Source organism: Gallinula chloropus (assembly GCF_964237585.1).
Source record: "Gallinula chloropus genome assembly, chromosome: 2".
In the NCBI taxonomy this organism is placed as follows: domain Eukaryota; kingdom Metazoa; phylum Chordata; class Aves; order Gruiformes; family Rallidae; genus Gallinula; species Gallinula chloropus.
In genome coordinates this window covers 106,092,276-106,380,633 of record NC_140086.1, presented here as the reverse complement: position 1 = coordinate 106,380,633, position 288,358 = coordinate 106,092,276, and the positions used below count along the sequence as shown (strand labels likewise).

Sequence of the window (288,358 nt, the reverse complement as noted above, 5' to 3'; positions counted from 1 at the left end):
TAGATGCAACAAGTTATAAATACAAAGTAGTAGTCACTCTGCTCTATCAAACTACTTGTGGTGAATTTATTTCCCCTTGATGTCTTTCTGTGGCACTGAGCACAGCAAACAGCTGCTCCTTCCAGCAGAAACTTGAGCAAACTGATTTTCCCTTCGGTTCATACGGATTTCTCCTTAGACCTGGGGGCAGATGCATTGTGCCTGCGCAGTTGTATAACATGCTGCTGCTTGTTTTTCTACCCTGAACTCATAATGAAATATCCTAAATGATTATAAAAGGTTTATCACCAGCTTCATTTCATTTTAATAGACCAATAAAAGCAACCAGTGTGCAAGCTGCCGGCTCCAGTATTCCTGCATAAGCCATTAGCAAAACATTACATGCTCTTGACAAAAAAATCCCAGCAGTGACCAAACCAAGAACTGGCTCCTAAAGTAAGTTAGCCAAGTGCCAGTGAATACAGAGACTTGCCCCAGTGCAGGCTGGCTGTTGTGAGCTCTTTGTCTGAGGTTGAGAAGTCGGCACTTTCTCATAATTTGTTTTACATTTTGGCTTTTTCTTTTGTCTTCTGTAAATATCCTTTGCAGTGTTTCCAGCAATGCTGGCAACTGCCCAAGTGCTGGAGGAGGTTTTCCAGTTAACTCGTGTGCATGGAGACCTGACAGGTTTTTGCATTTTATGCATGAGACTGCCTCATCTGGCCTCTATTTATGCTCTCCCCCCAAGATACTAGCAGCTAACGTATTTGCAATGTTATACCCCACATGCCAGGTACAGTGTGTTGGCTTTGAGAAGCAGGAGTCTTTCCTGTAGAGAGCAAAGGATCCCCAAGATGTCCCTGCTACAAGACCCCTGGATAGCTTGCTGGCTGTAGGAAGGTAGGAAAGGAAGCGTGCCATCTCATGGAACCCAGCACATGGACCTTTCTGTACTGGGCAACAACAAAAAAGTCCTGGGAGCCCTTTATTTACCTAAGGTTTCTTAAGTGTGCCTATACAATCAGTGTGTTGTGTATTTCAAAGTACACAGTAACTGTAAAGCTACCTACTAGCCCACATCAAATATAAACTAGTACTATCTGCATGTATATTACCCTCTAGTGCTTCACTGTGCTTAAGAAACAAAAGCACTGCTTAAGTTTTGGTGCCTGCATGGACAGACAGTGGTCTGGTTTTGGATGTGACTACCTGCAGGATGGCTGCACCCTGGTACTTCCTCATGAACAGTAAAACTTCCAGCTAGGCGGGTCAGAAGACCTCAGCTCTGCTAACACCCCTTTTTTTTTGGGATGGTCTGTGGTTAGGCTTTGCCTAAGCCCTCTGCAAAGGCAACATGATACTGAGAGGTTTAATCCCTTCTTCCCTGTCTCTTCCTTAGTTTTCCTTATTTCAAGCCAAAAAAACCCCCAACTTTTTAATTTCACTTGCTGAATTTAAAGATACCATTAGCCCAGCTTTTCCTGGAAAAGAGCAGGCATTTCAAACTGTCCTAAGACAATCCCCAGAATTTGGTATTCCCGAAAGCAGCTGATCAGCTGGAGCCATTTAAAAATGCAGTATCAGCTAGAACAAGGCAGATGCTGGAAGAGAGATGTACATGTCCTCAGGGAGAGTGAGAGGATAGGAGAGAAGATTAAATTATCCCAAAACAGGGCTTGGGAATAGAATGAATTTGCTTCTATCGTGTGTTATTTTCTAGTTTGGTTAGTTGTGCATTAGGTACAAATAAGGGAACTGAGATTTATTTCTTCCTGTCTCTGATATAATGTGGAAGTTCGTATGGACCCTTCGTCGCTTTACTTTGCAGAACTGGGTGGACAGCGTAGTATCATCACCTTTCCCTATCGTCCTGATCTCGTTTCTCTGTCAAGATTTGTTTCAGAACATCTGCTAATTGTCTACGTGGATGCAGTTGCATGTATATTCTTTTTCTTGTAATTTATACTATTCTGTGATTGTGTTCAGTAGTGTAATTGGCAACAATCTAAGGGTTCAAGATCTGGTGTCCTGGGTCCTGTGTGCTTCTCTTCTTACTTTTTTTTTGACTGACCTTTCTCATTGCAAACTTTTGAAGAGTGTTCATTCTGTTGTTTCTGGTCTCCTGATGTCATTTCTGGTTTAAAGGAGATGTTTCTAACCTATCAAAAATACCATTACTATTCTAGACTTCTAAAGCTGCAGGTTTTTTGTAGAGTTGTTCCTTATCTTTGAACAGATTTATAAAAGTGAACACAAAAACATGCCATGTAAAGAATTCCAACAGCATACTGCTACTAATCTTGGCTTCAAAGTGAGGAGTTTCTCACAATGATGTTTCCTTTCCTTTTACTTAAATTAACATTGTACTGTTCCAAGAGCAGTCCGTGACTTCTCACACACACAGAGTCATCTCACAGATGCAGTCATTATGGATATAGGATTTTGTTGGGGGGTTTCTTCTAGGTTTTGTTTTGATGGGGTTTTTTTCCTGCAAAATACTTTGTGAATGTAGAGCCATATTAAAACAGCTTTGTGGTGTGGGTTTTGTTGGTTTGTTTTTGCTTTTTTTTTCTTTCTCCTCCCTTCTTCCCCCACTCCTGCTACTGAAAGGAAAATAGATTACCTGGTAGTGTAGTGACAAGCCCTGAATTCATTCTCACTGAAAGCTGCTGGCTGGGCTGCGTTGTAAGTGTGAAGAACATCCTCTAGTGTAAATGCTTCCAGACTGTCGTAGGAGTACCACTGATGGCATGTGAACTAGTCCAGACAGATGCAGATACTGCCTGCTTCTGCACGTGTAGGGCCTGTTCATATCTCTGCAATACCAGCTGAGTTGTTCTTCCAAAGCATCCAGTTTTGAGTGGGCTGTTGGAGCTCAGTGATGACCTTGGTCATGTTTTACTGCTTCCATGCATCACCTTCACGTTGCAGCGTGTGCAGGAGTGTTGCTGTAATGCCAGGCATGTGATTCTCTGTGGAGATGTTTCCTCTGTTTTCCTTGGTTGTTTCATTTTATTTAGTTCTGTGATTGCTTTTGTGGTACAGTCGAGTGCTTTTATCATTGGGAGCTCTAATACTAAATATAACAGCTGAATCAAATCACCTCTGTGGTCTGGTTTCCTTGTAGAGATGTCGTGGTTTAACCTGGCCAGCAATAAAACACCTACACAGCTGTTCACTCACTTCCCTCCACCCCAGTGGGATGGGGAAGAGAATAGAAAAGAGAAAAACAAAGCACCCTCCTGGGTTGAGATAAAGAGTCTAATACAACAGAAAAGGAAGATTATAATAAAAAAATATAAAACAAATGATGCACAGTGCAATTGCTCAAAACCTGAAGCTGATGCTCAGCAAGTTCCTAAGCTGCCCTGCCTCCTGGCTAATAGTTATATACAGAGCATGACATCATATAGTATGGCATATCCCTTTGGCTGGTTTGGGTCAGCTGTCCTGGCTGTCCCCCCTCCCAGCTTCTTGGGCACCCCAAGCCTTCTCCTTGGCAGGGCAGTATGAGAAACTGGAAAGTCCTTGGCTGGTTGGCCACAGCTAAAACATCAGTGTGTTATCAACATGATTCTCATTCTAAATCCAAAACACAGCAGTGTGCTGACTTCAGGACAGAAAGTTGACTGTGTTCCTGCTGAAACCAGGACAAGATAAAACGTAACATTTCAGCTAGCCAGTATTTTCTCACATAAATATGCTCTGAATGGGACCTGTCTGAGAGCGCTGAGTAGCAGCCACATCTGCTTCAAACAATAAAAGCCCAGTGTTTTAGCACTGGAGATGATAACCTATAGGTCTTTACGTGGCTGGATGGGTGCCTGTATGCCTTGATATAAGTCTTTTCCCATGATGTGAGCTAATATGCACAAGCATCTCTGGTCATGTGCAGGAAATGTGCATGCAGGTAGGAAAGCTATGGACAGCCGGAACAATTTGATGTGAATGATGAGTTCAGCTATATTACTGCTGTCTCTGTAGGCACCAGAGGGATATCCCTGTGCTCTGTTAAACAGCAGGAGGAAGAGAGCAGGAAGGACCCAAAACGCTTTGTATGAGCAGGATGAAGTCAGAGAGAGCCCAAGAGCCTGAGGAACAGCTGGAGACTGACCTGAGTGCAGCAGGCTCCTCATGGGTCTCACCGTTGCTTTGTCCCTTTGCGGATAATTCCCCCAGAGTCACCTGGCTGCTCTTGCCCACCCAGAGTGGAGGGCAGGAGCTTTTGGAGGTGCAGGCGCTGCCTGCCTGCCCTGCCCACCCTTAGGTGCTCAGTACCGCCGGACTCAACCCATCTGTGCCCTTGGACATCTTTGATTTAAACTCAGCCTTTGCTTTGCCTGCTGGAGAGCATGGGGCCGCGCGTGACACTATGCTTTCTATTCGGTTTTCACCCCAACCAACCCATCTTCTTCCCCTCCTCCTCAGTCACATTCACCAGGCAGTTTTATTTGATGTTAGAGAGAGATCTGACCCAGAGCCTCTGATCTGTTGAGTGCTGGATTGAGCCTTTGCTTTAGCCAGGAGGGATAGCCCTGCTTGCCTGGGCCAGAGATGGGCAAGTCTTGCCAAAGGCTGCGTCGTTCGGGTCTTTTTCTTTTCTTTTCTCCCTGGAGTAGATTAAAACTGTGCCTGAGCAGAATAGAGGGATCTTGGCAGTGTTGCAAGCCTTGACTTTAAAAAAAAAAAAATAAAAAAAAAATTCTCTCCCCCCCCCCCCCCCCCCAAGCTGTTACTTATGTTTTAAATTTTGCTCTGCCAGTGGGCCCTTAATAAGAGGAGAATGGAGCAGGGGTTTTCACTAAGTATTACCTGCTGAATGTTCTGGCTTTATGACCTCTAACTGAGCCTTTATGCGTGTGAGTGATGCAAATGAAGCCCAGCAGTGATAGAAGCTCTGTATTTCCAATTATAATCAGCAGTTTCCCAATTTCCCTGTCGCCTCTGAGCCTTTGAATTTTACTCCTCTACCTAAGTCTTAATTTCTGTTTTGTGCTTCCATAGCTACCCATGGATGTGGTGTATGTGAATTTATAAGCACTGTGTCTCTACTAGTTCAGCTCAGTCTAGTTTGTAAGCAGGGAAGTGTGAGAAGACACTTGGCAGCTGAAGACAGAGCTGCAAGATATGTAACTAAATAAACATTTCTGCTACATCTGACATCGGTGATTTAAAAGTGGTTTTAGTATTTAGATGTGGTTTTAGTGTTTTTGATTGCCCTTGCTGAGCTGAAGAGGCATGCTTTATTTCATTTCATTTCTGTTCCTTACAAATACAGAGTACTTTATTGCTTTTTTTTTCTTCCTGCACTAAACTAGGGAAATACTCATCTGAACTATAGGCAAGTTGGTTAAAGTCTTTGTTCAGGGACAAAAGCAAGCAAAACCTCCCTGTATAATGTATTTCACACCAGAAACACTTGATACTTAAAATGGGAGGGAAAAAAAAAAACCAACCCAGCTCTTCAGCTGTAACAATGTCTTCTACTTCATGAATTTTTATTAAGCACACTTTTTTCCTGTTACACACGTTAGTAAGTCTGCGATCCTGATCTAATCAGCTAGTGAGCTGACTAATAAATCTAAATGCAAAAAGGCAGGAGGAAATGTTTGGCATGGATGTCCAGCGGTCTACATGTTGTCCTCCTGCCCTTTCTCTGCTTGCTGTAGTCGTTGACTTGCCTTTGGCATTCACACAAGCTAAAATATCTGCCTCCTGCTCAGATAGCCTTGTGCCAGGACTGAAACTGGAGCATATTGTTCCATCGTTAAATGGGCAACGTTGAATACTTGGGAAATTAACAACAGCTGCAAGTTCTTCAGCTATTTTTATTTGTACTGTGGCTATAATTTTTCTAGTGTGTTTGTGCTGAAGTCAGAAGAGGAAAGGAAAATAGATCCCCCAAGAGCCTGACTTTTTCTTTTTAATTAAAAAAAGACCCTGCCGAACAAAAGCATCCATAAAACAAATAGTACTGAGGGCAACTTAGCAGTTTATTCAGTGTTATGTGGGCCCCTTAGCCTGGTTGCTGGTATGACTTTCCTGGGGGTTTTAGTGGCACCTTGGCACATGGTGAGGTAACCAGCACCTTCCACAGTCAGCCCCCACTTTTCAAAAGTCCTACTGCTTGTTAGCATCTGTCTTAGACTTTTGTGAAGGTTGGTGGCAGCAAAGCAGTCTTCTGTTTTGTTTTCTGTTTTATGTCCCTACCCAGAGATGTAAGCCACTCTGTTCGGTGGTCTCTGGATGAGGCACTAAAATCAGTCTAAGAAAGCTTGGGAGAATGATTATAAAATAGGACTTCTTATGTATCCTTTAATAGTCCAGTGACTCGGATTTCTTCCCAGAAGTTGCATGATCATGTGTCAGGAATGACAGGGCAGAGCCCACGCTTTAAAATGAAAGGTCAGCGTGGATCCATGAATTGGCACCTTGCCCTGATATCAGTAGGGTCTAGGTTTCTGCTCTGCTTCTTCTCCCTGCAGCACCAGGCAGCTCAGTGGGTGCAGGGGGAGATGATGCTGGGGGAGAGCAGATATGGTGTTAGTTGGTACTTTTTGGAGCACGTGGAATTAATATCCCTTACAGAGTGAGGATGTTGTTTTGAAGTTTGGAACATAGCAAGGAAGAGCAACTGGAAGGGTCACTGAGGGGAAAAAATTAGGTTTTCACTTAATCTGTGGCCTTTTTAATATACTAATTAAACACTTGGTGAATGCAGGAGTGAATGAGGGGAAGCCCATCCTGAAGCATTACCCATTCTGAAAGTACAAGAATCTGCTTCTCAGAAGGTTTTCCATTGTGCAACTGTAGAGTCCAGTGCATTGTTTGTTTATTTGAAAAGCAATTTATCAAGAAACTTAGCAAGAAAGTTTGAGTTTGGTTTTTTTCCTTTGAGGAGAGAGGTGGTCCAATTTGTTTGTTTTTCTGTGTGACCCAACTCATGGCAAGACTTATGTTCCTTAGGGCTGGACCTAAGGAAATGTAGAAAAATGCATGCTGCTGTAGGAATTCATAGCCATTTCTTTAAAAATGTTGAAAGTGTGCTGGCATATTTCTTGGATTTGAGTGGAAGTGAATAAAGGAGGTGGTTTGCTGTTCTTCCTTAACCTAAAACTTTGAGGGCAAAGCCCTTAATGTTCCCAGTAACACTTGTGCACATCCTTACCGTCACTACCTTGAATAGTAACAAAGGGGCCTCTTCCTAAATGGAGTTACATTCATGTATTTGAAGGACTGAGTCTTTCTTTGGTATCTTAAATCTAATTTGGAAGTCTGTAAACCGGGGTAAGGATTTCTGCTGCTATGGAGAAACGCAGCTTTATTTACATGAGTTGACACCACTGCATTTAAACTGTTAAAACTTTTCATCTTTTCAGTGAAAAAGAACAATGCTATGGCAAGCACGAACCAAGAGCGAGCAGCTTCTCAATGCTCTCAATGCCCTTTCCAAACTGGAGGCTAAGCATGCTACAAAACAAAGGGCACTTGGGTTTGGGTTTTTTTTTTTTTTTGCCTCTTGCTGTGGGAAGACAAGATTTCTTCTCCATGTGGAGCTGTAGCTAAGTCACAGTATCGTGCTTCTGTGTCAGAAATGGCTACTGGTCTGAAACTCAGTTGTGGATGAAAAACGGGAACGAACTCCTGCCTTGTGTGGAGGAGAGGTGCTCTGGCCATCTGTCTGTAGTGAAAAAATGAGAAAACCAGTGGAGTTGTCCCCTCACCAATACCATTAGCAAGAAGCTGTCACTCTTCTATGGTGACCTGTCACTCAGAGTCTGCCTCTGTGATTTCTTTGACTGCCACCCTGTTGGTTTCTGATGTCTGAAGCCTGTTTGGAAAAGTGCTGGGCAGAGGCCTTGACTGACAGTGCAGAGGCAGTGCCATTTGTTCTCGTTAGCCTCTTCGGCTGCCTGGTGGCGTTGTTTCTGAGGAGCAGGAGGAAGGAGGGCAGCTGACCTGACTGAAGTCTGATGTGCTTCTCGATAATCCACATCCTGAAAACTACACTGTGGGGTCAGAAAAGACTCGGTGTGATTCCAGTTTGATGTTTTTCTTATCTGCTAGCTAAAGCTGGCATACAACCCAGCGAAAGAATTAGCCCAGATTTTATTCCACTTCTCATCTTGCCATTTACTTTGGACATGTCATTCTTTTGCTCTCTTCTCTGTCCTGTTGCTCCTGTTCCACTTCTTACTCCCAGCTGTGTGTTTATATTTTCAATGGTCTGTGGGGACAGGACAAGGGACAATGGCTGCAAGTTGGAGCACAGGAAGTTCCGCACCAACATGCGGAAGAACTTTTTCCCAGTGAGGGTGACAGAGCCCTGGGACAGGCTGCCCAGGGGGGTGGTGGAGTCTCCTTCTCTGGAGATACTCCAGACCCGTCTGGACGCCTCTCTGTGCAATATGAGCTGGGGAGCTGCTTTGGCAGGGGTGTTGTACCCGGCATTCTCTCAAGGTCCCTTCCACCCCCTACAATTCTATGATTCTGTGTTTTGTAGTTACAGTCTAAAGCATTGTTTGCCTGCACAGAACTGCTCCAGAAAAATGTAAGTACTATGATGCTGCTTTAGTGCCTTTCTCCTGTGGTGCCACTTCCCCATTGGGATGAACCCTGTAGTGCTTGGAAGAGCATCATGCTCTGTCAGAGAAATGCCCTCAATACCTCTGGGATAGCTTGCTGCTTGCATAGAGGTTTAATTTTCTCCAGAAGTTCAATTTCTGCAGCATTGTCAATGCTGACCAAATATGTGAGTGTGTCTGTGGTCATTTCTGAACTATCAGTGCTACTTCTCTGTGTTAATGTGGGCAGGCACTATTAAAATCCTCAGCATTTTCAGTTTAGTTGAATAATTTTCTAGCTACTAGTTTTATAAATTAAACATTTACGGCCTTATCTGATGCTATTATCCATCCATAGCAACATCTCCAGGCAGGGATTTTGAGCTTTTTTAGAGTGTAGACCACGTGTTAGCGGAGAGCAAATGTTTCGTTCATACCTCATCTCAATCCTGCACTTCTCAGTTGCAGAACGTTGCTGAGGTAACCTCAGATATTCTTTGTGAGGAATTAACCTTAGTGAAGTGATTTGTGATATCTCTGTAGTCTGTGTCAAAGGGAAGAGCAGACTTCCACTGGAGCATCCCAACTTTTTCTTTTGTCTTGTCAAGTAACTTCCACACACTCAAATATGAAGCAAGCAGGAACAAAGGAGAATGTTAAATCACATAAACCAAAGACCTCAAGAGTGGTGAGTAGAGGTCCAACAGTGATGCCTTGGAAATTTGCATTGTGGCTGTTATGAGAGAAAGCTGGAAGTTTGATGGGGTCCCAAGAAAATTCATGTATGTGGATGGATGTTTAGGCAAGGAGCATGCACTGGTTGAGTAAGAAAGGAGGAATGTTAAAAGCTGTCATTTGTCAGGTGATAAGTATCTGGTATCTCTATCTAGACAATCATCTTTGGAGTCTATTTTACTCTTCCCCCACCCCCTTCCGGAAGCTATTTTAAATGTGGATAAAACTGAGGTAATAACTCAAAGAAAGGAAATTGCCCTTTTAGAAAAGTGCCAAATTCTGCTATGATTTTGATTTAAATGAAGAGATTTGTCAACACTTTTAGTGGATTGTGTTGAAAATCAGCAACCTGAGACATTGAAGATTATTGTTTACATACATCCAGGCTCCTAATAGAAGGAAAGTAAATGTTACAGTCTTAGGTAGGAAGTTACTTCAACTGGAACAACACTTTGCTATGAGCAGGCATCGGTACTTGCCAGAAAGGGCTGACCATTTGTTTGCATTTCATGGGAAATGCTCCAAGGTATTAGTATTTCTTCTTGCTCAGATAAGTAGTCGTGAGGTACAGCTGTTGGATTTGTCTCACCGGAATGTAGCACTCATATGCTATTGCTATGGCAGTGCATTGGATGGTCCAAGTAGGAGTGAATTTAGGTTCTTAGACTGAAACATCAATGCCTTTAAATTAAACTACCTGGTGTGTGTTTGCCCAAAGGTCAGAACAGGGCATCTTCCTGGAAGCTTGAATAAACTTGTTAAACAAATACAAGTTACACGTGGTCAAACTCTTCTGCTGTTTCTTTGTTTGAGTATAGTTTTGGCCTGAGGGGAAAGTTGTGTGCTTGCTGCCAGTCAGGAGGAACTTGAACAGGCTGTGCACAAGCATAGAAAAAGCTGTTTGTTAGCCTGGATGAACTCAAACCCATTCTGCTGGTTTTGGCTGGTATAAAGATCATTTTCTTCACAGTAGCTGGTATGGGGCTGTGTTTTGGAGTTGTGCTGGACACAGTGTTGATAACACAGGGATGTTTTCATGACTGCTGAGCAGGGCTTGCACAGAGCCAAGGCTTTTGCTGCTGCTCACCCCACCCCACCATCAAGGAGACTGGGTGTGCACAAGGAGTTGGGAGGGGACACAATAGGGGCGGCTGACCCCAACTGACCAAAGGGATATTCCATACCATATGGCGTCTTGTTCTGTATAGAACTGGGGAAGCTAGCTGGGGGGTGGGATTGCTGCTTGGAAACAGACTGGGCATCAGGTTGTGGGATTTTTTGTTTGGTTACTTTTTTTCCTCTATGTGGTGAAAAACAGCATTGGTGCATCATTTGTTTGTTATATATAACAATTGCTATCGTTACTCTTCTTCTGTTATACTATTGAACTACCTTTGTCTCAACCCAGAAAGTTGTGGGTTGTTTTGTTCTTCCATTCTCCTCCCCATCTCACTGAGGGTGAGGAGTGAGCAAGCAGATGAGTGGTGCTTAGTTACTGTCTGGGGTTAAACCATGAAAGTAATTTTTTTTTAATGTTAAACACAGGGCATGAAGGGTTGAGAAAACAACAGATCTGCCCACAGCATGTTAAAACAAATTCACTGTAAGCATTCATAATATTAGTTTAATAGTTGCTGGCCACATTGTTGCATTATTTGTTCAGATGGTTGTGTAAAGTAATTTCTTACTGGTATTATGTATTTCCTGTGGGAACCAGATGAGGTTTTTCCTTTTGCTGCACTGTGTACTACTGGTTTATGATAAGATAACATTATTGGCCCTAAGAATGATTTGGTCTGTGTATTCAGCATTACTGTCACTGCTGTACCTCAGGCGCTGTCTCCTGGGGATTACTAATAATCACACACTCTAACCTTTTTCCCCAGAGAACCAATCTGTGGGGGGAGGCAGGGAAGGTGAAGGTAAAAGTATTCCCCTTGTTTCTCCTGCAGGCTAGTTACAACTGCTTTTGAGATTTTTGTAATACCCTTAGGATATTCAGAATAGCATATTTCCATGTCTTGTTTAGGGTTAAACAGCTATTTAAGAACACCAACTGGAGATCTGCCCTGAAACTGGATAGCTATGAGTGGCAAGGTGTGTGGGATAGCACAGGCAAGTACCTAGAACAGTGGGCACCTCCAGTGTTTTGGAATTTCACCTCTGAACAAGTGCAAAATCCTGAAAAACTAGTAAAATATTTAGCAAATACATGCTGTCACCCTGGCAATTCCAGAAGACTGAAATCACTGCAGTGGCCTGGGGCCAGGCCCTACTCAATGCTATCCAGTACCCTCAGAGTGAAGGGAAGGCCTCTGGATCTGACAGGCAAACAGGCACTGCAGCGACTCCTGCGACAGGCGCTTTGGTTACTCCAACCCTGTTGAAAGACACTGCAGCTGAACCAGAGAACCAACCCACAAAAAAACCCAGCTTGCCTCTGGAGGGGACTTCTGTCAGGCGAGAGGGAAAGGTATCGCTTCAGTGAAGATGTTGTATGTTGTCCAGGCAAGTGGACCACCGTGGAGAGAGGTATCCAGTACTGGGAAAATTAGCCATAGGGAAGATGGTTTATTATCACCAGGACAATATATAGTTAACCACAGATCCTGATGAAGCCCAGCACACACCACACGTGGTGGAAGCTTCTACAGAGTGCATGATTGTGCATGCCAACTCGTTGGCAGTAATGGGATAGAAAGGTGAAGATACACCAAAGGTGGATGAAGTTGATGGCTGACTCCAGGAATATGAAAAAAGACTCTCTTCCTCCCTTGGCTGTGGAGAAACTGTACTGGGAGGTCCAAGAACTCAGAGTTGGGTGCTACTCCCCACCTATACAGACCAGTACCTCTGCTATTAGGAGTAAGCATTTCTCTGCTTGAGAGAAAGGATATAGAGGGTACCCACCACAAGGCACCCTGTGGCTTTACCTGCATGACTACAGAGAGAACATGAGGAAGTGGGGTGGAAAACCTACCTTGACTACAGAGGCACAGGTAGGTGAGCTGGAAAGAAAAACCATCGCAGAATGGAATTCTTCCAGGAAAAGTTCTGTTTCCAGTGGGAAGCTCTCTAGAGGGACTAGAAGGCCTGATGGTGCTTACAATTCTCTTGTACAAACCACTTAGAAGTCTCTTCAAGGAGTGAGTAGTGAATACGATGAGCAGGATTAGAAAGGCCCTGCTTCTAGCCAGCTGGAGGAAAGGGACAACTGAGATTACTAGACTGTGTGGATCTGATGGCCTGGCATGTCAGACCCACAAGAGTACAAGGCTCCAGTGGACACTGGTGCACAGTGTACCATAATGCCATGAGGCTATGAAGGGATGGAACCCATCTGTATTTCTGGAGTGATGGGGGGGATCCCAAGAGCTACCTGTACTGGAGGCTGAAGTCAGTCTAACTGGGAATGACTGGGAAAAGCACCCCATTGTGACTGGCCCAGAGGCTCCATGCATCCTTGTCATAGACTACCTTAGGAGAGGGTATTTTAAGGACCCAAAAGGGTACTGGTGGGCTTTTGGAGTAGCTGCTTTGGAGATGGAGGAAATTAAAACAGCTGTCTGTCTTGCCTGATCTCTCAGAGGACCCTTCTGTTGTGGAGTTGAAGGCTGAAAAACTTTGGGTGCCAACAGCTACCACAACAATGCGTTGGTGGCAATACTGCACTGACCAAGACTCCCTGATCCCCATCCAGAAGCTGATTCATCAGCTGGAGAGTCAGGGGGTGATCAGTAGCACTTGCTCATCCTTTAACAGTCCCATATGGCCAGTGCAAAAGTCTAATGGAGAGCGGAGGCTGACAGTGGAGTATTGTGGCCTGAATAAGTCACGCTGCCACTGAGTGCTGCTGTGCCCAACATGCTAGACCTTCTACATGAGTTGGAGTCAGAGGCAGCCAGGTGGCATGCCACAACTGAGATTACAAATGTGCTTTTCTAAATCCCTTTGGCAGCAGAATGCAGGCCACATTTTGCTTTGGAGGGGTGTCCAGTACACCTGGAATTGACTGCCAAGGGGTGGAAACACAGCCCGCTTGCTGTGGGCTGATCCAGACTGCATCAGAATAGGGTGAAGCAATACATCATTGTATGGGGCAATAGAGTTACAAGCTGGGATTAAACCACAATACCCATAAACTACTCCCAGTCTTCCAGGAGCTGAGTCTCAAAGCAAATGATTTTCTGGACTGCAACATTGAGATGATTGTGTTTCAGCATTCTAATATTCACATTAATGCGACCCTGTTCATTGAGCTAGTTTTGCAGACCAGACGTGTTCCCCATTGCTGTGTTACTGTGTGAGCTTCAGTGTGTACCTGAAGGTAGTTAGTCTAACGTAGCTGGACCAAAAGAACTAAAGTTTCTGTTTCTCCAGTCCCAGTTTGGTCATTAAACGAGATAGGACTTATACCATAAATTACACATCTATGCTTTTCCCTTGAGAGATTGAGATGCCTCGTGAGGATGTGAACAACACAGTAATGATGACTGCTAATGGAAGCATCTGTAGGTAAGCATGTGACAGCAGGGCTTAGAATCACTCTTTAAGTAGGTGGGAGTTGACCAAGAACAAAGCTTCCCCCAGCAGTGTGTTGAAGCAAATACTTTTACTCAAAGAATAGCCTGGATTCTGACTTTCCAGGGTTGTTTTAGAAACTGGTTTTCAAATATCAGAATGTTTCCAAGGTAACCTCTTTAATCTCTGCTATATTCAGATGTTCACTTGTTTAATATACAGATGATGTGTGTAATCCGATTTAAAACAAGCAGTTGCTCCTAACAGGGGAACAGCACTTAGATGGTATTTCATGATTATCGATTTCTTTTGTTCCCTGCACTGGATGTGCAATTGATCATGGACTCTGCATCTTGTTTCTTGACACTGAGGAATTGCTGCCTTTGGTGTTATGGATGTTTTCAGGACTTCCAAGTGTGAAGGATTTTTATTCAGTATTTATCGTCTTGGAGTAAATATCTTAAACTTGAAGAGGGGGAAGTCTTAATTAAACAAATACTTTGTTTTCCAATGACAGCGTATTAGAAGGATCTGAAGAAGGTGTGCATCACTGGATTGAATGTCAGGAATGAAAAATAAGGGTAGTTGGGAGGGGGAGCAAGCGTTGCTGTGATTATGCAGCTGCGCTCTGTCCTGTCAGTGCTCTCCTCCTCTCTGCGTGGAACAGATGAGCGCACAGGGGATGCATAACATCAACAGAACAAAGCCCGGGAACTCCCAAAGCAACTGCCGTGAGTCCTGGTGACCATCAAAGAAATCTATTTTCCTACAACCTTTGATGAGCTGTCATAGTTTAGCTAACCAGCATCTGTAGCACAGTTGCTCAGTTGACACATCTGCCTCAGTCTTGTCTGAGCTGCAAATGACTGAGAAAATTGAGTTCTGAATCTGTCTTCCTTTGCTCAGTCTTTCTCTGCTTTGGTTTTATTGTGGGAGATGAAAGATGGCCCCTGAGGATTGAAGTAGTAGGTAATTTAAAGGCTGTTTTCATTCTTGGGATGGGGAGGTGGAAGAATGAAGTGTGAATAAGAAACGGGCGAATTTGCTAGTTCAGCATGGACTGAAGCGAATGAATGCTGACATGGCATTAGATGAAAATAGGGGAAACCCAAATCTAGACTTTGCTCTTAATAGTACTCTAGAAGATACCAGTTCCTGCAATGAGTAAGTGCCTACCTAAGGTTGGGGCTGGAGATGAACCAAGCCTCCAGTCCTTAGTCAAAGGGTAGCAAGTTTGGTATCTGTGTCTTGATGGTGACGCTGAAAGTGTAACCCATGTTCATTAGAGGCTTAAAAGGATTTGGTGATGCACTAATTTTAATCTGTAAAAATTAGTATTTGGTTTCTCATTGTTTCTGAAGAGACTGAGGGTGGAAGTAGCCTTGGCATGATCTTCCTTTCAATTCCGGACAGATCCTTTCCCCCAAAACCCCCTACATTGTCCTATAAGGTAATTTAAGACTTATCTTGTAGTTAAGAATTCCAATAATAACGTTACTTTTATTTCTCATGGACATATAAAAGTCAACAAAATAATTGCAGAAACTAAATTCAATTTTGGTGCTGTCGAACCTACCCAGTAGCTTTTAGAATAGACCATCCGCTTCTAGTGGAGTTAGGAAAATGTTACCTTAGTTTCCTTCCAGTTGGAATGAAAAAGGCTACCACTACTCCTCTGAAGCTGTAGGCTCCAGTGGGCTGTCGAATCTTCCTTGCTTTTCTTGGGTGAAAATGCTTTCAATATGTGGCATGCCTCGTGTTCTGGCAGAACTTCCAGTGTGAGGATGGTTCCAACAGGAAGGTTTAGCAGTCACATACACACACATAGACTTATGTTTGTGCAAATGTTTGCTGAATTCATGGGTGTACAAATAAGAATGTAAAAAGCAAGTCCTGTCTCTGGAGTTGAGGATCTGCTGGCACTTCCCTAACCATTTTGCTTGAGGTTCTAATGCAGATCCAAGCTGGATATTTCACCTAGCAACAATAACTATCATCACTATGGCATCCCAAGCAGTTTGAAGAAGATTTGGTATGGCTCTTCCATCCAGTTGTTGCTGTTATTTTCTCATATTAGAGCAAAAGTGTGCCTTGAGCTGTTCAGTAGGTGTGACTGCTGCGTGCCAATGCGAAGTGAGCCGGGTGATGTGTGTGGATTTAGCTCTTCTCTGTTTCTTTTTTCTTTCTTTTCCTGTTCATTTATGAACAGAAACGGTATGAAGTGGCAACAGGGGAGGTTTGGGCTGGATATCAGGAAGAGGCTCTTTACTGAGAGGGCGGTTGGGCACTGGCACAGGCTCCCCAGGGAAGTGGTCACAGCCCCCAGCGTGGCTGAGTTCAAGAAGCGTCTGGACAACGCGCTCAGTCACATGCTCTGACTTGTCTGGCCCTGTGTGGAGCCAGGAGTTGGACCCGATGATCCTTAATGGGTCCCTTCCAACCCATGATACTCTGACTTCCGAAACCGCGCCGCTTCACAGCCCGGAGCGCGTGTGGGCGGCGCCGGGTGCCGGTCGGTACCGTGGGGCGCGGGCGGGCGCTGTCCGCGGTGCTGAGGCCGCCCCGAGCCGGCGGGGCCCGCCCGCGCCTCCCGCCTTCCCCTGCCTCGTGTGGGCTCTGGACAACGGGGGTCTCTTGTTTATCCCCCTCTTTTATTAATGTTTCTTTATTCCCCCGCCCTCCCGCCACCCGAGACGGATGAAAGGATTCTATTCAATTGAAATGGTATCGTTCTATGAGTGAAGGGCCTTTGCAATTTGCTGGATAATGGGAAAGGGGTGGGGGAGGGGGTGGGAGGAGGAGGAGGGGGGAGGCAGGCTCTTGAAATGAAATTGCATGGAAGGGTTATTTGTATTTCTTTTGTAGGAAAGGTTAATAGATCTAAAGGTAAAATAAGGGTTTATGACGAAAGGCTATCTAATACTAACCCCACATTAATTCTAAATTAAAATATGATGACTAGTGCATGTGCTCTGACCACCAGAATTACCAATAAGAATTAGCTGCCTGTCCTGAAATTTCTTACTGTTGCAAAACATGGACTAATTAATTTAAGGCAGAAAAGGTGCTTCTTTTTAAGAATCCTATATGGAAAATATTCCTCTCTTTCATAGAGAACAGGCAGAAAGATAAGCCAGAAACAACCCCTCTTGAAACATCTGAAAATCATTTATTATGCTATGAATTATAGGACTTTGTAATACTGTTTTTGATGAACCAACTGTGTGCCTTGAGTAGTATTTGGGTTTTTTACTGTTATATGGGGGGGGAAGCTTGGTAAAGGATCAGCATCCCATTATCCAAGAGTTCCTTGCTGTTTCCTCATGACTTTAGTAAATAAAAATACCTTAAGAGAATCCTGGCTTTTAGTAAGAGTTGCCTCTGTCCTTTGCATCAAGTCCTTTTTGAAATCACTGGTAACATGGCTTGCCAGCTCAGTTTCTTGAAATAGTTTGGATGTGGATTACTTTTACCCTCATCTGTTGGCATCACCAGGGAAGAAGTACAGATGAATTTTGATTTGGGGAAGGATAAAACAATGGTATTTTCTCTAGTAAATTGTTTTCACCCTTATGCTGTACTTCTCAGTTTTAGTAGATGTTGTCTCTGACTCTAATGGATAATATTATGCCATTTTCTTGGCTGTGGAAGAGCAGTACGCTCATATTCTTGTCACTGCAAATTCAACATTTCAGACTTTCAGCATGCATAAGTCCTTATGCTTTCAGCACACTATATCTGATGAGCAACTCATATCTCATAATGCTTTCAGCTGGTGTCTAGGCACTGAAATGGATAGTGTTCTAAAAACTGATACAGTTTTAAAGGTCAGATCCCATAAAACATTGTGATTCCTAGCCAATAATGTGCCTTCTGGAACTGATTATTAAGTCTGGAGTTGCACTTTAGACTGTCCCAGCCTGTTGTCTGGGTTCTATCAAGTACTTGCCAGGTGCCATGACCAATAAAACTGGGAAAGGTCTGTGTGGGTGAGTTTTGCAAGAGGCACTCTCTAACAGAGGCCACAGATGTAGCCAGTTGTTTCTCAGATGCTTTGGAGCCATCTAATCAAGAAAGGCGTCATCCTTCCCATTTCTTCAATTACTGGTTTAATCTTGCTGTGTGAAGTACAGAGTTGTGGGTGTACATTGGAATAGGACTGGGTGATGCTCAAAAACTGAGGTCTTGTTCCATGTTTTAAATAGTTTTAACTTGTTTGGTTTGGGGTTTTTTTTTTATCCTGTTCCTCTGTGAACAGGAATGGTATGAAGCTGCGACAGGGGAGGTTTAGGTTGAACGTTAGGAAGAGGTTCTTTACTGAGAGGGTGGTTGGGCACTGGAACAGACTCCTCAGGGAAATGGTCACAGCACCCAGCTTGGCTGAGTTCAAGAAGCGTCTGGACAATGCGCTCAGTGACACGCTCTGACTTGGCTGGCCCTGTGTGGAGCCAGGAGTTGGACTTGACCATCCTTATGGGTCCCTTCCAGCTCAGGGTATTCTGTAGATCTGTGAATTAATCCTAGTAGTGCTGTGCTGATACATAATAGCCACTAAGTGGGTCATCCCAGAGTAATGTTAAGAGCCATTTTGGTCATGCCAGTACAGTAGGTTGCTCTGTTAAACACCTGCTCACCTGCTTTTTTCCTTCTGTATCTACCTGTGGATCTCTGTAGTATGTAATGGAAGTTGTGTGTAGCATCTAGCTTTTTGTCTGGTTAAAAAGGAGCCTCACTTTCAGCAACTGATAACTGATAGGATTTCATTGACTCTGTGATTGATAGCAGAGCTGTGCCTCCTACAGAATCTGGCTTTGAGCAGATGTCACAAACTCACTCTTGGAATGTCCTTTTAGCATACAGAGAGCAGTTATCCTCCCCCAACCCTCTGCAGACACATCTGTCTACATCAGGCTTCTTTTTTTTCCACTGGTACCCATAACAAAACTGCACTGTACTTGTGCTGGAAAGTATTTACTGTCTGCATTTAGGTCTGTAATTGCTTTTATGTGTTAGTAATTTCCAAACCTTCCATAAAAGCACTGAGTATGAATCTGCTGTTTCCCTAATTGCAAAGAGTAATTAATTGATCATATCTGTCTTCTTTTTTTTTTTTTTTTTATTGTCCTGTGGGCTAAAAGATAATGATGTGCAATGTGGGGGATACTCCTGCTGGAGATAGTATTTCTGCAAATCCTGCAAAGCATAACTAATGATCTGTGGAGTACCATCTGACACCCAGCGAACAGGCTGTCTGCTCAGACTTCCCCCACACCATGTGCATACATATGTACTCGTGTTTTGTATTCTGTGGTGTGAGCAAAACCGGTCTTTGGTTAATATTTTAGTAACTTCTCTTTCTCATTGTTCTTACTAGCAGCAGTAACATTTGCAATTTCAGTGTGTGGCAGGAAGCAGGTTTCCTTTCTTAAAGGACATCTGAATGAATTTAGAGGCCGGAGAGAAGGACGCCTTGCAGTTCACGTTGCTGCAGTCTGTCAGAGAAAACAGGCTACAAGACAGATGCTGATGTATCTAAAAAACAAACAAACAAAAACCTGAGTCTTATGGATTTTTTCCTCTTTCCAAATGCATAAGCTTAAGGAATGTATTAAAGCATCTGGCTAATTCACGTACCATTAATTTTCTAAAGATTACATATGCACACCCAATTAGACTTACATGACTTTTTAAATAAAAAAAGAACATGCTCTTGTATTTATATTTTATAGCTGTGCCAAATTATTAAAGGATGTAGAAGGAGAAATTTTGTAAGAGAAATACATAGTTCTTCTGGCAAAGTTAAAAGCATCAGTAGGGCAGAGCCTAAGTTTAACTTAAAAAACAGAAACACACTTCTTTTTCTGCTAACAAATGGGTAAATGGCTTTTTAAAGACACGAACCTGTTTGTTAAAAACACTGAGATACAGTCTGCCATCGGAATAGGCATCAGCCCTGATGTCTGAGGTCCTTTTGTATTGCAGTAATACGAGTCATCTTCCCTTTGTTTCTGTGTTGTGGACTGCAGTCAGTTGCTGCCAGCTGCTGTTTCTTGAGGGTTTCATAGTCTCAAACAACTACAGGGCCATCATCCTCCAAAGGCTTTGTGAGGATGAGTGCCTGATGCTAATGGTGTACATCCCTGCTCACACTTGTATGGCTCTCTACCAGCTTAACTAAGAGGCTCGTACTCCTCAGAAGACTAATTTGGATCTTGGCAAGAGACAGGAGGAGGAGTGTGGGATGGAAAAAATTAATCTGTCTCCTGACTACTGTGTTCATCTCTCTAGTACCTGAGTGTTAAAGATGCTCAAATCCTCAGAGCCTATGACGTTATGTTCTTAGCAGTGAATTCCTGTGAGGTCTCCTAAGCAGCAATGTGGCTGGTGGTTTGTAGCTGCCTGCTTTATGTTGGGCTTTTCTGGTGTAAAGTTGCCATGGAGATCAGTAGAGTTTTAATGGACCAGGGCCCACAGAGTTTGTCCTGTGTGTGTAAATCTGTTTGATACCTATTATAGAATATCTTGAGTTGGAAGGGACCCATAAGGATCATCGGGTCCAACTCCTGGCTCCACACAGGGCCAGACAAGTCAGAGCATGTGACTGAGCGCGTTGTCCAGACGCTTCTTGAACTCAGCCAAGCTGGGTGCTGTGACCACTTCCCTGGGGAGCCTGTGCCAGTGCCCGACCACTCTCTCAGTAAAGAGCCTCTTCCTGATATCCAGCCTAAACCTCCCCTGTCGTTGCCTCATGCTGTTCCCTCAGGTTCTATCGCTGGTCACCAAAGAGAGGAGATCAGCGCCTGCCCCTTCACTCCCTCTCGTCAGGAAGCCATAGACATCTAACTATCGGATTCTGTCATATTGCTCACATTTAAGGTCCCTTTGCTTTTCTGCCTGATTCCCCTGTGGGAGAGCTGAAAAACTGCCATGCAGTGCTCTGATGCCAAAAAAGAAAAAGCAGAACAATTTTTGGTGTTGGTACCTGCTGTCCCAGGGCCCATATAAAAGCAAAGTCTGAGCCCTGAAGGATTGTTAATGCAGGTATTTAAGCCCTGTAAGCTAGAAGGAATTTTTACTTGCAGAACTTTCCTAGGCTGGAGCTTTTCTTGTGACACCATTAAGCACACTGGCTGTCTAAACTTGAAAGTTGTTAAGAGGCAGAAGCAGAAATCTTGCAACTTGGGAGATGTGGGAAGGAGGAATCTTCCCAACTCATTTTAGAACTTGTAAAGCAGATTAAAACATGGCGAGGAGTGTGTGCAGAATGACTGCTGAATATAAATGTCTCCTTTACACTTGTAAAGGATACAGAGGCTCCACGTGCTCAGTGGCATTGCTGGGAAAGCATCAGTTAAAATGCTCGAGTCTGACAAAGGCTTTAAGGATGCTGGGGTAAACAGTGACTCACGTTGGTTGAGAAGCAGGAAGGAAAAAGGTTCAATGATACGTGCCCCAAGCTGGATTATGAAATGAAGCATCCCAAGGGGTCAACCTGCAGGCAGTGGGATTTTAGCCAGGCACTGCTGATCTGTAGCCTTCAAAGGCAGAGAGCCAAAGTGGTTCTCACTGGCTCAGCAGCAGAGCTGTTGGGTCTTACGGCGCATATATGTTTGTGGAGTGTTATGGGGAGAAACTTGGCACGTTTCTAATTTTAGAGCAAAAGGAAACAGCGAGCTGATTAAGAGATTCAGAAGGAAGGGTTACAAAATTTAAAGCTTTGAAGTGGGTGGGTGGGGGGAGGAGAACAGGGCAAATGTGGGGATAGATTCCTTTTTTCTTTTTTTTTTTTTTTTTTGAACATCACTTGCTCCAGCAGCTGCTGTGGAGTCCTCTTGCACACACTGCCTTGACCACAGGATTGACTTGAGGGGAATGAGGCTTCTGCTGTGTTTATCTCAAGGAAAAAGCTCCAGTCCTTGCAACAGAAGCTAAAGCTTGTGCATTTTGAAGACAAGCATGTGAGCCTGTTGTACTAGTGGAAAGGCCTAACCACAGGGATCAAAAGCATCTTCTCCTCCTCCCCCATCTCCTTCACCACTCTTAACAATTTAATCCATAGCAGTTTGTCTTCATGGGCTGTAATTGATCTGTCTGTGATTTAGCTCATCAGATGCTCATTAAAGAGCTTGCAGCCTTTCTTATTCATGAGGAGTGAGAGTCAGGAATCCAAAAACACTTTGTCTTTGTCTTAACTGGATTCCTTTAATATTCTGGGATTCGGGGAGGCTAATAAACTTACACGAGCTATTATTTAAAGGTGAGCTGCCAAGTGAACATGAAGGATGATCCAAGCACCGCTGCTATGCCGAGCCCGCTCCAACATCGGGTGTCAGGTGTGGGCAGCAGAGGAAATTGCTGATAAAACCCCAGCAAGAAATTCCTTGCTGCTCTGTGAAGGGTGTCCCACAAGGCCCTGCCCATGTGTGATGGGATCATGCAGCTTGCAGTGGAGCTCCTGCAGCTACATCTGCAACGAAGGCGGCACTTTATGCTAGCAGTGTCAGCGGGGTACACAGAAGTGTTTGGTGTGTTGTGTATGGAGCTTGGGCTTGACATCTGGTTTTCCTTTTTAAGCGCTGCTATTGTTCTGAGCTGCCGCCTGTGCTCTGGCAGGGCCTGTAACGATGTGCGCTTCCCACGTTGCCGGCACACACATGCTCAGAAACTGCTCCTCGCCGTCCTTTAACGAGGATGTGCTGGCAATCTGCAAAAGAGAACAATACCCCTGGGCTGCAGAAAGCAGTTTCCTTTCCCCGGTACTTTAATGAACACTTTGAGACATTTCCAAGCTGTAGGAAGAGGAGATGGGTTGGATGTGTTCTCACTCAGCTCCTTTCCAAGCCTGGCTCCACATGTCAGAGACTTCCAGAAAGATGACTAATTCTGTACAGTTATTGAATTTACTGTGTAGTCATATGCATAGTGTCATCAAACTGCTTCTGACTTGGAAGTCTCTTAAGTGACTGCAACCATAATGGGCTCTTAAGTTCTCCATGGTCTTTTAAGATGGCAGTTCCGCATGGGAACGTGTGCAGCTGGATCCTGCGCCTGCACCAAATGTACCAAGTTTGTGAATCGTGGGGAGCTGCAGACAGTGCCCCACGTTGAGGGATCTGAACCCTGGCAGGGCATACTGCTCTTCACATGAACCAACTTCCTAGTTGCTGTGTGTATCAGGATTGGGAAATCCTTGGCAATATTTTCTAATTGCTCAAAGTCACAGTATTTATAAATACTCTGTGCTTGTGTTTATAATTGTACATTTTCCTATGTAAATATTAATACCACATTGTTCTTTCTTTGTAGTGTACAGAGGCCAAAAAGCATTGCTGGTACTTTGAAGGATTATATCCTACATATTATATGTAAGTAGTCATCACTTTCCTCTTTGTGTTTTCTAGTGCTCAAGAGAAAATTAGATTCTGTAGGATCTTAGTGCTGCTCTTTCAGTAACCGTGCTTTTCCCATAACTTCTCTGAGACCTTTTCTCATTTAAAAATGAAGGTGCAGTAAACTTTTTCTTTGCCCTCCTTCACAGTGTCCCATCTCTTTCCCTTTTGTCCTTATTTTAAGAAGCGTACAGACTTGTTTTGCCACCCAGTCCAGGTGACCTTTCCAATTGAAAATGAAATGCAAGATCTTAAACAGCTCTTATTTCAGAACGCTGAAAGGAAACCTAAGTAGAGCTGTGGGAGAACAGTTCTCCTGTTGTTTTGAACATGGGCAGGTAATCAGGCAGAATACCAAGAATGCTTTGAAAGTAAATTTGTCCCTGTGCTAATACTGTTGTTTGATTTAGGGAGTTGGGGTGGTTTGTTGTCAGTGGCATAACTGTCCTCCTTATGAGTGACACCTACGTTCACAGCAGGCTCGGGTGTGAACCAAATGTCAGCGACCCGTGGGTGCATGATTGAGGATATCTGTGAATTGCAGTTTTCTGGTTTAAATTGCCCACAGCAAAACCACAAAGGTGGAGGAAATGTGTGGGTGGGAGATGTCTTCTGTGTGGATTTGAGGAGAGAAGGGAGATAAATGTACTAAACTTTGTCCTTGAGTTGTGTAGCTTTATAATTGAAAGCAGCTGTAAGCATAAGTTTAAAAAACCAGTAATAATAAAGGGGGGTGGAAGAGTAGGTAGAAGCAATAGGTCATCTGTTCCCTGAGCAAACTCTTCCTTGCTGGAGGATTGGAAATTGTAATCCTTATGCTGCCCAAGAACTTTCCTCTCTTCTCTCCACCTCCACTTCATCTGCCAGAAACGGGAGAGAAATGCTAGAGACAAAAAGCAGTCAGGAAGCCCAGCGAGAAACAAAGCTCACTGAAATAATGAAACGCTGTGTGATTTAATCATCTGCAACCCTGAGTACTGACTGCTTAGGAAGTGTTTGTGCCTAGAACTCCCTGTCTTTTTTTTTTCTTTTTTTTTTTTTTCAGGTGACTGAAATGTTGTTGAGAATTACTCATAAATGGTTGGCCAGAACAGATGGGTGTGAATTTAAACAAGTTCATTTTCTTTGCAAGCTAATAACAGGGCTCTGGTTCCACCTACATTTGATTTTACTTTGCTGCAATGTGGGAAAGAAGCTGGGATGTTAAGAAATCACGAAAGTCTCACTGTACCTTGACATTCAGGTCATTCATCATCACCTCATGTTCTGTTTATGTTTCTGCCCACATGCTTTTCCAGCTCTTCCTTGGTAGCTACTTGGATACTGAGTCTTAGTTCAGACTGCTTGTGCCACAGGTCAATACAAAGCCCTGCAGAAGCAAGGGGTACAAAGGGGAGGCTCGCTGTCTGCAAGAGATCTGATGCGTGCAAGGTTGCTTTCTAGCTGGCTGCTTCTTGGTGACTAGTTTACTGTTATCTCTGTGTGCTGAAATGGATTATCTTCTGGAAAAGCAGTGTGCCTATTTTGCAGTCCATCAAAGAGGTTAATTGGAATTTGACTTCCTTGAAGTGGTGTTGATGGATTATTGGTTGGTTTGGGAGATCTTTTAATGTGGAGGGAAAACCATTGTATATTGACTATGTCAGGTCAAGCAGAAGGCTGTTACTAGTAGCTGTGTGTGGTTTTGGTAGCTACTGCAGGCGCCCTGTTACCTGAGTCATTGCACAAATATATTATATCTGCCAGTCTCCTGGATGGTCTAAGTAGTGGGGAAAAGGAAGGGGAAAAGGTGGGATGTGTGTGCTCAGTGATCGTTGCGGTGGTGACCAGTGTCATGTTTGTGCTACTGTTGTTACTGCAACGATGAATTTCAGTGGGGAGGAAGAAATACAGAGGAAAGACACTAAGTATTTGGGGATGGTAAAGCCCAGGGGATAAATGATGTGTCACAAGTGAAGAAATGTGGAAGGGGTAGGATAGTGGGTATTTGAATGCATAGGAGCCCAGTAGGTTTAAAGGGGCCTTGCATCAAAATGATAGGAAGGTCACTGATGTCTGTGGTGCCTGGGGCTTCCTACTGTTACATCTGCAATTTCAATTTCTGTTGTCTAGGACCTCCAGCTGCTTCCTACCCACACTATCTTTTCACACCTGTGTAATGGAGGAGAGGCACACCGCCAATCTCAGTATTTTAGGGTGAAGTCCCATCGCTTTGGCACTTGCCTGACCCTTCACTGAGTTAATTCAAATTACAAATCCCACATAAAGTTGTTCATTTTAGCGCATTCGAGTCAGTGTTGAATCAGCTTGGTACAGTTTTTGGCAAACACTGGTGGAAAGGGAAGGGAGTATTCTGCGTGTTGTGGGGGAGCAGGCATGAATAGGATTTTCTCCATCAGCATATGGTTGGATGTTAAATCATCTAAAGGCCTAATATGTAACTTTATTCTGAGAGTGTCTCCTCTGTGCAAATCTAGATCTGGGATGTACTGTAGTGAAATGGGTTTTATTTTATCTTACAACTTCCAGAACAACCTTCTGTAAAAAGCAGATATATTTAGTCAGATGAGTTCGCAGTAGATTCTATTCCTTTCTATCATTGGTTTTCTGACAGAAGTTTTTTCTACCCATTTGGCATAGGTGGCCTATCCTTTGGTCTTGAGATGGTCTTTGGGGACTTATGAAGCCCAGAAATGCAATCCTGTTTAATAAATTCCCGGATTTTTGGCAGTATGTCACATCTCTCTTGGAGACGCTTTGTATTACAATGAAAAAATTGGCTTGTCAGCTCAGAAAGCCCAAGACCTGTGTCTGTTCACAGATCTAGTGTGGCACACTCAGACCAAAGCATCCCTGGACTGGCATGTCCATATGCCCTATCTGTCCTGGGTAGGCATGTCCTCCTAGAAGGTGCCTGCTGCTCTTCAAATTGCCCAGAGTAATAGAAATCCAAGATGGCCTGTCGCATAAAATGGTTGTTTGCTCTTATCGGAAGTTTAAAGGAAAGATAGCTGAGTTAATCTTTCCTGTAAAGGCTCTACTTCAGACATCCTAAGACAGAGATAAGACTGTCTGCTCAGCAAGAGGAACATGGGATAAGAAGTCAGTGTGCCAAAATAAATGTACTGGAAATTCAGCTAGATCAGGGGTAAAACTTGCAGTGAGGTGACTGTTCTTCTTTTGGAGCTTAAGGGTTGAGTTGTTTTGGGGTTTTTTTTTTTAGATTTTAATTTAATCTGCCTTCCAGTGTAATTATTTGAAAAAGCTGTAAGACACATTGCTCAAAGCTTTCTTAAAACTTTTTGGTTATGCTTTCTGTATTAACAGCTAGGGCAAAGGTTGGAAGTCTCTGTTAGAGAAATAATGATTCATCTCTCTGTCCAAGTAGTAAATTATATTAGGACCTTTTAAATTTTTTTTCCCCAGTGGATGTAATTGTTCTAGCCTTCATAGGTCAACAGTAAGCTTTAGTTTAATTCAAGCATGTTTCTTCCAAATGTAATTCTGTTTCCTAAGGCTAGACTGAGGAATTGATCATTTTCCAAACTCTCTGCCTCCGCTGTGTGAATCTGTTAAGATATAGCTCATTTCAGACCAGAAGCATGATGGAAAGCTTGCCAGGAATTGGAGACCTACATTGGTCTTCTGCTGTTGATACAGAGAATTTCCAAGATGGTTCTTAACTTCACTAACCAAGCCAACCATTTCATCTCCTAATTTCTTGAGTCACAAGATACTGGCAGATATATGTTTTTTTCCTGCTTCAGCAAAAGTTTATGCAGCCTGGAAAAATAAGTAAACAAATATAAAGCAGAGAAAGGAATTAGTCATTGGAGTCTAATTCTTATCTTTTGGAAAAGCAGGGAGCCAAGTTATCCCTGACTTTGCTAAAAGAATTAGATCATATGTCTCCCTGGATGCACAGAAGGCAGTTCAGAATTAGAGCTGTCTCAACAGATTTGGCTCTGATCCTCTACAAGGATCCTCATCCTACTCTCACTTAAATAAGCAAGCTCAGTCTTATTCTGGATGTACCTGAAGTGCTGATGGTTGGTGGAAAAGACAGTCAAGATGCTTCTCTTACTTGGCGATAATGTGAGTAATGACATCGTGCATACATTAGATTGTGAAACCACCTTCTCTGTGTGCACATGCTAGCAGCACTTAAGATACTCCAGTTGTTGTTTTCACTCCTGAATTGGGAACAGCGGCTGCCTTACGTTTTGCTGCTGAGGAGCTGTTTGATTAGAATGACTGTGAATGTCCCCCTCCTTACAGGGTGAAATATGTTCCATGGTATGCCTGACCAATCCTTTCTGTTTATTTTTCCTCCTGTTGTTAGCTACCATCACATCAGAGCTTTTAATGAGGTGATAAATTCCAGATGCGAGAACCTGCATGTTTCTAATCCTCTCCTTTCCAGGCTCCCTGGCATGTTTATAAACCAGCACAGATGCTTTTGAGTATGAGTGGTAAGCATGTGTCCACAGCAGTAGAAATACCGTTGCTTATGTCGCTGTGGCAAGGAAGTAGTCACCCAAAGGGAGGGGCCTGTCTGACTTAGAGAAAATAGTTTTGGTGCTATCCAGTAATGAGTTGGATTGTTGAATTTTTAAATAATGTGATGTTCTAAGAGAAGTAGTGAGGAAAAGAGAGTAATTGAGATTAGAGAGTCTGAGATTAATGCAGGTGGGAAGACTTCTCAGGAGACCTCCAGTCCAAACTCCTGCTTGAAGTAGGGTCAGCCATGAGGTCAGGCTAGGTTGCTCAGGGCTTTATCCAGTTGGGGCTTGGAGAAACTCTGAGGAAGGAGAATGGTTTATGTGGCAAGGTTTTGGTAGTGGTGGTGGGGCTTCAGGGATGGCTTCTGCAGGGAGCTGCTAGATGCTTCCCCTGGGTCCACCAGTGGGGCTCAAGGCTGGACCTGCTGCTGACCAAGGCCAAGCCCATCATCGATGGTCATAGCGCCTCTGTAATCACATTTAAGAGGAAAAAAACCCACAAGTGGACACTCTTTATTGACAGAGAAGGGAGTGAGAATATGTAAGAAACTGTGCAGAAACAAAGGTCAGTGAAGAAGGGAAGGAAGAGGTGCCCCAGATGCCAGAGAGAAACCCATGGTGGAGCAGGCTGTCCCCCTGCAACCAGTGGAAGATGATGGGGAGCATTTGCTGGGGGGACGTGTGACTCTGTGGGAAGCTGTGTTGGAGCAGCCTGTTCCAGAAGGTCTGCACCCCATGGAAGCTATGCCAGGGTAGCTGTTGAAGAGCTGAAGCCCCTCTGGGAAAGGACTGACATTGGAGAAGTTTGTGGAGGACTGTCTCCTGTAGGTAGGACCCCACACTAGAGCAGCGGAAGAGTGTGAGGAATCCTCTTCCTGAGCTCATGATGAACTGACCACAACCCCCATTCCCTGCTTGGGCGAGGGGGGTAGGATGGAGATGATGAATAAAGTTGAACCCAGGAAGAAGGGAGGGGTGGGGGGAGCTCTTCAAAGATTTGGTTTTATTTTTCATTATCCTACTGTATTTTTATTGGGTAATAAATTAGATGCATTTTTATTCTGTGTTGAGCCTGGTTTGCCCATGACACTAACAGTGGAGTGATCTCTCCCTGTCCTTATTTCGACCTGTAAGCCTCTCATTATGTATTTTCTTCCCTGCCTAGCTGAGGAGGGGAGTGTTAGAGTGGCTTTGGGCATCTGGCCTCCAGCCAGGGTCAGCCCACCACAGAGATGGTACAGCCTCTCTGGGCAGTGTGCTCTGATGCCTGTCTGTCCTTTATGATGGATAAGATCCACATATCAAGTCAAAACATCTTTTTGTTTCCGTTTACATCTATCATCTCTTGTCCTCCCACCTTGTAGCACTGAAAAGAACCTGAGTCCATCTCCTCAGTAAAGAAGTACTGAGTACTGGCACGCTGCTTTTGGGTCCCTGTGAAGTCTTTTCTTCCCTAGGCTGAACAGGCTCAAGTCCCTCAACATCACAGGGCAAGTGGCAGCTCTCTCTCGGTGGCCCTTTGTTTGAGCTCACAGCAGTTTAGCAATTTCATTCTTTTTATTGGGGCCATCAAAATCAAATGTAGTTTAGATGTGGTCCAACAAGTGCTTAGTTAAAGGTGATAGTTACTTCCCTCCAGCTACCGAATAGGCTTCTAATCACACTGTCCAGAATGCTGTTGCCTTTTATTGCTTCCTTGGCTGTGTGGGGCTTGCTACCTACCATGACCCTTAGGGCCCTATCAGAGCTGCTCCACAGCCTGCAAAATGTTCATCTTTCCCACAGGCAAGACTTTATGCTTGTCTTTATTCAATTTCATTAGGTTCCTGTCAGGCCATTCCTGCAAACAGTCTACATCTTTGAGTGGCAGCCCTGCCCTTGAGCTCATTGACTGATCTCCAGTCTGCTGCCATCTGCGAGCTTGGTCAGAGTACTCTATCTCCAACTCCAGTGATATGCTTGTCAACAGGACAGGGCCAGGCCTCTCTGGTACTACAAGCTGTTACTTCACACCCTCTAGGGAGGGCATGGCCTACTGACCACTGTCCTCTGAGCCTCACTGTCCAACCTGTTTGATTTTGTGTGTGTTTATTGCATTTTTGTTTTTTTTTTTTAAACCATCTAGCTGTGTGCCTGCCCAGACTGTAATATCCAAACTTGAGTATAATGATATTGTGGGAAATGTATGGAAAGCTTTGTTGAAGTCAAGGTAAATGGCATCTGCTGCTTTCCGGCTTGCCCACAAATACCATTGTTTTACCTTACAATGCTCTCAGGTTGGTTAGGCATCAGTTACCCATGGTAAATCCATGCCAACTGTTGCTGGTAATTTTCTCCTTCACATGTGCAGGGTCATGTTTCAGGAGGACTCACACCTTGATTTTTTGCAACAACTGAAAACCTACTGGCTTACAGTTCTTCAGATAATCTTTTTTGATCTGTTTATGAAGATAGGTGCAACATTTGCCTTCTTCCAGTGGCTAGGGATCTCCCTCAGTGTCTGTGACTTCTCAAAGATTCTGAAAAGTGGCCTTGCTATGACATCGGCCAACTCCTTCTCTGCCCTTCATTGGAGTCTGTCTGGTCATATAGACTTAATGTGTAAGTCCTTTTAAGTACTGTGTGACTTGATCCTCTGAATTACTACTTCTGGTAATTCCTTTGCCTGCTCCAACACTACCTGTAAGCACAGAGGCTTGGGTGATGTTGCGGATGAACAGTTGAAGGTGTTGGATACCTCAGCCTTACCTGTCACCACTAAATTGCCCAGCCCAGTCATCAGAGGCTCTGCAGTTGCTTTGTTTTTCCTTCTACTGCTGCTGTAGTGATAGGAGCTCTTCTTGCTATGCTTGGTGTTGCTTGCAGGTATCAGGTGTGAGGTCTGGCTTTCCTGACATCACACCTGTGATGATTTCTAAAGGCCTCCTTTATAGCCTGTGCCTGTTTACACCTTCTGAATACCGACTGCATTGGAGCTCAGCCGGGGACTCTTTGTCTAGAGTATGGTTTGACACTTTGCTGTTGTGCTACTAGGTGAAAGGCCTCCAGAAAGAAACATTTTTCCAGCTTTTGCTGAAAGAAAATGTTACCGCTGCTGTTGGCAAATACATGAAGAGCAGAAGCAGCTTAGGGCAGTGCCAGCTCAAAACCTCTGCTGATTCTTGTTATCTGAAGCAGGTCCTGAATGAATGTTAAAAGCATGTGCAGGTAGAAGTGCTGTATTTCCAGGCTAATATGTTTCTGCCATAGGAAGTATTTTACTGCACACAGCAGACAGTGCACGTGTGGGTATTTATGTTGATTTAAATGGTTTAATTTTTCATATAGAATTAGCATGGGGACACATGTAAACCTAAAGGCGGCGTGACTGCTTATATTCTTCATTTTCAAGACACGTTCCTGCCCTGCATGGGAACAGCTGATTCTTATTCTGGAGAAGAATGCTGGTTGTGTTCTGTTTGTGGTTTTTCTTTCACAATTTCTGAAATACATTTCTTGGGCACTTCCACACAGTTTCCTCCTTTAGCAGATTAAATGTTATTGTATTGATCACACAGTTGTATTCATCGGGGTTTTGAATACAAGCCCCTATGTGCTTGGTGGTCAGTCTATAATAATAATTTTGTGTGTTACCAAGAACCTGCAAATTGTTCCAGATGAAGAATTTTTTTTAAAGTTATTTTTTTGTCACTGTTACTCAGATAAGTGAGAGAACACTTCTTCCATCAAAGTGTGTACAAGAGGCTGGGAAAAACCCTCCGCTCCAGACACAAGGCACGCTGCTTGATGGGAGCTACTTTCTGCGCTCCACATCCTGTTATGTTTACTGCTTTTAATTAAGTTGGCTTTCCTGATGATATACTTAGCTTCCCCATTGCAATTACAGCTGCATGAAGTGTCAGCAGGTGTGTGCTTAGGGCAGTAATCTAGCTGTTGATTTATTCTTCCATTTGATTTGCAGCCAGCATGGAGGAGGGAGAGGGGAGGCAGCGTAATAGTTTTGTACACTTCCAGGCGCCTTGAATGGCTGGCACCGTACGGAAACGGAGACCTGGATGCAGGCCAGGGCCACCGATTTACCAGCAGGCAGCTCCAGGAAGAGCCTGTTTGCATATGTAGTTCAATGCAAGAACGTAAGTGCACAGTTTGTATTGTGAGGGAGACAGCAGTAATTACCAGACCATCTGTATAGGAAGGCAACAAACCCACCGCCATTGCTCAGTCCTGCGTGGCCTGGAACAGTGAGGTTATAAACCACCACCACTAGCTTCAGCAGTCTGTGCTCTTGAGGTGGTGTATTTCATGCTTCAAATAAGGGGCTAGACTCCTTTGGTGCTGATATATCTGCTGAGGTTGTAGTCCCCACTGCTGCCTGTAATCATGCAGCAGTGAAGTGCCTTGCCACACGCTTGAATTTGCTTCAGTGGATTGGTCGTACAATGTACGACCTCAGGAGAATTAGGCTACCAAATTAGCAACCCACTCAACTTGCTAGAAGCAAGTCCTGAGGAGGGGAGAGGGATTTAGTATCTTGGCCTTCACAGGGAATCAAGCAGGTGACTGACCTAATTTGAGATTTGAAGCTCTGAATGATTTTTGAGTTGGAGGCTGACCAGGCACAGGCAGCTTTTTGTGAGAAAGGAGAAGAGGAGGCAGTCTGTCTTCTAGTGGGGTACTCCTCTGAAACCAGACTCTGGCTGGTTTCTACCTCTGGCTGAGGTGAAGCAGGGAACCCAGTTTCACCCACCCCCTCTCATTTCCAGGGGATGCAATAACCACAGTTGTGGCTTATCGTGAGTTTTTCCTGTTGGGGTTGTTTGACTTGAAATATTCATCAGAGCATTCTCTCTTCTGTGTCATAAGCAAGAACCCAACTGCTAATAAACAGTTTCTTCTGGCTTTGTGACAGTAGGGCAGGAAGATTTGTACCTGGCTTGAGTTCCAGTGCACTGCATCAAGGAGCACTTGGCCCCAAAATCATCCTGAAGCTCCTAACCTTTTCTGGATAGGGAAAACCTGAATTAAATTTTTGAAAGACTGGGTGGCACCTGAGTGTTAGCCATTAGTACCTGCCTCCTTCTCTGTGTCTGAACCTGCGGTGGCTTGGTGATGAAGAAAGATTTCTTATGCGTTAGTATGTTAAATTCAGGCTGGTTGCAAATCCATGGACATCCAACGCCCCCTGCCAGCAGATTGCTTCTAATCTCCCAAAGCAGTGATTAGATGCAGTAGGACTGCTTGCCCACTGGGAGCAGCTTGAGATATGAAGAACTAATTGTGTTTAATAAGGGTCCTGATGTTTAACTGGAAGTCCTCATTCGTCTTGGTGTGTGAAATTTTCATTTCCACATCCAGAAAATTTAAACTGCTATCATACAGATAATCTATGTCTGGCTCTTGCCAGAGCCTTAAACCAGGCTCTCTGCTTTGTTCTCCTAAAGAAAGGCCTGCAGCCTGTGTGAAAAATAAACAAAAAAAACCCCCAAAAACCCCACCAAAACACGCCCACACATGCAAATAAGCCCCACCCCAAAAAAACCCAACCAAAACCAAGCACCAAAAAAACCCCTCAAACCAACAAAAAGACCCCTACTAAAGGTGCTGTGAATCATAGAATCATAGAATGGCATGGATTGGAAGGGACCCCAAGGATCATAGAGTTCCAAACCCCCCAACCTCCAGGCCTGGATCTACACAAGGTTGCCCAGGGCCCCATCCAACCTGGCCCTGAACACTTCCAGGGATGTGGCATCCACCACCTCTCTGGGCAGCCTGTTCCAGCACCTCACCACTCTCTGTAAAAAACTTAACCCTAATATCTAATCTAAACCTTCCCTCCTTTAGTTTTAATCCATTCCCCCTTGTCCTGCCATTGCCTACCCTTTTAAAAAGTTGAATCCCCTCCTGTTTATATGCTCCCTTCAGGTACTGGAAGGCTGCAATGAGGTCCCCCCGCAGCCTTCTCTTCTCCAGGCTGAACAAGCTCAGCTCTCCCAGCCTCTCTTCATAGGAGAGATGCTCCAGCCCTCTAATCATCTTTGTGGTCTCCTCTGAACCCTCTCCAACAGTTCCACATCCTTCTTGTATTGGGGGCCCCAGACCTGGACACAGTACTCCAGATGGGACCTCACGAGGGCAGAGTAGAGAGGGACAATCACCTCCCTGTCCCTGCTGGCCACCCCTCTTCTGATGGAGCCCAGGATACCATTGGCCTTGCGAGCTGCAAGAGCACACTGCTGCCTCATGTTAAGCTTCTCATCCTCCAGAATCCCCAGGTCCTTCTCAGCAGGGCTACTCTCAAGGAGCTTTTCTCCCAGTCTGTATCTATGTCTGGGATTCTTCCAGCCCAAGTGCAACACCTTACACTTGGCAGTGTTGAACCTCATTAGGTTCACCTGGGCCCACCTTTCCAGCCTGTCAAGATCCCTCTGGATGGCTTCCTTTCCTTCTGTTGTGTACTGCCACTGGACAAAGCCCAAGCCCCAGCAGCTCTTGCTAGGTTCTGCCACAGGAGGGGTAGAGATTTCTAGATGGACGAGTGGTGGCTGGAAATCCGTACCATGAGATTTGCTGTCTGCAATCAACAAGGAGAGCCCCTCTACAATGTGGCTTTCCTCTTGGGGTCTGAGAGAAGAATGCTGGGGATACAGCAAGCCCTCAGGTAATTGAAAGTTTGTAGGAGGATTGGTTTCCTAAGAGCGGCTGAGCAAATACTTCTCATCCCATCACAAGCAGGGGAGGATTTACCGTATTCTGCTGAGTTTTTGCACAGAGATGGTGTTTTATAGGCTCTTCACCTGAAGAATAATTGAGAAATATTCCCCTTTTCAGCTGTTGTCTGCTCTTACTTTTTATGTCTCTGTGAAGGACAGGAGCCAAGTATCTTGTATCTTTGTAGGAGATTTTAGCTGTATCAAGGCAGACAGGAATCTAATCTGAGCAAATACTGTTTCTGTCTCTCCTGTTTCTACTCTGTAGAAAAAATGACCTGACATCCCCTTTGCTCCTTTCACCTTATGTTTTCTGATGTAGTGAAGGGCTGAGTGATTTATCAAGTACCTGCGTAACTGTACCTCTAGCACTCTCCTGGGTACCAGCAGCAGTGTTTTACTCTGAAGGACAGCCCTTCCGCCACGGTCACGGCTGCCTTCAGCTGTGAGGCGGTTATATTTGAGATCATATGTACTGTTACATATCAGGGAAAACCAGACCTATGTTGTACAAGGCACCTACACATGATGGGAGATAAGCGTTGCTGTGTGTAACAAAAGAGGAGATCAGACCACTTTGGGACTCAGGTACTGAAGCGGGACTCTCGAGTGCAGAACTGGACCGGGGTTTAATTTCTGTGTTCAGAGGGCTGCTGTATCAAAATGGATTTGTTGGGGTAGCTTCTCCACCATGCTTGTAGCGTTAAGCTCCTCCACGAGTCTGGTGGACTTGCTGATGCACGTAGTCAGTAAGCTGAGTCTTCCCTTACACAGCAGGAGAGGTGATAGCTTTGCTTTGAAAATTGCTTTTTATTGAATGATGGCATTGCACATCCCGAAGGCTCTGGAATTGATTAATCAATGGTGAAGTAAACGTGGCAGAAAAATAACTCCTCTTTTAGTTACTTGGTACGCTTTCTATTGATCCTCATTCCTTATCCTTCAGGTCTAATTGTGAGGCTTGTGGCAGCATAGTCCTGTTGAGCTCGGTGGCATTACTCCTTGTTGGTTGCACAGCCAAAACTCTGAGCTTCACCAGAATTGTTTCTGATAGTCACTTTGTGGTGGTCGTCTGCTTTGGTTTTCTTCTTGTTCTGTGTCTCGTTTGATTTTTCTCTGTTTCACTATATCCCAGGAGCTGAGTTCCAAGCAGATGAAGTTAATATTTTTAATTTAAAAAAACCCCACACAACTTTTTCATTATAGAACAAGTAAATATGCACACTTCAGCTATCTGCCTTCACGTGGGCTCAGCACTGAGTCTGCATGGAGGTAACCCAGTCTGTGGTCTATCCCTTCCAGTTCTTGTGAGCCATAGTTCTGCTGTTTTGCCTGTGCCAGTATTTGCACCGCAGTTGGGACTTCCTTGGCTTCATCTGATGCTACTGCCCATTCCCCCCCAAATCTTTCTCTTCTGTTCTTAGTTTTGGTCTGTTGCTACATCCTTCTTTACTCCCCAGCTCCTTTTGGTTACCCCATGTTAAAAAAAAACTGCTGTAGTTTTTTGTATTCCAGTGAATCCCAGTTTGCTTCATAGACCTTACATGCATGCAGCAATCATTTAATCTCTCAGTGGCATACAGCCTTTTTTGGAATTAAAGCCGTGCTTGTCCATAGGAGGCTGGTTAGAAATCGTGCTGTTTGCTGTAACTGGTTGGGAGGCAGGGGAGGGAGGTGGTGCTTTTCTTTCACCTTCCTATCCTCTGTCCCTGTATCTGCAGTAGGGTTTCTGCTACTGCATGTGGACCAACAATCTACACTTTGTTTTCCTCCTCCAAAAGACATTGCTAATCAAACATCACAGGTTTGGGCGTCATGACGCAAACAGTGCAGAGAAGAAACCTAAGAACATTACAGCCTGCATTTCAAAGGGGTGGTGCTGACCTGGAGCACCCACAGACGGTGAGGACAGGGAATATTGTCAGACCACAGAGGCCGTACAGTCTGCTGAAGACTGCAGTCCTTGCTTTACCCCTCTGAATTCTCCAGTTTTCAGCAAGTGCCAATCAGGGAATTATTTTTAGATGCAGTTCTTTGTGGCAGCAGCAGGGACTTATTCAGCTGTGTAAATGCAGGTGTAAAGGGAAAAGAGCTTCTAGACCATTTTGTTGAGCATTATCATCTGCAGAACACACGCCAGTATGAGGTTTGTTTGTGGGTTTTGGGTCCTGCCATATACCTTTGTGAAACTTTGTGCCTTGAAGAAGGAAGTTGAGGGCCGTGATTTGAGTGTGAAGCCGTACAGAAAGTGTTGCTGTGATCTGAGGGACAGCGAAACTCTGATCTCTGACACAGCGGTTCCTCCCTTGGCGTGCTGGCAGCACGAGTTGTGGGGTGCACAGATGCATTCACTGCACTCTGCTGAATTATGAATGGAAACAGGTGCCATAGTCAGTCACATGGCTGCCTTCAGAAGAGACCGTGTGCTTGGTGAAGTTGCAGATTAGCGAACTAATTAACGGATTGCGCCTTATCCTGTGTGCTGGGTTAAACTTTAGTCTAAGAAATGAGCGTTCCCCCAGGGAAGTGCAGGTCTTGGGATCATTATTGACTTGTGAAAGAGGGAAATTGGCTTTACAAGACTCTTCTGTAGGAGGTGGGCTTAGTCTAGTTCAGATTGATAGTCAGGCTCATTCTCCTTCAACTGCATTAGGCACCACCAGTCTTTCCCAATTAAGCAAAGCCAAAGCACAAGGGTAATATAAAGAACATGCATATCAATTCAATAAATATGTGTGTGTGCTTAATTTTTGTTTTCTGAACCAGAGTCTTAATTCTGCTGGGATTTGCTGTCGGGCAAGAAGTGAGAGTACCTCTAAGACTGATTATGCTTAAGGTTGCATGTTGCTTCATTAAAAAACTGATTTTATTGATGACTTTTGCCAGCTAATAAATACAGCTTTTGTAAGTAAGTTGATTTCTTGTAATTGGGATCGATCTTAGCAGAGGTTGGTTTTTTTCATAGCACATTGAATTAAGAACAAGAGATCAGCAGAGCTTCCGCAGAACCATGACGGCAGCATCAGTAAACAGGCCATTTGTTCTTCCAGCCTTTTTTGGCACATCTGGGGAATAAAAAAAGCCAGTCATTATCATGGTATCTTCCTTGATTACAGGCTCCCTACCTACAGGTAGGTAGGTACCTGTGTCCACACTCTCAGGCACGCCAAAACCAAAATCAAGTGCTCGTTTGGTTTTATGGGTAAAAAGTGAAAGGGTTACTAGTGCCAGATCTCCACAGGATTTCCCTCTGAGTCATGAGACTGGTTTAGCTTCACAGATCCACCCAGCGACTGCAATGCTCAGCCTTGGATGAGTTGCCTCGGAAAGCTTACTGGCTGTTGCAAAACCGAGCTTCTGTAAACACAGTCATGGTGAGAGACTCCTCCATCCTTTGCATCATTGTTTTCAGCCATTTCAAAGTGCAATCATCTGTGTAGGAGACAAAACGTGTCTTTGATGGCCTGTTTGTTTGCCAGTCAGTGGTCTCAGGAGCTTCATAAACATTCAGGAGTTTGAGCCTTTCTGTCTTCCAGCTGGTACTTCAGTCCTGTTTTGCAGGAAGAAAAGCTAAGTTGCTGAGACACTAAAAATGGTGCTGACTTGTAGCCTAAACAACTTAAAGATTAAAAATAAAAAGCAAATTCATTCAGGTACTATACTCCTCATACAGATGCTTTTTTAATTTTGGTGGTTTTGAATGACCATAATTATAGATCTAAAAATAACCTTTTCCCATCTTTTCTTGCTCTCAGATGCAAAATAAATGAGGCAAGGGTGAGCATGGGGGAGGCATACGTGCACCCTCCCCGGTCTCTCTGGTTTAGTTTAATTTCTAGTACAAGTTCAGCTCCTAGGGCTTGATGTGGAAAACTGCTGTGAAGTCAGAGCCCAGCCAGGCACGTCCACTCCCTGTCCTGCTTGTGGTCAGGTGTAGGCGTCTGGCCTGACAGAGCCAGTGTGTGGAGGCAGAGATAAAGACTGCTCACATCTCTAAAATCTTTCTTTCTTTATAAGGGCATCTAGATTTATGGTCTCTGTTTCCTCTCTGCTTTTCTGGCTCGACAAGTCTTAAAAAGTCCTTGCTGTGCAGCATCAGCATCAGCAAAAGGGGCAAGTGCCCATCAACATGGATGAGTTGCCCCAACCAGGTATATTGAAGAGCAAAAGGGGTACTGTGACCACTGGCTTAAGAGAAGGCAAAGGCTATCACCCCATTTCATAAGGGGCCTGATCTTGTCCATGTGTTGAACATATGGGTTAATCCACCTGGGGAGCGTGGAGGAGTGCTCAGTCCTGATCAGACTGAAGTTAATTGTGTCTTGCTAAGCTTTGTGATATCTGGTACCTTTGAGTATGAGCAGTTCACAGATTCACAGAACTGTAGGGGTTGGAAGGGACCTCCAGAGATCATCAGGTCCAACGCCCCTGCTAAAGCAGCTCCCCAGCTCATATTGCACAGATAGGTGTCCAGACGGGTCTTGAATATCTCCAGAGAAGGAGACTCCACCACCTCCCTGGGCAGCCTGTCCCAGGGCTCGACATGTCACCCTCACTGTGAAAAAGTTCTTCCGCATGTTGGTGTGGAACTTCCTGTGCTCCAACTTGAGGCCATTGCCCCTTGTCCTGTCTCCACAGACCACTGAAAAGGGGCTGGCCATTTCCCCCTGCGTCCCACACTCAAGATATAAACATCAATCAGATCCCCTCTCAGTCGTCTTCTCTCAAGGCTGAACAACCACAGTTCTTCCAGCTTTTGCCCATAGGGGAGATGCTCCAAGCCCTTAATCATCTTCATAGGCCTCCTCTGGACTCTTTCCAGGACATCTCTGTCTTTTTTTGTACTGGGGAGCCCAGAACTGGATACAGTACTCCAGGTGGGGACAGGAACAGTTGGACTGGATGATCTTAAAGGTCTTTTCCAACACTGTGATTCTGTGACTCTGTGACTCTGTTAGGGTCATGGCAAGCTTTAAAGAAGAAAGGTTGGAGACTGGGTCGCTTTCAGGTTCAGGGACAGCAAAGTGGGTGTTTTCTCTTTTGGCATGAGCAACTTTCTCTGCTTGAGTCTCAGACTGGGTGCTTGAGTGTATTAATAGAATTTGCTGTGCTGATCGTGTCAGTTCCTCCAGTTTGCTTAAATGAATCCTGCCTACTTGTCATCGGAAGAACATGGAACTGTTTTAACTGGCAAAACAACGGATTATATATATCCAAAGAGCATTCTCCTCTGGCCCCAGTTAGAGGCTGGAACCCCGTGTGCCTTGGTGTATTTTGTGAGTAGAGGCTTGTTAATGGGATGTGTAAATGTGTAATTATTTGTACAATTATCCAATCGAGGTTTTTTTTTAAGCTTTGCATAGAAAAATGGGGGCACAGTCATCCAGTTAGGCAAATCTTCCAAAGCCAGGTGCTAAATTAAATCAGCACATTGAGCTTACAGATGTGAACACCCTTAAAAAAATTTGTCCACCTGTGGCAACCTCCTGTTTTCTTTTGGTCTGTGCATGTGCTAATCTGAATGTGTTCATCCAAGTCTGTCACATACCATTGTTTCTGTGTTACCTTTGCCATTTTTCCTACTCACTACTGAGTGTTTCCTTGTTATGGGAAGTGGCAGGTACCGTAGAAATTGCTCAGAGGATGCTGAATGTACGTGCTGGCTTTTAGTGGAGTTGTACCTCCTGCTTACAGTGGTTGGTGCTATAATACCTCTAAAACCAGTTCTATTCTGTATGAAATATTGTGGTGGTTTGATTTGGGTTGGTTTGGGTTTTTTTCAGAGGGAAGCTTAATTAAATAATGGGAGGTGTTGGTAGTTGCAGTCTGGTGGAACTTCGAAGAAGCAAAAAATGTCATTAAACGTGCAAATAATGGTGCACTTGAAGCTTTATCTGCACTTTGTGGTCTCTCTGTTTGGAAGCTGCTGATTTGCAAGGGATGACCTGTCTGGCAGTTCTGACCTTGCAGTTCCTGTTTGATGCAGTGAATAAAACCCCAGAATGGCTCATGTTTGAGTCTGCAGCGTTCATTTGCTGGGAAAAACCTCACAGTTAGGCAGATTTTCTTTATGATGTGTCCCTCTATATAGAATTAAACACTACATTCAGTCTTTTTGAGGTGGCTTTAAAGTTAGTATGTAGGAAGTATATAACATGCAGGCAGTTTCTGAGTAGCAATAGAGCTGTGCCATGGATGCATACATGTGACTGACAAATTTATCCAGCCAAGGGTAGTCTTTGCCTATCCATGGACTCACAGAATGGTTAGGGTTGGAAGGGGTGTTTAAAGATCATGGGCGTGGGCAGGGACATCTTTCACTGGACCAGGTTGCTCCAAGCCCCATCCAGCCTGGCCTTGAAGATGCCCAGGAGGTTTTGCCTCCCAGGCTCGTGGCGATGTTGTGAGCGATGCCTTGGGCTGGGGTGCAAACGGTGTCAAGTTTGGGGGTGCTGTTTTAACCTGGGTGATGACCACTCCCCCTAATGCCCTTTTCTCTTTATGTTTCTACAGATGTCGCTCCTATGAGGATTGCTGTGGTTCAAGATGCTGCGTAAGAGCTCTCTCTATCCAGCGACTATGGTATTTTTGGTAGGTCAGAGCATATGGGAATTCTATGTTTGTCTTGTTCTCATCTCCTCATTCCTAGGACTTGAATTGGGCTATTGCCAGCCCTAGCACTTTAAAATGATGTAAGTACAAGTATGTAGTAGCGTGTATGTGTACTTATAAATGCAAGAACTTTAGTTTTTTGCTTATAAAATCCTCCTGATATAGTAAGAAACTGAAAATTGAGTTTACTGATTTCAGGTTGACTTTGTCTCTTTCTATATTCTGCTGGCTTATACAGGCAGCAGTCCTGCATTTATCCAGAACTGCCTGTCCCAGCTACCATGAAGCAGTAGCATTTGTCCAGTTTTCCTGGGCATTCAGTTTTAAAAGAGGATTGTATAAGGAAGATTGTGCATTTAGGCAAGGCCTAAGACAGTCTTGCATGGGGAATTGAGGCTTCAATTAAGCTGACTTCAATTATGACTACAGGGATTTCAGTGGAGACAACAGTAAAGGAAAAGAAGGCAGAAAGATTTGAGCTCATGAAACCAGCAGCTCGGTAATCTGGATAAAGCTTAAATTAATCACTGTTATATCCATAATGAAAAAATAAGGTAAATCATTTTTGGACAGGAATTTAAGAAAGCACCTGAAGAAAACCTTATTATAGTAGAAAGCAAAAGCTCTCCTAGAAAACCTGATTTCAAGCATTTTTGTATCGAATTTGGAGACTGCTTAAAAAAAAAAAAACCCTTCAAAATTGAAATGAATAAACAGTGACAAACAGAAGCCTGATATATACTGTAATGCAGAGATTTCCCAAAGCTGACTGTGGGATTTCAGTGCACAATCCTTACTGATATAACCAGAGAGCTCTGCATCTCAATCCCTGGGGTGACGTCGTAAATCTCTGTTTTTCTGTTCAGAACAAATCCTTTGCAGGAACACTGCCAAAAGGGAATGTATTAATATTGGCTCAGGGAAACAGCACCTCCCTTTGCTCTTGTTTCCACCACAGAAATGAGAACAGAATTTGTCCCTTTGCATGAAATACCTCTCACTACCATGCAGCATCACACTGTTCTTCTTGGGCACCTAGGAGTGTCCCCAGGGGAGATAAGCATGGTATGTAGGCTTGCCTATGGCAAACTTCAGTGGCCTCTGTCCAGCTTCCATCCCTTCCAAAAGAGCACAATTGTCCTTGTCTTCTAGTAAAGGGCCTTGAAATGAAGTGGCAGTTAATGGCAGAAGAACCATTTGGGTTTGGGGGAGCTTGCATCAGTCACTAGGATGTCTGGTGACTCACCAAGGAAATACAGTGAGAGCCACCGTCTGAAGAACGGTATCTTCTGATGTGCCCTTGCTGCACGTGCCTGTTTGCACAGCACCAGTGCAAAGGAACGATGAGGACAGTTCAGAAAAGGAGCTGGGAAGATCTGAAACAAAATGATGTCCTTTTCTTTGAGAATGCATATCCCATCTAGGAAGCACAAAGCAAAACGTGTCATCTTCAGTGCCAAATGCCTCAGTCATCTGGCTTGAGGTTAAAGTTGGCTGCTGTATTTCTCATGGGGGGAAAATAATTACAGTGTTGAGTAATTAAAGAATATCTAATAACCTTCTTTTAAGGGTGACTGCAGAAAAGTATTCCTCTTTGTACAGCCAGTTCCCCCAAACCTCCTGGCCAGCCTCGATGCTGTAAAAGTGAGGCTAGTGCCCAAGAGATGCAGTTTCAAACTGTATGAACTTCAGTTCAGCATCCTGGTGACAAAGGACTCTCTAAATACTCCGAAATATGGTGCTCTCAAATGACATTGTCCTGCTCTCAAAAGACAACCTATGTGAGAAGCCCCTATAAACCTCTTACGCTGATGATTGCTAGATGATACCCTGTTTCTCTCAATGACCAGTCTGGATTTGAGAGTTGCCTGAATGTGGGTGGGTTTTGACTTCTCTCTTCTCTTTACCAAGGTTCCTTTTGATGATGGGAGTTTTGTTCTGTTGTGGAGCTGGTTTCTTCATCCGAAGGCGGATGTACCCTCCTCCACTAGTAGAAGAACCTACTTTTAACGTGTCTTACACCAGACAACCAGTCAACACTGCATCAGGTCAGAGACTGATCATTAAACAAGTTTCACTAACTTCTTATGTTTGCCAAGGCATTTTAAAAGGGTGGTTTTGGGGGTTTGGTTAGCTGGGTTTTGGAAACTGGGATTCGGACAAGGAGTTGCACCTGCACTAAACCACGCAGCCGCCCCCCCATGATGAGTGAAGTCTTTTGCTTTCCAAATGATGTAATTCAGCTGCTGCAGTATTTTTGAAACCCAGAGTGACTTTCAGACCCTTTCTGCGGTGATTCCTGTGTGTCTGTGCCAGAGGCTTCCTCCAATGTGGGTCACAGCATCTTCCATATGTTTCCATCTGGTCCAGCGTGGGGCCTCCATGGGCTGCAGATGGAACCTTTGCTCCCCATCATTTTCCATGGGCTGCGAGGGGACACCCGCTCCACCACGGGCTACAAGGGAATCTTTCTCTCCAGCACTTGGGGCGCCTCCTTCCCCCTATTCTTCCCTGGCCTTGGTGTCTGCACAGCTGCTTAGATCTTCTGACTCCCTTCTCTGGTGGCAAAAAGCAGCTGCTTGCAGTTTTTTTTCCTCTTAAATGTGATTCCCAGAGGCGCTGTGACCATCGCTGATGGACTCGGCCTTCCTTGGTCAGTGATGGGTTCAGCCATGAGCCGGCTGGTGTTTGCTCTGTTGGGCTTAGGGGAAGCTTCTAGCTGCTTCTTGGAGAAGCCACCCCTGCAGCCCCCCTCTACACCAGAGCCCTGCCACACAAAACCACAATGTTTTGTTTCACGCTGGCTTGGAAGAGGAAATACAGCCGAATGTTTTGTTTTGGGAAGGCGTATCTCTCTGAAAACTTGTTGCCTCAAAATGAATCTTCTGAACCATTCTGTCTCCCTGCAACATTATGGCTGCATCAAGACAGACTTCTTTGGAAAGTGTCCTAAACCCCTTTCTAGCCAGTTGTGACCACAAGCGTTGTGCAGAGGGGCAGCATTCAGGCTCTCTGCCCTGTCACCCCAGCTGATGTGCCTTGCGCAGGCTTCAGAGATGCTCCTTCTTGTGCTGTTCTTACTCATGACCCACAGACACGCATTTTGCACACACCCACCCCCCTCCCCATTGGTCTAAAAGGATAAAAATACATCACAGATGCAACTAACATTTTACTTCACCCTTTTATTTTTTCTAAACCCGAAAGGGATTTTATTTTAGGGCTTCCATTCTGCATCTGTTTTTCTGCTTGACTGCACAAACATTTCCACAGAGAGTATTTATTTTTCAGCGGTGGGGAGGGAGCCAAACTAACTAAACTGTATTTTTAAGCCTGAAAAATATTAACCTCAAGATTCTGTGAACAGGGAGTGTCTTTGGCTGGTTTGGCAAATACTGGATTTAATTTTAGAGCAAGGTTCTAGTTTTCAATGGAACACAAATTGTGGGCAAATACAAACATGAGCCCTTTGGCAACCTGCTTATGCCACCAGCTTCCAGACTGTTATTGCTGTTTCTTAAAAGCTTTGGGCTCTGAGCTAACCCAAACATTTAAATTTGTTTTTCTACTTTTCCTACTATTCTAGGAAAATTCAAGAGCAAAAGTAATGGGAATTAGTAGTCAAGCAAGTTCTCATTTTCCTCTAGTTTCTCTTCCAGATTTGGTAGCAGTAGCCAGCTCATAGTTGAGGTGGAGCCCTTGAAACGTGGCTCCTTGCCCATCTCCCTCCTTCCCTGCAGAGGTAACGGCAGCATCTTCTGCCATGGCAGCAGCAGCCTGGAGGTGGGAGTGCTTTTTCTGTGGGCCTGACTGGGAAAATGGATCAAACGCCTCACCTGCCAGCAGCAGTTTGCAGGCCTGGAGGTGTCTTTCGCTTTAGGTCTGGCCTCCATATCCCTGGACTGGCAGTTCAGGTGCTAGAAAAGTTGTACAGAAAAGGGTATTAGCCCAAACTTTGGAGAGGTAGGACTTGGCTCCTGTTCTCAGCCTGGCTGTCCGCTGCATGCTGGTACTAGAGATGGAAGCAGAACCAGGGCTTCTCCTCATCATGACAAAGGTTGTGGAGCAGCCCTCTTCTTTCAGACAGGCAAAGGGACAAAATATCCTGGTGCTGCATTAAAATGTGTGTTAAGGAGGAAACAGCTGTGTTCCTGATCTGCTGTCTGTCCTCTTTGCTCCTAAGTGTCCAAACAAAGCTTCCTAGGCAGACGGCCCAGGCTCTGGGACAGTTTGCAGCCCCATCCCTCACGGCACAACCCATCAGATTTAATATTCTGAGGACACATTGTTGGGTTTGGTATGTAGCTCCTTCCTCAATGTTTTTGAAATGTAACGGATGCTTAAGTCTTCAAGAAGCCTCTATTTCCTTCTGTGGCAATACCGAGTCCTGGTGTTACTAAGTCACGGAAACTAATGGTTGAGTGGAAAATCCCTGAGGGGCTGTGTCATTACAGGGAAAACAGACTGGCAGCAAAAGTGGAAAACCTGCTGCTCAGCCACGACTATTTCTGGTTTCCTCAGTCCAGTCTTATTTAGAGATGGAGAGAAGGAGAAGAAAACTAATTTACATATTCAGATAGAGGCAGTTTGTGACTTTGGGTGCTAGAATTGCATTAAGTTGTCTTCCATCACCCTCGCACTGTGGTATCTGAGGAGGGTTACGTGCCACCTTTGCTGTTCCTCCTGGCAGCGGTCTCTGTTACGCCTCATGTGTCACGGCTCAGGAATTTTGTGTTTGATGTTATGTTTCCTTTCCTTGTCCCTGCAGGCTCCAGCATTGTTTCTTAAATTTAATCTGTGTGGAGCAATCTTGTCCCATTGTGTTAGCCAGCTGTAATGGGCCTCAGCTTGGGTTTTTATACGTGTTTACTCCTTAGCTGTACCGTGCCTTGGGGGGAAATCACCTCCTTGAGATGCACTCCGGCGTACGGGCAGATCCAGTGCTCCACAGAATGATCCATGAAGGCCTTTCATAAGACTTGAATACCTGAGTCAGGGCTGCAGTGGAAACCCCTCTGTCCACCTGGATTCCACACCTGGCCTTTCTGCAGGCACAGGGGCCTTTCTGGCCTGGGGAGCCGAGCAGGGCTCCCTGTTTTCCCTTTCAGATGCTCGTTGCTTGGGACAGTAGTGCCCTTTGTTTCACCAAGTGATTTCCATTCCGTGCAAAATCGAAACTTCTGGGTGAAATCTCAGGAAGCAAATGTAGTCCCACAAGCCTGGGTTTTCTCTGGAACACGAGAAGGGTGGCTCCTTGCCTTTGCTCTGATGAACACTTTGAGAAGACGTGTCCAAGTGTGCAAGCAGAGGAGAAGCACAACCTCATGCCACTGCCATCGCTGACACTTCTTCTCTCCTTTCCTTTCTTTCAGGGTCACAACAGCCTGGAGTGCCGTATTACACAGATCCAGGTGGACCTGTGATGAATCCCATGGCTATGGCTTACCACGTCCAGCCCAATTCCCCACAAGGAAACCCAGTTTACCCACCCCCACCTTCCTACTGCAACACACCACCTCCCCCTTACGAGCAGGTGGTGAAATCCTCCACGTGAGGAGACTCTGGCTCTCTGACCTGACTGTGTGAGAAGAAGGTGCCATTGCAAAATGACCAAGGCGGAGGGCATCTGCCCATTTGAACACTTGCTAGTTCTCCAAGTCCTCTCTCCCTTCCTTCCCTGCACCTTTCCTCATTAAAGTTACTTGCAAAGGGGTCATTTTAATATTTTTTTCTTTTTTCTTTCTTTTTTTTTTTTGTAGAAGTGGATTTTTTTCTTTGTCTTCAGACTAAGAGAAGTCGTCTTTGTAATGCTTTTAATGGAAACCTATATTTAAAACCTGTATGTCTTTCTCTTTATTTATTGTTCGTTTCAATCGTGGGTTTAATTGCCTTATGGCAGCTACTGATATGCAGCCCCAGAGTGATGCACACTCTCATTAAACCCCATGGCAGAAATGCCCTCATCTAAAGGAAGGGACAGAGAAAGAGGGCAGAGGTAGTAGAGGCAGGGAGGGCAATGCTTTTACCAGAAATAGTGGCCACCATCCCTTCTATTTATGTTTCTCTTGTAAAACTTGGTTCTGATGTGCAGCAGAGAGATGCTGTGGTAGAAGCCTGTGAGTGAGAGGAGCACCAGCCACTGGCTGAGTCATGACAGGGGCTTTGCCACGTGCCCTAGAAAAGAAAGATTAATTACTTTTAAATGCTGCATCAAAAAGCAAAAGACCAGGACTTGAGTATTTCTTGGCCAGCACATGGACTCTTGCCTGTGCAATCGGCATCCCGGTTCCCCTTGTCGTGTCAGCGCTGAGACTGTATGGAATGGGCGATGTCAGTAGCAAGAGGGAGGTGTCATAACCTCCATGGTGCTTGTGCCTGTTCCTCTTCACAGAGCAGTTAGGAATGCTGCAATATGTAGGTAAGTTTCCTTTCCTGAAAGGAAAAATGCTCTCCTCTGTAGGCCAAGCAAACAAATAATTTGGGGGGTGGTGGGGTGGTGTTTAAGAGCAGATCCTTGGCCTGATGTGCAGATGGTTTGGCTTTCAGAAGCACTCCTAGCTCTCCGTGCGCTTCCCTGGGAGCGACCCCAGGATTCCCAGCTCACCATCCCATGCTGGTGGCTGACTCTCCAGAGTGACCGCAAGTCAACACCGTCAAATAAACACAGAGGCCCTTTCTGTCCCTCTGAGGGCTCTCAGGCACGTCTGGCGAAGACATGAAGCTCCTCTGAAGTGTGACTACACCCTACCGGGACCTTCTGCCTTGCTGTGTATTCAGAGCTGCGTCACTGATCAGTGACGAAAAAGATGCCATCGCCTCCTACTGCTGAGGAACCTGCAGAAGCAGCACAGTTGAGATTGAGGAGTCCTTTGGGTACTGGGTGAGTGCTTAGTCACTGCCAATACACTGACTGTTCCTGTGTCACTCCAGTCAGGGCACAGAGGTCACCCTGAGGTGGTTTGGGGTGCTCTGAAGACCTGGTTGAGCAGGGAGCCAAAGCTTTATTGTGCTGTTAATGCCTGTCAGTGGCTTGTGAGAGTTTCTTCATAGGTGGCAAGCTCGATTTGCAGACCCAGCAGAAAAGAGCACCCCTCTGTTATGAACACTGAATCTCTAACAGAAAAAACACCAAGGGACACACTGTGTGTCTAAAAGCTGCTGGTGGTGGTGGTCATGGTCATCTGGAGCCGAGCTAGCTTTTGGAGGGGCTCCTTCCTGCAGAGCTAACTTCAGTGAAATTGTAACTGAGGTAATTGGCAGCTGGGGGAGGGAGAAGAGTGTTTCACACTCTGTTCTGCTGTTGGGTGTGGGGGAGAACTGCCTGGTTTGGCAGCACCAAAACTCTGATTCATACTGAGTTACGTTCCCTGACACTCTTTCTGTATAACCTGCCTTCTGGGACAGCAGTGGCTTCTCTGAGCTGAGGGAAGCTGTGTCTGTCATTGCAGGACGTAGTGAGATCCCCCAGCTCTGATTCAGAAGGATGATTCTTGGGTGGCACAAAAGGTCTTTAGAGGATGGCCAAGCTGATTCCCTCTCCAATAAAAGGAAGGTCATTGGAAGGGTAGACTCAGGCTCTGAGTTTGCACTTGTACTTAGGTTACAAGCCAGGGAAGATTGTCCTAAAATGTATCCTGCTATGTATATTATACATATCCTGTATATTTATAAAAGGTGGAATGATATTCCTGCTTATTGTGAGATGGGGCACTTGCCGTTGTGCCAGCAGACTTCATGGGCAGTAAGTCCAGCAAGAAGTTTGTCCAGGCTTTTGTTTAGATTGCACTGTGGGTTAAAATGCAGCTGTCCCCGGGCTGATCCTTTTCCCAGTTCTTTTTCACTGCACTGGGTGATGAGGAAATGCCGGCAGCCCGAGGCAGGCCACCTTTGGACCTGACGTCTGTGTTTGTAGTGGTGAGCTTAGGAAGGAGGAAAATCTTGTCTTAGCTTCTCAGAGCTGATGTTGAGTGACCTGAAGTAACTTCCCCATCATTTGGGGTATTCTGCTGGGCAGAGCTGTTTTGCAATCACTTGGCTTTTTCATGTGAATTTGGGAAACATAAAAGGAGCTTTTCATGTTGAATGCTGGTGTGAATGCCAGGCAACAACTGCCTGATGATGGGCAAATGGCGTTGATTTTCTTAAACATTGGGGGTTCTGGGCACATTTAGGGCAGGTGAGGAGGAGACTTGGAGGAGTGGAGCTGTGTGCACCTCCTCCCTTACCACTGTGCTGCTTGAAGGGCTCTTTCTGGTCACCTGGTCTCCTCCCCAGTGTTGCAGGCTGGAGAACCTCCTCCATAAACCCAAGCATCCAACCTGAGCCCAAGACAGCACAGAAATACTTTTCAAAATCACAGAATTACAAAACTGAAGAGGTTTGAAGGGACCTCCAAAGTCCATCACTGGGCCCAACACCCCCTGCCAAAGCAGGTTCCCCAGGACAGGCTGCACAGGTAGGCGTCCAGATGGGTCTTGAATATCTCCAAAGGAGACTCCACATCCCGCCAGGGCAGCCTGTCCCAGTGCTCTGTCACCCTCACTGTGTAAAAGTTCTTCTGCATGTTGGTGTGGAACTTCCTGTGCTCCAACTTGCAGCCATTGTCCCTTGTCCTGTCTCCACAGACCTCTGAAAAGGGGCTGGCTGATTTCCCCTGCATCCCACACTTAAGATATTTATAAACATTAATGAGGTCCCCTCTTAGTCTTCTTTTCTCAAGGCTGAACAGTCCCAGCTCACTCAGCCTTTCCTCATAGGGGAGATGCTCCAGGCCCTTAATCATCTTTGTAGCCCTTCTCTGGACTCTCTCCAGGAGATCCCTGTCTTTTTTATACCAGGGAGCCCAGAACAAAAAATGCTTCATTAATAAAATTCCTTCCCTTACTGCGCAAGAGGACAAAGCAAAATACTTCTGTGTGCTGTGCAGACACTTGATATGTTTTAGGTGTGAGTGCTCGGTCCCTCTGCCTGCACACCAGGACTGCCTCTGTGTCGTAAACCTGTCCGCTCTCGATGTTTAACAACAGCTGAATACAGCTCTGTATACCAGGCAAAATCTTTTTATAAAAGCAAATCCAATCTTTTTCCTGTGGATAGAAATGACAGCAGGTGTCCTGTCAGTTGGGAGGTCCTTTTGTGTTGTGAAATGTACTGATGAGACCTGGTGGTTTCCTGACCGCATTGAATGTAAGCCTTACGCCTTCTCATAGTGTAATTCTTACTCACCAATTTCTAGGGAAGTTTTTCTTAAGTCTGGCTGGTTCCTTTGTTAGTGTTGGTGGATGGCACCACCTCCTACAACACGCTCCCATTCTAGCAAAGTTGCTTGGACGTCTCTTAAAAACACAGCAGGTGTGTGGGTATCCATGTGAGTTGCCTGCAAACTGCTTTTCCCCTTGTGGCCTCACTTTTGGAAGGATTTGGGTTTCCTTTTCATTTTTTTCCTTTCTAACCCACAGGCAGTGATGGCAGCTCAGGTGAAGCAGCATTTTGACCCAGTTTTACTCGCCAGTGGTGGTGCACTAGGAGGTGGCAGCTGCTGCAGCTTCGCTTGTGTGAGCTTCCCCATGGCATGTTGGTGCTTTATCCATCGGGAAGCCTGTGTCAGATTCTCTGGGTGTTGCTACTGTTTCCCCTCTCTAACAAACACCAAGGAGGCTTTGGTACCTTGCTGCTGAGGCAGGGTGGTGTGACTGCAGAATAAGGTTGGTGCTGGTGGTTGAAAGCCCCAGGATGACTCCCCACTTACCTTTGAGATCTCATCAAGTATGTCAGAAAGTTGATTTTGTGTATGTTGGGTAGAGGGCACCTGTTTCTTGCATTGGTGTTTGATACAGGGGGGGATTAAATGCCTTGAAAGGGGCTTGGGCAGAATGGACATCCTTGAGCCCAGCCACTGGCTCCAGGAGGGAGCCAGGAACATAAACAATACCCCCCGAGGTCCTTTCTTCAGCCCTGTGTCCTCAAAATGTCTGATGTGCCTGTGAGGAGGCAGTGATCAGGAGGAAGGGGCCTAGGTGAGTAGGGAAACCTTTGATGTCTCGGCTGCTGCAGTGCTGGCAGAAGTGGGTTGGAAAGGGAGTTAGGACCTTTCTGCCACAATGAAATACACATTCTGAGAGTCCAGGCACTACCAGAGACTCTAAGCACACCCTCCACTTTGCTCTGGTGTGGCCTGTCCTTTGCACATCCAAGGCTTGAGCAGAAAGCCCAGGCTGTGCAGTGGGAAGGGGAGGGAACCTGCCCTTTCCCTGGCTGGGCACTTGGTTTTTGGCTGGAGGTTTTGCTGTCAGTCCTGTCTTGATGAAGGACCACAAAGGTTATGGATGCCTGGATGTGCTCTGCTCACTTTCCTCCTCAGGGACCATGCAGGGAGCTAATGAGCAGACGTCTTTTATAGACTTGTAAGGCCCCCTGTGATTCTTGTGTGCAGCTTATGTCTCCAGACATTCTGAAGGGCTGTTAAGGGTGGTGCTCCTCAGACTCTGTAGCTCTCAGCAGGGAGCCAGCATCCCATGCAGCAAACCTTTCTGCCCTCCAGTGTTTACAGGCCTGCAGACCCGATCCCATTTCTTAGCAGGAACCAGCTGCAGGTTCTGCTTCCACCATCACTGGTAAGACCAAAAAGTGCCCTTTGCTTCCCTTCCTGTCAGCTAGCAGGGGTGTCTCACGTGTAGGTAGTGACATGTAACCATGCTTACTCCTCACAAACTTTTCAGCTAGTGATGCTCTACCTCCATCCCACCAGCCACGTGTTTCCCAGGCCAGGGTGCTGCAGGGTGTGGACTCTGCTCCCCAGGTGAAGGGAAGAGTTTATTTCTCAGTAACCTGAAAAGAAGCTCAATTGGACCAATCTGGCTACAGGTGGCACAACACCTTGAGATTTGTTCTGGGTTGTGTCAAGTCACTGGGCTGCCTGATGAGCGAGCGCTCAGGGTGAATGGCTTGGGACGGTTGTAGTCTGACTTCTCCACACCTGAGAAATGCAGCACTCTGGCAGAACAGCACTTCCTAAATCTTGGTTTAGGGAACAAGCTGGGGGGGGGCGGCAGGCTCTGCCTGCCTCTCCTTGCCTCTGCAATGCGTGGGAACTGCCCTGCCCCTGGCAGCAGCCAGGCAACCCTGGCAGCAGGGGATGGATGTGGGCAGTGCCCAGCAGTGGTCACTGCAATGCAGTCAGGGGATGTACACAAATGCTCAGCTCGAGGGATTTTGGGCAGAACTGTCAATCCCAGGCCCTGAATGGCTGTCCTGGACTATTCAGCCCCATCGTGCATGGTGGCAGTGGGGACTGGCAGGGCAGCTGGTGCATCAAGTGCTGCCTGGCAGGAGTAGGTGCTGCAACCAGAAACATTTTCTGGGGCAGGGGGCAGGGGAGGATATGGGTGGGTGTGACCCTGTGCCAACAAAGAGACAGACAAGATCTGGTATCCACCAGTAAAGGCATGAAGTGCACAGCCTGAACACGTGCCAGTTAGCATTGTGAATGGTGCTCCACAGCTGTGGTGGGCTCCAGGGGGGTCATGCAGAGTTATCAGGGGGGGGGTTTGCTGGTAGGCTGCTGTGGTTTGAGTAGAGAGGAAGAATGCTTTTGTAATAGCGGCTCCTAACTAGCTCTTGTCAGGAATAAGCAGGGGTGCTGAGTGACCATGGAATCAGCCTTGCAGACATTGTGAACTGCCTGGCCCAGGAGGCTTTTGAGGAATTACTTCCCTTCAGCTATTTTTTTTTTTTTTCCTCCCTCCCTCTGGCATGCTCCACCCCTCACCTTTCAGCCCTGCAGCAGGAGCCTGATGTCTCATTCAAGATTTCCCTTGGAAGAAAAGCAGCAATGGGGATGGCTTTGTGCCCTTCAGCAGGGCCCTGAAGGGTCAGTCCAGCTAGAGCTCATCCTTCAGCCACTGGTGTCAGGACTGTAACTGCCTCAGGCTCGTGCTGAAGGCAAGGGCCAGCTGTTGCCAGAGCAGCTCCTGACCCCAGGAGATGCTTTTTTTTTTTTCTTGGAAAGCAAGTTTCATTCCATAAAGTGCCTTCCCTCCAAGGTGCTGCCTGACCCTGCTAGTGAGGGCAGGCTCTGCATTAATGGGTGAATTAATTTCATCACAGTCTGAGCGTTCAGCAAGTTCTGTGGGTTTTTCTTAGCGAGCACAGAGCCCTGGTGCTCGCTGTCAGGCCCTGGGTACAGAGGCACCTCTGCTGCAGCTGCGCTCTTGGGCTGAAGCCCCTCAAGCAGCACCATCTTACTGACAGTTTTGCTCTTGCATCTCTCCTCCCCTTCTGCCCCTGCTGGTGTGACAGGGTGCCCTGTGGCTCACAGGAGAGGGACAGACAGCCCCGGCAGCATCCTGCAGTGCTTTCCATGCCTCACAGTAATTAGTAGGCTGAGTCACCAGTTGAGCCACAAATAGGCCCCAGATTGCCAAGGAGGGTGCCAGCCCACCCTGCCATTTCTGCGTGGGGCTGCCGGGCAGCTGGGCCTGTGTTTCATTATCACTTTGGGAAAAGATAATGGAGCCTTTTTTGGTTTGGGGGTGGAGTTGATTTTTTTTTTTCCCTTTCCTTACAGTTTACATGGCTGTGAAAACAACAGCTGGGGTGACCTTTTCCAACAAGCTCTTCAGGTTAGATGAAGAAGCAGAGGAGGGATTGCTTTTTCTTCCCTACTTAAAGCAACCACCCTAACCCAAACCCCTTAGCTGGGTTAAGGTTTTTTAATGCATGTACCCCAGTCATTTTTTGGCACATGATTTCTCCCCAGTTTTTTTTCTGGACTAACGCCCGCAGCACTGCTCATTCAGTGGGTGAGAGAATGGACCAGGATGTCATTGAAGGCCCCGTGGCTGCTGGAGCCTTCACCTCTGATGCCCTGGTGCTGGGGGAGGGGGGTTGAGCTGCCTTCTGGGATTTGCACACTCTGGTGGGGAAACTACTACAGAGGTGGCATAAGGAGGTTTCTACAAAGTAAATGCTAGGTAGAAGCGCTGGTAAAAAGCAGCCTGGCCCAGGCTGGGAGGTGGGACAGCAGAGAAGGCAGAAGGCACTGTGACAGGTTAAGCAGCCCTCTGATCCCAGCCCCTGCAGACACAGGTAGCTCCATAGCAGCACATACATGTTATTTTGGCTTCGTGTAGTGAGAGAAGTCCCAAGAGTAAGCGTATGTGCCTGCATGTCTCTCTCTAGTCTGTGTGTGCTGCCTACCCCTAGCTCACCTGACAGCCCGGTCACTGCTGCTCCCTGCATGCAAATCACAGCTGCCCTGCTGCACAGACACCAGGTTCCTGCACCTGTGAATCAAGAAATCCATGAAGACCAAGGGGGGGAAAGCAAACAATTCCATCAGGAGAAAGACCACTGAATCCCACCACACTGATGGGACAGGGTGCCCATACTCCCCCCCCCCCCCCCCCCCCTCGCCTCTTACAGGCAGCTGTGATGCTTGAGAAGCCGCAGTGCGTTTACCTGGCTACAGCCTGGACTTGTACTGATTGTCTTCAGGTCCCTACCCACAGCAGATCAATGATGCCATTAATTCCTAATCCCCAGTGGCAGAGGGCCACCTGTGGCACATGGGGCTTTGTGAAGCAGAGCATTGCTTGCAGCATACAGAAGTTTTCTTCTGTTAAGGCCTAGCTAGAGAAAACCACACCACCTTTCTCTGAGCTGGAAAACAGATGTTAGTCAGCTGGACAGAGAAATACCATGTGTGTTCTTAAAAAACAGTTAGTTGTGCATCAGGCTTCAGCTGTAACCTGTTCCACAGGTCCTGTGGGCCCAGAAAGGAGTGCAAAGCATTGCTAAAAATTAGCAGTTGACAGCCCTGAAATGCTCCTAGAAGGTGGCTAAAAAAAAAAATCCAAACACCCTACAATTTGTCTACACTCTGGCATGTGTTTCGTTCTGCAGGACTATGACTTTAAGTGGGACAGCTAATCGCTAGTTGCTGGAGTGAAAGGAGTGCAAGGGAGCAGTAGAGAGGGGGAAGGAATCACACAAATTACCACCACACAGCTTGATCTTTACTAATAAAGCCAAAGAACAACACATCAGCATTTTTTTTCCTCTTTTTCTGCCCAAAAAGCATCTCCATTCTTAACACTACTGCTTTTTACAACAGATGGACTATTACACACAGACAAAGCAAACCAGGGAACATTAAGACATTCTCCATATTTTTAGTTTGATGTGATCCCTGAAAACAATGCCTTGGGGAGGTGTGTTTCTTCACTCTCACGCAGCATCCTTTCCCAACGGGCCACCTAGGTAGCACAGCGCTGTGAGGAACAGAAAGGAGGAGCCCCGAGGGACGTCACATCAGGAAGACGAGGCAGATGCCCTGTCTGGTGCTTCCCAACTCTATACATTATGTTTCCAGTCTTGCTCAATTCCAAGAGGATTCTGTGGAGAGACAGGGCCAGGCCCCACTGCAGCAGAGGGCTGGCTATGGTACAGAAGGAGCTGGTAGCTGACTTGCTCGTTATTTCAACGGGTGCGCTCAAGCACCTCAGAGATCCGCTCAGGATTATTAAGCGGTTCTAAACGCAGCTATACCTCTGTGTTTTTAAAATCACTGCAGTTCAATTCCTCATGGGTTCCAGTCAGCCAGAATTGCCTCCCACAGGTGCTATTCCCAGCTCAGCGGCCAAGGAGCTGTGTATGTAGTTACTGAACAACACAACCCTACCTGTCAACTCCCTAGTTATAGGCAGTCAGTACAAACCACGTTCCGGATCTGCCGGGAAGACTGGTGGCTTCTGTTCTGTGTCTGCAGGCTGTTCCCACAGACCTGGCAAGCCCCCTTCCCTTCCCTGTTAACTGGCCCCATATGCTCTGCCACCACAGTGGAGGGGAAGGAAGAAAGGGGGGTGGGGGGCGGAGTGAAACAGGATCAGGGCTGCCAGCTACGTCTTTTTCTGGGATTTCTGCAAGACTTCACCCTGGGCGAGTTCCCTCCCCAGAAGTTACTCAGGGGCAGACTCAGTGATTCACAGGCTGAAGCAAGCAGGAGTTAGACCTCAGCATGCTTGCCACGGAGGAACGAGGTGGCCTCTACTGGTTCACTCTGCGCACTGCCTCTGGTAATCTGCTCTCCCCATTCCTCGGGATCCCTACACCTGCTGCTGCTCTGGTCCCACACGCTTCAACCCAGCTGCTTGCCATGCTGCTTCCCTCATTCCCACTGCCTGCCAGGATCTTCTCCTGTCCCTGGCTCCACTGCTGCTGGGTGTGGTGCCCCTCCACCTCATCTTCTGCCCTTTGCCACAGGGGTAGAAAAGCCTCTCTCGCTGCTCCCGTGTTTTAGTCCTATCTGACAAACCAGCAGAGGAACTACACTGTGACAATAGGCTCTCCCTGCACCAACACTGCTCCTCTTGCCCAGCAGAGCTGAGCACAGAGATTATTAACATCCCAAAAGATTTGGCAACAGATGCTGTGACTTCAAGGAAGTCACCCTGTACCACTCGGAGATTTATGCAGGAACAACAAAGCATCTGCAAGCCTGACCGCACATGCTGGCGCTCAGCAGATGGCCCACAGGTCACCTATATCCCAACGTGTGCCTGGAAGGTCAAAGCCTCTGCCATCTGCCACACTCCTGCCCCACAGATCAATTAAAACAAGCACCTGGAATGACAGAGCACAGGGAGACCCAGGGGGATGGATGACAAGAGCGTGAGCGCGCTACACTTACCTTCCCAAGCAGTAAGTGTGCCAACAGGAACACCTACACCTGCTCTAAGCACACTCAGACCATGTTCCACTTCTCCTCCCAAACTCAGGAGCACCCACGGGCAGCTCTAGGACATCATGATCCCACCGTAACTAGAAGGGGAAGCAAAGCACTACCAGCACAGTTAGAACTAAGGGCAAAGGGCCTTTTCTGTTTGGATTTTAAGATTAGGTTGATTTACTTCAACTAGAGCCTCTAACAATGGTTTAGTATTTCTCATTAATCTTCTGCAGCCTCCACAAGCAGCTGGTGTTTATCACTCCTATCATACTATATGGGCTAAATGCAGTGGGGCTGGGACAGGGAGCCAAGGGCCTCAAACAAATCACTGCCTGGGTTTGCAAGCAACACTCACCCTGAGTTACCAGCATGAGAAGCTGCCCTGATGCCTTCCCTTTGTATCTGCATACTGTACGCTGCAGGACAGGTTCATTACAAAACCACAGGCAGGGCAGGAGAAGCAGAGTTATGCTGTCCCTGCTCTGCAGCAGGAGGTTTATCATGGGTGACTCCACCTTCAGCTTGTTAAGCTCATGCCAAGGGATGCAGCTTTGCAGAGGTGGGAACAAGCATCGCCACCCTGCTGGAAGTTCCTACCACCAACTCAATGCAGGGATCAGAGGAAGCCTCTCCTTCAGGCTTTCAAAAAATCCTCTCACAACAGCAGCAGAAGTCAGGTGCCTTCCAACCTGCTAGTTTCTGAAAACTTGAGATGGCCTCACACTTCTCCATCAAAAAAGGCTCATCTCCATCCCCCTGGCTTCCACAGAAAAATAAGTTTTCATCTTTAAGTTGCCATCTCACCCGTGAAACTGGGCACTGTCCTCCGCAGGGATCCCTCAGGCCTGAGGTGGGACTCGCTGGGTAACCACGCCGCAGAAAGCGCCACTGCTGCTGTGAGTCATGCACAGAGGTACAGGACAGGGATTCACACAGAGACCAGCTTTTTGCTAACAACAAGAGACTCGAATCAACAGACAACACCAATAAACATGCAGAGCATGTCAAAGACCTGAAGAAGACAAATACAACAGAAGAGAGAAAGTTCAAAACTTGACTTCTCTTGTCCTACACCTGAAGGTGTCACTTTACAGAACTTAAACGTGGCTTCTCCCATTCATGCTCTAATGACTTCACAGTCCTCTGGGGTGTGGGGCTGGGGGTGTGGGGGTGGGAAAAGGGGTTTATCCATCCATCGGTTCAGAGTCGAGTTGGTTCAATATCAGAGGCACTAAAAGAGTCTCATCTCTTTTGGCATCAGTTTCCCTTCAAAATGATCATTTTAGCTGTCCTGTTCCACTTTGCTTTCCCTCCTTTGAGGTCCGAGTTCAAACGCAGGAAACTGGGAAGTCTCCGGTACTGAAATATCTGAGAGGAAGTGGATAGCTCCAGCCATGCCTGAAACATAACAAGAGGGAGATGTTTGTGCATCTTTGACATTGAAACAGCAACACTGACAGCAAAGGCAACAGCACCTGTTTGAACACCTCCTCACCAGATCTCTTCTCCTGCAGGTGAACTTAGGGCCTACAGAAAGGCAAGTTCATCTGCACTCCGCTCAAGAAAACAAGTTCCACTTCAAAAGATCAGAGGCAAGAACAGAGATGTCTCTGCTACCATCTTTTCAGCTCGCAACCTCAATGCTACTTCAGTCACAAAAAAGTAAATCCCATTTTGGACCATCCCTCAGGATTTGAGCAGCTTTTGTTTGTCATTTCACTAGATTAAAAAAAAAAAAAAAAAAAGGCAAAACTTTCTTGTAGTTGTGCTGTACAGATTAATTTGCTCGCTGTTCATAAAGAGATTGTCCAGAACCTGAAGTGCTGACACCAGCACCACCTCATTAACTTTTAGGGTGGCAGACCAGAGAGGCACCCTATAGCAGGGCAGCATACAAATACAACCTCAGTTTTATGATCAAGCTGAAATGCTGTGTTATCAACAGCTAAGCACATGCAAGCAAAGAAACCTTCCTGCAGCAGGGTACCTACTGCAAACAAAATGACTCAGACACAGGGGCAGCTGCCACTGAAAGTGGGCACACACATGCGGCTCTGGGCAGCTTCACATACAGCTGTAGCTACGAAAGAGACACAAAATCAAGACTTTTTTGTCTCAAATTTGAGACCTAGTTTTTTCCTTTAAAAAAAAAAAAATCACTGACATAAACCCACTAAAATAGAAGCCATGTATCAGCATTAAAACACAAATCATCCTTTTGTTGGCATTACTTCTCCTTATGAACAAATTTCACAGCTCTTACGAAACAGGCTGTACTGTACTCCTGCCTTCTCCCTCCACAAGTGCATGCAAGGGGACTTTCAGGAATCAGAAGATGCTTTCCTCCCTTGAGCATTAGGGCAGTAACTGCATTTCAAAGGGATGCATATAACTACTGGTCTCTTGTGTTGGCACCTTAGACTGGTTTAGTTGCAAAAGAATCCTATTTTGTCTGCTGTAATTTCACGTATTTGTGATAGGTGGCACACTAGGCTCACTGTTCAGAGAACAGCAGTGCTACTTAAAATCCTACTTTCCATAACGTAAGATGAGAGAGGGAATAGAAAATTAACGGCAAATGAAAAAATACAAAGATCTAGGAAACTATTTAGCAACAGCTCGGAACTTTTAGAAAAGCCCCTAAGAATGCTGCACTTCTCTTCAAGTGATTTGGGTTTGCATTAAAACTAGCTTTTCCTTGCTTACGTGTCATGGCAGAGATGATCTAGTTCTGACAAGCCAGCAACTACTCTTGACACCCCCAACCCACAGCTACTCCTCTGCCCAGGCCCCCTGCAACACCACCTGCGACAAGACTCCTGCCCACACTTCTGTTGCACCTCAGGGGCATCAGCAGAGCAGAATTCTACTTAAGGATGGCAGCTGCACTAGCTTTACATTAGAAACTGCTAAAAGGCAACCACAAGGGAAAGTTGTGATACGACAGTGAATTATTTTCTTTCGTCTTTTTTCTCCACCCCAGGCTCACCACCTTTCAGGCAGAGGTGGCAGAAGAGGGTGGCTCTATTTGGGTGGGTAGAAGAACCCACCAAAGATTTCCCAACTTCTAAGCACGTGCCAAAAACTGCAAGGTTGCCCTTCTTTCCTGTATAATGCAATACCATTTCCGACACCATAACTTTACCTTCAAAGAGAGAGTAAGGTCGGTCAGGAATACGACATCCATGTGCACCATACTCCAAACACCATTCAGCAAACTGGGGAAAACATTTTAAAAAAGTATTAATTTTAAATTTCTTTTTATTTTAAGACTGTTGCTTGACTATCTGCAGATGTTTAATGGGAGTTAAATGTAAAACAGCGTAAGCAGAGCCTCAGAGAAATCACTGTTGAAGATCAATTTGTCCCACTTCAACCATGACAAGGCTGCAATGAGGCTTTGGGACAGGTATTTCCACAACACGAGTTTTGGTTTCTTAACAGTGTAATTAGGAGGGCTGTACTTCTTTTCTGTAACTCCACCCTTCTACATTCAATGAAAGCTGCTACGAGAACAGACATATTCTGTTTCAATGGCAACATTCTTCTAGTACTATAACAGCAGTTTCTTATCCGTCTTGGTGCTTTATTTATCCTCAGGGTTATTAACTGCATTTTAAGTTTCATTTCACTTCCATGGCCCAATTTAGAGTATTAAATCTCTAGCTGTCGTTACTTAGTTTTATTTTCCCTCCCCAAGCCTTAGGAAAAATCGTTATAAATACAGTTAGACAATTATGGTCATCAATAGTTTGTGGCAGAAGATGGAATACCATCAGAGAGGGGTAACAACATCTTTCTTGTGTTGGATCAACACTGCTGCAGTGGCTGCATCAGACATACGTGACTTATGAACGGCATCAATTTAATAGCAACCATCTATTTCTCTTTTATGGCTCCCTGGAGCACATGGGGGGCTGCAAGTTCCCCCAGTATTTCTCTGCTTGGAAGCACACACACTGCTCATTGAAAAAAACCAGTGCAGAGGTTCCTGCAAAACAAATCACTGAGAGGTCTCTCCCCAGCCCCTCCTTCAGTTTTGGCCACCTGCTAAGAAAATGTTTGTCCTACTCTAGAGGGTGCACTGACTCTGGAGCTATACAGGGTGTCAGCCTACCCCTAGAGCCATCAATCTGTTCAACGGGGGGGGGATAAAGAGAGGTGGTATCTCCTCCCTTCTTCACATCACTTTAAGCGTTTGCTGGGGGATGCATTTTTCTTCCCTTTGTAAGGGTGAGTGCACACATGCCAACGTCTTGAAGAAATGCAGAAAAAACCCCACAAAACACAAACACTGCAGTCTGCACCATTACTGAGAACTGAGGGGACATTTTTGGGCCTCCCACGGGTAAAAACCTTGTAACCAATGCTTAATTATCTACGTAATCTTGTCTTATATGTGACAACTCTCAGATCCAGTAGCCACACTAATCTCTTTGGTAAACCAAGGGGTGGAAAAAAGAGACATATCTTCTAGCAGGAAGACATCTGCCATTACTTGTCACATAGACAATAGATGCTTGCCATCAGCAGTGGTTTAGTCACAACACAGAGCAGCACAAGGCTCTGATGCTCTCTCTTGCCTGGAGCCAAGCATGCCTCTCTGCTCCCAGGCAGGACAGCTAGGAGCGGCTCAGCCTGCTGGGAGCCTGTCCAGTTCCACAGGGGGAAAGCTGTGAAGCTGAAAGTGAGAAGCACAAGCCAAGGGTCTCTGAGTTATGGCCTTTCAAGCTCTTCTGGTCCATTTGTGGAACAGTTTCACAGTTTACAAGAGGTAACCAGGGACTCCTGGCCAGACCGCTTCCGCTGGGCCTCATGTTTTTGGTGTGAGTGAACACCCCTGGAAGGGGAGCCATTTAGTTCTCTGTTACATGCCTTCAGGCACCAACATAACTCCACACTTGCTTCCCTGCATGCTCTGGCTGAAAACAAAAAGATGTCAAGAATGCCAGACCAGCGTATTCCTTTGCCTGTTTCAAGATTTCCCCTCAAGAGCCCAAAGCAGAAATCTGGGGAATGCTAAAATGCAGACTGGCTCTAAGTAACACTGCCAGACCTGACTATGATAGGCACCTCCAGATACCAAGTCTGTGGCCACTGTGCCACATCATCTTTCTCAAAGGGATCTCAGGTATGGAATGGAGTCTCTTCCTCCTTTGGCTTTGAAACAGACTTTCCTCTGGCTTGGTATGGAAGAACACCAGGGCTCTTTTGGGCAGAAATGCAGCACCAACAGGAGCTGCCAATGCTGCACAGAACCACAGAAGACGTACTGGCGTGGAGGATTACAGGCAGCACCCGACAACTATGCCCACATGCATGCCTTGTGCTGCCTTCACATGTGAGAGTCACGCATTTGCTGTAGGAGTTCTAGGAGTTTCTGACATTCTCCCGGACACAGGTATGCCTACAGGTGTCACTTGGCTATGGTAAACACAAGGTGAGACAAAAAGCGACTTCTTAAAGCTCTGCTGACAAAGGACAGGCTGGCAGTAGAATTGAACACAATTCCACAGCTTTACATGTGGCCTGAAAGCACCTAAGCAGCAAGTCATCAAGTTTCCAATTACAATCCTTTTAAAAAAGCCTCAGTTAAATAGCTATGTATGCAGTACAAAACCTAATGAATCCATTAATTAAGCTGAAAAAACCCACACCAAAAAACCAAAGTCTTACAAGATGAAGAAACGGAGGCTGAGAAAGCCCTTTCCTTTGGCAACTGCTTGCACAGCCAGAGCTGACAGCAGAACCTGGACAATTCCAGTGGAAAAATTCTGAGTGTCTTTCTCTGCAATTTGTGTCAATGAAAAAAAATAATCTAAGCGAGCAATTTAGTTGCTGCAATTCAGAGTTCTAAAAGCCCCAAAACAGACACTAGTTTGAAAACAAATAATTACACAAGACTACAAACAGTATCGCTGGAGGAGCCGAAGACGACAGTGGATGATGTCTCAATGGAATAATTAGCACCACGTAACACAAGTCTGCTATTATTCAGGAAGGCTGACTTTCAGACTCTTTTCTTCTGAATATGTTTAGTTCCTCCTCCCTTACAAAACATTTGGGTGTTTCACTCTGCACAGTAAGAAGGTACGTGCCCCACATACACAGCTGAAGTCATCCAAAGTGCGCATAAAGGGGAACAAGTGACAGGACACTCGTACCACGCTGCCAGCCAGCTCCAGCTCTCTCAGGCTTACTGCAACCAACAGCTCACTCCTGCATGGTGCATTATGATGTGAAAGGGCAACAGTAATTTAGTTGGGATGCTGCAGAGCTCACCTTGCAAGCTCGGTAGAGGTACTTTTTGTCCTGAGTTAGGTTATAGAGAGACAAGAAGGAATAGCCATTGCCAGCTGTCCCATGGCAGATCCCGTATCCTTTTCTCAGTAAACCTCTCTGCCAGATGACATCGCTACACTCCATAGCATCTTTCAAGTATTTATCCTCTTTAAAAGTCTGTAAAATAAAAACAGAGAATAAAAACATGTAAGTTGAAGTAGTAATGAAAACAAAAGGGAGCTGGACCTCAGCCATGTTTTGTTGTTGGTGAGCAGTTTTTCCATATACAATTTATTTTGAATTTTAATAACCCATTCATCACAGATCTGCCTTTCTTTTCTCACTAGGCTGTTTCTCCTTTCCTTGCATAGAAAAAGAAAGAAGCATGTCAAGTTTTTGACTCAGAAACAAGGATCCCAAAGGGAAAACTCAAGTTCAAGGCCCTTGGTTGTACAGCCTACAATCTATTTTAAGGGTACGTGGTCCTTTTTTTGCTTCTCCCCTCCATTTCTGAACTACAACATCATTTGATTTGAAATACAGAAATGCAATTCTTGCCTCCAAGAAATGTAACAGAGAATACTGGCCATCAAATAATGGCCTAACTTACTAGATCCTGGTCTTGCCAAGTAGTTATTCCCTGTTAGTCACTGTATGACTTCAATTCCATGTCAAAACCACACAAAGATATCTCTTTGCATAGCACAGGGCTCTTTTCTCTGTCACTATTACAAGTAGGAACTCTTAATTACCTTGATTAGTGTTTGCACTGGAAACAGTCAGAAGCACCAGCCAGTTTGGGCAAAGGACCAATTTTGCAAGTTCACTGCGACCAAAGTTCATTTGGACACAGAGCCCATCAAGGGAGCAGAAAGTAATTCAGCTGAACACCACCAGAACACCTTTACAGGGATACATTTTTGCTCCCCTTTGCTTAAAGTCACTCTACAGATAACAAGACACACACAAGCACAAAATAGTAACTGATGCACTACTGTAGATTTAATCCTTTAAAAATCACACACACACGCCGCCCAGGCTATTTAATAAGTTAACAGAAGCAATTAATATGCAAGTTTCCTAAATCCACAAGCTTGATAAAGTCCCTCTCTCTAAACAGGGTTTGTCAGCTTCTTAGCTGTAACATTTCAAATTAAGGCCTGGCAATAGCATTTGATTTCCAGGACAAACACTGCTGTCTGTTACTGCAAACTCCTGTGCTTGGTATGAAAGCATAGCCAGCAAAAAATACTCTTATTTTTTGCAACAGTTCTTCAAAAAGCTGAATATAAGAAGTGAAAGAAAAGCATCATATGCCACATCATCTTAAAACATAAAAAGAGGTCAGAAAGGGGACTGCTAAACAGAACAACCTCCTCCCACAGCCAGAAGAAAAGGCAACTGTGATTGCTACTACATTCAGCAATGCTTTAAGAGATTTGCAGTTCACATTTCAGGTGGTTTATTCCATAAACCAAGCCTGCTTTTCATCAGCCCACCCAGAGGCTGACCAGAGAATCTGCCAAGAACGGATGTCAAAAGCAAGAATCAATTTACATAAATTTAATTAAACAGTATACTTTCAAATGTCATGCAAATTAGAAATGCACAACACAAGACAGATAGCAAACCTAGCAAAGGACAGAGAAGAGCAAACAGTGGTTATGCTTATACCCTAGAAGGGGCCTGGGATCTCTGCTCCAATGTTCTCAAGAGCTGTATGTTAAGAATGGAGTAATTGATGGATGACTTTGGCAAGACAGGTGAACCTATGCTTTTGAAAACCAACATAACTCTTAAAACTCTTGGGATGAAGATTCAAAGAATTTAGGTCAATGTTCTCACACCTCGGAGTCGGATATCAGATTCTTTTCCAAGAAAGCCTAAAGTCTAATAATTACTAGCACCCTCAGAAGCATTTTTACCCCTTCACTACTGCTTTACCTGCACACCTATGGAAGTATGCCTGTCTGTAAAAAGAGGGAACACAGAATGATTCACCTTATAAGCTTGCATCAGCATGTGGATGACTCCAGGGGCACCGTGGCACCAGTGAACCAGCCTGTCAGTCTCGTTGCTCAGTGAGGACGGGTAATTGCCAGATCTGAATTTTTTATGACGCACGTAGTCAATGCTTGGCTTCACCAGCTCTGTCAGGGTCTCCTGGTCCACATTTGCAACAGGCTACAGGAGAAAATGTAAGAAAAAAAACCACCACAGCCAAAAGCATAAACAGAAGCAGTAACAAATTGTGTATCAACACTTAATTCCATGATCTATTTTCAAGTGTCCTACGTATGTGCCCTTGATCCAAATACACTTCATACAAATTTAATTAATGTCTGCTCACAGTACCCTTGCGAAGAATGTTTTTACAGCTACTACAGTAACAAAGAAATTGGGGCACCAAGTTGTTACCTGTCTTACTGGAGGTGACACAGAAAGACTATGGAAGAACTGAGAACAGTATATGGATTTCAGGACTCCCAGGCTTCTTTTATAACTTAAAAGAGAATACTTATAAGAGAAAGATAGTTTTATAGGTACATTGCTCATAATGCACACTTACAACAATGGGTTACACATTTTGCTTTAAAAATACCTGATTTAGACAAACGTCCTATTTCCCAATAAATGAAGACGAATGTTATGTGATGGCACAGCAGGCAAAGGTTTATGATGGAAAACTTTAACCTTCATAAACAAACCTCACTGAAGCTTTTGGCTATAAATCTGCATTTCCAGTTTCAAAAGAAACAGCCACTTCTCTGCGTAGCTAAAGATTGTTGTACTACAAACTCATCTATAGACTGCCCTTCTGAATTTTCTTTCTCATATCTTCTATTTAGTTTCCATCTTTGCCAAAAGGAGAACACATCCATCAACCTGCGTGCTTCTTGTAGGTAAAGGTTTAGAAGCCAAGTATCTACTGGTCTCCAGCTTTTCTTAGTTGGCATTACCTTTCCTACCAGCCCATTACACAGTACTTCCCAGAGAGGTCTCTTTTTACACAGCCTACAAGACTTCTGCAGGAACAACTGCAGAAACTGGAGCCTAATAACTAAACTTATTTTTTTAAATAACTTGTCTTTGTTGCTGACACAATGTAATGGAATTTCACTGTTCCCCACCAGCTCCAGCACATTCTTATTCTCTCTAGCTGAGCACTGTTACCACTGACAGTCTCAGAGCCAATGCAGGCAGACTTTCAATAGATGTATGTTCAGTAACCTGAAAAAGCCCAAAGCCTCCATTCTATCCCAGCCAGAAGAGCTTTGCCTACCGCGTCCCTCACGCAAGCTCCACCTCCACACCTGAGTGGAACAGGAACCTTCATGCTGCTGATCAGAAGTATGCCTGAACACAGATCAGCTCATCAAGGACACCCCAGAGCTGATCAGCCCTCACTGAGACAGACCTGTGGGGTCACAAGGCTCTGGGGGAAGCTTTGTTTCGGGGCTCTGATTTCATGCTGCCCCCCTGCCAGCACTAGTTAAAGCAGATGGCCACGAGAAATAAATGACTTCGTTCTTCAGCTCTGCATGTCTGTCCTTGGAAGGTAAATCCAAGAAGAGCAGGGCTCTTTACACACCTCCTCTTCACCTTCTTCTTCTGAGAAGACATGAGTATGAGTTCTTTCCCCAGGCTACTGAGGTTCTTAGCACCTACACTTCCAACTGCAAGAGAGTAACCTACAGGTATGTGGGCTGAACCTCTGGCCAAGAGCAGTGATATGCAAACATTTTTCCCTCAGAATTAGTTGATTCCCTAGCTAACACTCCAGAATTCCCACTCTACCTCCTGGATGAGTTATTTAACACTACTGATCTCTTACTCTTCCAGGAGTCTTAAGTAAATCCAGCAGTACATGTTGCCTCATAAAGGTGTTGTACAGAAGTGACGATCAGTGACCTTTGCATCTCAGGGGCTATGTCTGATACCCTTTTTTTTGGTGTGTTATCAAACCACCATTCAACAAACCATGTCTTGCATTCTTTGCTGAAAATACGGAAATATTCTTCCCATTTGGCGTGGGAGGGATGGGGAAAGGATGGACTCCAATATGCCATCTTCTTCTGCAGTGGATGACTCAACTCTCCATGACTCACAATATTTAATGTACAGTGAAAAGACAGTAATCTAGTGCTGCATAAACAATGGCTTTGTGGTAATTCTTAAAAGCAGCAATTATACATAAAGGAAAAGATAGTTATGATTTTAACATGTAGCCAGAGTAGCTTCTGCTTAAACCCAAAAGCCTGCTAGCGGCCTTGAATAGTAAATGAAGGATGGAAGCTTCTTTAAAGGACTGTCTGTTTCTCAGAAAAGCTACAAGTTCTGGGGAAGGAAAAATGGAATCCAGGAAGATAAGGGAGCTGGAAGGGTCTGGACCACCTCATTAAAGAAAGCAGGTAGTAAAGGTAAAGTCACAGCAATACTTCCATGGCCAAGTCAGCTGCTTCAGCCACAGCTACTGGTGGAAGCAGTGTGAGCTAATCTGAAACAGATGGGAAGAAGTCACAGCATCTTTTGCAAATAAGGAATGGCTGAGCAGTGTCAACACCAAATACCAGCTCAGTCACTTCTGCAGCAAGTGCTTCTACGCAGCTTCAGGCTGCAAGGATGTACAATTCCTACGCCTGCCTAAAGGAATGTCATGTCATTCTGCATGAGCTAGTAAGAAAATCAAGTTACAAAGATGCACAGACTGGCAGCACCTTTAGAAATCAGAAACAAATGCAAATTTTGCAGCTCTATGGCCATCTTTCATAATGAATCTTAAGGCTCTTTTTTCCAGATTCTACTCCTGAAACAAGATAAACAGGTCTGGTTTAGAAACATCATAATTCTATCGGAGAATCTCAGGACAGGGGCAAATGGATTTAAGTGTTAAGAAAGAGAAGGTATACAGAGGAGAGGAATCTCACTCAGGACAAGAGAGAAAGGAGAGCAGGGGTCATAAATCCACTAAGGAACATCGTATTTTGGGGGCAAAGATTGGAGGGATAAGGAAGAGGAAGAACATCTAAAGAATAAAAGCATACTGAAGACTAATGTGTCATTAAGGACAGTCTTCCAAAAGCTTCAAGACAGCAGAGGGAAAAAAAAAGTCACTATAGAAAAGAGAAAGGGTGCAGAGCACTGGAAGACAGGAGGTACCAGCAGTGCACATGCTTAGAAATAGGGAAAAAATTAAGTGATGGACACTGAGTGAGTATTTAGCTGGTCTGACTGCAGGCATCACAGGACATGAGGATGAGGGAAGGCACCTCACTGTCTCTGCTGAGGATAGAAAAAAACTTCAGCTCCTGGCAACACCAGTGCTCTGAACCACAGCTCAAGGGTTAATTCACTCTAATGTGAGGGTACTGGAGTAAGTTTTCTTCTGCTACCAGGCCCTGAGCTAGCATCTCTGCACAGTTCAGTGCTGCGGAGTCTAACTCCAAATTGTGAGACCCTGACCCAGCTCAATACTGCGCGCGTATGACAGTGAAGGACCCTCTGATACAAAATAAGGAATCCCATAAAGCACAGAAGATGCCCTTACCTGCATCAGCATGTAGTAGATGCCAGCCACTCCGTGGGCTGCTCCAACGTATTGCTTCCTGTGCCACTGGTACAACAGAGGGCAACGGTCCGTCTTCCGCTCCTCCTTTGAGAAGTTTTTCCCCGATTCAATAATAGCATCTATTACCTAAGAAAGAGAGCACACTCCTCCTGTCTTGCTTGCTTTGATTCAGAGGGTTTTGCTTTGTCATGACTAAAGGCACAGGAAAGAATAAGCCACAATAAACAGTGATAGAATATTCAATCCATTCGGACTTGAGTGTTGAGGTAGAAATGGAAATTCCAAATGATGGATTCACATTTCTAAGAGTAGAAAATTAATATATAAATCTTTCTAATCACTTTTTTCCCTGCCTGCCTGTTCTGCTTCTGGTATCAACAGAAGAGTCATGCATCTTGCTCCACACTGAATTCTCCTTTTCACTTAAACACTTACTCTTTCTCAAGGTTTTTCATCACAATTTCTCATCCTCAAATGCTCCAAAACTAGTTACATAAATTGATCCATTTCAATGGCTGGCCATGGACCCACCTGCACTGGCCTCAGTCCCAGCTGGGCAGCAGTGAAAGGGGGAAGAGGTTGGAGGAAGGGAGGATATAAATTTCCCAGTTCCAGGTCCCCTTTCCTCTCCAGAATGCCTCTCTTAATCCCTTGAATTATGTGAATTAATTATTCCAGTTCAATCTCACTGACACTGTGGCCTAGAGAGAGAAAAATATCTTACCTCTTTGATAACAGACTGTGGGACGGTGTCCGGCCCGATCTCAGTATTCAGGTACAGCAAGGCATACAGGTAACCTGCTCTGCCATAAAGCAGCTCATCAGGAAGTTCAGCATCTGTGCTTACAACTGCCCTCTGGAGCTGCAACAACCTGTGTCAGACAAGGAAGGTAGGGAAAAAGAGTATCTTCTCTAGACACCGTACTGGACCATGTACTGTACAAGCCTCCAATCAAACCAGATGCAGGATGAGGGCTGAAGCCCCGTATCCTCCTTTCAGTCCTCCCCAGCTCAGCTGGCTGCTGCCAGGTTCACATGCAGGGGCACTGTGTGTTCGTCATCCCTGACAGACTGGCAAATGGGAGCCAGAGCCAGGTGAGCATCGGTGCAACTACTGCGTTTTTTGTGCAGACAGAAACAGATACACGGGTGCAGAGCTGGGGTTGGGGGAGGCTGGAGAGATGTTCCAACGAATAGGTGGAATTCCCAGAGACTCCAGGAGGTTTGTCTAAGTAAGGATCCTTAATTGTAGTTGTATAAGGGAGGAAAAAACAAAGCCAACCAACAAAAAACCCAGTATAACCATTCAGCACTCCCCCTTCCTAAGCAGCACGTTGTCTCAAATGTTTAGCAGCTCAATTCTGAGAAGGGCACAGCTGCTATGCACAAGTGTTTTGCTTGCCTTTAGCAATGGAAAAAACCTTGGGCTGGCCATCATAGTTCTCAGTTGCTCCAAAGAGACTCCCTGCTATTACTCTACCAGCCTACATTAGACTTGAGGTAGAGCAGAGATCTCTTTTCCTGCCCACTGCCTCCCTGTCTCTTCCTATCTTTCATGATTAAATTGGCAATTAGATGATACCAGGGAGATGATCACATTTTAAATTGAGGGAGGGGGCAAAACAATCTGGATTAAGACCAAATTCAATTCCCAGACGCCCCAGCCACTGTTACTTTACAGAAGTGTTAGCATTAACATCATGCTGCAGCAAAAACACTGACCCCAATGGCTGATCTATACTGTTATTGCTTCATACCAGGGAAAAACCATGCACAAAAAAAATAGTTTTGCATTATCATTCCTTTCTTGGAACTACTCTTTGGACATAGAATTATATTATTTTCTTCTAAACGGTCCACTGTTAAGTTTTATTATTGAAATTGTACAACTGGACAGCTGTAACATAAAAAGTTAAAGGGCAATCAGAGATTACATTTTGACATCTCTAATGAAGCACTCAGCTGGTGTCATGAATATATTTGTAAACAAATAAGGAAGCATAGAAGCAAACTCATCTCTTTTTCAGTCGTCTTCCTAGAAATTACTTTCTGAGGAGAGTCAAGACTAAAAGATTTACTGCTGATCTCATTTTGCTATACACCTGCTTCACGACTTACAGAAATACTGCTTTCCTAGTTGGATCCAAAAGGACAAGACCAAGTTTACTGCAAATTCTGAAAGCAAGAAAACCCAGCAGGGCTCCATTGCTTCCAGCCTTCACAGCACTCGGTTCTGTACCAGCAAAGGGATAGCCAGCTCTCCCAGGTAGCTCTATATCTAAATTTCTCAAGACATTTGTTACATTTAGATTACTTTGCAAAGGGTTTGGAGTTTTTTCAGGCTACCCTTCATATGCTCTGACCTAATTAAAGCCCTTGCCTTTGACAATTTGTCACATACCTCCTCTCAGTTTTATTAAGTCTCTGTTAAATATCAATCCAATACACCATCTTTCTGTCTGGATGTGTCCAGATCCCTGCAGCGTGTGTGCCTTGTAATGAGCCCACAATCAAGACCCACGCTTTACAGGAAGCCTCACACGCCGCATAAGCGCCACATATTGCCGACGACAAGCGTGCAGCTTGTGCTAAATGTCACTTCAATGTGACAAAACCAAAACGTGCACGCGTTGCAGATATGTCCAGGACATCCTGTCCTTACAATGACAGAGGACTCAACCTGCTAAACACAAATCAAGTGTAAGCCAGCTTTAATAAAGATAAAGCCTATTTTGCATTTTCCTCCTGGAAATGTATCAGGGTAGAAAGCATCTCCATTTTCTACTCCTGCCCTTCAAAGCTCCACTTGCTAACGTTACCAAGCCAATGCTCTCTACAAAGAGCATCGCTTTTCTCCACCAACAACCACTTACTTGGCAACACATTCTTTAGACTCGGTGTCGTTTTTCAGCTTATGATAAACCACGGCGCCCACTGCCAGGGGCCCAGCGTCGCCGCAGAGGAACGTAACCCTTCGGCCACTCAGGTTGCGAAGGATTCTCTTCACGTAATCAAGAGAGCGCTGCAAGTGGCTCTGGTTTTTGGTAACACGGTACAGCTGCAGGTATAAGAGGGCAATGCCTGGAACAAATCACGTGGAAAAAAAGAGACAGTTTAATTTACTTTTCCTTCTGAGTACGTCACATTCCCCTCTTTAGTCCCTCTGAACCAGTAACTCAAACGCAAGCACGTATTTGGTCAATTAAAACGTGTCACTCAAGTGTCCTCGCTTATGCAAGAGGAAGGCATCAGGCTGTCTATCTTGATTAAATTTCAATTTGGATTGTGACAAAAATAATAATTAAAAAAAAAAGTCAGACTGAAGCCTAATGGTAGACTCACAGTTTACAGAAAACAAAGAAAATTCATGACACAAGCACCAACACTCAGTGAAGAAATCACTGCAGAATCAAAAACTTAGGCTAACAAGTACGCGTACAATTAAGTACATTGACATCTATTATATGCAAAGAATGGTTTCTTTCCTATTTGCTTTTTAAAAGGATTTTTTGATGAGTTTTTAATTCAACATGTCAAGTTCTTTATAACCCTTTAATGTATTTCACAACAAGATTACGAGCTTCTACAAATTAAGCTGAGTTGTAAAAGCTGGAAAGTAAGTACTCAGAGAATGCTGGAAGGTAACATCAAGCTTTACTCAATTGAACTCACTACACAGCTTTTAAATAAAAAACAAACCAAAACAAAGCTTAGAAATTGCAACAATGTAGACTAAAAAAAAACAAATCCATCTAAGTGGATGTTTATCTGCAAATTGCGCCACACATGCAGAAGCAAAACATTCATCTCTGGACCATGCTGCACCTCCAACTCCTGTATGTGAGCAAGGAGAGCATTTTCCTGAGCCATGACTGAACTGGAGAGCACCTGAGGCCCACAGAGAGACTGCCTCAGGCACAGGAGAACGGCACCACAAGAGTGCTGTTATATCCTCAGATGTTCTCCAGGCTGGCTTTGAACAGGCCGTTTTAGTTGGGTCCAAGACAACAGCTGCAGAGCCTGGTTAGCCTGATTCAGAGGGACAGGAACTTGTGGGCTATTTACTGGGATCCCTGTAACCCTTGATGTTGCAACAAACGTTCAGACATCTGGGCTTGATCGAGATGATCAGAAAGCAGCTACGAGGCCTAGTTCATCCAGTCCCTCCTTGCCCAACGCTTTCAAAGCTGCTCCTCCAAAATGTCTGGCACATACCAACAGTACTTGTATAAGGAGGGTGGACTCTAATATTGAGTCCTATGACTGTTACGTGCCAACAGTACGTGCTCCAAGATCTTAAAGGACATTTCACAAAGTACAAGCCAACGGTCAGGACCATGCAGTGCCAATAACATTGCCTTGACTTGGTACCTAACAAGTCAGACAGTTGTTCGCAGCATCGCTTTTACATTCTGATTTGCACACTTGTAAAATGCTGCAAGCAAGTTTGGGGAGAAAGTACTTGCTTCAAGTTTTTTAAAAGTCTGACCACTGAAATGTTTTTACTCAGAGTTAATTCCACAGGAGCCCTGAAAGAAGTTTACAACTTGGAATAGATTAAGTTCACAATCCTTCTCCAGGGTGGAAAAAACCCATTCTCATTAGACTGCATTACTTTCTCATCTATTTTCTTGTTTCAGCTAATGATGTCTGCATTACTTATAGCTTATGACTCATTTTCAGCATGCTCTGGTTTATCAGCCGTAACTTCAGTTGTCAGTCACTGTGTCAGAACACAGCTCCCCAGGAGCTGTTTTTTAATGCCAGCACGAGGAGGCCCACCACTTGAGATCTTCTTGCACTTACTTAGCAGCCACTCACTTTTCAGACCTTGAAACACATCTAGTGTTTAAATCGGAGTTGTCTAAAACTTCCCCACCCATCCACCCACAGCACCATCTGTACCACAACAGCAAGAAGCAAGCAAGGAAATTTTACCCTTTCAGTGCCAGAGTTAAGCCTGAGCATGGGCAAAGCCTTTTCAAGCTGCTGCTTCTCATGATGTAAAGATTAAAAATACATCTCCTTGGGGCACGTTTCAAACATGCTGTGCTAAAAGCATGTCTGATGCATGAGCTAGACAGAGCAGAAAAAGAATACACCACGGCAACAGCAAAGCGGCACTTAAGAGGCCAAGACGGAACAGCATTCTGGCAGCTTGAAGAGCAGTGGCTGCACCAGGCTTGACAACTCAGGCTCTGCCTAAAGGATCAGAAGGGCTCATCCACATGTGGACAGCATCAGTGATGCAATGCTAAATGAACAACAGTGCCTAGCAATGACCTAGCACTTGCACAAGCCCGTTTATCTTCAGGCACTTCACAATCTTGCAACCCCACCTCCACACTCCCCTCCTCTCATTCATTTTACCATTTTCATACAGACAGAACAAGCAGAGCCACACTATCCATATTCCAGATTTTAGGGCTCAAGCACAGATCAGGTCCCCCCACAAGTTATTAGAAGATGCTGTTACCATCAGGAAGCAGCTATCATTCAGCTGAACAGCAGAAGGGGAGAATAACCCATTTAAAGAAAACAGAGCCAAAGTCAAAAGAATGAACAGACTTAGAAAAATCCACTCTTCTTTCAACTAAAGATCTCCAGGTACAAAAGACAATTATCTCTAACTAGATCCTGTGTCCACTGATACCGGTGCAAATCCTTCCAGACAGCAATGACCAGGAATCCAATTCATACAAATGCCTGTATCAGAGTACTTCTACAGCTCCAGTGAGAATACCAGGACCTCCTCCTGTGAATAAACCCAATTATACTATTTAAGAAACACACTTAATTCAAATTCTAGCTCTCTCACCAGTCCAGCCAGTATAGGCAGAACAATCGTGTGGATCTGCTGTCTTCAGCCCTTCTTCCATTTGTTGCAGAAGGTCCTTGATTTTTGTTTGGATCCGTTTTGAGAACCGAGCACTGACCTGAAAACAGTAGGCAGGAGAAAAGGAGCAAGTCAGAAAAGGAAAGAAGCCAAGAAAACAAGCTGGTTCTTCCACTCTCTTGTCTGGAAAAAACCCAGGAAATAACTAACAAATAAATACTACGTGCAGCTATTAGCACTGTGTAGGTGGTTCATCTTAAGCACGTTCCATGTAATGCATTCAGAGTATGTATTAGAACAAGATATTAGTATCTACGCTACACAAAACCCATCTGAGGGTGTTTTAAAGTCACACAGACTCATGGGAGTACGTAACTACATGCTGCCTCTTATCTCAGGCTCTGTATTCACTGTATAACCATAAGCAAAACTTCTGTGCTGAATATGAGGCGAATAAAAGCAAAAGGACAACAAACATCTGCCACCATTCCATGGGCCAATTACCCCATTCGGAGTCCTGACACCAAGACCATGTTACAGATGCAGAACAGCAAACCTACAAGCCCTGTGTCATAGGTGGCTGCTCTCATCACAAGGTCCCTGCACAACCTTTGTGACACTATTGAGTAGGAAATAGCTGGGGGAAAATAAATGCCTACATTTAGGACAACCAAGTCAAAGTCAAGCCACAGTCTTTAATGATGTACTTAATCACATCACAGTCTTTAATGATGTACTTAATCACATCATCCATGATGTATTCACATCCAAGACTTTTTGATGTCACAGTTTATGTTCACCACAAGGAATGCAAGTTGCTTAGAGACATAAAATGCTCTTCCCCTCACCTCTTGATCTCTCCTCCCATCAAAACAGTATTAGGATTGACATGCTTTATCACGAGAGAAGGTTGTTAAATGTAGAAACTATTAAAGAACAACTATCTGAAAGAATGACCTAGACACAATCAGATGAGTAAAAGCAGCCTGGCAGCTCCAGATTGTGCATGAAGTTGAAGAGACAGATCTTTGATTTTATTCATTGCATGCTTTTACTCTTAACCAAGAAAAGTTTACAGAGATATTATATATGAAATATAACACAGGATACTTTACTTTTGCCACCATTTCTCTCTCCTTAAGCACACTGTATGAGAAGATATATTACTGATCACTCCCTTAAGTCTATGGAGCATGGGAATAGTCAATTAACTGGAATTCACTGCCCTATTAACTTCCATAGGAAGGAGTATTCAGAATGTCCCTTCACAGGACAAGTCATGAGTAGGAACATCAGAAGCAACACTCAAAAGTGTGTGGCTTTGTTGTTTGGGGTTTTTTTTGTGGATTTTTTTTCCTTATAAACAGTACCACTTATTAATCAGCTTTTCCTGTTAACACACTTATTAAAAGCTATTTTGTATATTTAAATAGAGCTTAAGGTCTAGCCTTACTTATAGAGAGAAACAAAAAAACCCCACCCTTTTCCACTTTCTGGGCTATAGGAAAAGCTTTATCATTACTAGATAATTGCATCCTCTAACAAAATAGTGATGTACAGAACCCTTCTGCTACTAAAATTATTTTCTGAATGTGCTTTTTCCATTATTTACAGAAAGCTTGTCATCCAAATCTCAATTATCCAGGAACATCCAGAAAAGAAAGCTTCTGGGTGCCTGGTTGCTAGATGATCTTCCTCACCTCCCAAACCAAGAGTCACAACACAATGGTTATCACCATGCAGAAAAAAAGGCATTATGACATTTGCCTACCTATCAGCTTACACTGAGAATAAGCGACTGTTTCCTGAGCAGTGCTTGATCTTCCACCACTTGCTTCCTCAATCTGTTTCCAAATACCAGCTGGAACAAATCTAATCAGTAAAGGCTCAAGTTTCATGTTAAACACATCTATATTTATGGTGTCTTACCAGAGAAGGAAAAATTAGCTCATAAGGCAGGCAACTTCTTGTTTGATTACAACACATCACAAAAGGAAGGGTGTCAGAAAAATGACAGGTATCAAATGCCACCAGGCAACTGACTGCTCAAAATACACCATGCTTTGTACTCTTTTTCAGAGTGGAACTTCAAATAAAAATCATTGAATTCAAACATCTATTCAACAGATTCAGAAATCAGAAAGATAATGGGAATTACACAAATGCTCTGACATACACAGAAGTCTTCAGGGTCAACAGTCCAAATCACTTTATGATGGGGAGAAAGGGAGGAAAAAAGAAACTGCCATTGCAACTCATCACACATGTACCACTCCAGGGTGGAGCCAGAGCCCCATAAGTTCCAGTAACTCTGTAAGTAGCAACCACACACACTATATACCTGACGTTTACTCTTAGGCTGTAATACGGCTTTGAGCACCTTTTTGTTAGGAAACTGTGCCATGCACACACAACACAGCATATACCCCTCCCCCTTTAATGAGTTCAGTGAAATCTCAACACAAAGCAAAACCTTTCCCAAGGGCAGGACTTCTTCAAAATACAGCTATGCCAAGGCATATGGTGAAACAGTGTGAGGATATCCACGTGGATGCATCCAGGCGTAGCACTCAGTTTGCAAGAGTAAACTAAGGTTTCAGGCTCCCAGGTTGTTTACCTGCTGCACATCACAAGCAGGCAGCTTATCTTTTTGGTCTGACAATACACCTACTGTTACCAAATCAGGATCTTTTTTATCAAACACCAGATCAAATTACTTAAGAGACAGGAGGAGAGGAGTAGGACATTGGGACATTTGGGTTCTGCTTTGAAACCTTGGTCCATAGAAATAATTTAGCTCAGGTTGGGATATCCCTCTGTAAAACCTAACTTCCCTATCTTGTTTCAGTGCTTGGAAAAACCACAGATGATAAGATTTTTTCTATTCTTATTATAACTATTTAATCAGCCTGAACAAAGCTACCCTAACTCCTCTTCCACCACTGGGGTGTTTTTTATTTTTGTTGCTCTGAAGCTTTAACAGAGCACCATCACTTTCATTTGATAAAATTCTACTATAAGCTCATAATAGATGCTTACCAGAACTAGAATAAATTAAATGCATAAAGGAGCAGATGTTGAAAGGTGGCTTTAGAAGATTTATAAACCTCCTTCAGAATCTTATGTCAGCATTACAGCGGAGCATAAAGCACGCTAATTCGTGTTGAGCACGGATTGATTTTCATGAGAAGCATATTAATTTCATAAGGGTGACTCCAGCTGGGATTCAGCCTTTTCTACAGGTGACTTTGGCTATTCCTGTTGGGAAAAAGAAAGGCCAGGAAGCCTGACCTCTAACAGCCAGTATCACATTTACTCTTGGTTGACAACAGATTGCATGATAACAGGAGCTGAAGAGTAACTTTAACAAGAAGAAACAGCTCTCTCCAGCAATTCAGCTGCTGCACTACTCCTCTGCTGTGGCAAAAACAACAACTGTCATCCCAACCGCTGCTTAAGTTTTAGATCAGCAAAACACACACACACAAAACCAAGCTCATTCCCCATACTACCCAACAGAACCCTGTACCATAACAAGAAAGACTTATTATCAGCATGGAACAAAAGTAGCACAGAAAAATACAAGTACATTGGGTTTGCAAGTGAATTGTTTTGTGATTTGAAACACACCACTTTTTCCACTGTAGCGAAGCAGTATGCAAAACTACATCCCAACCTGAAGCCCTTTAAAGCCACCAAAACCGTAAGGAATGTAAGCCTATGTGCATCACTCCCCTCTGACATTAATGCCATGGTGCCCAAATTATGCTGCCTTTGTCAGCAACACCTGTTTGTCCTACCTGCCTTCTTTCATTTGTAGGGTTCCTGAAACGAACTCAATTATCTTTTGTAAGCGCAGCTCTAAAACAACACACACACAAGAATACACCATGATGCGAACAATCTCCTAAAAGAAACACACATTTCCCTTACCTTGCAGTTGATATTTTTTATACCAATTCTTAGTGAACTACCTCTCCATATCCAGCTCTACAACAAACCAGCACCAAGAGAGATGAGGCAACAAGCAGCTGCTATGTACATGTTGTATATGATGACTTCTGGTAGGTTAATCTTACCTGTAACTTCAGGTCTTGCAAGGTTTAAAATAAATCACACACATCTGGACCAGATACCCCAGTGCTTATGTAAGTCTGACAATACAAACATGGGACCTCATGGCACTCCTTTTGCCGTTCAAAGTAATACTCTGGTTTGATTGACATAAGGTGAGTTCTCTCATTTGTCTTTGTCAATGACTCTTAGATATTAAAGTATTTTTCAAAAACACCTCTCAACACACCTCTCTATGCCAAGTAACTTGTGCAGACTCAGAGCAGGACAATGGAGACCTGAGCTCAGTTTCTTTGGGAGATGCCTCACCACCAGCTCCCAAAACCATCATCTTACTATTAACCCAATTTTACCATCACACCACTTTATTTTAGCCCATCACCTTTTGGGGGACCGATGCCATGTGTAAAACTAGACTGATGGATGAAGTAATGGATTATGCAGAAGCACCAAGGAGATGCCCTTGCTGACACACAGAGTGCTAGCTACCTTACTCAACAAGCAAAATACACTTTTATTTCATCCCAGTTCAAATCGGGTTAAGAAAAGACATTTCAGAAAGAAGTGACTTTATTATTGGTGATGTGTAAAACAGAAGATATATAATGTGGGGTTTTTTTTCAGACAGAGCACACTGGCACTGCAGTGAGGACTCGTTCAAAAACCAAACTTGCACAGAAGACTGCATGAGGGACATGACAGACACTGGTAAGGAAGAACGGGGTGGGGGATGACTCTCAGCTCCACTGAAACGAGAAATCCTGGCCGCACTGAAATCGTTGGGAACTTTGCCGCCGATTGTAAGGGAGCCAGGTTTCACACCCACGCGCTGGAGCATGGGTTTACTGAAGCAGAATGAGGTCTCATCCTTACCTCTACAGAGCTCCTGCTAAAGCAGACCAGAAGGAATGGCAGTAGGATCCCACATGCAGAACCTAGCAATGTCAGCTGGGAAATGACCTGCCTTTTGGTACAGAAATTAAGTTCTACTTTATTTGCAGCTCTTTTTCTTCTCCAAAACCATCAAATTGTAAGAAACGGCATCACCCGGCCTCTGAAACAGTTAAACACAGCTCTCTGCTACTACTCACTTACATCCTTCCAGAAACAAATGCAGTTCTGCTAAACCACATGCTTAATAAATGATTTGAAACTGCTGTCTGTAGAACACACTGCTCTGTTTTTCAGTGATCTGGCATCTAATGCCATACATGTGATAGTGGGGAAAGAAGAAAAAAAGAAAAAAGGGGGGAGAGAGGGAAAAACTCAAAAGCTGTAGGCAAACTATTGCTCTCCTACAAATGCCAACTTAAGAATAGACTTTAAATCCAGGCATCACCCTACCTCAGAGGAGATGAGGGCATGAAAAACAGCATTAAACAGCAATCCCTTCAAGTTACAAAGAGGATTATTTAAAGCATGTAAGAAATAACGAGACTCTGCTTCTAATGCATTTGTGTGTAAAAGGAACTATTTGTCCCTTTAGTGATCAGGGTGCAAAAAACCAAAGCCTGAAGATTTAGTTCATTATGAAGACTCATCAAAAAGCTTCAAATTATCAATAACAAAAATAAACATGATTAACAGAAAACAAGGAACATTACCCTATGTTTTGGGAAATGTAGTATGATAAGCAAAAGAACAACACTGAAAATCACTGGTCCTCCAGGTAGCCCAATACCAGCATGTTATTTCTTGAAAACTAAGAAAATCGAAGTCTGTTGTGAATAGGATTTAAAATGATTCATTACATAGAGGTGTCTGCCTTAGCTGGGACATTTTTAGATGGTCCACAAGTTGTAAGAAAACCCCTGAAACCTCTACCAACGCTGCCTAAATTATTTTGATGCACAAAGTATACTGCACATACTGAACTTGACAGTGTACCAGGGTTGTGCAGTTAGACCCCAAACAGAATTTACTGCCACCAGGAAATGAGTATCTGTCCTGCACTTGCCCTTGCAACTCACCAGGGTAACAACTCATTAACACACTCATCTACAAGCTAAAGCTAGAAACTGGTGAAGAGCGGATGGATGTGAGACAGCTTCATCAGAACTTCAGCTTGGATTTAAACAAGTACCTTCATTTAGAACTAGCTGACTAAAGCCACGTGCGGTTGTTGTCCTGAATAACAGGAGAGACTTTCTAGATATAAGCATCAAAACAGCACTAAGTGGTATTTGATGTTGATGTGCAGTGTAGGAAAGATGCAGCTGCTTTTCTTCTCTCAGTGTACAGACTGCCAGGAGTTAGTAATACACAGTGAAGTTCAGTAAAACGATTCTCAATTTTGATCAAGTGTCCCAAAAAAATGAAATGAACTTTCCTTCAACAGAAGCATCATTTGCATTGCAGAGAATGTTCTCTCTTTTAATATAGAGCACATCTGAGATAAGATGCCAGGAAATGGCCAAAAAAAGTGTCAGTCTCAAGAAACTTGGCTATCCCATCCCACTGCTCCAGCAAGAAAGTGAGAAATAGATCTACTGGCTCCAGAGGTTTAATTTTGCCTCCAGTGCAATGAGTAGTATGATTCCCATTAGAATAAGTGGTTGCAGAATCACTCCCAGAACGGAGAGAGCTGTCTCCTCTCAGTGAGACAACGAAAGTGCCCAGTGAGACAATCTAATGAATATAAAAAACACCTCAGGGATGAGAGGGAAGAATGAGGCGATGACAGAGAACTGTTTTGGGGTTGGTTTTTTTTTTTTTTGCATATTTCAAAAGAGGAGGAAGACTGAAAGGCAACATAAAGAACATCAGAACTACCAGGAGATGGAGAAAGCACCAGGAAACTAAACACCACTAAATCACCTAAAAGATAATCTAAGTGAACATTCCATATCCCCATTAAGTGATAATCTTTGCCAATAAGCATCATTAACTCCAAAACAGGCTCCCTGCAAAGAGTCCCCTGCAAAGCCTAATATTGTACATCATATACCTTTGTTAGAACACACCACCTTTCACTAACACTATTAAAACACTAAATCATACAAAAAACTTATCAAGAAAGAATTGACCTAAAAAAGAAGTTACCCTTTGGGCATCCCAGTGACCTATCATAACGTTTCAAACCCATTTCAGAGCTGTTAAAGACTACTCCCTGGTGATTCCACAACAAATCCAGACAACCTGAAACTGAGAGCTGGGTAGCAATAGCACCAGGTTGCCTAGGCTCAGGGTTGCTTCCACCTTCCCCTGGATGAGTAGGCAAGATCAGACTGCCTTTGGTTCCCAAGTCACTGGCCTGCAGACAGTGTGAAGGTGGCTCCCAAATCACACCTGACTGCGCTACAGATGTAGCCACAGAGCTGCGGTGGCTCCAAGAATGAGGACAGTGGGCATTCTGAGGTTGATGTTGGTGTCACCCATGGAGTCAGGTCCCTGAACACGCCATTAACACGCCATTGCCACCCTTTGCCAGCAATTCAGTTCTCCTCACTCTTCCCAGGAAATCCACTTCAACTTCATAGCTCCCTCCCAGATGAAGGTTTTGATACACTTGTTGCTGAGCCAGGACAACTGTCTGCTCCCAGTTTATAGAAGCATGTGCAGACCTTCCCATTCTTGGTGCCCCACACACAGCTAACATACAACATGATGCCAACAGGTCTTGATATTTATTGCAGCTATAGGGTGCCTCCAGTTCAGCAAAGCACAATACTGCTCAGATGATTTAACTCTCTCTGGTTCTCAACCTGCACAGGCCCAAGTTATTACTAAGTTATTGCTATGGGATCCACACCAAAAGGAAAGGGGCTACAGGCTATGTATTTAATGGAAAGATTTGTAATTTTTTTAAGCAAAGACTTTTAATATTATGTTTGTTATTAATCTAGAATGAATGCTCTCTGATGAATTATTACCTTCAGCTTTCTCAGACAAATCACAGAAGCAACTCAAGCCCATGATATCTGCACGGTGAAGAAATCTAGTGAAGAAAAAGTTGATTTCAACTGCGTGAGCAGAGCCCACCTAACTAACTGTGGTGTTTACTGTCACTATTTTAAGAAGGCAAATCGGCAGCCCCCGTGTTTTTTCGTCTCATGCTTCCACATACCGCTCCTGAAATGCATCTTACGCATAACGAACACACGCTTCCATATGCAGCACTTTGTCCCCATTGCCTCACATTTCAGGCAACGACTTGAAGAGCTTCTTGTCCTTTTATCAGCCAGATAAATTTTAGATGGCAGTCGTGGCAGCTTATGAAATCAAATGGATGGATTAATAATGCATTGCCTTCCATGACAACGGCAGAGCCCCGCACACCTCTAGCTGTCATTATGTGAGTCACTCAGTGCTCACCGCTCACACAGCAGCAGATGGGAGGCAGAAATTATGCAGTACAATCAGGGCTTCTGAAACCTGCTCTTGTTTTCAGGAAACTCGTGCTATTGTGTACAGCCATTTACAGAACGGACTCCCTGACCTGTGTAAAGTCCTTTCGTCTTCACTGGGGTTTTAGGGAGGCAAAGATGTTTCTCTGACATGACTCAAGTCTGTTAAATGAAAAAAGAAATAACAAAACCAAAACACCAACACAAACAAACACAAACAAACAAACAACCCCAACAAAACAACCAAACCATAACCACCACTAAGAAAAGCACCCCAAATACTCATAGGGTGCTCAAGTTAGACTCAAGTCCAGGCAGTACTAGGACTGACAGTATGCAAATGCTGCAAATATAAACGCACATAAATATACTCATAGCTATGTTCTAGCTGAGAAATAGGTGGGACAATTCCTCAGATTTTACAGATGCAAAAACTTGTCCTATGAAATGCACAGAGCTGAAAAAAAGACCCCTGAAAGCTGCTGTAGTTATATCACTTTAATGCAGCACAGAAGAGTATTTATTTTTCCAGGTGAGCTTCATGCTTTTGAACACAGCGAAGTCCACACACCACCTTCTATGAAATTCAAAGCTGTACAGGTGCTCAAAGGTATTTTCTGAACAAAGCTGCACAAATAGCTGCCAATTGCCACACAGTAACAAGGAATGTCATCCACCACTGATTATAGGAAAAAGAGAACATTTGCAGCTACTGTAAAATAGCATCCCCATCTACAGCAGAGGACAGACCACACATTCCTAATGTGAATCTAGGGCTACAAATTCATTAACTCCTTTCAGCTCTGCCACAGAAGGTGGGCTCTGAATTTGGATTCATTCAATAATTAAATCTGGAGGAGATTAGAGTTGAAGTGTTCTGCAATACATCTAGTACTCTCTGCAAAAAAATTAAGGAAGTTCACCTTCCTTTGATAGCAGTTCTCGCTTTGGAAAGCTCTAGTCAACCTACATCAGCAGTAAATGAAGGCTTATTTTCTCTTGTAAAAAAAACGGACATGAAGTGTGGGCTCTAAAGCAGGCACATAAGAAGGATGACCAGCCTACAGGTCTCAGAAGAAAGTTCTTGGAATCTTTACCAATTTAACAACAATATATAGATATATCTGTTCTACCATCTCCTTTCTGCCTTTCTACTTCAACTTATCATACTTGGACGGGGTTTTTTTACATACCAAGCCAGACACAAAAAACCCCCAAAGGAATCCCAGTTCTCTTTCACACACACACACAAAATTAATTTTACCAGCACAGAGCATATACTACTAGGATTTTTTTCAAACACAAAGCAGATTTCACATCCAAACCTACCCTTTTAACCCTTCTGAAGTGCCAAGTTCTGCTTTTGACAGCTGCAATTAGCTGCAGCAGTAAGACACAAATCCCCCAAGGTATTCTATTCTGTGCACTCTGCTTAGCCACACACAACTCCATAAACCTCAGTTGCAACAACTAGTGAAACCTTTCACTGCATTGGACTGATGGCAAGCTGATGCTGTCCTGCTCATTCTCATGAGATGCTCAGGAAGAATCCTATTCTCCCACTTCTGGGCATCACCACCCTATCAGTAAATCAAGGTAAATCTTTATTGCCACAGTCAGAAAAACACAGAGCTGAGATAAAAGGTGCTCGTTTATTCACCCCAGCACACAGCTGAGTGAGTTAGGGATGTTAGCTTCCTACACAGCACATTTTAGCTTCTAGCAATGTCACCATGCAGTGTTTTTCATCCAAAAGATGACAAAGCAACACAATACTAGAAGATGAGGCTGCTCAGGGGCTAAAACGACAGAAGATCCATATTTTGGTACTCCTTCTGCATCCTAAGCCAGCCTGCACGGTAACAGGCCAGAGCAGCTTCTACGCCTAAAGCCTAAATTGCACACAGCTCCGCTGCCAGCAGCATGTGGTGTCAAAGAGATAAGTGGAGAAGGAAGGCTGTGAACTTCACATAGCCAGTGCCGCCAGACAGACCTTCTACTGGCCCAAACCAGGTGCCTATGGCGGTGTAGCTTAATTTATAAACGTTCATTATGTCAGTAAACACACACCTTACAGCGTGTACGGCACTACCTGACCCTGGGCACAGCTGCCACCTGAAGAGAAACTTATCTTTTCTAGGCGCGGGTTCATCCTTCTCCTTCCCTGCGTGCTGTCTCCGGTGAAATTCGGGCAACGGTTCTCAGGCGGTGTGACAGAACCACCGCGGTCACTGCAGCACGGGCCGCGATACCTTCCGGCCCCGCGCAGCGCTCCCTCGCCCCCCAGGGGGAAACCAACAGCTCAGAGCAGCCCCCTCCGCCAACTCCAAGCCGCGCGGCCGGGCTGAGCCAGCGCGGCGCTGCCGCTCCTTCCCCCCGCCCGCCTCTCCCTTCAGGAGCCCTCAAGCGGCACGGACAGGCCGCGGGCCGCCCCACCGCGCTGCCGGAGGCCGCGTCGGGCCCAGGGCCCCGCCTGGGCAGCGCCCACGACCGCCCGGGCCGCTGCGGGGGCAGAGAGCGCCCCGCGGGTGAGGCAGGGCCCAGGAAGGCCGGGACTCACCTTCCCATCCGCGCCGAAGGGGAGGGACTCCTCCTCCGGCGGGAGCGGCGTCCTGTCCCGCTGGGCGTCCGCCGCGCTCGGGGTTGCTGCGGCTCCGGCTCCGTGGGGCTGGTAGTCGGGATAGGGGTTGGGGAAAGACCGCTCCTCCATCTCCGCTTCGCCGCCCAGCTGCAGCTTCAGCCTCTTGGACATGCTCTCTCCCATCTCAGCCGGCCCCCGGCCCGCCTCCCCGCACGGCAAGCCGGCGGGGACACACTCCGCCCCGCAGAGCGGCGGATTTACAGCAACGCGAGCGCCGCGGTCGGTAGCTGCCCCGGGCTACGGCCGCCGTCTGGCGGGCGCGGAGGTGGGGAGCCCGCGGCGGCCCCGGGGCAGGGCAGGGAGGGCGGCGATGCGCGGCCCGCCGGCCCCGCGCTGAGAGGGGCTACGCTGGCAGCGGCCGCCGGCGCATCTGGGCCGCTTCAGGGGCGAAGGCGCCGCCGGCCGTGGGGCGCCGGAGCCCAACTGGGAAAGGCAGAAGGGGAGCTGCGACGCCGCGGCTCTGCCTGGCGTCCCCGTCAGCCGGGGCGGGGGGGCGGCGAACGCGACGGCATCACACCCGCAGGGACAGAGAGCGGCCGGGGCTGCGGCCGGGCCCCCCCGTGAGTAGAGGCAGCTCGCCCGCCCGCGCAGGCTGGGTGGCACCGCTGCAAAGCCCGTCCGAGCTCCTCATCGTCCCTCGCCGGGACGTCAGTCCCTCGGGCTGCTGCCGCCAGCCACACGCCGGCCGGCGGAGCGGGGCTCCCGCCGGCTCCTCCCGCCCGTCCCCCCGCGGCGGGGACGGGCCGTCGCCCGGCGCATTTCAGAGGAGCGGCAGCAGCAGCAGAAGGGGGAAGGACAGCCCCAGGAGCAGGCAGTACACCACCAGTTCCTTCGCCCGGGTCATCCGCAGCCTCCGCCGGGCCGCGCTCATCCGCCGGCAGCCCCCGGGCCCTGCCCGCCGACCCCCGACCAGCCTCGGCGGGAGGGAGGCAGCGGCCGCAGCCCCAGCGCCCGCCCTGAAAGGAGAGAGGCGGCCCGCGGCTGCCGCCCGGCGGGAAAACGAAAGACGACGACCGCGCCTCACACGGCGAGGAGAGGCGGCCGCCCGCCCGCGAGGAAGAGGGGGGGCGGCCCTCGCCCCGCCCTCTAGCTACAAAGTCAGCCTGGCCGCCTGCCGCGGCCGCGCTAGCGGTGCGCAGCGCTCCGTGTATGGGGAGCCCGGTCCCAAAAGCCGAAACATGTTACAGAAAGCAGAAGCCACACACAGACACACATCCACAGCGCGGGAAGGGATCGGCGGCTCGCCGCCCCCAGCTTGCGTCCCCCCCTCCACGCGTGGGGCTTGGAGCGTGCGGCTGGGGCAGGCCACCGGCGATCGGTGGCAGCGGCTGGGAGCCTGGGGCGGGGGGGGACGGGGTCGCACCCCGCCTCCGGAGGAACAGCGGGTCGTTCCCCTGTGGGTCAAAGCGTTTCTGTTCGGGCTCCAGTCCCGGGATGGGACTGAATGCCAGGGCACCTAGCGGACCTGCGTTTTGTGGGCGTCTCTAGAGCCAGGAGAAAACCCCCGGGGGAAGGGGCACAATAACCCGGGACAAGTATTTTCTGTTCACAAAGATGCAGCGGATACGGCCGTGGCCTTCAGGAATCCGTACCGCCGGCTGAAGCACCTTCGCCTCGCTAGAAACGGGCTGCGAAAAGGCTGCAGCCCAGGCAGGTGCCGCACGCTGCGTGTATAACAACACGGGCACGGGAGACCTCGCTACTCCCGACCGTCTCATTGCTTTTTGCCAGCAATTGTAAGTCAGCCAGGCAGTAAACTATTAATTCCAGATCTGGACACTGTGCAGACTCTAGTTTTCTGTGCTGAGTAATTTCATTGCTATCAAAACACATATTCGGTGTCTTAAGATTAAATAGAGATTAGAGCTCTCCCAGTGCTGGCTTCAGCTTACTGTTGTTTGCAGTGATACGCCTGTGGATAAATAAGACATGTCCTTTGTTTTGTGGCAGGACATAGATTTTAGGAAGTACTTCCTTAATTTTATCTATTTTTAGAAATCGACCTGATGACAAAGCAGAAATTCCAAACATCTTGTCTGAAAAGAGGTACCTCCTGTGTGCTCTGGAAGTGAAAATAACCATCCATGTTTATACAATCATCTATAAAATACCCTGTTCTGTAGTAATTTAAAAACAATCATGCTGTATGTGTTTTCCTCTTTAGTGGGAAAAAGCCTTTTGTGCTGTGGTGCAGAGCCTGCACTGTAAATGCAGAGCATTTTAAAAAACATCTCCTGTCTCCGTGTAGACATTTCACTATGCACAGAATGCTTCTTCATCTGGAACAGTTCCCTGCCCTCAGTGAACACTAGCTGTGTCAGTGCAAGTAACTACATCCCCACAAGGAAGATGAGAACTAAGCCTTTAATGCAGGTAAACACGTGTAGCCTCCGTTTTCTTGCACCTCCTACTCTCCTTGAATCATGATCTTTGGGATGCAAAAGTGAGATCATCCCTACTGGTATGTGGTAAAGGCCTGTGGATGAGGAGGGAAGGTGCTGCCTGGCACCTTGCAGGAACAGGTTCTTCTCTTCCCTTGGAGCCGTGGGTTGGGGGTGGTGGGCTCTCACCGCCTGTGCTGTGCATCGTTGCGCTGTTTGGTTATCTGCACACTGCTGTGTTGAATGCCCTGGTAAACACCTGTTTCTGAGGCATTTCAGTGTTTGCTGTTCTTCCCATTTGCAACGTGGTTTGTTTCGTCTCAAGCATGCACAGTCTTCTTTTGTTCTCAGCAGGTGGAATATAGTTCAAAAGACTTCTAGGTTTTCCTTTTGTTAGGTTTTCTTAGTAATAAAATAAAGTATCGTTACTTATCAGTCCAGAACTAAGTAATTGGAATCTGTGCATAAGCCCTTAATGATGCTGTGCTTTCCCATGTATTTTGACATTTGTATTCCCAGCATGTGTAATAAATTATCCTAACTAACGAGGCGGGAAAGAGCATTGACTACCACAGAGCCATCCCTCCCAGGGGTAGCATGCAACTGCCCTTCACACTGTATCCCACAAGAGCTACACCACATTGCAACGTGATGCAGCTTGCAGAATGAGTGTGAGAAACCATCAGGAATCTCTGAAGCTCCAGCTGTGACGTGTTTAATGATTCCTTCGGCAGCTGTTTTCGTTCTTATTACAGTGTAATGGCGCTCATTTATCCTCATGTGCGATGGCTCCGGATATGTGCAAGCAACAGCCCCGTCCACGTTTTGTTCTGTGGGGAAAGGATGATGAGAATGTGACTTCAGCACCTATGGTAAAGCGCCTTGTAAATTCTGGGAAGCCAGTGTAGCAGCTGGCATTAATCTCATTTTATTGCTAAATATAGATCTATGAGATTCAACTGAAATTAACTGAGAAAAGTGAGAGGTTCAGGAATGGACCCTGCTAACAGGAGACATAATGGAGAACAGGGCTGTACACCTGCTTGCGTCACTATTTACATGTGGAAAAATAAGGTAGGGTGATTTCTCAGCTGGCATTAATTAGGACAGCGGGTCAGTGGAGATGTGGCAATTTATACCTGCTGCAAATCAACAGTCATACCTTTGTGCAACATGAATGATGTCTCTCATGCTGACTTGTGCTTTCACAGAATCACAGAATAGTGCTTTCTTTCTCTCTGCTCCTCTCATCTTCAAACTGTGCTTTGTGCTGCATCCTTTGTGCTCTGCAGCAAGCCTTTTTCTCCTCCACCTCTATCATAGGCCTGTAACAGCCTATAAGGGCTTCCTAATTCCCTCTTCACCACTACTGTCCTTTCCCCCCTTATCTGTATTTCCTAATTTCTTTTATTCTTCATCACTGTCTAATATGATACTCTGCAACTAAATTATTTAAAGCTGTTTGGGCCTAACAAACTGGTGCAGGGGGAGCTGCTCCTTGTAATAAACATGGTATTATGAAATCAAATAAGCAGAATCAAGTTTTACAGTTTAATTGCAAAAAAATTACAGACTCGGACTAAATTCACTCCTGAATTTGGACCAAATTCAGCTTCAGGTGAACCACATCCATGTGGAAAATTTCTGAATACAAGAGGAGACTCCATGTGGATACCAGACTCTTGATTTAGGTACTAAACATCCCTCTTTTATCCTTATGGGGATCAGCATGGGGAGCAGGTATGTTTTTACAGAAGAGCAGTGATGAGCAAGGGCGTCACAACCCTTGTACTCATCATTGCCTGGTGCAATCTTGCTCACCCAAAATAAGATGGAATCACACATCCAAGGTTGGGAAGCTCATTCCTTCCAGCTCTTCCCAGTCAGTGCCTCTGCAGGGTGCACACTTTGCACGATTAGTGTCGCTCTTCCCACAGTTTCCAGATCTTGAGGTTGGGAAGAGGGAGAGAAAGACAAAGAAGCAGCTCAGTTTTCTCAATTAGCAACTGAAATGGTTTGTGATAACCAAAAACTTGTTCTGCCAAATGTGCCCAGATAATCTTATCTTTTGTATTCTTCTTACAACTTGTTTCCAAGTTCAGATTTGCATCTCTAAAAATAAAGCCCTGTTTTGCCAGAAAGCATGAGAAAAAAGTCAGAGTTCCTAAGGCTAAGGTGACTAGGATCTTGCAAAGGAAATCAACTACTGCTGTAACAATGATAAAATCCCTTTGGCTATTTAAGTAACAAAGAACAAGGAAAAAGATGTTTGGGGTTTTTTTTAAAAATAAGGTAAAGAGAAAGTTAAAAGGTATTGAGGTAATTAAAGGTAATCTAGGTCTAGTGAAAAGTAAAATGGATATTTTGATCAGTTTTCAGTAATGGTGGTTACAGAATGTGACAGTGAAACAGGGTAATGGGAACAAGTGAAGGAGAACACATACCACATTCTGGGTTTGGGTTGAAATAAAACTTAAATTATTTAATGCCCAGTTTAACTAGGATTGTAAAAGTTCCCTTAGTGATTTTTTTTTGTGCACTTATCCAATTAGGCAGTACTGTGTGGTTGGAGAGTGGCACATAATAGGACCTATTTAACAAATAATGAAGCCCACGATTACCAACCATTAGTATAACCTCAGTAGGATGCAAAGATTTCAAACAAAAGTTGAAGACAAAGATTAATGGGGGAGATAAATGGGGAAAAAATACAATGTGGGTTTGTAATTCATCTGTCACAGAACTACAGAACATCAGTGTACAGTACAGCTACATCAGCTCTGTACAGTAGCTGTCACTCATTTGTACAGCTACAATAGCATAACTGGTTGTCCTGGTTTTGACTGAGATAGTTAATTTTCTTTCTAGCTGCTGGTATGTTGCTGTGTTTTGGATTTAGGATGAGAGCAATGTTGGTAACACACTGATGTTTCAATCCTGACCAAGCAGTCAAGGACTCTTCAGCTTCTCATGCTGCCAACAAGAAGGCGAGGGGTGCCCAAGAAGCTGGGAGGGGGCACAGCCAGGACAGCTGACCCAAACAGGCCATATTCCATACCACATGACGTCATACTCTGTATATAACCGGTGTTTTTGCCAGGAGGTGGTGCAGCTCAGAAACTAGCTGAACATCAAATTCCAGTGTTGAGCAATTGTGCTTTGCATAACATGTTTTGTATATTCTATTATTGTTATTATTGTAATAATCATTATTATAATTTCTATTGTTATTATCCTCATCATCATTTTTCTTTTCTGTCTTATGAAAATGTCTTTATCTCAGCCCACAAGTTTTATTATCTTTTTACTTTTTTTCAGTTCTCTCCCCCATCTCAGTGGCTGGGCAGGGGAAAGTGCACAGTTGTGTGGTTGTTTTAGCTGCCTGCTAGGGTCAAACCATAACACTGGTGATTTCCCATGTAGCTCAAGAGTAGATTAATACAATTGTTATACAGTAAGACCTAGCAAAAGGGGAGGCAACAATGTGCTGTTGTCAAAGGGGATACATGGGGCCAGAGGAAAGCTACTGGAGTAGATGGTAAGGTAATGGAGGAGTGGATTTCAGACTGATCCAAAAGGACATTTGTATTAACAGTGTTTGTACAGAAAGTAAGAAAAAAAAAAAAAAACAGTTAACTTTGCAGAGAACAATCAGAACGTTGTAGTAGAAGACTTTAAGTGATAGAAATCGGCAGCTGTGAGTGTTCCAATAGTAATAAGGGTGTATTTGCCACAGTATGGGGTCATAACAACTCTGCCTGCAATAGAGCTGGTCAGTCATGCTCAACAAAGTTCCATTAAAATTGGAGCAGAAGCAGAGAATGGGAATGGAGGGTCTGTTTTATGAGGAAGGCATAGGCCACTCTCTCTTAGCAGAAGAAAGGCTGAAAAGGTGTATAGTTGCTGTCCCTAAGTATGAGGGATATAAATATAGGTCTGTACCTATACTAGGGGGAAGGCAGAATGATTAAGGACTGTACTCACAGCTGAACAAAATGGTTATATGGTTATATGGTGAAATTCAGCCTAAAACCATAAAGAGGTTTAACTGTCAGAGGAGGAGGGGTTTGAAGATGCCTTTCAGCAAGGCTTCTTAGAAAGACCTCGTGTCCTGGTTTTCAGCTGGATAGCTTTAATTTTCACAAGAAGCTGGGAGGGGCCACCTCCAGGAAAGCTGACCCAAAGTAGCTAAAGCATGACATCATGCTCAGTATATAAAGGGGGCTGGCCAGGAGGAGGAGTCACTGCTTGGGCTTGGCTGCACATCAGGATTGGGTGGTGAGCAAATTGCTCACCTGCTTTGTATGTTCTAAGTATTATTGTTGTTGACATTTCCCTCTTCCTCTGCTGTCCCAATAAACTGTCCTTATCACAATCCATGAGTTTTACCTTTTTCTGCCGATTCTCCTCCCCACTCCACTGGGGATGGAGGAGTGAGTGAGCAGCCACATGATACTTAGCTGCCAGCTGGGGTTGAACTACAACATCTTCATAAACATCCTGGGAAAATGTGGTGGTTGTGTGCCAGTAAACCAAGAGGCTTATAGTTTTGTGCCTCTGGGAAATACAGTGGTCTCAGGGGACAGGAAAGAGCTTCCCTCCTTATTCATGGAAAGCTTCTAGTAGCCAGTGATTAAGAGAGAGTAGGGTTTTTTCTCCCCATCATAAAGCTCCTGCTGAGTGAGGTATATTGGCAAGTAATATTCACAGAGCTTCTAGGTGAGATTTCCTACAGCAGGCTTTTAAAGTCTAATTGTCATTAACAGTTCTACACATGTGGTGTTTACATGGGGATGGAAAGCAGGCATCTAAACCTGCTTAAAATTCTGCCAGGGGAATGACAAGCCAAATCAGTGGGCTGACAGATAAGAGAAAGTTAGAAAAAGATGGATCTAGGCAGCTTTCCATTTTATGGCTTGAAGGGAGATTTCTGTCTGAAGTGAATTCCCCATTCAGACAGTTTCCTGACATGTGTTTTCATTTCCGTAGCTCTCTCCTGGTGTTTAACTGTACAAATATTTCTGTCATCCAGCACTGAGCTTCCAGGACTAACAATAATGAGAAGACAGATGAAATATGAAAGCGGTGCCCTCCTGGAAGCCATTTAAAATCTGTCAGTCTGACATAGAAGAGGCTACTAATAGTGCCACATTTAGATTTCTCCTAACCTGAATGGGTAAGGAATTTATGTGGGATGTGCTTCCCTTTTTGTTTCTCAGATATTCTAGCTTTGAAGAGCATTCCAGGTCACAGAATATAGGAATGACGTAGTTGTCGTGTAGTTCCTCCATCGCTGTTGGACTGGATGCAGTTCCACTTAAGGTTCCCCCAGTATGAATATCCCTCTGTGGTTGTGAAGATGCTAAGAAGTCGTCATACAGTACAGAAGTTTGTATGTTTGGATACTGTGAGTGGTGCCTGCTAACACCTTAGAAAACCTAGACTCTGCTGGGGTAACTGCATTGGTTGGTTTAGGTTTCCTTAAGTAACAGAATAGATTAACATTACTTCTCCATGTGTGTGTTGCAGCTTGGTTGCCACATCTCACGGCAATTTAATAGATCACCTTTGCATTTTTTGAGCAATGTTGACCATTATCAAGCTGTATAGGTAATGTATCCAGGCTCAAGCAGGACATGCTTTGCAGGCTTTTTCATACCTTCTGCTTGATCAGAAGCTACAGCAGCTTTCAGGCACAGGGGTCTCTTAACACACTGGCCCAATTTCTGTAGAAATGATAGATTCCAGGGCCTAAGGGGGAGGACATGGTTGCAACACTATTGATCATAGTTCACCATTTTAAGAAAAGGAGCGCATGAGAGAGGCAAAAGAGAGATAATGGGCTTCAGTAAAGCAGATGTTCATAAACTCAGAATTTGTAAGTAGATTCTCTTGGGAAGATAATTTCAGGATAAAGAAGTGCAGGGAGATAGCAATTACTGAAAGAAGCTGTATTTAAGACACAACAGCCAATTACTGTGCTATGAAGGAGAAAGGAATCAGCTTAAGAAGAGGGACTATCTGCAGTAAAAGCTCTTAAAGGTCTTGAATATTAAAAAAAAGGATTTATTTACAAATTAGGAACAAGGACATCTGGCTAAAGCTGAGTGGAAAAAAGTAGACCATAAGTGTATGGTTGAGCCTAGAAAGATAAAGTACACAATGGCTTCCTGCTATTGAGGATGCTGAAAATCAATGTGAAAAGATTATATGAACACTACAAGAGCAGAAAAAGGCAAAGTAAAATTCAGGCCCATTGCTTAATAGGGGAGGTTTTTAAATAATAGGCCATGATGAGAAAGCCAAGATATTCAATACCATCTTTGCTTCAGGCATGACGTAAACTGTGGCAAATGCCTAAAGCAATTAAGTTGTTTACAGGAACAGAGATGCACAAGTTGGAGTAGGGAAACTGGAAGTTAGAGAATATTTCATGTGTTACATTAAAGTTAGAGTAGCCTCATAGAATTTACCCTGGAATAAATAAGAAGCTGAAGTGGTATCTCAACCATTGGTGCTCACTGCTAACAGAAGAGGAGAAGGTTCTCTAAGAACTAGAAGAAAACCCACAGAACCCATCCTTCAAAAGAGGTAAGGGAAGATTCAGGGAGATGCAAAGTCTATCTGTGTTATTATGGAAGACACACAAGACTAAATTATTAAAGAAACAATGTGTAAAGCACCTAGAGTGTAATGAGCTAATAAAACCAGATGGAGTAGATTTGTCAAGAATAAATCATGTCAAACTAACCTTTTTTCCTTCTCTGACAGGATAATTGTTCTTATGGATAAAGGACAAGCATTAGGTAAGTCTTGATCCTGGTAAGGCTTTGGACATGGTCCCACCTAACGTGCTCTTAAGGATACAAAAGGAACATGTACCTCCCCAGAGTGATGATGCAGTGAGCAGACACTCACGTGGCTTGATGTTAAACTGGGAAGGCATTAAAATCAGGGCTCTGCAGAAATCATATTTTGACTCCAGCTCAAAGTGTGAAACAGACAAGTTTTCAGTCAACATGAGGATAGGAGGGATTGCAAGCTCTATGGATACAGGATGAAAATTGAGAACCTTGTGGAAAACCAGCACAAAAGGCCCCAAACCAACAAGGGAAAGTTCAAGTACTTATGCTTGGGAAAGGGAGATTATATATATATATATATATATATACACATATATACATATATATGTATACACATATGTATATAAAAGGGAGTGAAGAGATGTGATTGCTCTAATGGAGCCATCTAATCGAGCCATGATGAATGAAATTGTCATAATACAACACTGTTACAAAACTAAGCAAATCCCATGCTGTGAGGTGCTGACAGAAGTGTTGTAGGTAACATATGCAAGGTAATTATCCTTCCTTGCTTGGCCCTGGGATGCTGACATTGTCACTGAACAATTTTGGGCACCACACTTTCTGAAGTGTTGCCAAACAAAAAGGAGTCCAGAGGAGGTAAATCAAAAAGGTAGGAGGTAAAGAAAACATGGACAGAAAACAAGACCCAAAGACATATCTTTTGAGAAAAGACTGAGGGAATTGGCTTCCTTTGGTATAAGAAAGAAAAGACTGGAGGTAAGATGCACTAATAGTCCAGTATTCACAGGACTGTTAAAGAGAAAGATGTGAATTGTCCTCAAGGACCCTTACAAACAGGCTGTGATTAATTCAATGAATTTACATTGGAGGTGCTTTGTTTTAATATTAGGAAGTATCTGGTGCAGCGCCTAAATGTGCTGCACAGAGGAGGGCTGTTTATGGAAGGGTTTTAAGATCAAGATAGACAAATTATTAGACATGGCCTAGGTATAATAGCCTGATCCTTCAGGGAGGTAAAAGGACTGTGTGATCCCAGGAGGTCCTTGCCAGGCCTGCATTGCCATTATTCTATTGAATTAAGACCTGGAACACAGCAGGGTTGACTGTTATTATCTTTGCAGATAATTTTCAGTTCCAAGATTCCAATGTATAAGGCTATTCTAAGGCGTATTTTGTTTTATATGGATGTTAGGTGACCACAAGTAAGAAAGGAATGTGATTAAATGGTTTTTTTTTTTAAAACTGACTTGAATTTGGGGCCAGTTAAGGAATAATCATATGTGGAGATGTAATTAAGGAACTGTGGGGTGCCTGCAAAGAAGTAAATATGGAGCATATAATGAAATCCCAGTAACTTCAGCAGTCTGGCTGAGCCAGCAGCCTGGTTGGCAGAAGTCAGTCTAATTGTGTGTACCCTGAAAAACTATTCTTAGGGCATAAGATATTGTGGAAGAGAAGGTAAGACAGAACACAACCTTAATGAGAAAGAGCAACCATACGAGAAAATGAAAGGCAAGAAGAGGTGAAAACAGGCTGCAGGAGTCCCAAAGGCCCCAGGAATCAGTAGCAATAGCAGAGAAATATGTTTAAACCCAAAATCTGCTCTGTATTTATTAACAAAGGTGGAGCCTGTGAAGGCTTCCAAAGTTACAATTTACCCATTTGTATTCTCCAACCATGTGGTCTAGTATGGTGGATGCTGGAGAGCTCTGGCCCTAATCCTCTTGGACATCTGGGAATGTAAAACCTGACTATTGACACTGTCTCTTCAGTCCTGCTCTATTTGTAAGAGCTCTTCCAAAATAAAGGATCTGTACGTAAAGATTGCACCAGTGCTGGTTTCAGTCTGGTCTCTAACGCAGCAGCAGCAGCATTACTTGGTAGCTACTGCAGACCAAACACTTACCAGAAAAGTGCTGGGTTTTTGAATACCAGTTGTGGAGTCCCAGATTTGAGCTGTAACACAGGAGCTACCTACGAACCGAGGAATGTGACACTCTCCTTAGCTGCCTGATCCACGTCCACCATTCAGCAGCTCTGAACGCTGCTGATGGCTTTGAAGGGGGGAGCTTTAGTGACTGATGCCACTGTTGAGGCAAAGCTTTGGCTGCTGTCACCAGCTCAGTCCTCTGCCAGCCAACCTAAGGGTGCTTTGTGTGCAGCACAGAAGACAAATGTCTGTAAACACACAGTGCTCCTTCTGGCACAGCACCCCCCAGGCTCAGTCTAAACTGATCCCCAGGGATGAGCTGGTGGAGCAGAAAGAAGGACAGAGTTCCTCTCACATGTTTTATGGAGTGATGACGGGGATCCTTCCCCAATATCCTTCCTTGTTGCAACATCCATGTGTGTTTGAACCCCTCTTCTACAGCAGCAGTCCTCCAGGGACAGGAACTGTGGGATCTCCGTGCCAAACATGACTCCAGGGACTGAGTCTGGGCTCCATGTTTCCTTTCTTGCGGAGAAGACAGCTGGAGACCCTCAACAGGAGAAGTAGGTCAGGGATGCAAATGGAGCTGCCTCTCAGGATCTGGTTTCCCTTTCCCATTTAGCCACTGGTATACTGTCCCCATTGCATCCTGAATCTTGATGTCTGACTGCAAGAGACCTCTTACAACCAGTTTTCCACTCGTTAGCAGAAACCCTGGCATGTGCTGTGGTATGCTGTTCAGAAAAGGCACAGAGTAAGAGGGAAGGAAGAAGCTGTGTGTTTGCTGAGAGAGCCTCTGAAGCAAAGGGAATTAGGTTTGAATGAGTTCTAGCTTTATTCCACATTAATCTCCTGCCAATTAATCTGGACTCATTATCCTCAGAGCACCAGTGACTGCAAATGCCCTTCCTACCCTTCTGAGCATAGGTATGTGTGTACACAACCACTGACCTGCACTTCAGTGGAGTGGCAATACGTAGTGGGCAATAAGGGTTGGGTGAGGGCGGTAATGGTCCTTAGCAGATGGGATTTGTTAGCTCTTCCTTCTTAAGCAACCTTCTGTTGTTTCTGAGAAAGGAAAAAAAAAAAAGGTAATAATTTTTTTTGTGTCTAGCTGAGGCAAGCAGAGCAGCTGAAATACCTGATGTATGTCTGCTGTAGTGTAAAGGGACTGGAGAATGCATAGTGGTGCACGCTTGGTGATGAAATAGAGCTGGACCCTGAGGCACAGTCACCGATAAGTCTTTCTCATGTCCACTTGACTTCTAAAAAGAAGCAGAAGCAGCCATGAGGTCAGGATCCTTGCCTTCTAATGCCTCAGGCTTTGAAGTGTTATTCAAGGAAAACATTTATCTGCACTGGCGAGGAGTTAGACAGCAGAGGGTTGGGTTTTTTTTTTTTTGCTAAGAGAAAATAACAGCAAAACTTTGCTTCTGTCAAGAAAGAAGACATGGTATCTTAATTAACTAAGGGACAGAGTTGGTTAGCTCTTCTGCTAGTGGTGCCACAGAAGATCTCATTGACCAATAGATAGGCAAAGGCTTAATGTGTGAATATGACATTATTTCTCTACGAAAAGGGAGGATTTATGCACAGTACTTACTTTAAGTAAAAAACCTTGGGTTTTCCTCTTACTGTATTACAAACAAGCCCTTCCCCATTAATGAATAAGATTAAAATTTAGGAAAAAGCCTTTTAATCTGTAACTTCCAAGCACCTTAACAGAGAAAAGATTATATGTAGTGATGCAATCTCTTGTTTTCTGTATGCAGGATGCTTATTATTGCACTTCCAGATGACAAGGTAACCTGTGCTACAGCTAGTTAATCTCAAGTTTTCTTGAAGATGGGTGGGGATTTAGTCAACACCCAACAGCACATTGTCCAGAGAACATGATCTGCCTAGCTTCCTCATATCAGGAGCTATTGAACAGATGTCTACTCTAAGAGTGCAATTCAAAACAGTGTAAGGATCCCTAAATATCTAACAATAAATTGAGTATGGGTGCTGGAGAGAAGGGAGGAAGGATTTGTAAGAAGAGGATGTGGATTTGCAAATCCTGAAAAGTTCAATGTGGTATTTAAGAAGCATGTTTTTTTTTTTTTTTCCCTGGCTTAATCATCGTCACTAGTGATCAAAACTTGTGCATACCTTGCAAGTTTGAGTCTGGTTTGTGCTTTCCTAGCTGTACAGCATTTTTGGAGCTCATGTTGACTAGGAGTCAAACAACAGTATTTTTATCTTGAAATCAGCACAGAAGATCTGGATTAGATGCCCATGTGAGACAAGCTGAATAATAAAGAAACACCTTATATATATGGCTACTTTCCTGATTTCAGTGACAGTAAAAGTATCATGAGAAAGAATTGGGAAGACTCAGAAGTTTTAAGGTATTTTGAGGTAATAAGATTTTATTTTTTTTATAACGTCTTTGCTTCTAGGTTTTACCAATTTATCTCTCACATTCAGATTTCTATGGCTAAAATGGATCCCTGTGCATCAGTCATCCTAAGTAGTGCAAACCAAAGAGCATCACACCGCAGTTTCTGCAGCTAGTGGGGAACTTAACTCTGAATTATAGCATGTTTTAGAAAGACATCCTGGGCTGCTTTTCTGTCTGCTATCAATTCTGTTTGATTGCTCAGACCTTATCTCCCTTATCTGTAGGTATTTTGCCTTTTACTAGGGTTTCAGAAATGTCTTTCATTGAAATACATATATATTGCTCCTAGAAGATACGTTAACTTCATGACAGTTAAGGTGTGCATTTTACACATAGTATCCTAAGGGTATTAATTAACTCCACACCTGGTAGCAATGACAAGGAAGAGCTAAGTGGGCACACGGACATCCTTGTCATACTACCATCTCATCTAGGGTCAAAGCTGAAAGGCACTGGTGTAACAAGAAAAGCAGCTTGTTTTGCTGTGGCCTGAACTCTCATTAGACACATTGATTAAAAAATTTGTGGATGTGTTGTGCGTATGACAGTTTCAGAATTTACAGTATTAAGTAAAATATGGAAAAATGGATATTTATTCTCCAAAAAGATCTGCACCTATTGGAAAAGATTAACATTAGTCGTGATCCCTCTCTTATCAAAGATGTCACATTACTTTCAGAGGAATCATTAGGTCTGAACAGTACTGAACAGATATCGGTGGCGACTACTCAGAGCTCACTGATTGCTAAAGCTGGTTTCAGCCTGTACCATCGCTAGATTTTTCCTTGTGTTCGGTGGAAATTCATTCCTGTGCTATTTTGAGTCTACTAACAACATCAGTGATGTGATATTTTCTGCTTGCTGCCTCCTGGCTTGTCAATGTTGGGTTTTTTTTTATCCTTGGTATCTGTGTTGAGTTTGCGTTGCTTAAATGATCTCTGTTATTTTTTCTTTCCCTGAAAAAAGAAATGCTTCCCTTTTTTCCAGCTGATCAAAGCTTAGAAACCCATTGCCTCGAGGACATTGAGTCTCTTTTGAGTTTAACCTTGTTTGTCAGGATTCTTGCCAAGCGCCTCAGGATGCAAAAGAATCACAGGCACGTCATCTGGGAATAGATTTTGTGTTCAAGCCCAGACTGAATTGACTTACTGGTTATATAGGGTACTAGGGAATACATATATTCACTACATCTGTCTTCAAGTCAGGAGTTCACAAAGTACAAGTACAGGAGGAGCAAAACTTAGGATTTATGTTTTAATGGAATTCTTGGACTATGTTTTGCCTGCCAATTTTTAAAATGCTTTTTCTATGCACCCAGTATTCAAGTGGACGTCCTCTGATGCTTTCTAACACACTGAGTGGCATTGTCATGCTGTTGTGGCTTTGCATGGCTGGGTTCTGGTGGAGAAGGGGGGGTGCAGGGGTGGCTTCTGCAAGAAGCTGCCAGAAGCTCTCTGCAAGCCCAACAGAGGAAACACCAGCCGGCTCAAGGGCCGGAGTTGTTGCTGACCAAGGCCGAGCCCATCAGCAGTGGTCACAGAGCCTCTGGGAATCATATTTAAGAAGCAAAAAAAAGCAAGCAGCCACTTTTTGCCACCAGAGGAGGGAGTGAGAAGATGTAAGAAGCTGTGCAGGCTCCATGGCCAGTAAAGAATAGGGGGAAGGAGGCGCCCCAGGTGCCAGAGAGAAAGATGCCCCTGCAGCCCGTGGAGAAAGCTCATGGTGTCCCCCTGCAGCCCATGGAAGATGATGGGGAGAAGAGATCCCACCTGCAGCCCGTGGAGAAGGCCCACGCTGGAGCTGTGACCTGTGCTGGAGCAGGTTTGTTGGGGAAGGCGAGGGGCTTGTGACCCTGTGGAGGACCAGGCTGGAGCAGTCTGGGCCTGAGACACTGGTTCTATGACTGCACCCCATAGAAGTGACCCACGCTGGGGCAGCATTTTCTAACTTGAAGATGGGTGCTTCTGAGTATGGATGCAAATCTTGCTGAAGCTCAACTGTATCACTTGGATGTAGCCTGTAACAGCATTCGTCACAGGCATCCCTGGGAGCACTTTGCCGCAGGGAAGGAAAATCCCCTTTTTGGTGACATTACTATTTGAGCACAGGGTGTTAATCTTGCCGAGATATCATGAGCTAGATAGACACCTAAACATAGACCATTGTCCTGGTTTTGGCTAGGATAGAGTTAATTTTCTTCCTAGTAGCTGGTATAGTGCTGTGGTTTGGATTTAATATAAAAATAACATTGATAATACACAAACGTTTAGGTGTTGCTAAGCAGCATTTACATTTAAGTCAAAGATTTTTCCCCTTCAGATATTTCTGAGCCAAAGCTGTTGCAGGATGGGAAAAAGGAAAGAGTGGATTGATGCCTCCATTCCCACCTTAGGCATGGGTATGATGGGTATATTTTCTTGACCATGTATTGATCTTAATATTCACAGAATGTTATGCTCTGGTAGAGAGGCTTTCAGAAGAAAAATTTCAGAAGAATCTTTTCTTCAGAAAGAAGATTTCAGAGGCTTCATGATGATTAGATGGAGCATTTTGGTGATGTCACCATTTTATTCCAACAATTACATTGAATCTGTCTACCTACTTTACTTATGTCAGTCATCAGAAGACAGTTTTCAGCAGACCCTAATTCAAAGCAGCCATGTACCACTAATGTAGAAATTCACCCTAGTCCCCTACCAGTTCTGTAGGTTTTCCAGATCTTTCTATGAATAATTCTCTTTCTTTCCATTTCTGGTTTTGAATATGAACAGATGGAGGTTTAGGAAAAAATAAAATGGAAATGCTGTGTTGTTTCTAGCTATTGGTAAATACCTGGATAAAGTGTCCTCACTAGATTAAAGAAGTAAGCTCTTAAGAAGCTTATCTAGCCTCATCTCCTACCACTAAAACTTTATTTTCTCAGAATTAGCAGTGATTTGATTTTTTCCTGAAATTGTTTCCTGAGTGAGCTCTCTCTGTGATGTGAAGCTGTGCATGGTGCATGCTTCAGTGAGTGCTGCTGGCAAATGGGTAGCAGCTCTGAGGACAGCAGGCATTCCCCTACTACTTCAAGGACCAGAAGAGGAGGGGGCAAAGTAGGGAAGAAGAGGCTAAAAAAAAAAAAAAAAAGCCCCCAAAATGGTAATGTAGATAATGTGAGATTCTGAAAGTTGATGAGACAGTAGGAAACACACAGTGCTTGTGCAAAATGATAGCAAAATGAATAAACACTGAGAGGAAAGAGTCAAGATGGGGCTCAACTTTGCTGGTTTTTGCTCCTTGTTGCACAGTGGGAAATCAACATAATTTCCCAGGACCAAAGTATTTGAAATTTCCCAGGACCAAAGTACAGTACCAAAGTGTCTGAAACAACAGCTCTGGAATTTTGAAGAAGTAATCAAAACTTCCATGGACTCATTCAAGGCCTGAAAGTTTCAAAAAGAGTTCGTCAGGGATATTAACTCAAATGCCCGCAGATACCCAGCTGGCATACATCAGCACAGCTAACTTCCAGACCAGGCCTGCAAGTCAGGCAGAGCAGTTCTACTGGGGAAAGCAGCTGTCAGAGGAAAACGTGCTGGTTGACTCGGAGTTTTGTTAGTCCCACAGAGCTTTGGAGAAGGAAAGGGGTGGTGTGGGCTTATGAGGGATAAGGAGGTGCCCTTCAGCTGTGCAAAGTGAACTCAAGCTCTCTTTGAACCTCCCGGAGATGAAAGTTTCCCTGAAAGATGGGGAAACCCTTTATATGATTCAAACAAATGGCAGTTACATGCCTCAAAGAATTAGAAGGTTTGAAGGTTGCCTTGTGTGAAGCTGAGACAAAAGCTTCAGTGAGAACTTTTCAGACAGTGAATATAATGAACTTTGAGGTCCTTCTGTACAGGTCTTTTAGGCAATAAAAGCTTTCATCTGTATCAACAGATGTGACCTTCTTCCCACAGGAAAGTTAAAGAGAAAGGTCCCGTTGATAGGAACCCATGTGGTGTTTTACTGTGTGTGTTCAAACTATTCCTGTACCACAGAACTGAAACTGATGAAATTGGTATAAAATTGCCACCGGCCTAGTAAATAGCAAATCCTGCTGCTCCCGTTTAATTGCCAGCGATGCCTGCTTACCATCATTTTGTCACTGTCATGGTGGTCACCACAGAAGCCCAAAAAGACATGTGGGGACTTTTATCATGACCATGTCTTTAAAAAATCGTGTTCCAAGTTAGCTAACTCAAGTAGTCTTCAGCAAAGCCAGGTAACTGTACAGCAGCCACAGCTGCATCAGGCAGCAAAAATCTGTGAGAAAATTATAAATCACCTGGAGTTTAGTTCAGCACAGGAAGGAACAACTCAGTGTGTAAACATCGCTTGGTGTTTGGGTTTGGGTGGGTTCTCTGACCTTAGTGTAGCAAGTGATGGGCAACTGAACTTTATGGGCACTTTCCTAAAACAGCCTAAGATTTACGAGGTGGGTAAGGAAAAGCTTCTGTAAATGAAAGCGGTGGGAGTCGGATGGCAATCTGTCTGCTGAGAGACCATCTAAATGTCTGAGTGTATGTGCACTTTGAAAAACTGGGTCCTAAGTGGTCCAGTCATACAAAATCCCATTGCAAAAGAGACCTAGATGCTTAGAAGTTTATGTCTCTCAGCTTTTGGGGGATGAGTGTCACATTATGCCATACAGGATTTTTGATGTCCATAAATCTAAGATGAAATACATACAGAATTGTGTCATTTAAAAATCAGGGTTTAGTGCAGTCCACTGCACTAGCTAGTGAACTGAACTGGGCTTCTGTAACATGCCCAAATGAGGGACTCTCTTAGCAGCAGCCTGGCAAGAAACTTCACTACGGAGAGGCTTCTCGGGGTGCAGCCTGGCTTGGGCCTCCAGGGGTTGCCTCCCTGGGATGTAAGGATGCCCAGAAACAAACAAGTGAGAGCAGGAGCCACAGCAGGGCTGAACTGAAGGATCTACCTGTGCGTAAAGGCCTGTCTATGCCAACAAGAGTAATGATCCAAACCACCCACTTATACTCGTTACGGGTTCATTCATGCAAACGTGGCATGCTTTTATCACGCCAGGGACTGCTTCACTGAGCTTCTGTGGGACTAAAATTAACCATGTCATGCAAGTCTTTGCAGACCCACCTAGAGAAATTCACTCCAGAGAGGGTCGATGTGCCGTTCGTCGGGTTTTAAAGACTAAAGAGGGGCATAAACGATGCATGAGTTTTTACATAGGCTCTATACATAGCTATATATTTCAATAGCATTGTCAGTGCTATTTGAAGTATTTATAGAAGTGCTTTGCATTCAGTGGGGAGGTACAAAAAAAAAAAAAAAGAGGAATCTAAAGGCATCTGTGCTTCAACCAACATCTTCAAGGAATATTTAGAAACTCTGCTACTGTTTTTCCCTGAGGGCCTTCCCACGGTAGCTGCCATACAGAGACATGGCAGGTTAATGAGTGAATGTTTGTAAGGCACTTTGAAGGCAAAGAGCTTGCTTGTTTTTCTTTCTTTCTTATTAACACTAAGCGTACCGATGATGATGAAGGTGGCATCTCTGACAGCCATGTCGCTTCACGCACCGCACTGAAGGGTCACTGCTGTGAATCCAGTTTGCCACTGGGCTTTCAGCAGCAAGTTTACCTACTCTGCTTGGTCATGTAAACTACTGCTGCCTCCTCTCCCATGGACCAGCACTGCTGGGGGTGCCTGAGGAGGTTGAGCTCCAGCACCAGGCTGCAGGCCACCGCTGTGGGCCAAACAGAACCACCTCCCTGTTTGTAACATTAAAGCCCCTCAGAGTTTCTCCTTTGCTTCAGCCAGCAACAGAAACATAGCCTTGCAACCCAGGAAATGAAGCTTATTGAACAAGATCTGTGAGACAAACTCTTCTTGTCTACAAAGGCGACCCACGCTGACATTCTGCTTAGCATAGTCCCTCCCACCCTTGCAAGACAGAAAAGATGTGACAGCGGCTTTGCCACTGGCACATTTGACAAAACATCCTTTCTGTGAAATCCCATACAGAATGGCAATATTTGAAAATCCAAGTGCTAAACAGCCTGCTCTGGTGCATCTCACTTACTTGAACACATTCAGCAGCAACCACAGTCTTTGAGTTGAGTTCTCAGAGCTTTCTGCCATTTCAGTAACACACCTTCCCCTTCTCTTCATTAAACTCATTCGGTCATTCTTTATCTACCATACAGGCTTCCACAGGAACTGAAACTCAGAACAAGGCAAACAGTGGCCTCCTTCATCACACAAGCTAGTATATTTTCATATTCAATAAAACTAGCTAATGCTATTCTGCCAGCAGTCTTGATGTGCCTAATTCGTTAGGCTTTATTAGCTAAGGTTGACCATTGTAGTATTGGAAAATGTTATAACTAGAAGAAGTGCATCTGTGAAACAGGTTATATTGGTGCAAATGAGCTCAGGGGCACTTTCCCATTTGAATGTCTTTATAGCTGAGACATGAAAATACCTTGAGAAGATGCAAATAGCAACCACTGGACATGGCCTTAGCCATGGCTAGTTACTTGGTTGCTTGCTGCTTTGTCCGCTCACTTTGCTTTCCCATACGGGAATTTTCTAAAGATACAAGCTCCCTGGAAAATGAAAAAACCCAATGCATGTTTTACTACTTTTGCCTCCTGATCAACTGATGTCTAATGGAAGTTAGGTTTGTTGGCTTAATGCCCTAAACCTGAGAACAGTTCGGAGCCTCACCTGTTTACAAGTCTATTCCAGCATCATTATTCACAACAAAACTAAAAAAAACCACCCCAGATTCTTTAGGCAGATCTTCATTGATTCTGAACCAATAAAACAAGTTGTGCTGGTTTTTGCTGGGATAGAGTTAATTTTCTTACTAGTACCTGGTATAGTGAGATGTTTTGAACCTAGGATGAGAATAATGTTGATAACACACTGACATTTTGGAAGTTCACAGAATCACAGAATCATAGGGGTTGGAAGAGACCTCCAGAGATCATTTAGTCCAACCCTCCTGCCAAAGCAGCTCCCTAGGACAGATCACACAGGTAGGTGTCTGGTCGGGTCTTGAATATCTCCAGAGAAGGAGACTCCACCACCTCCCTGGGCAGCCCGTCCCAGGGCTCTGTGACCCTCACTGGGAAAAAGTTCTTCCACATGTTGGTGCAGAACTTCCTGTGCTCCAACTTGCAGCCATTGCCCCTTGTCCTGTCTCCACAGACCACTGGAAAGAGGCTGGTGATTTCCCCTGTGTCCCACACTTGAGAGATTTATAAACATTAATAAGATCCCCTCTTAGTCTTCTTTTCTCAAGGCTGAACAGCCCCAGCTCACTCAGCCTTTCCTCAAAGGGGAGATGCTCCACACCCTTAGTCAACTTTGTTGCCCTTCTCTGGACTCTATCCAGCAGATCCCTGTCCTTTTTATACCAGGGAGCCCAGAACTGGACACAATACTCCAGGTGGGGCCTGACCAGGGCAGAGTAGAGGGGGAAGATCACCTCTCTCAACTTGCTGGCCATGGTCCTTTTAATACACCCCAGTTGTTAGGTAGTTGTAGTGTCTACACAAGGTCAAGGACTTTTCAGCTTCCCACGTGACGTGGGAACTAGCTCAGTGGGCGGTGAGACATTGTACTGTGCATCACTTGTTTCATATATTATTTTATCATCATTGTTACTATCATCTCCCCTTTCTGTCCTATTAAATTGGCTTTTTCTCAACCTGTATGTTTTTTGGGTTGGATTTTTTTCCTCCCAATTGTTCTCCCTTTCCCAACAGCGGTGGAGGGATGGAGGGAGCGAGTGGCTGCATGGTGCTTAATTGCTGTCTGGGGTCAAACAATGACACAAGTATGAGAAATAATCTTGCATGGGAAAGCCCCAGGGACTGGTGTAATAAATTTCTTTAAGTGAACAGAGGCATTATTTGCACCAGGAAACTCCATGGCTTTTATTAAAATGCCTTTCACTGAAAAGAGCCTTTTTTATTTCTTCAGCAGGACAAGTCTATGCTGGAGCCTCCTCATATGAGACTGAAAGGCTGGAAAAAGGCTTCTTCCCACTGGCAACTTAACGATCCTAAGCAAAGAACAAGCCTAAATCTCCTTGTCCTGACAGGGCCTGTTTGTGTTACTTTAGGACTCTTCACAGCATCATCTCCACAACATTGTTCGTTAAGGCGCGAGGAAACCGGGTAACGGGGCAGTAGTGGAATGGGAGTGGCTTGCAGTAGCTGTGCAAGGGCTTCTGAGGGCAGGGGAGTGCCACACCTTAAGAGCTTGTCACTCGGGCACTTGTCAATGAGGGGTACAGTCGTGCCCTTCGGACGCACGGTGCCGTGTCAGACGTCAGCTGTACCGTGCGTGTGATTGCCCGGCAGGCCTGCTGAGACTGAACCGCCCATTTCCCATCGGATCAGCACGGCGACCCTTTCCAGCAGCAGCCCATACTTAGGTTGGATTAAATGTACCATGAACCTCCACTCCAAATGGACTGGAAAATAAATCGCCTAGGCAAGCTCATTTTTTATGCTCTGTTTGCAGGGAGGCCTATTTTAGAGCCACGATATGTTGCAGGCAGAGTTTCTTTGTCTTCCAAGAGAGGGCACCGTTAGCTTTCCTCCTGCTGCTCTCCAGCACAGGGGTAATGGCAGTAGCCTCATTAGCTGGCTGTTCAATCCCAAACCTGAGGTACAGGCACCAGAGGCTACGCTGACTTTGCCAGCTCAGTTTCCTCTTGAAAATCTCAAATATCTGCACGTGCTTTCCACAGTTGCCCCACATCAGGTCTGGCCACAGGGGACAGTGCCTGGGGGACTTCACCACCATTCTGTACCACAGCTGTATCCCAGTTACAGTTATGCTTAATCCATCTTGGTTTGACCTAGCATGGCTTGGTCTCCACATGCAATGGTAGATGTCAGATGCTGCTGTATTTCTTATCTACAAGCATTACATTCACACATAGGTCCACTGCTTTTTGTGATTTAACAAGCTAATGCCCTTATAGAATTAAATCTAGCCAGGGAAATCAAGAGCAGTAAGAAAAGCATCTATAGGTACACAGTGATAAAAGGAAGACCGGGGAAAATGTGGACCCTCTCTGGAAGGACACAGGAGACCTGGTTACCTAGAATATGGAGAAAGAAGGCTGACGTACTCAGCAAGCTTTTTGTAAGGTCCTGCACATGGGCCAGGTTAATCCTAAGCACGACTACAGACTGAGCAGAGCATGGGTTGAGAGAAGCCCAGAGGAGAAGGACTTGGGATCTTTGGTGGATGAGAAGTTCAACATAAGCCAGCAATGCATGCTTGTAGTCCAGAAGGCCAATCATATCCTGGGCTGCATCAAAGGAAGCACAGTGAGCAGGTTAAGGGAGGTGATTCTCCCCCTCTATTGCACTCTCATGAGCCCCCCACACAAAGTACTGCATCCAGCTCTGGGGCCCTCAACATCAGAAAGACATGGACCTGTTGGAGGAGAGCCATGAAGATAATCAGAGCAGAGATCTGGAGCATCTCACCTATGAAGACAGGCTAAGTCATGGTGATTCAGTCTTCTCAGAAGAGAAGGCTCAGGGGAGACCTTATTGGAGCCTTCCAGTACCTAAAGGGGGTCCACAAGAAATCTGGAGAGGGGCTATTTACAAAGGCATGTAGTTATATGACAAGGTGTGCTGGCCTTAAGCTGAAGGAGGGTAGATTTAAATTAGGTTTTAGAAAGAAATTCTTTACTGTGAGGGTGGTAAGACACTGGAACGGGTTGCCCAGAGGATGCCCCCTCCGTGGCAGTGTACAAGGCCAGGTCGCATGCAGTTTCGAGCAATCTGGTCTAGTGGAGGGTGTCCCTGCCCATGGCAGGGGGTTTGGAACTAGCTGAGCTTTAAGGTCCCTTCCAACTCAAACCATGCTGTGTTTCTATATATATTTATGGGTGGGTTCCAAGCAGGCCGCCTCATCCTGTGACCAGGGACGAGAGAAGGAAGCCCGGTCACACCAGAGCACCCAAGACACGTCCCTTGGCACCACCTGTGTCAGTGACACACTTCCTGGGGGTCTGCCACGTGTCTGACACAGGTGGGCACTGACATAGCGGTTAAGCCTGTCTCTGCCAGCAAACATAATGCAACTCTAAGGAGGCTGAGTCACCTTCTCCACAGCTCCCAGCACCTGCCTTCGGTAACTGCAAGGTCCCTCTCTATTGCCACACTCATGCCTGGTACAAACCCCCCTTGTGAAATGCTGCTGCAGAAGTGTTGCCCCAGTTGACAGCCTTCGGACAGGAATGAGCAAAGCCACCTGTGACCATTTACCACAGAAAGGTGATCACCCCAAAGAGCAACTGTGGAGTCCTGCATATGAGGGCTACAAAGATGATTAAGGGCCTGGAACATCTCCCATATGAGGAAAGGCTGAGTGAGCTGGGACTGTTCAGCCTTGAGAGAAGAAGACTAAGGGGGGGACCTTATTAATGTTTATAAACATCTTAAGTATGGGAAGCAGGGGGAAATGACCAGCCCCTTTTCAGTGGTCTGTGGAGACAGAACAAGGGGCAATGGCCTCAAAATTGGAGCACAGGAAGTTCTGCACCAACATGCGGAAGAACTTTTTCACAGTGAGGGTGACAGAGCCCTGGCACAGGCTGCCCAGGGAGGTGGTGGAGTCTCCTTCTCTGGAGATATTCAAGACCCATCTGGACACCTATCTGTGTGATCTGCCCTAGGGAACCTGCTTTGGCAGGGGGGTTGGACCTGATGATATCTCGAGGTCCCTTCCAACCCCTACAGTTCTGTGATTCTATGATTTCACGTTCAGTGCTCTAGTAGATGTGCAGGTCTGTCCCAGCTGCCATGGCAGGAGGTCTGACAATGGCTACAGGCCTCCTCAGGTCATGGTGGTTCTTTTATTGTCCACCTTGGAAATTTCTTAAGTGATCTGAGCAATTACTGCACGTTCAGGTGAGTTCCTTAGAGGCTGGCTTTGTTGTTTCCCCAGGTCTGGCTCAGGAGCGCTGAAGAGCGAGGCATGCTTAGTGCTGCTGCTGCTAATGCTGGAGCATTCATCTCCTATCTTTAAACAGCAATTTTGTTTATCTTATCTTAGCCTAATGCATCCTGTGGATAGTGGTGTTAAACTCTCCTCCCTATCCCTAGCATCCCTTGTCGCTTCCTATGTTTTGGTTACTTCTAGTCAGCAGCACCATGCTCTGTGGAACTTCTGAATGCCTGTCCTTCCCAAGTACCTGCACACTTCTGTACCCACACCATTCTTCATTTGAAGTTCCTCTCTTTTGGTATTCTGACAGTGGGATTTATCCCCATTGGTCTCGCGCCCTCACTGGGTTAAGCAGAGGCACCGCTCTGCCTCTCTTATCCTATCTGTGAAACATGGAGGGCAGCAGTCTCCTGTCTGAGAGAGACTTTTGAATCTCCTAAGCTGTTTTCTGATCTTCGCAGAGGGGGCGTATGGATGCACAACGTGTATTTTAAGTTGCCTTCTCAATATTAATACTAATTATTCTTCTTCATGATCTTAATACTTACACAGAGTCTTCCCAAGGCAGCTGATCATCAAACAGTGGGAAAATCACTTGCCAAAAGAGCAAAGACTTATTTAATTACTTTTATTAAAATAAAAATATCATGCATTAATGCGCATTAGACATTGCTGAGAACTGGTAATATGAAGATTAAGACTACGTCATTTCTGCATAAAATAAGTTGAGCTGTTAAAACATGCAGCCTAGGTATTGGAAGGGATCAGATGGAAAGATGAGAATGACAAAGGTGCTGTAGTGGCTTTTTTTTTTTTCTTTCTGTGTACAAAGTTCATCTACAAGGACAAAAATGCAGTCGTGATAGTGGGGACTCACCCAGGCTGAATGCGTTCAGTGCCAACTCCTCTCTTCTTTAGTGCCTTGTCAACCCAGTGTGTTTTGCTCTCTTAAACAGAGGACCCTGCAACCCCTTTCATCTTCATAGCATGTCCCACCAGCCAAACACTCAGGGGACCCTGGAGCTTTAATTTGGCTGGCTTCACTAACAAGGCTTTCTGCATAGTGTAGTACAACAATTTAAGTCACTCATGTGACTTTGGTTGAGACTTTATTTCACCTTTCCTTGTGAGAGAGTCCTGTGCTGCTGTTGTGCCGCGCGCAGCGAGGCAGGTTGGCCAGCAGCATGGCTTGATCTGCCCCGTGACACATGGACCAACTTCCGAGGGATTGTTTCAACTCTGCTTTTGTGGTGGGTGAAGTGAGAGCCTGCCATGTGTTCCGAAGGAGCAGCTTTCATTAGCACCCTGATGAGCAGCACCTTGGCTTTCATATTGCACTTCCAATGGCCGCAAGTGTTCAGCTGTATTATTAGCTCACGTTGTGAAACTCCAGCACTGTGCCTGCAGAGAGCCAAAGAGTCCTGGAGAGAGGAAAGCATCCTCCTAGTAGCTTCACTAAGCTCTGGATAAATCCCCAAGGTGACAACTTTTACCAGAAAAAAAAAATAATAATAAAAAATAAATCTAAGTCCATCAATAAAGAACCCGTACTGTGAGTTCTTCTCTGGCTACAAACCCTACAAGCTAGCCACTGATTTTACGCCCTCCCTCCCCCCCCAAATACAACAGTACATGACAACAAAAGTTCTCAAAAATTAAGAACAATTAAAAAGAAAAAATATACACCTCATTTTTATCGCTCAATATACAAACATTGATCAACAGTATAAACCATTAAACCATATAAAAGTCAAGAGTTTCTTACTGTACAAATAGTGCTTTCATAGTTGGGTAACTTTACAATGCTGCGAGGGTACCGTCTGTATCTATGGGTATATATTGCTTGACAGTATATTAAAACCAAGACATTTTACCTTGTACTTGGTTGATTGTATCAATACAAAGCAGCCCAGAGCAGGCAATTGATCCATAGGATCTCTGATTATTGCGAGGGATTTTCAAAAATCACTCAACATTAGCCTTGTTTTATACTCTCAGTGTAATCAAGTTAAACATCTCATTAATTTCAAGGGGAATGATACTGGGAATGGAGGATTAAGAAAAGCAAGCTAGGTACATGAGCCAAGCCTCCTACTGTTGTAGACAACTACTTCACTTACTCCCTTTCGCAAAATATGAGGATAACAGTGATGGTGGTTGCAAATGCACATTCTTCAGCTAGCTTGTGAGAGAGGAGGAGAAGGGGCTGGATATATTCTAGTGCAACTGGAAATGATGTACTGCATCAGCTACATAGGAACACCACCTTCAGTCAGTCCATTTGTTGGCTGCAATTTTGATACCTGATTTTCACCTCATTAATCACAAAAATATGTTACTTCGAGGTGAGAGGTACAGAGACACCACAGAGCTCGCACTGTCCTGCAACCAGACAGCCCCATCTTCACCACTAAAGAGGATGACCGCAAAGTCAGCGGAGCACCAGCTCTGAGTCTCAGCTGAAGGCATTTTGCCTGCTGACTTCAGCGGTGCAAGAATCAGTGTCTTTCGCCAGCTAAGTCTCCAGTTACCAGCTTTTTCCTCAGGAACCCTTTGTTGGGATGCTGCTGAGGGTTTGCTTGACTTCCAACGGCGGTACAGCCTACTAAGACCACACTCTTCTCTCCCATGTATCAGGAGGGGCTGCATGGAGTGCCTCTGACCGTCCTGCAGTTCTGACTGCCCGTGCAGCCATGGCAATGCAGATGATCTGCCGAAAGGCTCGATGTCCAACGGGGGCAGGACACTGTTGCTGGAAGGGAAGCCCATCACCAAGTGCCGTGACTTCGACTCCTCCGCAGGAGTAAAGTAATGCACAACTAAAAGTGTTATCAGTTCTACGTCTCGCTGCCTGCCCACACACTTCCTCACATAAAAAGCAGTTATCACGTCTCATCTTCACATCATTGTATTTTTTCCTGATACTGAGCCAAAACATCACGTGTTTGTTTCTTTCCTTTTTTTTTATCTTGACCATGCCCCTGTTTAGTGATTGCATCGAGCAGGAAATGAATCAAAATGGAGTAGTGGTTGTAGGTCTGGCCCTGAAGTGATACCTGGTCTTGATATTTGGTTTGGTTTTTGATGGACAGGTCTCACCCTCCTGTCAAGCCCTGCTGGCTCAGTGGAGGTCTGGCCCAGCCCCAGTGAGGAGTGGAAATCCTTAGCTGTTCCCTTTAATGAGACAACGTGGTGATCAATACCCTATTCCTTTAAAGCAAGAAAACAAGACATTACATCTTTGGTCCTAATGCAGCCCATTTGACAAGCTACTTGAAGCTGTTGTGGGTTTTTTTGTATAAACTTTTTCTAAATTTTTTTATTATTTTAAAAAGGCTCCTTAAAAGTTGTAGATCAGAACGAAGAGGTAACACTTACAAAAAGAAAGCTAGAAAATGGGTTCCCAATATAAAAATTTGAACCAGTGGTGATAAAATAATTACAAAGCATTCCTGCCAAGTGTTATACACAAGAGTTTGACATTTCATGAGTACATGGTTTCCATCAGGAAGGAGGACACAGGTACATTTTCCTACTTTGTCCTGATTCAGATGTTTTCTCACAGAGAAACGTGGAGGGAAACAAAAGCCAGAGTACCATAACTGCTCATTTGGAGCGGCGGCGGTTGTACTTACAGATGTTGAACTCTGAATCTGAAAAATGAGCACTTGTCTGGAAATGCAAAGTTTATCTTTGGCACCCTGGAGCACCCCTAGACAGACCAAGGACAACCCAGGCACCTCTTCAAGCTGTCCTGTGATGTTGTCACCATTCTTGTGTCTCCCAGGGAAGAGTCGTCCCATAACACATTGGTTTTCATACAAGCAATCTCGGCAAGAGGATTTCACGGCAAGTCAGCAACAGGGACAGGAGTCATGTGTCTATTCCCACCTGTACCTGTAGAAACAGTCAATGGCCTCAGTGATGTCCCTGGGCAAAACTGGCAATTGTCTCAGGTATGGATTGGCTGGCTGCACCCCTTCCCTGGCATTACTTTCCCTACACAAACCCCTTCCTTTCAAGCAAACCACAGGACCATATTTTCTAATATCAGGCCTTCATGTGGCCATCTGACAGTGATGCTGGTGGGACAGGACACTACACCCTGAGGCGTTCCAGAAACCATCTATTTCCAGCTGTTCTCTCTCTAGAAAACTCACTGCATTATTACCAGCCAGCTGGAAACAAAAGCAAGCCCCCAGCCTCTTGGATTAATTCACCTGACTAAACCAATTGCAACACGAGGGAAATTTCCCAAGCCAACTCCCTTCGCAGCAGCAGAAAACAACCCAAGGCCCAAGCAAAGTCAAGTGCACTGACACTGCACACACATCACTGGAAAACATCAAAGCAAGATGAAGACACTTAATGTACATTTTCATACACTTAGCAGTTAGTAAAAGTCTTAAATTATTATTGCAAAAGCAGTTCAGTATTAACTGCTTCTTTGTGATTGAGAGATGCTAAGCACTAATTTGTGAGTGGTTTTATTTTGCCTTCCATGAGAAATACAGTAAAAAGAGAAAAGTGCGTTTTCTCAGTTGGTAAGGCTATTAGATTTTAAAAGTGGCTGTGGTCTGCTGCATTTCCCTATTCAGCTGCGTTTTATAAACCAGCTTTTTCTACCCACACCTCCTGAGAGATGTCAGAACTTTCAAGTTATTTTTAGATGCTGATTTATGCAAGCTCTCAAGATGTGGTCTATTTATTTTTTCTACTACTCAACTGTACAAGCTCAACTTTTATGTTCCATTCCACAACCTAAACACCCTGCGACGCTTCATCAGTAAGCTCCCATGAAATGCTGCCTAACTGCATTCACCTTTATGAGAACCTCCATGGCAATCCTTGCTGTTACATGGTGAGTGAGCTGCAAGGTGAAAACCAGACCATTTCAGCAGCTTCTTGAATATTTTATTTATGGTTTTTTTTCATCTCATTGGAAACAATTTGGTACACTGGTAATGTCTGTTACCCTGTGAGCATCACCCAAGCAACAGCCATGCAGCTGCACAGTCCCACCCACTGTCGCTGATGCTGTGTCTGCCCTGTGCCCGTTGTCCACAGAACATGTTTAATTTTTTTGCTGGATTCTGAATTGCTACTGAGGTCCTGATTTACAAGTCATGGATTACAGCATGGCTATTCACCAGAAGTACTTCACAATATACCCAACACCACCAATCTGGAATCCGTACATTTGTGTTGAGAGTTCATGGTCCTACATCCTCCTTCCTACTTTTCTCATTAAAAAAATACGTTTGAAAAGTGATGCTCTTTCAAACTTACATTGCCTAATGTTTAGATGAATCTCTCCTGAATTGTTATGGGCAAGCATATTAACCTCTATTAAATAATGTTCATGCTACATAATGCTGGTGATGCATACTGCTACTCCTTAGCCACTTTCTTGTTTTAGCTAAAGCCAAACATCAATATATTATTTTGTGCAATAGCGTTGGGAAGATTCTGCAGGAGAACGTGCACTATGTGATTTTTCTAGTGTTCTGCTTGGGGACAACAGATTTAGCCAACTGAAAATTATCTGTGATTTCATTTAAGATGATTTTTTTTCCTAGTTTATGTACATTCCTCCTGGGGCAGTGGGTGGAGAGGAGCAGCACTGCCTGTGCGTACATGTTGCACGCTTGTGAGAGCAACACAACAAATCTGCTCTCAGGAACACAAGGAGGAATCTGCCACTAATTGGACGTGGGAACTGAGTTGTGCTCAGCGCTGTACATGCAAGCCAGTACTAACCACACGTTGCATCCTCCACACCACTGCGCCTGGGACTTGGTCATGGTGGCACAGGTGTACCAAGCAGGACAGTGTTTGGGTTTTGACCCAGTATACTGCTGTAGCCTAGACTGCATCGTGGATGATGAACTACTGCACACACACCAGCTGCTAATGCATTTTACTCCATTACTTGTGAGAGGGGACATTTCACATCACCGTTCTCCTTTGCTCCTCACCAGATCTGTAAACACGATGTTCTGAGGATGTGCTGCTTGATCCTGGACACCAGATGCAATACTTAAACTGAAACACATACTGATAAAACACAGTGGTGGCATAAATTTGACCATTTCTTCCTACTCAATACAGAGTACCTTACCCTCTGCAACTCAGCTGCTTACGCTCCCCTCAAGCAAGTTGCCTGTGCTCAACTAGGGAAGGGCCTTTGTACCAAAACCTCTCCAAACGTACACCTGCTTTCTGATCTAGCTGCTTGATTAAAACAGCGCTGCCAAGCTGCTGGTGGGGTGCGCCTGAACTACCGACTACATTCGCACTTCAGGCGTTTTACTCCTCCTGCATTCCTGAGAAATGCTAATGATGGAAGAATCTGAAATGCCGTATCACAGGCCCCTGGAATTACTAGCTGCTTTTGCTGCTGTGATTGATTTATGCTATGAAGCTAAAATCTTCACCTTGCCTAGACTGCCTATTGCACGCTGGTAACAGAAGATGAGGCTGGGTATTTTAAAAAAAGCACCAGACAGCCCTGTGTTTCAGAAGAGGGAGATAATCTTTTTCATTGCACCGGATTATTCTTCCTTTCCTTTATTCATTCTCACTGCCCCTCCTGCACTGCTAGGATATGTAACCCCAAAAGGACACAGGACCAGCCCCAGTCTCCACCCCAGCCTAATACTGATATACCCCTTTGCTTTGCCAAATGTATAAGGGAAAACTATTTCTGCTGTGAGCCCCTTTAAGAAGGGAAATAAAGCTGCTTGATTAAAGCTACCTGTGTTTCTTGCCCTAGTCGAGTTTAATTGAGTATAGTTCTTCCAGCCTGTCTCATGAATGCTCCAATTTGCCATAATTTGCATTTCCTTGACATTTAATCAAAGTCTGTTACACATTATTTGACACTTCATTTTTCAGTTACAGCAACATCTTTAACAGCTTTGTTGAAGCAGCGAGGCATTTTGACAACTCGACAACTACGTAAGGGATCAGAAAAAGAAGAGTCTTGCATTTGACCATCAGAAAGCAGACCAGTGAGCGCTTAATAACCATGTACAGACGACTCTGAGGTGAGTTCCTTCTGTCAGTCTTTAGCAGTAGTGGTCAGTAGGTGATGCGTCGTGCCATTTTGCTCCTTATGATAGCTATCCCTAGAGTGATCCACTCTATACTGCCCTGGGCAGAATCCCCCAGGGGCACTTCTCCTCTTCAAGCCAAGAAGCAGTATATGGAGCCAGTATGTAAAAATCCTGTGGTTTAGAATAAATGTTTCTGTTCCAGGAGTTTTGGAAAACTATTTAGTAACACTTATTGTATTTTTTTTTCCTGCTGGTGATCTGAGCACCACATAGCAGACCAGCAGTATAAGCATCTGATCTTGCAAAAGATCCAAAAATTCTTTCAGAAAAATTTATAAAAATACAGACTCTAGAAAGGAATTTGCCTGTACAATGTGTACAGCTCTCAAGTTTGTCCCAGAGTGGCTTCTTACCATGCTACCATTTGAAAATGAAAGGAATGCATCCGTATTTCTTCTGTCCATGAAGAACCTGCTCCATCCCAACCTGTATCTGAAAGCAGGCGATGGGCCTCAGTTACTATGTGGAAGTGGGCAAGAAAAGACCCAAGCTACCATCAGATAGGCTTTGCAGTTTCAGCCCCAGTGCTGAAAAGGAAAGGTGTGCTTATTGATGCATTGCAGTCGCCGTTTACTATGAGCAAGAGTCTGTTCTTGCAGCAGCCAGGTGATTCACTGAGAGTCTGGCTAGCCTTGCTGCAAGAAGAAGTTCTCTAATGGTCATGCTGAGGCTTCAATGTATTCACTCTTTGGTGCTGCTACCCTCAAATACTCTGGGTTCTCTGCTGCAGGAACTTTTAAGAGACCATTAGGTTTGGTTTCCTTCGGTAAGAAGTCCTGCTGGTAGTCAGGATTGTCCAGATTTATTTGGTGGTTGCCCACCTGGATCCAGTAAGGAGAGCTCTCAAAGACTGTCTTAGCCAGTGGAGACTGATTGGTGTTGAGATACTCAGGGTTGTCCACAGCTGTGCTGTGTGAATTCTGGTAGCTGGAGTCCGTGGGGACCTTTGAGTTTGCTGTGAGTGCGAAGTTGTTGTAGATTGGATTCTGGACTGCTGAGGCAGATGTTTTCTTGGGCACCAACTGGTTTACGTACTCTGGAATAAAGAGAAAATAAAAATGAGAAGGAATGAAAATGAAGACATATAACTAATGCAGCCACTTGTATCACTCCAGGCATACTGTCAATCTGGCTCCCACTTGCTCTTTACCCACAGCATCTCACTGAACTTCCCAGATTGGAAGAGACACAAAGGCAGGGACTGCCATGCCATGGCACCAAACGCGCTACTCTGAAGTTCAGGAATACCTTCAGGAATTGAATTTGCAAAGCTCCAGAAAGATGGCCTGGACCATGAGACAGTGAGATAGCTACTGCTGATTTTAGTGACATGGGGGTGGCTACGTCCCAGATACTGTTGTGAAATTGCAGTCAGGGAGCTATGCTGCCAGAAGCTGTTTCCCAAGAAAAGTGTTTAGAGATTATGAAAATGCCTAGAAAATGCGGGACTGGCAATAACAGAGACTTGTTTCACTTAAATGCCATCCCTTGCAGGGTCTTTCACCCATTTTTAGCTGTGACCTATTCTTAGAACTGTTGTTTGGGTGTTTTTAAGAACCCAAAGCATCACAACTTCATAACCGAGCACCAGCTCCCTCAGTGCTCTCTGGCTTGCTCTCCAACCACCTACGCTCTAAGTACCCATGAAACCATGAGCTGCTTTCTCTCTATCAATCTCTGAATGCAGTGAGACTGCCAGAAAACTGATATGGTTTAAGGGGTGAAGCCCAGCTTTTAGAAAATATTTTCCAAAGTGTAGGAGTGGGAGAAAGCTTTTAACACGTAACTACACATGCGAACTCTGTGGCCAGATGGCACATATGGCAAACATGAGGAACCTGACTTATGGGGGAACCAAAATGAAGAAAGGGTACGTGCCTGTATTTCCCTACAGAAAAAGGAGGACAATAATTATATTCAGAGGAGGACAATTATATTCAAAACCAGGTGGCTTGTGAACAAATAGCAATGAGATGGAAACATGGGACATGCACTCACCCGGGGCTGGCAGGAAGCCGTCGTCTATGCTGTCCTCCAAGAAACCACCTGTTGGGTCTGAGCTATACCTCTGGACAAAGCTGTCTTCCCTCACAGGGTGCCCCTGCTAGGTTGGATGTAGAGAAAATCAGAATCAGAGGAATTGTTTTGTCGAAGTTTATCCACATAAGAGAAGTTGAAATGATCAAAGGGCTGGAGCACCTCTCCTATGAAGACAGGCTGAGAGAGTTGGGATTGTTCAGCTTGGAGAAGAGAAGGCTCTAGGGGGAGCTTATAGTGGCATTCCAGTACCTGAAAGCTGCCTATTAAGAAAGCTGGGGAAGAACTGTTCATGGGGGCATGTAGCAGTAGGACAAAGTGTAATCATTTTAAACTTGAAAAGGGAAGATTTAGGTTGGATATTAGGAAAAAGTTCTTCAATGTGAAGGTGGTAGATCACTGGAACAGGTTGCCCAGAAACATAGTGGAGGCCCCATCCCTGAAGACATTCAAGGTCAGGCATGATGGAGCTCTGAGCAACCCGATCTAGTGAAGATGTCCCTGCTTATTGCAGAGGGGTTGGATTAGCTGACCTCCAAAGGTCCCTTCCAACCTTACACATTCTATGATTCCAAGTTACTCCTTTTTTAAAGGTCATCCCACTTACCCCGTTTCTGTCAATGCAGGTCGTAGCAGAGTTGTTGCTAGTAGCACTCTTAAAAGGAGAAAGAAAATACAGACATTATGAGAAGCAGTTCACTCTTAACATTGCTTGTCATGTTTCCACAGAGGAAAAATTCCATACCAGTGAACTCAAGAGAGGAGTGCGGGATGTTGAAGGGCTGTTGAAAAAGCCTTGGTGTGGCACGAGATACTCATCCGCATCCACTATATCTTCCATGTCCTCCTCCTCCATCAGGGTGCGATAAAACTTGGAGTCTGTAGGGCTAGGCAGGTGCATCCTATCATCTCCCTGTGAGACAAGTTGGCATGAGAGAAGACTCACAGACTCCCTTCAACCCCTCATTGTCCCCTTCTCTGACAGACAAAGTAATTTGCAAGAGGCCTGATATGCAAAATCTTGATCTGTGTGTTTAACCAAATTCACCTAGAGTTTCGGGGAATTTGGGCCTGAAATTTCTGTTGATGCTGCTGTAAAAATAGCTGCATTTTAAGAGTATCAAACTCAGTTCTTCCCTCAGGACTGTAGTATGGACTGTGACTTGTCCTAGACAGGGACCAGTACTATGAAAATAGTGATTGATCTTGAAATTCTGTTTATGGTTCTAACTGAATGCCTTAGACCTGGAAAGCAACGGTAAATCTGGCCTTACCTTATCCATACTGTCTGCTTTCATATGCATTACTAACTACTTTGGATGTCATATTAAATGCCCATCAGACATCTTCCTACCAGTGGGCTTAGTACCTGTATAACGAGATAGCGTGGGGGGTCACGGGCCATTTTTGAGAACTCTGCTATCAGTTCGCGGAACTTGGGACGGCTGTCTGCATCGATCATCCAGCCTGGAGGGATGACAGGGAAAGAAATGCATAAATAAAGTTGTTTTGGTGATCAAAGAGCTTAAAATATAATGTAGCAGTGGAAAGAACAGCACCATACATGCTGTTGAGGATTTACCCGTAAGAGACCACCATAAAAAGTTCATTCACCAGTCACTGCTGTGAATTTCAGCATTTAAAATGCTGAAAGAATGAAGGAGGCAATAAAACCCCATGCTGGGAAAGCTCCAGGCTGACCCTGTCTCCTCTCCTGCTGGCTTATCTCCACTTGGGCAGGCAGGTCCCACCTGAGTGATAATAACCCATCAGTCCTGAGGATCAAAAAAAGGCCAGTCTGGATCAGTCCAAACTAAGCTGTCCTGAAAAAGCTCTTGAAGGAGTGAAAGCAAACTAAGATAAGTGGGAGCCTGCAGGTGTGTAGTGATTTGACCACTTCATTTTCACTGTGCTGCTTCGTAAAATCCCAGGAAGCCTAAAGCAGAAGCTACCCTCTATCAGATGTCTTTGAAAATACAAAGCAACCTCACTGGGGACACTGTGAAAGATTAACCGTATTTCAGCTGTATTTAATTAGTAAATGGACGTCAACAAAAACAAGTCCTACAGCTTAGAAAGATAGAAGATATTTTCAGTATAGATACTGGTGGTTTAACATCTGAGATTACTTAGGAAACCCACACTTTCTGTTACCAGCTAACAGATAAGATGTTGTTTAAAGATAATAAAGGTCAAGCTTAGTTTGTCTGGAGGACTTCATAAGAAACAGCCTATCCACAGTAATGGAAAAACGAAGTGATAATATGCCATCTGGAACCAGCATTAGACAAAACCTCATCATTGGCAGTGACTTTTTTACCACACTAGAAATATGGTACCCCACCAATTCAAGAAGAAATTATTTTTTCCTCTTAGACAGAGTGGAGCATTTGGGAGTTTGCTGCTGCTGCAGAAGTGGCATCCACTTTTTCTGAATTTATCTCCAAGTTGCGTATGTTTAAATACTGCTTAATTAAAAAGCAAAAAAAACCCTGTTGTGCCAACAATTCAGAGCATTTTAGTTTATACTCTGCTTAAAAAATAAATGACTCCTAGGTCTGAATTGCTCTAGACAAAATGGCATGGCTTCAACAGGGTCTGTGCTGTAGACTCTAAACACAGGATGACCACAGCAGTGAAAGATGGGCAACCAAGTCCTGTAGCAGAAGGGAGGCTCAAACCCCAGATCCTTGTGCTCTTGCATTTAAATTCAGTGTAACAGTATGAAAGAGGAACGGGACACTCCACTGGTGGTGTTTTAAAAGCAACAGGTACCTGATGAGGTGCCCAGAAAAATGCCACATCTGGACTGACACGAAGGAATGGCAATGGATGGAGCTGCTGAGCTTTGAGAAGGCTCAGCCTCTGAAGACATGCTCTAGTGCAGAGCTTTTGAAGACATGGGACATGACTGCTGCAAGTGGAGATGTTGTCATGGCTGAGGTGTCAGTAGGGTTCAGCATCACCAAGAAGGAGCTTTCAGGACACTGGTTTTGGGACTGGACACCTCCCAGACTAGGTGCACACACCTGGATCTGTTCCCTACCAGCCCTGGTGAGTGCAAGGATCGGTCTCTCCCTGTGCCATGCCTGTCCTTACAAAGCAACACTAGGGCTCTCCAAGGCTCCCCAAAAGTGCTGCACGATGGGGTGTTCACAGTAGCGTGGGTCCTATTTCAGAAACAAGTACATTTTGCTCCAGTGAGAAGATCTTAAATGCCACCTAGTGGGCTTCTTATCAGCATCCTCACAGACACTACTGGTAGTAGGCAGGGATGTGGCAGTCATGGTCTAGAGATGCATAAGAAGCCAGGTAATAATTTTAGTATTTTAGCAGTTGATACAGATAGAAAAGAGGTTTGGGGTTCAGAAGCTCTTTGATGTGCCCTAATAATGACCAGAAAGTGCTACAGAGACCCTCAACTCCTGTGCTACTTTACAACAACAATTTCAGCAATATGGTGAAAAGGAGCCATCCAAAAATGAGGAACAAATCAGATGAGGAACTCTGGATCCTCCTGCGTATCTGTGCTCAGAGCACCCCTTTAGTGAAAGAAGCACATAACCCACAATGCGTGTGACTGCAGGGGGAAGTACATTACAGAACCAAGGGGGAGCCTGGAGGAGAAGGCAGTCTTGTTTTCTAGACATACAAAACCAGAGTATCAGATAAAAATGGGCCTTATGCTGATCCTGACAATACTAGTTTAAAATAACTGAGACTATCAGCCAGCAGTGTGAATGGTGAAAAAGCATTCGGTGGCGGAATTAGTGCCTAATGAAACCGTATCCCATGCTCAAGGGATATTTTTGTGCCATCACCAAGAACACAGCGTATACAAGTACAACATGATGAAGGCAACTGTGCTACTTATTCGACTTAAGTGAGCACCCACAACCCCAAATGCAAACTCACATTTAACCATGATCATGTACACATCGATGGTGCAGATGGGGGGCTGGGGCAAACGCTCGCCCTTCTCCAAGACAGAGGAGATTTCACTGGCGGGGATCCCATCGTATGGCTTGGACCCGAATGTCATCAGCTCCCAAACCGTCACACCTGCAGGGTGGGATGAGAAGAACATGAGAGACGCTTTGCTGGGAGCCAAGGTGCTTGGCCTGGGCATGGAGAGGTGGTGAGTGGAGGGCTTTCCTAGAGGCACTGTGTTGCCAGAAACCCACTCAGGAAAAGCGTTTTCTGCCATGATTTTTAAGAGAGGCAAATTAATAAAACAGGTTGAAATCATCCTGATTTCCTTTTGGAGGGTTTTTTTGGGGTATTTTGGTGGAGTTTTTTAATCTCAGCTAGTATTTCAGTGTTGAACATCCCACAAACTTTCCTGCCCACAGGAAGGAAATGCAGGTTATTGCCTTCTAACTCTGACATAGCAAATGATTTTAAAAATGGAAGTTGTCTTGTTTCAAAACAATCTCTTTGGAGACAGGCAGGAGCAGTTTTTGAAAGACGTGCTAACCAGTTGCCTCAGTGTTTTCTGCAGACATACCAAGTACTCTTCTGATGTAGTAGTTGTGATCATCTGGTAGCTTAGGATACAAAACAAGGTTTTGGATGCCAAGATACATAAACGGATTAAGAGGACCAGGGACTGTAGTTTTTCTAAAAGGACACAGGATCTGACCATCTGTGTAAGATACTTCCCAGCAATATAAGAGCCCATGGAGTGGAAATTTTGGGGTAAGTTGTTTTGGAAATTTTCCTTTCTGCTCTTTGTTCTTTCAAGTTGGCTTAGAACTATACCAAATATATAACTAGTTCTCTAAGGAGGTTATCACTTTGTTTCCTTTTTAGCATTGTCCTTTCAATACCAGGACAGTACAAACATTTTAGGTCACAGCAGAGTTATGCTGATTGGCATGGCTGATGTTTTCTAAGTCCTCCCTCTAGTTCTGTGGCTTTATTGTCAGCCCAGTTACAGTGCACGTAAAGTTGCTGAAGAAAAGTGTCAACAGTACTTCAGCAAATGGAGCAGTCTGCTACCTGAAGGGTAGGACTACCTCCCTGAAAGGGAGGGCTCATCGTCTGAAAGCATATTCTGCAAAACATCTCACACCTCACTAACATGTAACATCATGTCATTGTGATTTGGGCTCATTGTTTATGTTTAATTTCTCAGTATTCTCATAATAAGAAGAAAAAGGTCTGTGTAGAGTCACTACTGAGTCCTGCAATTTTCCAACCCATTTGCAATAATTATAACTGGCTTTAGGCTCACCGTAACTCCAGACATCACTTTGATGGGTGTAAATCCGGTGTAAAATTGACTCCAAGGCCATCCATTTAATAGGAACCTAGAAAAAAATCACAAATAAGCTTTAAGAGGCCAGCTCAAAATTAGTCAGTAATATTTACCACCAGGTGGTGTTTAAACCAATGTTTTGATTGCAGATGGGGAAAAAACCAACCAACAAACACCATAACTATCCAAGTGGTAGGGCAGGCAACTTCAGAGTTTCATATTATTGTTTTCATTTATTATGTCGAATCTGGGAACTTGTGAAATATCAGGCATGTTAGAAATACTTCTTACAAATTAGTTTTACAATATTTTTAACAGTCAAATTGTTATTTTTTTAACCTTCTCCTATCATAGCAGGACACAAACCCAATCTCAGTCTGTATGACAAAGACTGATCTGTGCTCATATGGTTTCCATTTATGGTCTCCACAATATTTGCAAGCAGCTTCTCTTTAATTCCTCAGCAGGACACATTCCCTCCATCAGCACGTAGTACAACACGAAGGCGTGTTGAACCAAGTTTGACAGGTCTTTCTTCTGCTATAAATATACAGCATTCCCTTTCGCTTTATGAACTGTGGAGTGTTATTGGTGTTGGCTACGCTGATGAATTCAGCCATGCTTGGTTCTTTTTTCTTTTTTAAATGTTTTTTTAATAATCTTGCTTTTTCCCAGACATTCTGGGTGGGAATTTCAAAAGCATTTGCTGCTCTGCTACCTCCGCTCTCGCTGCAGTCCCACTGGCCTGACGCTGCTTTGGCTGATTCCAGAGGACTCCCACAGGCTTCAAAGGCAGCACGCTGAGACGGCAGCTGAGTGCTTTGAAAAACCCACTCTCTACTTTTCCCCTGCGCTGAAGACCCACGTGCAAGCACGAACACGGACGGACGGGCGGCAGTTCATTTCTCTGATGCACTTTACCTTGCCTCCCTCGGCGTGATACTCCTTCTCGTCGGCACCCAGCAGCTTTGCCAGCCCAAAGTCTGTGATTTTCACATGCTGAGGAGTCTTAACCAGGACATTCCTGGCAGCAAGGTCACGGTGCACCAGGCGACGCTCCTCCAAATAGTTCATTCCCTGCAACACGACAGACCACGGGTAAGCATCACATGCTTTTAGGCTTGGAGGTGTAAATGAGTTACCTAACGTCAGCTGCTCTGTGGAACCTGTACGCACACAACCATAAACACATGGTAACCTATCCCCACTTCAGAAAAACGCTCGCTGTTCAGATTTACATGCCTCTTACTGCAGGGTGAGGATGTGCACTTGCACAGTTACAAGGAGAAGTAACTATTACAGCCCAGAAGCCTTTCTTGTAAGTCCACATGCCAGTGGAGTCATGGAGAAAAAAGGGAAAGTAGAGGGTATAGGAGGGGATGCAATTCCTTTGGGATTTAGTTCAAGAAATATAAAATTAGGACAGAGATTGAAAATAAGGGGGAAAACCCTTCTTACAGCTGGATTTGAGCAACCACAGTGATTTCAGGAGCGCACAGAGCAGAATTAAGCTGTCGCCTCCCATACACATACAAGCCGTGCCTACAGAGACTATGCAGATACTAATGGCCTGGGAGAAGAGTCAAAGCAAAAATAAATTTATTGTTTAACGTTGCTGATTCCGTGTCTTACTGCAGTGTACTCTGCTTTCTCCCTGCTAACAAAGAGGCATCCCACTGCAAAGGTGAGAAAAGGAAATAAAATAAAAGAATTAGTTTTATGGCTGAGCTCAGAGCTGCATGCGTTTTCAAGTCCTCTTTGAAAAGGCAAGTTCTTCCAGTTTCATTGCCTCGCAGGATTAGACTGGGTTCGCCATAGCATACGTGCTTTTTTGGTACAACTGACTCTCCTGGAAGAATACAATTGTGCTGGTTTGACTTTTAAGGTACGAATCTAACAGCTGCATTTCTGACCACAAAGATTATTCCCCTTTTCTTCAAGTCCAATCTCTTGGTGCAAGGAATCAAAAGGCTAATGATTTCCTGCAAGATTCTTTATAAAAACCACAATTATTCCCAGTTGATAGGTTTCTGCTGGCGGCAGCTTACGTGCTTGTATTTTTATGAAGAGAGAACTAATAAAAAAGTACTTCTAACCTACAAAGTTAACACCAAAATGATCATGTTGATGTGATGACAGAGGACTGAAGGGAATAATTCCGTTCCAGCCTCCACCCCCTTCCTAAGCCCACTGCTAACTTGGACCACCATCGAATCTTCCACCCGAGTCCCTCGGCAGAACTTCACCCATGCGCTGCTCATATTTGCCAAAACAAACCACCCAAACAAGCTGGCTCATTGCCACTATGAGCGTGCATTTAATCACACGAATAGATCCTTTGTGAGCAGAGCTCTTGACACAAAAAATCTTGAGCTGCCAACAGAAAGCAGCCTATTTAAAAATAATAAATTAAAAAAATCACATAATCCAGCCCCAGTAGGACAAAAAAATTCCCGTTAAACATATCTTGCTGCTTTATTAAGACTCAAAGCTACTGAAAGGCAGAATATCAGTTTCACACTAAGCTGTTTAAGATTCTAGCTACTAGATTTGTGCATGTGCATAACTGTACACCAAAGATGTTGAAGTGTTCATTTAGAAAGTTCAGCAGATCTATAATTGTGTGCAGGCCTGGGATTTAAAGCCATTTTTCATCACTAAGTGTGGGACCAATGTGTTCAAAGAGTTACTTCACAGTGATTCTGCATGTGGAGTGTCTAGGCTCTGTCATAACATCTTGTCTAAAAGACAGGACTCTATCTCAGAGAAAGATAATGTTTATAGATGCAAAGAAAACTTAATTCAAAGCTGTGAAAACAGAAACAAAAATAAGCTTCCCAGGGAACTTGCCTCCTGCTGGTTAGTCACCAGACATAAATATATCTGTTTCAATTTCCCCCTCCTCCAAAAGTACATTTTTAAATAATCAGAGGGCATCCAAAGATCTGGCATGACTTTATCAGACACCAGACACTTTGGTGGGAAAGTGCCGTACGTGTGATTTATGAGCACTTTGAGGAGAACTTCAGTGCAGAGCAGCACAAAGGAGTATGCTGAAGGTCAGACGTCACTGGAGAGGGTAGAGGTTGCCATGGTCAGATGTTGAACTGGCATTAAAAAAAATCAAACAGAAGCTAACAATTGTGAATGGCAACCGTTTGGGCAAGTGATACCCCAAAGATCAGTCTGTAGACTGATTTTGCCACCTTAAAAATTAACAAGGAGGAGGAGGGAAATGTGGCCTCCAAAGGGACTGAAAGCAGGACAGAGCAGTAATTGATTTTAAACAAGAGAGCGAAAGAGTCAGACAAAGGCAGTTCACATCCCGGGTGAACACATAAATTAAAATTTGCTTGCTGTGGAGCATGCTGTAAAAATGTACACACACTGAGATGAAAAATGTGCTCTGTATACTTTTGGTGGATACATTTCTGAGGTCCTCAGCATATTTCCTGAAAGCAAACCATGGCTGGGCAAGCTTGGGATGTATACAAGGTCTCGAGGGACCGATAAGGCCTTAAGTGTGTGGTTAGCTTGGAGACCGTCATTCACAAAATAAGCATTATTAAAGCAGCCAGGCTTTGTGGATACTACCATCTCCTGTGACAAATCTCCAAGAAACTACAGCTATTTTTATACTGGTTTTGCACCATTCTTCCATGCTTGCAAATGACTAACCACCTTCCAAACTCAGTGCATTGCTGCTGAGGGCTAGAGGCTGTACTTCAGTCCCCTTTGCTGCTGTTCTCTTTGGCAACCAGTGCCAGGTGTGATAATGAGTCTTTTGTTTGGCACTATGGCCACTGCAATTAGATTTTACAGGCACCGACTTGGTGCATATGAATTGCAGAACAGCCCTGAGGTGCCTGAATGTCTTTTGGGCACAGCCAGCCGGCCCTAGAACAGAACTGGTATTTATTACTCAGCAGTTTTGATCCCCAGGGTCATTCTCCAAGGCACACAAGGACAACATCACCGTTTGCCCTATGGCACAGCACTAAGAAATCCACTTAGGGAAGCAGCACTTTGATATGGAAATTTCCAAATTCTATCCCCTTCCTTGCCACAGCTTCCTTGCATCACTTTATTCTTTCATCACAGGGTGTTTAGTTAGGACATAAATGCCTTGGTGGTAATATTGGTAGGAGCATTTTGAAGAATAGTTACGGTTTGCACAGCAGCTTGAAAACAGTAAATCCTTCATGACAAAGTAACTGCTTACTTTCACAGATAAGGCATCTAGGAACCACGTGGTGAAATATAAAGGCTTACAGAGACAAATTAATAAATGAATACATTACGTGCTGTCAGATCTCCATGTTAAGAGCCTGAATTTTAGCTGGTCTGGCGGCGTGCCGGTCTGCTTACCTTTGCAATCTGCACACACCAGTTGAGAAGGTACTGGGAGCCGATGTTGTCCTTGTGCTCTCGGATGTAATCAAGTAGGCAGCCATAAGGCATCAGCTGTGTGATGAGCTGAACCGTAGAAGTGAGGCAGATTCCCAACAAGCGGCACACATGAGGATTGTCAACACTAGCCATCACGTAAGCTTCCTGAGGAGAAAGGAAGAAAGAGCAATGTGAAACACACTCTTAGGCGTGACACAAATACTTGGAGACAGTTTAAAATAAGTTGGTTAGTCAAGAGGTTGCTAAAATACTATATGCTAACTCTGGGTCTCATATCACATACAAAGTACTTGTATTTCCCCACTCTGTAGACCAAAGTTTTTCCATTCAGTGGAAGATCCAGATTTTTAACACTGAAGCATCACTGAGATGCTGCAGGAGAGCCAGTCTCTCTCTCCTGGCACACCAAGCAAACACTGGACATAAAATCCTGGAGAAAAGACATGCAGATTTAGGAGGAATTAATAAATTGAACAACAGCTGGAAGCTGATGGGATGTCATCATTCTGAGAACCTAATTTCAAGGGCAACACATCTTGTGAACATGTGTCTTATGGGTTTTTTTCTTCTCCAGATCTTTTCTCAAAGAGAAACTACTGACTAGGAATCAGTATTTTTGAGACTTATGCCTCTCTGCCAAGGTTTGTACTAACACAGAATGTCAAAAGTTGTCATCTAGGATGTGACTGACAGTTTGATTTTTAATTTAAGAGACTATGTTCTTCTTGACCATGTTGTTCTTCAGTCCGTGTCAAAGCAAACAGGTTAATAACCAGTTCACCTCTTTAGAAGCTTGAATATTTGTCTTACTTCAAGGAACACGCTGGTGAAAATACTGTCCCCAAATGGAAAAGCTGGTTTAGACCTATATAGCAATACAAGCAAAACCACAAAGACACCTATTATGTGGGGGCCCAGGCATAATAAACCCTTTGGTCAACTGGAGTTTTGGGTTTGAGTTTCATAAATATGTGAAAAATGCTTTCAAGCCTGGATTCATCCTATGCAGCTTTAGGTACCTAGCTAAGGTACCCAAGGTACCTCCTCTTCCTTTGCTCTTCTGTGGGGCCCTACAGTATGCTCCAGACACACTGAATAATGCATCCTTTAACATGGCCTCAGGGTAAAAACTCTTGACTTCATGCTTTCTGTGTGCAAAAATTACATATGGATTGAAATTTCTGGTCTGTATTTATATTGATATCTACTGTCAAGTGTCAGCTCAAAGAATGGATTCCAACTGGGAAAAAAAAGTTAAGAGCTGAAACGGTTTGGGTTTTTTAACTAACTTTGTGCCTGGTTTATAGTATGTCACACCTGGATATTTTTAAAGCCATTTGATTGAAAACCAACACAACAGGAAATAAATGGGAATTTTTCCATGCAGTGAGTTTTTAGGTCAGCATCTTAATTCAGCATCTGGAGCGACACCAACTAATCATCCCTTGGCAGTTCAACATTAGTCCAGCAGCCCCCCAAAGCCTCAAATCATTGTGAAGACACTTTTGTGACAAGGAAAGGAGCGAAGCTGTGCCTTCTAAGAGCTTAAGAAAAGAAATACCATAGCACTTTACTCATCATCTAACAAGCTTTCCACAGATGTCACATAGCTGTGTAGCTGGTAAGAACTATTATTAAACAAAGTTATTAAAGCAATGACGTTCAAGAAATAAGCAACTCCAATTCTTAAGCAATACTTTCTGGACTTAGTATTGTCATTTGATGTGCCAGACTAAGCAAAACATGACGCAATGCAGCTTGTTCTGAGGTGCTAAATCTTCATCCACATTTGGTATCCTTGTTTTGGAACCCTTGGGATGAAAGTGGTGTCCAGGCAGCCAGGTTAAAGATGATCTCCAGCAGAACTGGGTAAGTGCTCCTCAACCTACTGCATGATATGAGTAGGACATTGAAAAACAACCCTTATAGACAGCACTGATTCTGTGGGTTTATATCAAGGAAAGACAAAGCAAGAATACAGTCTGCTATTCAATTGCATAGATATTTGTGGCTGCATTTTTTGAGAGCATCTTGAAAATCTGTTATATGCTGCTCAGAAGTAAGCTGAGATCAAAGCATGCTAATCTCTCTAGGCTACCAAAGCAAGCGGTCCTATCAGTGAAGGACATCCATTCCCCTTCCTGAGATTCAGATCCATATTGTAGTCATTTCAGAGGGGAGGGAATCTGCAGAGTCAGAGCTGTTCTCACTGCCCATCTGCTGCGCAGACCATGTGGGACTGACCTGGGGGCTGAGAACTGGGATGCTGAAAGAGCAGGGTGGGTGTACAGACCACACAGCTTTCAGGGAGCATCCAAACATTGACACTGCCTATTACATTTGATACTGCAAAGTAAAATAGGGCACCGCCTCCTCTCAGGGAGCAGAAGGGAACTGTTGTGCGGTCGTGGGTCCCTCAAAGGAGTCCAAGACATTAAAGTAGGCCTTTGTTTCAACTGATTATCTTGGAAATCTCTGCGGTATGCTCTGACCTGCTCCAAGTATGCTTGGTATTCAACAACAATCTTCTGAATTAGCCCTACCCTAATAAAGTCAGTAAGAGCTCGCCTGGATTATATGAGCTAAAGCTGCTGTGCTTGTTCTATACCTAATGCAGTTCAGTAAGACAAATCATCTTTAATTGGACATTATTATCTCTGAGGTTTCAGTTGGTTGCATAGCAAAAATCGGTTTTGAGAGGAGCCTTTGGAGTCATCCCTCTGATGTGTTTCACTGTTTTTTAAAAATATTCTTCTGAGATACAGAATTAATTTCACAGATCAAATAATTTTTAAAAATGAACAGGACTGAAAAAAAGCAAGAGCTTTTTGTTAAGCATACTAATTCAAAGGAAAAGATAACACGGAGATATGCTACAGAAACTTCTTTGAAAAGAGAAAGTACTTTTGATATCACCAAAGAGCATGCAGTCCCTGTGTCTACTGCCCTGTCTACCACCCTGTTGTGTGACTATCTTGACCTGCTGAAGACAGGATGCAGTACCCTAGACTTACTCATTAACCCTTCCCTCAGTATACAGGAATTTAATGCAGTTAAGCCCAAAGCATCCTTTGCAAAGACCATGTTACGCTTCTTATTACTATGAAGTGGGAAACACAGGGCAGAGCTCAGGGCAGGCAGCTGCCAGCACCTCCATGCAGGGAACGACAGCAAAGGGAGGGACCACAGCTCCTCAACACAGGCAGGCGAGGGGCAGGCCCCAGGCCCACAGGGGTCTGGGACCTGGGGAAGGGCTGAGGCTAGCCTGGAGTCTGACTAAACTAAAATCAGGATGGATATTGTTACACATATGGATTCTGATATGGACCACTTATTCTTTTGAATTACTGCAATACATGTATCAAATCATATGTATGTAACACATCATCTGTTGAAGTATTGGAATAACACTGTTTATTCGGGGTGACTGGAAGGTTTGTTCACAACCATTCATCCTTACACTTGTCACTATGAGACTTAATCTTTTGTTAAGACCTTCACTAGCTTGAAACATTTGACATGAACCTTCTTAGCTGAGGTGTCATTTGCTATCCAAAGCTGTGGGGTTTTTAAAAATAAATTTACTGCTAAAGTGGTTTGGTTCCTACCAAAGAAAAATTTAAATAAATCCATTTTTCCCTGTGGATGAAGGACCATCACTCCCACGCAAACAGGCTGCCCCAAACTGCTGACTTGTATTTCACAGGTCTATTTGGGATGTACCAGGGACGTGCACCCTGTCCCTGCAAAAAAATACTCGATAGAGGAGCCAAATCCGGGCTTCCAACCTGTGCATTCTATAGGCACACTCATGTGGATATAGCCAGGAGAAGCTTAAAACACTTCATCTGTACCTAATACACTGTGTTGCTTGGGGAGTCTCTGGGCTGACCTGTCCTTCAGAGTGGTCAGCGGGCTCCTGCTCAGGGCTTGGAGGGCTGAACAGGACACACATGTACATACATGCAACACATCTGCTGTCGCTGAGGACTGAACCACAGAGCAGGAAAGCTGAACTGAACATATGCTGAATATCTCAGTGCTCCTCTCTGCAACCAGCGTTTCCCTTTCCTTGTGTATAAATACATATCCTTGGTGCTTTTGTGTTGCATGGCTTTAGATCTAGTGACAGAGTTGAGATTTTTAGCTATTCCAAGTTCAGAGAACTTTGTATTTAGGACTCTGTCTCACCTACAGTAAACTCATCCATTTATAAACTCCTGAAACCGTGTCCCATAGACTTTTCCTCTGTTTTCTAAAGCTATATCCAAGCAAGACAATAAAATTCCCATGCCTCTTTCAGGAAGAGAGATAATTTCTTGCTGTTTATGGCAGAGAAATTAGACAGCTGGGTTTTTTTTCCCCCTTTTGGATTTATAGTTAATTTAATCCTATGTAACCAAGCAACTAGCTTATGACAATCTGCAATGTCAGGATTCAAAAATCATTAGATCTGTTATTATTGGATTTAGTTCTACTGCCATAATGGTAAGGAATGCCACAGTTTAAGGCCTGAAACATCACAAGTATGACATCAGTATTGGAACTGCAAGCAAGTGATTCAAAGGAGACACAAAATGAATGCAGTTTGGGGTGAAAATATCTTTCCCCACCCAAAATTCTGAAATCCCTTTGGTTGTTACAGAGGAAAATCCACAGGCCACTGACAACTTGACAAAACAAACACGAAAACTTACATCAAGTATTTCCTTGTTGGCTTTTGGTGATGTAGCCTCTCTCAACTCTTTAATAGCGACAGGAATTTTAACCTTCTCCCCTTCTGGGATCCAAAGTCCCTACCAAAAAGTACAGAGAGTTACTCAGTCTCATATCTAACAGGTTAATTCTTGCAATTACATACACATTTTACATTATCTCAGTAGCCTTCAATATTCTGAGCAGTGAGAAGACATGGAAGACAACAAATACATGCCAAAAAATGTGTCTTGTGGGCACTAATAACAAAATCCTTTTAATGGAGCGAGTGGTATTTTTCTTTCAGTCACCTCTACCATCTTTTTTGAAAAAACACATTTATTACTGTCCTTGTATACACACATAGCCAAAGGGACACATAACGAGCAACTACCGTGGATGGAAATCTAATTCATTAGTGCAGCACAGCAAACCCATGTACCTTGCCCCTTGCCATTTATATATCTCAAGGCACAGAACTGGCATTTGCTAATGAAAAAAGGATGGCATCTATATTGTATAATAATCCAAACATAAACATTTGCAGTAGCAGGTGGGTTTATTTCAGACTAGCTCAGTGCTCTACATTCTAGTGTCAGGAGGCCGTTTAGGTGGCAGGTAAATAGCATGGCACTGCAAGGACATTCTGCTGAAGTACCCAGCAATGTAGGTGCACGTTTTCAGAGGTTAATGGGAACTGAGCTCCTGAAGCTCCCAACCATAGCTGGAAGCTTGCTTGAGAACAGAGCTCTATAAAGAGACACATGTGTCTCTTTCCAACAGTTTATATTTCAGTACTACTGGCAAAGCATGCAACGTGTATCCTGAACAAAAGGAGCACAGAAAATTGGCATGTGGTGAAGAAGTGTGGAGGTTAAACAAACGCCAAGAGACAAAAATACCCTGTGGTCCTACACAACAGAAGGTGTGTAGTCACTTCCACACATATGAATCAATTCTAACAAAAAAGTTGTTAACAACTATAAAAACAAGACCCCAGATCTCTCAGAAAAATGGCTAAGGACTCAGATGACCATAGTGATTTTTTTTCCCTACTGTTCACGACAGGTTGTAAATGGGTGTGGTAGTTTTTAAGTGAGATCTTTGTCCCCCAGGTTCAGAAGTATGCCTTTGGCAACATCTTAAATAAAACTTCTCATGTTACGTGACTCATAATTCAACTAATGATGATTGAGACATTGTTCTACCATTCTGTACATGCATGCTATAAAATCCAGCTTAAAAACCCAGGTACATAATGATGGCAGCTCCCAGTTCATGTTCTGTTTGGGTGGCTTTGGCATCAGGGAGCAAGATGAAAAGGGGAAGAGAAACATGGTGATCTTACCTTATATACAGTGCCAAAAGCTCCAGAGCCTAAAACTTTGACCTTTTTAAATTCTGTTTCCTTTAAAATTCTCAGATGAGCCTGGTTTGGTGCCTCCCCGCTGGGTGTCAGTGGTTCAACAAGCTGGTGCAAAGAGAAGATGATGTTAGAAGGATATAGAGACTACGAAGACAGCAAGCAGCATGCTTTGGGGAAGCAAGTAAATCCTTCCTCTAAAGCAATGAACATTTTATTCCACATTAAGCTTACAGGAGGCCAGCTCGCAGCAATAGGAGGCTTGCAGCAATAAATACCTAGAGTCGCTCCAAATTTCAGAGGTAAAATCAATCACAGAGTGGCGACTACCATTTTGAAGGGAAGTGAAGGAATACTGCTGTTTAAAAGAAGGCTTTGACTTCAAAGCCTTTAATCACATGGCATGGAGAACAATGTAATTACCTGAGACCCTGAAGAAGATAAACTTGCAAACAAATTATAATAAAGTTTTAAATAATAGACGAGAGTCACCTGCAACCTTTCAGGTCTTCTCTTGTTTAACTGTGTGAAATCCCCATGGTACCAGTGGCTTCCCCAGACTGCAGGGTTGACAAGCAGCAATTGAAATTCTGAGACTGATTCTTTTCTCAGTAAAAAGGGTGATGTCAAATTGACCATCGATGTTTTCCAAAATTTATACAAGCCTTGCTCCAAACAGCAATAACGCCCTCCAAAGAGAGATATTTATCACTTTTTTTGATACTTAAGTCAGTTTTTCCCCTTAGTGATTTTTTCTTTTTACTTTCCTTTGGATAAAATTATGCAATCTGATTTTAGTGGGCTAGCAACTTTTCTGTTGTGATGGAATATCCTTATTTTGAGGAGTCCAGAGCGTACAATAAGAGCTGAGCACAAACTTAACTGTACTATGAGAACTGCAGAACACAGTGGTGTGCAAAATATTGTTAGGCAGTGCATTAAAAAGCAGGACAACTTTTTTTTAAAAAACATATTTTAGCAGCTGACTCTGCAAAGTCAGCAAGCACAGGAAGAAGATGCAACAGAGCTTTTAGCTGAAGGTTAAATACAATTTGCTAATTATTTGCTAGGATTTGGCTAGAAAGAGAAGGGGGCTAATCATGAAAGAACAGCTTTAATCCAGGATAATAAATTTTGCTATTTTATATGTGCAGTACCCAGAGGTGATATGATGCTGTAATGCACACAAAACCATGCAGAAAACAAAAAGCAGTGTAGAAACCTTGTTCATGCCCAACAGGGTGAACCATTCACTTTGATGACTTTGTGGGGTTTTTGTGCTAAAAACAAACCAAAGACAACACACAATCACTTCCTAAATTCCTTTCCCTCCTCTCCTTTGTCTCTCTTTTTTTTTTTTTCTGCAGGATCAGAGATATGCCTGATCAAGGGGGTGAAGTTTCCAACAGTACCCCAAGTTGCCACTGCAGCCTCAAGGCTTGTCTGGATGAAGAAGTGGTTCAGGGTTGAAAGTCCACATGGCAAGGAGGGTCAGATCAACAAACACACTGCACCTCACCCTGAAGGCATAGATTTTTCCCAGTGAACAATCTCAATGATTTTCATTGGGATTTAGTCATCTAAATCCCCTAAAGCCCTTGAAAATCATGTCCAGAGGGATCAGACTTGAGATTAAGAGACAAGGTGTTAGGTGCACACCACCTCTTTTCTGACCAGTGCAGCAGATGCCATGTTGGCCAACCCAAGGGCCTGCTGAGTTACAAGGATGATGCATGGTGCTTTAATTCTCTGGTAGGAGGAGGTCGGCACCCACTGCCCCAAATAAAGCAGCTGGTGTTGCAGCTGTGCCAGCAGCGCTCACCTCCCTCTCCTGCAGCAGCCGACGCAGGGTCCGCTTTCTGACGATGTGGCGTCTCCGCAAGTAAAGGCCAATGCCCAAGCCGACCACCACCAGGCACAGGAGGCCTCCAACAACACCAGCTGCAATAGATGGAATTTTCGAGCTGCAAGACAGGAGGGGAGGCAGGAAAAAAAAATAAATTGGTTAAGTGAACACAGTTTTAGGTTTTGATCAAACATACACTCTGCACATAGACTTGAACCTATTTGACATTTCAGGAATCTTCAGCATCTCTATTTTTAAGGTCCTCATTCAGTGGTTGTATTTATTGGTTTTACTCTGTAAAAGAAAATGATGGATCAAATGAACTGAGTTGATATGAGACCATCCTGACTTTTGCTATGCTTGGCAGTGAAGATTTCTGTTTCACTGTTCAACTATCTCCTCCTTCTATTGATTGTTTCTGCGCAGCCTTTTGCACCTACCGTGTATTGTGCCGTTTGCTTTGCTGGGTTTCTACTTTTATCTCACATTTGCAAAGCCCCCTTTAATAAATCAAAGCACAAAATTTCTCTTTTAAAACTGCTCCTGTGGTGCATGTTGGGAACCGAGCCTTGCAAAGATGGGCCTGTTCATATACACTGGTGATTTTAACATTGCAAAGTCCGAGGGAAAAGAAAAGGACCTCCACACAGACAAAGTCGCAACTGGACCTGATCCTCGTGGCTTAAGCAAGGGGATTTCTCTCCCTCTGACAAACCCACAGAGTAGATCAGCATCAACTCTGTGGTGCCTCTATAAGGGTAGCACACATGTGATCTAAAGCATGTGGAGAGAAGCTGATACCAAGAAGACATATTACAGTTGTGATGCCAGCAATGAAGCAGACATCTCACCATTATGGGGGAGGGGGGCAAGCAGTGAGGGTCAATGATGTACTTCAAATCATTAGCTCTCCTCCCCAGGTACAAAATGTCTGAGGCCAGGTAGTGTGTATACCATCCACGTTGAATGTACAGATTGCTACCTGTTTTTCAAGAGTCTGGATCACTTGAAATTTGTCTTCCAAGGGGTTTTTTTGGTCTGTGCTTAGTGCTTCATCACAGCTCTAAGTTGTCCAAGGCATTACTACTAAATAAAGTCACATTTTAACAGCACTTCTAGTCTAAGTCTGTCTTACCATACTGTGACTTCATGGCTGGAAACCAAATCCCCCTTAGTCAGAGAAACCTGTTTGCTTGTTACATGACCTTGAGCAAGTCTTAAGGCCAAACAATGTAACATCTGATCTGGTGTGAAGAATGAATGTCCACCTCTGCACAGAGCAGCTGGAGATGTATGTATCAGAGTGCTGGAAAAGATTCCCTGGGTCTCTGAGAGGAATTCCCTGCATTGCAGGCAACAATACCAATCCTAAACATACCTTTCTCTGCAACTAGCCCTTAATCCTTTCTTTTCCCAGCTCCTCCTTTTGTTCTCCAGCAACTGATCCCAGGTCTCACCTCGACAAACAAGCTAAGCAGAACAAGATTTTGGAGTCTTGAGCCTGTAGGAGTATTTCTCAGTTCTTTAAATCATTTTCTTAGGTCAGAGCCTGCTATAATCTGTCACTTCCCAGTACAGAGCTGAAGTCTTAACTTTAGTCTCTGCCGTGCAGTGTCCAGATTAGAAATGTAAACATACATGCATTCTTTGCAGCTCTGTCGCTAATTGTAGCAGATGAAATACTCACCCATTTGGACAGCCTTCAAGACCTGGTCCTTTGCACCTGTAAAAACAAACGAACATTACAAGCATATTAGCTCTGGCACACTTACTCCTATAATTTCAACTAAGAGTGCTACTGATGGAAAAGTCTGTGCTTCAGAGCAGTCCAAGCATTAACATAGGAATTTATAGTAGTCACACACTACTAAATATCAGTCAACGGCCTTCCTCTGAAACCTTTTATCTAGAGGCATACTTATGCTGCATACTCAGTATGAAGAATATTTTAAAACAATTGTTTCTCACGTGGTACAATGGGAGGAGGACATAGATACACAAAATTCAATGGACTTGGATTCCCTGGCTCTGTATGGACCAAAGCTGAAGGCCTCAAAGGCAGAAAGCCACGTGGAAATGCAACATTGCAGGCCCTCCTGCATAATTCTTGTTTCCCTGATGAGTAAAAGATTATAATTTCCAGATTTGTACTGCAATGGGAAACTTGGGTAGCAGATAGGTGCTCCCATCAGAAAACACGATTTGACAGCACTCCCTTTGGCTATCATCTGTTAGTATGTGTCCACAATATTCTCCTCTCAGAATCTAAAACCTTAAGTTACTGGGAACATAAACAGGTACGACAGTTATCCAGAGAGTCAGAAACTCTAATAGCAAATCATTCACCCTACATTTGAGTTTAAAATGCCTGAAATTCATTTTGGTGGCATGAAACAAACAACACAAAACACCGTGACTGCATCCACTTGATGGATTAATGGGCGTGAGAGGAACCATGCATTCTTTAAGTGCTGCTGGGCTACAAAATGTATGCTCTGCATGGGAATTGTGGTCTTTGTGGTGTCTACTGAGGAAGAAGAGCATTACAGAGAGAGTTACATCACCTCTGAAAAACAGAGCACAGCAAAGAAAAAAGTACAGTTTGTGGTATCTGCTCCCTGCACTGACTTAAAGAAAACATATCATCCCAAAACAACTCCAGAGGAGGTCAAGTAGGGGGTAAGGGGTGAGCCTGTGCCAGGAAAACTGCTTTGAATTCCCTCTTGCCAAGAGGAGGAACCAGAAAAAATTCAAAATGGCAGGTGGAGTCACAGATCTTATCTCATAACTTGATCCAGGTCTGGGGGAGGAAGAGGTGAAACAACTACTCATTTTATTGGGATTTTGTTTTTTTGTTTGTTTCTTTTCATTACTCTGATCTTCCCTCATGTATTTTACTTGTTTCTGGGCCAACACAATGCTTCAAGACCCAGCATCTGGAAGGTCTTGGGAGTTCACTGGGCTCCCATGAAAGAATGTGCATCCTGATTTCCTGGACATGCTGGAAGGCCTGTGCATACCGGTTCCCGGATCCCAGTCGCCCAGCTTTGTTAGTCTTCCCTGTCTTCCTACGACTTGGGTTTGTTTGCTCAGTTGTGTAACTAAGCAGAGAGAGGCCACATGTGCAGAGCAGAACCACAAGCTTGCTTAGGACCACAGGAGACATATCTTGCTTTGCAATTGCTTCTCTCTTCAGGTGCTCAACTGAAAATGGATCTAGCACACAAAAACCTCAGCCTATTGCACTCTACCACATGGAGATGAATTTCTACATGTTAGTGCAACCAGACATGCACATTTTCCTCCAACAATTACGTGAAATTAAAAGACCTCATTTTATTTCATAATGTGAGTGTAGTCCATCAAATGATGTCTTCCTAAAAGTTCTGGTTTGACATGCTATTTTATGATAGCGTGTCTTCCAGGTCTTTCCTAACAACAACCATTTTGGCTGAGGGGATGGTATCTACAGTCTGAAGAATGGCTGGCAATTATTTTCCTACATCAGAAAGTAGAAGCAGGAGAAGTGTAGATTTTCATCTGTTACCTTCTTTGTAAAAATTATTACCCACACAAATCCATCAATATCAAGTTCAGTGGACAAAGTAAAAAGGTGCTTGGGAAGAAAATGACAGATCAGCTGGTGCTTTTCAAATCCCATGTGATTTTCTGATTCATTTCACAAGTCAAAGGAGAAACAAAGCCCAGGACAAATTTCCATTCAGGACTAAATAAACCATCTCTCTTAATGTGGAATTTTATGATGACACCGAACATAAGTAACTCAGGTTTTACGGAATCTAAACAATCACTTTTTCCATTCCTAACTAATTTTTCTTCTGCTTACAGAAAACAAAATGAGAAATGGGACCTTGTGCTATGAACTGCTTCAAGATCTTACGGATATATCAGGTGGAATTTAGCAGCAGTTGTAGCCTCTGAAATATTTCTCTGCTTACTGGAAAATTAGTGCTGTATACAGTCCCTGAAAACTATTGCATCCTGAACTCAACATTTCATCTGTTTATATAAATATTACTATTCACAGTGCAGACACAGCCATTTATTTCCCACATCCATCAAGATTTTAACAACTTTCTCCTTGACCCATAACTCCTAATTTGGATAATACAGCCAGGTGGCTGTGATTGATGGACTTTCAGAGGAAACTCACACTGTAACACCTTAAGTTACTTCACAGTCATAAAAGAAATGGAAAACCATTGGGCTTTTTAAAGCCTTACAAGAACGTTCCTCTGACCTTTCTTTCTCATTAACTTTCAGAGTGTGACAAAGGCATCATGTTTGTGCTGTACTACTGTAACCTTACTTCTTGGACACCCAGGCCGCTTTCTCAACCACCATCCCTGCTAAAATTCCCTGGCATTTAATATGAACAATGCTGAGACACGTAGCATTGGTAGCAACTGTGGCAGGATGCATCAGCCTGTGCTATTAACTACAGTAGTGGCTTTTATTCTCGATCTTCCACCCCCGTAGCTGTGGCTGATTTTACCCGTACTCTGGGAGAGTGGGAAGGGAAAACCAAATCCTTCAAAGCCAAACAGATTAATCAAGGAGGTATGTGTCATTAGTTGCTGAAGTTACAAATGGGGTAATTCCAGAGCTTTGGGGAATGTTGCCATCTTTATTGGAGCCTATTTTCTCAGCTGGGCTAGAGACAGAGCAAAAGCAAGCTGGTGTACAAAATGCCCAAGAGGTGACAGGAGAAATGAGAGAGAAGTGGTCTTTTGGGCTGAGCAGGAGAAAACTTCCTCTGCTCTGTTTTTTATTGAAGGCTGAAAAAAACACTCAGCAAAGGAAATGAGACTAGTTGGGATTCTTCATAGTGATATGAATAAGTGATGCACTACCAGTAATCACAAAAAAACAAGGCAAAAAACCAAAATTCATGACAAAGCTTAATTGTGAAGTCCTCTTTAATTGCAGCTTCTTCAAATAAGGAAAATAAAGCCATATCTTGGAAACCCTTACTTCCACAAGTACTGAAGTCAGCACACTTAATCATGCTGATAAGATTTTGTGGGCTCTAGCCGTGAAATTGGACAGGGACAGAAATAAAGTTGTTTCTTGTCATGCAGAAACTGCTGAGACTGTGTTTTTTAAGGATGCAAAAACTTTGTGAGACAGATGTTTTCCACCCACTGCTGAACAGATCCCATTCCTGCAGCACAATGAGGGAGAGGCGTGAAGAGAAGTAAGTGGCATTACTGATTGATTGCCTTCACAGGGACAATGCTGCACCAAACTGCACGTTCCCAGATTTTGCCTCTGACACTAGCTCTCTACCCATCAATGCCACTGGCCTCAGATGTTCTATCTGTAAAGTAAAAGTAGTACACCACCTTCTCATACCACCCTTGAGCTGTTCAGGGATAAAGCCTATTTCTTCTGCCACGTTCAGGCAGCAACTCAAACGGGGCCATTGAGCACGTCAGCAATAGAGTTGTGGCAAACTTAGCCCAATTCTTTCACATAAGAGATGAAATCGATACTTCTTTTTATGTTCTGCCTTAGTAACACAGGGCCAAGCACACTGAGGCATATGCTGAGTATCCCAAAATTTCAAAAATCTCTCCTTACCCTACCCCATCACCTGCCAGATTCCTGTGTTACACTCATCCACTGCTAAAGCCAGTCAGGAATGGACTTCTCTGATTTACTCTGCTCTGGGGACTTGCTTGTGCCATGTGGCTTGGAGCTACATCTACGTCTGGTAGATCACGTTCTCCACTTGAGTCCAGTGTTTGATCTTGCAACCGAGGACGCACAGTTGAAAGGCATGTTCAGATGTGGTTACCTGTTACATTACCCCAATAATCAGCCACATTTCCATGTGGCCAGTTAGAAGAAGGATATTGGATTCCTGTGGCCAGCTTTGTATCAATGGGGTCTAATGGTTGCAGCTAATGAGATCATTAATAAAGAGTAAAGATCCCTTTTCAACAGAGATCATTTGTTCTCAGGAGTGTGATGGGAAGACCTAATAAGTCTTGCTTGCACCTATAAAGAAATACAGGGGACATGGCCAACCCATATGGCTACAACAGCTACCAACTGAAAATCAGAGCACTTCATTCATTAGGAACAGTAGGAAGGGCCCTTATTTGCTGATTTAACCCTTCAACTTATTTTCTCCATGAAGGTGGGGCCTGGGCACCCTGCTCTTTAATGACCTGGCAGATGAATTGCAATGTGATGATGGTTGGTCAGAGTATGTTGTAACTTCCCTCTTGCAACATGCATATGACTGAAGGATTTTGGATCAGACAGACCTGCAGGGAACAGGGCAGGGGCCTGTGAAGGAAGAGACACTAAATGTGGGCTGTTTTATTGCTCTGAAAGTATCACAGTCCATCAAGCAGGTCTCAAACGCTAAAACATTGTCCTTTGCAGGTCAGAAACCAGAAGCAGGGATGGGTATTACTTATTGTCATGTAGGCTAAATGAGTTCAATTCACAGCTTGTTACAGGTCACAGTTCAAGTACAGCCCCAAATGAAGACACAAAGATTTGGTTTACTGTAATACCCACTACAAAAGCCACACTCAGGAGGCAAACAAGGCTTTAAACTCGGACCAAGTGCTAGTATATGGAAAGAAAGAAAACCACTGTGGTTCCCCACTGGGATTTGCCTCCTAAAAAATGAAAGGTGTAGAGAAAACTGGGTCCCGGGAGCCCAGCATCCACCAGATGTCACTGATGCTCCTCCTAAAACGAGAGGACCCAGCACCAAGCCAGGTGCAGAGGGGAGAAGCATGCACAGCGGGTGGGTGAGTACCGTAAAATTCCAGTAAGTTTCCTATTGAAATGAACAAACAAACCTGTTTCAAACTCTCTACCACATTTTTCCTTTTTTTTTTTTTTTTTGCCTTCTATGTAATGTCGAAGTGCCACTGAACTTTCCCTATTTACAAAGTCCACTGCGCTCTGCTTACATTACCTGTGTACTCCTGACCTCTCTGGTTCCCTGCTATTTCTCCTTCTTGGTGGTTTAAAATGGGACCATTAGGAAGCAAAAGAGATCTAGATGGGCTGTTCCCCTATTCCCCCACCCTGCCCCGGTTCCATTCAGCTTAAGGTTTTACTCACCCTCGAGTACAGTTTGGATGGCAGAGCTGGCAAACAGCATTCCCATCGGCGTATTTCCAGACAAGGGTGTCATTCTCACCCAGAACCCCTGCTGGGCATGATTTCACACAGTGGGGGCCATCTATAAAATGGGCACACTTCATGCAATTGTCAGGGCCCTGCAAAGAGAAACAGCTTGTTTATAATGCCCTTAACATTGGCCTTCTCGGAGGGAATGCAGAAGATAAATCTACATGTCTTCAACTGCCTGAAGTTTTCAGCATCACCTGTTTTTATTACCTTGCTACCTGACATTTCTGCAAGTACTTTATCCAGTATGATGGGCTGTATAAAAGGTGGTACCTGATGTTTAAACCTAGTACTTTCCTGAGTTTCAGTGTTGCTGCTTTTATTCCCCTGCCCTGTTTGGAAAGTTTGCACTTCTCATTTAAAACAGGGAACAATTTAATCACACCTTGATAAGGGGTAAATTCAAAAGCAGAGGGCCAGACCGCTGTCTGGTGTAATCTACCAGTTAGCTTGTGTTTAAAGGCATTGCCTTTAGCCATTTTTGGCAGAACTGTCTTTATTCAGACTATAACAGCACCAGGAATGCCCTAAATGTTTTAAAGCAGGGAAACTAGCAACTCTGTGTCAAATTCTACTGTGGAGAAACACCAGATCAGATCCGCAGTGCAATGCTGGTTTCAGCGGGACTACAGTAAGGCATGCTATAGGAAGACTATTTTAATTGCTCTAATGTCTAAGGGCCATTTCAACAGATTGATTACTAGATGCAGAGCAAATATGGAACAAGAGGGTGGTCACTGCCTGAAGGAGATTATAGTGTTAAGAACATCCCTTAGGCCATGGTGGTCTAAGCTAGAAGGGAGGATGGAAATGTTTCGCATTACTGAGCAGTGACTTTGCAGACTGATGATGTGCAAGGGTCGAACACTCAGTGGCTGCAGGGGATGGCAAGAGGTGTGTAACGAGTTGGGTTAAGGAGCACAGAGGAGGATCTCTGATGGAAGCAGGCGTCTTGATTTCAATTATCCCTCCCAATCCCCACCAAATAAAATGAGAATTAGAACTTTATAATTAAGATACAAGTTTGAGTTGATTATAGGGAAATAATTTTACACTGTTGCAAAGACATTTCCTAATGCAAAAGAGTATTCTCAAAATTAAAGAACAAAATTGAGGAAGACTCTGGAAGAGTAACAAGCCTACACTGTCTTGACTTTTGTAGAAGGAGCTTTTGCATGAATTCAGAATATTTAAATAAGTTTGAAAATCAAATAATTTTGGTTTAATCACCTTTCTTCCAAGATACTTAAACCTGCAATTACTCTTACATAGGTATTTACTGCAACCTAGTTAGAGGAGGGAACATGGTTTTAAGTAAAAACTGATTCCTGAATATTTCCCAGTAAATACCTCATTTTTATCACAAGTTTATCATGGCTTTTCAAAAAGGCAAAACCCCCTACTGTTTTAATCCACTGTTTTTAACAGTTCTTTCCCTCTGAATAAGCAAATTTAATTTTTTCACACCAATTTGGCTGTTCAGTAACTACATGCTCCTGAAGTGTTTGCCAAATTACCATAGCATCACATATGTAAGTAAGCCTTATCTTTTCTTTCTGTAAAAAGACACGAAAAAGAAAGGCCCTGCAATGCCTGTGACTGTGGGTTACATGTATGATGGGTGACACAAAAGAGGAATAACACCCTGAGGTTCCCTGTCCTGTTTTGGCGTCCTTGCCCTGAAGGGGATAACCTCTCCACCTCTACTCTAGCTTGGAGAAGGGTAAACAAGACGTCAGGATTATCTCAACACAGGAAATACATATTAATACAAGGTCTCTGAAGCACAGGTTTGCTAAGCTGAATGTGCTCTTACAGGTCCAGTGCAGGTTGCATTGTACATGGTGGAATTTTGCACCAGGCACTCGGGGTGACAGGGGAGGCACTTGGAGTCCCTTTCAAACTCTCTTGGCTCCCTGGAAAACAAAACAAACCAGAAGATAAATAAATAAAAAGCAGGCTGATTTGCAAGTCATAATTTGTGATCATCTCTCCTTTTCCTGACTCTTCCAGTTCAAACAGATTGGGATGATGGTACAGACAGAGTTATAGGGGAACCCTCCTGGTTACACCGGTAGCACTTGCTCAGGGCAGCCAGGGACAGGTAGCAGTAAAGGAAATTTGGTTGACAGTGAAACACATGGCACTCCAGATTGCAACTACAAATTAGCCTACTTTCCCTTTTGAGCTAACAACACAGATATTCACAATGATTTCTGAAGGCCTTTAAATGGTAGTGATGCAAAGAGATCAGCAAAAACAGTTCAAGTGATTCCAAGGCTCCAAATAATAATTAGGAAAGTTAAACAGCAAAGCACTGATAATTAAATTCATGCCCTCCCTACAACACACAATGAATCATTAAAATATGAAAGTTGGGAACAGATGGTTTCAATAGCAATAAAGCTGTTCCACTTCAAGTAATGGTGTTATTAATTAAACTAAATCTACTCATCATTTGACACAAAAAATGCCCAGATTTGCCCTTCAGGTCATAATAGCTGCTGGAGGGAATTCACTTACAAAAAACACAGCTGCTGAACTGCAAGTTGCTAGACAAATACAAACATCAGGGGCATCACCAGCCTGTCAAATGCTTGCTTAACACTCCTGATTTTTAAAAGTCCAACTTTGAAAGATTTATTAAAAAAAATACGTGTAACTTTTGATGCTAGCCATGCCTTTCCCACCTACATCACCTGTTGAACTGACTGAAAAACCCAGGGAGGCTGTAGTCCTGGCACGCAGGCTTTTGCCTTGGCCTGAGCAAAGCTGAAGGAGGAATTTTGCCTGAAATGGCTGCTCCCAGCGCTTTGTGGACAAAAGCTCATTTTCCCTTAACTGTAACTTTGCAAATTTGCATCTGAGCAAATATGAGTCCCTTTGCAGTAAGGAAGCCCACCAAGCAGTGAAGCCCTGGCTCCGGGAGTGACTGAGTGACTGCAACTAGCTCCAGCTCTCGCCTGCGCTTGACATGACAAGCATAGCACAGATTTTCACGGAGAGCTTTAAGCTGCTTTATTTCCTGCGGGAAGGAAGTGTAAGGCTTAGTCTCCTTGGGCTTCCAGATAGTCTCCTCACAAGCTTGTGGGGAAGTTTTCATGTCAGTCACCACAGCAGGAGCAAACTCCTAAGCAATGCTGAATGGGGGAGTAGAGCTACCTCAGCTCCCAGCTTTTCCCTCCTTTTATGTACTGTGCTCACAAAACATCTGTGCAGAGCTGGTGAAATCCTTTCTTCCCAGCTATGACATGTTGTAAAACCCCAACCCCCCCAAATCATCACCAAACCCCAAGCACTCCCCAGACACCTTACCCCTGCAGGATATTGCACTGTTTCACACACTCCTTCTGGCGATCGAAAAACCTGCAGGAGAAGCAGTGGAAGGGTCCAGGGCCCCAGCAGCCCACGTCTGAGCACAGGGGGTCACAAACATGCTTGGCAGCAGCTGGGAGAGAAAAAAGACAAGAAAAAAGGCCACAGACGTCAAGGCAGGAGAGAAGGCAAACACTGCACTGCAAGTGACTTCATCCTGACCATCCAGTTTCTCCAACCTGTTCCAAAGCAAACATGAATGGTCCTGGCAGCATGTAAGAGGAATAAGCACACTTCTCTTAATTTCCAAAGTCAGACTTTAAGAGTGACTTCTGACCTTACAAAATAAAAAACCCCTGATAAATCTCAATAGCTGCATAATAAAGCTAAACCAGTACCAGGCTGAGAGTGTTGGGGTTGTTTAGCCTGGAGAAGAGAAGGCTCCAGAGTCCTTATTGCAGCCTTTCAATACTTAATAGGGGCTTATAATGACTTTTTACTAAGGCCTGTAGTGACAGGACAAGAGGCAATGGTTTTAAACTGAAAGAAGGCAGGACACAATGAAGAAATTTTGATGTTGGGGACAGGGAGGCACTTGAACAGGTTACCCAAATAAGATATGGATGCTCTGTCTCTAGAAGTGTTTAAGGTCAGGTTGGATGGGGCACTGGGCAACCTAGTCTAGTGAAAGATGTTCCTACCCATGGCAGGGGGGTTGGACTAGATAATCTTTGAAAGTCCCTTCCAACACGAACCATTCTGTGATTCTGTGATCAACTGTGATTCTATGAACAACCAAAATACAACAAATTCATACTCTCCAAAGAGAAATACTTAGATTTTGGCCCAGGGACAGCTGCAGTCAGCATGGTTGAATAACAGCTTCAACCTTGTCAAAAGAGTCCAGTATTTGCAGTTAGCTCCTGTCTCCTTAAACCTACATGGCTTCACTATGCCCATAGTAGTGAAGCAGCTACTTTTCATCTGCTGGACACCGTGAAGTCTACATCTTCATTGGGAAAAAAAATGCCACTTTTCCTTCACCACCATCAGTATCACTGATGAATTGTGTAGTCAGGTGAATAGAAAGAAAAAAGCCTTGTTTAAATAACTCCTGTGTTTTGGCACGAGCTTCCACAGGGCCAGCAAGGCAGCATCGACTTACCACAGTCATTTTTATTTCTGTTCTGTATAATCTTTGTTTTCTGGCTCTGAGTTGCAAACAGGCTACGCCAGTCCATTGTGTCAGCATAGCAGAGGTTCTTGTTCTTCATAATGGCAACATCTCCATCACTTATTTCCTTGAGGGAACGCAGCCCCAGTGACTGTATTTTCAAGTTAACAACAGCAAGAGAATACTGGCCACTAAAATAGAGGTGGACAAAAAGAAACAGAATTAATAAGTGGGATTTCATTCAAAAATAGTAAGGAGGGTTTAACTTGGCATATTTTTCTTTTGGTTTTCAAATATGTTGCTGTGAACTCAATTTTCTTCAAGCATGACATAGCTCAGCTCTCTAAGCTCAACACCTGGTATGTGACATACCTACTGCAAAACAACTGCAATGCTCATATCTGGTTTTGCATGGGAATTTTAAGCTAAAAGTGGCAGGACATATGCTCTGATAAGTAAATGATGTGCAACAGTGGTTGTAGGTAAAGCAGCTATTATTTTGTGCTGGTCCACCAAGCCATCCTTCTTGGGGTAAGCCCAGGTTGGCACTGGATGCCCTGCCAGTGCCCAAAAGCACCTGGCAGCCATGGTCTCCATCCCTGACTGACCAGTTACATCAAATCCCAAAGAACTTCTGATCACACCATAACTTTTCCTGGACTGCAAAGAGTGCTGTCTACCTTACTTGCGCTTCCAGGCTAGTAGGGGAGAGTCTGGTCGTAGAGTAGGCTCAGGGAAGCGCTCTACATGCAGCACAGAGCTGAAGGTCTCATTGCCCCCAGGGCCCATTATCTACTGCTACACCGATAGTGCTGAGCTCCTCGCTGGCTATTTCCCATTTTGCATCAGTCTGACTGGTTGGTAGCTTGGTGTGCTCAGATAAACACAGCTCTAAACAGTTTCTTTTACAATCGCTCTGGCACATGATTTACTTACTGTTGCTTGGTTCTGCCTCGTATAATCTCCAGATTTTCAAAAGCATAGAGATCGGTAGCATTGTCAGGCCAGGCCTGAATCAACAAAAATCCTGAAATTAAGAAGATTAAAAATTAATAATAATAAAAAAAGCCAACAGTCACTACTGGCAGCAGAATCTCCTCCTCGAGCCCCTCCTATGCCAAGAAAAGGTGCTTGTGCTTTCCCTATGCTTATCTGAGAATCTCAAAGTGAAACATGACATTTTAAGGAGAGGAGAGATATTTTTAAACCCCGTTTTATAAACAGTTTACTTCTTAGCCAACCATGAGGGCTTAGGAGCACAAGACATGAGTGTGTCAGTGAGCCACACATCCTGCCACACCGAGCTGCCACTGACAACAGCTCTTGCCAGCAGATGCCCTGGCTGAGAGGCTGCAGGAGAAAGGCATTGCTCCATCCCATTTGTAAGTAGCCCTCAGGGAACAGAAAAACTGAAAAGAAAGCAGAAATGGAGCAGAACAGACACCAGCTTGTAGTGGATTTGCTAAGGCAAGCAGATTTCCCAGCTCAGATGAGGCACTTGGGAGAAGGAGGAGAATTTGGGAAATTGCAGGCTGCTGTATGAAGGTCTGAGGTTAGTCATTACTACCCTGAAGGGAACCAGGCAGGTAAACGACAGAAAAAACAGGGGACGTGAAGTCATATCTGCGGACTCAGTTCCAGTGCTACACTCATTTTATAATGGGCTGAACAAAATTACTTTTAATTGATACTTGGTGCAAGACTTGGCTCCATGGGCCATTTCGTGCTTGCAGAGATACATTCACCCCAAGGAAGAGCTCTTCAGGCTGGAGAGGGTGTCTCTGCGAGGATGATGTAAGCCACAGAGCACGCTTCCCTAAGGAACTGCTGAAACATTTTCCACAAATAGAAACATACTTGGCTTTTTTTAGCCAGAGTGGCACGCCTCTGCATCACCACATACTTCTTGGGTGGCTGAGGATCTCCTCTGCTTTTACTCTTCACTAGGGCTGACAGTTCAGCAGAAGGGATGGTATGGCCAAACCACACACCTTGGATGGGAGACCAATATGGATTATGTGGGTGTAGTGCTGGCAAGGCACTGCTGATCACGTTTATGAAGAGTGACCCCTGGTAGCTTAGAGACAGAAACAGTTTGATTGCACTTATCTCTTACTGTGTTTAAAAAAATTCTCTCCTCTCCCTTTCTGTTTTTGGTTGTACCAATCAGAGAACATCACAGCTGCTGACCTGATATTTCTTTGACTGTTTTGAAGACGTCCAATTTCTTGGGGTCCAAGGGCAGGGTCTTTGTGAAGGCATCACTGAAAAACATTGAAGGAGAAATTGTGAAAAGAATGGCTCAGCCTGAATTTCTCCCTGGCCCTTCCTCTCAAGTGCTAAACAATCAGTGAGCAACTCACCCGAGAAATGCAACTGGGAGAATACTGACATCCCCATTGATCTTGGTACAGTTTTTGAAGGAGTCGATGTTTGTGGCATTTATGGAGAGGATCCCTTTAAGTTCACCTATTCCGATGCCGTTGCACACTATTAAAAGAGAGGTACGTAAGTCAGCGGTGAGGAATGAAGCCAAAACACATGGAAAGGAATAAACATGAGATGCCATTAGTCCAGAAAGCACTCCCATATGGTCAAACCTATGACTGTAACATGAGTTTCATAGACCTTTTGCCTACTTTTGCTTTACGGAATGCACCACAGGATAAACACTTCCTGCTTGTGCAGCTCTGCTCCGAGCATCTCTGCACACAGGCTCTGGCACATGCCCTCCTCTTGCTTTGTCCCATTTTCATTTTATTCCTGCTGATGAGATACTGGGAAGGACAAAAGAAGGAGAAGGCTGATGTGCAAGACATGCACACAATGCACACATGCTGATCTACCCTACTTGTGGTGTATCCCAGTTGGAGACCGTGCTCCACAGCCATGTTTCCTGATCAAACCACTTGTCAGATCTCCAAACTTCCACTGGATATTTATATTGAATTTACACTTAATTATGGTCAGAACTCCATGTATTTTGACTAACAAGTTACCTATAATCTAAAAGCCTTTCTGTCTCATTTCATGCTTTTGATACCTTTGCTGCATAGCCCATCACACTTTTTACACTTCCGAACACCATTTTCTTCCACTTCGTAAGTGTCAGTATTGCACGAGCGAACACAGGAGCCATGGTCTGTCACCACGTAGTTGTCTGGAAAAAACAGAGACACAAAGGTCACTGAAATAAGAGCGGCATGCATTGGGGGATGCACAGGCACTTTGACACTAGGATGAAAAAGAAACCCTTTTTTAACTTTTAGCATACTTAGAAAACTACAGACATTATTAATTCTCATGAACACTCTTTGAAGGTAGGTGGACATATAGTGCCAGCCCCATTTTACAGAGAGGGGAAGAGTCACAGGAGGTTAAAACATTCCCAAGGTTGGGCTGTGTAACAGTGCCATAATCTGGATCAATGCGCAGCAATTCTGATCCTTTACCTGCACTCACAGGCTAGGGGCCAGGCAGGGCAATGGTCAACTTCAGAAAGGGACACATACATATAGGGATATATATAAAAATTTGTATATATATATATTTATAAATATAAAGCGCCTATGACCGTATTGATAAACATTTTTTGGAACCACTCTGACGGCAGAAGTAAGGACAGAAGTCAATCTGTATGCTAAACGCACTCTTGTGTTTAATCTTGATGGATCAAAAAAACGTGGATGTGGAACATTATGAAAGAAAGAGCAAGCATCTCTGGAGGAAGCAATGATCAAAGGCCTTGAGAGGGAACATTTAAACCAGTAACTTTCTATCAGCCCCAATTAAGAACCAATTAAGAATTGATACTGCTTGAGTAACCCACAGCATGGATCACATCTGGCTATTGTTTTGATGATTCTCATAAGGTGTTTTCCTCCCCATCAAGAGAAAAATCTTCAGAAGTCAAAATTTAATGGTTAAAAATCAGGGAAGGTGATGGATACAGACAGTTTGAGGAGACTACCTTCTTTACCAGCTTCTCTCTCTGTTTTGTCACCTGTTTCCATTTGCCACAGAAGCTGAGGAGAACAAGCTCTCTTGCACTTGGCCATAATGCAGAGGGATGACATATGTCCCTTTTCAACACTCTCTAACCTCCCACCTCCTCTGTGGCGGCAACCTGAAATGAACTTACGTGGACATTCCCTCACACAAGTGGCTCCGAAGCTATACTTTCCATCGGGGTTGACATCCATCTGGTAGGTGGTGGGGTTATACAGAACCAATGGGGGACACGTGTCTTTGCATGTAGCATCATCTCGAAACTTGCGGCATGCCTGTCATTGAACAACAGCACCCATTAAACTACCTTAGCTTCAAAAAGTGACAATGGTTTTACATTAGCTCTTTAATAACACTCTGATGGGTTCATCTCTTCTCTAATGAAAACCCCAAACACCTACGGGGATGGTCCCTTGTGCTTTGAAGGTGAAGGTTTATCCAGGTTGGGCAATCAAATTTAATATTTGGGAAAAAAGAGAGAACATGAGGTTTTCTTGTTCTGAACAAGAAGCTTTGGCACTCCGGTGGAGAGCTGCTTGGATTCACGTGGGAACAGGAGCAAATCTGCATGCCTTAGACAGAAGAATTTTCCCTACAAGCAGTATCCAGATTAAGACAAATGTTATTTTCTTGGCCGCTTTTTAATAACCTAAATCAAATCAAGTCCTTTCCTGCCGATTACTGACTTTTCTGGCTAAATATTAAACTGAATCCATTATATTTGGCTGCAGGTAATGAACAATTTAGTAGGCATGTATGAAGGACAAGTTGGTTCTTCCAACCTAATTCTGCATTAAAGTAATCATCAGTCTCTTTTCCCCTTTTTTCTTCCCTGGCTTTCCAGATGAGAGAGTAACTGTCTTCACCATGAGCCAGTAAGGGCATTGCAGCCACTCAACTTAAGGGGACCAGGAATACAGATAACAACAAAACCCAGACCAGCTTGTTTCTGTGGCAATTACTCAAGTGTCACTTAATTCAGAATGAAGTGTACTGCAAATATGGGGAAGAGTTAAAACAGCCTGCACCAACCCCCTGAAACTCTTGTAGAAAAGCAATGGGATTTTTTTTTCCCTAAAAAAGCTCCATTTGTTCCTTCTCCCTCCACTGCCCCGAGGTCTTGCAAACATAGTGCTTTTGCAGCAAGGTAAAACCAGTAAGGGAAACTTTGCTTTCATGTCAAGTTCAATGGAACACATAAAGACTGAAAATCATGCATATTTGATTCCCCTTCTAAGTTCTTGCTTTGGTAAACTAAGATAATTACTGACTATTGTTAAGGAGCACACAGCAAAGCTGTGCTGGCATGCCACTGCACCATGGCGGCAGCTGAGGACCTGGAGACCTGCCTATGTGGGGAAGTCACCCTATAGTAAACACTTTGCTGCTCTGCAGCAACTTTGAGCTCACTGGGCTCTTGAAGGCCCTAACGCAGGTTTGGCACATGCAGTTCTACCTGCAGAGTCAGTTAGGAACAGCTAAGGGTGCTGTGTAAGTCTTACTGTCTTCCTTCCCGCCAACCACAAGCCCCAGGCCACCCTCCAGGTCAGCATCTCCCTGAGGCCCTCTCAGATGAAAGAAGGCTAGAGGGCATGGAGCTGGAAGCTTGCCTCGTCATGCCCAGGGACTTAAGCAATTATGGTGGTGGTATAGTGTCATTACCAGGCAGTCGCTCTCCCGAGGACCTGTGCACCCCGCAGCACACTGGTTGTGACAGCAGTCGCTGGGCACCTTTCCCCGGCACCGGCCAGAGCACTGCTGGGCACAGATGACTTTTGTTACTGGAAGACACAAGCGAAAAGGAAAAACATCATGAACGAAGAATGTTTAAGCTGTACTTGCTGCAGTGAGATGAAGAAATATGGAGAAAAGGATCTATCAGGATTTGTGCTAGGTTTTCCTCATGGGATGCATATTCTCCCCTCACAGAAGGCCAGAGCTTGGGAGGGGTGAGAGCTGGTGTGGGTGGTGGTGAGAAGGGGTTCTGCTCAGCCTGTAATTATCTTGGCTCTCATGAGGTGCTAAGCAGTTTGGTCCCAGCCGGCATACCATGTCCTGCTTAGAAAGAGCATCCAGGTCCCTGTGGCATCCATGCCTAAACAAAAAAACCCCTCTGTGGAGTCATCGCATTTTACAAATGGGCAATAGAGCAGGATCTGTTTCCATTTTAGAGAAAATCTGCTGTCATTTGTGCTAGCTTTGGGAAAAAAAAACACAACAGGAGAACTGCCAGGACTCTGTACTATAACAGGAAACCGTGCATCGTTGGTGTGGTGCTAGGGTGCCTTCAGTGCACTAAAAATATTTCTGAAATATGCAGAGAGAGGGGAGACCCACTTAGGAAACCAATTTCATATGTACATTGTATTATTTTTCTTTAGGCTTCAATTACTTGTCCAAATTTTATCTTCATTACTCAATCCCCACAGGGTTTGCACCAGTGCAGCAACACGTAGGAAGAACTGGCCCTGATTCAGCTTTTTGCAGGCAAGCAAAAAATGGCCTGCCACATTTCAGTGAGAACTGGGAAATTGTCTCCATTTGAATATCAAAGCAGAGAAAATTATAATCAGAACAACTAAAAAAAAAAAAAAAAAAAAAAAAAAAAATTCAGAAATTAATGGTCAGCATGTGTTTGTACCAGAAACCCCAAATGGGATAATGGGATTGTTTGCTCTCTACAAAAGAATTATCGATCCACAGACCCTGGCGTTAGAGGTCGGAGAAACCTGATGGTTAATCCAGTGCATTACAGCACCCTGAGAATGTCGGCTGTGCACTACAGGAGCTGCTACTAACTTCACAGTTGTCACAAATGAGTTACACTATCATCAGGAATTCCTGTAAGTCCAAACCAGATGGTTGCCAATTAACAGAAAATTATTGGGGAGATGCAGCCTGCTACGGGGTACAAAATAGTGATTCTTTTTCAAATCGTATTTCCTATCTTTTTTCACTTTTTTTTTTACACTTTTGTATCCAAATTGTATTATTTAATTTATCTTGTAGGCCTGTAAGCAAGATACATTTTCAAGGAAACAGATTATTTTCATTGTGCGCATTAGGTGCTCTGATAGCAACTCCTCCATCCAATTAGAAACAGGGAATAAAAGGCACATTGTTCTACACGAACAGCATTTTGATATAATTTTTTTCTTAAGCATCAGCAGGGGAGTAAAACAGCTCGTCACTTTGATAGCTATTGACTCGAGCTTCCTGCTGGAAGCATATATCATGGCAAACGTTTATATTTCGTACAGAATATCTCACATTCGTTGAGGGAGAACGATATGTATCACCCTAAACTTTCCCACATATGGAAATATGGGATACATTTTCAGTTGGCCAGATTCTTAAATGTCTCGAGAGGAGAGCCAGAGCCTGTAAGCGGTTTCATTTTATGCACTCCTAGTCATCCCTCCCGAAGCCAGCAAGAGTATGTAAATGCTGGAGGCTCACAGAGCTGAGACCTGAGGTTTTGCAGCTGTGCTGCCTCAGAGCCGGGAAGGACTTTGTCTGCGCAGCCACTGTCCCACCTCAAGAGCAGTTCAAGGCATGAGCCAAACTGCAGAACTGACTGAAAAATAACCCTAAAGCTTATACTAAATGAAAAAAAGCTGTATGTTCATTTTTCCTTAAGCTCTAGAAGCTGTACAGATATGGCCTGATACTTGCAAGCAAGAAACTTAGATTTAGGTAATTATTTGAAATGGAAAAACAAAGGTAGGGTGTTTCTTTCATTTGTGCTATGTCTAGATCAGCAGGCTTTCCACTAAACTTTATACAAAACAAGCAAGTAAGAGTCAGAAACAGTGCATTTCCCTACTTATTAGAGAAAAAAAAGGAAATAATGAAGTATCAAAACAAATTAAGATGGGCTTCCTCCTCAGATTTTACTTTGGGAGAAAAAAAGCCTTGCAAAATCTCAAGCACTTACAATTGGATGTTTCTGTTGCTTAACATCAGGCAAGTATCCCACCTACAAATTTTACAGTAAAGCACAGGCAATCAAACGAAACAACCGCACAATGCCAAACATCTCCATTTACAAACTATGCATTTTCCCAGAGCGTTCCAAAGGTCCTGCAAGTACAGTGTGCGGTGTGTTTACCCACATGAAGGTGACTTCTTTTGTGTTTACAAAAGAAACCTACAGGGATTTCAAAAAGATGAATTTAAACCAGCAAAAATCAGCTTATGCTGTTGCTTCTAAAAGTAGAAATTAATCCAACTGGCCTGCAGAATGGCTCTGCGGGAAACAGCAAGACGGCAGGCAATTCACCACAATGCTATTTTGTTCTCTATTACACGGTAAAATAACCTACAGAATAAATGTTCTCAGTTGCAGATGGGAGAAAGCTGTGGGCGAGAGACAAAAGCTTTTAACGCAGGAGACAGCGGAAGTCTTTTCCCTCTGGGCGAACAATACATCTGCAGGGAAACCCAGGCCCGAGTCAAAACACCTTGAGGTTTCCCCTCCCCTCAGAAATGGAGGTACTCGGAGGGAGTGGACACAGCCATCCTCCCTGTGACTGCAGTACTGCAGAGTGGGAAGCAGGCAATGTCTCTCTGTGGTGTGCTTCAAGGAGCCCCAGAGTAGCAGGATGCAGAGAAGGACAAGTGTGAAACGTCACTAATTCGTGCTTGACAGGTTAGCTTTTTGGTAGATCGACATTTAGTATGTTGGAGCATACAAGGTACTTCTTAATTATTCTGCAGACTTACATGTCTGGCAGTTCTGTTCGCCAGGGCCCCAGCAGTGGTCTTCTGTGCAGTTTGGATGGCATTTGGGACCTAAAACATGAGAGCAGAGTATTATAAACATGGACGACAACAACAACATCATGTGAGTTGCAGAAAACAAAGACTCGAGCTTTCCTTCGTGATAAATCCCAGGACGAAGCACCTATACACCAGTGTTCAAAAATGTTGAGAACTGGACCTTAACTCCTTCTCCTTTGCTCACCTCTGGTTTTCTATGTGTAGCTCTCCACACCTCTGAGCAAGTGAGCACAACGCCCAGCCAGTCTAACTTACGAAAGAGGTATATTTTTCCCAGGAACAGGAACCTCAGCTACTGCCCGGCTGGCCCTTCTCCTGGAGTTTGCACGCAACGGCAAGTCACTGCCGGGTTGCAGCCAGGCATGTGCCAGCTGCTTGCTACAGGCCACATGTAAATTAATGCTTCTGAACAACGCAGTCCTAAAAGGAAAACAAACCCAACTGGATTCACAGGCAACTGCCAGCTACTCCAACCACAAAGTAATTTGACTTGTCTGCTTCGCACCCTCCTCCAGCCCTCTGCCAAAAGTACTCCTCAGTGCAGGATTATGTAGCAGATGGACGATAGATGGAAAGGCAGCAGGATGGATGGACACCCTGCCTGAATGTCAAGGTTTAGTGCCAGGCTCTTTTCCATCCCTCCCTCCTTACTCCTTTCTTTCTTCTTCTTTCTCTTAATGACAAGCAAATTCCCAGAGAAACAACTTATATTAGATTACGGAACAGTTATTAAAACCATAAATGGCTGTCTAAGCAGATTAATCTGGAAATCACTACATTTAATAGGCATTTCCTATTAGAATGACTCTTCCCACGTGACTCTCCCTCCCCCCGCCACTGCCCAACAAATAGCTGAACGAGTGCCAAGACGTGTCCAAGGGTTGATTGATTTGGTGTGGGACCAAAGAACTCTTTTTTTTTTTCCCTTTTTTTTTTCTCTAAAGTTGAAATGTTAAAGGTTAACATTTCTGTTGTGTTTATAGCCAAACTCCTGCGCTGACTTGTATAGTTTGCAACTCCTTGATTACGCGACAGCTCTGCAGAGAAGTATGTCAACACAGAAGTTGGCTATCAGCTCTCAGGCAATTACGCAACTGGAAAAAGATAAAGAAAATATGTTTTCCCGCCAATTTGTAGTGCCAGAAACTAAATGCTCAGAAATGAAAATAAACTCTCCTTTCTGTGAAATGACTGGGGATTTTGCAAGGAACTCATAAGGCTGAGGGATTACACTGAGCCTGCTCTAAGCATACGCTACGCAAACTTTTAAATATACACTCATCTCCCTGCTGAGCTAAAGCATCAGATTTGTCTGCCTGCTTATCATGAATTTTCAAGGATGATCTGGGCAGCCTAAACCACCATTTTTACTGCATTTAACTTAGGCCTTAGTGCTAAAAAGGCTTCAAGTCCCACAATAACTCCACAAAGGCACCCATAGAGCCTTTTTAGACTTATACTGCAAACAGAAGAAAGCTGGAAAGCAAATGAGTGCACATTATTCTCAGCTATCTTTGAAGAACACATGGGTAGGATACTGTCTGAAACCAAGCAAAGGTTTCCAAAGAACTTGGCTGAGCTACGAGTTAAGGATCGAACCACCACGGCAAATTACATCTGAGGCCTGCGGTGAAGAAATGGAACAAAACTTGGTGGCCCTGCCTGCAGATATGGATAGACCTGAAAACCACTGCACAGAAGATGGAATGTTCATTCTTCTTTCTGTAGGCATGCATAGCAATTTTGATATGTTAATACTCACAAGAAGAAAGGTTGCTTGCATATTCGAGCACTGTGAGAGGCTTCTTGCTTGTGTCAATGATATCATTCCAGAGAACGGTGTCCATGTTGCACAGTTTGGGATTGTTGCTGATTTTAACACCTCCATTGAGAATTTCTGCCATGGAAAGGAAAAAAAAAATCAGTAAGGGAAGCAAACTGCCCAAGTCTCCTGTCTCTGATCCTAAAGAAAGGGAAATAAAACATGTAACTTTTTGCCTCAGTCACACCATGCTGACAGAAAAAGATAATCTGCACAGCACCAGCACTCCTGAAGGCACAACTGAAACCAGGCTTAGACCTACAGGTTCTGGAGAGTCAGCTGCTGTTGGATGCCACTAAGATGCCACTACATGTGGCTTTCTGCCTAGGCCTGCCTCCAGAGGCCACTGCACTCAGCAGAAATGGCACCACTGGTGTGCAAAGCCAGAGATCATCGTCTAGAAACTGTGTAAGACCCTAATGCAGGTACCACCAGCTCCCACTGGAGTTTAACAGAAAACACCGACGTGTATACACTAGAATCAAATAATGCAAAATAACAAGTAGATACTTCTTTGCCATGTTGGAGGAGACAAATATATCTCACCACCCTGCTGATGCTTTGGATTTTTCTGGATCTTTCTTCAATGGGAAATCGTGAACTTTCTTAATCTTTTGAATAAGGTTGGCTATCAGGAAAGCAATTGGAAAACTGGGAAACTAAATACTGATCCTTGCTTTTAAAAGCAGGATTTGATGGCACGTAACTCTGAGAGGAGATCTTCAATCAGATCTGGATACCAATAATCTAACAGTTGAAGTTTGCTTTACAGGTGGCTCCACTGCTTGCTCTCTTCTCACCTGACAGCCGTTTCATTGGCAGCTCTCGGAGTCCCTGGGTTTTATTCATGTGGTAATTGGATAAAACTGCCAGGGCATACGAGTTGTCATACAGCACGTTGCCTCGGATGATCTGGAGATTTTCTAGGGGAATGACGTCCACCATGTTAAGTGCGATGAGCACGTAGCCTGCAACCTCCTGTATTGTCTGAGAGAACAGAAGAAACAAGGTGCTTAATCCCCCCAATACACCATCTTTCAATTTTAAGCAATGACGAACCACTTAAGCTCATTAAAAACAAATAAATCCAAGAACAAGAAGGGACTATGTGGTAAACTTTGCTGTCTAAGCAGGTATAAACTGACCCTCAGATCAGCTACCAGGGGGTCATACCAAAGGTCTGGCTTACCCCCTGTTCTGTCCCCATGCCAGGACAAGTAGGGCTACCTAGGGTATGCAGGACAACAGGGCAAGCACGTATGATATGGAAACTAATACCTGCCCAGCTTTCAAACACTGGCAGCACAGACATGCCATCTGACTGAGACTTTTATATTCTCCTCTCTGTGCCCCTTCAGTGCTTAGCAGAGGGGAAGATGAGATAACCTTCTCCCTCTTAAGTAGTAAGTAGTTACAGGACAAAACGTAACCTTGGATCTAGTTTAATATCTCCCTTGTACTGTGAAATGCATGCATTCTATCTCCTACAAAAATCCCTATTGAAAAACCCTCAGGCTATCACTTAGACTATTTTCCTGTTTTATGAAAGACTACCAGTGAGTTTTCAAGAGACCTGCTATGTGTCTGGGAACACTGAGCTCCACGGTCAAGTTGTGCTTGGGAAACAAAAATGGCTATACCATCATGTTCGTAAACTGTATGTCTGAACCATCTCTTTCTGATGTTCTTGCTTGTTACTCTAATTAAATGCTTTTTTCCCCTTTCTTTGTTCCCTGAGAAGAAAAGCTTACACAAAGAGATTGCTTCTCTCCACCCAGAGGAATGACCTGTTCATTCAGAGATATCATACAAGAGCTTTTGATACTAGACATACAATTACTTAAAAAAAAGTTGTTTGTCTCCTGCCTCTTTCCTTGAAAACCTCCTAATCTGATAACCAGGCATGCAAAATGCAATGCATTTAAAATACCTCCTTTTTAACGAAATAATATCCTACAGTGTGACAGTATTGCCACTGGCGGCAGCTTGGCAGCAAGTGAGCAGAGCTGTACCCCTTGCCCAGCCTCTGCTGGTAGAGAACCTGGGTCCCCATAGCAGACGCTCCTCCTCCACATGCCATAGCCACATTGTAACATCCATCCCATGTCTCTTCCCCTCTCAGCTTGCCATGGTCGCTCATCCATTTGTGCACAAAGTGAATGTTGAGATGGGAGTAGCCCTTATGCCAACCGCAGAGGATTATCCTAAAGATCACTCAAAGTGTCCACTTGAGAAGCAATTGCGCAGGACCTGCTTTGGGGTGCAGGCGCTGGACCCCTTTCCCATGCACTCACCATGCATGGGAAAGGGGTCGCAGTTTGGAGGGCAAGGTAAAGGCCTCCACACTTCAAAACCTGCAATCAGTGGGTTGCCACTCACTTTCCACTTTGCTTTGCCCAACAGCAACACAAAGCCTTTTGACCTCTGAGGAGTGAGGCAATGGGTAAGGTTGTAATAATATTTATAAATAATAAGAAACCCATCTGCATGGCAGCCAGCACAGGTTGGCAGGTGCTTTCTCAAAGTATCTAATTTAGTATAGTAAGGTTGAGTGTATCCTGCAACCTACATGTATGCCAAGACTGTGAACTGTGATTTCTCTGACATTAGCTAGCCATGGCTTTGGATCACCATAGAATTTTATAGGTAGCTGATCCTTTGTGCTTAAAATAATGCAGTAAGATTCCTTTAGGAGGGAAGGCCACATTGGCCAAGAACACTAACCTTCAGGAAAGAGAGGTCACGATTGTGCTCTACGTATGTAATCTCCAGGTTGCTGAGTACCACCTCGCAGTTGTTGTACATCCTCTGCAGGCTGGTGAAATGGTCTTCCACATGTCCCAGCTGGGTCAGCTTGTTATTTGTCCCTTGACAAACTGTGGAGGAAAGAAGAAAACTTCATGAAGGAAAGCAAGAATTAGTACAGGGTAAAGACTTGTTGCCCACCTAGGTTTATAAGCACCACAGTAAGTGAAGCATCAGCACAGATTGACAAGAAACATGAATGTTCTCTGACATGAATCATCATCTCAACATCTCTGAGTTATGCTAATACAGAGGAAAGGAGAATGACACAGAAGGCAACAGGGTAAAAAACTTCACAACACTTTCCAGATGGAAAACTTCAGCCCAACTTTGCTCTTCAGAGGGAACAAAAGGAGGCAGTTACCTCATTGTTACTATAGTGCAACACCAGCCTGACCTCACAAGACACTGAAAGAATTCCATTCTTTTAACTTGGAGAAAATAATAAATGAAATTGTATATCTGTAGAGCCCTAATTCCTAGAAGCATCAGTCAGAAACTGGAACACCATTGTGTGGTGTGCTGTAAAGCAAATAACAAAGACTCTTGACAAAGCTGGAAATAAGTCTTGGAGCCCATAAGACAACACCTGTCGAAGATCTACTGAAAAATTGATCTTTTATTAGGAGGAGAAATAACAAACACTGATAAAAACACTTGGCAATCATCAAAACCATTTGCTGAACTTGTGTTACTTCTCAGTACAGTATTCACCATTAAGGAGCTTCAGCGATAAGAGATTAAATGCTCTTCCTCCAAGTTTAAGGTTCCTCAGTTACTTCTCATTATGCATCTAGACAAACATAATGGTGTTTGGAATCAGAATGGCAACTGCTAGTAAAGGGGGGCAGTTTAGCAGAGGCTGTGATTACACCATCTAGCAGCTTGTTACTACATGAGCTTCAAGTATCGAAGCTTTTTACATTTACCTTGAAACTCTGTCAAGACATTTCTAAGCAGGATTCTCTGTTCCAGTTTCAAGCTTAACTGTTCCAATGTGTTCATGCTTAAAATCTGCATTTGCTGCCTTCTGCCTCAAGTATGATGACTACAAATCACCACTCAGAATCACAGGAGGGATTTTATTCTGTGGAGTGGTTGCATTTTGAAGGCAGAAAGTTAGAAATACTGTCATATGCTAGTCTGCCCTGGAAAATGTGGTGGTGTTGGGGATGGGGTTGAAGCAGTTTTGAACTGATTGGAAAAGTTAGAGTCCTCCCAGAGGTCATCTTAAATTTTAAGCAATGTCATCTTCCAACCAATTCAAAAGACAGTAATAAAAGATTCACAGTCCCGCTCAGAGCCACCAAGATGATTAAGGGAGTGGAACACCTTCCTTATGAGGACAGGCTTATGGAGCAGGGCCTCTTAGCTTGGAGGAGACTGAGGGATGACCTTATTAATGTCTATCAATAGATAAAGGGCAAGAGTCAGGAGGACAGAGCCAGGATCTTCTCAGTGATGGTCAGTGATAGGACAAGGGGCAACAGGTGCAAGCTGGAGCATAGGAATTTCCATGTGAATATAAGGAGAAACGTTTTCACTGTGAGAGTGACAGCACTGGAACAGACTGCCCAGGGAGGTTGTGGAGTCTCCTTCTCTGGAGACATTCAAAACCCACCTGGATGTGTTCCTGTGTGATTTAGTCTGGGTGACCCAGCTCTGGCAGGGGTGTTGGACTAGATGATCTTTCGAGGTCCCTTCCAACTCCTAACATTCTGTGATTCTGTAATTCAAAACCTCAGCTCAGATGCTCAGTTTAGGCATCTCAGCTCTGATCTTTAAATTGGTGTGACTTTTGAAATACACTCAAATACAAGGCAGGAGCAGGTCCAGTTTAGACTGCTCAAACAAATGAAGACATGTTGGTTTTCAGCATCCACAAATGGCCTGATGCTCTTGCTCCAACTCCAGTGTTAACAGCAAAGATCTTCCCTGGTATTCAAGGCAGGCCCTATGCAGAAGCTGCAGTATTTAATGCTACATCTGAACCGAAGGAAGAGCGGAAGGAGGAGCCTTCTCTGGCAGCATCCTCCTCGCTACCTGTTGGATTATACAATAATACAGTCCAGCTCACTTGAAACAAGACCTAGGAGAGACTGCACACATTTGAATGTGCTTCATTTGGGATCAGACAAGAGTTGGAGCTCTGAACTTGGCTCAGCTACCTTGAGAAACACAGACTTCTTCACTGCTTACTATGTCATGCTGACGTAGCAGGCAGACGGCATGGTTACTCTTGTGCTTCTCCCTCTCCCTTGGGGCTGCTCAGTGAACCATGCCAAAGAATTGACCTGAGAAACAAATAATGGAGAACAATAAATAAATAAATGGACAGAGGCTATTTTTAGCTCAGGACAGCTCACTGATTTGGTTCACCATGGTGCCCCATGAACTGCTGCACTGAAAGCAGCTCCCAAGACAGCAATGACGCAGAAGGGCAAACAGTCAAGAGAAGGATCTTGCCAGCTTGTGAAGTGGCAGAGCATTTCCCCTATGAGGAAAGGCTGAGTGAGCTGGGACTGTTCAGCCTAGAGAAAAGAAGACTGAGGGGGGACCTTATTAATGTTTATAAATATCTTAAGTATGGGATGCAGGGGGAAATAACCAACCCTTTTTCAGTGGTCTGTGGAGACAGGACAAGGGGCAATGGCTGCAAGTTGGAGCACAGGAAGTTCCGCACCAACATGCGGAAGAACTTTTTCACAGTGAGGGTGACAGAGCCCTGGCACAGGCTGCCCAGGGAGGTGGTGGAGTCTCCTTCTCTGGAGATATTCAAGACCCGTCTGGATGCCTCTCTGTGCAATACGAGCTGGCGAGCTGCTTTGGCAGGGGGGTTGGACCCAATGATCTCTCCAGGTCCCTTCCAACCCCTGTGATTCTATGATTCTATGTAACAAGCTCCAAATCAGCGTCAGGTTAGTGCTTCAGTATCTACTTTATTCCCCTGTCCTGTGAGCAGAGAGCACTTTGATGCCTCTATACCAAAGCTGTCATAAGCCACATACTAAAGGACTTCTCCCCTCCATCAGGCTCATCTCATCCTCTATGCAGTAAACAGAAGTAGTTAGGTAAGATCCAGAGAGCAAATGAAAATGTTAAGATCCTAACATTACATGGGTAACCTCGGTCAGGCCACGCTACAGGAGCTTTCCCCCTCATGCACAACTTTTTGTTTGCTCTAAGAGATACAAGGCCAAATCTTTGTTTGCTGCAAAGAGATGTAAGTACATCCAAAAAGTGAACTTTATCACAGCAGTATTTGCCAAACAAGAACCTGGGTCATAAACAGTATGTGCTGAGCAAATAAAACCCAAATCAAACAAAACAAGCTAAATGTCTGCCACAGTATTACTGAACTCAGGTAAAGGTGCTGAATAATTTTTGAACTACATCATTTGGAAAGGAAAAGAAAATGGCCTGCTTGCATCTGATGAATAATACCATTCCTGTAATGCCTTTGCTTATGAAAATGTGTTCTGAAAAGATCCATGCTATAATTATCTGTATATAATACTACAGTGTGAATGCCATTCTGGCCAGAGGCAAAAGCACAGACAATGCAGTGCCTACCTCGCTCCAGAGAGTTTCAAGTGGGACGTGCATGGTTGAGTGGATGGATTATATTTTGATTTAACCTCTGTTGAGCATGACCTATTTGCCCTCCAAAGGACAAATTTTGATGCCACATACATTGATTATATGATTTTGTTTCAATGTGTAGCAAAGCCAGCACTATGTTGCCACTTACACATGGTTGCAGCGAATTTCAGCCATAAAGGAAAAAAAAAAAAACCAAACCACAAAACAAGTAAGTTTTTTCGCCCAGATGAAAATCAGGGTGAGAAAGAACATCCCTGCTCAGTAGAAAAGCCAAGACCCAGAACTGAACTTCAGGGCACGGGCTGATCCCCAAAAGACGAAAGCTTTGCTCTTATCTGTGATGTTAATATAATGAAAGCACAGCCAGTCTGGAAAGTTGTGACACAGAGAGGATGTCCCAGGAGGCTGCTGTCTGCAGCAGTGCTGAGAGTAGGACTGCCTGCTGGTAGCACGGCGCTGGCCTGGCCTAGCCTGGGCAACCCGCTGGACCCCAAAAGCCCCAGCCACAACCCCTGAGACATGGAGGCAGCCTGCAGGGTGGCAGCATGGGATACCACTGCAAAGTGTCTTATTTTTATATGATGTCGCTCTTAGCAACTAATGACTTCTGAAATGCCAAAGTAATGTTGGTTGTGAATGAGTTACGCTATTACCTCAAAAGACAGCCTTAAAAAAAGGCAGATTTGGTTGAAATAAGCCAAAATGTATAAGACAGCAGCAATCAAAGAGATGAATAAAGAGGCACACTGTACTGGCAGATGCAATCTTGCTGAATTTTAGTGCTTATGAAAAGTGCAGGGTTGGCTGCCCTGGATACTATAATCCCTTCTGTCCCCATATATACTTGCTCCCCTTCTCTGCCTGAAACTTGGCCTTAAAGGGGTATTTCTAGATGATGCAAATGGATTCACCCTCTGCAACCTTCTGGTCCTTGGCCTTTTTTGTTTCTTGTGTAGCCCAAAGAAATGGAATAAACCCAAAACATTTCCTCAGTGCCATTTTCGATGAGTGATAGTAGGGAGACAGAATATATCCATCCAGCCGCAATGCTAAGCAACTGTATTCTCCCAAATCCATACAAGCTCAGATTAAACAAAGTGGTCCCTGCAGCAATTGCCCTGATACAAATGAAATCTGTTTTCTTCTTCTCCCCAGAAAATCTGATTACTGAAGTCTCAAATCCTGTCATGCGTATTTGTTCCCAGACTTGAGGAAAACCCTGGAGAATGCTTTGAAACCAAATCATCACCAATCCCCAGATCATCAGCTGTTTCTGTCCATGTTTAGCCTGTGTTAGTCTCCCCGCAGCTCTGACAGGCACATCAAAATATTAACTCACAAAGGCAATTTCAGACATGCAAGTCCATTTCCATGCTTCATGTATCACTTAGAACTCTATATGCCCTGGCATAATAAATTTATATACTTTTCCTGCATGTATTCCAGCCATTATTGATAATAACAGAAAGCCTGCAGACAAGAGATTCTTGTTTAATCTGCCAATGCATTTAGAAATATTCCTCTCTCCCCATTCATTGGCAGGAATTTCACCTTTATTTTTTTTTTTAGTTATTTCATGGAAGAGCAGTACCTTCCTGGGCACTTCATCCAGGTACAAAGCTGCCAATGAAGGCCAGAGTGGGAGACAATGGCACTTGGTGTTCTACCATTAGTGTTGCAACACAACCAACTCCTCTTAATCAGAGTATGGGGAAAAAATCCCTTTCAAGTGATCTGGAATAATTTTTGTAAGAAATACTGTTCCACATGGGTCTGTATGGGCACTCATACCATCCCCAAACACTGCCCCTTGCACCACATGGGTTAGCCCATGCCCTGCACATACATGCTCATCCCTAAGAGAAAAATTGTTTCCCCCTTATGAGGGCTGCCACTGATCTTCATCATCTAATGGAGCCTCAAATGAGGATCTTTGTGTCATTCAAGCACAAATCTGTATATCAGTTATAAGGGCAGGTTCTGTGTGTCAGGTATTTTTATTTACTGACCTCAAAGAATTCCCTTACAGATATCAAACAGATCCATGTATCTTACTGTAAAACCAGAAAAGTGATACTAGTACTGTCAAATGATAAAAATAATGGCATTTAAACTTACAAGGAAGTACTAGAGCAGACTGGACATCTGTCATCATGACTAACCTAATTTCTGATAGAAAGAACCAAGCAATACTTTCCCTAAAGAAAACTGCATATGGAATGTTGAAGGTTGAGAAAAGAAAGAGACATTTCTTTACATGTGACTAGCCATTTAAACAAAACCACTTCATACACTAACCAGTTCCTCAACGCTAGCCAGACATGTGATGGAGAAATTTTGGTATTACTGAGTTCAATCTGTTCTACATACTAAGAATTTCATGAAAGTCCACATGGTCCAAAAAGAAAAACAAATCTCCCATGCTGGGCTATGGGAAGTTACAAAAAAGGAAAAGAAAAAACAGGTGAGGAGTACAAACAGTGCTCAGACGCAGGCAGATGTTTCCCCCTGAGAACAGTAGTTAAAATGCAAGTGACATCTAAAAAGTCCATTTCCAGCTTAACAACAGCAGCATTCGGGCACTGGCGATGCTGCTGCAGAAGAGAGCAATTTTTTGTACATTTTCAAATACCTTAATTTAAAACATTATGAAAAGTAGCCTCGCGTATCGGCAATGAGTCCCTCCTCAAACAGCATGGTTTAGAGTAGCACAGCGCTTTAACAAATACTCAGGTGGAAACTGTAGTAGCAAAAGTGAAGTAAAAATGACGCTATAGTGGAGGAAAAGAATACACCTTAAGGGAGAGCTTGGTTTCTTATTTCTATTTACTTGACAAAAGTAACTTCTCCACCTAAATCTAATTCTAAGTTTCCGTTGCTTTGGTTAGGAGCCCAACTGCTGGCAAGCACCCTCACCTGAAAGAATAAACAATCATAAACTAAACAACTTGCTGCTGAATGAAGACCTCTCCAAAGTCAGAATATTTCTGACAACAAGGGATTCAGCCTTACTAATTCCCTAGGGTGCTTTTTTCCTCTCCCAATATCATTTAGTAATATATCTATTTTTCTTCTCCGTTGCCATTATTTAATTCAGCATGTATCTTCATTAATCCTCCAGATTAAGGCCAGACCAGGATGTGCTGAAATCAGTCTTTCCACTGGCTTCAATGTGAGCTGGATGGGGGATTAAATTCTTCTCTTGCTGCCACCGATATAAATTTGGAGCAATTACAAGGACAGGGTGGGCTAGTCCAGAGTTTAAGCTTTCCCTTCTGAGTGCTTAGGATGCAACTGTGGGAGGGATACTGATAGTTTCTGTAAATAACAGCAGAATTTCAAATAAATGGGAATTATCATCTTGCAATTTTCTACAGCTTGGGAAAAGGTTTTGATTTCTAGAAGTGAATAACAGACTGTAATCTTTAGAGGGGGTGTTTCTAGCAGGGCACTGAAAAATAGCCCTGTTTTAGATCAGTTTTCTTCTGATGGCTTTGCCTGTGGTCTTTAAGAAGACATCAAATCACTGCTAAGGATGTCTGCATCACTGGGGTTCTGAATATTAAAACACAGGCACCTGCACAGGCTGGTTTGTATAATTTAGGAAAATAAGCCCTCTCAACATGTATTTGAAGTACAGCCAAGGACAAGGTCTTAACATCAAAGGCAGCAGAGCATGTAAAAAAACGGGGAGCTGGGATGCAATGGCACTGAGGAGGACTCGGGGGTAATAAGAGGTGACCAGCAGACCACCGGACCCAACAGAAAACTGGAGCCGTAGGGTGCATCAGCAGGAAAAAGCCGAGTGAGGGGAGGCAGGAGCTGGCATTAATCGCTGGCAGTGCACCAGCATGTCCAAGAGCAGCAGCCTCTGCACTAGAGGGCCCTCCCCTCCTGGCAAAGCGGGTGCTGTGGGGCAGAGTTCCCACTTCCAAAGGCACTGGGATGCTCTACTCAGGCTTCAACCCTTCCTCAAGCTTCATTTCAAGCCCATGTCCCCACTGCATGGCCAACGGCTACTGCAGTATGACTTTCCTGGGAGTTTTTCAGGCTACTGATTGAGAGTGATGGCTAGAAAGTCGAGCTCCCCAAGATGTCCTTACTAGCAGTTGGGGTGCTGCTGTTGGACTGTTCCTCTCACTAGCACCCTTTGGAGAGACTGCTACAAATGACACTGAGAGCTTGTGTGGGACTTTGTCTGTTGAGCTGTTGTGCAAGGTTAATGGCCAGGCCTATCACAAGTGCCGTCACCACTAAACTCTAAGAATGAGCTGTTCCTAAGATTTATTACTGAGGAAAATCCCAGAATAAGGCAATCTCATATCTGTTGATGGCTATGCAAACTTGCACACAGATATATACACAAATGATAACAGTTTATAAATTTTATACATACCACTTAATACATTTTTTACAGAAAACCACACAGACACATTCCGCCCCTTTCTAACTGTATTAATAGAAACTCAACCACACTGTGTTACTGGAAATCACCATTGACTTTGAGGTCCACCCCCTAGAAGTTTCTCCGTGTGAACTTGATGGAGGAGGATGACAAGGTTGGCTGTACAAATCTATCACGATGGGCAAAGGGATGGGTTCATGCCATAGCTTGCCATTTCTAGGCCGGCAGTTCCCTACTTAGAGCAGAGCGACTGAAATTGGATGTTCTTAGGTTCAAAAGGCAGCTTTTCAAGCCAGAATGCCAGTTGCAGCTTAGGCATCTAAGTGGTGTAACACCACAGGGAGACAGCACCAGGTGTTGCAGAGAGGAATGAGACCTTGGAAACCACCATGGAGAAAATCAGGGAGTGGGGGAAAGGCAGAATTGGTGGTATATTGGTAACACTGGGTGGAAGTATTGCCATCCCACCTACACTGGGTCCTCCAAGAGGAAGCGTTGACCATGCCTATGTTTCTTGGTAGTGATCTTTCTGCTGTGCAAAACCCACATGTGGATCAAAGTAAGTTTGTCTTGTACTGTGGAAGACAACCCCAAGCAAGACCATGCAAGGGGAAAAAGACCCCAGTGTCAGACAAAGCAGGCTCCATGCACTCTGATGGTTTACCCCAAGTATGGGCACAGCAGGTAGGACAGCCTCTGGCTAACAGTCCCTGGCTGCAGCCCTCCAGCTTCACACACCCATAGCAAAAAGCCATCTACATCTGCTGGACAGAGCTCTGGAACAGAAGGGCCACCACACAGCCCCATCCACTCAAGGTTCAGGCTTGGAAAAACACAATGGTTCTTGGCATCCATGGTGAATTTTGTATTACTGTGTTAATGCAGCTGATGTAAATGGCCTGCATAGAGCACAGCAGCAAGGAGCCAAGAGACCTCTGACAACAGGCATGGCACACCGAGCCTTTAATCTGGTGAGATGTGTGGTAGGGGTGTGGTATCTCAAGATTTACAATGGGATATTTGAGAAAACAAGTGGACGACCACAGATACGTGAGCTTGTGCTCTGTGATCTAAAGAATTTACATTCTTCATTGTTGTTTGTTCTGGCAACATCTACAGAGCAGCAGGATTTTATAGCACACTAAAAAGAAACTGAAGATATGTGCCCAAGAAAATGTGTGACTGGTTTCTACTTACATCAGCACTGAATTGTTTAAAATTGTTTCAAAATGAGTTAATTTGAGAAAGGAGATTTAAAAGCTTTAAATGATGCCGTGAACATTTTGCCACATGGGATTTCTTAAGACACTGCAATTGCGTATTTTCATTTATGCCTTCCAATGAAAAGAAAGCACATGTTTTTATTTATATTAAATCAAGCATTATGTTGAAATAAGCTGTGATGCTCATACATGTGCTTCTGAATCCCTTGAGGTGTAAACTCCATGGGAGCACTCATGCACTGACTCAAAAAAGGGCAAGAGAAGCCACTTAGATCTGATTCCAAGCAGAAGACCGAAAGCTTGTTATTACAAATGTAACACATTCTTATACTTTTTATCAATAAATAAAGATCTACACATACACATATGGCTACACTGACAACTCTAGAAACTGTGATGTATCTGGAGAACTGCTGAAAACACAACAGCAACCGTGCAAGTTTTGTTCACTGCCTTGAATTACACATGCCCACCTCCACAATAACCACATCTACTTCTGCTCCTGGTTCTGCCCACTGAAGTCATGGCAAGAGTTGCCAGCAACTACTGTGGATACTGCATCAAGCCTCCAGGCCTGTACAGCATCACTGCATGATGCTTCCTCCAAAGCTGGTCCACAGAAGGGAACTGTAGCAAGTTCCATGCTCACACAGATTCAAGTTAGAAAGCTACAGAAAGAAAGATTTATGTCCCCAGATTCCCCCAGGGGACATCTTGTTCCCTTAGGAATGAGATTCTCTTCTCAAGTGAGGCTAACACAAGACAAAAGTTACAGACAGGACTGAGATAAACAATTATTGGTTGCTTCAAACAATAAGGGTACTGTTAAGTTATGTGTACTAATGTAGCAAACGTCCTGTCAACTAACTACAAAGAACAAGTAAAAGCCGATAAAAAGCCTTAAACACTCGTCTACAGCTTCATGGGAACGAAAGCGCCGCTTAAACACTTGCAGTAGGGCTTCCAGCAGAAATTTGGATATTTGCACATGTTCACAAGCAGGCAAGTTAATACACGCTGCTGGGTTTGAAAAGCCTCCAATACTATTTAAGTTTAAAAGGAATAGCTGAAGAGCATATTAAATGTAAATGAGCTCTGGATCACCTTCTGATCTTTATTTAAGCCCTGACTAAAACTCAGTAGAAAGACTGCTATTGAAACCAATGGGATCTGAACCAGGCTCTTATTTCACTTCATTTAACTGTGTGAAATTCAATAAATGAGGTAAATAGACTTTCTACCGCCCTTTTTTTTCTGGAAGGAGGGGAACTACAATTATATTTTGAAAGCACAGCTAAAAAGCCACAAAGTGATTTAAGAGCACCTGGGTAAGTTTTGAAGATGGAGCCCAATTTATCTTCAAAAGTCTGGGAAGAAAAAACATCAAATTGAGTCGTTGGTACTATAAATGTTGCATGTTACGGCAAGTGGACTGCCTTTAGAGTTGGTCTTATTTAGCAGTAGGGAATCTCAGCCACATTTAATGCCAGATTTTAGTTTCCCAAAGAAATGTAAACAAGTTTGAACATTTTAAAAAGTATCTGAAAAGCACAATTACACTGGCACACACTGTTCAAACTCCGTAGAAGCTCCCTCTCAGTCTCTGGCTTTGTAAGATTAACCTCAGCTGCACAAACTGAGCTTGAAGGTAAGCAGCTTGCCTCTCACTGTTTCACCCTCTTCAGCAGAGTGACTGTTCCATAGCTTAGTACTGAGCCCTGAAACCTCTGTTAGCGCTCTCAAAGTTGTACGTACCATTTGCACAGGTCCCAGAAAATGAGACAGTGGAGTTTATCTATTTTTTTCATTTATTTTTTAATTGCTTTTTTAAAATAGGGCCCAGGCACAGGTTTTATTTCTCTCTGATCTTGCCAAAATAGCCTTTCTGTGCCTCCTGCTTCCTTTCCCCAGGTCTTTAAAATAAACATTCCCAATTCCGAAGTATTGCAAAGTACATTGTAAAGGTCCATACATTCAATGGGCTGCTCAGAAGCCTGTAAAGCAACCGCTACTGAGGAAGACTCTTGAGGGCCCATTTATTTATCTCTGGTTTTGAAAACACCAATAAAAGAAACATATTAACGAAAAGGTTTTCCCTTCTGAAGAGAACAAAAGCATAGATTTGTCAAAAACTGAGACATGATCCTGCACCAGTCTCTTTAGGTCAAATTTATACTCAGAACTTGTGGCTGTTTAAAATCATCACAAAGATGACTGCAGCCACTAAATTTGATCTTGCCACTCTTTTGTCTCCAGAGTTTGAGGGACATTATCAACTTTATCTTCCTTGTGGACATGTTCTAAGCCACAAGGCTGGCGAAGGGCCATGCAGCTTTCTCAGACACTGAAAAGCCTACATGCAAATATGAAAAACGAGAAGATGACATTCAGCTAAGGATTAAAAAAAAATTTCCACCCTTACATAAATGCCACAAACCTGCTTTAGTGCATGCCACTCCCTGCAGAAAAAGTTGCCAGAAAGAAACCACTCCATCAGTTTAGTAAAAGGGGACAATCAACATCCCCTTTTATACAAAAAGCTGGGGGGTTTAGCTACAACCTAAGCTACAGCACAGAAGTCAAAATGTTATCTGTAGCAGTCATTTGGACTGTGCTTATCTTTGCCAAAGATGTTTTGAGGGGGGAAATGAAGACAGACACTTTTTATTACTGCAGCAGAATTCATGTAGAGACATGAAAGCTGACTGTAAAAATGATCTCATTCACTCCTGTTTCCATCTCCTCCTCCATACCAGTAACATCTCTTCTGCAAAAGATTGCACTCAACTATTTTGATGGATGGAGGGTTTTTTAATATGCTGGGTTTGGGGGTTGTTTTTAGTTCCACTCCCCCCCCCCCCCCCCCCCCCCCCGCCCCCGACTAGAAATAATCAACTTTTCTCCTTTACTGTATTTTGGAAACTTGCTGCTGTACATGAGTTTGGGTCCCTGGGCAGCAAAACAGTTGCCTACCCTCAAATAATGAGAAAGTAAAAGAGGGTGCACAAGCCCTGCTGCACCACCATCCTTCCCCTGTGTGCACCAGCAGTGTGCCAGGGAGCAACAGGATGACCGTAGTTCTCTCCTTCACAAAGTTGGAAGGGGTTTTTCTAGAAGATGGTCTAGAAGACAGAGGGGAACGGAGCTGGGAACATCCCAGGGTGAACTCCAGCACCAGAATTAGTACTGTGGAGTGTCTTGGCAGTGTTTATTGCAGGAGGACAGCCCCTGCTCATCTGCCCAGTTGTACACCACAGACACACTAACCACTCAAACACTGCGGGGATGCTTTCCACCACAGCTGCATCTGCTGGAGAAACCCACCATGCTCTGTGTCCCTGGCATTTCCTTGCCACTTTCTTTTTTTGTTCTTTTTGTTGTGAGAAGTTTCTTCAGTGGAGGAATTAAAATCACACTCTGGTATATTTCTGGTGCACCATGCAGAGGTGCCTGGCTTTTGACTAGCCTAATTTTTATGTGGAAATTCAAAGAAAGAAAGACTTGGTGGAGTAGCAAGCTGTGAAGAAATTAAAGGCAAGCAATGTTAAGATTTGAGATGCACCACTCCAAGAATTTGCATGCTTGAGTCTTTCAAGCTTTCAAAGAGTTTTACTGAGTGCTGAAAATATCAGAAAGAAAATTATGCAAGGCAGGCATACATGAACCTCAGCTGGAAAAAAAACCCCAAACATACTTAGTTTTCCACAACATGATGTTAACTTTGGACGGATCTAGCTTTGGCCATTGATCTAGCTTTGGCCATAGCTTCCCAGAAAGTTTCCAAAATTGCAACACAGTCACCTTCTGAGCAAACATACACGTCACCACACCAACTCTCCCACTCCATTGCAAAGTTGTTCCTGTGTTAAATAACTTCTGATAAGCCTTACTAAAACCAGAGCCGTCTTATCTGGGAAAAATGACACCTAGCAAGATTTTAAAGCCATAGGTCTGTTTAGCCGCCTTTGATGCATTTACCAGTCTCCCACTGCTATCTATGGAGGATCTGCAGCAGCTCTTGGGAGCCCAGTAAATCACCTAGCTGCAAGTGATGAAATACTACTACCAGCTCTGGAGAACAGAGCAGCTTTGTGTTTCAGCAGCTTTGTGTTGCCCTCGTCTTTAACCCCCTCCATCAAACTTGGAAAGAAATGCCCATCTTGAGCAAATCTGGATGTTTCTTTCCCAAAACTAGAACTAAAGTCTGCATTACAAAATTTAAGTGGATTTTCTCCATAGTAGGAATAGGGGTTTGGCCAGCAAATTAAATGGCATACAGTGGGAGGCTGACATCAGAACTGGCTTTCAAAAAACTCCTCTTTAAGATGGATGAATAAATACTGTTCAAGCAAGGATAGAAGTTCTGCCACTGAAAAGTAAAGTTTCCAAACCTGCTATGCCTTTGTGAAGGAAATTTCTGAAGTAATGAGAGGACAAAGTTTGCTGCAGACACCAAATTACTTTGTTGATATCATTGCAGCATTAAGGTATCAAGAGCCTGTCTCACTCCAGAATTACTTTGTGTACTTGCACTGGGCTGTAGTACCTAGAGGTAGTCTCCTCATAATTATGCAGGATATAAGACAGACTTAAAAATAATAGCTATAACACTAAAAAAAAAATAACAAAAAAAAAAAAAAAGAAAAAGATGGGCTTAAAAAAGACAGAAACCAGCTGCTGTTACGATACATTACAACCTCCCTCAGCTTACAGGCTCCCAAAAGGTTCTGGAACGGGAGCTGAGAATACCCATGGGAAAATGTAGTTTGTGATGTGAATATGTTACACAGCTATGGGATGTCTCTGCTGTCACCAGGTTTGCTTTTATGAGGCAGCCTCCGACAGAAAGATTTTGTGTTCTAGCTCTTGGATCTCATAACAGAGATTATTGAGTGCTTTTAGAGCTCTGCCAAAATATTTCCATTAAAAGTCTCAAAACAGTCTATGGAAAGTTTCTGTTACACTCTACTGAACTCTCCCAATGAATGGTAATGCAGTTCATCCTTGTGGGAAGAAGCTCTGGCACTGTGCATCCATTCCAGATAATGTGCTACTACTACAACCCAGAAAAGAAAATGTAGGCCCAATAGTAACTCCAGTGTGGTTTTTCAGGTGTTGCTCTTCTCTCCACACATTGGAGCTGACAGTTTGCATAGAGTCGTCCCACAACTCTTGCCACTGCACTTCGCATGCTGTGACTGCAAGATGCCATATCCTGTAATGCAGGACACTGGGATACAGAAAAGTACTGGTTTTCTGAAATCTCAGGGTTGAGGAAAAAAATCTTGGGAGGAAGAAATCCTAGCCAGAACTGTGGGGATGCTCATTAACAGAAACACAGTCTTAGCTGTTCCTAATAACGCATGTCTTTCAAGCATGTAAAATTATCTGCTCTTCTTTTTCCATTTAATTGCCTTTATCTCAAAATCTGGCTTTCCATCAGCAAGGTAAAAAACATTTTATGCTTGAAGAATAAAAAACTCATATGGTGGAAAATCTGCGTTGGCCTAGGTCAGTGACCACATACATATGATGTTGCTGAGCTTTTGACAGCAATACTGCCACTTCTGAAACTTCTACCTTACTCTATTCTTTCTGGTTTTAAACTCTTTTTTTAGACCAGACTTGGTTATAAGTAACCACACCCTATACCACAGAACTGGAAGGCCATCTCTTGATGGAAAGCTTTTCACCATGGTCAACATGTGAACACTTATGGAGACATAACAGGATTTCAAAACAAGTTAATACATATGCATATCCCTCAGAGCACTGGAAACTTAATTTTTTGCCTGAATTTTAGTAGAGGGATGTTACTAGGTCTCTTGGTTATTGCTGCAAAAGCGTAGTATGTCATTCATTTCAAGGTATCATTTAAACTGCTTCCTCACCAGTGATTTTAATAGAATAGTAGTTTGATAGAATGTTTTGGATTAGAAGGGACTTTCAAGATCACCTAGTTCCAATCCCCTGCCATAGGCAGGGACACCCTCCACTAGCCCAGGTTGCCCACAGCCCCATCCAACCTGGCCTTGAACACTGCCAGGGAGGAGGCAGTCATGACTTTTCCAGGCAACCTGTTCCAGTGCCTCACCACTCTCACAGTGAAGAATTTCTTCTTAATTTCTAACCTAAATCTACTTTCCTTCATCTTAAGGCCATTACGCCTTGCCCTATCACTACATGCCCTTGTGTAAACAACCAGTCTGAAGCTTTCATTTTCAACCCATGCTCTGCATCTCTCTGAGAATCCCATGACTATTTTCGTGCCATGAAAAGTAAATAATGAAGTGCAGACTTACGGTCACTAGGCAGAGGTCTGTACCCCATCTCCCTTAGAAATACTGTAGGTGCCTGGATATTGTGCAATACACTGGTATGCATAATCCCACTCCAAATGTCCTGTGAACTCCTGCAAATCAGCTCCTTCCACTGTCTCCCCCCGCCCCCCACGGCATTGCAGAGGCACACACACACACACCTATTATTTTTAACATACATAATGTATTAAATGGCCTCTTGAAGCCACTATAACTCTACATTACTTTAACTACTTAAAAGTGAGACTAAACTTTCCACTTGAGCTTGGAAGGTATGTATAAATTCTCATTTAATATATAAAGAGAATGCATATGCTAAATTATGATTGCAAACAGAAAAGCGAATGTGGGGAATAAACAACTTAGTGGCTAGAACATCAGCTCCCGGTGTCCCTTTTGCTGACCCCATCAATACACCCCTCCATGAAGGTACCTGGCTGCAGAGCTACCAGGGCTGCACTGTTGTAGTCACACTCCCTGTACAGTACCTCCACTCCTGTGGAGTTTGGGTAGCCAGAGAGAAAGCATGTTGTGTAGTCAGAAAAGCATTGCTAGGCACTTCGACCTTGCCAAATGGCACTACGTGTTCTTTATTGCATTTCAACACATCTCTCGTTTGGGAAACACAAACATGAGCAGACTGCAAGGCAAGGTGACAATCCAGTTTGCAACAGTGGAAATCAGCAATAGGTGAACAAGCTATTTACAATCTCTTGGGCTGAGATGGTGATGATGATTATTATTACTGATGTTCCTCTCGTAAGGACTGCAGTTCTTTAACAGGAAAAAAAAATCTACTTCACACTAATAACTCAGTGCTAAAAAGGAAATAATGCAGTAACTATATTCTAATCCTGCCTCCCATTCCTAAAATGAAGCTTCACGTCCTGACCCATATAACGAAGCTGACATCTGAAGGCACAAAGCCTTACTTGACCCCAGCCCTAGCAACTCACAGCCACCAACAGCCTGGTTTTGGGAGAGAGGCAGCATACCTTGAAGGGCTGTGCCCCTTCCCCAGAGGGTCTCACCCCAGCCAAGGCTCAGGTACTATGTACAACTCATCTGAAGGGCTGCTTCAGCACCTGGGCAGATGTTCCTCAGGGCTGCCCTAGGGCAGGGAGGCGGTATGAGCATTGCACACTGATTTCTGAGCTCTCTCCAAGCACTCACAGTGTCTGCTGGTCTCCCATAAAGTCTCGAGTGCTAATGCGCAGACCCCTTAACAAGCAAGCACTCCCAATCCTGCATGTGCTTACACCAGCCTCCCCATGGAGCTGCTGTCATTTCTCTCTCTCTTATTTTCAATGAATGCATGTCATCAGCTTTAATTTATACAGAGCAATTAAAGTTCCAGATCAGATGCATAAACACTCCTCTAACTGTGTAAGGAAAACCCCGATGCTGAAGGCACAGCATGCTAGGAAGTGCTCTGGAACAGCTTCAGAAAGAAGAGCAGAGACTCAAGATATTTTATGGCTATATACGACATTAGCAGACACAGGGCTGAGAGTGAAAGCCTATACTGTCTCGACTTCCATAGAAATTTATCATCATATAACCCAGATGATGTAGCTATTTCCTTGCTGTGACAAGCTTTCCTTGTACAACAATCACTTGGAAGACAAGGAGAGAGGAAATTACAGATGGTTTCAGGGGTTTTTTTTATGTTCCCCTGTGACAAACACCTGAGTTAGTGCAATAATTATTTCATAGCAAAAGTAAGCAGCAGTGTGTTCCTAAATAAAAGTAGTCAGCATATTTATCAGTGACTTCAAAATGTACTTTATCCCCTATGGCACAATACCATGACTCAATACAAAGTGTGAATTCTTCAGCCAACATTTCTCCCTCTAGGGTCATGCTCCTGTCTTGATTAAGAAAAAAGAGAAGGCTTTTGTTTGTTTGGGGTTTTCTTGAGGAAAGCACAGGATTTTCTTAAGTTCTGAGTACTGAACACGGGCTACAAATACATGACAGAGCAATAAAGACAATTTAATAGCCTGGGAATCTCTTGCTCAAGAGCACTAAGAGGTCAAAAGTTACAGTGTAAGATTATGATATGGCTCTGACATATAACATATGCTTTCTGAGTGCCTTCTAATTGTAGGAAATGTTTCGGTTTCACAATCTTGCAAATATTCCTGAAGACTGAGGTAGTTCTCAAAGTGATTCACTCATGCGGGATTTTTAAAAAAGACAATGTTTCCTCTGACCACTTACATTAGCACAGTGTGCCTTAATAAATGTATTCTGTAAGTGATCATGGATAGCTATCAAGGTATCTCACCTCCTGGAAGGGCCAAAGGGACTGTAATAGTGATATTACATGCAAAGTGCTGCAGATGGAGGAAGAGATCACCCATCATGATGCCAGCCATAGGATCAACACGTGTCAAGTCCAACTGTACTGCAAATATACATAAGCCCTGCCAGTTCCCCGCTGGTAGGGCTCAGTCCCTTCCTCTGCAAGGGCAGTGCAGCCACGTCACGCCCCAAGCTTACCGCTCCTACTGACTGGGTGCTGCTGAATCACCCGCACTGGGAAAAAGGTGGCATTAGACACGGTTGCCTTCAAAAGACTTGCTGACGCCAGCTGTCACTAGACTCTTTGCAGCCAGTGGGGAGAGATGAGCAAACCCTGAGACCTCTTCACCCCCCTTTGCACAGGGGATGTCCCTCTTCTGCAGAAGGCTGAAGATTTCAAGAGGGAGGTGGTATAAATAATATTTCACTACAAACATCTGTGTTATAATGAGACATAACTTGCCCGTGCTTTACTAATCTAGAACTAGCTAGTAGATTAGTAGGAATGAATTTGTTTATAGCAATAGTTATAAACAAATTACTTATCTATTGGAACCTACAGGCTCATATATAACATTCCTGTAGAATGCTTGTGTAATGCCATGATGGCCCTGTCTGGAGACATACAGAACTCCAGCAAGGCAGCTGGGCCCTCTGTGCCTCTTCAGATCATCCCTCTGATATTTATGAAATTTGTTTCTAAATGTTCAGCCTGAACTTAGACTTTACTTTTCGGACTACTCTTCCCCAGACTGGTATTACCTTTTCCAATGCATATACCAACTCCCAGATTAATTTGATTTATTCAACTAGTCGGGCTCACCTAGCTCTGTCTTATAAAACAGTCTATTTTCCCTTATTTTCCTTTTATTATATCTCTGCCAGTTAATATCCATCTTCCATTAAGCTGGGGACCAGAACTGTATGCAGTATTCCTGGAAAGGACTTAGCAGTGCCTTGTAAGTGGTATTAATGTGCTATTCCTCCTGGGACATTCTGCACAGTGTATCCTTATTCTCTGCATATACACAAAGGCTTCACTGTTCTTCAATTTAAAGCAGGGTCACTATGTACTGGGTTCTGTGCAACTTTAACTTTTATTTAATTTCTCAGCATCCTCCAATTCTACTTAAACTCCATGCAGACTTTCCTTCTCAGCATGTGTCAGCTTTCCATCATGAAACATCAATGAGACAAACTTACATTTTGCGCCAAAATCCTTATATGAACATATTTAATCAGATGTGTCCCAAGAGCAATACTTAGGGACACCCAGTAGCCACCTGTCTCCAAAGCTTTTCTGGTACAATCTGTTGCATCCTCTTTAATCCAAGTATAAACTCTTCTACTAAACTTCACCTCCTTCAAGATATGTAGTAACTTCTAGCATTTCATTATTTTACTTGGGTTATTAAAGTACAAGTAAGTAATTATCTGCCTAAAATAAAACACCAACCGTCTCAACAAGACACACAGTTTGGTAGGACTGATCTTTGCTAATGCAACTAAAGCTTTTGACTATTTTCCATTTACTTCATTAACTTTAATTTTCCCCTCCTTCAGAACACTTTCTGAATCTGAGCATGGTCCCAAAAGGCAGAATAAAAGTTCTATAGCTGTGTGGCTTTCTTCATTCCTTGAAAATATGGGGATCTTATTTTTGAATCATGATTGCCTGATGACAGATTAAATTGCTTGCTTTTTAAATGACGTATTTATTACTCCTTCTAAACTATAGTTAACAGGAGCTTGACCTGGATAAGCTGTGACCGGGGAGTGATGGGAAAACTGAAGATGATATGTTTCTCTCAGTGAAGATGTAAGGTGGTGAAATTCCATCAATAATTACTTTTGTACAAATACTTTCCTGGCCATGCACCTTTTACTGCACATCCAAACATCCCGTGTGTCTCCAGTTTCATATAACACGTTTCATGGTGACAAAATCCAACCTGACATAACTTGGAGTTAACCTCTGATTCATTTCCTTCTTAATCAATGCAAATTTCTGGCATTCACACCCTTTGCAGAGAAATAAGGAAGGTTGGTCTTTTAAATCCAGGTTAATTTTTAAGGGCAAATATGATTTAAGGAAAAAAAAAAAAAGAAAACCCAGACAGTCATATCAGTGTCACCGAGAGTCTATGAGCTGTACCTGACAAATTACCTGTCTGCTGTCTCAGAAAATACTCACTGCTGCCACCCTGTACACCTTGTTTGTAAAGCTTTGTTTACTTACCCGTCACTGCTTGGCTAACTATTAACCATGAGTAACCTGATGGTTTTTTTTTTCCAAACAAACCAAATATTTATCAGAAAAACAAAACTTATTCAGTAAGCCAAATGCAAATGTTGTCTCAGGCAAGGTCAGAGAGGTCAGGGGGAGCAATATGGCTCTATTTCCACATGCAGTAGTTTGTTCATTACTGCTGGTTGCACATTAGAGGGAGATAAGTGGAGGATCAGAACCGTAATTTTTTGTTTGTTATTGGCTTTCTTAAAAAGTACTATTTGCACAGTGGTGTGTAATCCATTTCCACATTTCAGGGAGACAAAAAGTTGTTTTCAAGACTGGTTAACAGAAACATTTTAAAATTTGCTGCAAAGCTACTGACCAAATGGGGTTTTTTTTCTTTCCTACTTACTGGCTGCCTCCGAGTAGCAAGCAACAAAATACTTCTGGATTGCAACGGAAATCACAACTTACCAGTTATGTCTGGATCCTTTACTAACCTCTTGCTGGCACCTCTGCTTGGTCTGACAAAAGGGGTTGATGGCTTCTGTCCCCTTTGCAGTGTCCCAGGGACAGACCTGCAGGGCTACACCTGCAACACTGCCTTACGGCTCTGAGACACAGCTCTCACACACTGTTAATAAGGCTGCCATCTCCCTGTGCCTAAAAATGTCCAGAAATTAAAGGAGGCTACCCCTACTTTTACACTAACAGTGCCAAACGTAGCCCAGGCTACAGCTGAAATAAAAATGTAGAAGAACCTTTAAGATGATCCCACATGTGCTGGCAGATCAGTGTAACTTTTCCACCTTTCTCAGGGGGCAGAGGTGTTTCAGCAGGTATCGCAGGCAACTAAGCTGAGAGCTCAACTTGCAATAAAACGTTTCACTTTTCCCAGACAGTGTTCTCCTGTTTGAGGATGTTTGTGAAACCTTGCTGCCAGATCTGTGATTTCACAGACTCTTCCGCAGCGATAACGTAAACAGTGAGTAGAGATTTATCTGTAGGATCAAGCTGCGTTAAAACGGGAATGCGAAAGAAATGTGCGTTCCAGGACGTTCTCTCCCCTCAGGGAGAAGGAAAGCTCATAGACCTGTATAAAATGAACCACGTGCCTGAAACCTGCCAGAATCGGAGCTTTTCTTTTTGTACTTTCTGAAAATCCATGTCAAATTCAATTAATTGAAAAAAACCCCACAAAGTAAAAAGTCCTTTTTGTTAATTGAATTAACACTGTCTTGCTTCTTAGTAAAGCAAATTTGTGAGATTTGCAGGACAGACCATTAATAATATTCTATATAACACACTGAGCTTCCAGCCTGCCTTTTAAACCAGCAGATGATGGCTTTCTCAGGCACGATCAGATTTTGCTCTCAGTTACATCCAAGTCAAAACAGAAGCAATGACTGACTGGGGCAAAATTATTCCAGATTTACATCTCTCTCATGGACAGTACTGAGTAACAACAGTTTAAAGACAAACCAGTTAATTAAATCCAAATTCATTATAGTTTCAAGAGTTATGAGTGAGAAGAAAATCTAGTCTTAGTGTGTTAGTGTCACTGGCACAAAGTGTTATAAAACCCCCTTAAACTCAAGATGCACATGTGTTGTAGCAGTGAAGCTCTGGCAGAAAGGAGAATAACTTTCCTAACATAGATAACTGGATGATCTGGAGTTTTGATTAAATGGGACCTTCCAGTAAGACACTCTCCTCTCGGAGGGCAGCAGCCTTGAATTCCCCCTCATATTTCCTTAATGGCTTTCACATTTTATTTTCTCTGCTGCAGTCAAAACAACTTCTTTGGCAGTCATATCTTCCTGCGTTCTGCAGTCTGTGTGACCACTCTTATCCCCCACCAAAGGCATCTGGGGCTACACTCTCTCCTGGATGAAAGTGAGATCATCTGTCTTCACCATGGAAATGAAATGCTTATTTTTGCAGAACTCTCAGGGCTCAGGTTTAAGTGCTGGGACAAAGGGATGATATCGTATTGGGCTGCTTATGCAATTATCAGGACATGCATCCATAGTACATAGGGGGATCAAGAGAGGGAGAGGAGTGCAGCCAGCTACCTATCCCAGTATCCACACCTTGCCCTGGTGCCACTCCCTCCCTGCTCCAAAAATGCACACCCAGGTTTACAGCAGCCTGTGCTCTTTAGAAAAGCCACATGATCAGAAAGTGCTTTCTAATCTTTGCTTTCCTTCTCAAATGGGATACTCAAGCAAAGTGTTAAAAATGTCCATAACAAACAATCCTGTAGTTCATCATGTACTTGGGTACCTCGCAGATTTGGGCAGCACTGCTAAATTCTGTCCAAACATGTGAAAGCCAAATGAACATAAACCTCTCTCCATATAGCAAAGAGTAAAAGGCAAAAAGAAGAAAGGTCTCATTTTAGAAAAGCAAAGCCCAGGAGTGAAAAAGGTATGAGCTTACTGTGTGGTGAGGAGTGTGCCCGTGGGCTGCAGCCTGGCTGGGTTGATGTGGGCTGGGGGAATCACTCCTGAATCCTTGTGCCCACCTCAGAACCAACATTGTTTCCTTTCCATCACCATCCTGAAAAACCTCAAAACCAAGCCCCTTTTGCCTTGTTATCTGCGCCATCCAAAACCATTTGCAAGCTGAAAATCACGGCTGTGACATGCTCAGAGTAAATTTACCCAGAGTAAATTTCATAACTAACAGCGGAGTTATTGTTTGTTAATGTGTGGGGCCTTGTGCCTTATCACTTTATTAAAATGTCTACACGTATTTACCTACTTTCAGGAGGTGTTTAATCTCCCTGTGACCACTAACAGCAAATACCTGCCAATATTTGATATTGTAAAGTGCTAGGCATTAGTGAAGTGCCAATTTCCAGGAGCTTTGAGTAAAAACTCCCTCATGAACAGACCCAAAATAATAGAATACCAGATTATTTAGTCCTCTGAGATGAATGAAAAATAAGTAAACCCCACCACAAATAATGACAGAAAAAATACCCAAAATTCAAGACAGCCACCAGTTAGGGTATATTTTCCTTTTAGCGATTGATGGGTCTTTTAATAGCAGCTATAGGGAAAAGAGGTGCTGGGAGTCATCTGTGATGGCAAGGAGGCAAGAATTAGCACCCCAGCCTCCTGACACCATGGACACCAAGTGAGTTGCAGGGAGGGGAGGTGATATGTCTGCTTGGAGAGCACAAGCAGGAGCTGGATCCCAAAGGATCCGAACTGCCCCACAACGTCTCGTCTCCATCAGCTCCGTTGTGAGGCAGCACGAGCTGCGCGTGCGTCCGACAGGGCTGCTGGGGCTGCCCCCAGCTCAGCTCCTGGGGCCAGCTCAGCGTCAGGCAGCAAGGGCCTTCCCCAGAGCAAAGTGGGATCGCTGCTTTCTAAACACACCGGTCAAGCTGAATGGGTCATGTGAAAAAGAGAAAGCAAGAATTGTTGCAAGTACTTTTCCAATTACTAACATGCTTGGGTTTCATTCTTTGTTACAGTCCTGGCTTTCTTACTACAATTCACGTTTATCTCGGGCCTCTAAAGACTCTCTGCAGCAAGGCAAGCAAACCCAGTTCACAGCGCTCCACTAGGTTTCCATTTCCAGCCTCAAAAGGCCATGTCGGGAGGTTTCTCAGCCACCACAGGGTGCTGAGAGCTGCCTGGTGCTTCATCAGGCAGCCAAGTTCCTGACAGGCAGGGCTGGGCTTCAGCTGCCATGAGGAGAGGCCAGGTAAGCACCAGGGAGCAAGAAGAAACTTGCCCGACCACAACGCCTGGCTGAAGTCAAGGTTACTGTGGGTTGCAGGAGCTCTTGCCCTGCCATCCCAAGCCACATACTGGCTGAGCAGAGAAGTTGGTGTTCTGCTGCAATACAACGCGTCCCCCAGATGCATTAAGTCCAAAACCAAAACTTAATTCACATCCTGAGTTACATGGGATTTGGGAAGAGAGAGGGGAGGGGGCTGTGAACAGCCTGAGTAGGTGTAGTCAGCTCCTTGCCAGCACACACTGACTCGGGCCCGCGTTTGCACAGCCACTGACTCAGCTTCTGGGCTGCGAACAGAAAACTCCAAACCACAAGCAGCAAAACACTACACACAGGAGGGACAGACGACCAGTCACCCACTCAGGGGATGATGGACTTTTCACTGGATCCGTCACCAGCTCAAATCTGTTTTGAACATTTTGGGGAATGAGAGAAAAGGAAGGTAACAAAACCAGCTGGGGCACAGGATGGCGCTGGGCTTTTCCACCTGCAGGTACACTCCTGTTCTGCTTTTTCTGGCTGCTACCCAGGGCGACATTGGGAGTTTGATGGGACTAAACCCATCCTCAATAAATATGTTGCTTCTCATTATGAATCAGAACTAAGCCCAGCAAGGGACCAGGGAGCTACATGTCAGGTACTACCCAAGAGTTTATTGCTACTGGTACCGTTCACGTAGAGCTTACAGGCAGCCAATGCGAGGCCAAATAGGAATTGCTCACAGGATTTGGCATGACATGTTGTTTTCCTGTAAAGAAATATGGGTCACTTTGGTCCACTTGATGCCAGAGCCTGAGGAAGTCTGAAGTAATTGCAAGTTATTGCTTCTCCAAGCCTCTCCAAAAGACATGGTTGGGCCATTTAGGTGCCCCTGGGGATACCAACACTTCTACCACCTCCATCTCTACCACACTGATGTCCCTTCTCTGCCAGGATACAGATGTACCAAGCAGGGCAGGAAGAGAGTAACGGCATAGAAATCCTACAGAGTTCTTGCAGACTCACCACCCATCTCTCTTCTCCCTCAGAAACAAAGCAATCATGTGGGGCTGATTTGCATAGATAGCTGATCAAGGCTGTTAATTGTCGAATGGGCTCCAATGTACACAAGCGTAGCTGTCATTACTCTGGGGATAATGTGAATTTTCCTGTGGAGTATGGTTTCTAAATTCCCAGTGCTACAACAGCAAAATTTGAAATATCTCCATGTAGAATAACTTGCTTAATACTCTCTCTGAATGACAGCACAAGAGAGGTACCACAGGCCACATGCTTGGGGATATTAAACCAAATTCTGCCCTCACTTAACGCTATCCTCTGACTTGCAGAGATAAAGATGTGGGGCAGAACATGGTCCACAGCACACGTGAAGTAACAGCAACAATAAATGCTGTTACCTGTGCCCTGAAGCAAACACACACCTCCCTGAAGTGCCTTCCATGGGAAACTACCCCCTTCAAACTACCAGCAATTCGCCCAGCGTTCCACATCATGTTCTTGCCTGCAGCACTGGCAAGAGCACTGGAGGGGTTTTCCCTACGGATGCTCAAGTGTTCCTGGTGACAGAATCACTGGACATAGCCTAAAACATGCAAGGCAGTGCTTATCCAGACCCACATTTTATGGCCCAATTCCAGGACTGCCTTAAAAAAATTAGCTAAGTTAAGGTTTTTTGCCATGAAAAAAACTGCATTAGGGAACATGAATGCAAGGGTAGTGTGAAGCAGGTCTCAAAGTACGGTTGATCCACAAGTCTCTAAGTCTCCACTCTTTTCCTTAATCATCTGCATAAGTGGAAAAGTTAATATTCTCAGGAAGACTGACTCACCTGGGAAAAAGCAAGAGCTCACAATTAATTTTCTCGAACTTGTCCCTTCTTGCTTTGCAGCTTATTACTTGTAAAGGAGAGAACCACTATTAACCAATAGATAATGTGTGCAACCCCGCCTTCCTTTTTAAAGGGACTGAAGATCACCTGCCTTTCCTCAGAGATACACAACTGAGACCATCTCTGCACACTGAAGGGGCTTTGCATGACCTCTGGCAAGGCTAATCTTTCCTTTTTTTCCTTCTCAACACTGGCAGCACTGGCCTGCTTCTCCATCCCTTCTACTTCTAAAAGTTATTTTATGGATGAAAAGTTACTGCAATCAAACCCCGAGAAATCGGAATTGGAGGGGTGGGGGCAGAGGTGCAGTGGCGGAAAATCTGATCCTAAAAATTTACCATTTTTAGTAACTTTGCCTTTCCTTCTAGCAAATTATCAGAACTCCTTGTTGGCACCAGAACATGAACACACCTGCGATGACATGTGTCATTGAGCCTGCTTTGGCAGGGGGGTTGGACCCGATGATCTCGAGGTCCCTTCCAACCCCTAAGATTCTGTGATTCTGTGCCATATTAATAAAAACACCTTGAAAACACAATTTATTCCCGGGCCATTAACAGCGAATGGCACACCTTGGTGCAGCACCTGCAGCACTCTGCAGCAGGGATCGCTCCCTCCAGACCTCGCAGATCCCGGCCTTTCAGCCAAAATCCAACACGGCTGCCCACAGAAACAAGGGATAGGAGTTTGGTGGCAGTTGAAGCTGTGATGGTGACCTTGTGAGTGCATTTTAATGAATATGGTATGAATTAAAAGGTATTGCAGGGAAGGAGACAGTGATCTGTCTCCACCTCTTCTTTTCCTATTGCAGGCAGATGCCTCATTTTCAGTCTTTTGTGGAGTGAACAGAAAGTCAGCGTCTAGATACCGGGAGGGGTTTATGCACCGATGGTCTGTATATTTACACAGCCTTTAAATATTTTTCTTAGCTCCCAAACAGTCCATCCTGCCCGTCTGTGACTTGCTTCAGGGCCTCACAGATCTGTCTGCTGGGCATAAGGGTGGAAAAAGGTGACTTTATTTTGTACCTTTTCTTTTTTTCCCCTAACAAAACTACTTGTGCTAGCTCTCCTCAAATAAAAGTAGAATTTCACCAGGGAATGTTTGAATACAAGGGGTGGTTATTCCCGTTCTCCTCTCTGCCTCGTGTTTACCAGGAGTGGCAGAATTACACAGAAACTAAGCAGTTTACACAACCACCTGAAATAACAGGATTTGTACTCTTTTAACTCTATAGGAGTTCATGACTCACTGGCAATGATAATACACTTCAAATAAAGGCATTCAGCTCCATTTTTTCAGTTTAGCAACCTAACCTAGCAGGAGAGGTCCAAGCTGTCATTCCTCTATTAATATTCTTTCAATAATTAGCTGCTTCTCACAGCTTTCTCTTTTATTTCATGCCAGAAAGCAAGCCTTTCCATGAACAACATACCAAAAGAGCTACTATTTTAAAGTGTCTGTGTTCGCAATATGAACCGCTCTGTGTAAACAATGAGATCTTCCCTTGCCTTGAGTGAACCAGATGTTTCAGGGAAAAAACCCCAGTCCTCCCTGCACCAAGGACAGTTATGGCAGAGAAGAGATCCTTCCACAAAACTGACTGATGGACTTTTATCTCTGGTGGAACAGGTCTTCCTTTCACCTTTTCATTTCTTTCAGCTGACTTGTGCCATTCAGCCAGAGAAGTAGAAAACAGTTCTTCAGAGTTGTGTCTTAAGAGCCAAAGCCTTAAATGGAAGGCTGCATCTTCCATCAGTCCTGTTCCCTCTCTCCTACACAAACTGCCCTTGCTATGTTCAGATGTTAGATATAGTTGATCATAGTTTCTTTGTTGTTTTCTAACTCCTGGCCCGGGTCCATTTGGTACAATAAAATACTCTTTGGACACTGCTGGGCAGAGCATTAAAGGAAACTGTCTTCTCAGGTGGCAGAAGAGAGCCAGGCTACGAAGGTGTTTCTATTCCTCCTGGTACAGCTTTCTGTCCCTGAAAAGCCTGCTCACATCCCATCTCTCAACATGGGCGAAAGCAAGCAAGGTTTTGACCATGGGTTGCTCAGAAGGACTATCAGAGTGGCAACCAACCCAACAGGAGCAGTGATAATTCCCAATGGCAACACACTGGACTTTGAGATGAGTGAGAGACCATCTTGCACCTCATTAGAGATAAATCAGTGTTCGGTGTGTTATTAAAGATTGTATTTCATTCACCAACAGGAAAAAAAAAAACAACCCACACAACAACACCACAGCCCTGTATGACTTCTGAAGAAGGAAATCTCTACATGATTCTTTCCCTATTTCTCTCATGAACCAAAGTTCAATTTTCCACTAAGGTGATATAAAATTCATTTTCTGAGGTAAACATTCCTGTGCTTTCCTTTCCTCATGGCTCTTTTTATCGTTAAAAGAAAATCTCACAATCAGACCAGTGAGAAATTAACTCACCCTCTCCTTCGTCTTAATAAGAAAAATTGATTGTGGGTAATTGTGTTGTCTGTCTTTGTAAAAAGCCAATGTAGATGGAAAATGCTTGTGGCCGAGCTCAAATTATCTTTCAGGTCATGCATGTGAATACAGAAATTGGGCTTCAATACTGAAGTCAAGCATCTGGTTTTATTCTCTGTCTATAAAAACGAAGAGCTGAATACACGTTACTGCTTAAGAAATTAAAATCCCAATTAAATGCATTGGGCATGGTCAGGGGCAGGAAAAGCATGGAGGCATTGCACTGCAGGCTCTACATCTTCTTCAAAGTCATCAGTCAAGACAAGATATTTTTCCTCCTGCTTTCTAGTAGGTTGACTCAAGGACCCCAAGGAATCCCGGTTCCAGATGTGTTTACACTTCCAACGTTTCATCCTGATGTCCTCAGAAAAGCACAAATAAAAACTAGAACCCCTATAATGAGGTATCTAAACAAAAAATACAAGCGCAGTCTGCATCAAAGAAGTTGGGCTATAGGATCCCAAATTTCTTTAAAGTACAGCTGCTGGAGCTATACCCCATGCAGCTATTGCTAATTCAGTTGAACTCCTCAATCGGAAAGGATTTACAAGTTTTACTAACACACCAAAGTCCTTGAGTTACAGAGCCAGAGACAACCCCCCAGGCTCAGATGAGTTAGAAGGAGACATGCTTCTGTGTGGGGCATGGGAGGAGATACCTTGAGACCAGTGCACCCCTTCATGCCAAAGTTGCAACTCCTCAGATCCTTCCTCTCTCCTCCCTAAAGTCTTGGAAGCAGCCAAAGACAAACTGCCTCCCAGCTCACCCCTTAGTTATAAATGGAGCATGATGTCAAACTGTATGGACTATTCTTTTGGCCAGTTTGGGTCAGCTGCCCTGGCTGTGTGTCATCATCCTCCCCCAACCTTTTGGGCACCCCTCACCTTCTCATTGGCAGGGCAGTATGAGAAGCTGAAAAGTCCTTGTTTGCTTGACAACAACTGAAAACATCAGCATATTATCAGTATCGTTCTCATCCCAAATCCAAAACACAGCACTATACCATCTACTAGAAAGAAAATTACCTCCATCTCAGCTGAAACAGGGACATGGTCTTGAGGGACAGGTCATCTGATGGACAGCCTTCATAGGCTGGCAATGATTACATAAGCAAATACGGCATCTTACCTCCTGTCAGCGAGGCTTCAGTGCCTCACAACTGAAAAGAAATCCTGAAAAGCTGTCAAACTCATTCTCAAACTAACGTTGCTGTCATCTGGTTACAGTTACTAGTGCGTATCATCCATTATAAAAGAACAGCATAATAAATTCAGAAAATTAGCAACAAGCTGAATGATTAAAATGCCTCCCCCAATCATGATATTATAGCACCCACTCTGCTAGTAGTCAGCTTCAAACGCTAACCTGAAGGTCAACAGACTCCAGTTTCTGGCAGGCCAGGAAGATAAGCCCTTTCTAGACTTGCCAGCTGAACACCTTCTTGCAGCCTCCACGGGTTTGACCTGCCCGAACCAGCGTTCTGGCAGACCTCTGCTTCTGGAAGGGGACACAGCATCAAAATGGCCACATCTACCTAGTGACCAACTGAGATGATCACCATAACTTGCTGGAAAATCTGCTTGAAATTTAAGAGTTTGGGCAGAGGAGCAAATTTGCTAAAATATGTTCTCCCAGACACAGTATTTCTAGCAGGGTTACGATGGTTACCTTCAAAACCAGAAACACAGGCTTTTTCCCATCATTAATATTACTACACAAAAAAGTACATTTCTGGCACTGTTTAAAATGTATATTTGAAAAAATAAAAATATTCACATCCTGTTGGCATGCAAAAATGACTTGTAGGCAGTAGAGTACATAGCCTATTAAAAAACTCCCAAAATTGATGAGCATTTACTTTTCTAAAGCATTTCCAAGTTGGCAAATGTGAGCTTTTGTTTGCAAGGGAAAACTAGAAGTTGCCTCTACCATTTTCCTGCCTTCCATTTCACTTTGCAGTACCCAGAGGATCTTCACAGTAATCTTCTTTGTCCTATATATTAGAAGGTTGGCTGAAACCTTTTCTGTCTAAACTTAATGAAAAATACAGGATGATAAAAAACCTTTCTCTCTTTTTCCCCCCACTCACTATCAAATACCTTTTTGGAAGGCACTGAAACTGGTAATGAATATACCAGGCTTTCTAATATGTTTGGTTTCCTAGACTGGATAGGACTTCTATGTTAATACTCTTTTTATATTAAACCCGGATGGATTTAATATAAAGACAAGGAACATGAAAAAGTATATAGGAATAGGTGTAGTGAAAGGGGATGATGTTTTAGAGTGAGGACAGAGTGTACTTCTCTGTGCTCTCCAACTGCACTTTGGTGGTTTAGGACTACATGATTTTAAAAGGTGCACTTCCAGATGTTTCAACATCTTTATTGTTAAGGACACTAAATGATTCAATAAGATTGCTATTATCAACACACTTATCCTAAATAGCAGAATCTATCCAGAATGAGATCTGCACCTCTTTTGGATCCCAGAAATACCAGTGACAATTTGGGGATTGAAGATCTGCTTATATTTCAATTGTAGGTAGTTTTCCCCAGAAAATTCCTTAGCCAAAAATTTACGATCATCTTATTTCTTTGTAAACAATACCATTGGAAAAGAAGGAGAAAAGGCTTTAGTATTGAAATGTTTTGAAAATCTGCACCAAAAAAAAAATATCTTCAAAGGTTGTTTCCACCCTTTATCAAAGTTCAAGCTATAGAGACATCATCATAAAAAAGGCCGCCTAAGCCTGGAAAGCCACTATGCCCATTTGAGAACTGCAACCAAAACAGCCATCAAAGAAAACAATCTTTTCTGGCCTTGCTAATGTTATTTGCAGGCTAGACTGAACCGAGATTATACGTTATGTGCTTCTTTGAGTTTGTCATAATTTAGCATTCAGCAGAAGAAAACACTAAATGTGAGCTCCCTTAAGGTTAGAGATCTATAAACAGTGGCATGTTATTTTGTCTCTATTATTATGATGTGTGAATTATGATACTAAGCACAACTGGTTCTCTCATGCCAAATAACAAGGGTAGAATTAACTTCCAAGAGTCTCATCAGACACATATTTAAATATATGCACAACAGCTTCATGGCTGCGCCTAAATCTTATTTACAGCCAAGATCCCAATAACTTCAGAAGAGCAGAATTAGGTACTTAATATATGCTGAGTAACAAAGTTACACCCGTATACAGAAGCTAAGCATCTTTCCTGAAGTTCTAATACTACTAATCTGGAAAAATGCATTTATAGTCAGTCCAATAATTCTGCTTATAAGGTAGCTGGTTGTAAGAAGTTAATCTAGTATGTACCTCTGTTATGAGTTTCAGCTTCAAAACTGTTTTCCTAAGTTACCTTCTTCACAATGGCTTAGCACAAAACTCACACACTTGCACGTTTGTTCTTAAAACAGTTATCCTATACACATATGACAATAAATTCAGAAGAACGTTCATGAAATCTGCACACAGAGTAGATTTCTTTTCCCCTTATTTTCTATTTAAATATGTCTATTGCTGTACCAACACTCTTTCAAAATACTTCACTCAGTAATACTGATAAAGCATAAAACCAACAAAATGTTAACTATAAACAAAAGAGTCCTGTTCTTCTTTGGCCCTTCACCAGAAGGGTCAAGAAGCTAAATTCTATGAGACAGGTGCTCTCCTTTTTTTCAGTATGAAGAACTGGATCAAAGTTCAGAGACTTTGAGGATGCTGAAGAAATCCTGACTGCAGATCAGTCAACTGCTGTTAACCCAATGCATTTTCTCTCTCATGCTGGCCTGAAGAAAATAAACAATTCGTTTAGGACCAACATTCCTTTCATGCACCAAATCAGCTCTTCTTTTATCTTGCTAGGAAGCAAAAAAAAAAAAAAACCCACCCACAAAAACAAACTAAAACCTAGATAGACAAATTACAACAAATGTTCTTACAAGATATCTCTGATACAACTGTTTGCTGAAAACATCTGTACAACCAAATATAGTCCCTGTGTGCAAAACCCAGCTGAGATTGCATGGTCTCATGACTATGATGTCATGATTCACAAATGGATATGTAAATCTATACAAAGCTCTTGAAGCAATTAAAATTCAATTTACAACTAAAGGACACGTAAAAGAAAAATTTGCTGTCCGGATTGGCCTCCAGGATTTATTAGGCAAGAAGGCTTCTTTACTGCTTAGGGACCTTCAACTTGGAAGACCTTCTGCTTACCTGCATACAGTGCAGGTAGAGCAGAACAGGGTCCTCCATGCAAACCAGAACCATATGTTGTGAGGTATAATGTTCCCCAGAAAATAGAGGGCAAGGTCATACACATAGTTTGTTCTTAACCAGACATGATTGGGCTGGGGAAGTGATTGCCATATTAATGCACTGGGCTTCGATGCCAGCAGCGATAACATGCCTGTTGCTTAAGGCAAGGGCTGAAGCATCTGCAGTGATTTAAGTATAAGGAGCTATGTCTGGTGGAGTGACACAGTCACTTTACTGGGAAAAGTGAGATCTACACTTAAGTCCACATGGAAGCCTCTGGACCAGTCCCTCCTTATTTGAATATCATGCCATTAAACCTAATACATGTGCAGTGGCTTTTCATAAAGCTTGACCTTTAAAAACAAGCCAGTGGTATTATACAAAAAACACCAACAAAACACTCAGCATTACAGAGGGATAAAGGAGGAAATCCTCTTCCCAAAGGAAGGTCAGGCTTCAGGACTGGAAGGCGGTGTCACCTGCCTCAGCATACTTAATGGGCCACCAGCATGGTCCCAGCTGACTAAAGAGTTCATAAAAATCTGGGTTTGATAGCAACTTCGGGCTTTTTTTTTTCCTTTTTTATAAGCCACCAAGACATCTATAAATCTCTGCAGCAGTCAGGAGAAGGACAGGTCCCCCTCTGAAGAGTATGTCCATATTGGTGCCTTGGGATGTGCTGGTAAAGGAAGAAGTCTCTTTGGTTCACAGACACCCAGACACTCTCTCCTCCCAGTAATCCTTTGGGCTTCCTAAGTGCAGCACAGATGATGGATCCTGGCACTGACTCCATGAAGTGCACAGTGCCTCAGGGAAAAGCCACTATATCACTGTGTTTCCTATGAACTAGTAGAAATTACACATATCCCAGCACCTCATTAATTTTGCACCTTGGTACCATGTTGGAACATGGGGAGACCGTGCTCTTAGACTTCCCTCCAAAACAACTAAGGGACACAAAAAGCTCCAGGTTTTCCCCTGTTGCAGTAGCTAGTTATGCAGCTGCTGAAGCACCCAACTGCATTAGCGGTGCAAGAACAATCCAAAGGCACCTGGTTAATTCAAGTGGCAGGGCTTGAGCATGCGTGTGTTGGAGAAGCCAAAGGAAAAAGCAAGACAAACAAAACCTCAAGCCACACCCCCGATTTCCTCTTTCTAAACACAACCATAACAAACCAGATGTGCATGTTATTCCCTTTCTCCAGAAAAAACCCATATTGCAGTTTCTTCTTCCTTGTCACACAACTCACCAAAAAATGCAGCAAAGATGCCTAGAAATCTCAGATGTACCGAGAACACAGGCTGCTGGATGCCAAGAAAAAGGTCCATTTCTAGGAAAGCATCTGCTTATTTTACCTCTGATGGATCAATCTCCACTGATCAGCTTGTATGCCTCTGTGTGTGTGTGTCTGTGTGTGTTTTCTTGCTGTATTCTAAAACTGTGAAAGAAGACAATATAAGGCTTTGACTTCAGCACTACAAACAAGATAATATAATTAGACAAATATTTGTATATGTGAATGATAGTTTTGTAGCTCAGCTGCATAATGATGAGGAATGAGGCGCAAAATCACTGGTAAAAGGACTACAGGGTAGTTTCTCCTCACTACACAGAAGGAAGAGGAGCATCTAAGGGACAGGACACACTTGCAACCTACCATAAAATCTAACTGAACTCTTTCTCCCTACTCTGTTAGTATGATAAACCACAAGTCAGGCTTGTGCAAGGCAAGCTAAAAGCCTAACCTGAGGGTTTCAATGGCACTTAAAGGCTGCAGAGCCTTGTGCAAGCTACACAGTGAATTTTAGCTTTAAAGAAAACAGAGCATCCATGTAGCTGCTGAGCACCTCATGTTATGTTTTAGGCTCAAGAGTTGAGCAACCCCTCTAAATCCTCATTCAAATCATCAGTCCAAGCACAAAACAAACTCCCCCAGTTTACATGGGAAGCAAGAACATGTCCCCTAGCAGAAAGTCAACCTTCACATGTACCCAATATATCAGTGTGAAAGCAGAAGATCTGGAAAAGAGAAAGCATTCACTGCACTCTAACAACTTGGTTTAGCCAAAGCTTGCAACTGTGGTCCTTGCAATCACAGCAGAGAGCTGGCACAATAGCAACATTGAAGGGATCAGAGAGAAAGCCAGCTGGGGATCCTCTTTCTTCTTGCCACCTCTGAGGAGCCAGTCATGTTCTCTTCCTTCCTACCACCTCTTGAGAGTTTGGAATCCAGTGCCAAACCCATCTTTGAGAGTGAGTGTATTCATTAACCTCTAGGAAAATGCCTTACCAGATGGATTAAGTCAGGTGACATTTTATAGGCAGCAAGTGATTTTCCAGGAACATTTCTGCACTTGCTAATAATGTATATGGATAAAATTTCAGTGTTGTTCCTAAGGCTTAGAGCTGAAAGGAGCAATGAGCACACTCGCATGATGAAGAATGGGAATCAAGCAGCACCAGTCTCCCTCTCTGCTGCAGAAAGTAATGTTTCCTGTGAAGGACCACAGATGAGAAGCTCTGGCATGTATTAGGAAATACATATGTTTTGCTTTTCTAACAGCCCTAGTCTGTTATTGCCTAAAAGTTAGAGGCCAAACCTTTTAAATCATTAAGTTTACATTCAGAATCCAAGCGTAAAGACACACAGCTAATACTGAAAACCATTCCCATTTCTCTTCATGCCCAGGAGATTTTTTCTATATACCACAGGCTTCCCACTTGAAAATTGTTGTCCCCAACTCCCTAGAGAGCCTCTCTGCATCAGTCTCCTGCCACACTATAATGTTCTGTATTGGGAAGTCACCAATTTTAACCCCTCAGTAATGCTTCCCCTTGACTGAGCTGCATATGGGCAAAAGTCTTCACAACATACTCTATAATCCCTCTCCAGGCAGTAACGTTGCTCTCTGTTGGTGGAGAAACTCTGCTCTTAATTTATTTAAACTCAATTTACTTTAAATGGAGGCATGTTATGGCTGACAGATTTAAGATCCTGATCCTGTGAGTGGAAGGACGTAGCCATGCCTCTGCACCAGCTCTGTGGACATTCCGTATGGTAGCATTCAAACTCAACAGACGCAGACAGACTCCCTGTGGCTGAGAGCACATGGGCATATCCAAGATCATTAGCAAGCAGGATGGAAACGGATAGTAGAGTGGGTCTGAGTGTGGGATGCCATCTGGATGGCCCTCGTCTGTGAGGCAAGGTGAGACACGGGCTCTGCTAACAGCACTTAGTAGCCCTGCAGAGTTTTAATAAAAACAAAACACCTCCCCCAACAACCCATGTCAAATCTTGAGGTTTACATTTATCAGGAACATGCAAAATTAATGAATAGGAGAGAGGAGAAGGTGTGGCCACCAGAGCAATTGTTTGCTCTCGTGAAGGCAATGACATGTTGTTTTGCATATCACGACAGACACGGAAAAAATAAAGAATACCCACAAGCACATTTGAGTGAGATTTTTACAGATCAGTGTTTATCAATGTGACTGGACCAGAACTGCTCTGTAATAACAAGATTGTGTTTCCCTGTGGCAATCACAGAGCTATTTAGAAGCTAAGCAACAGACCTCAGACAGAAATATTAACCCAAGCACTCTGTACTAAAAAGCCAGAGATTTATTTTTTCAATGTATGGCCCATAAATATTGTTAGCGAAAGGGAATGCTAAACGTACACCATCTGGCACCCATCTTTAACTTACACACCAAAGTTGTTAGCAACCCTATTTCAAACATGGATCTATTCTAATGAGGCCACTCCAGTTTCTAGCACTGTGCTATATTGTTTCAATACACAGCTGAAAAGCTTCCAATACAACTATTTTTTTCAGAGCCCTGTTTGGCTTTTAATATTTGGTCTATAAAGGCTAGAAGCTCAGCTGGTTGAAATCAAAGCAGCTTCAGAGCAGGAGACTTTTCAGACAGCAACAGCATCTCTATCAGACCATACTGTCCTGGCTGTGATAACTGGGAAGGGTTGGAAGAGACCATGGTGCTTCACGTGGTGCTTCACGTGGTGCTACAGCCTGGTTGAAGAGCTTCAGCTAGTTAAAAAGAAAAGCTCTGCTAATACTTTCCAAACTTTCTTTTGCAAAGGGTGTACTACCTGGAAATACACCACCTTTACTGTTCGCCTGCCTGCACAGAAAATAACCCATACGAAAGAGAGGGGGAGCCTTTTAGACAGAGAATTAAAAAGCTGGGATGTTAGTTGTACGCCCAGTGCTTTTAAAGCAGAAGAGTTTATAAACAACTATTTCTGGTGAGTGGAAGTGCTGGGAATTAAGCTTCATTGTGAACCTCCGATCCCTTCCCTCTGTTTCTGCAACTGCAAACTCTCTCCACATGCACTATGCACCCAGCCCCTGCATTAGCAGCTCTCCCCGTGTTTAGCGGTTTTATTACAGGCTCCTGCGAAAACCTAATGAGCAATAAACTTGTCGTTGTCTCAGACGTCAGCAATGACCGTGACAAGGGTATTCTGACTAAGTCTCCCTGAATCACACAGTTATTTATCAGTTGACTAGAATAAATATTGACTGTTCTTTGCACTGTCCTCTACAAATACAAACCCACCAAAGGGCTCAAAAGGAAAAAAAAAAAATCAAAGTTGCTAGATAAATATGAGAAAGAGCTGGTTATTTGCCCAGGGATTTTCTCACTTTTTCAGATTTCCAGTGCATCAAATAATGGCATTTAGAGAATAACTTTAAAGAAAGAGACCTGATATTAATATTTAAAAAAATGAGTCGCTGAAGATTTTTTGTTGGTTTGTTTGTTTTTAAGAGAACTAAAAGAAAAATAAAACCAAGAGGCTACTTTTTCAGCCAGGACAAAGCTTTCTTTCCAGGAACACAGATAAACACACATACTCTGTTTAGTGTGGGTTTGGAAAAGCCAATGGCAATTAAGCCTGGAGCTCTTTCCTATCTTTCGTTTTAAGTTTTCTGCTCCCCTATAGCTTAATTCTTCAACTGCAGTCATTATTAGGGAAGTTTCCTCTTTTCAGGCACCCAACTTGAGGCACTTTATTTCAATTTTCCAAGATGCCCATTTCCCAAAACATCAGCCACAGTCCAAGGGACACAAAACGGCACCTGAAAGCAGCAATCCTCGGGATCCCCATCTGACACTCAGCCAATAAGGCACAAAAAACCACAGAGCACTTGACAATGAGATGCTTTTGTTTACTTGTCTCTATCTTGCCCAGAATAAGCAAAAAAGTAGTGAAGATGACATAGAAACCGGTCTCCACTCAAAGTCACTTATGTAGACCAAACATGAGTGTAAGCCTTGCTGCATGTGACCTCATACGTAACTTCTATTATTGCAAGAACAAAACACATAAACTTATGGGCTTTAAAAAAAGCACAGCTTAACGTGAGAATCTTTCAATTCTCCCCTCAGCACCCCTTATTTAGTGAACAAAGGCTCTGAGGAGCATAAACAGAAAATACTTCCACTGACCTTGGTACACCATGGGTCAAAACTTTAACCTCTCTCTCCCTGGGCACCAACACAATGTTGGGTCTTCCATTTCTTCCACACCGGGAAACTGAACAAACCACCTCCTACCCAGATGCAAGCTGGTTCATGGAAGGGGAGGCCAGTTCCCCAGCTAAGGGTGTGCATCTAGTAAGCCTTAGCTAAGGGTAGTACTTTAGGAAGAGAGGTGCTCTTTCCTTAACGCTTCTCTTTCTGCATGAACATATTCATGGATATTTTGGAGGCAAATGAATACAACTCCTCAAATGAAAAGTATGACTGTAATTCCAAGATATTGCACACACTAATAGTTGGGTTTTTTGTTTGTTTTTTTTTTTTTTTTAATAAAACATGGGCTCAAACAAAGCATTTTTAATAGATGGGACACCAAAAGATTCTTCTAAAGTTTTCAAAACCAGTTTTAATCTCCTGTTTCATGAGACGCATGTCACTTCTCTGAAATCCCGTCCCTCTTCCAGATAGACTAACTTAAAACAAAAGAAACTGGCTTCAAAGTCACTCCAGCTGCACAGCCCAGCTGGCTGGAGACAGAAGGTGTTACTCCCCATCCATTCCTTCAGGGGCTAGAAGAGTCCAGTATTGTCCCTGATGGTTTGATATACAGAGGGGGAGGAGAAGAATCACAGAGTTAAGCACCATCGGAAGGTCAGACACCTGAGTGGGAGGCCTCCCTCAGTTGCTGTTGACCCCTGAATGCCAAAAAGGATGTCTGTCCAACATTGGACATTCTCCTTCTGCTGGGTCTGCTGACGCGCTCCATCATATTCCATGAGCATCAGCAGGAGCCCATCCATTTGCTTCAGCAGTGCTTTAGTACCAGGTCCCCATGTAAGTAGGTGGAATTTTAATTAAAGAAATAGAAAAAAATGTTAATCTCATTAATAACCGTGGAGGGGAAAACCCATTAAGATGAAAGCCTTGATTTTAGGGGCATGAGAAGAATTCCCTTGCAACAGGCACGTGCAGTGCTTTTCACTGGTCTGTCCATCCATCCTTCTTGTTAAGAACATTTGGTCAGTGAGGGGTTTATTGCCTGGAAGGGGATAACACCACACTGCTGTCACTGCCCTTTTTCTGAGGTACTTGCCCTGTGCATTTGTTTCATAGCTGATATAGCAAAGTCAAGGCAAGAATGCATATGAATTACAGGTAACTTAATGGATTAAGTCAATAAAATAATGCAAAATGCAGCATCCTTATGATGGTATTTGGGGTGTTGTACATGAAGTGGGATTTCTAAAAAAAATGAGTATTTTTGTAAGTCTCATGCCAAAGCACATCGCACAGGCACATGATAGATAATAAATATACCAAGAAAAGAAAGTGCAACTACGACAAGTGACGACAATCCTGCTCACAGCTGAGTGAATCAAAGAACACCACTGTAACATTTAAAAATATTCCAGTAATTGCATCATCATAAGGGTTGCAATTTGTGTTATGCTGGTTGCTTACATATGCAATCAAAGTTCAAAATTTAAGCCTGTTCTTTTGTTAAAGAAGTGAAGAAAAATCCTCAACATCCAAACAATTCAGTGAAACTTGTACTTGACTGATGGATGAGAAAAGAGAAACAGGTTACAGAAAGAAAAGGTAAGTATGTTGAACACATTTTCAGACACTATTCAAGCAACTTACGTTCTACATCTCAGCTGTGAAAGCACTTATTCCCCTGGCATGGAAGCTTTAAACAGCTTCCGATCATCAGTGGGTAAATGAAATGAAGTATAGATGATAAGGTTTGTAAACTCTGGCCTCAGAGATCCCTGTAAAATCAAAGTAGAATGTTTATCACCTAAGAAACCTTAAAGTATCCATTTGTGCCCTTGCTTTGCAAGCATATCTCCTGTTGACTTAAACCAAGGACAAGATTAGACTCAATAATAAATTCCCACCAGTTTGGAAGGACGATTTTCTGCTCTGTACTTCAGAAGTCTTGGATTCCAAGAGTGCAGATTGGATGCAATTGCCATGAGAAGAGACTCTGATGCCCATGAAATGGAAATAAAAGACTTGCCTGGAAAGTGGAATAACACCCAATTCATCACAAAGGGATGGCAAATGTCACCAAAACTGCCTTGTAAATTTGTTTATTTGTGTTAAGTAAACTTTAGATAATCTAGAGTTTCTAGCTGATGAGTTATTTCCATGTAACATTTCCATGAAAATTTTAGTTTTAGGGGCCCTTTTAAATGCTCTGCACAGATGGACAAAAGTAAACATCTGTCAATGCTCTTATAACTTTATCAGCTATGAAACAAATGCACAGGGCAAGTACTCCATTAAAAGAACAGCAGCACATGTCTTATCTAACCTACCTTGTTAATATTGTGCTGGATGTCTTTCTCTGGCAGTTCAATACAGCATATGGCACTAAATGGTTATATCCCAGGGTTTTTACCCTGGACTAGAATTTCTTGTACGCAGCTCAACACTGCTTAAATTAGAAGTCTTAGTTAATTAAAAAAAAGTAATTATGTTCACTAAACAATGAGCTGAGAATTCATGCTTGGGAGGTGGCTGTGGTTAATATTACTTGACCACAGTGAAAAGAATACATGAATTTTATTTAATTTCATCACTGCATCTGGTTCAGCAAAATTAAGCCAAACCTTCCCTGATGTCTAATGCCTGCCATTTCCAGGAGACATCTGAAACATAACAATATCCTTGTGTAAGAGACAGGATAAATTATGTCCTAAGTGGGTGTGCATTTTGACACTGTACCAATATAGGGTTTTTTCCATCAATGGCAACTGCCATCTGCACAGAAACAAAAGTTCCAAAGGAATAAATGTTATCACCAGGCATCATCCCCTGGGATGCAACCTCAGGAAATATATTTTCGTCTTGCAATGTTGAAAGTTGTTTAATGTGCAAAAGCTCTGGGAGCACTGTGGACAGCATGTTCTCTTGTTAACTTGAGAAATACATTTAATAATTGACTAGGTTTGCACTTGATTGCTATAATATGCCTCTCACCTTATTCTTCTTGGGTAGCTGTAGAAGGCATCTATTAGAGTCCTAAGGCATGACTTATGAACACAAGAGGATTCACTGTAGTAACTGAATGCACTTAAGAAAAGCCAAGACCAGCTCTAAGAATAAAATACTGACAATTGTGATTGTAGTGGTTACTATTACTGGTGCTTCTTATGGTTTTTTTTGAGCTATAGAAGAGAAAGAAGAGCTTTAAAAACTCTGTTTCTCACATCCTGCAAATCCAGGAAGGCTCTTTCTGGTAGGCCCTCACATCTATTCTGGCCTTCAAAACACTCAAAGTAAGAGTTTAATTAATATTTGGGTTACACATATCTTTTTAAGACAATTAAAACTGCCTTAAGACGGACAAGTCTCTTCCCACATGCCCAAAAAAGCCCAGCAACTCAGATTTTTGGCACAGCAACAAAGGCAGGGGACAGGCCATCCCCAGGAGCAGTGCTGCACAGTCTCCCCGCACCCTTCAGGACCATAGCCCAGAAGACCCTCACAGGACCCAGTATAAGCTTCTCACTGGTCAGAAACATACTCCAGACACATTTGCAGCACACATGGGGAAGGGAGAGAGCTTATGTTCATGACTTGCTGGCTTCAAAGCATCTTAAGCAAATACTAATCTAATTAGTGCTGAGCTGTGGCAGCAGTCACTAGCTTTCTTTGGGGCATTTTAGCTTAAAAACCCCAAAGAATAAATATTATTTGTCTAGTAGAGCTGTGCAGACTTGCATGGCTGGCACAAGAGCACACACCAGTGGGAGCTGGTGTGTGCATGCACTCAGGCAATGGCAAGGGCTTTACAGGCAAAAATGTCCAACTGCTACTCCTGAACCTACTTTCAGAAGAATACAAGCCAACACAAATATAAATTTGGGGTTCAAAGATCATATAACTATCTTCTCCCACCCATTTGCCCAAACACAGATAACTTACCACCTTTCCCTTCCTCTTCTTCAATGAGCAGCAAAGTTCCTAACGCAAAGTAGATCCAGTGATTTGTCTCATGCACAATCATTTTTCCAGTGGCTCACCTACAGGTTGGCTGGATTACCTATGCCATCTTTGAATGGCAAAACCAAAGCCGCAGGTTATCCCAAAAGGACACTAGGGAAGTCTTGGTTCCCACCCACCCCCAATCGTTGTGCTTCATAATACCCAGAAGAGCTGCTTCAGGATTCCAAATACGTTACTGGCATTAGCTTTCATGCTCTCCCATGAGTACATGTTAAAGGCCTGCTGCACAGAAGGGGATAATTAGGCTAAAACTGCAAATTTGGCAAACGTATGAAACAGCTTTTCTATAAATAAAATCCTGAGACTTCCACCAGCCTGCATGTTTGGGTACAGTGGTCTCACTTTAGTGCCAGGACATGAAAATCCAGGAGAAAAACCCTTGGTGAAACTTTGCAGTTAATAATCCTAAACATCTTCAGTGATAACCAAGGAGGAATAAACAACTAAATAACAATTCCTGTGTATTCTATTTTTTTAGTACACATCTAATTCTTTGGCTTGAGTAATGCCACAGCATGGTTATTACTTATAATAGAAACGCTGCAAAACAGATGCTATAATCTCATGCCTTTTATTTTTAAAAGAGAACTCAAGAATGCAATTTACACTTCCAAACAACTCACAGGCTCTACAGAAAGAGAAATTAGAACTAGAGGTCTTTGAGTATTTGACTTGCCAAATTGTCCGTTCACAGGATAAACCCAATAGAGAAATAAACATCACCATTTCAGAAGAGGAGATGAAACTGTAGCTCTGCAAAGACTCCTCTGATTTAGCATAAAAGACTGGACTGGATTTCTTGTTTCACCTTTGTCACATAAGAGAAGAATTATTTCAAGAGCTAATTGATGAGGTAGTCAGAGGGGTAACTCACACTATACTGCACTCACGTCCAAACGTGTTCCACTGTATTATAATTTGCTCTGTAATGCAGTAATACCTTAACAAAATAACATATTTTATTTTTAAAGTTAAAAAGACTTGGCAATCCACTTAGATACTGCACTGAAATTTTCTGCATCTGATGTTGACTAGCCACAGGTGTTTCATATTCTCACTGCCTAAAATGAGGGAATTGCCATGGGAAGGGAATAAATAATCATGTTGAGAGCTGCCCACTGGAAGGGGAGCATCATCCGTCAGCCAAAGAACATCTTCTCTGTATGTGAAGATATCAATTGGACAATGAGAAAACGATCAAAATCAGATTAGTGATGGCAGATTTTAAGACCCACTCCTGAAAAAAGAAACCTAGATGTTCGTATTGCATATGATAAAGCCCTAAGAGCAAAACCTGTCTTCTGTGTTCTTTGGAAGAAGGAAGGGCAGAAGGCTAGCCAGCTTCAAATTACTTTTGTTGTCTCAGATCCATGCATCCTGCCAGTTCAGTAAGTGAAGTCTGAAGAGAAGTTGGCAAAATAATCGAGTGTTTGCTTTTTCCCTCAGTGCAGTGTCACCCCATATATTACGGTACGGCACAGTCCACATCAGCTGTTTTCCTAGTGCACTATTACTTCCAAGCATCAGAAACACTCAGATGACAACTTTCAAGCAAATACAACCAAAACACTCTTTGGGGTTTATCATCCACTGTCTAATCTAAATTTATCACAATATTGCCAGCATGCTTCAAAGTAGAGGAAAGGAAGTAAAAGATAAGGGTTTCTCCAATGATTAATAAATAAGGGTTCTTATCTGATCCTCTGGTTCATGAAATATACCCAAGTAAAATAAGCATTTAATATCTGTAACTTCTGGGCAGCCCTAATGGTGAAAACTTCAATCCACACCATACAAAATTATCAGTGGTGCTGGATTAAAGCATGCATGTATTGCTTTGGAGGTCTCTCATGTGGGTGAGTCCCCAAAGCTCTGCTAAGAAGATAAACGGGATGCTTTCTTGCCATAGGTTTTGGTTGTGTTTTTTTTTTTTTCCCCTGTTGTTATTGTTGTCTTTAGGGGGAGAAAAAAAAAGTTTCCAGATGAAAATATGCGTGAGTGTAATGGAAATGACACACAGGCAACAGCTTCCCTCCCCCATTTGGCTCACAAATTGAGCTCAGGCTAAAGCAGCCCAGCAAATTGCATGAGGGGGGTGAGGGGGAGGGTTCAAGTGGGCAGGGGAAGCAGTGAAAGCCTAAATAAACTTTGACCATTAGATAACAGGGCTATTATTGCTCTGTAAGACTTCCTGAATGGCCTAGAAAAAACAGAGACAGTTCTTGTTCCTGCCTGAAGGAAAGGAAACACAAGGATGAGTGCTCAGTATATCAACTGAAAACTCTGGCTGTTCCCTTCCTTCCTTCTTTCTTTCTCTCTCCTTCCTTTTTATTATTTTTTATTTGTCTTCCCCCCACCCCTCTTATAACTCACACTGTATACTTAGCCAAAGCCAAGAGGACTCTAATCACGGGGGGGGGGGAAAAACCCCAACAACCCAAAAAAACCCCAAAACCAATCTAAAACGAAACCTAAACCCAAACCCAACCCTTTAAAACTTTCGACTGTGGGGCATAAAGCCCACACATTTTGCACAGGCGCTGGGCGCAGGCTGCCAGCTGCTTGGGCTGCAAAGCGATGCATCCCACCGTGCTGCCAGTACCAGCCTGGCAGCGCCGGCAGGGAACAGCATCTGCACCTGGGCAGCAGCGACAAGAACAAACAGAGCAAAGATAGGAGCATCCCTGGTAATTAAAAGATCTATACGGTTAAAAATAGAAGGGGGGGGGGGCGGGGGGAATGGCTTTGTCAGGAAATACAGTTTTTTTACCATGCATGCTATATATTGGGTTAGCTCCCCCTCCCCAAATTTTATACTATAACAACTGGCTGCCAAGTGCAAAAACTCTGTCCTTCCTTTCCTTTTCCCCACATTACATAACCTGTCTGCACAAAGATGTTTCTCACTTTCAGAACTTTGAAAAGGTTTTTGCTCATTTTCGTCACCTCGGTCAAGGATATTCACTGTTGTTAACCTTTGTGCTCGCATATATAATACTGTTGATGTGCTAAAGCTGTTAAGACTCATTAGGAAAGCATCTACACCAGTGATGTATAATTACAATTCCTCCGGCTGGAACCAGATGCTCCAGACTCAGGGAAACACTGACTTGTGCTGTTTATATTCACTGATCTCAAATTTTAAGGCGAAAGCAGTGAGAAGTACTTCACTCAGCACCACATTCAGAAGATTGGTATGTCTTAGATCTAGAGCACCAGCTGATCTTCCTCTCCCAAGCCGTTTCAAACTTCTCCATTCCTCTCTGCCTCCCCCTGGTCCATCAAACGTTCCCCATCTTCTGTGAGATCTTGTTCTGACTGCTTGACTTGTTGAATCTACACAAATGTTGATACAAAATGCAGTGATAAAGACCACCTCACTGTGCTGCATCTCAGGTGATGCTACTCACTTCCCCAAACCTCCTCGCCAGCTTTTGTTCCAAATGGGAACTTTCTAGGTAGTGCTCTCTGCTGCTGCAGCCAGGTGACACTTCTGTTTTCCACTTATTTTCACACTCCTTGTTGTGCTCATGCTCTTGTTTATACAGCCCACTTAGGTAGCAGTTTTCCGTTCTTCCCCATCAGTATTTTTTGCTACAGGCATTTCCCATTCCTTCCCCACCCAATCCACTTCAAAACCTTCCTTCTTGCAGTATTCAATACACGGTCTCACTGAGAGCAACTGTCTCTTTGGTGGAAGAAGTGTGGGCTGGATATGGACAGGGATCCTCACCCCCTAACACTTGCTCCTCCATTTCAAGAAGCACGAGGTTTGTCTCTCAGTTTACCGGTGCTGACCACAGAACAAGAATGTCACACTGGAAAAGCACTGGTCTGTAACTGGAGGACAGCCTCTGCAGACAGAGACCTCCAACCCCTATGCACTCAGAACTGAGCAGAAAATGCAGGGATAACACAGACATACCCATCACAAACCAAAAAAAGACCCAAAAAATGCTCTGGTTTTGGTCTAAGTGGCCTCGTTACATTGCTTCTCGCTCAAGCATGGAAAACTCAAAATCTGGAACTGCAGAGGAAGGGGAAGAAGCTCCCGGCCCAGGAGACAACGGAAGCAGCAGGAAGAGAAAAGAGAGAGAGTGTGGGAAGAACAGATTGCTGAAATATAGAACTGAGCTCATGGCAGACGAGATGAAAGTAATGCTTACTGATTTCTGGTGCAAATAATTGTGTTGAATTTTTCATAACTCCTTTCTGATATTCCCCCAGATTATTCCTACTAAAATACCTGCCCCTGGCTGGGAAAATGAACACTCAAGAGGGACAAAAAGGGGAAAAAAAAAGGATTAAAAGCAAATTTTGCACTTGTATTTTTAGTAAGCCTTCAACATAAAACATTCACCATCTTGAGCTCATCCAGAACCTAAAGAGGTAGAAAAGTTATTCAGCAGGACTGCAAAAAATCATTGTTAGTTTATTTTTAAGTGACTTAAAGAAATGTCTAAGCTTGTTTTCTCCAGTTTCAGCATCCTCCTAGGAACACCGAAGAGTCAACTCAGGAACCCTTGTGACCATAACCAATATTTTTTTTACCCAGTTAGTGGCTGTTAATTTTTTTTTGTTGTTCCCAGAAAGGCTGTCATTAAATAAACAACAGGGTTCACGTACAAAAAGACAGACATCTTTCAAACCTGAACAAAGAAAAAGCAATTCCAAAACCTCCTAAAATGAGCAAGTGAACAAGAGATGAGGACGATGTCTGCTGTGACTCAAGGTCTGACACACTCCTCCAAGCTCCAATGACTGACCTCAATGGTGCGCTCAACAGGAAAAATAAACCTTTCCAGAGAAAACAAAGCTATTACGTGCAAAATGGGTGAGGAAAGGGAAAGATATGAAGCCCAGGCTTGCTGCTGAGAAGTTCTGTCACTGCATCCCGTAAGTTTTGCGTTAAGCCTCATCATGGCCTGTGGTCTGCAAGACCTCACAGGGTACCTAAAATGAGGCAGTTGGCTGATACCCCATAAAGCTGTGGTGGGGGTAAAATAAAGGAGCCAGGAATGCTTGTGTGAGCTGCAGGATGCCCATGCTGCTTGGCTATTGTTGAGTTGCTGTAACAGTTGCTAAACAGCTCCTCTTGTGGTACCTCAGCGTTACAGACAGAACCAAACCCTGCAAGTTCATTTATGGGGTCCTCAGGAGGGGATGAGACCCATCCCCACGAAGGTGAGTAGAGCACGTTGGCTTTAGTTTTTGGCCTGTGGTGAATTTTCATGCTAAGAGCTAGCTGGTAGAGTCTTCTAAGAAACAAGATTTTTTTTTACCAAATCCTGTGTGTACCTGATGTGAGGCACACCCTCACCCTATGTGCTCCACTAGCACATTGAAAAGCAAGGACCTGGTGCCACTGTTGAAGCCTTCAGGGCTACTCAGAGCTCATCAGGGCTGCTCTGTGAAAGCAACTGCCCCAGGAAGGATGAGTACAGAGCAGTAAAGGTGCTAGAAATTAGTTGTCACAGTCTTGGCCGACAAGTTGCAATTAAATAACAAATCTGCCTAAGTGCTAACCTTGACTTTTGCCTCTGCCATTTACTAAGTATCATATCTGACTGTCTTCTCTGAGGAAGGACCTGTTAGAAGTCATCCATAAAGATGACATCATTTACCATGGCCAAGTGCAGTGCAAGGGTTGATGTCTGTTATCATATGGTAAATGATTATAAGAAAAGGTTACTTTGATGGTGGCTGTCCATTTATTCAAGCCCAGAAGGAACACTATGGCTGCACTAGGTATTCTGAACTGAGAGCATCACCACAAAGAGAAGGCATAAACAAATTTGTAACAAAAGAAAGAGACATTCTTTACAGCAAGACTCATATCTTCTTGATGCAAGCATTTCAGTGTAAGAAAAATAAAAGACCAGAGACTTCCCATGTCCTATTTTGATTAGACCTCCCCCAAGCAAGTGACGCTTGCTCCAGGCTTGTGGGAACAGCACACCAGTAAGGTGGGGTTTTTTGTACAGCTTTGCATCCATATTAGAATGAAATTTAAGTGTACTAAGATGAGTACTCTTTGACAATACACTGTTACAGTTAAGTAACTTTAAAAAGGAGAAAAGTATGAAAACAGGTTTGAACTAGCTAATAATCAAATTTTTCTGGTTGAATGCATTTACCTCTATGCTCATTTAAATGAAAAGAATGTACTCCGTCAAGTCTTATTAGTCTGTATAACTAAGGAACCTGGCCAAAACTGAATGAATGAAGGAAATAAATCCTACATTTTGCTCTAGTTTCTTGTTTCAAGCTATCTGATCAGCGTGTCTCCTTTTCCTGTCCTCGGCCCGCTGAAGCAGTGGCAAGGTATCCTCTTTCACGAGAGTCATCATTGCTTTACCTGCGTAATTCTACCACATGAAGCTGAATCCCAATCTCAGTTTTTCACCAAGGGATACTATTACCAGGATCCTATTACCAGATTGCCAGAAGGAAATACAAGAAACAGGACAGAAATGTAAAACACAAAATAAGTTCCTGAACACGAAATCACAAGGGGAAGGGCTGCAGAACATCAACTTGGTCCTTTCATTCACTCTGAGCCATAGCCTCCTGTGAGCAGAGAGTGATGCTGGTAATTTCCTGAGAGCACAAGTCCAAAACTCTTCAAGTTCTTAGCCCCAAACTGAGATAGACACTAAGAAAAGCTTAAATAATTGTGCTATGCACACCTATTTCTAGGAAACAGCACTTTTAAAAAAACAAACAACAAACAAACCAAACAACAAAAAGCCCCACAGACCAAGTTACTGATAAATCATGTACACTAATACATCTGAAAATTTCAGTGAGAGAGATGTGTCTAGAATTCCTTTGGGGGACAGTTCATAACTTGAAAAGCTGGAAAAAATGCATTTGCCAGATTACTGAGTGTAAATGATAAGGATGCCTGATGAAATATCAAGAATACAGGGTAGGAGTGATTTGCAAGGCTGTTTCTCTTTTGATGCCTATCCATGTCAAAAAACCCATACCTTTTACATCACCATCAGTGGCACAGGAAACCTCAGCCTATCTCTTCTCGTCCAGGACAAGAAGGCAGCCACTGGGGCACAGCAGGCTCCTAACACCCCCCAATAATTTGAGGGAGTGTGGGTGGACCTCAGCTTCCATCTAAAGCTTTCCAGGTACAAAACACTTTCAGCTGCTGTTTCCAAAGAAGCAGTCTTCTTCCACATACTGCATTAAACACAATGGTTTATAACAACATAAAACCAATGTACCAACTTGCCAACATAAGCTTTGGTAAAGGGATATATCTACTGAGTGCTTGTTCAACACGGTGGACATGCATCTCTTTGCTTGCTGTCTGCAAGGCCTGATCTGTTCTCCATCAGAAACCAGTTCTTTTGCTCTTCTACTGCTTTCTTACCACTAGCCCATGTGAGGACTCAGATATTGCTGGGTTAAGATTATGGGGTTTATTTATTTCCCCTTCTACAAATGCTCTTCTACTAAAGCCACTTGCTGTCAACAGAATGTTAAACAAGACACTTAAAGTCTAAAACACAGGAATGCCATAGCCCCATCAAGCATTTCCAATTCTGCCACAGAAGGATGTCGCAGAATATAAAAAGCAAGGGGAGGGTTAATTTATTAATTTTTGCCTTCTAGGGCATGGTTACCTCTAGCCCTTCAAGCACTCTGTCTTCTCCACTTCTCCTTCCAAGCCTGTTCTTATCCCTAGCCCAACTCAAAGCATTGCTTTTTTTTTCCATGCCCAAGACTTTAATCTCCTCAAACACTGCTTTCATCTTGTGCCAGTGGGACCTCCTACTGTTCTCACAGCTAAGAAACACCACTTTCTAAGCAACTTCAGGAGAAAAGCTGCTAAAATGCTGTAGTTAATGATCTGGATGAGGAAACTTTACCGGTGTGCTCCAGCCTGGGCCCCCATCACATGCCTCTTGCATGGCCTGGAAAAGTGTATCACTCTCTCTGTATCTTTGCAGAGCCAGGCATGGAAGACTTGAATCAAAATTGGATTTGCTAATATTTGCAAAGCACTCATCGATCATAAATATGAAGTTTTATTGATACCTTATTACAGAGATGATCAACTTCGTGGCAAAGATGTCTCTCTTCTGATTATTTCATAAATGTGGGTTTGTGAAATAAGCAGCTGACCTAAAAGCCTCATCAACCTCTGGTGAGATCTGCTTTAACACTGCTGGAGGAGGGAGGGGAATGGGGAATAGACACATGCTGACGGGATGGGTGACACAATGACCACGGGACAGAAATCTTATTTCATCTCATTAAACTGGCTCTGCTACAAAAAGTTAACAAATCGGTACAGAACCCTGCAAACCCCTATCAGCGCGGCGGCGGCGCGCGACTGCGGCAGAGCACACAGACTGCGAGCCATGTGAAAGGCTGATGAGATCTTCAAGCAAAAAAACCCCAAACTCCAGACTTGCAAATCAAAGAGAGCTTGTGTAGGCAAGTCTGCCTCATTCCCTCTGCTTTTTGTAGTAGGAAAGATGCCATTATGAGGTTGCTGCAGCGAGTAAAACACCTTTTAAGTGTGTTCTGACAATTAGTGGTGTTATGAAAAACAAAACCTTGGCATTTGTTGAAAAAAAAATTTAAAAAAAATAACTTGTCTTATTTAACTACAGCTCCAGCGTTCAAAGTATTAATAGGCGCCGATGCCGCTCGTTCCTACATGCTTACATGCTTTTCAAATTGCATTTGGTAAAGCCTGGTCCATCTGTTTTCCCACACTCGGTCAACACGTGCTACCAAGTGAGCAGAGGCTACAGAGGCTACCTAGGGTAGGGATGTATTTTGTTCCGAACTTTCTGCTTGCATACCAGAAATTCAATGCTAATTCAGTATGCTTTGGGGGCATTCAGGCTACAAAGGAAGGGGCTCAGGAAGGGGAGGAGAGAAAGGGTGTTTTTTAACTCATCAGGATAAGTCTGCTTACAGTCATACAAGTGCCTGGGGAGACTGTGCATTGCAAAAGGCCCGGTTTGCACCACCAGAGCCTCTCGACTCCAGCACAAACCTGTTGCAACATGACAGAAACTGGACAAGCGGCTGCTAATTCACCACACTATCTTCAAAACCCATAAATTTTCTTTTCAAATCCATCCAACAGGACAAAGAGTAGTCTGTTTGAGATGCATCTCAAGTCCCAGGCTGATGGCTAATTTGTATGAAAATGGGTACGGTGGTTGCTGCACATAGCTCCCCATAAACGTTCTGTAGGTAAGTGGCTTGGGGAAAATTTGGAAAGAGATCACCCCCCAAGGATCAGCCTGCACAGAGTCCAGAACGAAACACATGCTCAGACATGTAGCTGCAGAAGGGATGGTGAGGGGTTTTCATGGCGGTCCTCAGTTCTCTTTATGGCGAAGGAGCAGAGGCAGAAAATGAGGATACACAAAGGCTGTGGTTTTCCAGGTGAGATCTTCACCGGCCACGTGTCCCACTACACCAGCCATGTGTCCTAGTTCACTGCTGTTCCACTGCTCCTCTGTCCTTGCCTGTCCCCACAGCACTGTCTGCCTGCCTGCCAACCTCTCCATTGCACCAGCACAACTGTTTCAGCAGCCATGTTCTGGGAACCGGATGAACAGGTTTGGCTCCCAAAAAAACCAAACAGAACCATTTTAATTGCCAAGCTATTTATAATTTCTTCAGTGTTACACAACGTGGCAGGTATAAGTGAGGGGGTGGCACTTACTAGCACAAAGCAAGGGCAAGTAAAGAATGAGAATGCTTTGAGCAGGTAACACCAGGAAGGCTTTTGTCAAATGAAATAAACGTACAGCCTCACTTTCTCCTCTGTTAGCATTCAGGATGGCTGCTTGGCCTGTCGTTTCTGATTCTGGAGTCATATTAGCCTGTGTGCTAGCACAGACATTTTCAATTATTACTAGATTCTTCAAACTTTTTGACTTATAAAAATATTTTGACTTATAAAAACATTTAAACAAACCTACCAAGTCTTGGAAAAAAGTCAACCAGGCACAGAATTTTCCAGATTATTTTTTTAACTCTTCTTTGGTAGGGATTTATATCAGGGTGCACAACCTACATCAAATGCTAACTAGGCACTGAATGACCATCACTTGGATTATCAAACTGTCTGAAAGTACTTCGTAAAGACTCTGTGTTTGGCAAAGCATGGAGAGTAAAGACACTGGCATTACAATCCCTGAAAGAAGTTTTAGGTGAATAAATGACACAGTTATCACGTAAATCCTTTGTATGCAAAGCTTTGGAAGCAGAAATTATTTTCAAAATCATTGAAGGAAAACATGTAGAGTTGTCTCACTACGGGCTTTTTTTGCTAATGTAATTTATCACCTTTGCTACGCGTCATGGTGATAAGCTGCTGAGTATTTATGGTTGGAGATAGGAATTGATATTTAAAGTACTCTTTCTATTACAGACGGGTTTCTGGTGAAGCTAGTGGAATGCTATATACATTTACTATTAAGCACACAGGCAGCAGCCACCTGCATGTGCTTTGAAGGCCATCAGAATGCCAACCAGCAGCCCTGAAATGGAGCTGAGAATAAAAAATTCCTCCCACCAGTCAAAACCTGTCCTTATGCAAAGCCTACATTATAAACATTTTCCCATTTAAAGCTCCTGAGCTGGAACACACTGAATTCTAACGCAGTGATGACTTGAGCTTCAGAACTAAAGGTTATTGTTTTAAAATATCGGTCCCTATTTGATCCGTACATCCCCAACCATATACTCAACGCCACTATAAAGTCTTCCAGTAGCTTATGCCAACGTAAAACCTGGAATAACAAAACAAACAGGTCCTCATTCAGCTTTTACTCTTCTTAGAAAAGTCCTCACAGAACAATTTAAAAATACTATTTGGCTAAAGATTTTGATATTTGGTTCAAGGAATGATATCCCAGTCCTATTCAGCTGTAAAATTTGATGAGGTTGACGTTTAAGTCCAGACTTTGCAAAGCTGACTGCCTGAAACTTTTAAACTAAAACCGGTTCTCAAAGCCTGTGTCATGTTGGCTGAAATATGGAGCCACACCACTTGACCAATGAGCTTTAACTTGTTCAGCCTCTCTTGTCTGGAGCTCTTCCTGTGTCATCAGGAGGTACTCATAGCTCCGTAAACTTTGACTCCCTAAAAGAAAAATCCCTGCACCTTGTGGGATTTCCCCACCATGAAGCATGGTTGAACTTAAGGGCCAGCAAATCTCTACTTCCACTGTGTTTATGTTGAATGGCATGGAAACTCCGAGTCAATTAAAGGAGTTTATTTCATGTCACTATGATTATTCCCCCCTCCCGCCCATTGTTAGTTTTTATACATACAAAGGGGGAGGATGGAGCTCTGCAAACACAGAAGACCATTACAAGTTCTTCCTTCAGCTGTCCTGCTGCTGCTTGGAGTCGACTTGTAGGGATGGAGTAAAGTGAAAATATCTTATACTATGACTCACAGTCACAGAGGATTTCTCCAAACAGCCCGGAAGTGAATAATGCTAGGAAGACCATAAAAGTAAATGGCAATCGAAGACTTTGAGGGAAAAGAGTTATTCTGTGGTACAGAAAAAGCCCCTTCAAAACTACAACCAGAAAGATTGGCTTTTCATCCCACTACCAGAGATGGAGTAATTAAAGTAACATTTCACTTCTACGTGCTTGGTTCACTTTTGCTTATGAGTAGTACAGAATTTAATAGCAACTTGGAGTTTTCAGCCTGCTTTTGACATCTGCCTGCCACGCAGCTGGCACCACAACGGGTGGAGTTTCACGTCACCTTCAGCTCCAAACAACCCTAAACTTTGTTTCTGTTAAGATGATAGCAGAGAGCAGCTAGGCTTTAATTCACTGCTTTCACAATGTCTGCCAGGTTGTAATTTGCTGGGAATAGGATGAAGCTATCAAAGCACCACCAGGGTATTTTGTTCATGATTACTTTTCTTCCTAAACCCAGTGCTCACTTGAAAATGTATCGCTTTATCTAGGAGAGATTTTCATTCACAAGCAATTTGTCATGCGACTCCAAACTTCTGGGACTGTATTGATTCCAGAGCTGCAATTGCAGTTGTCAGCAGCACAGGCTCCTGCGATCTGTTAAACACATTCCTCGAAGGTGGTTAGCATCCTCCCTTCTCCTTTCCTGTGGGAAACACAGCCGTGAGGGGCTCTCACTCCCCATCCTCTGGAAAGCTTTGCTGGGATGGTTTATTATATTAAAGCCCTGACAGTCTCTTTGCCCTTCCTCCCTGTGAGCCTGCCTCACAGCAGAGCCGCTGGGCTGGCTGTATCCTGCTGGCTGATGAGCACCCCATTAATGGATGAGACCAGCCAAAAGAGCTGGGGGCACAGTGCCCACCACCTCCAACACCCAGCACCGGAACAGCAAAGTGCCAAGGGCAGCTGGGGCATCAAAAGCAGAGAGAGGGTGACCCCCCCACCCACCAGCTCAATTTGGATGAGAGTATCAATCTTTCCCTCAGTGTATCTAAACACATGGTAAGATACTTTTTTTTTGTGCTTTGGATTTATTTTTTTCTTCCCCTTTTTAATGCATCTAACAGGACAAAACGCTTGATCCCTACCATAGAGCTAGAAAGTCAGAAGACTGGCAGTTGAGTTGCTGCTGCCTCGCTTAACTTTTGCTGCAGAAACACCTCTGGGCTAGCTCTCGTTAAGAAAAGGCCACAAGTTATGCACAGTGTGGAACAGACTCATTCCAAGGACCCCTTTTCTTCCAGGAGTTTTTCCATTATGAATTAAAACCTTTTTTGGACCCAACAGTAAGGTGAAGGGAGGTATGAGAAATCACTCGGACTCCTCAGCCGGGATTTCAGCTGGCAGAGCCTGGCAGAGGGCCACTGAGAAGCAATGGTGCTGTGCTGATTTTGCACTGGCTGAGGTTCTGCCAATAACCCTTTTAAGGATTTGGAAAGCGTCCCCGTGAACTAACAGGCTGCGAGATTTTAATCCGAGTGAAGGGGGGAGGGCAATTCTGTCCGACCTTTGCCTCTTCTGAAAGAGGGTGAAGGAAAGCGGGAACAGCCGAGCTGAAATGATCTGAAACAAAAGCAGGTGTTGGCATACGCGAGGTACAGCCTGGAAAACAGAAAACTAAACCTGCATTCCTTCATACCAGAAACATGAATAATAATCAAATAATACCCGCAAGGAAAGCGTGCATCATTCTCATCGATTCTTTTCGTTCTCAACTATTATCAAAGATAAAGCTATTCCGGTATGGTGCACAGGCTTTTGTTTGTTTTAAATAAAAATGCCACAAAGATGCCAAAAATAACACTCAGAGGATTTGCATCAGAACAATCCCACTGAGGGTGCACTGTGGACAAGTGGCACAAGGGCTAAACTCATGACAGTCTAAGCCTAAAAGGGATTACTTGGCTTTGTTCTAAGGAACTTCTGCCTAAGCACTCTCTTCTTTCAACACTCCTGAAATTGTTGCTAGCAACGTGAAAACAGAAGAAAATTTGGATCTACCACGCTCTCAGCAAGAGAGGGCATTAGCTGGCAGGCTGCAAAGCAAAGCAGACCTGTGGAGTCTACGGTGAGCTCTGCCAGAAATGCAATGTATGCAGTCAGCCCTTCTGAAAACTGTGCAGTTTACCTCTAACTTATTTTACTGTCGTATCATCTAGCTATATTCAACACTCTTTACAGGAACTGCTGTGGATACCACAGTAATCATGAAATTATCAAGGGCAAATGGCACGTTTTAAGAGTAGTTGCTTGAACTGCAGCTTTTTTTACAAAATAACCCTATTAAGAAATGAATTTTCTCCATAGGCTCATACTCTTACATCAAAGACAGCTGTCTGTGTTTCTAAAAGGTCTATCAATGAATAGATGGAGCTTTATCTCCTTAGAATGCCGAATATATCGAATAAATGCTAAGTGCTGTCAAAGGGTTCTCACAGCAGAGAGCACGACATCCTATATGCTTTCGCAGAAACACCAGTGTACAGACAAGAGTGATGTATTGCAAATATATATGACTGCTACTGTATACATTCCATTGTATTAGTCATCATGTTCTCCCAGATATTAAAATCCTTTTCTCTAATAAACTGCAACCATAAGCTACTCCAATTCTCTTAGTAGGTCACAGGATACTGGGATATTCAAATCCTTCTGTGCATCAGCAGTATATACACTGCCAGGGATGGGGTGTCCACAAGCAACCTGTTCCACTACCTCACCACCCTCACAGTGAACAACCTCTTCCTAGTATTTAATCTAAATCTACCTTATTTCAGCATAAGGCCATTATGCTTTGTGGGCCCCCTTTAGGTACTGGAAGGCTGCTGTAAGGTATTCCCTGAGCCTTCTCTTCACCAGGCTGGACCACCACAACTCTCTTAGCCCATCTTCATAGGAGAGGTTCTCCAGCCCCCTACTCTGATCATCTTTGTGGCCCTCCTCTGGACTCCCTCCAATAGGTCCATGGTTTCTTGTACTGGGGGCCCCAGAGCTGGACACAGTACTCCAGGCGGGGTCTCACAAGAGTGGAAGAGAGAAGGAGAATCACTTCCCTTGACCTGCTGGTCGTGCTTCTTTTGATACATCCCAGGATACAGTCGGCCTTCTGGGCTGCAAGTGTGCACTGCTGACTTACGTTGAGCTTCTCATCCACCAAGGCTCACAAATCCTTCTCCTCCAGGCTGCTCTTAACCCACTCTCTGTCCTGCCTGTATTTATGGTTGGGATTGCCCCAGCCCATGTGCAGGACCTTTCATTTGGCCTTACTGAACTTCATGAGGTTTGTATGGGCCCATGTCTGAAACCTGTCAAGCTCTCCTTGGATGGCATCCCTTCCCTCCAGCATGCTGACCGCACCACTCAGCTAGGTCTCATTGGCAAACTTGCTGAGGGTGCACTCAATCCCACTGTCCGTGTCATTGACCAAGATATTAAACAGTGCTGGTCCCAATACTGCCCCCTGAAGAACACCACTCATCATTGGTCTCCACGTGGTCATTGAGCTGCTTACCACAACTCTTTGAGTGCAACCATCCATTCTACAATAATTTTCCCCAGCAGGTAACAAAAATGCACAGGGATATCCTCTAACCTCTACCCATACTCCAAAACAAAAAAAACATTAGCAAAGGCACAAATTAACTGCTCTAAGTTAATTGACCAGAGACCTGATTTCCAGCACAGTCCTACAAACAGTTGTTCAGGGTGGAGGTAGGGAACTACAGTAGGTGGCTATGGATGAGGGGACAGAGTATGTATTCCCTAAACCAGCTTTATGGATGGGGAAAAGACTCTTGGAAACAGTTTCCTAAAAACATGTATACAAGAAATTATACTGGCATTTCTTTCATTGCTTGCATCTTCTGCTATACTGTCTGTATCAACTTCTCTGATGCTGTACTTACAAATGTTTTAAATAAAGTAATGGAGGTTATTTAACTAACGCTGTTCCATATAAAACTCTCCCCCTGGGTGCTTCTGATTAATTTTGGTTAAAGCTTAATAGACTAATACACATACACTTCCCTTTCTACATTTCTTACTGGAAAGTCTCCTCTCTTCCTGACAGTTTAAGCTAGAGAAAGCCCCCCAGTTTAAAAAATTGGAGTCAAGATTCATTTCAAAAACTCTTCCTCCTCTAACTTTTGCAATTCATTAGGACTCAATAATTAAACCAAATGGGAAATCTTCCAGTTCCCCAGTAGGTTTTTGTTAGTCAGGGGGAGGAAGAGAAAAAAAAAAGTTTTCCTGCGTGTGCCTTTCAGTTTGTACTGAGAAAATCCCAGGCTTTTCATGTGAGCAGCTGCAGCAGGGTTACCCAGGGTCGGCTTGGTTAGGAAGCAAAGGTTTCCTCCCGTCAATTAGGGGGAACATAGCCATGGTTGGCAAAAGGAGAAAGAGAAAACAACTTCCATTCAATTCAAAGTGCTTTTAAAATGAAAAGCAGCAAGAAACAGTTAAGAAAGGGGCTTAGCTAATGGAGATGATGAAGGGAGGAAAAAAAAAACTAAAAATCTAGATGAAGTCCTAAACATTCAACAAAAAAGTCAACAGAACCCAAATAAACCACCGACACAAACTGTTGATGCACAGTGTACCTTAACCTTGCAAACCTGTGCTCCATATCTTTCTTGCATTCCTCTAGTTTCAGCTGAAGCAGCTTTGACTCCCACTGTCCCTCCATGTCTATCAAGTGACCCATATCCCTAAGAGCTTAGCAGCCTGAGCATCCCAGGTGCGTGGTTACGCAGGACTGCGTCAGCCAGCATGCTTGGCCCTATTCTTTTAATTGTACTATTTTTATTTTGAAGAGGGTCAGAGTGAACATTCCCCTGCCCCTCAAACCAAAGGAGAAAAGGGACACAACCTGCCATGAGAGCCTCCCTGGAGTACTAACCACCAGCAGCCACTTCATGCAGGCTCAATTAAATCCCATGACAGGAGGGGAAGGTGCCGGGGTCAGAAAGGAGATCCATTCTCTAGGCTTCGCTGCATCCAAGACCCCACCTCTCTGAGGACTTGAAAGTCAAGAACAAAGACAATCGTCTTCCGAAATTTCCCCCAGACACCAAAATGCACCGTGATTTGCAAAGTTCTTGGAGTTTCACCTTCTACCCTGCTTATGATAAAAAAAGATATTCTTAACCCATAAACAAAAAGCAAAGCTGGTAAGTTTTTGTTGCTATTACTAACCCCAAGAGTAGCTCTTTCTAACTTGCCCTACATTTGTGTACACATTTATTTTCCTTGTCCAACATGTGCTGCTCCTTAAAATCGCTGGGAAATGCATCTGTGTGGACAGCATGATGAAAATACCTGCAGGGTTTATTTTCAATACTGGAGGTATTTGTACCCTCCCCCCCCCCCTCCATTGCACAGGGCAAAAAGATGATCAAACAGACTTTAAATTATTTCTTTAAGACTTGAATGAACACGGGAATGAGCTGGGTGGGTTTTTTTTGGTTTGAAGGGGTTTTTTAAAAAAGAAAAAAAAATCCCTGTATAGCACCTGACAGGTCGCAATAGCTGCAGAAACAGAAAATTGTTTTATGTCCAGAAAAACTGCAAGAAGGGGATGTAACAGAAGGCACCCCAGCTTTCTGGGCCACTGTGCCCCATGGCAGGGCTAGGAGGACCTGCCTTTGGCAACAAAGACCACTCCTCTGCTATGGCTATAGTGAGCAGTGCCAATCACCATCTTAGGTGCAGCCACTGTTTGTTTTGCAGATGCCCAGCAGCCAGTGGTGACGTGATACGGGGATGAGCTTCTGCTCTAAAGGTTTAACAAAGCCAGCAAAAAAAGGTGGGTGTTGTGTTCCCCTTCCCATATTCCACCCCCACACTACATATACGTGTTACTGGAACCAGAGAACCTGGAGCTGTTTTACATGATATGTTTCCCTCCTAAAGTGTCAGCATATGTAAACTACATAATGTGCATAAGTAGATGTTCAAATAATGTCTAAAATAAACATTGATCGGTCATAGATCTCGTTTACTATGTTTTCACTTTACAAGCTGTACACCTCACTGAGAAACCACATACCCCACAACCCCAAACAAACAACTCTTATTATTCGGTTCATGACAAGATTAATGACCTAAAACGTGTAGATTTGTTCTTGCTTCAGACTACACCAATCCTGTAACAGCAGATCCCTGTTGTGAAACGAAAAAGAGTACAACTCAATATGCTATTCATGAATAATCCAATGTGGATACAGAGTTATTCAGCTACAGTGCAATTAAGAATGAAAAAGAGAGGGTAACAGTGGTAAACACCCAGGGATATTTTGAATTTAATTGGGATTAGCATGTAATACGCTTACAGCCTTTTGAAGAGAGGCTACCCAGCAGTGTATTGAGAACATGGGTGTTTGAAAGCCCCAAGCACCTCATTTAATGGTCTTTTCAGCTGGCAAAAGCTGCTTTCCACAGTGGGCTCATTTGCAGGGAGTTTAACCCAGAGCTATTGCTTGAAGCTGAACTGCTCTGGGGGGGGGAGCAGTCTCCAATGCTAAAATATATTTTTGCAGTTTCAGCGCAGGGCAGAAGCAACATGTGAGGGCATTTCTGGAAGCCCATGACCTAATCTCCTCTCATACACTCGGATCCTCACATGCCGAGGTGCTACCTGGAATACCGGGGAGCACTCGCCTTGGAGAAAATCACAGAATAAAGACAGATTTGGGGGGCTGCCAACATGATGAAGTACGGGATTGGTGTACGCTGTGGGTACCTGGAGGCTAATTGGATGGGAGGTCTGACCTCTATGCTTTCTGTGCATAGTTCTTCTAGGGGAGGTATAAATAGGGAAGAAAAAAAAGATAACTTACTATTTTCTACTTATGTCTTGGGAATATACATGGGAAGAAATCAAGCAGCCCTTGATGGTTTATCCTCTTGCCCACGGGACTATTTTTAGCTTGTACCAAAGTTTTAGTACTGCCTGAGTTGTTTAAGAAGCAATGGTCCAAGTATTTGCAGTTTGTTTGCAAGAGGAGGGCATCCACTAGCATCTCGGACAGTTGTGCTGGGAGGTTGTCTTGGGGAAGAGGAAGGCCTGGTTCAGAGCAGGCATCACTGTTACAGCATATTCAGCAGCTATCACGGTCACAGAGCACATCTCTACGGCTCTCTCAGGAGGCTAAGCAGAGGGGGAAAAGCTTACATAATATAAGTTTTACCTTCTGAATTTCCACAGCTCGTTCATTTTTTTGGTGACTTACTCTACTAGGAGGATAGTATGGAAACTTGGGCACAGAGGGGAATGAAAAGGAAGAAAAGTCTTTGATATTTTTTTCCGTTCTACCTGCTGATTCTCTCTCCCTCAGATCGCAAGTGTCAGAATGGATTTATAAAAGCCAAACTTTGCAGTAGGGCTCCCACTGCAAAGGCCCTACTTCCCATAACTAGTCTTTGAAGATTTTCTTCCAAGCTTTTCCCACTGTGCTCCTCCTCAGTTACCAAACCCACTGGGAATGAGCCTCACATGTTACCTCAAGTATTTCTACAACTGCAGAGCTTTGTTTGTATGTGGTGATAGTAGGGGAAATGGCTTTATTCTAAATATATCTACCCCTCACATCTGGGTGAAGAAACAGGGATGAGGTTATGCTTTTAAGTACTGGTAACCAGGGCTAGTGTATTTGTTATTGCAGCACCTCTGAGAAAACTGAATTAGGGACGGTAGTACGATGTGTTATTTTTCTCATGTAAGGACAGTCTCTGCCCTGGTCAGCTTATACAAATCCACCTTCTGCCAACAAACCTAGCAAAACACTGAGCAAATATTCCGCTGACTTATGTCTGCTGCAGTCCCACTGAAATCAATGAGGTTGACCTACTTGTAAATCAAGCAGAATTTGGTTCCTGTGTTTATTTGTGGATGGCTACAGAAGAGGCTGACGAAGTCTGTATGGAAAAAGACAACCAAGAACATCAGAGGTAACTTCTGCTTGGACTAAACTTCAGGGGGTTTGAGGACAGAACATGGGAACGGATGGAGAAATCCTTATAAAAATAGCAACCGGAATTAGCAACTATGCTTTGTTAACCTGAAAAATGCTCTGTGAGCTCCCATGCTGGGAGGATTCACGTGATTTTGCTCCTATACTCACTGCCATTTATATACTTCATTTGAGTAAAAGGAAACCAGCTGCAGATCACCAACATACACCAATACCATGGCAGCGGTAAATTGAAAATAAAAGGTAAAGTAAAGCAGAAGAAAGATTTTTAGCTGCACCAAGCAGCCAGCGAGGCAACAGAGCCTCAGACACGCTTCATCAGCCTGACGTGGCATTTGCAACTGGCCTGGGTACTGCAAGCAGCACAGCAACATAACCCAAACATGCACCCTGTATTATAACAGGAGAGCACTAGCATTCGCCAAGCGGCTTCTGGTTGCCACAGGTTTAACAGGGATAGGAGAAGTCAATGGGCACAGCTCAGAGCCAAAGTAATTAAAGGTTTGGATTGATGACTGGGATTTAGATACCAGCACCACCATTTATCTGTAAGCTCTCAGGAAACCCGGGAGTTGCTGTGCTGCTACCCCAGGTTCAGCAAGGATTTGTGCATCACAGCCTGCAGATCACGCAGGGATGGGAGAAAAGGGACAGCTAGATGAAGCCTCAGAAGTCTAGAGAATACTTCTGAACCTTGCACCTCGGCTATAAAAAAACTTCTTAGGAGATGACATGTTTTAAAAAGACTGAAAAGTGTAAGCACATTGCAATTAGAAAGACCCAGGACCTGGATTTGGAAATGGCTGGGAGTAAAGCGTCTTTTCAGCATCCTGCAGAAAGCAAGCCAGCCTGCTATTGGAAGCTGTGGTTCTTGCTCATTGACTAGCCAGTTGGGTGGGTTGAGACAGAGATAGCATCATGTCTGCACCCTCAATTCAGAAGTAAAAATTTGGATGAAAAAAGTATGTTCTACTGTAAGTGAGCAAATACAGGAATTATTTAAAAATTCACACAGAAAGGAGGAAGAAAAGTCTTTGCACAGGCAAAGTAAAAAATCTTAAAAATGAGCCTTCACACAGGGCTTTCCATCATTTCCAGGATGCTCTAAACCAAGCTGGCATGCTGCGGTACGAAGACCAGTTTTGACTGGCACGCAATAGCTCCTGGCTTCCAGTGATTTCCAAACTCAGCAAGAGCTGGGAGCCAGGAGCCACTACCTCTCACAGACACGCTACCAGCATGCTTAATTTGGGAAAGGAAAATACAGTCTGGCACATTAGTCCTGAATGACTGCCAAGCCCTGCTCTCATGTATGCGGCTCTGGAGCTGGCCAAAAAATAGGGTGGGGAGGGGGGGAAGTCCGACACCAGGTTGGACTCATCAGTAACAACCCCCTTCCCAGCCATTTCTGTCTCGGTGTGCTTACCTTCTTCTGAGCATAACAGGGAATTGGAGCTTGTGTCCAGAGCTGATCAAGCCATGAGCAACCCAGGAGAAATTGGAAGCCAGGCAGCTCAACAGAAATGTGAGTCTACAGAGGAGCCTGCACATCCTATAATGTTGAAATAACTGGTTCTGGAGATTGTGCCTGGGCTTGGCTCACCAGCCTGCTCAATACTACCACCAACTATGACAAAAATCTTGCCTTCAAGGCTGCTCCACAATACATACTCCTGTGTCTAATCCAACTATAATTAAACAGAACTCATTTCAAGTGGGGAATTTTCAAACCTACTAAGAAACCTGCAGCTATTATATGGATTAAAAAAACATTCTGGAATTTTATATATACATGTATTATTAACACAAGTTAGACCTAATCAGACAAAAGCCCCTACATCACTGAATAGACTACTACAATCACCTAGATCTTTTCGGAAATCAAAAAGTAAACAGGCCTCCAGAAAGGAGTTTTATAAAAATAAATGTATGATAATAAATGTGGAGATAGCAGTATTTATTTACCTTTCAAGACCTAGGAAGCATTGATGTCTTATTCCAAACCATTCTCTACAAGCAGGAAGACTAAACCCAGCATTTTGGGTGGGCTTGTTTGGGTTTGTAAGGCTTTTTAAAAATCATTTTGCCATTTAATCACTCACTTCTAGGACACTGGGCTTTAGAGAAAACGACAAGTGTCATCAGCTGACAGTGCTGACAATGGAGAAAAACAGTACATACAAGATCTTCTATTTGGCTTTGACCAGCACTAACTACTATACAGTTTTCATCCTCAAAAAATATGCTCCAGAAAACACACTTAAATACATATGCTTCCTGTCTTTTGTTGAAAGTTAAAATCTTGTAAGTTTTCTGCATTCAGTGAAGGAAGTCCAAGAAGAAAGAACTCCAGTAACACAATTACAATGCAGGACAGCATTACAGTGTGCAGAGCAGAGAGTAATCGGAAGCGAAGCTCTATATCCACAGTCCCATGAATTGCTTTCAGGAACAACTACAATTCCTGTGAAGGACACAAGCAATGATGAAACACATTTGCCTCCATGCCCCTCAAATGGTCCCTCTCAGTCAAACAGCTGTGGAGCAGCTGATAGGAATCTCTGTCCCCTACACGGATACTAGCCATTCCACTGAGCCAATCATCTCCACACCTCTCACTTTCCTCCCCAAACCCGAGTCACTCTTGAGTTTTTATTTGCTGGGATGAGCCCTCTCCAACTGCAATCGCAATGGGCACTGGTGGAATCAGCAGCTGGGACCAGCTTAGAGAGTTTTCCTGGGGAGATGAGCTTGTGTGTCCTTGTCTCCTTACCCATTCATTCTCAAAACCAGAAAGAAACAGATATGGTTAAGCAGTATATAGATTCTGCCCCCATTTTTAACTTGGGCCTGATACCCCTCCAGCTGCAGGGATATGCTGGACAGTTCCTCATCCATGCAGCAAGGTAGAGTCAACACTGGCATGGATAGTAATGTGTCCTCCCTCGGCAAGTATTAAATAAAGGGGACTATATCACCCTTTCTTTTGAAATGTTCCTACCATTTATAATACTCAAGCCACCAAAAATCCCAGGCAAACTAACCAAAGCTCAAGAACATTCAAAAGATGCTGATTTAGATTTTAAAAACGAAGCACTGGGTTAATTTACTGGATAGATTAACTACCAAAAAGGGTCTTGGATAAAAAGGGAAAGATTTTTCCAATGAACCACTTAGTAAGAGAAGTACTTCATTTTGGAAGTTGCATCAATTTCTGATGTTTTCTTGCCTCTTAGGTTCATTAAGCTAAAAGTTAACTGCTCAGAAGTTGATGCTACTCATTCATGAGAGGCAAATGGGCTAGGAAGGCAGCAACAAACACCCTGCCGATCCACTGCCCAAAAGAACTTTGATCAATGCGTATGGAAAGAGTACAAAAACTTTGATAAACAAGGCACTGTTCTTACAAAACCTTCATATTCTGGATTTATGTTGCTAGCTTGCTACTTGAAAGAGCTGAGCAGCTGGTCTGTCACACAAGAATGACCCAGCCTCTTGGACACAGCATAGACTAAACAATGATAGCCCTCTTTCAGAACCTGGCAAAAGAGCCCCAGCCTCACCCCATCCTTCTTTAACCACAGGCTCCCTCTTTTTTCCTTTATTTAATATCCGCCACCTGTTTATCGCTCACTGCCTAAAAACTGCCTAGTGTCTGGAGCTGCAAGAATGTTGCATCTCTCACAAACCAAAAACCTCAGTTTATCTCAGGGGATGATGGGACCATCTTCTTCTCTTTCTTATCATTTGTTTGAATTAATGATGCTTTCAAGAAGAAAGAAAAGAAGTCCACAAAACAAACTTAAATGAAGAAAGTTTCCATTTGAACTGGCCCTCCCTGAGCTGACAAATTGTCTCTCTCACAGTGGTAACACTGCCCAGATGAAGGGGAAGGAGAGGTTGGCAAAATAATTGCAATGCCCTTACAGGGCCCAGCTTGCTCTTCCTCTGCTTTCTGTTAGGCCAAACAACTGGCAGCTAATTACTTAATATTTTAAACTAGCAATGCTGTTTTGGCTATTTTTCCTACTGGAGTTTAGCAAGGGTCAGGTACTGACCCTTTTGTACCTAACAAAAAGCTTTTAGAGGAGGACCAGATATCATTTTCAAACATGTTTTGGTAAAGGATAAAACTACATAAACACAGCAAGGAAAGTAAGTGGAAGAATAGAGTTAAAACCACCTGTTTTTCAGGAGTAACATCAGAAGTTAAAGTAATGGGAGGAAGGCATTTCCTTCTGCCTTGTATACTTTCCCATATTGTCCTCTGCCTTCCTTGTTGGGTGGCACAGAGAGAACAGAGTCCTGTCTCTGATTTGCTTTGTTCCCAGCCCACTGGGCCTCTGATACAATACAGGCAGACATCTCCTATCAGAAACAAAATCCTTGTGTAAAACAGGGCAGACCTAGTTGGGTGACCTCAAACCAAGTCAATCCAAACAATGTGCAATGGGCCAGAGGAAGAAAAGCAGAGAGGGGAACGTGCTTCCAATATTCATTCTGGGAAGCTGACTCAAACTAAGCACAGCTCTTTCCTTTGCTCCTGAACTACAGTCCATGCTGGAAAAAAGTGTGTCTTGTCCTTACTGTCTTTACAGACATTTCCATGGATTGACCTAAACCAGGATCGTCAGGGCTGCATATGTACTTCATTACTTGCTTACACAGCACCTTTACTAAGGAGACCCTGATCATGCCTGGGACTGCTGGTAACCCACCCCAGAAATCAATGTAACAGGAGCTTGCCTCCTGTCTCACTTGCAGACAGTGGAGACCCAGTTTTACACTGGCAAAATTTCACACATCAAATTTCTGTTTCAGCTGCATTAATCCACGAACTCCAATACAGTCATGGACAGGCATGCTTTCCCATTTCTGTTCATGTGCATTCTCTAGCTGCAGGGGACATTAAGCTTCAATAAAGACTATTTTAAGTAGTCAGCTCATTTATTCTTTACTTTTTTTTTTTAATTCCCAAACTCAACTATGAAATTGAACAAAACCAGACAATTTGTCATTAATCTTTCAACTGAGATAGACCCACTGAGCTAAGATAATGGCATATATTCACTGGTACAAGTTCAGGAATTACACTGAGCTGAGAATGCACTAAGCTTCCATGAGAAATCTGTGGTGTCTCGGTGTGATCTCACGCTGTAATTTCCATTCAAGGGAGGCCCTGTCAATCAAGACATATTATAAATGATCTAAGACTTCTGGTGTTGCTCAAAAAGGTCTTAAAGTACCACATTTACATAAAGACTTAATTTTTAGTTTCTGACACAACAGAGACTATATCTATGGTTGGGGGTGTTCAGCACTACCACAGCGTAAACAAGTCAAGACACATAAGCAGAGCTAAGTGGAAAGCTGTCCCCTAACTGAAAGGCAAATCTTAGAACTTGTTGGAAAATAAGCAGCAAGCCAACATGGAGTAATGTGTTCTGGTCATGCGCAGCAGATCACGGGAAAGTGAGGAGTAAATCCCATCTAAAGTAAAGCAAAGGAAATAAACATGTATTTTTCTTTAATCCAGTGTTAAGAGACCTGTAAACAAAGTTTTTGTCATAAAAAAATCCAAAGAATCAGTTCCTGTCTAGTCTTCTAAAAATAAAGCAAATCTCTAGCTGTAGCTTATGGCAACCCATGATGGACATCAAACTCCTCTTACCTTCTCCCTCAGCCATGCTGCTGACGTTCAGCAAGCAGAGGTCACGAAAGTCTTTCAGCTTCACCCGCCCCCTCTCTCATTTTTTGGCACAGAACTTACCTGCCCGGTGTTACTTTGATGACATGCTTGATCTGTGTACCCAAGTTGCCATGGAGTAGGACAAAACTTTGTAAATCTCCACTGTTCAAACAGATTCTCTTAAGATGTGTCATTTTAATGCACTTTTTCTCAGCCTCTCTTTGCATACCATGTCTTCTCCTTCCTTGCCCTTCAGCCTAATTTCCCTTCACATTCCCTTCAAGTACAGCACACACAGTAAGAAATGAAAATGCAGCAGCTGCTCACTTGTTAAAATATTTATATTTTTCATTTATGCTTTACAGATTGAGCCAGTTATGCTGTCTGACCCAATCTGAAAAAGATATAGAGCTGTATGTTTTATTTAATCTAAATAAATGTGCAAAGAGTCCGCAGCATTTGGGAGAAACAAACACAAGAGACAGGTTGGGAAATGGGACAAAAAGGATATGCTGGCTACTTCTTTTAAAAATATAATCCTGCTTTCCAATCCTTTCTTGGGAATGTTTACTTTTGTATTAACACCACAAATTATTTCAACTGCACTGTAAATATTTCTATTAATTTCCTAGTTTAGTTTAAATTTCATTAGTGTCCTAAATACGGGGGGGGGGGGGGGGGGGGGGGAGGAAACATCTTCAAATGGTCAACAAGATGCAGAGAATTTTGCTGGGATGCTGGAAAGGCTCCTGACCCCACTGCACTGGAACAGCCTGGTAGCGATTTCAGCAACTCACTGTTAAGCATAGTTATAACACCACCTCCAAAAAACCGCTACAGACACTAACTTGCAATTAATATGCGTGCAAAGAGAGCTGCATCTTCTGCAGTGGGAAGTACAAGAGTTAAGATCTGCTTAGGCTTCAGCTGTGTTAACATTAATTGAGCACAAAAAAGTCAGTCCATATGGAAATAATCAGTTAAATGAAGACTGAACGCTCCCAAACTTTCCTTAAGCAGAAAAATGTATTAGCTTTCAACTGTACGAATGACCTTTTTTTTTCTCTTCTCTTTTCCAGTAGAAAACTCCCACCATTCATTAAAGCATTTCACATGCAATAGTGTCCTTAATAGGGGATGTGGCTCTCGCCTACGATGTATATCTATGCAACCCCTACCCCTACAGCATTCTCAGCTCACAGACTGGGGGGAGGGGGAAGAGCACTGCAGGTCTCTTCATCTCTTTAATTTTCCTCTTCAATTATCTTTGCCTTTCACACCATTAGGCTGAATAACAGTTGGATAACACAGCATCAGCCGAGATCCAGGGTTAAAACCCATTCAGAGGTTCTAACTTTTGGTTCATGAGTCTCTTGAAGTAGGGGAAAAATCTCCAGGCGAGCTGTAACTCACAGAGATGTTTCATGCTTTCATTGCTCTGTCGTTGAGACCCACAGACACGCACCCATTTAGCAAACAGCTGAAGCGACTGACCACGCCCCCAACCTCCCCACTGGGCTTTGTCCAGGTCCTAGCTCTGCCATCAGGGACTGCTGGACCTAAATCCAAATGCCAACACACTAGCAGCTTACATTTCTTTCCAGCCCTGAGCACTAGCTTCAAGACTGGGATGTAGCCACCTGAGCTTTAAGTCACAGCAGCTTGAGTTTCTGTGGTTTATTCCAAGAGCCAAAATGGTACAGGGCACAGAGGAGAAAACAACTGTCACACAGGCATAAAGAGCTCAGCTTTTCCCTGCTTTTTTCCCCCCAGAATTTGGTATTTTCCCTCATTTCTGATGAGAGATTTTACAGGCAAGTCTCACTGTTTCATTGCCTTCAATTCACAGATGAATACAGCAACACTATATTCATCATCCAGGCCGCAGACAGTTTTCTAACCTTGCTTTGAAATACAAGTTAGTGCAGATAAAATACTGGAAAGAGTAATGAAGAGGGCCAACCTCAGGTGACAGCTTTATGACCATGCACGTCAGTGCCAGCAAAGAGCCACAGCACCCATCAACGTGTCGCAGGCACGTTTCCAGCACGGAATGATGCCTGAATGTAACCTCATCAAGGCAGAAGTGGGAAGCAGAGGGGCAAATGGCATCTCTTTTTTCCTCTTGTGTTGTTGGCACTTGATTGTGTTTATTTTACCAGAGCCAGATACTTCACATCACAAAAGGGCGTAACAACCGCTGAAACAAACTCTAACTTGGGTTACTTTTTTTTTTTTAATAACAAGGCCAATATTCATTTTTCACAGCGAGAGTCAAGACTGTCAAGAACTGGCTGGTTCTTTCATTAAAGAACTAAAAATCACTTTGGTGCTTCAGAGAAAATTCACATAACGTCTGAAGGCAAAGGCGAACCCCACCCAGGTCTAGCCACTTCACCTTCACTCAAGAACCAACTTGCCACAAAATTTCACTAGCTTGCAGCTCAGGAACCAGGCAGAGTCTTTCAGCAGCTTCTTTTCCCTTCCAGAACCACAGCATACTGACCCTCATTACATTAAAAAAAAAAAGCCATAACCAGATGTTCAACCAGAAAAGCCCAACCTGTTGGTGACACTCGAAAGATGCATCATTAATTACATATAAAGAGGTTGGTATTGGATTAAAAATACACTGAAGATTGAACATTGTCCACTAGCGATATCCCACAGAAGGAGCAAGGTGAGTGTGCAGGATGCTGGCAGGGCAGCACCCTTCCCCTCTCATCCAACGGCTGGTTTCCCCTCTAGAAATTGCAGCTAGTGCCACAGTAGGCCACGTTGACACCCTCTGACCTCTCTTACTGGAGTAAGAGGACAAGAAAGCCACAGCTCCTTGACCATGTTCAGACCAGCCACAGGCACGTGACAGCAGGTTAGCTGGGACACGCCATAAGACATTTATTTTGGCTCACTGCTTTTACACCACCTTCATGCCAGCTGTAGAAGAACAGTTAGTATCTGATCAGGCACCAAGCCCACTTGTACTGAATTAAATAATTATTTTTTTCTGTTTAGAAATAAAAAAATAAGTCTTGCGACAGGATGTGCAAGGAGCAATGAAGTGGGATTTACCTCATCACAAAGCCACCACTGTAGGGGACAGTGAGCCTAGGAGGGGTGTCTACACAATATAGACTGAATTGCCCACTAATATAGACTTGGCCACTATTTAATAACATACCTGACCCCTGCCCTTCCAGTCACACCTCACAAAAGTTTCCCACAAGAAACATGACTTTTCCAGCCAGCCAAAAGGCTTAACGAGAACGTGAGGTCCCTCTGTAAGGCTCTTAGGAGAGCCCCAGCCTCAGGCTCTCCGCAGCCTGGAGGCCAAGGGCTTGCAAGAAGCTATAGGAACATGTCCTGACAAAAGTCCTCTAGATGCCAGGACATGCCACCTACCATACATCTTTGTGGAGCTGGGCGTGCAGCAGTCACGGGGCCTTTTGTGGGTGCCGTGCACCCTCCGCCGTGGGGCTGGGTGAGACCAGCGTGGCAGGTCCCTGCACAGAGCCAGAGAAATGCGGCATTCACAGGGCGCTCCAGACAGGCCTCTGCATCCCCAACAGTGTTTCAGGCCTGTCTTGCTAAGAAGGACAAACTGCTGTAGGCACTGGAGAGCCTCCTGTTTCAGCTGGTGCAGTACGGTCATTCACATCTCCCCCCTGAGTTTAACTTAAACCCTTAAACAGTTCTGTTTAATTAATAAAGCCATACCTAATAATCTGTCTGCCACTGGGTGTCAAAGCTAAGGCATAACGCAAACATCCATTTTTAATTTTTTTTCCTTTCTCAAACTGTGTCAGCCGTTTCTTTGCGGGATCATTAAAAGACAATGTTTAGACTCAACGAAGTATAAGTACAGTTTTTAAAAAGTATATTATTGCAGACGCACTGAGGGGAGCTTGCTGACTTGGCTTGGGAGAATCCCCTCCATCCCCTAAATCCAACTGTCTTCAAATTGCAACTGTAACCTCACTGCTAAAGAATGCCTGAAGCAGCACTTGAACAATAGGTAGAGCCAAGCTTTTCACCTCCTACAACTATCGTTTTATGTATCTGAATTTGTGATGAGCCTAAACTGCAGAGGTTCATCCAAGTTTCTGGCCTAGGTCTGTCTCTACTGGAAAATTAAGATGTACTTACATACACATTACTTGTAAATGTCTGAAGGCCTTGTATTTTGTGAAAGGATCCTCCATTATTATAGCAGATGTATCTAGTTAAAAGACACTATAATAAAAGATATCAACCTTTATATCAATTTTCCTTTTTTCTCAATGTATTTCTGAACTGCTGGCCTAAGAGCTTCCTCATTTTATCTTAACACTTACTAAAAGTTCCGTTGGTGGCACTGTATTTAAGAAACTGTGTGGCCTTCCTCACATTTAAGATGACATAAAAATTACCTTTTCCACTTGGAATTCTGGGCTTAAAAAGTCTGAGAATACATGAAAAGTTTTAAGCCCCACTTCAGTTAAGTAGTAAAATCTTCAAGTCGTTAGCTGAGCTTTAGCATAAACTTCAGATGCTTTCAGGCACTATGAGATTATCATTGAGCTGAACACATTAGAAGAAAAATGGAGTTAATCCTAAACTGAACTAGATGTTCACAGGAGCAAACTATAGACCAGAGGTTAAAACCATTACAAAAAGAGAACCCTGTTGTAGAAAAATCAAGACAGTAATTAGGAAAAAGTATTTTCCAACTTGTGAATCCTTCCTGCTCTTTTATATACCACTCTGTTCTCCTCTCCCCCCCTCGGCATTTCTTTTCTGACAATCCAGCTGACGGTGCTGGTGATGAGGTTCAGCTCCACAGGGGCAGCAATGCTGCAGTGACAGCTGAGTGACCCAGGTAGGAACAGACCAGAAAATGCCAAAGGGAAGTGAATCTCAGGAGTTCTTGTGTAATAGGTCTACCTCCTTCATCTTTTTACAAGGATTGCCCAAAACACCTCATCTACCCATTTGGAAAGGGAGGTGGCATGATCAATACAGGCAGCTGTACCTATAGTGATTCAAAAGTCAACAGCTTTAACAGAGAGGACATGGTGGCGGGGAGGGAAACCCAAAACCCAAATAACTCCAAGCAGACTTGACATCACAGGGGAGCAATAGTGAATGGAAAAGAGTCGGAAATGAGCAAAAGGCAATATAAGAACACTGGTTATTTCCTGTTCAATTATTTCTTAATTTTTATTCATGTGTTAATCGACCCCATCTGTTGTTTGTTTTTTTTTTTCAATTCAAACCCTGAAGGGACAATATGGGCCACAATTTAATAACAAAGTTCCCACAAGACATGGCAATTCAACGTCATTGCAATACAGTTCCAAAAAGCAGAAGGCACAATACAAAATACCATCAGAGCGCCTCATGACAAGCAATATCCATTTCCAGAGACACGTAGGATAAGAATGAACTGACAGCAGAATACAGAACAAGACAAAACAGTCCAACACTAAACACTGAAAAACCAGCATACATTGTGAAGGCTAAATTCTAGCATGGCTGCAAGCAGAGAGAGGACTTTCCCTGTGCTGCTACTGCCATGAATTTTGATGGTAACCAGGGAGCGTGAGAAAGTTACAGACCAAGAACATCCTATTTTGGAAAAAAAAAAATATCTGTAGATCATTCGTTTGAAATCTCTTCAAATTAAACATTATGGAAGAAGAAATCTGTAGCCATCTTTTGGCTCTGCAGCATAATGTTCTAATTCAATTTTAATAAATGTCCAAATGCTGCCATGTCTCCTTTAAGGAGTGCCATCAAAATTAATTTATTCACCACTTCACAAGAACTCATCTAAGACTCTGCTTTTGCCCCAGTAAGCTTTGCATACAAGCTTTCAGGATTAAAGACTGAAAGCATGAAAAAATGAGGATGGCCATGAAGATGATCCAAGGGCTGGAGCACATCTCCCACAAAGACAGGCTGAGAGAGTGGGGGTGGTTCAGCCTGGAGAACAGAAGCCTCTGGAGGGACCTAATTGCAGCCTTCCAGTATCTGGAGGTAGCCTACAGAAAAAGATGGAGAGGGGTTGCTTACAAGGGCATGTAGTGATAGGACAAGGGGTAATGGCCTTAAGCTGAAGAAGGGTAAATTTATATTAGATATTAGGAAGGAATTCTTCACTGTGAGGGTGGTGAGGCACCAGAACAGGTTGTCCAGAGAGCTGTGGCTGCCCCCTCCCTGGCAGTGTCCAAGGACAGGTTGGATGGAGCTTTGGGCAACCTGGTCTAATGAAGTCTGTCCCTGCCCATAGCAGGGGATTGGAACTAAATTATCTTTAAAGGTCCCTTCCAACCCAAACCATTCTGTGATTAACAGTGATGTGCAAATTGACAGGAACCTTTTACGTGGACAGAATAGCCTCACTGTTTTATTTGCATTAATCCGTCTCCTATGGATATATGGATGTTATAAACTTGCTTTAGATGCAAGACTTGTCCACAACTTACTTATAATAGCCTCTTCTTTAAAAACAGAAGTTACCATTTATACCTCTTCACCCCCACTTCAGTACTAAGGCATTCAGCCTTGGCAGTCTAATTTGGGGTTACAATCATATAGCACAGAGTGATTTATTGCCCTGGGATACTCTATGAAAGGTACCCAGCTCTGAAAACAGGCTCAAAAAATAGACGTTTTCATCACCCAGTTGATAATAAAAACATTTGAAAGAAAGGGAGGAATAAAATCCAAAACACATGCTCAACACAGATGTTGTAGGAAAAAAATCTGTTTGTTTCTAATGTGCTGGTGAAATTGATGAAGACCATCACATCTGTTCTGAAGTACAGTTCTCTAACACAAACAAGGCCACAAGCAAAGGGAGGGATTAAGCAGAAGGAAGGAAAGGTAAGAGGCCTTCACCCCTCTTCAAACACTGGCCACCATGGAATGAACCCTCATACTTTTTGAGAAATACATATGCCAACACATGCTTCTAGAGATCTGTCATGAGAGAGAGAGGGACGTGGTCAAAACTGCTTGGCACCAGGTCCTTGGGAAAGCTGTTCCCCTATCTAACTGCATCCATCTGCTCTGAGACATAGGCACAAATCCCGTTGCAAATTTTTTTCTGGGAAAACAGAGGTCTTATAAAAAAAGTAGAACAGAAAACATACAAATCAGATGCCTTTTCATTAGATTCCAAAAACCCCCAGATATTAGAAAAACTTCAGTTAGTATAGATGGAAACTGTATTTTTGGAAACACAGAATTCAAGCATGTGTAAATTGAGAACAGCCAAGCACTGTCCACCCTGCAGAGAAATGCCTCCAGAGCATTCCCTCTCAGCCCTGCAGTTACAAACAAATCCTTTTGCTATCTAGGCAATCAAGTTTTAAGTAAAAAATCCTGCTCTCAATAGGGTATCAAAGTCAACAGCAAGTTCTGCTAAAACAAAATGAAAAACTGCAACAGGACGAGTACGGTCCAATGGGACTTGTATATGCATACAAAAATTTATGGAGATGAAATGACAACACTCTGTGGGTACTTTCTGGGAGGAATTGTTGGATGCAGCTAGTTATAAAAGAAAGTCAAGCTAGGAAATCAAGTCTGAAAAATCTTTTGACATATCGTGTTTGCCATGGAAATGCACGTAATAAAGTGGCATACTGCAATGGAGGAGTGGGGAAAGGAGGAAGCAGCATCTTCAAAGAACTAATTTTCCTCTAATCTGCCTTTACAGAAGGATAGAGAGAAGGTGGTGCTCTATGGAGTTCTCAGAGGTAAAAGCCACTATGTAACAACTCAATAAAAGAAAGGCTATTTTGTACAGACCAATCTCTATGAAGACCAATTACAAAACACTGGAAAACAATAAACTTCCCTTTTCCATGCTCAGCTGTCAGTTTCTTTTAGAACCTCATCACCTTCTCACTGTGCCCTTGAATTGCAGCATTAGTTATCCACAATATTGTGAAGTAAAATGAACAATGATCATCCATGCTCAAACTTTATATATAGATTTTTAAAAAACATTGGCAAATGGGCTATTAAAAGTGGAGGCACCTTATTGATTCCCCCTTAAAGCAATTTACAGTTAGACAACACTACTTGCTCAGTAGCGTTAGGACAAAAATTGCTTGTATTTATCTTGTTGGCAAGGACAAAACACATCGATGCATTGGAGCTGAGATTTGTACCTTGTTCAAACAGCACCAAGAGCTTGCCCATGGTATCTAGTATAGAACTGCACACGTGCTAACGAACCAGTACTTCAAAAGATGAAGATTAGCAAAAGAAATAATTTGCTGCACAACAGCATTTTCAAGTGATTCCCTATATTCTTCACTCCTCAGTGGGTCTTCAGGGCAAGTAAATACGAAAACAGTTTTGCTGCAAAATGCCTGGAGATTTAATAGTGCATTTCATGAAGACAAAAATATCTTTATCTGTGATACTTTAGTTGATACTTTCAAAAAGGAGAAAGCACACATTAGAGGGGAAGACAGCTACAGAGATCAGGAGAGGAAACAAGAGACTGACCAAACCGCACATAGATCAGAAAAGGAACGCAGTTTGACTAGTTCTTTACATTACCCTGGTTCAGAATATTAGTCGCCCAAATAATATGCTTTCTTCCTTCAGCGGCCTCCTTTTAGATGTTGATGGAGGTTTTAGGGGCGAAAAAAAGAAAGAGCATTGCATTTTGCTTAATTCAGTGAGAAAACCACACAGACCACACTGCACTGGTCAGTGTTTATGAAAGATATATAGAAGTTCTCACCTGCACATCTGATTGAGTCATGCTTAATGGTTTCAAGATCTGCCCACCCTCACCATGCACGACTTTCGGTACACACCTTTTCACTTTTATAAACAAGTCTCTCTCAAAAATACTCTCCCCAGAAAGTCAAATAGTGATAAAAAATAATAGTCACCATAATCATACAAAAGAGAGATTGAGAGAAAGGTTTACTCTTGCTGCTTTGCAGTAAGGTTAAACATCATAATCGCTAATGACTGTGAACGTCATTTAACCCAGCCGCTGACTGAACCACGAAGTTAAAACCAAGTGGGGATGCTAGTGATGCCATCATGACATGAAGTCACCAGAAGCACCGATCACACAATCACAGAATGACTAGGTTGGAAAAGACCCTTAAGATCATTGAGTCCAACCGACTCAGAGAGGCTAAGATGATTCAAGCCTTCTCCTATCAGACACTTATCCTTCTGTATCACCAACCACTGCCACTGCTGCAAGTACCTACTGTTAAGAGTCGAACTGCATTTGTTCCACCACATGCAGAACGCTGTGTCACAACTCAACGACACTCTGATCTTGATCTACATTCCTCTGTTGCTCTAGTTTGGAAACATCTTACTTGTGGGTGAGTGACATCTTTCTCTCATACACGTTACCATGTACATTGGAGATTACTTCCAATTCAGGTAAATAGTTTTCTCATCCTGATAAATGCTGAGGTGGATCCATGAAATGGATTTACTGGTTTGGGGTTACAACTGTAAAAATCCATCCTCGTGTCTGTCTATTAGGAAGAAGAGCTTTCAGACTAAGAGGGTACCAATGCCTCAAATGCATTCCTGCAGTAATAAACCAGCTCTTATTCATTTAATGCTATTTATTTTGCTCTTGATTAACTTAGCAGATACCATCAGAGCATTGAAATGCTTTAAACAAACTAAAGTTGGTGTCCTTGAGATTAACTGATTAGCCATAGTACAAGAACCAGTATCTGAAAGCTCTCGATAACCAGAGACCACTGTGGGTTTTTTGCAGTTTCTGGGAATGCTTTCTAGAAAAACAAGAACTTATCTCCAAAGAGCCCAGGGAGGTAATAGGAAACACAGAAAACCTGCATCACCCAAAACACTGGCAAAAATAGTGAAGCCTTCACCAAAGAGTGGTTATCTGCCGTTTGCTATTTTGAAGGTCAGTAGAAAGCAAGCTGAGCAGCTCTCCTGTGCTGAAGCAAAGGAGATGCTCTCCAGCCTCTGACAAGAGGCATTTTTGTCATATGGAGATCATGCACGTCCAGGAAGACTTCCCATGACCAAACCTAACTGGCATGTACTCAAGATTGGAATCAGGACACAGAACAACAACAAAAGCCCTGCAGCTGCTTCAACAGTCATGTGTTTGGATTGCACAAGTCATCAATAACATTCTTCTACTGCCATTATACAAACCAGCCATTTCTGTCGTTGATGACTGAATGTGATTGCATCCTATCTCTTATCAAGGGGCACCATGACTCCAGACACACATCGTGTGTGTCCAAGCACTTCACAGTGGGCTCCTTGTCCTAGCTTTTGGGCTCCTGTAAGTACATATGGTAACAGGTAAAACACATAACTGCATAATTACATCTTGCCCAGCAGATGATATTTCCCTACCACACTGATCATCCAAACAAGCATCAGTTATATAATGCCACCACTATAGAACCAGCAAAGCATTTGTGAACTTTGACTGTGTAAAGGAAAAAAAGATGAAGCTTTAGGAACAGGCACCAGCAGAGGCACATGAAATGTGTAACATCCATCTGACCGTAACAGATGGCTTTAACTTTGGGCTTCTCACAGGCTTCTGGAGCCATATTTGTTACATCTTTATCAAATGCTTTAAGAAAAAAAAAAAAAGAAGAAGAAAAAAAAGTTGTTACTGAGACAAAGAGCATGCCACAGATGTATTATTTCCTTATACTAAAGTAAATACTCACTGATATACTGGAGATGGCTGATTTACAAAGCGCTGGGCCTGATCCCAAAAGTCACACCCAGGCATTGACTTGCTTACTTCAAATCAGTGTGAGCTGAGGTTATTCAAAGACTCCCCGGAAAAGTCTTAAGAAAGAGTCATGTTTTGCACATTTAACTGTTCTTTAAGCATTTACAGACAGGATATTGCTAGTAAATAAACAGATACTACTCCCAGGACACACCCAGTTTCTATGCTATTGAAAGGGAAGTTAATTTTACAGCTAAAGCTTGCTTTTCAGTGAATACAGCTTTAGCGCAGATCCTTTGGTGCTACTGAAATCCACAGGATTTCCACAGCATCTGCACCATCAGTTATTATTGCCATTAACTGAATGATCTGTGGTTCACCAAATCCATACAGGCAAAACGCAGGCTCTACTTCCAGTGCAGAGGAGATTCCTAGATGTCAAACAGGACATTATCTCCGAAACACCACTGGTGGTTAAGGCACTTGCTGAATTTTGTAAACTAGACAGTGACAATTTGTCCAGCTCCTCTGAGCAATTAACACTTACTCAAAAATGAGCAGAGACATCTCAAGTGAACAAGCAGTGTATGAGCACTCCTGGAGGTTAATTTATTGTTGTTATTATTATTAATAGTAATAATAATTTTTGTAGTGTGTGGAAGGTAGAGATTTTCATCCAACAAAGTGGCTTTATCTGGAAGAGGTATCATGACCATTTTACAAATGGTCTCCTGGTGCTCCAACCAGTGAATAATAAAAGGCAAAAAGCACATAAACAAACAACAGGATCTTCTTCTGCCTGTCTGAATATGGCCATCAAGAGGAAAACTGGAACTGGTTCAGAAATTATTTCTTGGAACATCAATGACTTCAGGCAGCTGCTTTGCAAAGCCGTAGCTATGAGAAGCATCTAGAGGTCAGGAGTTTGCATTAGCCAGCAGCAGCAAACCAGCAGGAATCATGCTCAACCAGTCAAAGGACTGCAGGTTGACAGCCTCTAGCCCATTCAGTGATGTCCTGGTTAACTACAAAACATCTTAAAACAGACTAATGGTTTCAAAGGCTTTACAGATCAGCAGAATAAGAAAAACACAATCATGTAAACCATACACACATCAGGCTGGTGGTGGAAATGTCACAACAGCATTCACACATTTGGATTCCTTTTTAAAATCCACAATCACGTTTAAAGATTGCTGTAGGGGACAATACTTTAGGAGGGATAAATAGGCCAAGTTCTTCTCCTGGAAATAGCTAGAGAGCAAAAGGAAATTCTCTGAAATTCATCACCAAGTTTTACCAGTCTTCGAAATCTTTGTATTGATACTCCATTTACTGATGTCAAACCACTTTGTATACCAGCCTGGTATCCACAGTATCACTTAGGGTGGGAAACTGCCAGTGTTTGAATGAACTACCATGCTAAAACTGGGTTGGTAACTACTTATGAAGAACAGACCTGGCTGATTTTATTCAATACAGAGCTCATCTCCAAGGATGCTTCTATTGTTTTTCTCCTTCAAAGCCTTATTTGTTCAAACCCCCTTTAACATCTGCAGAATTCAAGTAAATCAAGCTCAGTGTGCCTCAGGACCATAAAATCCTTCTGATCATTTTGACCATTTTGATCATCTTGTCCCCTGCTCCAGTGGTAGCAGCAGCAAAGGAAAGCAGCCAGCACAGCAGTAAAAAACGAAGGATACCTTTCATGGCATTTTTTGCCTTTCCATCAACCTGTCGCTAAACAAATTCTGGATCCAAGGGATGTAATTGTATTTAATGGCATTTGATAGATATTTCATCTGCAGATCTCCCCTGCTTGCTCTCTGAACCCATGTAAACACTGTGGTAATAAGTTCAAGGGGTTTTAAAAAAAAATCTAAATAAAACTTGACACAGCTCTCAGACACATCACAAACTAGAATGTCCTGTTGTAGTACAGTGGCATTTATGAAAAAGAAAATACAGGAAAGCTAAAGGCATTGGTATATGCTTTGGAAAGGGAAGGCAGGGGCCTGTCTCTCAACCCCTTTTGCAGGAAGAAGCTCATTAGCGACACAGGGGAATGCCTTAAGGGATGATTAGAGGGCAGGTCCTGCAAACATTTAGACACCAGCTCAGTTTCAGTGGGATTCCTCACATGCTTAAAGCAAAGCAAAAGTGTGATTGTTTGAAGAATGGCACTTTGCTAATGTTTGATGCGAAGAGCACCAAATATTTGTTATTGCTTGGGCAACCTTGGGACTCTCCAAGAGATGTTACATTCCTGTTCACAGAAATATTCAGCACAATTTGGATCCCACGGCAAGGTGGATTGTGTCATAGGAAGGTCAAGGGAACAGACTTGTTAACAAAATGCTAAGAATTCACCTCTTTGGCTCTTCTGGTTCAGAGCCTATCACCTAAGCCTCTTTCAGCCTTGAAAGCCTCTGTTAATACACAGTTCTGTTTCAGAAATACAGCTCAGTACACTGCCAACGCTTATGGTTTCAAAGTACTGCCTTTAAAAATATTCTACAGGTTTTCTTCCTTTAGTCCTTAAAATAAAATAAGCTCTGACCTCAGTCTCCTGCCTCTGGACATGGTACTACACCACACGCTGTTGTATAAAACCAGCCACTCTCCAGAGACTGCTGGCACAGCATGACGTCCCAAGTTACAGATGCAGTGTTAGCCCCTTATATAAGTAGTATGCACACACGGGCACCTCTCCTTTGTATCTCAAGGTGATTTACTGAACCCAACTTTAGCTGTCAGACACGGGCACTGGTGGCAAACATTGCCTTAGAGGAGTGGTTGCACACCTCTGCCAACCTGCTTGCTGTCCAGGTCCTCATCTGGCAGCAGTCCTTCCAGTGAACCACCCCAACCCTTGGGGAGTAAACCAGGGTCAGCCCATTTGTCTTGGGGTAAGGGAGGAATTTTGACTTGGTCCAGTGCAGCAATTCATTTCAAAGCACAGTGGTGATAGAAGAGAGCTTGGATAGAGGAGCAAAGCCTATGGCAGCACTGCTCCCAGAGGTTCCTCTGACCTGAGAAGCAAAGTGTAGAGAAGCAGCATGAATTTAATGCTGCTGTGAGCATGTAACTACAGGGAAGATGACCACCTTGAGTACAGACTAACAACTTCTTCACGCAGGGTTTTAAGCTCCCCAGAAGAGAGAATAGGTCTCTGGGAATGCTCACAGAGCCAATTTGCAGTGACGCAGAGGAAAGAAGAAAGCATAAGATTTAGAAGGGATTGGGTTTGGTTTTTCCAAGTACATTCCCTTCTTTGGGATTACAAGATAATGACTTTTGCTACACTGCAAAGCAATTATAAAAAATAATTCTATTTACATTGCATCTTTTATCCTGAGAGATCCAAATGGTATTTATGAACCATAGGCCAGGTTTTTTAGCTCAGGAATTTGTGTGACTGCAAACAAACACCTTCTGGGCTTGCTCAGCTCGAACATTTACAGGTGTGAGCATCCAGCCATGCGTTTCATTTCATCTGCTTTTAAACAAACAAGCTATTTGCAAAACTGATTTGTAGAAATAAAATTCACGGTTTTTTTAGGAAAATACTGAAAAGGCTCCACTAAGGAAAAACACGATCTGGTAAAACTGTAAAATTCAAGTGTGGTCCTGTTACAGATTCCATAATAACTATGTTTAATTACACCCATGCATACCAATTTACCTCCACTTTCTCGGAGGTTGTTTTATTATAGCTTGAGAAGAATATCTCCCAGGCAACTCAGTTGGGGGAGTGGTGACAACTGCTGCTTAATCAGTACAGCAATTACCTTAAATTCTGCTTAATGGCTGAATATTCAACTGATGGCACAGACTCGAGTGATGTTTTAACCCAGGGATGGAGCAAAGGCAAAAGTTTAAAGCTCAATCTCGCTTCAGAAGACATTCCAACGAGGATTAAATTTTAAGAAGTATCAGAAAGCAACAAAATTTCAGTAAGGCTCGTTTTCAGGATTTTTTTTTTAAATAAGCACAGTCCTCTTGGCCAAATACAGCAACACAATTCCCAAAGTGAATTTTCTTAGGGAGTATTGAGGGTGGGAGGGCGAAGGCATCTTTCTCCCACTGCAAAACTATTTTACGTTTGATGGCTGAAACAGCTTCTACAGCCACACTGCTCCAGAGACCTTGGTGCATATCCAGGAAAAAAAAAACCCTACCAAAACCAACCTTGGTAGATTACAAATGCTTCCAGATGCACTGTAAATCAAGTGAAAAACCCCATCAACCCTTACTACCTAATCCCTGCACAACTGAGTCTCTCGAAGAGGTCGAGAAACGGTTGTGGTCTGGGGAACGCAGGTCTGGAACCCTGTTGGGAAGCCCCGAGGACATTGCCTTAGAGCTGTGAAGCACCAAAAAACTGCTGCTGATGAGGTGGAGAAGGGAATGCCGCTCTGAAAGCCCCTATCCCCTCGTTAAACCCTCTAAGTGAAAAGCGGGGAGCTCAACCAGCTATTTAACTTCCTGCAGTGGACACGGGTGTGACTGAAATCCTGATTTGGGGCTAGATAGCTTGGCCAAGGAAAGGAATTGGGCCTTTCAAGTATGAGGAGAATCTAAGCTAAAACACATCGTTCTTAGGTTTTCTTGAACAAGGGGTGTATAATTGTCAATTTAGAAGTGAAATCAGACCATCTTCCTTAGCACAGGATACATTGTTACCATCTGCATGAAAGATACTAAAATACAGGATGCTGTCCATTCTACCAAAGTTAAGGTGCTCTTACCTTAGTAGACACAATGTATTAGTGGAGTTGAACCCTCAAGCGAACTGGTTTTGTCTATTCTGTGGCTCCTGCTGCTCTCAGATGTTCTCAATATCAATTACTGCAACAAAGTAGGGCTAATCCTCAGCTACTCAGAGGCCAGGGCAGAAGGTACAAGTCAATTCACTTTAAGTGGACATGATTCACTAATTCTTAGAAGCATATGGATAGCTCTACGTTTTACACCTGTGCTATGTGTAAAGTTCATTAACTTCATCGTTTTGGTTGGGGTTTTTTGTTAAATCCCTCCTGAATTAAAAGTGAGGCTCAAACTGACTTGCATTCTCCGAAAAAAGAGAGCAATTACCAGTCCCCAGCAGATGTTTAACTGCATGCTGCATTTAAAATGCAGCAAGCACAAGCATATTAGTGAAAAAAAAAGTTACTGTGTTAGTAGTGGGTTTGAAGCATCATTTTTCCTCCTCTTTTCTTCCCCGCAGAAGATATTTTGTGAAAAAATTGTGCTGCTAAAAAATGATAAAAATCACAGTATGTGCTATCAGCTGTCTTAGTGCCACGCTCACAGCAACAGAAGCCACCCTCTCCTAAGTACTAGGGAATAAATACAGGAGTACATAGGCTTTAATCAACAGGGCTGCTTTGGCACAGTTAATTCTTGCTCAGCTTCACACACACACACACACACACACACTGCTCCGCTGCTACACCACCACCCACATGTTGTGCTCCTCAGAAGTATCTGCTCACCACTAAACAGACAGCTTTCCGCTTCCGTAATCTGCTTCGACTGTTCCGAGTGGATTCGGCCACACATGAAGTTACACTGATACAACAGTTTACATTCACCCCTTCGCTTACACTACCACAGCTCTTTGTGCTTGACCGAGAGATGCAACAGCATATAACGTAAACACAGAGGTTGGAGAGCCCAAGGGGCTCCTTCTGGAGACCCTTTCCATGGAGGGTGCCGGCACTACTCTCCTCTCTGTCCACTTTTGTCCTTCTGCCACCGAATCATCCCAAGGGAATGCCGGCCCCCCACCTCCGCAGTTCCTGTGGGGGATCCCAGAGCCGACTCCTTGGCGGTGAGGGCTGCTGCTGCTTAAGAAAAAATGTCTCAACTTGAAGGTCTTCAGAGAGGGCAGGGAGTAGTTTCACCAATCAAGGAGATCAAGGCAAGGAGGGGAAGCATGCTTCAGCTTTTAATATAAACACGAGGAGATCTGCTCAGCCAAGTTGGTTTTTTTTTTCCTTTCCTCCTTTGTAAAGCTCATTGAGGTGTTCCACATGGCGGAACAGAACAACAGGGTTGTTTAGCACCCCAGGCAAAGAACAAATGTTTATTAACAGAGAGAAAATATTCCTGCTCAGACACGGCCTGGCACGTACAGCTCCGATGAAAAGTCACTCCAACCTTCTATATTAATCAGACTGAGCTCTTCATTAAAAGAAGCGTCTGCTCTACATGTCCATCATAGCTTTCTACTTTTTTTTTAATGAGTTTTCCCATTTTAGTTTTAATTAATCTGTCATTCCTACCTTTTGTCGTTTGCTGAGTGCATCATGGCTTCCATGTAAAAGGGTCTGCTCTAATTAAACATACAGTCTCCTCATCATTTCGTACTTCTAACTTCCCTGCTTACTTCCATCTCTTAAAACACTTGAAAACACAAGAACTTATTTTAAATGCTTCAAGAAAACATATCCTAAATAAGACCAAGATGTGTTTAATATCCCAGAGCTTTAGCAAAGCACAAGTGAAGTGGTGTAGATTGCAGATCTCTGCACACGAAAAGAGCAGAGACTTCAGGACATGAAGCTACTGCAGAAGCATTTCTTTACAGTTTCATCAATTCATTTTAAAGCTAAGCACAGGAACTTTTGACCAAAATTCTGTTGAAGTTAATAGCCAAAGTTGCATCCCTCCACTAGTATCAGGGCCACAGGGTCAACAGCACGCACACACACTCACAGAGTTCCACTGTGAAAATAATCTACATACCTTCTGGGGCAATGTCCCTTATTTGTGCTTCCTCTCTATGGTATGGGATTGCAGTGTTCCTCCCACATGGGCTAAGCACAACCACTGAATTTGGATGAGTAATGACTAGCTGGGCTGAAACGTCTCCACTAAAATGTTTCTCCATCACAATGTCTGAAGCCTGTTTTGTTTTCTGGCTTTTAGTTCAGAGTACAAAGTCCACAGATGCAAACAGGCACCCCTTGCTTAAGCCAAAGATTTGGTCTATGGAAAGTTCATGCTTGCTTGGTAATACAAACAGAGCATGCTGTCACCTGGAAGGGACTAAAGGAACAGAAACAGGATGACACGCAGGAACAATATTCCTTAAAAAATACTCAGCCTAAACAGAAAACATGATACAATTACATGTACAAAACAGGCCAATGTGCATTCATCTCAGTGGCATTATGGCTCCTAATTGTACATAATGATCTTGCCAGGTAGCAAGTTACTCATCAGACCAACCACCTCAGCACAAGAAGACAGATGGTTCTTCCAGAACATGTTTTCCAGAGAAAGGTAGGAAAAGCTAGTAACTATCTTAGAAAACTGCAAATCTGTCTCCTGACTTCATTGTCTCCCATTCATAAAAGCTTGGTTACAGTAATTTTCTTCACAAGCTGCCTTAGAGAGTGTCTGTGACCCCAGGGCAGACATTCTGAAAAACCTAAAGATAACTCCATGATAGAGAAGCAGCGCTAATATGAGAGATGTCTAACAGATCCCATATTCCACATCAGCTGTCCATGGAGCAGCATTTAAAAAACAAATAAACAAAACCCAAAACAAAACCCACCAAAGTCTCCCTTCCCCAAAACGCTTTGCTCTTCCAAATGCTGAGGGATGAGAAAACACAAGCGGCTTTATTTCCCCAACCAAGGTCTAAGCATTAGACCTTTATGTATCTTATGCTGAAAGGATTCAACAGTCTGCAGTGTTGGCCATGGGCATTTAACTGTAAGCAGACAAGTACCAATTTGAAATGTGGGAAGGGACCCAGAAATCTCTCCCCAAAGACAAACGTATGGAATTCAACTATGTTATCTACAAGAACCTGGAGACATCCCAACAACAGGTTAGAACAGCCTTGACATATCTGATGCTTCAGCAAGAGCCCTGTGGGAATGGCTCACACCAACCTGTGCAGCTGGCAAGCATCCAGCTTCCATACAGAACATCGGGAGAATCCCAAGAACTCAACAGGACAGCAAGAAACCATTAACTACTTCAGAGCCAGGGGTACAAAAACAATTTTCCTTTTTGAAGGGTGGGCCAGAAGACCCATAAAGGCAAAGCAGCCAACAGACATTTAGAACTGCCCAGTAGCTCTCCAGATATAACACTCTGTCTCTGTCCTGGAAGAAATGAAGCTCCTTAAATCCTACCAATACTTAGGAGAATCCTACATACTTGCTAAATTGCTAGCAGAGACAGTCTTGTGGACCAGTGAGCCTAGCAAATAACCGCTTTATCAAATAAAGGATAGAGATCCATCCACTGCAAACATGAATCATATGATGACAGAACAAAAGAAGTTCCTCTATCCTGCCACTCCCTAAAGATTTATATAAAAGCAGACTCTCTACTATATCACCCACTCAATCTCAGTTCAGCTCTAAAAAAGTCAGATTGTGCTTTTCAGGTGTGGCACTACATGCCACACATCCCTATTTCCATTAAAACCTAAGTCTGCTTATTGGCATGGCCATTTCTTCCAGATGAGGACAAAAGCTCCTTTGGACACGCAGTCTTCTGACTGTTGGTTGCACAGGCTACGTGCTGAGATTGATAATTTCAGCTTAATCATACTCTGATGCTCTGTTAAACCTACTGTTATTCCAGGAGAAAACTGCCAACTCTACAGAAGTGAACACTGCCTATGACTTCCAGCTCACACATCATACTAGAAGACTTCAGGGTTTGTGCTGAGAGTACCTCCATCCTAAAGAACCTGAATTGCCTCCCTAGGCTTCCTGAGCTTTCATGTTTCTCACACTGATGCCAGTTGTACAGAGTTTGGAGTTATCTCATTAGCAATTAAAATGAAGTTGTTAAGATTTACACTTCAGAAATGGAGGCACTTTTCCTTCTGCAGACCCTCGGGTGGGCTCATCAGCAGTGCTGGGCAGAGGGGGCTGCTTCAACCAGTCCAGACTGACTCAGAAGCACGTGCCTGAACTTGACCTCTGGTCCTAACTGTGCTTATTGAAGCAGAGCTTTGTGTTGCAAATGCAGGATTAGGATCGAAAAGGAGCATATGAAACAATTCCATTTCATAAAGCACTTTTATTGGCAGAGAAAAGTTCACCAGAAAGGTCAAAATTGGGTGCAAGAACCAAGTTACTGTATTTTGCATATGCATTCTATTAACTATAGAAAATTTTCTGATATTAAACGGCTGGGGGTTGGTATTTCAAATTGTATCACTGTGTGTTTGAAAGCTGATTAATCAACCTCCTCAGATTAGCCTTAGGGAAACAATTGTTCTCTCTCATCATTTATTTATTTATTTACATTTCATTGCAGCCACAGCTTAGGTTTTGAACCCAGTGACTAACCAAAAACAACATACCTTCTCTTTCGGAAGGTGAAAAGGAGCGATACCTTTCAGCTGCCGAGCAGGGAGGAAGGCCCACCTTCCCCTCAGTCACACTGCTGCCTCCTCCCTCAGCTCTCTTTCCATAGCAGGCTCAGATCCGGCTAACAGGTTACCGGCCTTATCTTTGTTTAGTAATCCCACACGGCTTTAAGCTGTGAGAGCCGCTTTGTGGAGAGTAACTGTGTGCAAGAGCCTGTGAGTTTAAGGGGGCGAGTTCTGGCCTGGGCCTCCCGGGGCATTGCACTTGCACCTGTCAAGCTCAGAAAGGCACCTCTTTTCCTCTCATCTTCCTGGAGCTGGAAGTGAAAATTTCAACAGAGATGCAGCCTCACAGGAAGCACCTACTTTCCCTGCAGAGAGTGGTAAGGCTAAAAAAAAAAAAAAAAAAAATATCAAAATCAGTATTTTATATGGTGCCTCTGCTTATTTAATCCAGCAGTTCGCATTATGTTTTCAAGAAACAGTGGGAAGACTGGATTTAAACAACAAAACCAAAAAGCTATGAGCCTTGTTTTTTTTTTCCTCCCACAAATATGTACAAAGTCCTTGGATGTTCCCATCAGTTTCTGGCCTTGTCTTTAAGAACATTAATAAGCTTAAATACCTGGGAATTAGGTTTCAATTATCACAATCCCCCAGAGGTGTTTTTACTTTTTCGTCTTCATTATGCAAAGAACATGAAGCAAGATCAGGTTTTTATGAGCCCACCCACAAAGGCATCAAATATGCTGAATCTTCATAACAAATTTGGAACGGAGAACCTAGTCGTGTTGAATATTTTAAAAAAAACCCCAAAACCAAAAAAAAACGCCCCAAAAAACTCCAGAGAGGTTCTTTTGCTCTAACTGCACAACCGCAGGACAGTAATGAAAGTAATGTGACTTCCCACTGTCCCCAAAATCTCACTCAGGGTTTGGGGTAGATCTAACTATTCCAGCTGTCTTGTTTCTTTAATAAAAAAAAATCAAATAAAAAAATGAAAAAATGGGGGAAAAAAATATCTGGCAGCTTCATTTTCATCCTGTTCTCCAGGCAATAGCACCAGGTGGGCAGAAACAACAGAGGCCATCACCCACTACAACCTCCCTCCCTGGTGAGTGAGCTGGTTACCAGAACAATAATGCAAAAATCAACGGGTACAGACCCATAACAGGCAGTTAATACTATTATTAATAAATACAGCCATTTAGTAAAACCATCCACTTACTTTGTTTATGCACTAGAAATTGTAGGCCTCCTCAGAAATTATCTTTCATCCTCTGGGAATTGAGTCTCATGGTTGGCTTCAAAGATGCTGGCACAAAGCACAGACCTTTTGTTTAATTGCTCTCTTTTGAAGCGGAATATTAAGTCAAATGAAATTGAATATGAAAGGGAGAGGCCATACTGGAGTTGATGGGAAAAAACCAAGCTAAGGCAGACCATAACTGCCCTCTTCTCCTCAATGTTGTTAAGGGAAGCATAAGTTTCCCATTTAGCCTCTGCAAAACGCAGGAAGGGGGGAAAGCACTAGACGGAAAAACCTCCCAAACTATACTTCCCAAAGTAAATTTCATTTCATCTCTATTTTATAACATATGATATCCACAGACTGAGGCTGAGGCTCTCAGAAGTCCTGGTGCCAGAATAGCTCCCATTGTCATGAAATCACTGACATTGTGTTAGACCAAGGCCACTTGGAATAAAAATAAATCCAAGGGTAATGTTTTTGAAGAATCGCGGTTTCTATGCAGCAGATGTGTGAAAATATGAATATATATACACACACACATATATCTCCATGGATACATGTAAGTAAATACATCCAGAAATGCACCAACTACCACACCTCTGTGGACACTAGGGGTTGGTTCCATCCCCCAGGACTCAGAACTTTTCCAGCATGCCACAATTTAGTTATTTGCATTCACTCCATTAACAAGAAACTGCCAAAGTGAATAGCTTGAACTGTGTTTTCATTTGCTGATACAAATTGCTATGCAAACAAAAAGGAACAACTACTCTGAGGACTGTACCTATGAACACAGTCTAAGTCGCTTATCTTTGACAAAGAAAACTTGGGGGAGAAAAGGGGTGGGGGAAGAGGTTTCTCTCTTTTCTGTAATAGTGAAATTTTCTACTTTGTTCCCAAACATTCAGAATATTGCTTACTTAAAGCCCCCAAAATTTAAACGAAGCCGCTGCACTGTCTTTACCAAGTTAAGTAAACTATTATAGGTGCTCCAAGCATGACATTTCTGGAGTGCAAAGAGATTTGTTTTGATGGGAGCACCCTGAAACTTCTCTTTAAAACAGTTGGATGCAGATTTTTGTTTAGCTTTTGAAGAGCTGCTCTTCCTTCCCCCCCCCCCCCCCCCGCCTTCCATATTCTTTGCCTCAAACGTGTTATGGCAGGCTGGGCCAGATGGGTCGAGGGACACAACCGCGTCCTTTCCTTTTGGCACCTGGAAGCGTACTGTCATTTACACCAAGGAGAAAAACTGCGGCCCTAAAAAAAGGACATGCAACCTGGGATTAGACAGTCGATAACGAGTCATTACAGGTAACACACAGCCGGAGGCAGGGGCCACGTAGATCCAAACTGCTGCACACACTTAAGCAAAGAAACAAATGCTTTCTCTGGGCAAATGTAGAAATTCAGGCTGTTCCCCTGCCACGGCAGAAAGGGAATTCTACAGGCAGGCACAGATCCATACTGTACTGTAAATTATGGCCTGCTATAAATGAAAAATGCTGATTTGGGGATTGTTCACTTTGTTATAATTTTCCAAGAGTAATATCCTGCAGGGAACAGCCAAGTTAATACAATGTTTCCACTCAAAAAATTGGCCGCCATGGGGTGTATTTAATGAGAGTTTGCCTGCTGATAAAATGTTATTGCAGAACAGGCAGGCTAAGGAGAACCTCTTATTTTCCATCCCTGGATGTAACCTTAGCCCAGCAAGCCGGGTAACTAGCAGTGCTTCTGGATTTGTAATACGCTGTTTTAAACGGGTTCTGTAGTTTAGATGGTATTTCAGCCATTAGGATCCTACAGACGCTGTTCTGTCTGGTCTGCTCTCAAAGGTAGTGGTTCGGGACCTGCCACGGATGCAACCCGTACCTGTTATTGTCCCCAATGTGCCACGCACAGCTCACCGGCTCCGTTTGAATGGGAGCGTAACCCATGGAGCTCATCCCCTCCAACACAACTCTTCCTTCATCTTTCCTTAACCTACTCACAGCTGGCTTGCTATTTTCTCCAAACTTCCCCCTTTCTGGCCCAGAGAGTGAGCAATTTACAGCAAAAAGTGAAACTCCGCTAACGCACAAGACAAAAGCCGGGACTGAGCAACTGAACTGAAAAAGATCCAAAGTGTCAAAAATCCCCCGCTGCTCTGCTGCGAGCATGGCACAAAGGTAACAGATGTGTGCTGCCCTAAAACCATCCTCCCTGCCCCTCTCCCTGCTCTACACCTACAGCCCTCCTCTTGCATTCATCAGCTTACAGGCAGTGGAGGTCTGAGACTCATGGAAATGTATGGGGGGAAAAAAACCCCTCTATTTCACACAGTGTGTTGGTGATCAGCATCATGCACAGATAAGGTTTCAACTTCTGCGACTGTTGCCAGCTGACAGATCAGTGGACAAACACCGAGAGCTTGAAGGAAGCTGCCAAGTACCACCACAAAAGCGCTTTGAGTTTGGCACAGGAGGATGTGCAAGCACACACACACCAACAAACGGTACATGTCTCCACCCCAGGGAACTTGAGAGCTGAATGTGATGCAAGTTGTATAGAGTGACAGTTTTGGACTTAATCTGTAGAATATTGTTTTGCAACATAACTGTTTTTTACATCCAGCCTTGTGCAGAGGAAGAAACAAAACCCCAAATGCTCCAACTCACAGGCCAAGTGTTTGCTAGGAACTACTAACAAACGAGTGCGTGTGTCGGTATGTGCGTGTAACTCCACAGCTCCTTTCTCCACCCCCACACACAGTGCAGGGAATCTGCTAATACTTAAATGGTGGGGAAGGTCAAGGATTTATTGTGGGAAAGCTAAGAGTAATTTTGCTGCCTCTCTGGAATACTGCAAATGGCCAAACTGCACAGCTTAAGGAGAAAAATAAAAAGTTACCCTTTAATTTAGGACTTTAAAGAAACCATCGCTCTAATGGTCTTAGAACTAGCCACCCAAGGGTACAGACCCACTATATGTTTCCACAAACCCAGGGCAGCAAGTTATCCCTTTGTAAGCAGAGCTGCTTCTGCAGAACATGACAATAAGTTTCCCAAAGGTAGGACCAGGACTTCAGAAACCAACCTGCCAAAACTCCAATAACTTTCCCTGCCTTTCCTAAGTATTCCTTCAACTTTCCCTAGTGCTTATCCATAGCAGAGGCACGCAAACACTTTGGGGAGAGGCAGAAAGATCTCCTGGAGACACAGCCCAGCACTGCATTTGATCTGGAAGCACGGCTTCGCTGAACACCATGTGAGATGAACAAAGTGAGATTTTGCAGGAGAGGTTTGCTGTCTACACAAGCACCTATTTGCCTTTGGTTACATGCACACAACTCTGGGGAAACACCCAAATGCTGCAACTGCTAGTTGTCCCCAAAAGCAGATGGTGTATCTCAATGTACATTCAATTTCTCAGCTGCAGGGCAGCATCTCAAAAGATGTTGGGACCAGCCTGGGGGTTCAGACAAGACGAGAACAGCTCTTGGTCTTTGTTTTTGGGCGCACATTTACCACGGAAGAGGGTGGCTAGTAAGAAAGACTCCCTGCACTCAGGAGCGGCAGCGTATTGCAACACTCTTGTTTGGCAAAGGAGCCTGCGGCATCCCTGCAGCTGTCCTGGGCAGCAGCCAGGGGCTCTCGCTGAAGGTGCTTCATCCTGTGTCCAAGTCTTTTATGAGTCCCAGACTTGCATAAGAGGACTGATGCCAAGTTCAGTATGTTCTTGGTTTTACCAGCTGCCTTTTAAAATTAATTTAATTTCATTTGTAGTGAGATGAGAGACTAGGAACAGCAAGGTGCAAAAGCTCCACTTGCTTTTGTCCACGTTCCTCAGTGTTTAGCTGGAGAGGTTCACCCAACAGCCCAAGGCCTGAGTCTGTGCCGGTGGCTGATGGAGGCATTTGTCTGGTAGGAACAGGAGACTAAAAGCTTAAAGCGCCAATCCCATGGCAAAAGCTTGGAGCATCTGGCCTGTGCTGTCCTCTCCTGTGTTAAACTGACATTAAATGCAATAAAAAGTGAGTATCCCTACGTACTTCATCCCAAAGCCTCCAGCGATTTGTTCCATTACCAAAGCTCAAAGCAGCTACTTTTCCAATCAGCTGCATTTTCGATCTCCATGCGCACACTCAGAAAGCGATTTTTGCTTTCCCCACCCTCAAGCCAAATGACAAAATCTAGAAAAACAATCAAGAGACAAGACTCAGCATAAGGCCTCCCTCCTCAGACCTCATTACAAGCAGACCTCCTGCTGACTGGGTTCACCAAAGAAAATATTCAGTGCTATGTAGGTCCCAGGCCCAAGGTATTTTCCAGTGCATCATATCAATATCCATTTCTCATCCAACTAGCAACTTGCCTTCTTGGCATGAAGATCAGGAAAGGCAGTTAACGAGCATTCACCAAATTGCAGAAGAAAACCCCAGGTATCATGAACTGGCTAGGCTTTGATGGCACACAGCCACATGCCCCATCCAAACAGCTCGATCTTTACCAGCACGGGAAATGGAGCGGACAAACTCTGCCAGCAGCTGAAAGGTTTTCTAAAAATCACCGAGAAGGAAAGAAAAAAAATATTCAATTGCCAGCCTGCACATTTCCATCAATATGTGACAGAAAGCAAGCACTTGGTTTCAAAGGGGTCATTAAGCCTTTAACTATCCACTTAACATGAATGCCACCAGCAATAGTGGTCAAGTCAATGTTTGCGCCTGATTACGCTTCAAATTTAGATGGGAAGCTGTTGCACATAACACAATCTGTGGAGACTTGTTTCTCTTTCTAATAGATTTAAATTGCCAATATAACAGGGCCCAGGACACAGATGCAAAATGAAGCCCAAAGAACAAGCATTTTCTCCATCGTTCCTTTTTCAAGGCGCTATGAAGATCAAGGGGAGTTTGTCTTGCCCGTCTAAAGCATGTAATTAAAACCCAAAATCAGTAAAAAGAAATAAAAACTGAGGGGAGGGAGTGCCTTTTGAATCAAATCATATGATGGACAGCTGTTGCATGGCACTCTTCTCCACTCCTCACCCTAAAGAATAAGGCTGCAGGTACAAATACCCCATACCCGTACGTCAGGGGGCAGCAAATTAACCAGTGCTGCTACTTGAGGGGACAGCAAACCCCAACCCCTCAGCTGTAAGCTACTTTTCCTTCCCAGAGAGCTTCAGTCCATGGGCACAGATTAGCCCTGTGTGCCTTCAGCCACCTGAAACCCTATGGCAAGGGCAACAGGCAAGTGTCCGGGCAAAGGAATATACCTATCTCGCCGGGGAGAAAACAAAGCAAACACAGCACACCCAAGATTGGCACTGGGTTTCTTTGCCAGGGAACAGTCTCCACCCCCTTTCTTCAGAGCTCCATCCGGCAACTTTGCAAGTGTCCCTGTAGCACAGTAGTCAGGGGAAAATGTTGTTAGCACCTATTCCAGGCTTCTCAGGTATTGCAGGGCTAGGTTTTGCTTCCAAACCCCTTTCGTCTTCAGAAAACACCTAAGATCTGCAAGCCAGCTGTAGTCACGGGACTTTCCCAGTGTAGGAAAATACTGAACTGTCTTTTGATAGAAATAAGCTATAAGTCCTAGGTCTCTGTGGGATCAAACACTTCAAAAAAAGAAAGCAAGGAGGAAGATATAAATATCCCACCTATTATCCTGGCATGCTGCAGAAATGGAGTCACTTAAAAAACCCAAATCAAACAAATCCACAAAACAGCCAAAAAATCTCCCAACCGAACAAAAAGAAAACCAATCAGAAAAAGAAAAACAATGCCAAATATCACTGTCTCAAACACCCAAAACAGAACCCACTAATCCAAGTGGACACCCCATAAATACATTCTTTAAAACTTTACCAGTAGCTGAATTTGGACTTCAGCGAAATCTAATTTGTATTCAGCAGAAGAATTGCTGCTAATGCTGCAGAAAAACTCAGTGCAGATTAATTCTCAGTATTCATGAAAGCAGAATATCCCAAAGCTGTGAACTAAACCCTGCACTGGCTAATGGCAGCTTGTGAGCATGTAGTTCAAAGTTTAATAGCTTCCCACCCCCCCTTTGCTTTCTACTGCTCCTCAGTTTACAAACCCTGACAGACTTTGCAAGAAAATGCTACTGAGTGATAAATTGAGAGGAGCCTATGGAAGAGGTTATGCAAACCCTCACCTAGCTGAGTTTTAATAGGGTGAATCACACCTAACCCAAACACAGCCTCCCAGCTTACCAAGAAGACTCCAACTTCCCCAGCCACCGAGCCGGAGCCAAGAAACCAACACAGCAGCCAGGCCAGCCTGAGAGGCAGCGAGCGGTGCAGGGAACTACGGGTGGGCAAAGCCCTTCTGTCTCAATGTCCCTGGAGATGGGCTTCCACGGGGACATCTCCCCTGTGCAGCAGCCTGACCCTGGCTGATGCAGGATTTCGCACTGGATTTTGGGATAATTTCCGCATGAGAACACACAGACATTTTTTAAGACCCCAGCATTTACGTCTTACGGTGGCTTCCCCCACCCTTTGTTTTACAGCTAAGTAAATGCCTGGAAGAAACAAATGAAATTTCTTTAGCCCATTTGCCCTGTATCAAAGCATGTAATTTCTTGATTACACAGTTACTTCGGGTTGGGGGATTTTAGACCGTATCAAATCTATACAACAGTGCAGACAGTTATAATACATAGATCCTGGTTTTATAATCCTCTTTTGACTATCTCATTGGAAATCCATTATTCTGATCCCTATACAGTTAGTCCAACCAAACAAAACATTAAAAAAACAAAAAAAAAGGAGCTCCACCCTTCCCAAAATGCAGACTCTGTTTAAGATCTGGTGCATGAATTCAGGTAATTTTAGTTCCTTCTTGCTGTATCGTTGGCCACTTCTTCCAGCACTTACCCTGAAACACTACTAAAATCCCTTGCTTTATCTGAAACATATTATGATTTCTACACAGAATGCTTTACTGCAGTTAGGCAGTGGCCTGAAATAAACACCCAAAACCTCAAAAAGTAATTTAAAGAGTACTAGATAGGCCTTCTCTACAAGGGCTTGGATTCATAAAGTACAAACAACTTCTTGGTTTATTTTCCCTTGCGCGGGCCCTTTGCACCAGGTAGCAGACCAGAAGCAAACCTGAAAGACTTGCACCCCTACTTCTGAATGCTGCTTTCCTGGCTGAAAACCCAGGTCTACCTCCAGTCCCAAGCGTGCTACTTGAGTACTTAAGCCGGGCTTCGGAAGGTTTCCCCGAGGGCTGAATGTGACCTCATGTTTTCCTACCTGATGCTGCAGTTCCTTACTCTCCCCCCTTCCATACCTGCACACATAAAGGTAGTTAGCTTTAGATAGCAGCTGCCTGCAGCACGGGTAAATGTTTGCTATTTCTTATAAATGAAACTATGCTATCAAACTAAAGACTTTATTACATGACTTCCAGAAGCTTCTGGTGTTTATCCACAGCTTGAGCAAGCGCTCTCTTCTTAGTGTATCACACTGCATGCAATGAAGGAAATACAGCAAGGGAAGACAGGCATTTTAAACCAGAAGCACTGACATTGTAAATAAAACCAGTGCAATTAAATATGAAGCCTATGAAGTGACCTTCTAAGCCTTGGGAAGCTTCCTCCCCCTGACATCACTTGTATTGACTTTGTGCAAAGGTTGGGAGTTGCTGCAAAGCCAAAGCGTCAACTTCAGACACCAACCCTAGCTACCACGCCATCCTATCAGCAAAGCCCTGAGCTTTGTGTACTGGAACACTCTCACTGTCTTCAATTCTGAATTTTAAAACAGACCATCCCCTCAATGTCTCTGTGAGCAGACAACCAAATAAATTCCCTGCCTGGTTAAACCACTGCGAACAGGGAACCCAGCTCCTCTGCCACTGGGAATTCCTTTCAGATAAACAGTCATCAGACTTCTAAGATCTCCTGTGTCTCTGTCTCCAAAAGCATTTTTAATATACATCTAAAGCAGCTTTTTAAAAAACCCTGCTAGTGCTGGAAAGCATTCCTCACATAACATCAGTTTTATCAGAGGTGGTGATTAATCAGAAATCAGGCAGAGAGAGATTGCATTTTTTAAAGGTACACACACATTTCTGAGATAAATCACTGGCTGCCTAGATATTACTGCACTGCATTCCAAACACTGAATGCAAACAACAGAAGGTCTCTTAAAAATTCTACTTTTGACTACAGTAACTTTTGTTTTTTATGCTTCAGGCAATTTAACATGTGTGCTACATGTCTGAACACCTTTGCTGAAAATCTGTTCATTTCATACGGCACTCCAGTGCACAGGGAAAAACTTCCATGCTCTGGAGCCACCTGGCATGTTGGTACCAGAACTAAACTGAGTAACTAAAGAGACTCTTTTGGGGGCCACCCTGTTTAGCTTGCCTTATATCCTTTGGGAAGCACCACAAAGCCCCCATGCAAAGTTTTCAGTCCCAGGATACAGACGCTATTGGTGCCTTTCCTTTAATATGATTCAAAGTGCTTTTGGCTTTTGTTGGAAGAAAATGTACTGAGGCTATAGGATGATTATCAGGGGTAAACCTGCTCCACCATCCTGAAGTCATAATAAAGATACTTAGCAAGGGAGAGGACCTGTGGAGATCAGAACGGGATTACAAAGAGCACGAGCACTGGAGGTTATACCACAGAGAAGGCGTAAAAAGCAGAGGTTCAGAAATAGTAGAAAAGTGCTCCTAATGTTCATGCCTAGCTGTCTCAGTCTAGGAAAGGGTCAAATGCTTTTGAACCCAGTGTGGCTTTCACACAAAACTTGTGAATTTTCATAGGAATTTTGATGGCACCCTAGTTTCCCCAGGTCTTGGGTTCAGCTCTGAACATCCCGATAAAGCATATGAGACACTTCTGTAATGTTCCACCCAAAGTTATGCACCAACAGAGGACTCTCATGCGAGAAAGAAGGGATGCAAGCCCCAGCACTGCCTATCCTCACCTGTATCATCAGGACCAGCCCCAGTAACCTTAGGGGAAGCACAGTAACCTTGCAGGAGCACAGTAACACCACTAAAAGAGCTGCTTCCTCCAGCTCTGCACATCATTTATCTCACAACTAGCAATAGCCCACTAGTGAACGTTAGCAGAGGAGACTGAAATTCAGGCTACAAAGACACAAATCATTTTTATGCAGTTCTGGATTAGCATATATGCAGATTTTTGTCCATATGGTGATTTCAAAACACTTTCAAAGACTAAAGGTGCCATCCAGAAATTCCTATCATGAGGGAACAGAACCAGCATACATGCACAACGTTTATCTGGTTTTGATTTCAAGCATTAGAAAACTTTCTTTGTGCTTTTATTTTATACAGTCTGATAAAAAACATTAGCCGTGGCAAAAAGTCAACAAGAGAACAGCAATCAATAATAATCTGGCAAACACAGTGCCACTGAGAGTAATAATTCATCATAATCCTAAGTATGCTTTTTCTAAGCACATCGGGGTTTTATTAATACACTGATACTCAGCTCCAAGAGTTGATAAGGATTAAGAATACAAAGAACAGTAGTAAATTCATTAGCATAGACGGTCCTCCTATACCACAATGTCTTAAAAAAGAAAACCCCTAAACAGGGTATTGAACTTACACTTCTTGGTTTTAAATTATAAGGTATAGTCTTACTCAGTCCAGGCTATCTTAAAATCTTTCCCAGTCTTTCATAGGTCTCTTGTCTCCCCTACAAGAATTACAGTTCACTGTACAGAAGCATTTACAATGTACCACCCTAACGTATAACAGACAGCAAAACATCATGACGCTCACACACCTCAACACCATTTCCCTGCTGTCAAATATCAAATGTAATATGAAACTTTGCCCAAAATTCACACCCATAAATCAAAACTTCTGATGCTTCCAGTAACTCATGACTTCCATTTCAATCAACTTTAGCAGCTCATTGTTGAGAAATGCCAAGTATCTGCCCTTGCCAGTCACACCCTAGAAAAGTGTCACCACTTGAACCTCTCAAAACCCTGTAAAACAAGGCTCTTGAATCTGTACAAACTCTAGGCGTACACACAGCTCCACTGATCTCAAACGGATTGCACATGGGCCTGAAAGAACGCATCTGCCAAAGCAGCTTGCTGAATCAGAGCTATTGCTAATTATTGCCATTAACCACTTTTCTCAACTTCCGAACAAACTCGTGCCCTCCTTTGACTGCAGCATTCAGCAAGTGTTAAGTTCCTACTCTCACTTTAGTTACATGCACTTTAAAAATCTGTCTAATGCACTTTTATAAGTGCCACGTAGACAGGAGATGCTTCAGTGCCGGGTGGTATAGCAGTTGCTGTGGTAACACCAATTTTTTTCCCTTAAGTATAAAGCAAGAGTGCCAGAGGTCTCTCTCTAAAATAAGAATTGTATATTTAATATATCATCTTAGGGCTATATTAAATAATTCATTTTATTTCAGCAGAAGGGAGGAAGATACGCGTACACCTATAAGCAAACTTCTTCGTTAAGAGCTCCTATGTAGAAGTTCTGGGTCCGACACACCGAGCGTGTGAGTGAAATACCACTCAACTCAATTAAGTTCATTCCAGGAAGTTTAGAGACATCTACTTTTTGTTAAGCCATCAGACCACTGCTTTGGCTGGCAGAAATCAGTGCTGAAACCACAGCACTTTACACAACCAAAAGAATTCACTCATCTTAACACCATCAAACCACGTATCCAGAAACAATCTTTTAGAAAATGAAAGTGGAAGGACAATTACCAGAACACATACTTACTAGACTTACTTTTAAGCATATCCAGTCAAAAGACTTATTTCAAGTTACAACACTGACACCACAATACCTTGTGATGTGATTATAATTTATAATACCTTCTGTTTCAAGAGAATTACTTTTTGGCATAGTCCTCATATAACAGAGTGTGATATTCTACATCAGTTTTTCCCTTTAAACTAGATGAGAACAGTTTTCTTAGGCAAATACAGTCATAAAAAAACCTGATCCTGCAGTCCTGGCAGGCAAAATACCCAGAGACTTCAAAGGAATATTATGCCTAAGGTTTGGCGGATTGAGCCTCAATAGAAGATGCATGTCCCTGCTGCAATGTTACTGTAATTGAGAAGCAAGAGTTCCAGATTTTCTTCTTTCTCCTCCAGCTCTCCACAATTCCACCTTTTCCATAAATGCTCCTGCACGTAGCCACAGTGCTTTTCTCCAGAGTGAATGCTCTGAAGCTGGGGAGCCAGACCAAATTCAAGGTCCTCTGTGAATTCCACTTTACCACTCAGGAAGGTGGAGATGGAGCAAGCAGTTTTACCACAACTAGTGGGCCAGTCAAGCTGCTTAGTTAAAGGATATTTTTTTTTTTTTTAACACATTTTTCCAGGGTAAAGCACTCCTGAAGCTCCATAGGTGGAGACTGGAGTATATATTCCCCCAGGATACGTTCCTACCTCCTCTGCCACCCCCTAAAGAAAAGTGCACAAATAAATACAGGCAAGCAACAACTCTAGGAGGACAGACCCCATGTATTTACCAATAGGTATATTTATGTTCCCTTCCTTTCCAGAGAATAAAAATGAAACCCCACCTGCAGGCAGGTAAATCAGCTCCTCCTTCGCAGCTCATGCTGCAGAGGTGGAAAGTCCACATTCAACTCTTCATTACACTTTGCATTATCAATGCCACTGATTTAGATACGCTGAGTATCACCAACAATATCAGAGCTGGAGCATTTCACTGCTTGACTAAACTAATGACACACTGAGTTATTTTCCTGCTCTCATCACTGTATTATCAGTGCAGTCAAACAGCTACATTGCTTAATGCCCAGTTAAATACCCTCTGCTATTTATTTTCTTGCAGGAGAACTTCCTTCTCTCTCCGCTTTGGATTACAACTCGTTTGCATCGCATTGTGGCTGATAATCTGTTATTTAACCAATCACGTGGAAGGGATGAAGGGGGAAAAATAAATGAAAAGTTAGGAAGCAGGTAGCTGTGACCAGACATTGCCACAGTTCGTAACTTACGGACAAAATTCAAGTGCTTCTGCACTTTCTCAGAACAGCATATCAAAGGCTAGGAAATACACCTTTTCAGTGTTCACACTCCAATAACTGTTAAGCCAAAAAAGAGACAAAAAAGAAAGATAAAACCAACAACAAAACAGTTGACTTGAGCTGTTTTTTTCAATTTCTGACAAAACCCACAATGACATTTCCCATTTCTGCTGACCTAGTGAGGGCTTGGCAGAGGTAATGAAGAGGTGCCTAATATCTGCACCATGGACCACAGCTTCAGGTGTAAACATAACCTACCCCAGTCCAACCCAGGTGAGTGAGAGCTCTTGGCAGACACAGCACTTGTGGATCTGACTTTATTAACTGTCAGTTGACAGTATTTTTCTCTATGTATTTGAGTTATTGCACCTTCGGAGTGAAAGTCTCATTTTATATAATTACATAAACACAATTGATGGTAGCAATTTATTCCAGGGGCTGAAGATGTTCATTGGCAATCTAACAATAGAGGGAATTATTGCTGACAATTCCACAAAAGCTTTTATCAAAGTTTATGGGCCATTAAGCCCAACAGTGTGATTACCAGTACGATATCATCACTCTCAATAGTATGGTGCTGGCCCAGAACAATCCATTTTCTAATCCTGTCTATTATAACCAGTCTGTTTACTCACAAGTCATATGTTTGCTATTTCTGAAATGATCTGAGTCTTTGAAACAGTACTTGAGCTTAGTTCATAGACAGGATCCAATCAGTACCGCATTAAACCAAGAGAAAACAGTCAGAATCCCTTTCAAGTGCCCGTAAGTAATTTAAATTTTCTCTTCATATAATGAGATACAAAACACGAGCACCAGCTGAGCGTACAAACACATGTGTATTGAATTCCACAATGCATGGAGGCAGCTCTGAAACACAGGCAGCACAATAACATAGGGAATGTTTCTTTTCAGAATCTCAAGGAATTCAGTCCTTGACCTGAGCTTGGCATTGGCATCTTCCATCCTACACTTTCCTAGTGACTAATGACCAGACACAAAAGAAACAGAGAAAGTGTTAATTAGCTATTTTTACTCTTAATTCACTGAATACTACGCGCTCATTGATGTGAACCAGACTGCTGCTGTTCGGATCAAGACAACCCTCATTTAGGAAAAGGGCCTGTTCTTCCTTTCTTGTGCTTGACAAATCTTTTAAGTGTCAGGGAGAATTACCCCCACATACTGATGGAAGCATCTTACACACCAATGAACACAAACTTCCATGGTCCTGGATTAGTTCATCTACCACAGACAACTCTGATAAAGTGACACTGCCTAAGGGATCTGCCTCATTAAGGAGGTAAAGAGAGAACAAGGATGGCTCTGAAATAATAAAATCGTTAACAAGAGCACCTTGCAGAGCTTATTAGGGTAGGAAACAGACGGACAATACATTTAATTACTTTTGAGGACCAGATGGAAATGAGACAGCATTTCAATTATAATCCTTTCAAATCCCAAAGAAAAATATCAAACTGATCCAGTAATTGGACATATATCCTAGCACAGGTGACTTAAGTAATGATCAGATCTTACCAGATAACTGAAGATGCTGAAGTTTCGAATTTGCCTCCTACTGCAGATATCCTCATTGTAAGTGGTCAAATTAGGAATCACAAATAGAAGGGATCACGTTTTTCCTTTGGCACCAAGAGTGCCACAACTCAACTACTTTTCCTCCTTTCCAGACAGGGGGAAGCCAAGTACACAACATAAACACAACTTGCCTGTTCCCTTTTCTGCATCTGCAGTGAAATACTCACCCCTGCTCCCACTCCCAGAGACTCAACTTCTGCCATTAATTTTGAGGAAGTGATAAGGGCATCAATACCTACCTAGATACTACAAGCACCACAATAAAGGCAAAGCGCAGAGCTGATAGCAGCTCGCAAGCCTTGTGTACTTTGTTCAGCCTGTGACATAAAGACACCAGCTCAATTCTAATGTTGGCTTTTCTCTGCTACACAGAGATAAACTTCAGATGGAAGGCTGTGCTTAGTCCCCCAAAATTACAAAGTAAACAAGGACTGGATAGAGATTTGCCTTAGAAAGCCAAACACTAAATGGTCCACATATATGGATGATCAACTCGATCAGCTTGCTGTCAGCTACTGTGCCCCAGTAAGGTCAATCTCTCTGTGAGTGATCAGACACCACTCAGAATTCAAATACTGAAACCTGAAGAAGAAAAGACACTCTTCATGGGTATAATTTATCTTCTCATTACTGCAGGTCTCCAAGGAAAAGACCTGTATCAATACCTGAGGGAGGGGAGATGTGTCTGTTACCAGGGTTTCCAATGGCTAGTTTTTCAAGGAGTGACTTCTCTCTCTTCATCTGACTCTGAAAATAAAGTCACACTTCCACCACTTCCCAACTCTCATCAAACACCAAGAATACACTGCTTTGTGGTGCAAAACCCAAGTTTGTGTGGAGACCAAATAGCTTTGATTATGGTCTCTCTCTGACAAGGCGGCTTCCAGAGCCAGGATTTTGCCAACTAACACTTTTATTTCCAAAAAATGGGGGGGGTGAGGTGGGGGGGTGGTGTTCTGGTTTCTTTTTTTGTTTTGTTTGTGGCTTTCTGTTTGTTTTGGGGAAGACAGGGGGCGGGGGGTGCGGAGGCAGGGCCTTGGTGCAAAACTGGTCTGAAGCACAGCAAAAAAAAATTGAATCTTGTTCAACAAGTGAGAATGTCAAGTTTCCATTCATGAGAAAATAGGTTGCAACAAAAATAGAGAGGAAAAAATACTCTACACACATAACAGCTTGTAACTACAGGCATTTTCTGCTCAGCAGTTCCCAGTATCATGATGGGCTGTCACTCAAGGACTCGAGGACATCTTCCCCCACATTTTTTGGGTGGGTGGGAGGTTTCCTTGTGTTCATATGCCCAGGAGATGATCTCTGTACCTTCAGATTTAACACATTAGAAGCAAGCTTGTCAAACATTAGTCATATCTGTTCTTACCACAGCTTTCCCTTCCCAATAATTAAAGGGAGTGAAGAAGGATTTATTTTTTTTCCCAGCTTCCAAAGTCATAGTTTGTGCAAAGTTCACCACCAATGCCTTCAGGTAGGAGAACCGGTAACTTCCACTTGCAGAAGAAACAGTGATCACATATGCAAACCAGTATTTTTATCTGGCACTGAAGATCTGGTATCTTCACTATTTTGAAAGGCTGTTTTATCAAGTAGGTATTCCTAGTGTCTTACACATCTAACACAGTACCAAAAGTTTCTTCCATATAAACCAGATGATCACATGGCCAGTAGGTCCCCAAATCTCACCTATTCTCCATATTCCCAAAGCACACCATCAGTCAGAGCTGCTTATTGCCTTTGATAGCTCAGGGTGCATTTTCTGAAATTAATCAACATTGCTTTGTGCATGGCATAACCAGTTATGACAGAGTAATAAAGTGGACATACTTTTTCTTTCACAACGCCAAAACCACATGGGCTTTTTTTTGATTGCACAATGCAGCTACTTAAAATTAGAACAAACTAAAAAATAACTTTAGGGAACAGGTCAAGAAGATCTTTGCTACCCTGTCTTCTACGCCAAATTATGATGCTCTCGTCACAGGTCCAAACCCAAAGCATAAGTTGGAGGTGAACCATGAAGCACATCCTCTTGGAAACACCAATGCAATCCAGGAGCAATCCAACCTAAGAAAAGCATTGCAGTCCAATCAAAGAAAAGCAGTTTTCTGCTTCTCTGGTTATGGTCCATCCATTGGAGTTGACGGCCCAGGAAGACATGAAGGAAAGGTAAGATTACAGCAAACTACAAACATTTGGGAAGCACCTGCTTAAGAATTTCCCACTACAATTAAAGAAAATGAAGGTGCACACGGCAAGGTGACTCCTTTTCCCTATTAAGTATCTGCTTGTATAAAATCAATGAGAAAACCTGAGTGTTGAAGATCCAGCACAATGCCACCTGTACACAACAAATGCGTAACCTCGCTTTGGTTAAGTGGCTGGTGTCGAAATGCCACCTAGCATTCCAAGCGTAACCCAACTTAATCATATCTATTGGAAACCACATAATAAATATCATGAAATATGCAGCATGCCATCCTAATTGCAGAGGTTGTCTCATTTACTAGAAGTCATTTATTTATTCAAATGACTTGGAACTACGTGATTCAATCTGAATCATGGGAACTAGTTACTGATTTGTGCAAACCGCCTCTCGCTACTTTGCTAAAGGCACTGTTGAAATAACCGACCCAACTGCTAAAACAAGCTTCTTCCTTGAACCATGCCTCCTTCCTTAGGCTTACCTCCCGAGTGAGCTTCAGAAAATAAGACTGTTGCACAAAAGCATTTTGAACACAAGATTTTTATTTCATTTTTAAAGACTTGGTTAATTATGTGCAACGAAAAAACGGCATTTCCAGGATGACAGGATTGCTTACCAACAGTTTAAGGCAAGCAGCCTTAACTGCACTTTGCAGGGTTGAAGTACACTGGTCTCAAGAAGAAATGCCTACCAACTCAGATGTAAATCAAGTTCAACTTTCAGAAGTGAATGCATGCGTTTCAGATCTTAACAGGGGGTGCGAATACATATCCACAGAGAGAAGCAGCTACAGTCTCTTTTGGGCATCTGTCTTTGTTTGTGCTTTGTTTTTTGGGGTTTCTTTTTTCAGCTAGGCCTTGCAAATATGAAAACTGCCATCACAACTTTGCTGCGGCTATGTAAGAAGCATCACTGAGGAAACAGTTCAGGCTTTATATCTGCTTACCGCCAACCTTGATTTGCAGCTACCGTCTCATGCCGCTGTTATTTCAGGAGGTGCTGGGGCTTCCCCCAGGGCAGTGGAGCAAGGGGCCAGGCATGCTGAGCTCTAGTGCAGGTGGAGAACAAGCATGCTCTGGTCCCAAGGAGCCAAGCCAGATGTATGTCACCACACGTCACCACATGCCAGGCTTTGGCCAGCCTCCACCAAGGGACATACCCCCAAGGAAGGATGTGCAGAAGGGCCTTCAGGAAGGAAGGGAACGTTGCTCTGCATGAGGCATCATTTCAAAGCTTGCGAGTAAGCCCCGACGTTGGTTACCTTCGACTCCAGGCAGTGTTTATCATTGGCTTGGGCATGGGGCAGGAGGCCAAAAATCCTAGCAGTCAACTTCACCAGGGACCAGCTGTGTTGCCTCAGGCAACCATTCAAAGACTCCGTGGCTCTGGACAGGCAAAAATAATACTTTTTCCCTACCGAGGAGAAGTGCTGTGTGAGCACGTAGTGCCCCAGTGCCAAGAGCAGCCGATTTCCAGGGCTCTTTCTGGTTATCTTCATATTTACTGTTGAATCTGGTGATGGGAAGGCAGGGATTATGCCACTGCATTTTGATTACCAAACGCACACAAACCCCGTTCCCACAAACTGATAATTTTCTTCTTGTAAAAGCCAGAGCTAAAACACCACTATCCTGTCATCAAGACTGCTGGTTTGTACCTTCCCCTCCTTCCTTCCTTCCACATTTTCCCCAGGAAACATCCTGCCTGACGCAGTCCCTGACGGCTTGCCCAGCCCTGCTGGCCCCCACACCACAGAAGCTGTCTACCCTGGCAGAGCGGTTCTGGTAAAACTGCTTTTGCTAGTCCTGCAGTCATTTCTTCTTCTTTTTATTTTTTGTTTGGGATGGAGGGGGCTGACAAACCCACTGCTCTTCCAGGGAGCCGGAGGGTACACCTGAGGCAGCAACCCATCCTTCACGCAGCACCTTTGCAAGGTAAAGGAACCACAGAGCAGTAACCGCTAGATGGAGAAGGCGGCTTTTAACCCACACAAGCAGCGCCGCCGGCCCTTGGGGCATTGCTACTGCTCCGCACCTCTCACCCTGCCTGCCCAAAGCCCCAGCCTGCCTGCTTGTGCACCTCCAGCAAGGAAGCTCCATGCCTCCAGCTCCTCCTCCAGTCAGAGGTTAGCAAGGTATGGTGATGGTACCAAACATAAGTAGGTCTGGGAGGTAATGGATACCAAGGTTTTTTTTTTTTTTTATACTTATATATATTTTTATTTCAATATTTTTATTATTTTCTCATTGTTATTAATTACTTCCTTTGATGAAAATGGGAGAAAAGTGATCACAAACATTCTGGACCGCATTTATCTCTACTTAACATTCACCCAAATCCGAGTGGAGCTATTTGCGTGTATATAAATGACAATTTACCCCACCCTCCAAAACCTGAAGCTTTTCAGAGGGTGAGAAGAAGCGAATTGAAGTTAGTTCATTAATTTGAGCCAAACTCAGCAAACATGCCTTGGCCAGAAAAATGAGTGGGAGGGAGGCATAAGAAAATCAAGTGGTGTTCTGGTATTTTCAAAATAAACCTGCAAATTTTCATTTCAAACGGCGCTTCATTTTCCTTCTTACCCAACTTAAAAAGAAAAAGAATGGTCCCAGGTCAAATTTAGTCTTCCCAATTATCCTAAAGCAAGGTTTATTTGTTGGTGGGTGGTTGTTTTTCTTCACTTCACTAAAACCACCCTAACATATTTGCTTCTGTTTGACTGGAAGTTACTCTTTTTCCCAGGTTTTGGGTATTTTATCCCCGCCTTCCCACTTCAACTGCCGAAACAAACATAATCCACCCATGATTTGATGCATTTTAATAGTACAACATGCATGTGGACACGTAGATGTTTACTTTCATGTACACAGATGTGCTGGGCAGGAGACGGCACGCTGGCAGGAGGAGGAACCTTGCATCTGCCTTGCACGGATCTGTCAACAGGCACAACTCCCTTTGCTTTAAAACTTCAAAAAGAAAGCTCGCACTCCTTTAACAGGCTACATAAATCCAGCCCCACTCCCTCCAAGCGACGCTTTTTAAAAAAAAATTAATAATAAAACTTAAAAGTGCAGTGTGGTACTTCATAGCTCAGTGGCCCGGCTCACGGGGCCTCTTCTTTCCACTCCGGCCATCAGAAAGTTTTCCTGCTCAAGCACACAACCTCATAAATTGGTTTCTCACATTTTTCCCTATGAGCAACTCTCAGTAACATTATTAAGCACAGAGAGCACAAGACCCACACCTAAATATTCTCCTTACAAGACGAACTACAAGGCATGTCATCGTTCTTAATAAGTAACAATCTTGCTTCAAGATGATGGTTATTTTGGTACAACCTCACTGTACAGAGGAGTAGATGGTTTGCCCCCCCCCCATATTTCCTTTAGGAATGACTTCTGCTGTCCATATTCACGCCAAATGTTCTGTAACTATTTCTGAAGGGAAAAAAAATCCCAACACATTATTACTCAATACTGTTAGGTCAGCAAAATTCAGCCCTAAAAAAGAACTATTACAGTCCAGTTTGCTGTAGTTGGAAGCCATGAAGTAGCACATCAACAGCCAGAATGGGCAGGAATGACGCTGGATCTCATACCGTGCCTACTAATAAAGCATTCCTGGAAGTGACAGGGTACAGGAGAAGGTCAAATCAATATGCATTTAACAGAGTTGGTGTGTACTGCACTGAGCCAAACGACTGTCAGCACACACAAAACATCAAGCTGTGGACTCCAGCACTGCATACCATCATGTCCTAGCAAAAAAAACACCCACCCAGTTCACCTGAACACCTTCTAGCCCCACCCACACAATGCTGATATATCCATAGTGCGGGTTCCCTGTCTCCTCGTGCACTTTGCGAGCTCTCCAGAACAGGTGAGGACCAAGGAGCTTTGGTGAGTCAGTACCAAGGCAGCTTTTGCATCATCCTGGTTCAGAGGGTGCATCCTGGAGGTGATGGCCTCCCCACTGATCTTCGTCATTGTTCCAACTGTACCCCTGAGCTCCATGAAGCAGCAGCTCCTACTCAGCCGTGGTCCCCGACACAGGAGCTGGCCGAAGCACTGCTAGGCCCCAGAGAGCCAAATTCTGCACTAACTTTTCCAACTGTGCTCAACGGTGAGGCATGTTGCTCAAGCTAAACTCAAGGCAGGTGACTATCCCCTCGCAGCAGTAACTGCTGCTTGAGCATTCATCAGAGGCCACGCACCTTCTACAACGGCTACACAGCAAATCCGGGAAACGAAGAAAAACAAGAACGTGCCTTCCACCGAGGAGCAAATAAAAGCTCTGCTGCCTTTCCTAATAACTTTCCCTTTCTGCTAAAACTAGAAAAATCCTAGCTGGATTAAGTGCGATTCCTGTGCCAGCTGAGCCCTGACCGACAGAGCTGCATTTCTCCTTCATAGGTGCACAAGGAGAGCAGGACAGGAGAACGGGGGTTTGAGAAATTACAGACACAAATAGAAGATGCCTAATGCAATTCACACATTTCCAAAATAACAATTACTTTAGCTAGCAGGTCATCATTTTACAGAGTAAGATCTCAGCCCCATTTTGAATAGTCTGTATTAAAAAGGTTGGTCAGCTGGGTCACCTTTCCAAGTGCTCCTTGGAGGATGTTTTTATGGGTACAGGCAATCCTGTACCTCTCCCCGACAAAGTTCTCCAAGCCAAAGTATTTCTCTGACAGCACAACCACATTTGTGTTACAGAAGCACTTCTGGAGTACAGCTAGGAGCCTAACACGAGATTTGACACAAGTTCTTATACTTGTAAACACCAACACTTACATTGTGAAACGCTGACGACCAATTTCGAATGTGTGTTAGTTCTTTCTGTGATACTCCACTCGCACACACAGGGTGACTGCTCCCTCTGATGCATACACAGCTACCAAAACTTGGACTAATCAACTGTTGGCAGCATCAACAGTTTCTACACAAAAAACATTCCAAGTCACCATCCCTAAAATGAAGCAAACCTTCACTAGGATCTTTTCTGAAAGCTATTAAGCAAAGGTAGATTGTGCTCAAGGAAGATAAAGACACCTTCCAAAGGAACTGGTTTGGCTAGTCAGCTATCTTGCTGCTAAAGCTAGCATATCCCAGTGATTCCAGTGATACATGGATACCCGAATGCAAAAGTCAGCCCTGAGGACCATAATGGCATCGCGCGACACTCCCTGGAAGTCTCTCTCTATAAATTAACAAATAAATTACAACGGACTGCTCTGATTGTGAAGTCTCCAGGGCATTGATCTTGATTTATTTGCAGATCTCTTAATGAACTCTTGATGCAAGAAATAACACATTTGTGTTTACTACTGTCACTTCAGCCTGTTGTTTGCTCACCAAGCACACGCTTTGCTAAGGGTCTGTTTCTTTTGTGGCATTTTACACATCATCACTGTATTTTGCAGATGGCCTGAATTACGCAGGTGCCTGCTGCCACCTTCCCTTCACCTGCTTATCAGAAATCATCACCAACGATGGGAAGATTTGAGTTCTGTTCTTAATCATTCACAGGTTTAAGCACTGGAGTAACAGCAACTCTGAAGTCAAGGTTACTTATTTAATTACATTATTTCACCAAACTGGCTTGTATCGATATACAAATTTCCGTGTCTCTAACTGCACTCACTGCCAAGGCTGCACAGATTTATTTTAGTTTCCAAATCCAAAAAAGTTCATTTGCTGAAAAGAAAAAAAAAAAAAAAAAAGGAGGGGGTGTATATAGACAAGACTTTAGATAATAAATACCTACACACACACACACACTCACTCCTGTCTCCACACAGAAAACTCCACTTGCATCAGTAGTAGTAACACAACTCCAGGAATGACACAACAGTGTACCAGCAGCCCAGGCACTGTAAGAGGGGCATGAGATGTCCTTCACCTGCAACATGGTGCCTGGCACCAGGCAGGCAGAGGACACTGCTGACTCCTCAGACAAGCTGCAGACCACCGCACTCGCTCCTGTAACAGCCCCCACCAGCAGGTCCGTTTCATAGGGATCCCCCTGCAAGATCGGTGCTCCCATGGAGCAGCAGCCAGGTTACACCAGCGGGCATCTGCAAGGGCACGGGATGCCTGCAAATAACCAGATCAAGCCCTACATAATCCACAAAGATTAAGTCTACCTGTATATATCCGTCCAAGAAAGTATGTAATGATATACAGAGCAGCAACTGCAAAACAGTGTAAAGGGCAGCAATACAGAGTAGTGGTACACATGTAGCCTACAAGTAAACACTGTGCAGGGTATTAGATGGAGCTTTTCCATTTCACATGGAAAGGAATGCTTCCACATCCACACTTATTTCTGAAAACTCTCTGCTACTGAAGGCCATTGCAGCCAACTTTGGCAGCTACCGAGATGTCGAGCATGTCTGCATGCACGCTCCCAACACTGCACAGCACGCTCCCATCCCACAGGGGCTGCAGCTACGGATCAAAACTAGAGATATAAAGCCAACATATAACACCGAAAAGTGGGAAGGGGGCGGGGGACACACAGACACACAACAAGGGGCAGGAGCATTCGTCACACCCTTCCCCTGCTCCAGCATGGGGTCCCACCCATGGGAGACAGTCCTCCATGAACTTCTCCAACATGAGTCCTTTCCCATGGGGCTTCAGCTACTCACCAGTTGCCCCAGCATGGGTCACTTCTATGGGGTGCAGTCACAGAACCACAGAATGTCTCTCAGGCTCAGATTGCTCCAACCTGGTGCTCCATGGAGTCACCATTCCCACACTCCACCCAGCAAACCTGCTCTGGTGTAGACCTCCCTCTCTCTCTCTCTCCTCCTTCATGGGCTGCAGATCTGCTGTCTGGGGCTTGCTCCAACATGGGTCACAGTGTCTTCCATATGTCTCCAACCCACTCCACCATGGGTTTCTTCACAGGCTGCAGGGGCATCTTTCTCTCCCACACCTGGGGTGCCACTGCCCCACCTTCCCTGGCCTTAGTGTCTGCATAGTTCCTTTTATCTTCTCACTCCCTTCTCTAGTGGCAAAATGCAGCTGCTTGTGGGGTGTTTTTCTCTTAAATGTGATTCCCAGGGTTGCTGATGGCCTTGGTCAGCGGCAGGTCCAGCCTTGAGCCCAGCTGGTGTTTGCTCTGTCGGGCCTAGGGAAAGCTTCTAGCTGTTCCATGCAGAAGCCACCCCTACAGCCCCCCTCCGCCACCAGAACCCCACCATGAAAAATCACAACAGAGTGAAAAACCAGACTAGTTCCACTGTGGTTACTGTGGTTAATCTAGGTCAACATCACAGCAGGTAGATGGAGACAGTGGCAAGTACCCATCCCAGTGAGGGTACTTCAGTTTCCTGCAGTGCCATTTAGTTCTGAATACTCACAATTAGGGTTTTTTCTCTGTACCTTAATGACTAGAGTATTACCTGTTACAACTGACCCAGTTCTCTCATCCATATTCAAAGAATTAATTCTAAACTTTCTGGAAAGGACACAATCGTATTTAAATTTCCATTCAAACATTATGTTGATCAGATTTTATTGGTTGATTCTGACATTTTTCTAACAAAACAATATTTGCCCAGGTACTTTTTTTTTTTTTTTTTTGGAAACACATCCTCTTTTTGGTAATAGAACAAATCAGGTTGAAATTTTTAAAAGTGCAATTTCGTAAACAATTTGACCTTCTAAAATCCGTGTAATTCAGTCCTAACACTCAGGAGTGTGTTGCATACTATGGCACATTTACTTCCAGAATTACTCAGAATTCTGATACTGGGTCCTGTCACTTGACCAAGGAGGCAGGTCCTCCGCATACACTGATGCTCTGTTAGCTGTTGGACCTGTCACTTCACACCAAAACCTCACAATTCTCAAATGCTGCTACTTTTTGTACCCCTGATTTATGTTCTTGCTAATCCTCAAGTGTGGGGAGAAACTAAAAGACCAATTGACAGATTCACACTTCCCGAAGAAATTCTTCTACCTTCACCTCTGCGACTGAAGCTCCAGCTCTCCTCAGAGGAACAGTTACTTGCTGACAGAACACACCAAGAGTAATCTGTTGGGTTTATCACTTAGCTGTTGATTATTTAGTAATCCTCAAATTACTGACACCCTCCTAAGTTTATGAAACACAGTATTAAGCACTATAAACAAAGTCTTTCTCCTCACACTTTATATATTCTACACACTCTTTAGATATTCTACAGGGTATGTGCACCTGAGACTGTACCTCAGAAGACTTTTAACACAAGCACAGCAGACAGGGCCACCTCACTTCTCATCGTTTTCAAAGGGTGACAGGGAAAAAAAACATTCAAAAAAGAAAACCGGGAAAGACAAACTGCCCATGTTACATCAACAACAGGTATGAACTTGACTTCTGGAACAAGACAATCTCTCCAGTTTTTGAAGGTTGTGCAACTAGTTCTTTTGGCCAGGGTGCTTCTCCCTTTTGGGGCAGTTTTACCATCCACAGTCACGAAAGACTAACTGGGTTGCTTTAAGCCCTGCATCGCTCCTGCTAAAAACTATTGGCTCTCTTCTCCCGCTTTTTCTTTAAAAAGAATGAAAGAAGAAGGAGAGGAAAAAAAACCCAACACAAAACCATAACGAAACCACCACCCGAATCTGCATTTTTTTCCTGGCTGGCAGATTTCCAAGATAAAGAGGACTGCACTCTGCCTGGGACAGCAGCCGGGGCCTGCTCTCCCAACTCACAGAGAGCGAACGCCACCGCACAGAGAGAAAAAGCCACGGCTCTGAAACGCTCTCTCAGCCTATAAACCAGTTTCGAAAAGAAACCCAAAAAACAACAACCCCCACCCCCCCCAAAACCCCCAACCCACGGCACGGGCACCGCCAGACAGCCCGAGCCGGAGGCGCCCGCTCCGCGCCGTTCCCACGCACCGCCGCGCTGGGCGGTCACTGCCAGGGGTGACAGCGCCGGCACAGCCGGGACAAGGGGCTGCTGCTCCACGCTGGGGATAAACCGCTCCTCTTTCCAACCACCGGGGAACCCGAGCACGCACGAAGTTTCCCCTCTTTCCACGCCCTCCCGATGCCTTCCCAGGTGTACACATTGTTCTTTAATTATTATTATTATTAAACACCGCAAGCGGAGGTGTCCGGGTCAGGGCGACAGCTTAGGATTCCCGGAGAGGCGACTACTCGGAAGGTACGCGGCTCTCCCCCACCACCGCGGGGTTCCCGGCAGCGGCGGTGCGGGACGGGCGGGCGGCCGCCCGGCGCGGAGCTGAGCCCGCCGCCCGGCCGGGGAAGAGCGCTCCGGGGAGCGATTGGGCAGAGCGGGAACGGTGCGAAAGGAGAAGGGGAAAAAAAAAATAAAAGAGAAACGCGAGAGAAGAGCAGCACCACCGGTGAGATGTGTCAAAACTCATTCCCTTCTATCCCCTCCACCCCCCCGAAAGAAAATAAGCCTAGAATCAGGAAGTCTGAGCTGCGTGATCGCTACTACAGGACTGGTTTCTTTTCTCTTCTCTAATTCTTGGGTTTTAAGAACAGAAGTAGTCGGGGCTTTCCCTCCGCCGCTCCCCCGGCAGGCCGCGGCGGGACGCCGCCCGCAGCCCCGGCTCCTGCCGTCCCACGGGACGCAGCCGGCAAAGCGGCGGCTGCGGCGGGACCTCCGCGCCTCCCCTCGCCCTTACCTTTCTTTTCCTCCACGGCGGAGCAGAGGGCGATGCACCCCAAAAACAGCACCAGGACAGCGGCCCCGCGGGACCCCGCGGCGAGGGGGCTTCGGCCGCCCATGCTGCGGGACCACCGCTCTTTCGGAGAGGTTGCGGGCGGTGGGGGTGGGCCAGACGGGACGGGCGTGCAGAGGTTTCGGCGGAGCTTCTCCTCTGTGTTCTCTCCTTTTCTCCCGCGGCCACGACCAGCTCCTCTCAGCTCCTCTCCGCCGGTCTGCCCTGCGAGGCTCCGCGGAGCATGCTGGAGGGCGGCCGTCGAAGGCTGCGCGCACACGTGTGTACCCCGCTGCGGGCGGGCGGCTGCTGCTCCCTTCCTCCTCCTCCTCCTCCTCCCGCTGCTCCTCCTGCTGCGGGCGGCGGCGGGTGCACAGGGGCTTGCGGAGCGGCTGGAGCTGGGTGCGGGACGGGACGCGCCCGGCTACGCTCTTTGCGCCCGGCCGCGGAGCGCAGGGGCTCCCTCTGGGGACGCCGAGCCGGCGGAGGAGGAGGAGGATAGGGCGGGAGTAAGGAAGAAGAGGGAGGAGAAAGCGCCTTCCCCGCCTAGGTGGGGAAGAGAGACTTGCCACCTGTCCCAGGTTATAGGACGAAAAAAAGGAGGAGATTGGGGAGACAGTAGTTCAGCCGCCCCTCCTTGCTCTCTCCGGGGTGGGGGGGGGACGTCCCGCTTTTCCGCGGCTTTCTTCTGGCAGCTGCCGAAGGCGCGAACACGCATTTACGCCGCTTCTCGCAAAAAATCAGCGGCACAGGTCCCACCTCGCCATGTCCCCTCCCGGGAAGAGGCTTGACCGCGGGGCGGGGCAACAGCAGAGCCCGTGGCGGAGCGCGGGTGCCCAGGGGTGTTCGCTGCCCCGTCCCGACCCCCGGGAGGGGAGCGCTGGCAGAGAAAGGCTGCGGCGCTGTATCTGTACCACAGCGAAGCGGCTCCGGAGGTTAAATACGCTCTGGCCCTCGCTTCTGCCCCCCCGAAACCAGGGGAGCCCACCTGGCTCCTCCGCGAGCCGCCCCGCCCTGGCCACTCATCCCGCAGCCTGCCAGACCAGGTGCATGTGTGAAACAAACCCGCGCTGGTTCCGCTTTAGCGCAAGGGCAGCGGGGAGCGTTGTCTGCACGGGATGGTTGTTTCTATTTCCCTGCGCCGGCAGCGAGGAAGTGCTCCCACTCCGCGTCGTGCGTTACTTCATGCAGACGCAGTAGTACTCTGCAGACATCCACAGACACTAAGTGAAAGAGAACATGAACAGTGCCCCTCACCTCTCTCTCTTCTCTCTCCTTCCCCCCTGCCCCCTGAGACGCAAACCCAAGCTATTTATTATTCAGTAAAACATGCTTATGATTACAATTTTCGGAGCTTTGGGGTTTTTTCTTTTATATTTTTTTAACGGGCTGCTCCCCTGGAAAGGGGAAGGAAGCACTGTCTTGTCACTCGGGCACATCGAAGTGCCACTTGTATGGGCTGGGATCCCTTCAAGTAAATCATGATTGAGTGTTCAAACTTGTTAAAATCTGGTGGTAATTTCTTCATAAGGCACTTGTGAAGACTTGGGTCCCACAGTCTGTAGGATACGAATCCTTAGAACTGTTGTGATTAATTGGGAACTCCAGAACCGTGACATGATGACACCAGGGTTGGGAGATTCCGGTGCTAAATGCCTGTGTCTATCACAGGGTGCTAGAACACAATAGATTGCAAAACAGCCACTGAGTGTATCTTGACTTTCCTCTGTGATGCACATTCCTCTGAGAGATGCATTGCTTTTCTCCTACCAGTCAACTTCCTCTGTAGAATCCTTTTCTGATGGTTTAACTAGTTACTGTCCTAACTAGGCAGAGAAACCACCATCCCATTTACTTACCCTACCACAAAAGCCTATGCCTGGCCACGTGCCTTTTAACCATGTATCATCCCACCGTGCCTGTATTCATTTATTAAGATGAACTGGGTTGCAAGTCAGCTTTTGTGTGCAGTAGCCAACATTCTGGTTTGATTATATTTTGTAAATAATGTGAAAGATGTACTTTGAAGCAAACTCAGACATTAGTAACATCCGAGGAACTCTACTCATGATTTCTTTTGTGGCAGCAACTGAGGGCAGAATCTGGGCCAATATGATGTTAATGGAATTTTCTTCAAAGACAGTCACATATTGCAGCCTTGTGAACATTCTGTGCATATGATTAATTTTCATTTCAGAGAAGAGGATTTTTAAAACCGAGAGGCACAGGAAAAAATCATCAGCTTCCAGGGAGGGGAGATGTGCAAAGCAACCTCCACACAGACCACACATTGCAGGTGGCATTATGAGAAAGGCAGCGCAATTAAGACAACCAAGGAATGAACCTCAAATCAGTTCTGTAGATAAATGTTAAAAAACACCCTAAAAAACCCATGCCCTTAGACATGCATGTTGAGCATTGAGCTACCACTATGGAAGGCAGTGGAGATTTTAAAATCTAGAAAAATAAAGGATTCAAAGGGTCGATTGGAAAACAGACATAGGAAAAAACAAGAAAACATCTTTTGCATACTAACTCAGTGGAGAAACTTGTTCACGTCCTGTCCTAACATGCTAAAGAACAAGTATTTGCTCTGCAGAATTTTTTGTGTAGTTGTGATTCTGCCTGCCATACTGAGCAGGAGCACTTCATACTTACTTCACCTCCCATCACGTACTGCCCTCACATGAATGCACGTAAACCCAGGTATTCAATCTTAACTAAGATCCTCCTTCCTTCCCAATATGATGGGCAAGGGGAGAGTAGGCAAGTTCCCCTTTAAATCTGTTTTCCCCACACTGCAGATACCCACTGCAGGAGACTCTGCCCCAAATTCTGCCTTCTCACCTTTTTGAGCACAAATGTCTTGTTTCACCAGCATCTGTGCTCTACTTGCCGAGGTCAGCAGATATGGAAAGAGGATCGAAGACCAAGGTCTGAGATGCCTATGACCACAGGCAGGGCTTTCAGGCCCTTTTGGCAAAACTGAATGATTTCTGAAGCGCTTTGAATTCAAACATGACATCTCATCAGCAGCTAACTCAGCTGCATGCATTTTTGGCATGGGCATGCAATATTCTTTCATATTGCAAAACTTTTATTACCAGCTGCATGTGTGGATCAAAGGTCACGGGACAAAGGCCAACCTTTTGACCGCCAATTTTTAAATTAGTGCACATACTGACGATATCACACTAATCGCAACATCTTGCTGCAGCTTCCTTTCGTCTTTGTAGTACATCCTATTTGATTTATAGTACATACATCTCCCTTGCCTTCTTTATATTAAGCGTAAATGTGCTCGCCTGTGGAGTAAAGTCGGTGTAAGCTGGCAGTTCCTTCATATGAAGATACTGCTGGATTGCAGAGCCAAACTGCAATTGCTCACCAGCACTTGCCTGCGCCGCTGAGCTGATTATTTTGCCACATGTGGAGAGAAGTAACTGTAAGAGGATGAATAACTGATTTCCCTATCAATAGAAAAAGCAGGATTAAATCTCCTCTCTCTTCCACATCCCCTCAAAACAGAACAGGGTCTTGAAATCCTTTCAAGAGTAAAGAAATCCCTGCTGCTGGGTGCTTCCCTTGAATGAAATAAAAAATTGTATTGGTTTTCATTATCCATGAAGAAGTGGGTCAGCATTTGCCCCTCCAAAAAAAAAAATTCATCAGCGCCTGCACCTTGATTGCAATGCAGTTCTTCTCCACACGCTGCAGAGGTGGTTTTAAAGGGCAGGCTTTTTTACTGGAAGAGCAGAAATGAAGCAGAGCCAAATTAGCAGGGTGTTACAGCCTGGCTTTGCTTGGATTTCATTTGCATGGTGTTTGAGATGGTGGGCATTGCAGTTTGCATTGCAGTTTGTGTTCTGTGGCTCCTCACTGAGGTTTTAAAGCCGGGACTGAGGTAATAATTCGCGGAGCTTTATGGCACTTTGCATGTTGAAAACGTTGCACAAACATTAACTAATTTATCTTCACAAATCTCCTGTAAAGCAGGTTAGTAGCTATCATTTCCATTTTATAGATGTAAAATAATTTGCCTTGGGCAGAATGTTAGTGGCAGAGCTGGGGTTATCACTCAGGAGCTTTTTATTCTAAACATTATACTTAAACGTTGTCAGGTCATGCTGCTTCTAGAGAGTATCCCTGATGGAAACATGTCTGTTTTTACACACTCAGATTCTCTTTCTCTTCTCTTAGCACCATTTGTTTGTGTAACAGCATTTAGAAAGGATAACATACACACAGTTTCTGGAATTAAACCTTAATTATAGTGAATCACAGAGTCAGTGTTTCAACACGTGACCATGGTGTTATCTCAGGAGGGCTCCTATGTGTTTGCTCTTTTTGTATGTTCAGGTTTTGTCTGTCATCTCAGTCATCAAGTTCAATGTCATATTTTCCAGGGAAGCTTTACTTAATCCAGAAACAGACTTTCAAATGTTTTAAACTAGGATAGGGATTTGCAGTACCAGTTCATTCACTAATGAAAGTAGGTACCATGGAATCATATAGTCATAGAATATCCTGAGTTGGAAGGGACCCATTAAGGATCATCGAGTCCAACTCCTGCCTCCACGCAGGGCCAGCCAAGTCAGAGCAAGTCACTGAGTGCATCATCCAGATGCTTCTTGAACTCAGCCACGCTGGGGGCTGTGACCACTTCCCTGGGGAGCCTGTGCCAGTGCCCGACCACCCTCTCAGTAAAGAACCTCTTCCTAATATCCAGCCTAAACCTCCCCTGTCATAGCTTCACCAAAAAAAAAGGGAAATATAAAAATAAGACCTGTGTGGCTGTAATGGGCTTTAGTAACCAAAGATACTATGCCACCCATTGCACTGGAGAAAGTGCTAGCTATCTAGTCTCTGAATTATGTCTCTCTCTTTGAAAAGTCCCAAACTTTTTGTCCAGTATAAAGCATAAAATAAAATAAATTGCTCTGTACATTTTGATTAACATTGAAAAGTAAGTCTACCCCCCCAAAAGCTATAGTAAATTCTTGCAGAATTCATGACAAACATTCCAGTTCCTAACATAAACTGAACTATGTTATCAGGGTACCATAGGAATAACTATACTATATTGTCAGAAGTTTGCAGTTTTGACTCACATACAGTTATTATTTCCCATATCCCAAAGTCTCTGCTGAACTGCTGGAGAATGTGACATCTCCACTTCTCCATTGCCATGTAGATAATTTCCAAGGGTAATAATTTCCTGCTCAATAGCATCCATCCCTTTGATGTTTGCAACACCATGTAGGAACCACTATGGTTTTTCATATATATTAGCAAATCCTGAAAATAGGCATTTTTGCTGTATTTAGCCTTAAGCATGTTTTAAAGTTTGTATGGATAAGGACATAAGGAGTGATGCTGTGACAGAACAAGGTATATTATATCCAAAATCTTTGTTACTAAACACTACAGTAGCTTCCTCCAGGGAAACAAGCTTCTGCCTGATTTCTGTGCTTTTTGTCAGGGTGACTTACACTGACTTTACACATACTCTTGAGCTCAACAGGAAATCACAGTCTCTGTATGACTGCAGCAAATGCGGTTTGAACAGGCTGTTGATAAATTGGATGTCAGTCAAAGTGGACCTAATAGCAGCAGATCACACTGTATAGTTATTCAAGATGGGTCAATAGTAATGGTAGGTGTCTGGTTGTGAACACTGATACTGCTAATTGCATTACTCTCACTGTCTGTTCTACAGAAGCGAGGAAGGAGCTTTATACCTTTGCTCACCTAATTCCTGACCCTCTGCATAGGCTGTCATAGCCCCCATGTATGTCCGCAGTGACAAAGAGAAAGGGACAACAAGGCACAAGCCTGTGCCACAGGAAGATTAAAAGTGCCATGAAGCTGAGCTCAAGCGTGGCGGTTGGCTGGGGCTGGTTGTGCTTATCCTATCTTTCCCCCTTCTTTCTTCTTCCCCTTCCTCTTCTCCTTCCTTCCCCATAAAGTCCTTTAATCTACCCCTGCCCAGCTCCCACCTGAACGTCAATACCGTGTGCAAATACAGCAAGAGGCTGCTCAAAATACCATCTCCTCAGGTGTTAGTAGTGCTGCAAAACCTATGGCAAAGAGAGAGTGAGGAATGCTGATATCCCTGAGTCAACACACAAAGAATGTGATTTGCATCCAGGGTGAGGCTAATAGGGGGTTCTTCAGATTCAGCCATCTCCCTCCAGCTCTTTGCATCCAAAGTGGACATAGATAGTGAAGATAAGAGATTGCAACACTGTGATTCTCCCAAACAACTGCAGCTCCCAGTCCTTTATGTGGGCTAGTGAATATAAAAGAAGTCAGTCTTCCCTTATATTTTGCATTGTGGACACATCTTTTCTAGGTCAACTCCTAAATGTTACTCAAATTAAAACAAAAACACAGAGAGGCTGACTGTAATAGTCAATTGAACATTTTCAGGGTGATTCTCCAGCATATAAATGAATTGCCACAGAGCAGCTCAGGTCCCACAAAATGTTAAACTCTGTCTCCAGACTGGTGTGGTTATATCCAGACTACCTACCTGGAGCAAGCCTTGGCCTCTGCTAACTCTTGAACCATGTTTGGGAGAATACCAGCCAGCCTAGCCTAGGACTGTATAAATTAAAAGCTCAGGTGATCTAACACAGTATGCAGGCAACACTCCCTGCATAATTGACCAACATGAACATGGTCATACCTATTTCCCAATATCCCAAAGTCAGCAGTTCTGTTTCTTAATAATTTCAGCATACACATATTAAAAAAACCCAAAACACCACAGGGCATCAGTTGGCAAATTTTCCTTTAGGAAAAAAAAAAAACCAAACAAGACAGTCAGCATTTCTCCCTGTCCTATAACACACACAAGTACCCTGATGATCATAGACACTTCGTTGCTTGTTGCTTCTCTGTGACCACAGAGATATGCTGTTGAAATCATTGCCTTGTATTTTCCCAGGAAAACAGCCCAGTAGCAAAGCTGTCACCAAAGAGAATGGGGAAAGGATTTTTCTGTCGTGTAGTTTGAGGTTGTGTCTCCAAAGCATTTTAATTGCATGAGTAGGTGGTCATTTTTATTTAAAGTCATTAAAATAAGTCATAATACTTTTTAAAAAATGAGCTATCAAATTTTATTCAGCACTGCATAGCTAAAATAATAAAGATGTATATAGCAAAGGCTGGGCAATTCAATATGATTAATTTAACCTATATCCCAGAGATATTGCAACTGTGCTGAAACCAATCCCATAGGACATGGCCAGGCAGCCAGTTGCCTTTTACCCTTTATCATATCTTTAACTTCCAAAATCCTTCTCCATTAGATGTTTTCTGCAGTGTGTTGAAGGATATCACCAAATGTGACTGAGCAGAAGGGCAGGTTCTGGACACCAGAGAGGTCACACTGTGCCTGGCTTCCCAGCAATGCCATCTTTATTTTCCAATGAGGATGAACCAGTTTAAACCCTCCTGAGTATGGCCTTGCAGCATTTTGGTCAGTGTAGTAATGTGCAATACTTTAAAGTGAGATTCGGGCAGTGGTGCCAGAGGACTGGGTCTGTAAAGCTGGTACAGAGGTCCGGACATCCTCATTGCATGTGTTTCTGGGTGTTTCGGTTCAGACTACCCCTTGTGTGATCCTATGGACCGAATGTCTATTTCTGGTTGGAATGTGCTACTTGTGCCCCCGGAGCACATCTTTCAGTTTAGCTTTGTGGGGAAGAAGCACAGCTTATGCACCCCAAGACTGTGTCACAGAGGCAATCACATTCAAAAAGCACACTCCCAATCCATACCATAAAGCTTCTATGGGGGCTGTTGCTTATTTCCCTTTCTCTTGTTTTCTCTTTGCCATTACTCTTAGCTATAATCTGCTATTTCTGAAAAAAATAAACAATAAACAAATATTTGATTTCATACAGAAGGTTTAGTCTTTAGAAGGCAAGATGGGACCTGGATCCCCACTTCAGTCTTGAGGTTTCCAGACTGGCCTGACCCCAAACCCAGGATATAAACAAACCCAGTCTTTCACCAGTTACCTAGGCGGCTGCTTGGTACAAAAATGGCAGTGGGATGAGGGTGCCAAGGACTCTCTATTACCCAGAGATATTGCAAGGTAAAATAGATGAAGTAAACACCAGGATAATACAAAATATGCATAAGATCTGTAATGAAAAGAATGGGCTGAAAACATCTGCCCTGGAAAAAAAAACAGGCAGCTCTGCAGAGCCAGTCCACCAGTACCCATCAGCAGCCCAGGCGGGACCCAGGGCTGGCCGTGCATCCTCAGAATTGGGTACTGCAACTGGATGGAGGGAAAGTTGGTTATTCCACAAACCAAATAATTGAGGGCTGACATCACATTTTAGCTTCTGTCAAAACATGGCTATGAAGGGGTGCTGGGGGGGTCATATGAATGCCCTGAGCTTTTTCTTCCATCCTATTTATAACATGGTCCCAGGCACACCTCAGGATATCTGTTTGATCTCAACTCCCTGGTATTTACTTCTTGAGCTCCCAGCAGCTTTGATGGCAGTACTCCCTCTCTGTTCAGACAGATGAGCAATTCTCTGAGCATTTTGGTAAACCTTCCAGAGGTAATTAAGATATAGCTGTCTCTGCAGCTTCCTCTCCTCCAAACTCAGGTTTAGACCTTAAAATCTCCACGAGACTTGCCGCTGAGAGGATGTGAACCTCTAATCAATTCCGTGTGCACACTCCAACCTCTATCAGACCCCCCAGCAACCAGCGTGTGATACCCAGCACCACTGGTAAGAACACAATATCCTGCTATAATAGAAAGCATACCATAAGCCAGCCCAGGGAAATATGAGAATTAAGCACCCTGTCTCCTGCATTTTTTTTTTCTGAATTGGGTATAATGGGGAAGGCTACTTCACATTCTCCATCGCCCCATCTTTATAAGCAGCTCTCCAAACTACAAGCCCCCCATCATTTGATTTTATGCATTACTTCCTTTCCCACACACTTTTGCAGACCTCAAGACCCAATTAATTTAAAAAATGAGACCCAGTGCAAGAGCATTAACTTCTCCTTGCCTGCTTCATTCCTGACCTCACTGATTATTTGACTGTAAAAGAACTGATGTTGCAGTTTTCAAAGAGGCAAGTAAGGACCACAATTCCTATTCCCAGTCTGTGGGAGTGGGAAAGTGAATTCGGCATAAATACATGCAATTTGATACTTTAAATATATTTTAAACCGTCTCTTTTTCCTTTAAAACTGATTTCCTCTGAAGACAGAAATTTATCACCAGTGACTCAAACTTCCTCGAGGTTTTATCAGTTTGAAGTTTGATAATCCTCCTTCGTATATTCATGGTACCTTGCCTAGGCCTTGTTCACCAGCGAGCTCTCGCTCATGCAAACCCACCCTTTGAGTCCCCCAGTTTATTTGGGTGAGCGAGTGATTTTTCAATACACCCCTTGCCTAATCATTTGAAACAAGGGTCTTGTGGGAATTGCAGATGAGCCCGCAGATGGATGCATGGTCTAAAATGTTGCCTGTCTTCTATATGGTCAGAGCAGAAGGAAACCAAATGCCTGGGCATCTCAGCAGCGGCACTACTGAAGACTGCTTTTTGACAAATGATTTTGCTTTCTCCCTTTGTGGCCTGACATCTGCAACACCTTGTGGCCTCCAACGCCAGCCAGATTTGGGGCAGCTGGTATGGAGATGTATGTAAGTTTATTTGCCGTGTGGGCTGATGACGACAGAAGAGACAGCTGCTGAGGCTGCAACCTCCTGTCTCTACCTACCTACCGCCAGGTTTCACAAGGCTTGCGAGATCCCCGCTCTTCTACAGAATTTGGTTAAAATTAGATAACAGGGATGGGGACCAATGGATGGAGTGACTGCATGAATCTTGCTTCCAGGCTAAAAAATTGGGAGCTGGCAAGAAGCTGCAATTGCCTGACTTGAGACAGTTGAAATGTGCCCTTGATGTCCTTGCTAGTGCCTCAGGAATAATGACAGGTTTAGACAGTGCAACTCCATGACCTTATTTGAATTGGAGCACACTGCAGTATGTCTGAATGCTCTCTGGAGGCTTTTTCTTTTTTTAAGTTTATAGAGACTATATCAGGACATCAGTGTGGTCCAAGGTTACAGAGGTTGTTATGGCTAATGGCAAAGGCATACGCGCTCCACGGTCCTGATGTTTGTCGTTCACAGATCTGCTCCTGACCTTTGTTTTTATCTCTGCATCTCACCCCTGAAGCTAACATAAAGTGCAACAGAAGCCAGACCTACTTGAACAAGCCAACAGAGAAGTCAACAGAGGGCTTCCCTGCAGAGTCGGCTGCTGCCTCACATGGACTTCCCTTGGGAAAAGAAATCAAGGAGGTCGTGTTTCACTTGCAGTTTCTCAAGAACCAGAAGATTGACCATACGTGAACACCAGGCTTATCCAAGGAATGAGAAGATGGCAAAGGGAAAATAACAATAAGGTCTCAAAAGCACAAATGAGAGCTCATCACTGCCTTACTGGAAGACCCATGCATCTCACAAGTATAAAAAGGAAAAAGATCTTTCCCAAAGAAGGTAAATTTCTCTCTGTGGTCTGAAAAAAATCAGATGCTGAAGTAGGAGCCAGGGCTTTGTAAGCTGTAAATCTGCCTGAGCCCAGCCTCTGTAAAATGGGGACAAGAAGTAGCACAGATAGCTAAATAATTTTCAAGAATAACAACTTAATAACTACATGGTGTTTTATGACCAGGACAGGCTTTAGGAATGTTAAGTATTCTTAAAATCTTGACCTTTCACCATGATTTTGGTTTGGTGTATCCAAGAGGGTGTTTGCAGTTTGAAGGAACAGCTGCACTCTCACTTCTTAAGCAAAGCTTCATCCCTGAAGTAGAATGATGGCAAAGTTGATGAGATACCGCATTGGCATTGCTGCTCTCTTCACTTTTAATTACTGGTGTGGTGACAAGTGCGTGTAACTCAAGCCATACCAGTAAAGAGTTCTTACCACAGGCTGGTTAACCACCACATTAATATGAACATCTGACACTTCATTTTCTATTAGGGATTAAAACTGGGTGTAGAAACTTTGGGGAGGCCCTTTCTTTGTATGCACAGAGCAAGTGGGGTGAACACAGGCTGAGAGCAGCATACTTCATGGTTTTAGCTGGTATAGGTGTTTCAACCCTCCTCTTTAGCCCTTGATATAGAGCCCACTTATGCTTACTGAGAGTCCAGCGTGGAAGAGGGCAATGAACTTATATGCGCTTTGCTGCATAATGTCTGTGTATGTACCTATAGGCAGGGCCAAAGCAGAAAAATAATCCACTGCTGTTGGTAACTGGAGTGGAATGACACATTTGCTTTCTTTCCATTAAAAAAAACCCTAAACACATCTGTCTGAACATTTTTAATAGCAGCATTTCTCTAGGAAAGGTATTTGTTTACTTCAGTGCCTGTAAAATTTGTCAGAATGACAGTCTGGGAAATAGAAAGCCTCCTCTTATTCACAGAACAAGTATAACAAGTCCTGCAAGCTCTCTTCCAATGCTTCACCAATATGCCTCTACTCAAAGCTGGCAGATTATACTTTCATATTCTACACAACACATATCTTTAAGTTTAAGACTTAAATACTTCCCTGTTTTTACAACTCTGGGTCTAACTCAGATGATTACCTCCCACTCAAATAGTAATGGCGTCACTACAGGCGCAAGATTTTTTGGGGACAGGGCCAGGACATTGAGAAACTTACGTTGCTGACACTTACCCAAGAAGAGCAGAGGTCACCAGACGTCTCCCTCAGGCCCTCACTTGACAACAACATTATTTTACCAAAGCTGTGTTTTTCCTCTCAGTGCCCAGCTTTGCTGTGGAGCCCATCACTGCAGGGTATTGTCATGTACACGAGCAGTTCCTGAAAGAGTTCAAGTTCATTGAGGACTGTTCAATATAGGCACACAAGTGCAGTTGCAATCAGGAAAGGTCTAACACCATGGCAGCTGCTGGGGTTGGGTAGGATGGGGAAGGAGAAGCATCACAGAAGTGTTGTTTTTTGGTTGACATGGTACAGATGCTCTTCTGTGCACTCAATTAATACTGGAAAGCAAAAGTGGAAGTCCTTATGTGCTGTCTGCAGCTCTTCAGGCATTTATGTACACATGGCAGCCCTTCTCCTTCCTCTGGGGAGGGAACGGCCCTCATCCACCACCACTGTAGCTGGTTTTGACCAGCAGAGAAGGATTTTTCCCACTGTCATCTCAGGAGCTGCTCTCTCTCCCTGAGCTCAGGGAGCGGGACACGCTCTCTGTCCAGCTACAGAGAATACTTGTGGAATGATGGGGTTCTGGGGACTGCCAGATCTCTGAGATATCCATTAGCTGTGGGCGATAATTTGGGTTGAGTTCCCTTGATTCAGTTCCAATACCAGGCTGCCAC

At 43.8% G+C, this 288,358-nt stretch overlaps 3 protein-coding genes across 3 annotated transcripts in view; 1 reads left to right on the top strand and 2 right to left on the bottom strand.

Moving 5' to 3' along the window:
• The window catches only part of VOPP1 (VOPP1 WW domain binding protein), a 69,029-nt gene extending 22,160 nt beyond the window's left edge, over positions 1 to 46,869 (top strand). The window contains exons 2-5 of the mRNA XM_084260326.1: positions 23,106 to 23,164; positions 40,914 to 40,991; positions 42,924 to 43,060; positions 46,385 to 46,869. Of these exons, the coding sequence (XP_084116452.1) occupies positions 23,106 to 23,164; positions 40,914 to 40,991; positions 42,924 to 43,060; positions 46,385 to 46,566 (456 nt within the window). The 3' untranslated portion in view covers positions 46,567 to 46,869. The remainder of the gene's footprint in view (positions 1 to 23,105; positions 23,165 to 40,913; positions 40,992 to 42,923; positions 43,061 to 46,384) is intronic.
• Positions 46,870 to 57,684: 10,815 nt separating this feature from the next.
• Positions 57,685 to 85,610, bottom strand: LANCL2 (LanC like glutathione S-transferase 2; the record flags this gene model as incomplete). The annotated part of the gene is made up of 9 exons (XM_084260449.1): positions 57,685 to 58,137; positions 59,885 to 59,957; positions 63,022 to 63,198; positions 65,023 to 65,205; positions 68,570 to 68,716; positions 69,315 to 69,462; positions 71,464 to 71,671; positions 74,409 to 74,526; positions 85,407 to 85,610. The coding sequence occupies 9 exons, from the start codon at positions 85,608 to 85,610 to the stop codon at positions 58,022 to 58,024; spliced, it is 1,374 nt and encodes a 457-aa protein (XP_084116575.1). The 3' UTR covers positions 57,685 to 58,021.
• A 31,290-nt stretch (positions 85,611 to 116,900) lies between these two features.
• EGFR (epidermal growth factor receptor) lies at positions 116,901 to 276,011 on the bottom strand (the record flags this gene model as incomplete). Its single annotated transcript, XM_084280568.1, has 28 exons — positions 116,901 to 118,213; positions 119,176 to 119,281; positions 119,822 to 119,869; positions 119,960 to 120,127; positions 120,584 to 120,681; positions 123,130 to 123,276; positions 124,451 to 124,526; positions 125,396 to 125,551; positions 128,843 to 129,028; positions 133,582 to 133,680; positions 134,928 to 135,050; positions 136,765 to 136,906; positions 138,476 to 138,511; positions 143,902 to 144,059; positions 145,787 to 145,886; positions 147,286 to 147,418; positions 148,451 to 148,650; positions 149,396 to 149,486; positions 150,650 to 150,723; positions 150,823 to 150,949; positions 151,503 to 151,619; positions 152,601 to 152,742; positions 154,130 to 154,248; positions 157,193 to 157,261; positions 159,012 to 159,146; positions 159,872 to 160,058; positions 161,796 to 161,947; positions 275,909 to 276,011. 28 exons carry the CDS (start codon positions 276,009 to 276,011, stop codon positions 117,837 to 117,839), a joined length of 3,669 nt encoding a protein of 1,222 aa, XP_084136694.1. The 3' UTR covers positions 116,901 to 117,836.
• Positions 276,012 to 288,358: the final 12,347 nt, after the last annotated feature.